The following is a 228639-nucleotide window of genomic DNA, read 5'->3' as shown; positions in this document are numbered from 1 at the left end:
CCCTCCTGGTACCCAGTCCACCTCAGAGCTGAACCCAGGAACTAGAGGAAGAAACTGGTTGAGTAAACTCAATTGCGGGGTGTGAATTCCCCCCCCCCCCTCCTCTTCACATTAGATCAGCAATTGGCCACAGTTAGGCTTTTATTAGGCCTGTATTTTAAATCCCACCTGTTATCTCGACACACTATGAACCCTGCTAACTTAACCGTGATCACTGCTCTGAATCCAAGGACTATTTACCTCTTTAAACAAAAGAAAAAATAATTTGCTACCACATTACCCGTCTTCATGATTTAAAAAGAGAACCACACATTATCTGCTTCTTGCTTCGTACAACGTGTTGAACACTTCAAACACTCCACTCCGTTGGAGATGGAGGTCTGGACAAAGATCGGTTGGATCACTTGACTCTTTTAGGGTACTTGAAGTTGAGCACTTGAAGCTTTCAAGTGTGCAGCACGTTGTCAGACTGACAAACTGATGCGATGGTACACAACATGTTTAAGCAATCAGTCAATAAAATAGTTAATAGTGTGATTCTATTAAAGAGTATCTGCAGGATGTGCTTGACAGCTGCGTCACGAGTTGCGTGCAACAACAGTGGAGGCCGTTGTGAGATAATGGAGCCGCAGACACTCGAGTTGCTTTCTTGTTGCAAAGCGCACAAAGGGCTTTGTGTTGGCAGCCTGGTGTGAGCCCAGCGTGTTATTGACTTTGATGCCACAAGAGTTCATTTTAATACACGCTAATTATGGCTGCGACTGTGATATTGTGACAACATATTTTGATGGATGATTTTAGTGTAGTGGAAAGAGTATTTTTGGCCATCATTGCTATCAGAACGTGTTAAGATATGGGACTGCATCTTTGAGCAGGTCATTATTATTCAGGATTTAAAAGTATTGGTCTTTAACATCCAAAATGTCAATGCCTTTCATCACATTTCTGATTTTCTCAATTGCTGCAGGGAAGAATGTGACATCATCTTGTGTGTTTGTGTGAAATCCCTGTGGTCATAGTGAGAAACTCACTGTAACTCGACTGTCAGTCGGTCGGTAGAGGCAGAGAATGTCAAAAATGAAGGCGAAAGTCATAAACCAGAGAAAGTAACACCAGAGGGGAATACTGGAAAGCCATGAGCACACAAGGGGAGACAAAATCCCATCTGAAGCAGGGGGAAGAGTATACGTGTGTATGTGTATGTGTGTGTGTGTGTTTGGGGCCGACGGGGGCCATAAACCAGGGGCCCGTGTGCTGCGTGAGAAATCGGGAGGCACACGAGGACAGGACCCGAACTGACCGGAGAGGTTAGTGACGGAGTAAATCCGGAAAAACACACACACACACACACACAACACTAACAGGATGCTACACTATGTATTGTATTCCATGCTTTCTTTCCATCTGTTCATCTCTTTTGCTTTCTTTCTCGCTCTCCTTTTGTCCATTGTTCTATTGTTGTTCATGTTATGGATCGTTTGTTGGAAAGATAATCTGGAAGAGGTCACACCTGTCGCCTGAGTTGACGCTCATGAATGGTAAAGGCCTACAGCATGTAGACCTAATGCAGAGGTCTTGTTCTTGTGTGAACAATTAGTCAGCGTTCAACTCTGGGCTCGTTCCCAGCTCCTCAGAATATCAAATGTTCCTTACCGATCTCAAAGACGGTCAAATCCCAGAAAATCGAGAACCAAGTGGTCAGAAACCGGAATATTCCGTCCTGGCTACCGTAATTCTGCTTGTAGAGTGAAAGTGAAGACTCTCCACGTGGAAACTAATGGGCTTTGTTCTGAGGGGACACCTGTTCACCTGTACAGCACGTAGACCAAGGCAGCTTGTTGGAGCGTGCATCCACCGTCCCACCGCGTGAAGCCTGCAGCTGTGGAGAGGGAGAGAGAGAGAGAGAGAGATAGATAGCGAAGCTCCCCCCCCCCCCCCGCCCCACCCCCCCGCTGCTGCCTGCAGGGTTCGGCCCGCTGTGATGACCATTAGCGTCTGGCTGAGGCTGCAGGAGATAACAGGTGATTTAAGGCTCTCTACCCCAACACAGCCAGAGAGAAATGGCCGGCCGCTGCTTATCTCCCTCGTCCGCAACACTCCACACACTTTTACATCAGGCTCCCCCTATGCAGCGCCATCTGTCTTCCCAGTCAGGGTTTGATAAAAAAAAAACGCCCCGCGTACATCACCAAAGGGGGGGAGGGGGGCGGCCGAGAGGACACACACACACACACCGCCACTCCACCTGCATGCTCATACGCACACCCCCACTTGCTGAATACTTAATCCACGGTGACGCGGAGCCCGAGGGGACACGGTGGGACGCAACAACAACAACAACAATAGCTGAGCGCGGCGCGCAGAGAGGATGCTGCAGCAGGTTGTAAAGGAGAGACCTGAGTGTGTAACATCGCCCTTGGACTAATTGCAAATCAATGGTTCTTGGGAAGATGAATGCAGTGGTGGTGGGGGGAGGGGGGGGGATAATAACCCAGGGCTTCTATATATCCACCATTCGTGCCCAGTGCCAAGCAATTATCCCAGTAGGGACACCGATAAAAGCTCCGGAGATGTTATCGTTCCTCAACAGAGGAATACAGACAAAAACATGACGTGGGAATGAGAGACCAAGGAGACTCTGGCATGGCTGTGGACCGGTGATTAAATCCAAATACTAGAACATGCTTGGCAGCCCCCCCCCGGCGGGCAATAACCGATATAATAATCTATAAGGCATGAGAGAAAAACAGCGTCCCTCATCTGAAGGGGAAACACAGCGATGATCCAGAGGAGACGCGCTTCGATGCGGGCGTGAAGCGGGGCGTTCCTCAAACGCCAAGCGCTCGCTGATTTTGCCACTCGGGAGGCTTAAGTGGGCAGTGGCTGTCCTCCTTTTGGTCCCCTGCGCCGTAATTACGGTGTCATTGTGTGACCAGCGTGAGCTGCTGCTGAAGGACAGCGAGTTCTCTGGTGCCTCAGCGTCCTCCGGCCCCTTCTGTCCATCTTTTGAGTTTTGAGTACTTTGCAGTTTTTCAACTTTTCAGCACGGCCGTTCTTTCAAAAACCTGATGACCAAGCAGTGGTTAAAATGTGCGATTATTATACAGCAAAGGTTATATCGTTCCTCGTGATGGCCAATTATGGACTGAAACTCCGACACAAGGAATACGCTTTCTTGAAGAGTTGAAAGGCTTCGTTCTAGTCTGTTTCACCCTCAACTCAACGTGTAGGCCTCAGACTGGGGGGGGGGACCTCCTCGCGCTTTTAGCACTGCGGTGTCTGTTAATGCGCTGAAGTAGTGGACGTATTCATATGATGACGCGCCTTGACCTTAAAGCAAAGGCATCACCAAAGTCAAAATGAATGTCTTTACCACAGGAGATGAATACAGGTGATCACGCAAGTCAGAGGGATGCTCTGAGTTCTGTTAAAATCCTTTCCGATATCTGTTTGAATGTTTCAGTCTGGCCTTGGAGGGTCAAACAGACTTGACAACAATGCAATTTCTAGAGCAAAGCCAGAAGAAACCGCCACTTTTGGCACCCAACCTGATGATGGTTCATAAATCTAAACCTGCTATTTTACTGCTAGGCTTAGAATGGGCCTTGCAAATGAATTACATGAGTTAAAAAAAAAAAATTAAAAAAAACGTTTCAATGTTTTATTATGCATAGTTGGTTAATTCAGAGACATTTATCCGACATTAACCCACAATTATCCAGATAACGTTGGAGGAAGCAGGTGTATGAAGGAGCCTTGGATGAAAGGCATTACCTGTAAGCCTTATTATGAATAATCCTTTTTAGTAATCAATTCTAAAGGGGATTTTGCTCCATTTAGTTTTGTTTCTCTTTCAGGGGCATTAGGAGGAGAGAGGGTTTTTTTAGCTACTTGCAGGGTGCCCCTCCTTGATTTTAGCAGATAAATAACCTTTTTTCCACTTATGGATTGGGAAGCTTCGATTGGACCCGTCTTTAGATGACTGGCCCTCGCTCTCGACCCGGCACTCTGCCGCTGTCATCAAGTCACGGGGGGGGGCTGCAGGCGTGTGTCGGTGTGTCGGTGACATCGGCCCAAGATCACACCTGCGGATAATAAAGCGGCTCGTGTTTCACTTTGGCCTCGGTGACTGTAATTCCAGCTTGTAAGTCGCTTTTGAAAGACCTTACGGGCACCTAACTGGCCCGTTTCCCACTGCGGTGTCATTTCAAACTTGACACACATTCAGTTCGGGGGGGTCACATCACAATTTTTCCCTTTCCCCAATATATCTTCATATCCATCAATTAAACGTCAGGCAATTTTCATTTGTTAGGTGCAGATCCGAGTGTCCGCTTGGAATTGAGCACAGAGGCAGTAAATTAAGCCGAAGCCCACACACACCGTGATTCCATTCTGATGCCCCCCATTCAAAGCCATGACACCTTGCCAGCCGACCCCGTCGCTCTCTCTCTCTCTCAGCATGAAAGTGATTTGAAATTATGAGTAAGTATTTATTAGGATGCCTGAGTACGCTGTTCATCAGCCACACAGCGGGAGTTGTTTCATTTTTTTTTTTTTTTTTTTTCAATTTCAGTGGAGAATTCCAGTCATTTCTAACATCCTAGATGTTTGCTGATTTGCTTAACGTCCAGGCGATTTGCAGCAGCCCGAAGCGGACCAGCTCCCTGGCTAATCACAGGCCACCGAGGGGCCCGACGGCCCCAGTTTCCATGCAACATGACATAACTCTAATGTCTCCCCCGGCGGAGGATCGGTAATGAGTTCCAGTGCAGCAAACACCTTTTTTTACTCAAACCTCTTCAAAGGGTCAATTCGACCAATTTATACAAAAAATAATGTGATTTTTCAATAAGATCCATATTTAAGTTTAAGTGATTTATGGGTCAGGTGAATTTAGATTGCATCGATGTAATGTTTACAGCATCAGGGTGACACTAGTGGGTTTATTTTTTTTAGGTTGTATTGGTACATGTGTTGTGACAGCTAGAACGATTCCATACCAGCTCTCACACTCCAAAAGCTACCTCGGGGTCTTGATGGAAGTGTCTGTCCGGAGGAACATCCCATCAAAGTCATGAACCACTTTGCTCATCAAAAGCTTTTTGGAGTTTGTACCACAGTGACACAGTTCTGACAGCTCGTGCAGTGTTTCATTCTCCTTTGGTGTAAAATATCACAACCGACCGGGCTTATCGCTGCATTCCTTCAGCTAATTTACGATAAAATCACTTCAAGTTTCACTTTGAGAAGTTCTTCTTTCTTTCCACACTTGGAAGACTTTTTGGGGAATGACACTTGCCCACACATGGAGCACGGCGGGTAGCCCGAGGTAGCCCTGCGTAGCCATTTGGGTGTGTTGATTATGCTAATGACCAAAGCCCCAAACCTTCTCATGAACAGGTGGCCCTCATCAAGTTGAAATGGGCAATTTACAAGTCTGTGCTGCTTGAAGGGTTTTGGGAATTCAAGCTGGAAAAACCTTGCTTAGAGTAGCAACAACAGCACAGCATAGACACCCCCCGCCCCCCCCCAAAAAAAAGAAAGTGTTGCTGTCTGTGTACATACCTCATTGGGAACCGTTTTCATGGAAACAACCTCTAAAGATAGCGTCTCTAAGGAGACAGGAAGCTGAATACCACCAACGGTAAGAGAGAAAGATGTTTTTCCTTTTTATCTGAATTCAGTAACACTTTTTAAACTTCTCCCCATGAACGTTGGGGGGAAAAACACAGCAGCAAAACACAATGTTGACTCTGAATGTTCCTCTAAACTCTTGCATGAGAATTTTTACTGAGGGAAGAATTCTAGATGTTTTCGTGCATCAACTAAAATCCCAAATTTCTCCTCCGTTTCTGTCTTATCAAACATAAATGTTTGCCTGCACTGCACGAGGTGGTGAGACTCCTCCTGCGGGTGAGGATTGGTTAAAATAGTCTGCACGATGTTGTGCTCATGACGCGCTCCTTTTTTAAAAACAGGACAATGTGCATTCGCTTCTCTTTGGCTTTTGCGGATCACCATAAATCTACTGTAGCCCGGTTGCATAAGGCTGCCTACTCTATGTGGCATAATGAGATGCAAAGCAGTTATGTGCAGAATTGTGTCTTCAGATTGTCAAAGGATGAACTTAGTTGAGCCCTTATACATAATCCAGGGAATGTTTTTGCTGAACAGGCATATTCTGTTGCTCTGCTCTACTTCACGATCCGACTATATAATGTGTGTGTGTGTATAATATAAATATATATATATATATATATATACGTACAGTATATTCTCACCTGGGAGTGACCTCAGATGCTGAGCTGCTTCACAGTGTCAGCTGGAGTCTCCTGCTTCCTCTGGCAGCTTGTTCCAAGCAGGTCTGAGGTAACAAAGACTGGTGTTGTCTCGCCTGTGGGATGGGACAAGACATCCACTAAGCCTCTGCCTCCTCCTAGATTAATAATGCAGCGACACTATGCAGAGTCTACGCAAGTAATCCAAGCCCCCCGAGAGCCCCACGGTACTTCGGCGCTTTGGTGTAAAGGCTTTTCTTGCATTGTGTTTTGGGCCACTGAGCTTCCTGTGAGCTCATAACATGAGGCTCAGATCCAGTGTGGCTCCAGAAGAGTTCCCTGCTCTATCTGCTGTGTGCTGCAGAAAAGGCCTGCAAGGGTGTCATGATCAATATTCCTGGGAGTACTTGCCAAGGCCCCACTGAGATGAGGCAAAGACAGATCTTATCGTGTGTGTGTGTGTGTGTGTGTGTCTCGAATTGAGCAGGGGGCGGTGTGTGTGTGTGTGTGTGTGTGTGAGAGCGAGTAAGCAAGAAAAAGACGGATGGCGTAAGAGTCAGATGGAGAGAGTTCGACACCAACGGAACAGCAAGGCTCCGTTGGAGATAAATGTAGGGGATGCACTCTGAATAATTTAAAAACACCAAAAATAAATTTAAAACCAACTTTGTTCTTGCGTCGTACAGATAGAGGTAGAGTTCGCTGGGATGCCGGGAGACCTGCAGACAATGAAGCATGTTTGGGGGGAGGGGGGGGGGGGATGCATGTTTGTGTTATATCCAGTTGGTGCACGATTCATCAGCCGTTAATTAACATTCAGGTTTCGATTTACATTACTGGTGTGGATTTGGAATGAAACCAGACGGAGGCGATCATTCAGGCGCATCGTTTCCAGAAAGCGATTGCAAGAGCAAGGATGTGCACATGGTACCGATGTAGGGCTCAGGCGTGGAGGTACAGACAAACAAGTAAAAAGTGGCTGCCAAAACGTACTTTATATAACCACGATTACTTATTAATGTTAAGATGAGCGGTAGTGATGGCATCCCAGTCTCTCTCCCTCGGCGTGGTTTAAATCCGAGCTTCTTTGTGCTTTAACGTCATCAAGCTGGCCACACGTGCACGTTAGTTAAGGAAGCATAACCTCCAGCCTACAGCCCCCCCCCCCCTCATGCAAACACTGTTTGCTTTCTCGGGCCTGTTGTCGCCAGCGGCTCAGCAGCTCACATGCTGAGGCTCGCGTGGTGCAATCCTTCACACAAACATTCTCTTTTTTTCAAGAGAATTTAGCACCTGTAACAATAGCGATAAGACATAATTATTCATGTCTTTGTCTACATTATTGTGTGCAAATGACCAAAATAGACTCCAGCAGCGCATAAAGGAAAAATAAGCTATATTCTGTTTAATTGCCTTTTTCCAAATGTACAAAGCACGGAAATGAAAAATACAGAACTTGTCATTTGAAGTAGATTTAAGACACAAGAAGACGGGTGACACGTACCGGCTGTGTGCAAGTCCAACAAGTCCAACAAGCTTTGTCATGTGAAACTCCTACCAGAGGTTCTGCCTTTTTTCGGACATGCCTAAAAAAAATAATCATGTTGTTTTTATTATCATCCCCAGACATCTAGTCACATAAGTCCTGCCAAACCTGATTAAGCACCCTCAGAATGTGACCTGTATCACGAGTACGTCGGAAGAAGGTGAATGACGTTGAAATGGTTACACATTTACAGAAAGTATTTATAAATAATTAGGAGGTATTTTGGCAAAATCCTTATTTTATCTACTTTTTCAGTAACGAAATGGATGGAATGGTCTGACGATATGAAGCTAAGACATGAAGTGGTTGGTTCAGCTTTGCTTTCAGACGAAGAAGCGAGCGTGGCCCGCTTTGCAGGCTGTAGCCACACATTTAGGGCATCAATCTTCTCGTCTAGATCCGTCCAAGACAATGCGTTTCCTTTAATTTCAAACTATTCAAAGCACACGTGGAAAAACAAACTCGTGAAGCCAAATACCCCTCCTGCGACTGAAAACCTGTGAAACAGAAATAAGAAAAGAATTTCCGACTCTTCTTGAACTTCCAAAGTTCCACAGCCGAGTAAGTAACAAAGCCAAGGATTGTCCCTTGATAAAACAAAAAAAGTCCTGCCATTCCAGCCTTGGGATTTCCCATGGGGCCTTTTTAGCAGCTGAGTCTCTGAAAGCCTCCACAGAGCACCACAGTCCGCTTGGGAAGGATCTCTCTCGTACCATCTCGCCATTTGGGCTCATGAGATTCATCCTGGCAACACTTGCACGTTGACACTTGAAACCTTATAAACACTATTTCTGACTGTTAAAGATGCCTTTTTCATCAAAGTGTGCTTTAACTGTTTTTCTTTTATTGTTTCACTGTGTAAGCACCATCTTTGAGTTAGGGTTAATTAATTCCTGTTAAATGCATTGTACTTTAAATGTATTGGGTGTTAAAAGTTTCAGAGCGTTAGAATATCCTGATTGTTATTTAAGTTGGATAAATGAAAGACTCTTTGCTCATGAATACAGTTGTGGTTAAAAGATACACAAAGAACATAATGTCAGGAATTGTTTTTGTAACAAAGAGGTATCTGTTCCAATCACTCTATCAGAGAAAAATGAGACTTGAAGAAATAACGGGAAACTCGAGAGAGACATTTTGTTCTTTACAAGTGTATGTAAACTTTTGACCACAACTGCACATTAAGGATAATATTTTTGCGGGCATGAAACATTAGAATAAAATGGTTGTGGGTCTATATTCATGCCACGAGCCAACAATTTGGTTGCAAATATATTGCCCTCTAAACCCATTACCTTGTTGTTTTTTTGGTCAGGCACATGAAAATGAATTATTCCCATACAATGTGAACAACGCAGTGTGAACTCTGAAGTATCCAAATTACACCGTTGAATGTAGCTGGGATTCAAGTATGTACAGAACACGTTTGTTTTGGTTATTTTCACATCAGACACACAAACAGACACGGAAAACCTTTGCTGGAGGAATAATGAGAGCAGTTGAAATATCCAATCCCTAATTGTACCAAAAGTTCTCACATCAATGCCCTTAGCCACCAGCGCAGCCCACACACACGCTTGTTTGGCGCAGATGCACAAAAGTAGGAAGACCAAAAAATGTAGCAATTAAATCAAAAGTAGTGGAGGGGGGAAAAAAAGCAACAAAAGCAATGGTGCCTTGCCTCGTTAGTGGTCCCACGAGGCCGCGACACTCTGCATGACATGGAAACGAAATTGAGTGGGGGGGGAGAAACGAATAAACGTTGTTTTAGTTTTGAAAGTGTTTTTATCAATTAACGGGGTTGTGGAATGATGCGTTATAGACGTATCGCACTGCTCTATAGTTTTCCTAAGGTTTCATCAACCGAAGCTCTGCTAAAAGCTCAGCTGAGTTGATGCTGCAGAATTAGTTTTTTTTTTTTTTGGATTGTTTTATGTCACCGTATGGTACTCCATCAGATACAGTAGTTAATGAGATTTTTTAACTCTGGTTTCAAAAATTGATTAATAATTTGTAAAAACATGAAAAATATCCAAATCTGAGGGCCTCTGTGCTGAACCCGCTCGTGGTTTTATGTTTAAAGAAATCTGGCTTGAAACTTAAATCTTGTTTTATTCATGAGCAATATTATCATTTCATTGCGCCTTGGACAAACGGAGCTACTTGGCTATATGACGCACTTGGTAAACATTTAATAACCCTTTTTTTATGGAACAGAGGATCCGTATCTTGGTCTTGCAGATTTATTACATTTAACTGCACGTTTCTGCTGCTTGAAGATAAGTCTCAATACAGACGAGTGCTAATCCAGACCGCATTCCAATAATGGATGAGGAGATTGGGTGGAAGAATATTGAGAAGTTGTTATGGTTAAAATGTCCAGATGATTCGGCCTCAACGAATAGACAAAGCTGACCGAACCATTAGAATATTGTTGATATTACTTTTTGTTTTACAAGATCTTGTCAATGTCACATCCCTCGCTGTGACCACTCCGCTGGCACCAGACCCGGTCAGAGTTCAAATTGATTCACCTGATGACCCATTGTTTTACTCGCCGAGTGCCGAAATGATGAAGATAATGCCTTAAGCTGCTTATTTTAATGGTCACTATAAGCTGGTTTTAAAAGGGGGGGGGGGGGGTCACCAGAGGGAGCAAAAGTAAACCCGCCGCCGCAGGCAGCCAGCAGTAATGTTTGTCTCAGTGGCCACATCCTGCTGATTCTTCACTTAGAAGCAGCAAACACAAATCCGCATTGCTAAATTGTCGTTAATCTTACAATGTGTACACACAGAATTACACATGAGAAATTTGATACACGCTTTTGTTTTGTTGCAAATGAATAAATTGCATGTCTAGTAATGGTGGGAAATGAAAATAAAGTAAACGGCATGAAAGCCAATAAACTATTTTTTTTTCCTTCTCTTTTTTGGTGTGGAAATATTCCCTATGGGCTATCGAACACAACATTTAAACCTAATTTATTAGTTCTTCCTATACTGTGAACAATGTGAACGCTTTAGTTGAGCTATTACCTTTTGGTATTGTTATGCACAGTAATCTGGTAAAGTTCCTCTGCTTTTTCATCTTCACAGCATCTATATCACATTAGACGCATTCCACCCTTAAGCCGTAAGAGATCACGGAGTTATTTAAATTTTCTGATTTTCATTATTGGATTTTTGTCCCTGAGGGCAAAGCAAAAATAATGATTTATTGCAGAGGTTCAAGTGATCCACTGAAAGCAGACCGGGGTCAGCGCCTCACTGAGGCTCTGACCGCCGACTTTAAAGTGTCTCCAAATCTGGTGTATTGGTACCATTTGTGAGACTGTGCTTGGGAGGAGAGTTCTCTGACTCAGAATGAAAAACAAACGACACTCTAGTGATATCGACGTGTGTGTGAGGATAATGTTTCCTGGTGCATAATTAGAAGAGAGGTTCTTGATATTTAAAGGGGTGGAACAGTCTGGAAGACCCAACATCACAATGGTTACCTTGAGGGACACCACCACAACTGTGTCAATAGACCCGAGTGGTTTAGAGCGCAGCTGTACAAGCCACCTTGTAACCCTGTGTGTGTGTGTGTGTGTGTGTCCACCACATTGTGGTTATAATAACGTTTTACGGTTACCTAATCCACTTTGTAATTCCTTCTTCCATAGAAGCAGAAGCTAACAACTGCATTTGCTTTTGTTTAATTGCCAAGACCATTTTTTTTTTTACATATTTCATGATAAGCTGATGTATGCTAATGTTAAACTGCCATAAAACCATAAAGAGATGAAGGTAATCCCACAGACTAATGTCCCTGTCCTGTCCTCTATGAGCCGTCAGTGTTGCTTTCTTGTACCTTATACCTCCTTATGCCCTGATCTTTTTCCTTTTATCTGCATCAATTTTGTTTATAGAACTAAGTAACTTTTCAAGTTCATTGAAGACGTTGCAAATGTGAGCAAACGGTTATTTATTTGAACATCGAGCAGACGTGGAGAAACATTTATACGGAGTTGTGTTTCTCTCCACCTGACGTAAACCCGTTGTGGCTCTGTTTTGGTCTCCACCAACTCCACCGGCAAAATATCCGGCTCCTTAGTTTATAGATGCTGCACTTTGTTCCAGCGCTCGTTTTAAACTTTGTTTTCAGCTGCATTTTGATGAGCACGGAGCCAAAAGCATGAAGCTGCAGGCAGGAAAAGGGAAAACCGAACCCTGAAAGCTACTCAAACAATCCAACGGGACGTCTGGTAATTGTCCAACCTAGACTGGACCTAATTATTGATGACCTCGTGAGTTCTAGAGTTTGATTTGGATTCATTTGGCCGAGGCTCTGGGCTGAATGTCCTGATTTGGGCCTGCATTGTGACGCGACGCGGCGATCAATGAAGCCCACAAAGCAGCGCCGCGGGGCGACTAACGATTGGCTGCTTTCAGTCCTCACGCCGTCGTCTCACACGCTGCCGTTTATTACACCACTTTGATCCACTCACCATTGCAGCTGATCGATGCAAACGGTTACGTTGGTCTCTTGTGTTTTTTGTTTTTAGGAAAATCAAATACATCCTGACAGAAATAGTTAAGTGGAGGCAAGTCCAGCCTGTAAATTCATATTGAGTTGACGATTCCGTCTCTCAGGCGGAACAACATCCACTCGCGTGTGCATCAGTTAACGAAACCTCTGTACACATCGCTGTAGCCCCTCCGAGTGACGACGTTTCTGCCAAACAAACACCGTTACCGACTTGTTGGCTACACTAGTTTGAAGTAAGACGAGTCTCGGAGAAATGAGAGCGCCGCATGAAGAGGTGTTACGATGATACGCTGCAGTCTTACAGGAACCATCGATCATCCTGAAGGTTATTGTACGGGCTCCAGCTATCTTTCTGTTAATAGCTCGCGTATTAGGCTGAAGTAAAATGCGCGTGGTTATGAAATATTTATTGAAAAGTAATTTTCCCAGTTTGTTATCAGCTGAAGCAGATATGAAACATCATCTCTCTCACCGGGCTGATTTCATCGATCTTGTGTTTTTTAACTCGACTTAAATCACCCGCGTACACCTGCCGAGAAGTTGAATTTATTCCTCTCGGATATCTGTCGTATTTTCTTTTGTGTGGTGAAAGTATTTGACTCTGTCTGACCTTATCTCAAAGAAAGATAAGCTAAGAACAAGCCAGAGAATAACTTAAATCCACATGCAGGACTTGGCTGGGGATTCTGATTCCTAAAGCATCAAAACCAGCTCAGGAACGTAGGCGACCACAACGTCACATGACTAGATCGTCCATGACTAGAAAGTCAAGCTTTGTGTGCAACTTACACGGTCATCATTATTATGGCGTAAGTCGGGTGGATTTCACTTTCCCCTTTTCTCTGTGGAATGAGACCGATGGCCTCCGAATGGCTTGTTTTAGGTTCTTGTTTTATTTATGCAGGGCTAATTAATACTGGTTTACTAGTAATAAAGTAGGAGAGAAGAAGGGAAGACTAAAGTTAATGGAAATAAAGCCTTTGATTAAACACTGATATTCCACTTTGATTGTTCGTATTGCCCTGTGTGGAAAGCCTAATCTGGGACGAAATTCCATTTCCTGTCCTCTTCTGCTTTTTTACACATGCAAGTACATTTCTCCATGAAAAAGAGGTGGCAAAAATGGAGGTCAGTTGGTAATGGAAAACATACTGCAACTCCCTTTTCTCAGCCAGAAGGTGTGTGGGTGTGATGGCGCCCTGGAGAGGCTCTACTCCTTTACCCACTTTTTGAAGGCTTCGTCTCGTGGGTTTGGTCTTGCTTGGTATAGTAACAATATTTATATTATTACTATATATATTTAAATAAGAAAGAAATAGGTCTGTAGGTTACATTACTAATTGACAGTTTGAGTACTGGAAAGATATTGTCACACTCGGGCTGGGGCAGGATGCAGTGAGGACTCAGGCGCAGAGTTTCTCGATCCAAAGTGCTCTTTATTCTCAAACTCAAGACGTGCTCCAACGACGAGGGACATATAGACAATGACGCGACAGGGGACAACAGGCACACAGGGCTTAAATACACAAGGGAGGTGCAGGTGATTGGACACAGGTGGAGACAATCACGCAATCACAAGACAAGGCAGGAAGTGAAGTTAACCCAGGACCACAAGAGACATGAAACTTCAAACTAAAACAGGAAGCGAAGCCAAACCGTGACAGATATTTTGGGCACTTTTTTTATTTTAACTTTGGTAGTATTTTGTCCATTGGAGGTCAGTAGATTGCAGCACAACCTCTGTTTTGAAAAGGTCTTTTGCTAATTTGATTCCAATGGAACAATTGCAGCGGTAGGTAAACTGATTAGTTCAGCACACAAGAAAACAGACATTGTGAAAGAGACATTTTATTCTAGACTCTTCCTTGGTGGGAAACGTATTGAGTGTATTTAAAGGTGCCTTTTTGTACCTTTTGCCGGCCAATGGAGGTTCTTTTCCTCCATTGGCCGGCACGACGAGCGCTTTTTTTCAGGGCCTGGAGTGGCTCGTCTGTCCCTCCGGTAATGATGGCTGATGCCAGTTGATAAGTGGGACCTGTCACACGATGTTGAAGAGGCTGATGAAAAGTTCACTCGTCTCAAAGCAATTAAGCTCCTGGAGAAGGGTGTCACGCCGAAAGGTGAGGTAAGAAATGGACTGCTGGTAGGAGAGAGTTGGAGAGGTTTTTTTTTTACAATGCAAGGGCTGCAGAGATTGCACTGTGGTCAGAAGGTAGACAGTGAGCAGAGGAACCAGTGGAGAGCAGAAAGCACGAGTAGGACACAGCTTTGTTTGAGGGGGTGGAGGTTCCCTCTGATAGTAATGATGGTAAATCAAGTTCTCTTGTATTGGAAATACTCAATTTAGATGATTGCATACTTTAGAATTCTTGCTAGAAAGAAATATTTGGTCCTGAGAAATTCAAATCTATTCAAATAAAACAACAAATATCTCTCTTAGGTGATCTGCTCACAACATAAAGACGCTTTACACATTTACACAAGTCACATGCTCTGTATTTCATCCAATCACATAAAGCAGTAGACTCACTCAAACAGCTGGGCACTACTGGAAAACTTAACAGGGTCATCTTTGCTTGTGTTTAGATACAGTCAAGTGTTGTTGATTTATATAACCCAAAGAAGCAAGACCAGGAAATAAACATTACGTTTAACCGTGAGTTCTTTAATTAATCAGGGAGACCTTGGCTGTGTTTCTGTGTACATGTGGAGTGGATTCATGACATTAATGTTCCTTATAATGTCACCAGATGAGATGATGTCTCCTCCAAAACCTATTGTCTACTACTCGACATGTTCATATTTACATACCCCTACGGACGCTATTAAAACAAGGGGCTGATGTAAGAATTTGTTCATTAATCTTTTACAATTGGCTCTTCAGCCGTAACCTCCAAACAGTTGTTTGAGGTAATTGTCTGCAGTCAGAAATGGGAAATCTTTCTTTTATTTGTGTCCGTTGGAGAGTTCTGAAGGCTGATATAAAACCGATCCCCTAGAAATGTTCGCCTTGTGTTGCAGCTTAGTTCACAGGGAACAAGTGATTTGGTTTGACGTATTCTACCTTCAATCGATCTCGCCACAAATGCAAAACAGATCCGGTTGCTCCGAGTAGTTCTGGCTCAACACAATGTCAAAGCTCTTTATGCTTAGACACCAATAGCAGATTCTTTAAAACAGTCCTCAGGCGAAAGCATCAAAGTACAAGTTGTAAGGAACGTTGGGCCAAAGGAATGTGAAACTTATTCTGTCAGTCACATGTTAGGGAAGGGACTGTTGAAATCTCCAAGTTAAAAAAGTGTTTTTTGTAAAATAACTGGGTTTTTATAGTTATGCATTTGTCTAATTCATTCACTTCATAGAAAGCACCAGTATGGGTTTAACTTTAGCTGATATTTGTGTGTTGCTTATGGTGCAAATTAATACAATGGTATTTCGGCTCCGTCAGGGTTACCTCCACCTGCGACATCGGTAAATGAACTGTTTACACGTTTACTCCTCAATTATTTAACACGGTGCCGCAAATTCCTCCCGTGAGGAATGCTTTAAGCGCGCTCTCACCTACACACTACATAAAAATGTAAATCTTCTAAACACTTTAATAGTAGGTCACTCTGCTCTTCTGGAGGTGACCCCACGACCTGCTGAGGGAAGACACACACGCACACGCCTTCTTTTTTGTCTCCCTCCCCGATCATCTGACGTGCTGAAGGAGCTCAGTCAACTTTTGTTGAGCTACTGAGGTGTATCTACCTCTGGAATCACCTGTATTACGCGCTGTTGAAGAGCCCCCTCTGCATGTTGCTGCTGTTTCGCAATGTTGTGTAGACAACATCCGATCGGTTTAGAGTCAATTCATTCCAACAGTTCCTGGTGGATACAAACATCCGCTTTAGCGGTCAAAACTCTTCCTCCGGGGGTCAAACATTGTGAATCCACAACATAAATTCCAGAGCTAATTAGTGTTTAGTGGACCGCCACCCAGTGTACAGAAAGGGGGACTCGGCTCCGACGTCCCACCCATATTTGGCTCCTACACAGCGGCCCTTAATTGTTACAGGCAGGTAGACCTAACAATTCAAGCAGTGTACAATAAAGGAGCCAAAGATGTGACTTAATGACCAAGTCCAGTGCAGCCAGTTTGCATTCCTTGTAGCAACGACCGCTTTGTTACTGGCCTTTCAATGACGTTCACAGAACGGACCATACGGAAAATTCTTCAAGACAAGTAGCCATGAACCATCGAGGATTACAACAATATCTCCAAAAGCCAAACTCCTTTGTCCTCTCTCACCCATCTCTTCCAGAAAAGATCAGAGAGGGCCCTGTACCTGCCTCCATCTTCTTCTCCCATGAGCGGATGTTGGGCCTCTTCAGGCATTGCTCATCTGCAGAACCGCCCTCCAACTCGGAATAGTCCACCCTCCAAAATTGGACCCACTTCATACGCCTTACTCCGCGACACATTCCGCCCAGAACACCTAATGCAGATTCTGCATGCTACAGGCACAAGAACCAACATCTTGTTGCAGACTATGGGGCAGGAAGCTGTTGTGCCATCGTATACGTTGGCTGGGTTGGAGATTTCTGGTTTCTTTGTGCACAGAAGAAAATGACAGTGACTGCTCTGACATCATCATGACACCGGCAGAGCTCACTAATTGGCCGTATCTGTGAAAAGTACACATCTCAAGGATAGACGCAAACGTTGTTGGTTGGAACGGACGCTCCTGAAATATCGGCACCTTGGGAGGTCATTCGGAGCGGTGGGAACGGCCCGTATGTCATCAGGACTCTGTTAGGGCGGGTTGTTTATGGTCCGCTGAATACAACCAGTGATTCTTTTTAGGAGCGGATATTATAGACAACGGATTCTGGGTCTGAGGAAAAAAGTTTCTCAACAACAAACACTTGCGCAGGAAATTACGAAGGTTAAAGGAGCAACTTTTGTTGAGCTACTGAGGTGCTTCTACATCCGGAATAACCTGTATGACGCACCGGAGATGAGTCCCCTCGGCATGTTGCTGTGTTGCTTTCACAATGTTGTGTGGGAAAACATTAGATTGAGTCAATTTATTCCATTTTAAGCACGCAACACTTCCGGTTTAGCGTTCAAAACCCTTTGCCCTTCTGGGGTCAAACACTGTGAATCCACGACAAAAAGAGGAACTTTTGGGTAATCTCTAAAGTGTAATCTTTAGCTTCCAGTCATCATTGGCATCAGGTGGAATGGAAATGTACATTTCTATCAGGGTATCTGTTGCAATACGCCCACCAACATTACTTTCCATTGCTGCATGCAATTAGCTTAGTGTTTTGAGAATAAGTGGAAGAGATGTGTTGATTCAAGACTGCGATGACCTTTAGATGAGACTATGCAAGCCTCATCTAAAGGTTTCGGCATTTTTCTGATGCTATTTGTCACGGATGTCGCAAGGAGGCTTGAAAAATTGCAGTCAGTGAGCATACGATCTGACCTTTTTGAACCAAGTCATATATGTGGGCAGCAATTCAGAGATCTGGAACCAGGCTATCAACTCCCTGCCACCTGAAATGTCTATGCAGGAAATTACCGTGACCTTTTACTTCCTACATTGTGACTCCAGGACACAACACACCTTTTTCATTTGTCACTGTACTGAGGAGAATCCCATATTCAAATGTATTTCTGTCACTGGGTAATTGTGTGCATCCCAGGCTTCTGGGTGTTCTCTTCTGTCAACAAAAGCAGCTCTGGAGGAATCCCTTGTGCAAAGTAATGCTTCGTGGCCTGGGAACACGTTAATCTGTCCGTGACCCCGGGCCTGCATTAACGAAACTGCATTCCACATTACGGACATTGATATAACATGCAAACAACTATTTGTAAATGTCTACCTGCGCAAAGAATGACGTCATCCTCCTCCTGTGTGTGTGATCCCAGCTTCTCCTTGCTTTGTCCACAGGGCGCCATGAGGGCAGGGCAACACCCCCCTATGCTTCCTCCTCGGGTAAAGTGTCAGTGTCTGTGCGTTGCTGTGTTGAGGGCCATTCAAAATGCTCCCAATCTTGGACCACTAAACTAAAAGCACCACTCTGCCGGCCTTTGATCCTCGCAGACGATGCCGGTGTGTTGGGTGATGAACGCCAGGGCTACGCACCACATTTTACATTCCAGACGCAATCCTCCAACGCAGGCATTAAGAACATTATTTGGTGTCAGACCTATTTAAGTAATGGCTTAAGGGGGATGGATAAAAAGCCCTGATAAATGACTGAATGAAGAAGGTAGGGCGCCATCAGAGATGGCCGATACTCGGGCAAATGGAAGTTTTCTGCGCTTTGGTGCGTTTTATCACGAGTAATGAAAATTAGGTGCCCTTAACACCAAAATGACCCCAAAGATGAGACAACCCTTTATCTCCCCCTTTCATCCGCCCGGGATTATTGATTCATGAATGTAAATGATCGTTCAGGGTTTGATGTGCCCTTGAAGGTAGTCTCTTTTATCTAGTCCATGTTGTCTGCAGTTGGTTAAAATTAAGCGCAGCGCTGGCAGTTGGGGGCTATTTGTTCATGTCCTGCAATATTCATACCCTGCTGTATTATTTCAGCCCCCCCCCCCCCCCCCCACCCCACCTCCAATGGAAAAATCCCCATTTGTGTTCTTCCACCTCCCAGCTGTGTAATGTTGATGGATATAAATTAATGAATTTTTGTGCAGGCATGGACTAATCTCCTAATAATGAGGTCCATCTGTGGCAGTGACAACAAGTACAGCACCTTCACTTTATTGCTCGATCTTGGATGACACAGACGGTATTATATTGCCAGGCAAATCCACTGTCCGATGTCACAGCATCCCGAATCTAATTTACCATTCCATTTGGGACTCGGATGTTGCAGTTGTCAGTACACCTGTTGATTGCTAACACTGCTTTGCTCGTGCCTGACATTTCACACACACACACACACACACACACACACACACACCAACGCACACCCGTACACACCCCTGCTGCCTGCTCTCCCTAAAATGGTTTCTTCCACATTGTTTCCATAGCAACAGTCCAGTTTTAGTGTTCTGTTTTTGACGAAGAGTGTCTAATTTTTCCGAATGAGGGTCTTTGATGATAAAGGAAGCTAGGTTTGGGAGATTTACATAATGCATGGATGCCAGATCAGTCGCCACCTAGTACTGATGATTGCTTTTTGATGAATTCTCATCCTCTCCTCCTGCCCTTTGGTAGCTCAGCCGTGGCAACCCTCTGTGTCCTAGAAGTGAATTGTACACACATACGTCTTTTTTAGGGTCAGTTTTTTGTTTCTTTTCAAAATGAGGGCAACTGCCAGCATGTCACTTGACACCTAACGCCACTGTTTTTACAAGAAGAAATAGCCTATACGTTTCTGTTTGGAGGTGAAGTCACTCGCACAGACTCCCCACTTTGGGGTAGACATGAGACCTCATGCCAACCTTTTCTCAGATCCACCCCCCCCGCCGAGTGCAAAGAGTGCATTTCCGTGTGTAAATGTGTATAATTCCATAGACGTTTGTGTATGTCGAGGGAATGAGAGAATTTAATCACACCCTGACAGATGTGTGCAGTATCGATTTGCGGCGTTTTTAGGAGTACTGCTCCCGGGCCTCTGGGAGGAACATAAACTCTATCAAAGCGACCTCCCCTCTGGGTTTGCATCGCACTAACACGTCGCATCCAGCTGTGTGTGGTGGGGGGGACTCCAAAGGTGAACCCATGGCACTAGTTAAAACACCCCAGCATGACGAGGGAAATGTCTAATTCTCCACCGATTTTATATGGTTAATTCATTTCTAGGAGAAAAGAAGAAAATTGAGATGAGGTTGGGTTGCAGGGCAAAACATATTACTGCTTCAGTTAAGCGTGTTGAAGGCATGCCAAATAGTTAGGAAATTGGTTTCCTCACTGTAAAAATCAACTTGAGTATTTGTCCTGCAAAAAGGTTTTGATGAAAAAGGTTTTTACTTTCCCCCGTGTGAGATGAATGAAATGACCTCTAATGTGAACTGGTGTGATCTGACCCCTTCTGTCTCTCTCTCTCTTGTCAAGCTCATTGCCCCTTCATCCACGCCCAAACACACTTTGTATTTCTCTCTGGTAGCCTCAACAGCAAAGGGGGGGGGGGCTGTAGAAGAGAGCAAAAAGTGAGACCCGTCCTCCCTTCACCTCCCTGCAGTCTAATGGGTCACAGAGAGGGACTGTGTTTTGCTGCCATGGCTGATATCATCTAACGATCATCTTTGGGGAGTGTGCAAGACTGACTAATTGAGGGCTGTTCGAGAGAGAGAGAGAGAGAGAGAGAGAGAGAGAGGGCAAAAAGAAGTTTGAGAATGCGTGAAATAAAGGACCAGACAGGATGAATGACCAGTGGACTCGCCTGGGCACTTGATAGCTTCCCTGATGGACTGCGATTGGTTCATTAACCCCCTCCTCTTCAGGCGGGCTGTACTGTCGGCCCGCCTGCTATATATTCAGCACACACCACCTTGCAGATCCCCCCACTTACATGCAAACAAATACACTAATTAGCAGGCAAATTACGTGGGCAAGCATCCACATACAATCCATTTCTTTTATAGATACACACAGCCGATGGATCATTACGCTAAGTACGTTCTCTGTGAAGACTGAACCTTACACAACAACGACCTCTGAGTGATGCGGCGTTATCAAAGGTGTGAAATGGCACACGCCTTACACACTTCTTGAATCCCACAACTGTTTTTTTTTTTCTTACCAATACCACAACATCTGAAAGTCAACACATTACAGCAGCTGTGGTATTGAGTTGCCACTCAGTTTTCTTTCTTCTTTTTTTTGTCTTGATTTGAGGCTGGATTTCACATCAGCTGTTCTTACCCTGCAGAAACCCAAGCACTGCATAAGCTACTAACAACTCAAACTCATAATCTGACTGCATACCCTGTGGTAAAATAACAGGGTGCTAACAATAATCATACATCACTGAAAGATGTTGTTCTTGTTATTTCTCAGCGAAAGGGGTGCAGTGAACAGGAGGTTGTTCACAAAGAAATCCGTCGGATTCATATTGTTCTGCACAGAAGGCTGGATGTGATAAACTCTAAAGAAACAGGTGGTTTTTGCAGGTTGTAAAACACTCAACATGCGAGCTCGTATGCTCTTGCTTGCATGTTGTTATCGTTTTTGTTGATGAATCAGAGGCTCAAAGGTCTACACGGGGCTTACTAATTAGAAGAGCAAAAGTTCAAAAATGCAATTAAAGTGTCAATTTGTGGCCTCAAAGGTTACAGTGTTCAACAGCGTTGAGATAATCATCCAGCCTTTAAAACTAAAGACATTATATTTTCCGCTAGCAATGATCAAGAAACCAAACATACCTATTGAAAAATTATAAAATGTAAAACATGATAGACATTGCAACAGTAACTCCGGTGGCTGTGGCTTAAATATCTGTTGTCCAAACGAGTCACTTACCTTATCAAGTTGGAGAATTAACAGTTATTGTCGCAACCCGAACCCTTTTCCAGAAGATTCACCAGCGCGTTATCTTAACACCGTTGTTTCTTTTTCTTATCAGCTCATTTACATTAGTGAGTTGCTCAATAAGTCTGTGGCTATGGATTAAGATGTCACCCTGCCATGGGGACCATTTACTCTTCATTTATTTAATATTGCCTTGCTATTTTTTTTATCTCTTGTTGTGGAGCACTTGCTGTCATGTATCTCACTGATTTCTATTTAATGAACGTCATTGATTTGCCCTTATCAAATCTTCATCAATCGCCACAAACTGGCAGTCTCCATGTGTGTTCATCATGGTTACTCTACTGGAAAGCTGTCACACATGTTGGTTGAATTTGAGCAAATGCATAGAACATGGGAATGACACCTGTGGCATGTCTTTTTATTAGTCATTTACAGCCTCCCTACCGCCTTAAAGCATAAGTATGTCCAGCCGTGTGCACATGCATGCATAAAACTACATTAATCACATTAATTTAAAAACTATATAACAAACTCCCTGTTTTTCTTCTTTTAAGGCACTTTGCTGCAGGCACAAACTGTGGCTGAAAAGCCGGAAAACAACAATCGGTTTTCACAGTGTTTCTCGTGTTGCCCGTCCAGGCCGAGGTGCAGCAGCAGAATGTATATTTAGCTCCATCTCTTATACTCTCCATACTCCAGCATCTGGAGGATAGGCCGAGCATCAGCTCCAGGGCTCTGAGTCAATATTAATCTGCCAATATGAAAGACTGGATTATCACTGCGGTCGATTGCCCGGACCTCGCGTAAGAGAAGCGAATAATGGGAGAGAGTCGGAAGGAGGGAGAACGAAATGGACGGGGCTGGAGGAAGGCTGGGGGAGAGATAGAGAACTACCAGCGCTACTGTATGATAAACCTTGACGTGTGTTTCGCTGGGGTGGCACCCTGAAATTGATTTGAATCGAGAGTTACAGCAGAGGGCAGAATAACAGGAGGGGGGAGTAACACAAGGAGGGAGCCAAGGACACTGGAGAGGTGGCTTTCATTGTATGAGCCCATCTGCCGGGGGTGTGTGTACATACATTACACGTGTTGTGTGTGTGTGTTTAGCATTAAAGTGCTGCACGGAGAAGGTTGAGGGGGACAAAAGATAAGATCTGCCTCGAGGGTTTAGGAAAACATGCGGTCATATTTTTGCAATCTTTAAAGCTTTGAGGTTAGTTTCATTATGATTTTATGAACTTTTAAACTCTACCTAAAGCTGTTATTGAAACTGGCCCAACTGTACTTATACAGTTATACATTTTTTATATATTTCACCATTGGAATTGTCCATTGTTGAGGATCTCTCTGATAGGCTACCTGAGTAGTTTGAAAACTACAAAAAGCATACAGTGTTCGTTAAACTGCAGTAACTAATAGAATCCATTGCATTGGATAGAATATTTTATTCCAGTTTTTTACTGATTATAAACCATTCAATTAAACCAAAATAAATAGGACATTGGATGAAACAGAATGCACAGAAAAAAAACATTCAGTTGCCTAATTAGGTCTATGGCGCTTACGTGTGTGTGTGTGTGTGTGTGTGTGTGTGTGTGTGCGTGTGCGTGTGCGCGTGCGTGCGTGCGTGCACACATCTGGGTTTGTATGTCATTCTAGTTTGCACCAATGGCCCCTGAAGAGCAATAAAACATTTTGCGGCAGATGCCAGATTGCAGCCTCCTTCGAGGCCTTTATGCCTCCTCATCTCCTTTCCCACCAAGATCATTTATGACTCTTTGTCTTCCTTGACTTGCTGTTAAACTACTCCACCATTGTCCCTCACATACATACACTCCACCCCGCAGATGTTTTTTTTTTTTTTTTTCTTCTTCTTTCGTCCCCTGTCCAGTCCCTGCCCCGCTCCACCCCCACACCCTCACATCATCTCTTCTGGGCCGCAGAGCCGCCTCCAACTCCAGCTCGACAGCCGTCTCCGCACTGCGACACACTTGGTTCCCGTCCGTCGCCTGCTGCCCCGCTAATCGGGATTGGTGGGGACGGATCGGATCGCTGCGAGACACGGCTGTCCTCTGGAGCCCGCGGAACCAGGCCAAGGTCACTCGCAGTCACTCTGGTGCTGCTGCAGCCCACAGCCAATGGGGAAGGAGAGAGCCAGGCACGCTGGAGTTGAAGGAAGCCGCGATAAGGCTGCTGCCGCCGAGCAGTGCTTTGCAATTGAATGAGGTCTTGTGAATTGAAGTGGAGTCAATAAAAAAAAAAAAAGACCAGGGTTCATTTTATCTTTTCAAATGAGCAATTAGAAGGAAAGCGCCGGAATATTATCGTCAAATCACATGCCTATTTACACCCTTTTTGATTAAATATTCAGGCACGTCACTGTGTTTGATTGTGCGCTCATAGGTAACCCATTTCCTGCTCTCCATGATCAACACTGATCAATAATTCACACGTGGCCCATTAGTTTTGAGGGAAATGCCAGGGAGCAACTTAAGCTCAGGAATTCATTTCTTATTTATTGTGTGCAGAAGCACGCGGCACGAGAGCAGCTCTCCTTGAGGGTGTTTAGCGAAGCTTCGGTGGGCAGAATAGTCACACGGCCCACTTAAGGCACACGGCTCGCAATTAGCCTTGAGATGAGCGATAGCGCTTTCTCTCTTTTTCTGTTTCCTTTTTTTTTTAAACTCACTCGCAAGACAACTCTTCTCAACAGATCTCAGCCAGCTGTTGGTGTGCTGTCAGTCAGTGGCCCATTTGCCCTTTGGAGCTGACAATGTCTTTTATGGAATAAGTTGAGAGATGGATACTTAAGTGAGGGTCTCTGTCACAAAAGCACACAGTGCTGTCATCAACAAGGCTGTTCCTCCTTTATTTTTTTTTATTTATTTTTTTCTCCCAGCCCATTGCTTTGCTGTCATTTGCACTTTGTCTGGCGTTCTCCCCTCCCTCTGCCGCCATTATTGCAGACAATGTTTTAGAAAATCACATCCCGGGTTTCGCAGCCAGCGTTCACACATTTGTCATCCCGTGTCAGCGGGGCCTGGGGATTTTGCTGCTTCACTTGGCAAAAAGCAATCGTGTGCGTCAAGCTGCGCCTCCGTCGCGGAAGCTGACACACCTCGAGTGAAAAGGGCTTGTGGGTAAAGACGCTACTGATGTCATTAGGAGGCGTCCTTGCTCGCCGAGTCTGGCCCGTTTTTTTTGGAACTAGTGTTTCCGTTTTGTCCGACTTTTATCAACACGCTTGTCTCGAGCTGCTCTTCTTCCTCTTCTTCTTCAGCAAAAGCTCAAGCCGCAACGCACTGTGGCTCCTAAGCAACTCCTCAGCGATGTTTCCTGAAGCCCAGCTTCCAGACCCCCTGATCTCCCTCTGGATTGCTACAATGATTTTGCTAAATTTACTGTTGTGGATTAATTTATCCATTTTCCAATTATTCTCTAACTCACTGACTGACTGTGAAGTTTAAAAACCAAATGACATGATTTCACGGTATATTTTCTATTTTCTTCTAATTAACAGTGCACATTTAATGTTCTATTATTGAAACATATCTGTGTTTAGTTCTGCCTCGGTGTCATTTTATTCAGCTCTTAATTTATGTGGGTAATTGCATGTTGCATCAGCCTCGTTATTGTTTCATGGTGATAATGGGTTTTTAGGCACAAGTTGCAAAGAGCTTGTCTTTAGAAATAAAATTCATTGTTGGTTTGGACATAGGCCCTAATGGTGTTCAATTAAAGGACACCATTATTACCTGGCTTTCTTCTTCTTTTCTTTCTTTATTCCGAGATGGTTTGCATCTAGTGTTCATTGTGAAATGCTGGATATTTTCCCCTCTAAATGTCTAAAAATCATTTTAGATTTTTGCAATATTGTGCAGGGTGAGGTGTGGCTGGTGTTACAAACATTACCCTTTACTAGGGGAGACTCGATAATTGGGTGCCTAAACCACGACAAGACCATAAGTGGCAGCTGAAAGAGCCCAACAGGGCGGGTTTTCACAGCAGCATCTCTTCTTTTTAAACAATACAGCTGTCAAAAAGGCTGGATGACAACTCTCTAGATCACATAGAGGGCAGCAATCTGTTCCACTTTGCTATCAAAGTCTAAAAAAGGTCTAATCCATTACTGCCACTGGAAGAAATATTTGAGTAATGGAGCTGATTATTTGTGCGATTACCCAGAGAATGTTTGGGGGGGAAAAGGGGCATTTTGATTGCAAGCGGTTCGATGCAAACGCCATGGTTCCCTTCTTGAAACAGTTGCTGCAGATAAGACTAATGAAGTTGCGGCTCAAATACTGAAATAAATTGCTTTTTTTCTGCTTGTGTCTGAGGGGGGAAAAAACCTCATTCTAAGCATTGGGTGAAATGGCTCCATTTATTAGTGGCTCAGATCGTATGGTCGCAGTAGGCATCACCACATTCTTTGGGTCATTAAAGGACTCCCTGTTGCCACAGCCAACGCTTTCAAGTCCACCAAAGATCCAACTCGCTTACAGAACCCAAATAAGTAGTGACTTTTTCATTGAAAAGGTGTGTTTTAATTTGGCAAATATTGAAATGTAGCGTCATTAAGTCACTACACACTCGTAAGCTTATGCTCTATACATATTAACGCAGCTTCACCCTCGGCACGAGAAGCGGGGGGGGGGCGGCGGCACTCATGTTTTCCGATTTCCGTGTACGCCAGGCAATAAAATCCCGTTGCTAACATCGTTAACGCCATGGAAATGTATCAACAAGTCGCGTTGAATCAGTGTTGATGTGCACGCTGACGGGGCATGTGCTCCCCCCCCCCCCTCCGGATGAAATGCCAGCGTGCCGCGTTCTGCTCGGCGTGGCGGGAGGCCCGCTCTGGATGCCCACCCGTGACCCTCAAACACTTGCTGTTGTCAGGGAAATGGTTCAAATGTTCTGGTGCGTTAAGTTCCTTTTCTTAAAATCGGATTAATTGGAGTAATAGGAGGCTGTCTGGCCCTCCCTGCCGTGCTTTTTATCGCTCGCTAATTGCTCCTCTTTCCCGGCCTCCCTCCTCCTCTCCATCTCCAGATGATATTGGTGCTGGCTGACTCTTGTACCATTTCTTCCACTCCTTTTTATTAACCCTTTTACATTCCACCTGACCATCGTTTGCCCCTCAGCGCTCCTTTTGTGATGGAATCTGTGCTTTTCGCGCACTGGTATTCAAAAGAGGTGCTTCCCTCACTTTCTGTGCAGACAGATGACTGAAGCTTGCACACACTGCACGGTACGCACAAACAAGACGGAGTCATTAATTAGCAGTACACACCCATGTGTTGATGGGAAGAAACGTGTTGCCATGGTGAATGCATGGATGTGTGATCAGTGTTTGACAGGCAAATTTCCTTTCTACTAGTTTACATTCACAGAGAACCAGCTGTTATAATGAACATATTGCTTTCAATAACCAGCATTTGGTATTTCTGTTGAAATGATTAAGTAACTGTGTGTACTCTTTGTTTTCCAGTGGTTAGGATCATTGTGTGCGTTGGCACTCTATGTACTTCTAATGATGAAAGCAAATTAAAAAAAAAAGATAGAATCCTCAAATAGTTCCTTAAGCAAAGATGCTATTAAATAGCTGCGTCCTGCTTCTAAAAGAAATACTTCATTTTTGGAACTTGCTGAGAGTCTTCTGTCTACAGACTGCAGCTGGTAAGCTTGACTCAGACTAAAGACAGTAAACAGCTCGGTAAACACCCATTCATTAAAATGTTATCTTTTTTTAATACAAAGAATAACAGAAAAGGAAACATGTGGTGCACAATTAAGAGTGGGGAATCAATTGTATCATCCAACTGTTCCAATTAGGTGTATTTCTAAAAAATATATAGATATATATATATATATATATATATATATATTTATATATACTGGTGAAAAGGAAATTTAATCCTAATTTTGTTAATTTAATCCTAATTTTCAATTGATCTTCGGGCTTTGAACTCCTGTTTGGTCACATTGAAAAATGTGACCATAGATTTTTGTTTTTTACTCATAATTAAACAAGATTATTAGTTGGCTAACGTATTGTGTTAAATTAATCGATTAGTCAAAAAACATGTGATCGTAAGTTTAAAAATCATAAAATGGGATTAATCGTCCTGAAAAACTCTCAATGACGCGCACTATCATGCGAAAATAATGAACAGAATAATAGTCAAAATACTGTTCAGTTCATTTCATCGCAGAGTTACAGTACGTTAACAAAAAAGAAACAATTAACATGACGAAATAAAACTTCTTTTACAAGCTCTACAGTCCAACAAAGTTGTAACGTTTATGAGCATCAGGCGGAATGATAAACCAGGTTAACATGGGACTTCCCTCTGTGATCAGCAAATAGCAACAAAGGACAAAGTCCAGTTGTTAAATGGTTTTATGTGCAGGAGGAGGATGGCCTGCAGGAACCGACATGAATGAATGAATGAATGAATGAATGAATGAACTTACCGTGACATCGTCGTGCTGCTCATTGTGCACTGTGTATCTGAACTGGTGTCATGTGTCCAAAAGAGCACAATAAGATATTTTATGTCCTGTTGTTGTTGTTTTTTTGTCTCTCACTAGCCACACCGGATGGGACAAATGTGTGTCCTAAGAATCCGACACACTCGCCGATGGTTAAAAGTGATTTGTACTGAATGAGTTATAAGAGCCTTGTGGGCCAGAGGGTCTATAAATCCAGTGCTAGGCCATGTCACACTGCCCGGCCAAGCCTGCTCTTGCTTATTAATAGCAATTTACCCGCCTTTGTGTTTGATGCAGTGCGGCTCTGGCTGGCCAGTCCACTGCAGGCCGCTCCCCTCTGTACTCCACTCAAGGTTCAATCCCCATGTCTGGCGTCTGCTGTGGAGCTTGAGGCCTACACTGACACCTTCTGGTCGCTAGTTGTACTTTATTTTTTATTTTTTTTATACCGACTGTTTCCCAATTAACCTATGCAGTGATCCTGATCCTCGAGTGCTGATAAAAAAAAGAAAAGATGTAACCCAGCAGAAGGCGCACGCCACATTGGCTGCATACACGTGGTGATTTTGCCAGCAGTCAATGGCTTTTTGACAAATGGCAGCCCGTTTAATAAGGTGCGTTCGGTGAGGTCTAAGCTTTTGACAGTGGCTTAAAAACTCCTTTTAAGACATTAAATTACGTCCTACTTTCCCTCATTCTTTTCAGAAAACCCCTTTTTGCCTTTTATGAATTACAAGACGGAGGAAGTCCTCAGGGCACTGTCCTACTCTGGTTTTAAGACGTCTCGCTCCTTAGAACCTGCGCTGCATGGGTAACCACTCAATGTCTAAATGGGGAGGAAAGTACGAGAGTTGAACTGCTCTCTTTTAATCTCCCTTTCCCTGCTCTTTTTTTATTTATTTATTTTTTAAAGACCCCTGCCTAGTCACAAACATCAGAAGTTATATCAAAACGGAGGGTTCCCGATGCGCACATTGCATATTGAGTAAGTTTGTGTGCATCTTTACACCGATCTATGTGATGACCACTTTCTGTTTTTAGACGTTTTTGGAAAGAAGGGAAGGAATTTGGCTGGTCTTTAATTCTTAAAAGGCCCTTTTTGAGGGTTCGGAATTTGATAGATTGAGATTAGCAGAGGTTAAGGGTTAGGGTTGTATGTTCAGTTATGATGGTTAAGCTTTGGCTAAAGGGGCAGGAAACATGTCTTTTGTCCCTCGTCAATTCTGCAGAGCGCTAATTTTCATGCACACGCACACCTCCTCCCTCCTACTAGCTAAATTAAAGTTATTGGCTCTGAGGACAAATAGTAATACAGACATGCCATCACAGGCAGGATCCAACTGTTTTACACAGATTATAAATCATCAGATTTAGGTATGTGGCATTGTAAATTGCTATTAACAATAAATGCAATCTCCTCAGCAGACATTAATATATTGGTAAAATATATATATATGGTCCAGTGGTTTAAAAAACAACAACACTATCTGAGCTTTTTTGGCGGGCAACCACTTAATAAACATGCTCATTGATCCTTCATTGGACCACAGTGAGACACAGTTTTTGGTAGTATGAACACAGGCTCAGGCCCTTGTGCATTAGCAGATTATATGCAGTGTAGCATATTGTTTGTCACGCTTACCGGTACTTAACAATCATATTGACTTGATCTTTATTTAGCACTGCAGAATAGTCCCTTTTGGCTCTAAATTTGATCTCTCCAATTACAGAGCACAATTTCAATAAGTGAAGAATCATTCAGTTCTGCACTATGTGCTGTTGCAAGAAGGATGTTGTGCCCCAAAACGCTTTGCCTCTTTTTCTTTACATGCAGCGTTCATGATTTGAGGTTGACGGGGACCTAACGAGACACTAAAACTATTCATTCCTAACACAAGACAGCTTGTCTGGTCCGTTTTCCTTATAATGGACGCACTGACTGTGTGGGACCAGAATACAAGTCAAGGTTGAGTCTAATGCCTTTATGAAACATTAACACATGGTGGTGCTCTTGTCCTCTGGAAGAGCACCTGAGTGGACACTTAGACTGGTGGACATTGAATGCCTTTTTAATTTCTGGTTCCAGCGGATTGGAAAATAGATGGAATTACATTAAATTACAATTGAAAAAGCGGATATTATGGGATGTCGAGGGTCCAAGTGTTACATACCAGGGTTATATACCATATAACCCTTGGTCACATTCAGATGATGATAAACTGTAAAGCACAAAAGCGTGTGCATTCGTTTTTCAAATCAAATATGCAAATAAACAGTTGGGATATATTTTTGATAACTCTGAAAATGTAAAGTACTGAAGGTATAATGAATAAACTGCTTAAATGATTAAATGACTATGACAGATAAACAATTTGTTTTCAAAGCCCCAAGAAGAAGATTATTGATAATATTATTCAACCAATAAAGTGGCAATCTTGCATGAGGAGGAATTAAGTGTTTGACCCAGTGCCTAACCTGTCTCAGTTGGCAAGGCCCCTGTTAAATTGGTGAGCAAATTGGGCCATTTCGATGTGATTAAGACACAATCTGAGCATGCTACCTACCTCCTCCTTTTAGCTCCCCTGCATCCTTGACCCTGTCAAGTGGGAACTCTACAGTCCATATTACTCACGAAGGGTATCTAGAGTGTGAGGAGGAGACGTTTTTTGTTTTGGCGTGTGTGTGTGTGTGTGTGTTTGTGTTGTTTTAAAAAAGGCAAAGTTGGAGCATCCCATAGCTGTGATGGAAGCAGAGATGCACTCCGCCCCTTTCCCCCTTGCCTCTCTTCTTTTCTGCGGCCCTCTGTGTTCCCCTGGCCGTCCCCAAGTCATTTCAATCTAAATGCAAATTTCATCAACCTTCCTCTAAAAAGACTGATATTAGTATCAAATTCAATGTGTTATGGCTGTGTCGTGTGGACGTGTCACTCTCAATAGCATCTCCAGTGCGGAAACCTGCCAATCTCCCTCCACCACTGACAATAGATCTCAGCTTTCATTCTCTCTTTTTCTCTTGGTCTCTGTTTGGGCTTCTTTTGCTTTTTGCCACCTCCCTATTATTCCTCTCTGGGCAGCACTCTCCATGGCTAACATGTTTCCTATCTGGGCAGCACTTTCATCCCTCTGTTTTCTCTTAACTCCACATCCCCCTCATATTTGGCCTTGTCTAACCTTTCTGCGAGAAGCCCTCCAAATAGATCCTCATTAGTCCTCCATATGTTGTGTTTCGCCTCCCAGAGCCCTCTTGCCCCCGCTCTGCACTTAGCAGCTCACTGGGACTCTGCACATGCTTGCAGACCTACAGAGAAACACAGCAGAAATCCACTTGGCTCCTCTCTGCAGTCACACACACACACACACACACACACACACACACGCACACACACATGCACACGCACAAGCTTTCTCCTTCCTCCTTCCATTTCTCTTTCCCCTTTCCCTCTCTGAAAACATCCATCCTCCATTTTCCTCTCCTCTCTGTGTTTTTGCAGTCAGGTGAAGACAGGTGGAGTTTTTTCCGGGATGGAGGGACGGGTGGAGAAGAGGTCTGTGGAGCCACAGTGGGGATGGCTACGTAAAGCGCGGGTGAGGTGGGGGGAAGCTGAGAGAGGAGGCAGAGCACCCCGGGGGGGCTGCGCTCCAGGGGTTGTTAACATGCAGGTTGCATATTTCTGAATTGCAGAGCAGCCTTATCTCACAGTGCTGGGTCACTGAAGCACTTCCTCTCCCGCTGCGTGCGTGACTGTGTGCACACTGCATTCCCGTGCAAGTGCGCTCTGGCGTGCACGTCTTTATTTTTAGCGCGCGTGTGCATGTGTTTGCATACGCTTATGTGCATGTGTATGCAACCCTTGATGTTAACGCCGGTAAATGTGAAGCTCCGACGGGAAGGGAATCTTCCTCTCTCTCTCTCTCTCTCTCTCTCTTTGTCTCTCTCTCTCTCTCTCTCTCTCACTCGCACTGCAGCAAGAAACACTCATCAAACTGCAACACACATCCCGAAGTAGCCCTCAGATACAGCAGCAGCAGCAGCAGCAGTAGAGCCTGGGCCTCCTGTTAACACACAGACATGACATAGCGACAGCCAACAGCTTAACACTCTGCTCCCAGGCTGGCTCTGCTCTCAGGTGGGCCTCTAAGGTCTGCCAGATAAAAGCTTGCACTGCAGGGTAGCAGGGGTTCTAGCCAGGGGGGTTGACTCGCTGTGTTGTGCAACCCCCCCCCCCCCCCCCCCGACCCCCCCTTTTTTTTTATAACTGGTGTCCCTGGCTGACTGGTGTAAGTTTGGGAGTCTGTTCGTCATTGGGAGGTCAGGCTCTGCTTAAGGCAGCGTTGCATTGTGGGCCCTTACATCCCCCACATGTACCATGTTCTAAATGAGCCTTCCTCCTTAACATCTTCGTCACGACCCCGTGGTGGCGGCAATACATAACAATGTCATCATCCAATAACGCAGTGTCATGCAGAATGCAAACATCTGCTTATTCTACCAACACCACTTTCCTTTTATGTCCCCACGGAATACTTTTTTTCACACATATATGCAGAATGCTTCCAAGACCTTTAAATAAACTTTGATACGTAAAAGGCTTATGTTTCAAATCAATGATCTAGGCAGTACAAACAATATAGAAAAACATGTGATTCTAACAAACGGTAAACATCCAACAATTCATATCGTCATCTCACATCACTCTTTTCAGTCAAAACATCACGTCACTGTGTGTGCGCTCATGCATCTTTGTCCAAATGTGTTTGTTTGACTGAGTGTATTTAACTTTTATCTGTGACTGTGTATTTGTTAGTGTTTTATATATTTGTGTAAGGAGACGTGATCGGGGGGGGGGGGGGGGGGAATGCTGCGCTCTGTCTTCGTGAGACTTGCATTCAGGTACAAAACAGCTGCTTATAATTGACGCACTTTGGATCCGAGAAGCCGGCACTGCTCTTGCCTCTGATCGGCTCAAGGTTGAATGGAGCATGTGCTTGTTGAGAAAATAACATGTCTGGGGCCAAACTACGGCGTGTGCATCACGGGTCCTTGAGGAGCACTTTACCGACAGCGGCGCTTTCTGCTTCGGTCTCCGCTGGCTCCACCGTGGAATAGCTGGCAATATCTGGAAATGCAAACGCATTACAGCTGTATATTTGCAACATCCAGCCCATTGTGTTTTCTCGGAAATTTCCTTTTCCGCTGCTGATATGACTTATCTTAAATCCCCCTGGCCCTGCGACGACACACCAAAGCAACTGGGCCAGACACAAACGTGTTCAGGATTTAGAAAGCAAGGGATGATGCTTCTTGCCTCTTCTTTTTCTTGTCAGATCAGAATCACCAGCTTGAAATGATTGGTTTTGAACTGTTAAAAAATCTAAATTGTCATCCGCTGTTTGTATTATCATAGTCTGGGTGGAATTTATTTTGCATTTTGTTCGTGAAAGCTGAGCCTTTTAGGATTAAAATTGGAAAAAGATGCTGTTTGCTAGCTGTCATGTCAAATCTTTGATGCTCAACATCTGAGCATTTCACCCCCCCCCATCCTCAAAAGTGTTTGTATTAAGAGATGTAATTGATCTCAGCAAGTCTGTGTGTTTTTTAATTTAGAGAGTACGTCTCCAACAGAGCTTAAGGGTAAAAAAAACAAATGGTTAGAGTGCACCTTTAAACTCAAAGTATAGAGTTAGGAAATATCAAATGTGTTAAAAGCCTTTCTATATTCCTGCCATTCCTCTCACACATCCTCCTCTACCGCTCCCTCTTTATCGCCTTACTTTGAATGATGTGTATTTATTGGTCTTGTTCCTTTCCTCTCTGCATCTTATCTCTTTTGCATGGCTGGCTAATTTTTCCGACTGGCCTGGGCGTGAGTAAGGGCTCTCGCGGGGGAAAACGGGAGACCGCGCGGGAGGGTTTGACAGCTGACGCTCTGCACGCGAAACGCACAGCAAGAGAGGAGCTGGGTGCAGGGCCTTTACGCTTAGGCCTCACAGGGTGACGTGGTTTTAGGAGCAGCAGGAGAAGCTGGGAGTACATGGGAGAGAGGGCAAACGGTGTCGCTGACACACTGGCTGGCTGATGGACAAGCTAACGGGCAGAACCAGGTGTGTGTGTCTGTGTGTGTGTGTGTGTGTGTGTGTGTGTGTGTGTGTGTGTGTGTGTGTGTGCGTGTGTGTGCGTGTGTGTGCGTGTGTGTGTGTGTGTGTGTGTGTGTGTGTGTGTGTGTGTGTGTGTGTGTGTGTTCACAGTTCACACTACTGCCGGCAGGCTCCGGTGCGTCTCTGAGGTCCACCTGAAGGCCCGGATGAGTAATAGGTCATGCAATGCTCACCCCTCAACCCAACCACAGCACCTTCACTTTGGAGGATGGTCAGAGGAGGAGGATGAGAAGGAAGGAGAGGGTGACCATATGCGAAAGGAGACATGGATTTAGAGACAAGTGAATCGGAAATGAGGGACGGGCTGTTGGAAGTATCTGAGCTGCAGAAATTAGCTTGTTTCTTTTTGGGCTCATGCACACTTGAGTACGTACATTAGAGCACATCCGTATGTGTGTGTGTGTTGTGTTTATGTGTGTGTTGTTGGAGCATCAGGAGAGCGCTCTCTGCCTTGAGATGTCCAATCCAGTCAGGCTACGCCAGTGATCCCAGGCCACTGACTCTGCTCCCAGGCCCTGTCAGGTCCAGCTTCTCTCTCTCCCTCTCTCTCTCTGTCTCTCTCTCCCTCTCTGTCTCCCTCCTCGGAGTTTCTTACCAACCCCCAACCTTTAACTCTGCCACGGAGCTGACAGCTTAGCCCCAACAGCGCGCTAACCACATTACCTGAACTCACCACAGTCATTATCCTGCACTGAACCCACTGGAGCTTGAAAGTCATTCCAACTTCACTGCTGGTAGGGGTTAATAGGTGTGTGGGCGCGAGATTACATCCCAAAGGCTACCCAGAAAATCCCACAACACAATTCTTTCCTGGGAGCACCTCGGAAGGACAGGTGCCAGAGGGTGGGGGGGGGTTTTGTCTCTATTTTTTGTTTCTATTCAGTTCATGCTTCTTGACTTGCATGTCAGATTTGATGACAAGAGACAGCCACAAGTGTCTGGAACATTTCAGTGCACCTGAAGGCACAAAGCTATCAGCAGTGCACCATTAATGCAGAAGGAGATGCTTCTTTAGAGACTAGACCATAAATGACCTTAAACGACTCTAACTACATTTGGAAATGCATTGTTTCTTTAATGTTGCTTTTTATAGCAAGATGTCTACACAATAAGAGGCATAAGTAAAACAAAACTATCATTTTAGACAGATTTATCACAGAACATCAACCACTTGCTCCTCACAGAGGATTTCTTTTAGATACAATGTCCTTTTATAGCAGTTGTCCATATAGTTTTGGTTGTGCTGGAATCTTCATCCATAAAATGGCATCATAACTGGCTGGTATCCACCTTATAACAAAACATCTATCTATATTACCTATAGAAATGGCAACGCAATATGTTGAATTGCACCTCTTTAGCCAGCTAATTAATGAAGTTTAAACTTTAATTAGACCTGCTCTCTGTATATAATACAAAGTGAGGCAATTCATCAAAACTGTTCAGTATTGTCGTATGTACAATTAATATAATATTCATTGGATTGGTTAAAAAGTTGTATGTATTAGCATTTCTGAAAATCTAGAAATATTCTACTATTTCCAAAACAGCTTCCGCTGTGAAATTGAAGGAAGTGTCATGATGAAGATGTACAAACAAGAGAGAGGATTTTAAAAGGAAATGGAGATCAATCGTTTGGCAATTTTTCCTAAACTTCCAAAAGTTCAAGGCGACTGAGAATCACCAATCCGGTAGTGTTGGGCCCATTAACGAGGGGAGATTTATTTTTGTTGCATTAAGGGCTCTATGTTTCTCTATGTTTAACTCCTCTGCACGAGGAGCCAATTACATGGCTGAGAAAGATGACCCGGGGTAGTGTGGTGTCCAAGGTTGTTTGTGCTGACATTCTGATTTTCAAATGCCAGTCTGTTAATTATGCAAATGGTCAACAAGGCCCCTGTACAAACACATACGGAGTCCCCTTCATGTGTACATGGTCCTACAAACCTGTGAGGTTCTGCAGACGTGGTGCATCTCTTTGTGCAGCGATGCTATGCGACACTGGACAGCTTTAGAGAAGGCAAGTCCACATTGCATTAATTCTGAGCAGAGAGAAATCCAGTATCAGATGTAATGGGTTTGATTCCAAAGCCCTGGGGCAATGTTCTGTGCTGCTGTAATGGTGGTGGGAGTCGGCAGAGATCCTGCTCTCATCAGAATGCTGCCTGGTACACACACACACACACACACACTCACTCTCTCCTTCCCTCTCATGTCTGCTTTCTCATTTTCTCTTCTTGTTTACTCTTGTCTCATCTCTATCCCTCCATTTTTCTCTCTCCTTGAATGACCGGAGGTGTACTCCAACCCGCCTCTGACGCCATGTTGTCGCCTAATTACTGTGTCTAAACAAGAGGCTTTGTACCCAGCAGTCCTGAATTTAGTGTCTTTTGCTCATTCGCAGATGGATAATTGTTTTTTGCTTCCTCGCTGTCTTCTCCTCTTCAGCTAAGGCCATATTTAGTCAGGTATTCTGGAGAATCACTGGAAAACGTTAAATGAGCCCCAGGGTAACTTCCTCTCTCTGGTTTGTGCTTCTTTTCTTCTTTTAATTAAAGAGCAGGCTGCTATCGTGAACAGGGCTCCTCTCCAGGACGACATGTGATTGGTTTAAGAAGTGACAGTTGTTTGCTCCAGGAATCATTGTCATCACAGAAACTCATGAAACACCCTGAAACCAACTGATATTCTGTTGGCTGAACAAACACACATCGACATTTTGATACTCAACAAAATATTTGACCCTCGTAAAATGATGAGGTACAAAGTTGGAGCCATAAAAAATATGCTTAACAGAAGAGCTCCGTTAAACTTGCAGCTGCACGCTTTATCATGCATTTAACAACATTAGTCTGGTGTCTCTTCAGGGGCAGGCTTGAGCTCATTGCAATGGGAGTAAATCTGTATGGCTCTTTGGCGACCATGTCCTGTATGCTTTATGGCAATAAATGGATGTTCACCTTTTTCCAGCCTCTTCCAAAGCCCAGAGGCTTCAACGGGACGTCATGAGACTGAAGTAATAAAACTGCATCCAGAAATACATCCTTTTAATCTCAGCTGTTGAATAAGGTACACGCCTAGCATGTTTGCATTAATGTCGAGTGTGAGTCCTGCCTGGCTTTGTCTCCTTATAGTTATGGGGAGTTTCTTCCCTTCGCAACATTTGCCAGCAGCCTAAAGACAGGGCTTAAGCACCTCTAATGTGGCATAATGTAACCCCCCCCCCCGGAGCAAGCTGCTGTACCCGGGCCTCCCTGTCCCTCCTGCATGCGCAGCCTTTGGGGAAAACGAGGGGCTTCCCTGGGCTGAGGCCAAAAAATGAGGGAGCTTGTACGTTTACAGCTCCCTCCCTCAGCTGGGGGCCCCCTTTGTATTGTGATCACCTATCCATGAACAGCGAGCAGCTCCATCGACAGTGAGGTAATTACACCGTCATTTTAATGTTCCCTTTTGCACCACCATCCACACTCTCACGCATCATAAACACGGGCCTATACACGCCAGATGTGGTCCCTGGTGTCTTCAGCCTGGTGTCTTCCGCCTGGTGCCTCCCTCCGTTGCTCTTTCACACATCTCGGTTCTACTGTGGTCTCTCCTCAGCTCTCCTACGGTATTCCTCCTCTTTGCTCCGTCAAGGGAATTCCGGCCCTTACAAGAGGAGCTTTGCCAGCGCCGGACCACGGCGTGGGGATGTGTGTGGGCATCTGGTTGCATTGTGTGTACGAGCACGTGCTCGCATGCATTTACATCTCCTCATGCTAATCCTCTCCATCACGGACAGCTGCGGATGCTGTTGTGATGCCATGCTCCAGAGAGCAAGATCTCTACACCAGGAAGTACTTTTGTTTTACAGATGTGGAAATCCTGAGTCAACAGTAGTTGATTCTTCAAGAGCAGCTGTAAACGTTGATGTGACCTCTAAGGGTTTAAATTATTGTAGTGTTGTAGTTGTACAACACAACATCGCTGCTGGTTGTGGTTACTGGTCTGACCACACGATGAAGTTGCACACTGCTTCTGAGCTTTGTATTAAAGGGAATGTCCAACGTTTTGTGGGACATCGGTTTTGCTTTACTGTGAAGAGTTGGACAAAAACAAAACTAATGCGACTCAGGTTGGTGCATTAAATATGAAGCTAGTGACTGGAGAGTGGCATGTTTTGCATTGCCAGCAAATAGTCCAACACATAAGCCCAACAAAAACCACAGACAAGCTGTAACTTTTCACTTGGTGAGCTTTAAAAGTGCTGGTAGACCGATTTCTTTTCCCTTGTTTGAAGCAATTATTGGAAGCAGCTTCATGTTTACACCACACTATCATAATCATCTTCTCATCTAATTAACGTCAAGAAAGCGTAGAAGCGCATTTCCCAAAATGAACGGCCAGAATGAGTATCTGCAGCCCTTTGGGTGGAGACTTTCATGAAAGAAATGATGGATTGTTGAACTCTTCATATGACGATGCAGTTATAGTGAAACAAAAAATGAGACATCGTCTGTGTTTTAAAGGTCAATTCCAGGTCCTTGGCCGACTCTCACCTCTTGTTGCTAATTGTGACATGATGGAAGAGGGAATTGGCTAGTGAATAAAGTGTGGACCCTTTGCCAGTTCTTTTGGTTCGGTCATTGGACACAGGCATGGCAGGGCTGTTGAAGTGAGTCAGTCATGCTGCAAGAGTTGCCCCATTTCTTGCCGTGTCAACTGCGCTCATGTGTTAATGAATCACGCATACTGATAGATTTCCAAAAAGAGCTCTAGGATGGGCATTTTCTTTCCATGAGAATAAACAAGAGAAATTGCATGGAAGCTGCAACCGCTCTATAAATAGCACCTTTTTTTACACCTGGGGATGCAGTTGCATTTTACAGGTCAGACCAGGATCTTCTGTTAGGCCTCTGCATTAAGATATCTGAGGTGTTGTCCCTTACTCTTACAGGGGCCCCTCGGTGCATAGTGGAGGAAACACTGGTGGGGAGGGGAGGGGGGGTTTTGTGGTCCGAAAGACTTTTATTTTGAAGAACTGGCACTGTTCCTCATCAGCAAGGGGGTGAAATTTAACCACTCAAAGAACCGATCTAAAACTTCCACCAGCAGAATGTCGTCAAATGCACGACATGGGGAAAGTGAGTGACGTCAGAAGACGTGGCGGTTATCACCACTCTCCCTAAAAGCATTCACAGGAAATCAATGGTGGTCTCCATGAGACTTAATCCGGGAGCCACTGTAGGTGTCCCGATGATCGCTCGACTTTCTGCTCATCTTGTCTGGCTGTTTTTTTTTTTTTTTTTTTGCTTTATCCAAGCCCTCCTCCATCTCGTCCTCCTCTTCCTCCTCCTGCTCCCCTCCCTCTCCCCACTAAGTTCGATGAGATCGGCTCTGGGGCCCTGCCGCGAGTTCTCGGTGCGGGCGACAGCGCTGCTGAACATGGCGTCAGACGGGATGATTTTAACGAACCACGACCACCAAATCCGGGTTGGGGTCTTGACAGGTAAAAAAAAAAATAACCCGCAGATTTTCCCACCGCCTCTCTCACGTTTCTTTTACATTTCCATGAAATCGTGTCCACCGGTTGTCCGCACGGATCTTCATACGTGTCGGTGGATTTTTTTTTTTTGTTGCGTGGTGGCAGCTCCGGTCTCTGGCTGGCTTTTTTTTTGCAGCCTCTTGAAGTCGATGCCGAATTAAAGGCTGTTTTTTTACCATGTTTGTTTGTTTTTCGTGTTTTCATTCAGCGGGAGGCTCCTCGTAAAATGCACATGCTACATTGCATCCAGCGCGTATGCGGTGGAAGCGGTAAATGTGCGCTCCGCAATGGTTTGTGTCCGCTCGTGTCGGCTGCATTTCTCGTCGAGCTCCGTTTATGTGTATTGAATAATTCATTGTCCCTGTATGCTAGAAAATATAGCTGCTGAAGATGCTCGGGCTATGGATTGCGTTATTGACAGCCGGCTGACCACAGCGATTTTTTTTCTTCTTTTCTTTTCTGAAGTGCCGCTCACCACAGTTGCTGAAGGTGGATGCGCGCATCCTCGGCCTGTTAATAAAGAGCAAAGGATGCCATCTGAGGGAAATGCTTTGGATCACACGCGAGTTTGACGTAGGATCTGGGTTATTTTGTGAACGACAGTGCCGCCCGGGGAGTTAACATGACACATGCGTAACGTTTCGGTTCGCCCGGGTAAATCCTCCCGACGGTCCCGTGAACGCAACGCGCTGACGGCGCGTCTCTCACCCGCAGATGCTGGAAACGTTATGCGCTCGCATGCGATGCGCGGCTACGAGGCGGCGTATGGGTGTTAGAGCTGGCCCTCATTTTTGTGTGTGTGTGTGTGTGTGTGTGTGTGTGTGCGAGTGCAGACTAATGCTTTGTCATGTTTCTGATCGGCTCTCATCGTGCGAGGGGGAATCCAGCGGCTGTTGAAATGATGGTATCTTTTTTGTGGGGAGGGTGGTGATAGGGTGGATCTGGTCGGTCGGTCGGTCTCTCTCTCTCTCTCTCTCTCTCTCTCTCTCTCTCTCTCTCTCTCTCTGCCATCCTGTGTGAGGCAGGGTCGATCAATATCTCACGAAAGCCGTCATCTCACACATACGGTATTCCTCCGGACGGGGAGGTGGTATGCGATGCAGCGATGGATGAATGACTGTTTCGAACCCTCTCCCTATATCTGCCAGAGGAACCCCACCACCACCCCAACAACAAAAACAACAACAACAACAACAACACAACCACCCATCGTCTCCTCCTCCTCTTTCTCTTCTTCCCCCGCTGGAGTGAGAGCGCTGTCCGTGGTTCTGAAATCCGGCATCACTCACAAATCAGTGTGGCACTGACCTTACCACCGTAAATACTGCATCAGCTAGATACACCAAGGGGTGGAATGGAGTCCAAATCCATCTCAAGTCACTTTTTTTGCTCCATCTCCGCGGCTTACCGATGAGGTATTTAAGAGTATTTTTAGAAAACATAGGTGAGGATTTGGTATTTTAAGCAGAACATCCTGTCAGATTGTTTTCTGTTGAGTTGTCCGTCTGCTACACCCGACACACATGTCGTTCACCAGCTAAAGGTGAGAATACGCCTGTCACTTTTTTGTCACACTACATCAATGCCCACACCACATTAGAGAGGTTAATTTCTTTATGTGTCATCAGTCACTTGCATCCTCAACTGTATCTGTAGTGACAGATTGCCGGTTTGATCTTGCTGTACCGTGTTGGCAATTCCAGCATACATATGTCGACGTTGAGAAGCGCAGAGACCCAACAGACAGGCTTATTTGTCTTTTTGATGTATGTGTGTGTGTGTCCTGTGTGAATATGGAGTAGGAGGGCTTGCACTGTCAGGGAAACAAAGCATCTAATGGGTGAGCAAAAAAAGAGGAAACGATGCACGGTGGCATTAAGTTGCCATGTTCTAGCTGACCCTTAACCTTTTTGAAGAATCTAATCGTGGCAGGATTACTCGTGGCTCCAAATACCGTTGTGTGTGTTTTTTTCCCTTCTGTAAGATGATGCATTTTGACAGCAAAATGTCCTCTGCTATGCTTCTAAGGGGAAGCAAAGGTCCAACTATGCAGGTTGGATCTCTCTTTCAAGGAGGAACCTTTTTGTCGCCACACCTCAGTCTGTTACATCCACGGTGTCCAATGGCTTTTTTTAGTTTGCTGTGTTGTGGGGCCTGTGTGAGCGGAATGCTAATAGAGTCTTTAGCAGTGCTCGATCTCCCTTCTTGTGGGGGTTAAAGGTCAGCCGTCCACCCCTGCATCCAGTCACCGGGGAGGAGATGAGACCTTGGCTCACCCTCCTCCATCACTTAGCCTCATGGCTCTCTAGGTGACAGGGCCCAGGGGACATCTTTACTTAGACCCTGGACCCACACTATGCAGGGGAGTTGAAGCTGACTGTGGGTGTGTGTTTTCTATTTTGTGGAGTCTTTTAATTAAAAAGTGGGTTTTATTTGCATGGAAAGGGTGGTAACTTAGATAATAGGGGGGAACATGCTGTCCCTTGTCAAATATGTCATACTCAAAAGGTGACCTTTTGTCAGGAGTGGATTTAAAGCTTCTCTTGCTGTGCTCGGCTTATTGTGGCGTGTGTGTGTTTGTTTCTCTTTCTACCTACCTGCTCGTACCGGTTTTGTGTATTTTGATGCACGAGTGCTCATTGCCCGGTTTCTGTTGTACCTTCCTGCTGAGCATGAGTTGTAATTGTCCTGTGTCACTCTCCCTGGGCCTGCCTGGGGGTTTCTGGGCACGCGGCTTCACACTCACTCACGTCGGCTTATTATGTGCGTCTTGTTTTCTAAATCTTGTGCATTTGTGTATTCCGAGATTCGGTTGTAATATTAGAGGAGGTGAATTGTGGCCTCAGGTTTGGTACAAACATACCAAAGATGCATTTTCTAGGGTTGCTAGTAGTATGATTCATAGTGGTAATTCATAATATAATAATAGACGTTTAAAAATTCCTCCACCCACTTTGGAACCAGGCTGGGTGATACAACACATCAGATGCCCAAACCGGAGTTTGCCCACATTTGTATCCACACATGAGTGTGCGTAGGCCTGTGCGGTGTTTCCCCTCAAAATAGGCAGTGCGTGCACATGCACGTGACTTTACTCTGCTCTCTGTCTCTCTGCACTAACACTGCGCTCTGGCTGGAAAATACAGCTTAGCATATCGCCCCCGGTCCCAAATATAGCCAGAGTATGCATACGTTCCATGATCACACACCGAGAGAGAGAGAGAGAGAGAGAGATGACGGCAAGGTGAAAGAGAGACGCCTTCAAAAGGCATTCGGGTTGTTTTAATCAATGAGGAGCCAGGGCAGGAAGGCTTCACTCTGCAACACACACACACACACACAGCACACGTTTTTACCTCTTCTCCCTCTGTGTATCAATCCCTCCATGTCCTCATATTCTATTTTCTTTAGCCTCCATTGTAACAACTGAGATGGGCTCAGCGATGTGTGGGCGGCTCGCTATACTTGCACATCTGTCAGAAAGACACGAGTCGTCGGGCAGACAGGCTTCCCAAAAATACCACATTTAGATCAGACTCGCTCAACCCCCTTTTTGTTAAGTAGAATATTCCTGTGACCACTTGAAAATGAGTGCTTTTATTTTGGCGGGAGTGGTCCATTCCATTCATACATGTTGAACAAACACAGGAAACTGTGCAGCCCCAAAATAGAAATAAGTTATTTTTTGGTGCAGGCCAATGTGTGTTGACTGTGCGTGAGTGCGTGTCCACGAGGGTGATTGCGAACACGTACGTGCGTCTGCTGTTGTCTTGTCTGGCTGCAGATGGGATAATAACGTTTTAATCTGCTTTTCCACATTATTTAATCTCTGGAGTTTGTCCCAAACTCACCTGCACAGCTCAGGCGCTAAAGAGGCCACCTAAGCGTGCCAAAGCACCTTGACCCAAAGTAGGAGACGCTGTCATCTGTCACTGAATGGCGTGGGCGACTGCCAAGTTATGGAGCAATCTCCTCCCGCTGTCTGCTCCTTAATGACTCCATCTACTGTCTAGTGGGAAGCCAAAGGTGTCAGGTGTGGGTCTCTTACGTAGTGCACACCAGAGGCAGACGTCCTCCATACGATCAAAAGAAGTCACGGCAGTAAGTAGGTCCTAATAGCTGCAGCCCTGTTACTGCAAAGATCACCAGGGTGAAACGTTGTGTAGTGTTGGTACATATATCCAAATGTTTGAATTCCCTTAGCTTAGTTTTGCATTCCAATGAACAAAATTGGTCATTTTTGCCAGTGTTATGCTTTTGAGGGGTTGTGTGTTTGACTTGGGCTACATAAGGCGACGTGATACATTGTAATCCAAGGGCCATAAAGACAAAATGGCAGTGTTTTTGGAGGAGAGGAAAGCCCTCGGCTGGTTTGTTTGCTGTTAGTCACACTAGCAACATACTGGAGCCCATTGATTGCATGCGGTCAGACACTGATTTATCTTTCTTTGGGATGGGTAACGTGCTGGGGCAGTGGTTAAAACACTGGCTGAGCCTTTTTCTTACTTCCTCACTCTCTGCATCACACACACACACACACACACACACATATATACACAAAGCCGTGACAGTGGACAGCAGTGAGGCGGGCGGACCACGTGACCGGAATAGACAATACAGGATCAGGGACACGAACACAGAATGAGAATTAAGCCTTCACTGCAAAGGAATTATTTTCAGCTTCGAGTAGTGGGGGAGTGAAGTGTGGAAGAGGGTGACTCTCCTCCCATTTTGCACACACCCCTCTCTCTCTCTCTCTCTCTCTCTCTCTCTTGCTTTCATAGCCTATGGAAATTATCCTGCCTCACTGTAAATAGTCTTCAATTGGGATGCGAGCTAGAACAACAGACAGACGGTGTTTTGCGGACATGAGCAGAGTGTCCTCCGCTCCCGGCTCCGTCGGGGCTGCCTGGAAAGCTATTCCCCCGACTGGATGCGTAGGTGTAGGAGAGTGGGTCCGTGCCCACTCCCACCCGGCCTAAAGCAGGGCTGCAGTCTGTCATTCATTGGAGGTGGAAATCACAAGGGGATGGCGTTGACAAAAAAAAAAAAAAAGAGATCGCGCTTGATGTTTTTGAGAGTAAGCAAAAGAGATGCTGGAGCTTTTTAGTGTCAGCACTTATCTTGTTTTGACAGAAACAGTGGAATTGGACATGCGAAGCTTGAAGCTATTTCTCTCTAATTCTCACTGTTTAAAAATTAGTCGTGGGGTAGCTGTGCTCACAACCCTTAGAGTTCTTGTAATGTGAAGCTTCACGGGTCAGGATAGGTGAAACTATCCGTCCATCCCAAAACGTAATCTTATTTGAAGCCGAAGTCGTATTTACTTCAGTGAAATTCATCATTGTTTAATAGGTTTTCTAAGCATGCGATTGCTGGTCATTATCAAACTGCTCGTGAGTTTCTATTATTGACACTGTGCACCGTTAGCTAGCATAAATTATATAACAATTTCATTTAAATTTGGACAAAGCATAGGCTGTAATTTGGCTTATGGGGAGATTTTACAAAGTTGCATAACATCAAATTTTTTGGTATTTCTACAAATCAATTTAAAATAATAAAAACGTCCAATATCCACCCTCCCGCTTCTTCTGTTTTTTTTTCTTTTCTTACATTAACCTGGACATGCACGTGGGCCCCCCCCCCCCCCCACCCCCCCCTTTGCTTGAACCGCTCGCCGTCGATAACCTTTGCGGGCGGAGAACCTCTGAGTGGTGCCGATACAGATGAGATAAAAGATAGGGTGCTGCTTTTTTAACTGATGAGCAACTGCCGCTGGATCCCGTGTCCTGGCTAGAGGTGATAATTAGGGTTGGAGGGAGGGAGGGAGGGGGTAGGGGGGGGGGGGGACAAGAGAGGAAGGGAAAAAAAAGTCATTGATTCATCATTGTTGCCCCGTGTGCTGCCGTGCCGCCTGGCGTCTTTATCAGTCCTCATCTAATGGCTGTCTGAAACGTATATCTCTCTCATGTTTCACTTACAGGAGGGGGTCAGCTCGCCGGGTACCTAGCATCGATCGTCGGCTGACAGGGTGCTGATGTCACGGGGAGGGAGCCCCTCATCGATAGCGGAGGGCTATGCTAATAAAGTTAATCGCCTCCCCAGTACAGTGTTTTAACCATAAAGACGGTGAAGGTTCTAAACAGAGTCATTACACAAATTCTAAGAACTGATATGCCTGTTCTATTTGACTCATCTTTTGACTCAGTTTTTACCAATTTCTTGACTAGCTTACATTCAGTGGTGGCACTGTGTCCGAATCTTGGATCTTGGTCATTTAAGACCAAGTATTATCAAATAAATTTACTTAAAGTATCCGACAGTATCCATTGTGGATTAAAATATCAGTGTTTTGCATATGCAAATGTTATGTTTTTTGCACGAATATTACTAATGCATCGACGTGTGTGTAATTTACTACAAATGAAAAGGTTGAAACAACAACTACTTTAGGCAAGGCAATTTTATTTGTATTGCAAGATCGTATGCTTGCAGTGCTGTGTCATGTGACTGCCATGCACCTCAAGAACGACAACTTTACCTAAGCTCAAGAGGCTTGATCCAAAAGGGGAGGATTTAGTCATAGAGCCCATGCTTTTCACTGTATATAATGTACATTCCACCTCTTCTCACGTACCATTGTAAAATGGTTTACCTGGTCACTTCTTTTGTTTGAAATCAGCACTATTTCTATTCTCCTATTGTGCCTTGTTTTCAACTTGTGGGTCAGAATAGCCAGAAAAGCATGCTGACACACTAGAAAATGCGACCACATGCCCTGGGAAATCCTGGTGTTTGTGGAATACTGTGTGCTGGCATACAGTGGGCCTTTTTCTGCCACATTAAATAGTATGATTGAAAATGGCTCATTTAGTCATCTCTAAAAGTTATATTCACTTTTCCCAAAGACAATCTAAACCCAGGGTTTACCTCTTTGTCCACAATGTAGACCGCTAGAAACATCCTCACTTATTTCCAGCACCTGTTTGCTTCTGTTAAAGGATCATCAGGTTGTTACGGACTTGTTGTTGCGTTGGATGTCATGTCTGTCAGGTCACCAGCATGTCAATGGTAAGTGGAGATACAAGATGGAAATATCCTAGTGTCATTGTGTCCGTCTGATGAAAGGTGAACGCAAATATTAATATTTTGTGTCAAATCTAATCTGAGCCAAACAATGTGTGAATGTTCTGCAATATTTAAGGCCGTTTAGTTGTCATGGAGGAATCTGTTTTGTCATGGAAACAGAAGATCTTTAACAGAGCGTATGTTGCCAACCGGAGGAATTCGAGTCAGAAGGGCATGGATGCACCATAATGTCTAACATTAAGTCGCACGAAGAGTGTGAGAGTAGATCTGGACCTCCGCTCATACAAAATAAAAGTAGGTATATCTGAAACTGTCCTACTCTGATCTCAACACTATCTCTATTTCTTATTTAATTGCCAATCACATGTCGTCTCAATGAGGATTTTCTCTCTATATTCTGTGCCCTGCAACCAGATTCTATAGTCACGTTTATTTATGGACTTTAGTGAGCAAATTGTTCACACAGTTGCAAACATAAACCTATACCTCACTATTATGAGCCTTAATGCAGGTCCAGACAATTTTCTGAGAGGGGGGGGGGTCAGAAGTTTAGTAATGATAGAGACGACGGACATTAATAAGAACAAAGACGAGCTTTTCCATCAGGAAGGCCTCAAAGCGCTGCTGGTGCTGAGGTGTAGCGCGGTGTGACTTCTGGCTGTCACCCTTGGCAACGGCCCTTCAGCTCCCTTTTTTTGACGCGCTGCCAGGGTGCCCATTGTCTGGGTACTTGTTCCCCTTCGTCCCGAACTCCCACCCACAAGACGGCCACCCGGACGCGCGGCGCCTTGATTGACGTTGAAGGCACGTGCTGTCGTCCCCGTTTGGGGGAAATGTTTCTATCTTGTTTGGGACACTGGCTGAAAGGGGAAGGCGTTTGGTAGTGGTGCCCAGGAACCTACACCGTGTTTGATGGTACTCAATTAAAAAGGCTTTTCCCTTCGAGTTGCTAGGGAGCGAGAGTCATAACCGGCAGTGGTTTTATCCGTCGTTGGCTTGCTCACACATTTATATTTACAGCACTTTCATTAATCAATTCCATATCAACGGCAATTGAAATCGAGTTTGAGTGTTACGAGACTTGGAAGATAGAGGAATATAGACATAATACATTAGCGCTTTCTTTCACACTCCAACATCACATTCCTTTCTCCGCCCATCTTCCTGTCTCTCGCGTGCTATTTTTGTCCCCCGTCTCCTCACTTCTCTCTCTGTCCACCTTTCTCACCTGTTTTTTTTTTTTTCTTACCTTTGCTGTCTGTCTGTACTCCCCCCGCTCCATCTGCCCGGTAAAGTGAGGGATCCAGCAGTATGCGGGGAGCATGTACATTTGAATAATTGAGGAGGCCAGCTCCTCCCTAACGACGTGTGTGTGTGTGTGATGGCCGACCTCAACCCATTGGGTGGATGTGTCTGTGTGTGTGTGTGTGTGTGTGTGTGTGTGGTCAAGGTGTACTCCCATTCTGCTCCTGTATTATTCAGCATCAGGCATTTTCCGTTTCTACCACAAAACCCTTTCAGATCATGGCACCTGGGAATCAAATGTTAATCGACACCTGCCCACACACCGGCACCCACATCACAACCGCAAATGCTTAACACACATACAAGCACACAAGAACCGGTTTGACGGACGTGACGTGGAATGGCTCGACGGCTTTGTTGGATTTTTTTATATCTTACAACAGGCCTGACTGATGTTTTTTTTTTTTTTTTATCTCGGCACATAACGGGGAGTTTCTCACTCAATTTTCTCCGTTCTGCCTCATTGCCCCACCGGTTCTTTAGCAATCTGTCTTCTTATTGTGGAAGCAGATTGATGGAGGAATTAAATCTCAGTAGGAAATCCCCCTTGAATGTGCTGAAAAGCCAGACATCTGAGCCCTAACATGAGTTCAAACTATTAGTGGACTGACAAAAAAACTATTTTGTTGGACAATTAACAATTTGACAAAATGTTCCTTTCTTGGTCTTACACGATTGACAATTATTGGAGTAGCATTTCTGGAGGTAATTTGAGGTTTCAATTGATGAAATAAACACATGTTGAAATGATCTAAATATAATATACAGCTTTTATTCACGATGGGTAGCATTTAAATCACAAAAGAGAGCTGAAACAATCGGTCGATTACTTGATTTGTCAAGTGACAGAAAAAGATACAATTATTGATCAGTCCCCAAACATCTGCAACCAGAGAACCCCAAACTGATTAACAATGACAACTAAAGAAATGATGGAAAAATAAAAAAGAATCTGTAGATTAAACAATAATAATAATAATAATCATCAGTTGCACACCTATCAGGAATGAGAGATCATCATTCATCTATCATTATGCATACCTTTGTCAGTGAGACCTACTTCTCTGTACACACTTTTGCCCAACAGTCAGGATTCATTTCCTACACAGCATTACAGTCAGATCAGGCAGTGGGAACCCCCTCCCCCTCCCCCCTGAATGCTCTGACTCCTCCCGGGGCATCCCTCCTGGTTTCCCCTGCACTGACATGTACATATATGTGTGTCTCAGTGGGATAAGTGATGAGATGTGTGAAATATGGCAAGTGGAGCACTCTATTAGGCAGCTCCCCCCTCGCCTGCAGGCTTCCTACAGCGAGGCCGACACGGAGAGAGAGGGAGACGTCACAGAGGCTGTGCTGATGTGGTAGTGGGCCTGGATTTGATGTATGGAGGGATTTGGGATTTAAACAGCAAGTGCTGAGTCAGACACCCACCAACGAAGAAGACGAAAGTGCAGGATCTCTTCCCCGCATCAACCTCAGCTAGGTGGAGCCTTGAGAAGGACAAGCTTCCAATTAAGTGTGTGTGTGTGTGTGTGTGTGTGTTCGTGTGTGTTCAGACAGTGGGAAGCAGCAATGTAACTGCTGACGCCGTCCAGAGGATAGAATGTAATGAAGGTAGCTGCTTACAGGCTGCTTCATTAGTACAGCTGGGCCCGGGGCACAGCGTGTGTGTGTGTGTGGGCATGTAAAACTCTGCATCCTGGGAAATAAGGAGAGTCGAATGGTTCAGGCACACACATACTGTACACACGTGCATTACCAGCCACCCACTCACACCATGTATCCATAGCAGTTCATTTCCAAAATGTTTTGACATATTTCCGCAGTTCTGACTGCAAATGGCCCATTTTTGTCTCGCGACAAACCCTAATCTGCATTCACGAGGAGATAACGCCGGATGTACTGGCGCGTGATGCACTCTTTATTTGACATGAAAGTGCCACCCGATGGAGGTGTTGTTGGTATTCACAGTTAAGCATAAAGCAAGCCGTAGCAGCAAGTTCCTTCTCTTGTCGGAGGCCACAGCCGGATGCCCCCTCAGCCAGATGCCGCCCGTTGAGCAGCAGCAGCAGCAGCAGCAGCAGCAGCAGCATTGATCCGATAGCTGCTGAGTACCGCTCGGTTTGTCCCGCGGATTTTCGCGACGATTGTCCGCTCAGAGCTGCAGCTGTGCTGATCGGGCTTTTGTCTTTTCCTCTCGGAGAGCGTGGCCCGGCGTGACGTTTTGAATTATGGGCGGGGAGCTGGAGCTGGTCGCGTGAAGGGCAGCCGGTGGACCAGACGATGATGAGGCCGCCGTCCTCGCCTCGTGGGACCCCTGTGGAGATGCAGTTTAGATTAACTTTCCACTTAGTGAACAATGTGTCACTTACAATATGGCCGCGTCTCCTTCTGCCAGAAATCGTCTTGACAGCTGCACCTCCCTGAGACGCGTTTGTCTCATCCGGGGCTGCGGCGCTGAATGTGCATTTGCTTTGACCGGCGAAGGATTCAGCTGGTCAGCATGAGTGTGACCCTCAACTTTTTCTTGATCAGAAACCCGGCCCTTTTTTGCATTTTGAACGGCCATCTGCCAGGCTGACCGTGACCCGTATGCGGAGTGCAGACACATCACGCCCCTTGACCTCGCGGCCCCTCCCTCCGCCTCTGTTCTCGCGTCCCTTCTTTTCTCTTGACCGAACGCTCTCAGAGAAGCAGGGAGGGCATTAAGCCTCCTCCATGAAGACCAATCAATAATTAATCTGATTAGGCCCAAGCACATACGTTTCACTTGCAAACCCCTAAAAGCCAAAGGATAAAGAGCCTCCATTGCTAATGTCAGTCATCCGTTTCCTAGCCCGAGCACTCTGCGGGCCCCGTCCCGGCTCTGCTCGCATCGAGTGGAGTGAAATGAATGAGCGGCGTGTTTCCCAATGCAGATTCACACTGCTTTTCCAAGGATACGAACTGGAATGAGCAGCTGAGCCGCCGTGGTGCAACCCTGGGTTTCCCTGCATCAGCAGCTTGGAAGGATGAAGGAGGAGGAGGAGGAGGAGGGGGGATAGACGAAGGGATGTTGAAGCAGAAGGAGAGAGGGGGGGGGGGGGCTTCTAATGGGAGGTATCAGAAATGTGCAGCTATATTGATGTCAGTGTAAGCACATTTCTATTGAAATCAATGGAGCAGCTCTCGAGCTCATTTAGGCTTCTAACAAGAGAATGGTACCTGTCTCACTAATGGAGCAGCCAGAGATAGCACCCACCGAAGGGGAATGAACATGCCAGCTCGTTGTGAATTCGTTCATTAATTTGCGTTCCTGTCAGCCTGAAGTGCAATATTCCATGTTTGTCTTTTAACATATTTTGTTGTCTCAGCTGCGGGATTCTATAAACCAGCCAAATCAAAGGGTCAGTCCTCACGAATTACACGCAAACACTGCATTCACACTTCGTTTCCGAGGTATTTGGCAGACGGTTTTGGTGTTATTCGTCCTGCATTTGGAGAACACGTTGGTTCGGGTTGGCTTTCCGGTTAGCAGATGATGAAGATAAATTCATTTGTTTCCAAACTTAACAACTCCCTCTTTCTTCTAGACGCTTTGTAATAGTGAGACTATTGTAATTTACATTCGATTTTGGTACACAATATCAGCAGTAACTAATAAATCACAGTATAATGTGTGTTTTTGTGTTTCAACAGGACCAGCTGACATATCATATCAATATTTCAGGCTTCTCAACATAATAGTCATGAAACATAGTAATAGGGTACACCTGTTATTATGATGCGTCAAATAAATTAATCATCGTATTTTCTGCTGCTTATCTTTAAACTTTGAACTCAGCTAATGAAAGGTGATATTTTATTATTCATTCAGTCACTTTAAAATGCTGAAAGCTAAATGCAATGGAAAAATGTATTTTGGATTTGGAGACCTAATCAAACCCTAGCATTTATTTTGGATAATTTAATGCAATTTTTTTTAAATACTTTTCGGTACTTTTCGGTGTGTGTAAATGCAAAAAACGGGCCGTTAGTTATCTGGAGGAAGTTACAGCAGTATTTCCTGCCTTGGTTGTTTGGTGATTGCTGTGTCGGCTGCGCGTGTGCTTTGTGATGCTGCTGGTGTTTTATTGGCTGCTGACGGAGCACACTGGTTTTGGGGTTTGGCCTCTCATGTTTTATTTATTCCAGAAGATGACAGTTGAACACTCGGGGTCAGCACAATCTTTCTCCCAATGTCATCAAAATCATCAATAATCTGTTCTGTTTTTTGATGAATCAATTAGTTTTCTGTTTATAACGTGTCAAAGCTAGGGCTCATAGTGGTGTACTGAACTGCTTGTTTTGTCCAATCACCAGGCGGAATTGTGAAAATATTCAATTATCAATAGTATCAAACATTGAAAAGCACAAATATGTGGTTTTATCGGACAGTGTGTCTTCTCAGTGAAGAAGAGCTCATTAAATGCTTGGCATTTTTCCACTTGTCAATTGACTTAAACAAGTAATCAAATACTATACATTCCTGCCAATGAATATTCAGTCAGTAGACTCACTGATTATTTGACTAATAATTTCCGCACTAGTCACATGCACACGTCCCGTATATTGATCCAAAAGTGAGTGTGCATGTGCATTGAATGCTAATATTGGGTGTCAATGTTTCTGTCTTGTATGTTTGATATCTACATGTCTAACTTTGACCTTAAAGCTCATGTGTTTTTTTTAACTATGAATTAAACTATACCTTGCATTTCTTGTCCCATCCGTCATGGGTTATTAAGCCGAACAAGTGATTATTAGCTGCAGTCTTAGCGGGGGCCGAGTGCTTTTTTTTTTTCTAGACTATTTCCATCCGTAGTGTTCTTCAATGGCTCGCTCAGAGGCAGCAGGTGGAGTGTCGCACTCCTTGCATTATGTAACTCCACCCCAATTTAGATCTGACTTCAAATAAATGAGAACCAAGGCTGCTGGTTGGCTCCTTTCCCCGCGGATATAAATAGCATATTCAAATCTTATCTAGAAACAGTGTTGTAGAGGGGAGAGGCTTTGAAATGCAGCCCGACGATTAGGATCCCATTGTTCCGCTCCACACCCCCTCCATTCTCCCGGCTGCTTACAGTAAGCCTGAGGATCTGTGTGTGTGTGTGTGTGTGTGTGTGTGTGTGTGTGTGTGTGTGTGTGTGTGTGTGTGTGTGTAGGCCTGCACGTGTGCATGCATTCATCTGCATCACAGTGTGATTGAGATAGTGGCTAATGGTGAGATAGCATGTGCGTGGTGTTGTTGGTTTTTAGAGTTTGTGAGTAATTGGTGTGTGTGTGTGTGTGTGTTGCTGGTGGGTGTGTCTTTGATGATGGATGTGTCTTTGATGATGGATGCCCTGCCTCTGCTGCTTACCCCACCGCTCTTCTCCGAATTAACAAGGTTGCTAAGATACAGTGGGCTTATATTAGATTAGGTTATCTTCTGTTATTGCTGTTACTATATTTTACCCAGCACCGTGCAGCTTTTATTAATTTCAAAATTTCCCCCCGCCACGGAATGAAGATGCTTGTATATGTGCACCACTGCTCCTCAACACCCCTCCTGTGGCTCAAGGTGCTGAAAAGCCTCCCAGCCAGATGTCTAGCCCTCCCCATTACAATCTGGAGGCGGGTCCATACTTCTATTCATCATTAAGCTCATTTAATCCAAGGCCTTGGGCCCAGTGTTTCCGTTTGACACAAAACAAGCCAGTAAAATGGCAGATATGAGGCAGTCATTACTTTGGTGGAGGCTTATTGGCGTGCAGAGGTGTTGTCCCACCCACCAGCAGATGTCAGCCCAATCCAGTGTTGGACCTCTGTGCTAGCTGCTCCGGGGCTGAAGGGCCATTGGCACTGCTGTTAGGAGTACAGGAAACTATCCAGGTGCCAAGTGGGCTGTTCAGACGCTGCCATCCTTCCACTTCTGGAATTTTGCACATTCGGGCGTTGATGGGGACGATTTGAATGGGCTCTTTTGGAATTCGATTTTTGACTGGCAACGCTTATTCAAACTCGCTTAGCACAAGAATACCCCAGACGGCCATATTTCCTAGGAGAGCACAGGGGGTATATAGTGCCTTAATGATGGATAAGCACATGGTCATAATTGGGCTGGAAGCAGACATTAGCTCAAGCATGCTCAGGCGCTCTGTCTCGCCCTGTGATTTGTAGCTCATGTTATGTAAAATTGCTGATCCGTGGAAAGGTGTCGCCCTGCTCGTGTGTGTGTGTGTGTGTGTGTGTGTGTGTGTGTGTGTGTGTGTGTGTGTGTGTGTGTGTGTGTGTGTGTGTGTGTGTGTGTGTGTGTGTGTGAGAATGTTTGAGAAAACCTGCTTTAAGGGAACCCCCATTAGTGTGGGATCCCAGGGAGATGATGATTGCTGACTGCTTTATGTACTGGAAATGATTGAGTGGAACGTGGTAGCGCTTCATGGATCCTCTCTGCCAGTAGCTAACAGACTGACAGCCCACAGCCTGCTAGCTTGTATTATGGACAGGCCCCGAGTATAACATCAGAGAAATGTCTACCAACTTCAACTTTTAACCCCTTCTGTCTCCAGACAGACAGCGTTTATCCTTCTTGTTAGACGGAGCGCTGTCCCAATTCCACATGATGGGTTTAGACTAAAAAGGGACTAAAGGAATTGTGTAGCTTGCTGCTCGTGCTCACTGCGCTGCGCTAACATGGCGGTTCTGGCTGATAACGCCTTCCAAACTTGATTCACGCGTTAGTGCCTTTTGTAATGTCTTCTATAAACTGGTGCGGTACATTTATTTCTTTACGTGTAACTTCTATACCTCAAGCTTGCTAACAAAGCTGTCTGTATGATGAAAAATAGGCCTTCTTTCATACTTTAGCTGGTGTTAGCATCTTTGCGTGACTACAGCTTTACTGTTACATTGATGGCGCACTACATTGGCACATTGTTTCCTTCATGTTTCAACAATGCTACTCACTGAAGAAGCTCAATAGAAATATCTTAAAAACAAATGAATAATTTGTTATGATCGTTTTGTGAGTCCGCATTTGAAATAATTTTAAGAGAAACATACAAAGCCTTCATCTTTTTATATTACTATTTCTTCAAGTATTTGTCAAGAGAACTGCCATACAATTATATCATACAATTATAAAACAACTGGTTGTGTGTTTTGGATGTGCGCGCCCAGATCCCATGTGTGAGTGGTGGTGCCCTGCTTAATGCTTCTGAAACTCTCCTCCCACTGCTGCGGCCTGGATGTCCCCAGGCTGCAGCAGTCAGGCGTACTCGCAGGTGGAGGCACAGAGGAGATGAGAGCACTCGATACTACTAGACAATACAAATATGATTTGAAAAAGAAAGCATTGAATTGGAGTAAGCCACAAACATAAAGATGCTTCATCTCAATCATGTTAAGTATAGAATAGTGTTACAAGCAGGGCGTTTCTTTGTAATGTTGAGTTATTATATTTGACACAAATTAAAAATCCGAAAGAAATGAAGCCATACTAACGCACAGGTGTGCGGCCTTTGGTTGCACACAATATCTATATCGGTATCGAGGTGAAATTGTTCGCACTGGTTTGAATCAAAATAACCAAATAGCCAAGACTACTTGATTTTAAATGTCTGACCCCAAATATAGCAGCATGATATACTTGTCCTCTAGAAGCAGTTTTACCGTAGCTGTCTCCCCTTTAGTGGTTAGAAGCATTGACCTTTCACTAGCTGTCTTTGACCGTACCCGGGGTCCTCTGGGATGGGACGGGGTCGCTGCATTGCGTCGTCACACAGGACTTTGGTGACCCTTGACTGGTCTGCAGGTTGAAAACAAAGTGGACGTCTTGCTGTCATTGCGATGGACACCGGGAATGTTTAAGGGCAGGCGATGAAAGCGGAGCTGCAGAGTCACCTGGAGAGCGCTCCGTAGGCGGAGCTCGTGAGGTGGGAGGCAGCAAGCGTCACCAATTCTTGCGCTCCGTTTTTTTTTTCTTTTTTTCTCTCACTCGACTTCCTCCGTCCTCGTTCCCTGTCTTCATCTCTTGAACAGGATCACATTAATATTCCTTTGAAGCCTGTTTTGACTGCAGCCAGATTTCCTTCTTTTCCACTCACCCCTCTTCTCCCTTTTGTGCTTCCACTGTTGGCTCCCCCTCGCTTTTTGACTCGTTTCCCTGCAATTGTTTCGTAGGAGGGATCGCTTTCCTATAATTTCTACTAACCGATGCAGCAGGGAGGGGTTTTATTACCTTCACTCAGGAATTCCCCTTCCTGGTCACACACACACACACACACGTGAACACGCACACACACATAGGGGTGGTGGGTACCGATGCCTTTGACAGAGCGCGTTGATTGGTTCAGAATGGTTACTGCCTCTTGTAGGAGAGTGGAACGGCTATTTTTAGATCAAGGGGTAGCTGGGAGAGAAAGACTGAGGAGGCATCTGTGTGTATGTGTGTGTGTGTGTAAGGAATACTGCAGTGTTGAAGGAAGTTCCCTCTTCACATCCCCACACACACACACACACATGCACTTATGCAGCAGTGCCCCTCTCAAGCCAGAGTGGTGTGTATTCCATGTGCATGCTCCCCTTTCTCTCTCCTCCCTCAACCTTTTTTTCTTACTCCCCCCCCCCCTCCCCACATCCCCATACACACACACACACACACACATGCACTTATGCAGCAGTGCCCCTCTAAAGCCAGAGTGGTGTGTATTCCATGTGCATGCTCCCCTTTCTCTCTCCTCCCTCAACCTTTTTTCTTACTCCCCCCCCCCCCCCCCCCTCACACACACACACCCTTCCCGCAGCCTTTCTGTCGCTCTTGTTTCTCCCTCTCTTTCTGAGCTCGCTCGGTGTGCAAATGTCAGCACTCGACCAGTTATTTGCCAGAGCCCAGAGCAATGTCCTGCACCCTCTGTTTACCTCTGTCTCAGAGTGCTGCCCCATCGCCACTGCTTCCCCCCCCCGTTTCTTTTTTTTAAACCTCCATCTGACATCCTTTTCATCCGCTCTCCTCCACCTCAATCTTTCATTTTACACACCAACATCCCCTTCATCCGTCAGCTCCTCCTCAACCTCCCCTCTCACCGCTTTTTTTCTCTTTTTCTTGCTTCGTCCAGTCACTCACCCCCTCTCTCCCTCCCTCCCTCTCTCTCTCTCCCTCCCTCCCTCTCTCGGCCCCTCCTGTTGTTCATGGATCATGGCACTTCATTGGAGTAACATCATGACATTTCCAGTCTTGTCTACAACTGGCACATCAGGTTTTTTGGATTACATCCACTGCACCACTTCCACCACTTCCACCACTACCGCCGCCCCCTCCGGTGCTTCCTCCTTCTATTTTAAGACACACGAGCGCGTCCGTTCGCGTTTTGCCCCCCCCCCATCAGATCACAAAATAAAACACCTTTTCCCTCTCTTCATCCTCCTCAGCCGTCTCTTTCTGCCTCCTCTCACTTTGTTATTTCTTTTCCCCGGGTTCCCTCTCTCCGCGTGTTGGTCCTTTATCCCCGACTCGCTCCACCCGTCACTCCGCCTGTGATCACCAGGATGACTCATGTGGCTCGCACCTGCTCTGCAGCCGAGGGGCCGCCGTGCTTTCATAAGGAGCGGTTAGAGACGATGAAGATGAGGCTCGGTGTGATCAAACGGTGTGCAGGGTGAAGGTGATGTCAGTGCTTTATTCGTACCGTGGCAACATTTGGGGTGCAACACCATGCAGAAGGCAATGGAGCAGTTGCACAAGACATGATTTCTTTCTACGCGTGTTCACTCGCCTTATTGCAGCCAGACGTGGGGCTGCAACAAATGAGAACATTGTTTCCTCCCTGATTTAGACACCGTGGATGAGCTCGGTACCGTCCAGGATACAGATTACTTTCACTCGTGTGACATGTGGATCACAATTTAAGAATGAATACAGAAACGGGCCCAAATTATTAATACGAGGAATCAGAGCGTTTTTTTTCTAGTTTTCATCATCTTGTCAAAATGCGAGATCTTTTTTGTGTGTCGTCATTTTCTCCGTCTGAGGATCCGTTTAGTCGCCCACTTTGAGAAAATCACATGTGGACATCCATTACGCAGATTAGAAAACCGCAATGCTCCGTTTTGAAAAGCGAGCGAGTTAGCTTGGAATAGAGTAAAGGATCTTTGGGAGGAAAAGCATTTCAACTGTTGGATCGAATGATACATTTCTTCCCTTGTAATGCGTCATAATTAAAAGAATCAGTTGCAGCAAACTGTTTTCTCAACAGTAACGGATAAAGTTTTTATTTCAGATAATCATATGTATCAGTACTAATTCTCCTTTCCTTTGTGTCTCTGTCCATCCAGTGAGTGACAGCTGTTTTCGGAACCTTGCGGAGGATCGCAGTGGCGTCAACCTCAAAGATCTCATCCATGACCCTTCTCTGTGAGTATTGGCCTCATCATTGCAACTCGATGAAAGAAAACGTCGCGCAAGCAATTCACACCCACAATTGGGATCTCTACAATTGTCTCTGCGAGTGTTGTTCTTGTGTGTTCAAGGATCCGTATTCTTTAAAACGCCCCAAAGAAAAAGACACAGCAATGACGTTAACAATAAAATGAGATCACGCCAGCCAAGTTAGTGGCATCGCCACAGTTGTGGACTTTCCCGACCTTGACATCTAAGTCCTGGTGGATTCAGCCTTGAGACCTACTAAAAACGCAAAAGAGGCCGCTCACGTGTCCTTTTCTCCAGACATATATATAATATAGTACTGACCAATGAGCATCACTTTTGTAAATGACTTTAAAACAAAGTAATCTGTCTCAGGTTATAGAGACTAAAGGTAATAATAAATAAGGGAAAGTCGTTCTTATTACACCGGACATCCCTCGTGAGACACATGGCTCAAAGTATAATGTCCATAAACTGGTATTCTGCTCCTACAGTAAATATCCAAAGCAGTCAGTGCCCACATTCGAAATGTCGCTTCAGCCCGTGACTCCCAAAAAAAAGGCCCTGAACCGAGACCCTGGACACGCGGCCTCGGAGTCGATCTGCCGCGCGCGCGCGCCTCTGTCGCAATGTGACGCCAGTCAATATCACCCGGGAGCGTCCGCCGGGCCTCCGCGCTGCGGGACCCTGGTCTGAGCCGTGCTCGGCAGGCCGCTGGCGGTGTGTTTATTTTCGAAGGGGCCCGACGTGCGACATGGATGTGTCGAGTCTGTGGGACGCCGAGAGGGAGCGCGAGAAGGCTCGTGCCGTGTCATGTGCGTCACGCCAGAGAGAGATTATGCGCCGCATGCTTGTTTGTACAGTATGCTCGGGGGGGGGAGGATTTGGAGGGAGGGGGGGGTTGTGTATCTGTCTGTGCGTACATGAATGTGCTTTAATCCATGGATGGATTTTTTTGTGTTTTTCTTTTCACAGTTGTGTATTCTATGAGGTAATGTCCAGGAAAAGCTGTTAGAATCCCGACAGACCAGCATCGATTAAAGATAATTGTTTGACTACACAAGCTTGTGAGAAGTGGCCTTGCCTTTGTTCACACATGTAGTTCTGCTGGCGTAGTTTGCTTTGCATATACTTTCCAAAATAAGGAATATAATGCATCTGCAAAGTATCAAAATATGCATACTAAACTTTTCAGGAAATATATTAACATTAATGTTTGATTTTAGGCAACTCAAAGCACTTGATCTTGGTTAAGTATTGAGAAAGTCAACGCTAACTGGAAGCACCAGACATGATTTACTTTGAGTCCTTCACTTTGTACACCCACACCACATCTCTAGGTGCATCAGCCTTTAGGAGCTCTGAACTAAAAGGATTTTGCAAGAAGAAAATACTTTTCCCAGCTAGAGTGCTACAAAATACTTTAAAACTTGTTAGTTGTTTTTTATTTGGGGGTATTTTTTATCTAAATCTCAAAGACAAACACTAGTCGCTACGTCAGTATATTGTCATGTGTGTTGGTGTTTGTCAACTTGAATTTCTTCTTTACTCAGCCAATTAGTTTTTTTATCCTTTATCCGTTGCCATGGAGAAAACATTTGTTAACAGTTAAAAAAGAAAGATTACAGCCAATTTATTTGGGTTGGCAGGTTTATTGAGTTGACTCATAATACAATGGGATCAAACCCGGGTGCTGCTGAACACTTGAATTGGACCTTCAGACAGGCGGCCAGTAGTCGGGGTCCATGTCGCGCTCTGCAGTGTCGCGCTGATGGCGGCTGATGCAGACGAGCTCTGGCTGACCACCTCTGGCCCTGAGACCCTCCACGCCATGTTAATCCGGAACGCGGTGCCCTCAATGTGCCACCCCGCTGTGACAGAGCTACATAGGCACAGAGAGAAAGAGATGGGGGGGGGGGGCAGGAAGAGGAGGAGGAGGAGGAGGAAGGGAGTGTGGGCCCGAAAGCGCGACGCGTAACATGAACTATAATCACAAAGCACACAAACTGACCCACACAAACACACACGTTGGCACATGCTATCAATCTGTCTGCCCAGGTTGGCATTCAGGAGTATCCAGAGTCAGGTGGAGAGACAGATGACATGTGGCAAAAAGAGAGGGAGAGAGAGAGTTAAACAATTAAACTCAGACTAAAGGACACAGGCCATTAAGGATGGAGTCATTCAGATGGGTGACTGTGGGCTCAATTTTACTATTTTTTTTAACTATTTGACAGTCAGTACACACACACACACACACACACACACACACACACTTATAAAATTATACTGCCAGAGACCCTGTGCCAATAAGCTTCACTATTTGTCTTGAATGAACTTTGTTATTGGAAACATATTTATGATCAATGGCTTGTGGGACAATAAAGTTCCAATAAATCTGAACTCCGATCCGGGCAAATGGGTATTTTACATCGTAAGGTATCGAAAAACACAAACCAGCATATTGTTCTGCCACGGATGTTAACTGTGTTGTTTAAATAGAGATAAGAAGTCAGTTCGATGCGTGGAGTAGCCCCAATGTTTTAGAAAGAGGAAAGAGGGGGTAGAGACCGGCGCGACGTGTATTCTGTAAATAAATAGCACGCATGTGGGGTGGAGTGGTCTGCAGAGTATTTTAAAGTTAGTGTGTGTTTGTGTCTTTGCGAGGCAGCGTGCATGCTGTTTAGTGGCTGTGAGTGGAGTCATGAGAGTGGAACCCCTCGCTGAGCACTCAGAGCTCTCATCGCGGTATGGGGGTTTGAAGAGGTGGGCTGGTCCGCTCCTCCACCTCCTCCTCCTCCTCCTCCTCCTCCTCCTCGTCTTCCTCCACCCTTCTCTCTATCAGCTAACATGTTGAGAGGTGACCCCTTGAGAGCTTTCCTACACATGGACGAGCCGACTTCACTCGGCTTCAATGCTGCTGCTGGGAGTGTGGAGATCCTCTCCTCCCCGGGCCGAGTGTGTGTGTGTGTGTGTGTGTGCGTGCGTGTGTGCGTGTGTGAGAAAGCAACGGAGAGAAAGCGAGTGAGATTGAGTGCCCTGTACAAAGAGCTTGTATTATTAATGAAATCACCCTGGCAGATGGGTCTTATCTTGGAAGTGTCCCGCAACCACAGAGATTTGCAGCCGGCTCAAATGCACACACGTACCCACATTCTTTTACTCTCTCTTGTTAAGTGTGCCCCTGACAGCCCGTCTCTCCTTTCTCTCACTTTTCCCACTCCGTGCCTCTCTCTCTCTCTCTCTCTCTCTCATCGCGTCTTTCACTCCTTTCTCTCCTCTGTACGCTCGTCTTTTATTCATAGAAGTGTTTGGCCGAGGCGCCCAGGCTTTCAGGCCAAACCTACAGCCGTGCCCTCCTGCCTCGCCCCTCCCCGTCTTCCATTCCCTCCTCTGCCCGCATCAGGATTTGTCCACACCTCAAGCAAAAGGGCCTTTATTCCCGAACTACCTCCGGCCTGCAGTTTGAGGAAGAGCTTTATATGTCGTAACCGCCCCCCCCCCCCCTGCAGTAGAAAGAGACATAGATGGGTGATGGTGGAATAGGTTGCAGGCCTTTTCCCCTCTAATTGGCTTCCCTCCATTCACAGCACATCCGCCAAAATGCAGCAAAGCTCCCAAGACGTAAATTGAACCACGGAAGATGCAAACCGTGTCACAGCTCTAGATGAAAGCTATCCGAATGCGTCGCAGTTAGTTTTCCTGATGCCGCGCATGCGGATGACATCAACGGACAGGAAGCTAACTCTGTCTAGCATTACAGTTACTGCTGAAGCGGCCACCTTATTTTCAAGCCAACGTGTTTAGTTAAGCTTGTGGGTCAACGTGTGGACTCCAGGTTGAACGGCTGCTTCCATGCAGGTTGAGAGTTTTTCAGAGAGGTGTTGAACCACCTGTGTTTGTGTTGCTATTAAACTGTATATTTGGTGACAGGCGCTTACTATTTTTTTTGTCCCGACCATTTACATAAATGTGAGTAGGCCGAAATAACCGCGAGAATAAGCCTTGGTGTGCGCACGTTTACGTATACTGATGTTGTACTCGGTACAAGTGTGTAAATGTCTGTAATACATTTTGTGTTTATTGATAGGAGCATACATGCACACATGACTGCGCAAATCACATCATCCCTCAAAGATACAGAGCATGCCAAAAACTCAAAAACCTCCACTCTACAACATATTGCTTCCTTCGCATAGGAATGGCATCCCCGACATTGACAAACAAAAAAACAAAAAAAAAAGACATACCAGCACACAAACTCTCACACGCTCACGACGAACAACACAGCGACTAGAGGCTTCAGGCAGGAGTGGTTGCCTAGGAAACGGTGCGAAGGAACCCCAGTTATTTGTGTAGAGCATATTTTCATCTGGGCTGAAACCGAGAGGCATTAAAACCCCAGGAGAGAGAGAGGTGATTTGTCCTGACAGCTCCTTTACTCTCCCGAGGTGTAACACAGACACGCGCACAAACTCATAAACCGAGAAATGCACGTGCATGAACGCGGTCACACACATGCCGCCCCCTGCCCCCCCCACCCCCCGCCCTCCAACACTCATCAAGAGAAGTAAATCACTTGTGCCATCACATGTCAGAGGAGACAGAGAGTGTGTGTGTGTGTGTGTGTGTGTGTGTGGATGTTATTTGGTGCCCTGAGAAGTCCTCCTTCAAATGAGTCTCTCAAACTTCTGTGCCTGTGAACGCGTGCTCGCTGCAGCGTTCTGCCGTTTCCTTGCTTCGTGTGTCTCCCTCGCTCGCTCCAACGCACAGTTTAAAAAACCAAGCAGAACGATGCCTCCGTGATGCAGGGTTTCTTCTTTTTAAGTCGGTGTGTGAAGAGAGACATTATTGGTGTGTGTGTGTGTGTGTGTGTGTGTGTGTGTGCGTGCGTGTGCGGATGAGTCTGCATTTGAAGTGCAGAAGATTAGCGTTAATGTTCACGCTGTTTGTTGGGTATTTGTCCGAGGAAGGCCCTCGTGTCGTTGCAACGTGATTCAGTAGCCTCCCTTAAAATAGCGCCCTTTCAAAAGAAGCAAAGGGTTACATAAGGGGTGTCTGTGCAGAGCCTTCACCTTGAGCCCGAGGTTTGTTCTTTTCTTGTCGTGCCGTTCCCGGTCTGACCACCGGAGGTCACCGCGCATCGCTGTTGAGCAGCAGCTGCTGCTCTGTCCTTGTTCAGAGCTCCCTCTCCAGTTAGGCCGTCCTGTGAAGAGTCCTTTCAGGAGGGGATGTCCAAGGGCATTCGATGTCTCCCCTTTGCTTGCTGTGAAAATCCGGTGTCTCTCTCGTTCTCGTTCCTGTCGCACTCCACACAGTAATCACTTATATTTTCACAGGGCTGGATCCGCTTAAATGACAGACGTACGATTACTTCAAAGTCTTGGTTTCTGTCATGCGTTGCTTTCGTCAGACAAACACCACACTCTCAAGTTCTTGGATACGTGTTTGGGTCCTTTTTAAGTGGGTGGTTTTCCTTCTGTAGCACTCTCTAATATAGAGGTGAACCCAGGACTGTCAACAGCTAAGCTGCAGATCTACTTGGACACTGTGGCAGCAGGACAGTGCATATGGACAGAACTACTCAACTACTCATGTTCCCCTTCGGCTTGTTAGAGAAAACACTGACATCTCAAGTCCAAAGTTACCTAGCTTGCATTTTTAACCCCCCAGTAGTACGGCAGTAAGACAATAGATGATTTTCTATATATATCAATAACTGTATCTGTAATCTAACTGCTTCCTTACTTCCTCAGGTTGGGGGGTATGATCACGGCCTACAAGATAGTGCCGGATGAGATAGACGAAATCAAGGTAACGGTCTGTTTACGTACTTTATCCAAAGTAATGATTTATCCAATTACAATTAATCGTTTGTATACATCTGTGTGTGTGTGTGTGTGTGTGTGTGTGTGAACAGGAGACTCTGGTGGATTGGTGCGATGAAAAGGAACTTAACCTTATCCTTACTACCGGAGGCACCGGCTTTGCTCCGAGAGACGTCACACCGGAGGTGGGTCCTCTGACAGCGAGCTCGGCATTAATTTGCCTTTTATTGTTTGCAGTATTTCAGAAGGATATGAATCGCATTGTGACGCTGGAGAGGTGTATTCAAATACAGCCAGGAACATGTTTCATAGTGTTCAACAAGGACGGCTCAGGCTGGAATACGGTTTGGCAGGAGGTCAAGGGTGGGGAAGTAATGTATTACATTACTTCTACTACAATAGAGCTCTGACGGCACTGTATGCTGATGATACTGCTGATGTGTGTGTTTTAGAGGAAAAGGCAGTTGAAAATTCCCTCCTGTTACTTCCCTCAAAGAACCTCTTCCTGTTTTTGCTGATCGCACACACGTGCTGCACCACCGATTAACACGGCGCAATCAGCCCCTCGGCCACATGGGAAATAACGAGGCAGAAGTTAGATCCTTATTGATTCCCCTTTTTTAAAAGATATGGGACTATGTGGCAAGCAATTCAGAATAATGTGTGTCTGGTGTTAGTAAAATAAATACACCACGAGACACGAGGTCTTCCATGCTTCCTAATTCTTTACTGACGGACACAAATCATTTTGGAATACAATGCACAAAGTATGTCCTGCTGCAACCGGTTGCATTTTGCAGTGTGCAAGCCAACATTGTTTTGGCTATTCTGTATCCTACTGTATACTATGAAGGGAGTATGATACTCTGCTTACATGTGAGGATCTACAATTAGTCTTGACCCTCGTGTCACTGACACTTTGATTCATTGTTTTGATTATTGTTCTAGTTCCACATGTTGTATTCTGGTAAACCATGTCTTTTCTGTCTAAAAGTCCTTCTTTAACGTGCACCCTCCCTCTACAATGTCAATCTCCATTGATTTAATGTTTTTTTTTCTCTTTTTCATATATTTAAATGACCTGTTGTTCATCATATTTTAGCACAATGTTTGTTTACATCATTTGGTAGGTGGCATATTATTAGATATAAACCTGCAGGGCTACATTTGGTTTCCAGAGGTTGGTGGTTTTGTCTATTTCCCTTCACATAACCAGCTCAGATGTAGCTGAGGTACATTTTATCTTAAAAGGAGCCTTGTGGACTACTCCCCTTTTCTTATACTATATAGCATAAATAATTCCTGCAATGAGACAAAAGCATCTCTGATGTTGTATCAACCAATGTCTCCTCATTGTGTCCCAATAAAAAAATCTTTATGAGTTATGAATCCAGCCTCACCCACTCATCTCTCTCCCTCCTTCCCTTTAGTTTCTGTCTCCCCCCCACCTCCGTCCCTCCCACACTCGTTTCCCTCTCCTCATCGCCCCCCCACCCGCCCCTCTGCCCCCCATCTCCGTGCTCTCCTGAGTCCAAGCTCACGATGCTCATCAGTGGCTCCTCGTCTCTTTGAAGTCTTTTCTCTCCCTTCTCCCTCGCCGATGGTGCGTTTGAAGTGTCATTCAACTCAAGGGCACCCAACACACACACACACACACACACAGCTGGAGGCACATGCACCCTGCAAAGATTGTGAAATTGGGAAGAAAAAAAAAGAAAAAAAACACCACCCCTGGAAACCATACGTATCCGGGACAAGATTACCAGGCTGTAGGATCAATTATTTCAACATGAAACTCTTTTATAGCAATGGCTGACCAATGAAGAGACGTATCGCTCTATTGATTCCCAAAATGTTCTCCATCTTGATTGCTAATTGGGGACGGTGGTGGTGGTGAGACAGGTCAGATAAGGATTTTCCAACCTTGAGACAATCACAAGATGGATTGTGCACGAGGGATAGTAAATCAATATGTGAGGGGCAGTCCATATCTTTTTAGTCAAGACATGCATTCATGAGGTCGACGCAGGAGCGTGTGACGATTATCGGTATTTCTTGCCAGACATCTACAGACTTACTTTTTTACTTACCAAGATGTTTTAATGAGGTAATACTCTTGAAAGTTGATTTCCTGTAAAGTTGTAATTGCTGCCAATGGAATAAAGAATTGACATCAATAATGTATTTGTTTCAGAAATAGTAAAGTTATATAAAACATCACAACTCAAAGTAAATTGAAATATTGCACATTACAGGTAGTAGCAGTAGTACAGTCAGCAGCTTTTCTAAAGATGGGAACGAAACAAATGGTTACAACCATCTCTCCATATGAAACTGTCCTGTAACGTTTGATCACACTCTGTCTTTGGAGGTTCTAATGCCTTTCTTTTACATTGAGGAGTTTAGTAGTATTTACGTCGTCGTTTTGAATGCTTCATTCATTCAACGCCTGTTTACCGAAATATTTAAGATGGACACCTCCTTGGTTCCTATGATCCCACTAACGACCCTCGGCTTCATCCTCCCTCTGCGCAGGCCACTAAGGAGGTGATAGAGCGCGAGGCTCCAGGGATGTCTCTGGCCATGCTGATGGGATCCCTCAACGTCACGCCGCTAGGAATGCTCTCCAGGTCAGAAGCGCACACTCTCACACCCGACGCCCAACCGCGGCGCTCATACTTTTTGTTCCACACAATTGTGAATAATTCCATTTTTGAATCCTCTATTCAAACAGCCGCATGGAGTCGCAGTGCACAGGATTAAACTTGTACTGTTTAAATGTTGACAAAAAAGCACAGAAATCGAAACCAGAATAGGATTAAGCACATGCTAAAGTCACCTCAAATGTTAATAGCTGTTCTGTTACGGGCAGTTATTTAAGTCGAGTCGTATAGGTAAATAATGCCCACTTTAAGCTCCTGCTATTCGTTAGAGGGGACCACCGCACCTTTGCTGCGAGTCAAAATGGCGAGTGAGTGAGCGTAGTGCCCGTGATGAAGTGCAGCACACGGACGCCCTCTGAATCCCAAGCTTTGAGGTGGTCGCAGAGGCATGTGTCCCTTTCTCCCTCTCTGTATTCACGTTTTGCAGACCTGTGTGTGGCATCCGAGGGAAGACGCTCATCATCAACTTACCAGGAAGCAAGAAAGGCTCCCAGGTAGGAAACACACGAGAGGCGATCTTTCTCCAGTGGATAATTAGCGTCAGGTGTAGTTAGTCAAAGGCATCGGAAGGCACAAGTTCACCTGCCGAGAGATCCCATGGTGGCGTTGAGGGAATCGGAGGGGGAGGGCGCTTTGGATGGAGGCGCTACATCCTGTCCGTATTGAAAGGGAGCTCAAAACCCTTGTTTTTTGTTGTCTGTACAGTTCCAGATCCCAGTAGATGTATCTTTAACCATTCCCCTCTTCTTACAAAATACCCCTTTCTAGACAAAGTATGAAATTGGGCAAAACACTAGTGCAACTATGACGTGTCCGTCTGGACGGCATCAGCTTAGCGTTGTGCTTCTAATGTGACTACTTATGCCAGGGTCAACTTTACTCTAGACTCTAACGTACACGTTGTTTGCCAAAGACAAATATATCCAAATAAAGTCATTATATATATATATATATATATATATATAAATATATATATATATATATATTTATATTAGCAGCATGTGTAACATCTATGGTGCCCACAATATAGATTATTTCTGTTTGTTATTGGCCGGTACGTTTTTGTGTTTTGATGCATTTCTATCAGGACAAAGACGTAGCTGCAGGGTGTGGGGGTGTGTGTGTGCGCGCGTTTGTTTGTTCTCCCATGTGTGGGCATGTTTATGTATGGTAATGTAACCCGTACGCGTGTGTGTATCCACCCACTGCTGTCTCCATGTCCCCCGCCATCTGTCTCCCTCTCTGCTGTGCTGACCCGCGCATCTGTCTCTGTCTCGTTACGCTCCCGCTTCTCCTGATCGATTTTAGTATTTATTTTAATCAATTACTCCACCTCTCCCCCATCTGCTGCCATATTACTGTCTCCCTCGTCAACCCCCAGTTAAAGTTAACTGCACAAGCCGCCCGTTGCAGGCTTTCATAACGATGATCTGCTGCCACAGCGATGCCGGTGGAGTCCAGCGGCGCCGGAGGCCCCGTGTCCCCGCGTCGGCTGGTTTACGCCACTGATAAAGTTTCACATGCGCTCAGATAGCCAACGACTCAATCACCGTTTTGTAGAGTGTATATGTCCTGGTTGTGGGCATTTTGGTCCATATTTAGGAATATTTTTAGACTCTGAGGTGGTGTTATGGGACATTTCCAATGAGACCTGCCTAACTGGTCAATGAATTCATGATCAGAATGTTTTAGTTATATTAATGCTTTCATTAATACCTAAACCCTTATTTTTTTTTTAATTTCGGTATTCTAAACTGTAGAATTTTTCGTCAATGAAAATTAACCAAGAAAAATATTTTTTTAACAGGTAATACAGTGATTTGTAAATAAATGTGTTTCAATTCAAGCAGTAGCAGAAGAGATATTCTGACACTTTGTTTGTACTGGATGCTACGTTTCCCATAATGCTTCACAATAGTACATCACGTTAAACCTCCTCCGCCTGGTTAATGCCTCCATCTTTCAAACTCCACCTCCCAAAACAGACTTTCTGTTTTAAAGCACTTTTAATTTGTCAAACTGCAGTTAAGTGTTACACTAAAGGAAAGTGCATGGTAAGGTTTGCTAAATAAAACCGTATTAGTGTTACAGTCCAACCTGCTCACTTTCACCACTATTCTTTGACATCACATGAAGACCTGCTGCTGTAATGTTGCTGCCAGGTGCTACTATAGTCCTACCTGCAGCACTAATGGTTCTTCCTGTGCATATCTCTACTTGTTTTGATAACATTTCCCACGTGATAATGACTTTGTCACCAAAAATTAAAACTCGGTAATGATGCTCCCACCTGCACTGATATTTACTTGTGGGTAAGACATTTATACCCACTGTGACGACCCTTCTGTGAAAGGAAAGTTTTTTAGGAAAGAAAATGGATTTACCCTGTGAGATATGATAACTGTGCAGCACCATTTACTAGATGCTCACCCCCAGTCCCAACCACAACCACAACGACAAGATAAGGATTTTTAAATAGAAAGAAGCCATCCGGGTTCTAAACCCGTTAAGCTTGTTGACTCTTAAAATGAAGCAATGTGTATTTCCAGTCCCATATGTCACAAATTCATTTCGTTTTACTTTTGTGTTTGTGTTTTATTTGAAGACTTTTGTACGGGGATAGAGAAGTCAATAAGTGAGTCGTAAATTCAGATGAAAGTGCAATGATGGGAATTGTGGAAAAAGTAAACATGTGAAACATATCCCGTAGTCCAGCATTTCTGTTGCTGCATTCACTACGCTCTCTCTTATGTTGCACAGATATGGACTTCACTGAATGTTTTATTTTGAAAGTCCATATATTAAAATTCAAGGGCCCAGACTGTTACCCTCATGATTTTCAGTTTAGGTCAAGTAACTTGGCGTGGTGTGGAAATTGAAGCATGTCCCAAGTGTTTAAGATTTCCTTACTTCTTGTCTTTTCTCACTGTTTTTTCTTTATTTTTGATATTTTATTTTGGTTGCAGTTTATTTCCTGCTCTCTCTTAGCAAATTTCTGACTCCAACTCGGCCCCTTTTCATACCTCGAGATCCCATCCTCTCTGTCTCACTCACTTCCCTTTCTGTCTGTCTGTCTGTCTGTCATACTCCCTCGTCATCTCCTGCACCCCCCCCCCTCTCAAAACAACAGTGCCTTCCCCTCATCCTCCATCCTTTTCCCTCGTTAGGGTGTGTTTCCCCTCCGCTGGCAGTATATCCAGAGATTTCTGCTATTTAGTGTTCTTGACAGTGACTTTCCAGCAGGACAAAACTATGAATAAGAGAGGAGAGAGGGAGATGGGGGGGGGGGGGGGGGGGAAACCTACCTAAAAAAAAAATCCTGGCATGCAATAAAAGCCCAAAAGGGGAAGAGGAGGAATGTCTCCCGGCTCTTGACACTATCCTCACTCTTTCCTTTGCTCAATCTTCAATCCCACTTCAGCCCAACACTCTTTTTCCCCCTCTTCCAAAATGTTCAAATGTGGGCTTCTAACAACCCAGCAAGAGGCATAAACAGTCTGCTGTGGGATTTGGGAGGTGTGTGTGTGTGTGTGTGTTAGTGGAGAGGTTAGCTTGCGGCTACACAGCAGGGCTGAAGGGTTCGTGGTACCCCATTCCATCTCTTTCATCTGTCTCACTGCTCTCTTTTTGTGTATTCTTCATGGACAGTGTTGCTATTCCAGGCATCCATGCATCCTTATTTTTTTTTTTTTTATTCAGTCAAATCAAGGTCAACATCGCCACGCTTAATCCAGCCTGTGATGTGCACACATGAAATGGGACGTGGAGTGGAGAGGTAGCTCAGAATGCCAGTAGATACTAAGTACCAATATGTGTTGGGGGCGATCAATAATGTATCTTCTCAATGCTTAAAATACACAGGAAGATAAATCATTGCATAGATTAGTTCTTTTTTTGGGATAAAGAAGAACAGAGCATTTAGACTTTGTGCAGGCTTCGGCACATGGGAGAAATGGAGGGATGAAGGGGAAAAAAGGAACGAAATCAAGCTGTAATAAATGTGTCCAGAAGGAGGCGTTGTTATCTGCTGAGGCGGAAGAGGAAATATACAGTATCTTCTTGTGCTTCCGATGCCTCAAGCACGGTCCCTCAATGTGTCTGTCACATAGGCCTGATCTGTAGATCTCAAATACCACAACTCCGCCGTCAGCAAAGGCCTTTATTGTCGAATTATTAGACTACGGGCTTTATTCTGACAACACAAAGCCCTGTCACTGATATTCTCTCTCCCCGTGTCGCACGTCTCCGACCCCTCTACGCCTCCAGGAGTGCTTCCAGTTCATCCTGCCCGCGCTGCCGCACGCCATCGACCTCCTGCGGGACGCCGTGGTGAAGGTGAAGGAGGCGGCGGACGAGCTGGAAGACCTGCCCTCGCCACCGCCGCCCCTCTCGCCGCCGCCCAACAGCTCGCCCTGCTGCCACACAGAGGACAAGGGCGTGCAGTGCGAGGAGGAGGACGAGGAGAAGAAGGACAGCGGCGTGGCGTCCACCGAGGACAGCTCCTCCTCGCACATCACCGCCGCGTCCATCGCCGCCAAGGTACCCGGACGGAGGAGAAGAGAGGGGAAGGGGAGGGGTTTGCTGTTGCAGTTTTCATCTGACTTCATCCATTTCAAACGGTCATCTGTACACGTTCATGTATGTGATGTATACAAGCGTGTGCATTTTAACATCAATACAACTTTACCAAAATGATCTCAAGGCAAGACCGTCGTTACTTAAACACACACGGGGGGGGGGGGGGGGGGGTTGTAGAAATGTGGTGCCGAACGGACTGAACCTTGATTACAATGTGTGCTCCAGACAGAGACCAATAGGAAGGGTAACTGGGTCCCGTTTGCTGTAATAAAATGGGACATTATCGCCAACTGCAAGGGTTTTTTAATATTATGTAATGGGTTGTTTTTATGTCTGCGTGGAACATTTTGGCAAGCGGGTTGAAATACAAAGACATATTGTTTGTAAATTGGATGTTTGATAATGCTTAAATTGTATAAAGTCTGTGCATTACAGAGGGCCCTTTTCTCAGATGTGCAATTACTCTTTGAAGAAGTTGTAGCACGTTTGCGTAATTGGAGCAGATCCAGGCAGCTAAAGAACTGTCATGTTATTACCAAATGTGCACAATCTTTCTGAACTTGATCGATGCTTAAAATGCTACAGGAAACACCTTTTTAGATTCACTGTTTTTTAACCCATACCCTAAAAAAGGCCTCTGCTGGTGCATCCTGCTGGGCTTGAATGGGAATTTATCAACGCCATTCAGAATATACACTCACCGGCCACTTTATTAGGTACCCCATGCTAGTAACGGGTTGGACCCCCTTTTGCCTTCAGAACTGCCTCAATTCTTCGTGGCATAGATTCAACAAGGTGCTGGAAGCATTCCTCAGGGAGTTTGGTCCATATTGACATGATGGCATCACACAGTTGCCGCAGATTTGTCGGCTGCACATCCATGATGCGAATCTCCCGTTCCACCACATCCCAAAGATGCTCCATTGGATTGAGATCTGGTGATTGTGGAGGCCATTTGAGTACAGCGAACTCATTGTCATGTTCAAGAAACCAGTCTGAGATGATTCCAGCTTTATGACATGGCGCATTATCCTGCTGAAAGTAGCCATCAGAAGTTGGGTACATTGTGGTCATAAAGGGATGGACATGGTCAGCAACAATACTCAGGTAGGCTGTGGCGTTGCAACGATGCTCAATTGGTACCAAGGGGCCCAAAGAGTGCCAAGAAAATATTCCCCACACCATGACACCACCACCACCAGCCTGAACCGTTGATACAAGGCAGGATCGATCCATGCTTTCATGTTGTAGACGCCAAATTCTGACCCTACCATCCGAATGTCGCAGCAGAAATCGAGACTCATCAGACCAGGCAACGTTTTTCCAATCTTCTATTGTCCAATTTCGATGAGCTTGTGCAAATTGTAGCCTCAGTTTTCTGTTCTTAGCTGAAAGGAGTGGCACCCGGTGTGGTCTTCTGCTGCTGTAGCCCATCTGCCTCAAAGTTCGACGTACTGTGCGTTCAGAGATGCTCTTATGCCCACCTTGGTTGTAACGGGTGGTTATTTGAGTCACTGTTGCCCTTCTATCAGCTCGAACCAGTCTGGCCATTCTCCTCTGACCTCTGGCATCAACAAGGCATTTCCGCCCACAGAACTGCCGCTCACTGGATGTTTTTTCTTTTTCGGACCATTCTCTGTAAACCCTAGAGATGGTTGTGCGTGAAAATCCCAGTAGATTAGCAGTTTCTGAAATACTCAGACCAGCCCTTCTGGCACCAACAATCATGCCACGTTCAAAGTCACTCAAATCACCTTTCTTCCCCATACTGATGCTCGGTTTGAACTGCAGGAGATTGTCTTGACAATGTCTACATGCCTAAATGCACTGAGTTGCGCCATGTGATTGGCTGCTTAGAAATTAAGTGTTAACGAGCAGTTGGACTGGTGTACCTAATAAAGTGGCCGGTGAGTGTATGATGAGGTTATTCTCCAATAACAGGAAGTAGACAATCACACATTTGTCAATTCCTGGGTTTATTTCATTATTTCTCTTCTTCTGAGATTTGCATTCAAATAAATGACCCGGATCCCTCAGCAGTCTTCTGCATGCGTGCACCCGTCGAGAAGGGGCACCCGCCGGGAAGGGGCACCCGCCCAGCGCTCAAAAATAACCTTTTGTCTTTTAAAACATTAAGATTTAAATAAGTGCCATTAGTGTTTGTACTGGGAAGTTGATTTACTCTTAGAAGTATAAATAAAAATGCTCATCAATGAGGTTCATGCCAGGCGTCTCTTTTAGACTTTGATCAACAATGAGCATCCAAATTAAAATAGGTGGTAAAAAGATTTGATGCAGTAATTTATCTTTACCAGATTAACCAAATACTCTATTAGATATTTGCCGCTAGCATGAGATTTACTGAGGGTCTCTAAGGAAGCATCTGTTATAAGTCTGAAAGACGAAAGCTGCCTTTTGAGAAGCGTTCGACATGAGACCTTGATGGACACATGCGTGTGGACAAGAGTACGTACGTGAAGGGTTCAGCCTGCTCTCAGATACTGGCAGGCCTTTCAGGATTCATTCACTTTATTTGTTCCACCTACATCTTTGACCGAAAGAGATATAATATAAAAGTATAAACCCATCTTTCCAATGCTTTTCATCGTTATGAGGACACATCTGAATAAACTGAGTTTAATATTATAGAAAATAGTGTCTCCTGAAGGATAAAATTTCTTGAATTGCAAAATATTCCATCCATTCCTTAACATAGGTTGGTCATCTCTGTGAATCACATATCATGACTGTTTGTCTCCACATACATTTGTGTGTGAGTGTGTGTCTGTAGTTGTGTGTGTGTGTGTGTGTGTGTCTATTTTGTGCAGTTACATGCAACATCAAGTATCTCTCCATACCCATCATCCTATCCTGCCCTGTCTGCAGCCTGGACCCTGCTTTGTGGCTCTGTTGTCAGGGTAACATCCCACTTCATTGTCCAGTCACAGAAGGATGTTGGTAAGACTTCGCCCCCCGATATGTCATTATTTGTCATCATCATGTCACATTTTTTAGGTCATTTGTCGCTCATCTTCATCAACCCTGTGAGTAGGCGTGGTCGATTACACATTAGAGATGTTGAACTCTTTGTCGTCTCGGTTGTTTTCAGTGTGTATATAGGTTTGTAGCATCTATATGTGTGGGTATATATAAATATACACGTGTGTGTGTATATATCTATATATATTTATATATGTGCGTGTGTATGCGTTTTCCTAGATCTTCAAAATCAGTATGTGTACCGGACTTCGGTGCGAAGGTGTTTACATGCGTGTGTGTCTGCATACGCTTGTGTGTGTGTGTGTGTGTGTGTGTGTGTGATCTCAGATCCCAGACTCGATTATCTCGCGGGGTGTGCAGGTGTTACCCAGGGATACAACCTCTCTCAGCACCACGCCCTCGGAGTCACCCCGTGCCCAGGCCACGTCCCGCCTCTCGACCGCTTCCTGTCCCACACCCAAAGTGAGTACACCTGCAGTAGTTAGGAATGATCTAATGTTTGAATTTAGAATCAATCTGCAAGACAAATTAACAGGAATGTGTATTTTGTATTTGTAAAAATAGTTCCATTACTCTGAATTAGTTGCAGCCAAACTTGGCGACAACATAAATCTCATGGGTTTTGAAATAAACATACTTTGACATTTAGAATGCAATTTATTCTTGCTTCAATGTAATGCCCTGTGTATGCCTTCGATTGTGTTGTAATGACGCGTTTTTAAATGAACCCTTAATCAGAGCCAAAATTTGACCTAAAAACACAAATCCTAAATATAGACCCGGTCTTGAAAAAGTGCCAAAAAAGTGCTCACCAAAATTCCTTAACCTACAACTTCAACAGGTGTTTCCCCAGGATACGAAAGAACACACACCTTCAACTACACACATGCTGATACACAAACACACACAGCCCACCTCAGTGCATTTTTCTGTCTGTTCAGCACTTCTTTTTGTCTCCTACAGCTCAACCGCGTAGCAATACAAATATAGTATTGTTTCTAGTGGAATTACTTTTTAACTTGAACCTAAACTTTTTTTTTATTGAATTTTTTTTACATGGTTAGAATGTGTTTTTCATTTGTATTCCTGTCTATGTTCATTTTGATTCAGTTTAAAAAAAAACACTTTGCTGCATCAAAACATCCCATAATGCACAGACTCGATGTTCTCCTCCAGTTACTCAACATGCAAAGTGCATGTTTTGTGTGCGTTTCAATATGTCTTGTATGTGAAGCCCCTGTTGTTTGTGTGTGTGTGTGTATTTGTGTTTGTTGTGTGTGTATTTGTGTTTATGGAGACAGCAGGCTGTGGTTCTGATGCTTGGATGCGTCAGCCTACAGAAATATTCCCCAGGTTTAATTCAACATATTGCAGTTTTTGTTTAACTTGATCCCCTCAGTCTACTTGTTGTGTCACTACTTTAACATTTTGTCCACACCTGTGCCTCTCTCCAGCGCTCATTTTTAGCCCACATGTTGACGGCTCTCGGGTTATTTGGGGGCAGATAGTGGAAATTTGTTATAATGAACAGTTTTAGTCTTGTTTTCTGTTTGAGTCCCCCAATTATTGATGCAAAAAGTATCAAATTGTAATTTAAAATGTTCTAGTATCCCCCTATATCTCTCCCTCCATGTTTCTAAAATCCCAAAGGTCAACTCTCTCTCTCTCTCTCTCTCTCTCTTTTTCACCTCATCTGTCAGTCACGTCTCCATGTGTCTGCCGGACAGGAGGCAGGTGCTATGGGAACAGACGAGAGGGTTGCCATGGGAACAGTAGGATGGGACGTTTTGCGGAGAAGTGAGGGCGGGAGCATAGACGGGTCATTAGACAGGGGAGATCTCTCTCTCTCTCTCTCTCTCTCTCTCTCTCTCTCTCGCTGCTTGCGTTCGTAGAGCGAAGAGAACGGGCTTAACCTGGGCGACATATTTACAAAACTCTGTTGCAAATGTCGATATTTAAATTTAATTGAAAAAAAATTGGTCAATGTGGAAATAATTTGAGAGTTTTCAAATTCCCCGGTTAAAACCAGAGCTTCTTTGAAGCGTTTTCCGGATTTAAAAAAAAACATTTAAAGTCACATACGCCTTGGGAGAGAATACAGTGAAAATACACTTAAACAATGTTACTATACATAACACCTGTACATCTTATTGACCACCTTGTTTTCCAGTTTGATGCTCAATCTTGATTCAGTGATCCTCTTTTTCATTTCACAAATGAACATATTAGCTTGAAGCTTGAAACGCTTAGAAATTGACGCTGAATCCCCTCTTGTTCTTAATCCAAATTGTCCAACGTTCAGCATTTTCGCAGCACAATTTGTATTACATGGGGATTGCATTTTATATTTTGGAAAGGTGTTTGCTGAAAGCTCTTTCCTTAAAATCTTTGACTTTGCTTTTCTGTGATGCTTCACTGAGCGACCAATCGCCCCGCCCAAGCCCTTCTTTGTCAATGACCCAGTTTTGAGCATCGCTAGCTCGTCACAATCACTTGCCGACCACATTAGCCAGCGCTTGTGTCTCTTCGGACAGTTAACCACTTCTCTGGGTGCAGCTCTTAGCTTATTTAGATTCTGTCACAGGCTGTTTCCCGGGCGACGAGCTGCCATATGTTCTCTGAAATTCCCATGTTGCGAGCGGGCTGTCGACAGCGTGTACACAGTGTCCCCCGGAGCCAGAGCCTCTTGTTCACCGATGCGTCTCGTGTGCCGTTGATTCCTCAGCTTTGTCTTGTTGGCGGCGCAGCGTATGAAAGGTACGAGTACGGGCCTTAATCTTGTCACCGCTACGAGACCATGTTGGTGGGAGTTTGTTTGTGTCTGTGTGTGCAGGTAGTTTATGATGATGTGACTAAATTTCAAACATCTGCATTCGTGAACATGTGAACCTGTGAGTCTGAGTCTGCGCGTGTGTGGGTTAAAGGAGCTGTGCAGCTTGTGTTGATTAGGTTTTGTAATTAAGAACAAACCCTGTCAGAACTGCTCCAATCCTATGTGTCTACGGAGAAACAACTGGAAATACACAACCACAGTCAAATTTGGACCCACTTCCTTAAGGGACTGTCTCATCCCATATGCAGCACACACAAACAAAGCCCACAGCCCTGAAAATGCTAGCGGATACAAACGGAGCAGTTCTACAGCCATTCATGTAACCAGATTTCCCTTTTTCTGTCACACTGTCTCTGACTCGGGCACACACACACACACACACAGAAATACACTCACACATGCACAAGTACAGGGAGGGTAGTCGTACCCTTCCACTCCTGTGAGCATTTAGTACAGTTATGTAAGGGTGAGTTTGGATTAATGAAGCATATGGTAGATGGGGCTTTGACTCAGAGGAGATTTTTCTGTGTGTGTGTGTGTGTGTGTGTGTTGTTCCTATTCTCAGACACAACCACAAAAAGTTCTGCTGCTGCTTTAGCTGGATGTGTATCATATAGATGCAATGTTGTCTTACTAATGCATAACATCATTTCCAGTTGCACTTTAAACAAATAGTTGATGTAGAGAAATACTTTTCATTTGACTATTGAGTATTGATTACATTTACTAGTCCCTTACCTTGAGATAGTAGATCATTATGAGAAGTTAAGAACTACATATTACCTTTTACTTTCAGGGACTACTACCTGTGTTTATTTGGACTTGTTGGATCAACATTAAACGTTTCTGTATAAGCTCTGGAAGGTTTGTACTCTGTGTGCCGACAAGTCAGTCACTGTGGAGAAAAATGTGACAACAATATGTTGAAAAGTGCTATAAGACAGTACAATACATTTTACCTCATTTTTTGTTGTTGTTTTAATTCAAGGCATGAAGTAATACTGCCTCTTTAGCCTGAGTGCTTCCCTTAGCTTCTACCCTCCCTCCTCCATCACAGCTTCCACCTGGATGCATCTGCAGGTGCTACCAGAATTTAGGCTCTATGTATTGTTCAGTGTTCCAAACATCTCTTGAACTTGACGGATATTGGCATTTATTATGATTAAGGTATGCAATGCTCTTTCTCTCCCATAATCCCCCTGTGCGCACAGAGGACACCGCCTCACCGTGCGCTGGTTCCTTTTGATTAATGGCTTGATGTATGGCTGTGGAGCCAAGGCCAAGGCTTATGGAAATCCACTCCTCCTTTGCCGCCATGTGAGAAATGAGTCACGTGCAGTAGTGCAATTCAGCACACGCCGCTTCCATGACCTCCACCATTTGCTCTCTGACAAAGCGGTCACTGCTACAACCAACCCTCTCGTCTGCTTGTAAACTGAGCCGCCATGGCGGGCGTGGTTTTAACACAACGCACAGTAATCTACACTACCACTTCAACTTAAACATATAGATTCCTTAGTTTTTTAAAGAAGGAAATGAAAAATGTTCATTTCACTTCCAAGAATGGCACAAAATCCTCTCGTTTTAAAGAGCTGATTGCAGATGTTTGGCATCATGCTTGATGAATTACTTTAAAAACCGTAATTCTAAATTGCTGCTAACTTGAAGCTACTACTGTGTTTCCGAGCACCAGGGTCCTTTTAGAAAAGCTCTAATTTTACTGCAATGGGGTCTGTCCTGATTCTGGACCCACGCTCCCTCCCCCATCACTATTAAATTAAGATGTTTTATACCAAGTTAAAAGTTCCTTGCTGCATCTTTTGAATATGATTGTTTGACAAAACATGTCAAACGCTAATCTAAAATGAACCTCTATTTTTAAAATCTTACCCACTGGGTACTGGAAGTAGATGGTGGGTACAATCACGTTGTTCAGTAAATCAAGATTCACTTTGCTCACACACAAGTACGCGCTCGGCTGTGAACAGTCTTCCTTTGTGGGATTTTCACAGCAGTCATAAAAAAAATGCGATAATCACATTCTGTCTGTGGTCTGTGAATTGCACATGCTGCTTGGCTCGAGCCCAAACCTGTATGCAGATCACAGGATCCTGACTCGCAAATGAGTAGCGACAGAGGATCTTTGACGCAGTGAAGTGATCAGACGGCGAGAGATGAATGATTTATGGCCTGGCTGTGTGCGTGAGCACCACTCCAATGTCAAATGAGCCCCGCTGTAGTGTGACAGATCAATGATCTACAGTGTGCAGCATCTTCTCTGCCTTCTTCCCACAACGCCACGGGCATAACTATCAGTGATGTACAGTAGAAATCGGGCCATGGACTGTTGTAACCCCCCTGTGGCCGTGTGTTGAGCTTGAGAGGATGAAGGTGTTCTGCTGGGGTTTCTGTGCTGAAGCCCAATGGGAACATCACTCTTACTGCACAGTCTAGGACCTCTGCAGGGGATTGTTTGTGCTCACGACACTCAATAGTCTGGTGCATTTTGGGGTTGACAGTGTTGTTTTTGTTATTTTTTATCTTTTGCATTTCAAATTTGAACAAACCATAACTGACGATAATAATAATGAGAACGTAAGAAATGAAAAGTTTAAAAGTGAATAGGCACCCACAAAGATGCACAAAGCCGTCCCTAAAATCGGCACAGTCTTGAGAAAGACACAATTTGAATGATTCAGCTCTGCCGTCTTTTCACCGAGTGGTGATCTGGTCACATGACTGCGCGGTGTTGTCGTTCCGTTCGGATGAAGACCGAGGCCTGGTGCGAAGTGAAGCTGCAGCATCGTTTTGACATGACAACACACCCTGTGTCGTCATTCCTTACAATTGTATTCCCTTAGAATAGATGGGGGATGTTACATGTCGTTGTGGTCCACTGATAGTCTTTGTGTTTTATTTTCCTGCTTGTGTGTCTATAGGCCTGCGTGCGTGCGTGCGTGTGTGTGTGTGTGTGTTCAGCAAGGCATACTACTAGATATGTATCGTTGTCCTCCAATGCAGTAAAGCTCATGAATGCGACTCCATGTCTCCTGGACCGCTGGAGGTGGTGAGGATTTATGATGGAGTGAGTGGAAGGGAAAGGCAGAGGGAGGAACAGAAAGGAGAGAAAAGAACCGAGTGGGAGGGCGTGAACCAGCTAATGAGTTGGAGAGGACAAGGGACTGAAAGCGAGTGGGAGGCCTGATTGTGTAGACGTCAGCCCGGTAGCTCACCTCGCATTAGCCTTACCCATCCAACTCGTCTCACTTCAAATCAGTACGAAAACCACTGAGCGGCAGTGACGAGGGAATACGTGATGAAAAGAAAGTAAGAGAGAGAGGGGGGAGGGGGGGGCGAGGTGGAGAACGCATCACATTTGTCATTTCCCTCGACCCAAACGCTCACGGGGGGGGAATGCAAGCACACACACATGCGCACACGTACCCACGCGGACATGCGCACACACAGACCTTAGTCATGCTTGTATGATTTAATGCAGCGCCGTATGTGCAGCCATACACCCTCCTCTTCCTCGTTCTCCTCCTTCTTGTCTCTTCTTCGGCGTTTGCTTTTTGCTCTCTTGTGGGTGCTTCTTACTCCTGCCTTCACTTCTTTTCTCTCTCTCTCTCTCTCTCTCTTTGTTTCGGTCACTCCTCCTCATTTCCCCTCTCTCACTTAGTGAGTGTGTAAAAGTGCGTGTGTGTGTGAGTGTGTGTGTGTGTGTGTTCTTGTGCATGGGCCGGGGAGCTCATTCTGTTCCGACTCCAGGCAGAAGATGGTAAGTAATTTCTTTCCTCTTGCATATCTGAGAGAATGTTTACAGGTTTTGAGTATGTGTGTGTGTGCGTGTGTGTGTGTCCCTGCGTCTGTTGAAGTCGTTTTGCTACTCTTTAATAAGTGAAGGCTTTTGTATTAGTAGCTGTGTGAGGGTACATTGTGTGTACAGCGTGTGCTTGTTAGTAGAAGTTGTGCTTTTTACATGTGTGCTGATGATGCCTGAAGGGGGTTCGCTGTCAGGCCATGAATGAGATTTTGAGGGCAGAGGGGAGAATAATGTAGCAGCTTGGGGGCTGCAGGGTGAGGAAAAGGATGGGGGGGGGGGGCGGTAAATGGGCTCCTGTGCTGTGTTTTGTGGCCGTAAGACATCTGCAGTAAAAGGGGGTGGACGTTACATGTTCATAAAAAAGACAAAGAAAGGAGGGTGACTGCCAGCAGGCCTTCTTATCTGTTTAAATCCTGCGACCATCTTCTTACAAGCACAAGCATCCACATCTCGTTCAGCTGCTGGTTTTACCAAGAGCGCCTTACAGGGAGTTTCATGCAAGAGAGGAATCGGAAACCCCTTCGGTACCAATGTGCACGCTGCTAGTCCTTTTCCCTCCGGCCACCAACATTAGTGGCTGGACAAGGGGGGGGCGGGAGGAGCTATACTGTAAATGAGTGCAAAATAGATGAAGAAGTGTGGAAGCAGCACCTTTTTAAAATCCACGATGGCTTTGAACAGCCGGCCACGGCGCAGGATATTGATGTAGCAGTGGAGATCCTAACGATGGCTAAATGTCAGGTACAGCGATACATTTGCAGCCTTATCGGTGCTAAGTTGCACAAAGGTTCCCACGGTGTGTGAAGAATACATCCAAGCGGGGCTTGTTAATGCCCTGCAGGGATCTATCGCTTGTTCCTGTGTGCATTACAAAATTGTTAAATCCAGCTGTTTACTGCAGAGACCAGAGATAGCCATTGATGATGTGAGGACAGGCCAATAAAATTCAAAATGATGTGTAGATTTTAGGAGTTTAGGAAATCTGTATGCTTATCAGCTTTCTTTCTTGTGGGGCAATATTTAGGAATAATACCACTGTCTTACACATAATGTAACAATAATACAACTACCCGTACCTCTAGCTCATTAATTTGTTTGTGTTGTTTAATGAGCAGATTAAACTTTGCAGCTTCACATTTACTATAGTGGCAGCGTAAAAGTACTGGTCATCTAACTTCTCTTCAAGAAACCAATCAAACACATTTCAAAATAAAGGCTCACTGTTAAAAAATACATGACGTAATCATTGTAGGAGTACAATACTCTTATTGCTTTGACAGAGATGTTTAGCTTCCATAGAAGAGGTTTTGCAGTGCTTGGCAAAATCTTTCTGTGGCCCGAAGGGAAGTGTAAAGATGCACGTCCAGCTAAAATGATATAATCCTCTGTTTGACAACAGCTTTCCATAACCTGATTTAAAAGGCAGTTTGATATTAATTGAGCTGTGAAGAATAACCCTATCCTCAGGATGATTGCCGTTTCTCAGAGAGTTGGCTTGTTCCCACAGGACACAGGATGCTTTATAAAACACATAATCTATTGTTGCAGTGACCAGATGAAGGTCGCTACGGCCCGACCGAAAGTGCTCTTTTGTCTCCGACTCAGGAAAACGCATTAAGCCCCTTTCCTTGCTTCATGGCTCAAACCACCGATGGACCATTTGGGTCAAGTTGCTGAAGGCTACGAGGCGAGAAGACGTCAGCTGAGTGCAGTGCGCTTTCTCATTGGTCCATAAAGCATGTTTATTATTTGTTTGTTATAATACTGTAGACATGTTTAGGACGCGGCAGTACCCCAGTCCACATGCCGCCCTATGAACACGCATCTGTGTGTGAAGTTTGCATGTAATATTATATGGGTCTGGAGTTACTCTTGAGCGTTATTCTGGTTGAGAATTTGCCCAACGGGCAACGGAGAGAATGCAATGAGGGCAAGAGAGGTTATAATAGTGAGACAGACAGTCACAGCGGACGGGAGGAAGACAGACACACAGACAGACAGACAGAGAGACAGCAAATTTAGGGGAGTAAGATGAATGCATGAGGCCAGTCGGCCCAGCTGTCCTGAGCATGTTCATGCATAAACACAAGCCTGTCAAATCTGTGCTGTGTTACCTCTCACTGCACGCCCAATAGTTCATTCATTCATTTTGGAGACGGCTCATAGGAGCGCAGTGATGAGCGACCAGAGCGCGCCTGCAGAGCACCTGCAGCGCCCGCCTCCGGTCCGCTGCGGTTACTGGTCGTTTGGCCTCGCGAGGGTGGATTGGTTCGCTCCTTTTATGTGCTCAGAAGGGAGCCGTTGCGAGTTTTCCTTCCTCAAGAACTTGCCGTTCGTAAGCACAAAACTTCAAATCAGCTTCAAAGCGCTGACAGCACACACGTTTAATCTGACAGCAAAAGACATCAACTCCTCAGAATGCTGCACACTCAGCGTGTGTGATGCCTGCTGAAACTGAATCCATTATTCAGCCAATGTATGAGGAATATAGCCAATCTAATAACTACTGTCCGAGTGTTGTTTTGGATGTGAAACACATAGACAGAGTAGCTTGTGTCTCGCCCGTACTTTCATAAGTTTGGCCTTTCTGTTTCACATTCATTTTGTGCAAAACATTTTGCTGTTTGAATTTTTTTAAGTTGAATTTTTTTTTTACTTTTTGTATTCATTGCAAATCATACTATTTGCAAGTTGTTGTTTTTTTATTATGTCAGAACATAATACAATAACCAATGGACTTTAGTATCATTTTAAAGATGGTCTAATGAAATAATGTACATATGCAGAAAGTGGTTTCAGACTTCTGGAGAACTTTGAATTGAATTTCCGTGGAATTGGAGGAGGCAATAAATAGCTACAATGTTGAGTAGACAAAACATTGAGCTTTGTCTTAACGTGCTAACTTGCTCCTGCAGAGATCTTGGTGTAGTTCTCTCCTGTGGTTTCCTGCCAGCGTCCATTACCTGAGCTGTGAGTTTGATGAGGGCAGCCACTGTGAATCCAAAGCATTTCAATTAGGAGGAAAGGGATGCTCATCTCCTTGACAGGCCCGCATTAGAGAGACCATTTATCACATCATCTAAAACTGTTACTATGTCATGAGGAAAGGTAGGGGATAATCTAAGGACTTCAGTAATAATTCACAGCGCGCTCTGGCTTTCACCACAACCATTATTTTACGGTGAATAGATGTGATGGATTTTTAAAGTTTTTTGACAATTTTTCCTTACACCTGTGGAATTAAATTCCATCCATTTCATGTATTGTGTACAGTGAATGATTCCCACACTAGTAAATTAAGGGGCGTGATCGCTATAGTTATACACAAAGATATCAAAAACAAGATCACCTCTGAAACTGAAGGCAACAGTTAGCTGTCCATTCAAATTTCTCTCTGAAAAAGAAACCTCTTTCCAACCCCATTAATGTCGGTAATAAAAGCCTTAATGTGCTTTTAGGTGGAAGGAATGTTGTTAGAATTGCCTTCCCATAGCATGGATGAAAGTGCTCCAATCATAGCTGACCTCAGTGGAGCAGTAATAGTTGATAATTCTGCATGCCAGAAATAAATTACATTTCTTTTTCCTGACTCTTTGTAAATCCTGTGTGATTTCCGATTTACTCGTCTCGTTTGTCTGCTTAGTCTGACGTGATGGTGATGAAGGGATATCAAGGAGACATTTTATATTGATTGTTGACACGTCTATCGATTGCAGGGCTTACCGTCAATGCTGTGTTTTAATGAGGTTTTCATCCTTAATCGATTAATTGATCTGGATTTTTGGCACCTTCACAATCATTGGAATACATGAATGTTTGTCACAGAGAACGTGGTGCACGCATGCACACATGGTGCCTTTCACACACCCTCCTGACTCAGAGGTTTGGGTTTACAAGGAGCCACTTGTATCCCGGATGAGGACGAATACACGAATGAATGCAATAGTGCTGCAACCATTCATTCAGTCAGGTCTTGTGAATACAAACAGACGCACTTGCTTATTTAGGCTGTTTGACAAGATACAGAATTGACTTATTGTTAGACATGTGTGACTCTTCTCCCATTGCTCTGAAATCCTGCTGTCCCGTCCTGTCCCGTCCTGTCCCGTCCTGTCCCGTCCCGTCCCGTCCTGTCCTTTCTTGTCCACGTCTTGTCCCGTCATGCCCTTTGCTGTCATGGCTCATCCGAGACAGTCACACAGAGACCAGTCAGGCAGAAGTCCTCCCGAAAGACAGAGGACGGCGTCTGCTCCCCCCCCCCTCCCGCCCCCCCATCAGTCTCTGAGTGTCCCTGCCCCCCCCCTCTGCTAAACCCGGCTTTGGCTCTGTTAACCCTCTTCTCTTGTCCCCTCCTCCTTGTCGCGGCACCAGGCGCGGCTCCCCTCCTGTTCATCCACCCTAAGCATTGCCGAGGTACTCCTGCATGCGTTTCCAAGACAACGTCGCAGCCTTCTCCCCCACTCTCCAACCGCACTTCTTACCCCCCCCCCTGCCTGGAATGATTGCTCTATTCCCTTAAACTTCACGTCCTTTCCCCCCATGTGCGTGCTGTCCTGCCTGCTGCACTCCTGCTGTCTCTTTGTGGGTTTTTTGTCTTTTTTTCAAAGTCCTTTTTGTGCGTTCTTTCTGTTTTTGTGTGGATGTGGTCTTGTTATCGTTTTACTCCCAATTTCTGTCATGGAGCAAACTGCCCGGTTGCCTTCGTTCTGGTAGACGTTCTGTATCTGATCCTCTCCTTGTTTCCACAACTCGCACAACATCAAAAAACAAAAACACGGCACCCTCTTTTGGCATCTTCCTCAACTGTGTTTCAACCTCAGAATTGAAGTTGAAAGATGCTTGAATTATGTATGTGAATGAAAGGGATATTGCTCGCAAGTGTGTTTATGCGCCTCAGCGGCGTGAAGGGGGCCTCTCTCTCACACAGCATCTTGTAAAAGGCAAAAGGCCCAGTTAGTGTGTGTAACTCTTCAGTGCTTGTTACTCTGGTCAGGCCCCAATGACTCTGATAAACTGATGAAGACATGGCCTCAGAGCAAGGGCGTGGAAGAGTGCCGACACTTGTCCGATGTGATATCGGAATCCATTAAGTTCCTGTAATTATACAGTAATGACATTTTTTATGTCTGCTTCGAAACCCTTTCAAAGCAGACTTATAAAAAAGTAGCCATATCAAAGGTGGTGGGTTGAAATAGCCAATTTAATCTCACTTCTATCACATTTTTCTTAATAGAAAATATGCTAAACTCATTGCAATGCAATGGCTGTCCTGCCAATACAGTAGCCAGTTTGAGTTCTTCACTTATTGGTATTTCTGTGTACATCAGCCGTAATGAAGGACAATTTAAGACGATTTGGAAATTTAATTAACATTTTAATGTATTTTTATGCTTTACTTTTGATTTATATCTATTTTTGTGTTGGCCCATGGTCAAACACTCACTTGGGTTCACTTAACCTCCACCTGCACACACAATAACAGAGAAATGTGTCCACAGCAGCAGCGATCCCACTGATCTGGTTCTGTTCTTCATCCATTTGTGGTGTTGTTGGTGGTTTTACAGTTGTTTGCAACATCCTTTTTTTTATTTTATTTTTTTGATGCGATGCAGTGGGTGTCAGGTTAGTTCTGGTGTGTGTGTGTGTGTGTGTGTGTGTGTGTGTGTGCGTGCGTGCGTGTGTGCACGCGGAATTAGGAGTCTGTGAGCACCGCTAACTGTTATGTTGTGCTGATCAGAGTGGGATGGCTTGTCCGTTACGTTTCACCTGTGCGAGTGTGTGTGTGTGTGTGTGTGACATGAAAGTGAGTGACTGTCCTGTGGCTTCCCCCAGGCCTCACGGAGAGAATTCAGGGCTCACCTGGATGAGGTCATCACGCTCAAGTCAAGGTACTCTACCTTGGACCAGGTAAACCCGCTAACCTTCTCCCGAGCTCTCTTCTGCCGGCATGCTGGTCACAAGCATCCCACATAGCACCTCACACACACACACACACACACACTGGAGACGCACAACGACACAGGTGCACAGAGCACAGGCAAAGGGGGCGGCACATGTTAGACAATATATCATGTAAGACTGGAACAAATCCAGTCTTTGATTTATTTTCTTTACTGACACCATATGGTGTCTTATGTTAAGCTGTAGCAGGAGAAAACAGAAGTTAAAATATTTAAAAATGCTAAAGACCTTAGCAGGGTGATATTGATTAACGCCGTTTTCACACATGGTTATAACGCGTTATCTGCGTCTGGATATCGGATATTCATATGTGAACACACATTTCTGTGTGAATGAGCTCAGTTTTTCTTTTTTTATCATTAGAGATCTCTTTAGAGAGGGCTGTATTTACAGAGCTACTCTCTCTGGTTTGAGTTGGGCAGGGCTCATGTTGGAAAGAGGTGATGCACCAAAAAATACTTATATTGTATTATTTTGAAATCAAATTGCAATGTCAGCTGTGGGGATGTTGGCCTTATTAATGTTGACAGCACGGTTGATCAACAGCACCCGAAACGGACTAGAGCTGAGCTTTAAAATATTAAACACCTAGTAAGTAATCTTGTTTTTAACTTTAACTCAATTGTTTTTTTTGTTTTGAAGTTGCGGTTGTCACCAAACGAACCGTGACCGATAATGTAACAATTAAATAAGATTTAAATTCAAGCTTTAGAGGCGCTAAGACAACAACTCCACACAACCTCTTCCTGCTATATGAAGCTAAAGATGACTTCCAAAGCCCATACGGCCTCCTCCTTTGCATTGACCCAGAACACACAATGTGTGTTAACAAGTCCTGTTTCTAGTTACATATCGACGTCAGACCTTAATGTTTGAAAAAAAGGAGACTAGAATGGTTATTAATACAAGGTCTAAATGCAAGGACATTAACTGATATCATTATCCAGATACAGAGTGCCTGTTAACACCAGGTGGGAACGGTGCCTTAAACTTTGAGGTACATTTTTTATTTCTTCATCCAACAGATACCTGCAGGGGGAGTTGTGACCATAGGTCTTACAAAGATGTGATACACCTGCGGTGATACACCTGGAAGTATAGTGGGCAAAAAAAAAGAAAAAATCAAGACAAAAGAGATTGAAAGTGACAAAGACACATTGTCAAGCAGCATTTGAGTTGGACTGCGTTGTCCCGCCGATGAGTTTCCCTGTGTATCACCGCTTTTAGTGGTCCTCTCGGGACCGCCACCAGCACTCATTCTCTCTCACTCATCCCCCATCTGGTCATTTCATATGATTTGTGTATCTGTGACTGGTGATGCTGTGGAGTTTTTGCTGTGTGTGTGTGTGTGTGTGTGTGCGTGTGCTTGGGTCTAACTTGGAAACCAAGTATTTGTCTGAAATAACAGAAGATCAATGGGGCAACATGTGGAAAATGCCCACGGTGCTCGGCAGTCGGGCGGAGACAGCCGAGGCCCTTGCTGAATCCCGCTTCCTCGCCACTCCGCCGCTCCCCAGGGAGCAGCACGAGGCTGCGGATCGGCCACGGTAGCATTTTGCCCCGCCCTCGGCCACTGGGTCCGCTGCTCCGTCGCCCCCCCCCCCCCCCCCCCCTCGCGGCCCGTGGGGACAGGTGGTTTAAAGCCGCTTCGAAGTAGCCTCCCTTCGCCTCCTGTCACGGCCCTTTTTGGTCCTCGAGCCAAACGGATAGACCCCCCCCCCCTCCCCTTCCCTTCCCCTCCCCCCCTTTTTTGCATAATTTGTCTTGACAGCTCCTTTGTTTTGCGCTGAGCACAGCACCTCAGCGAGTGACATCCCATAATTTCCTGGCCCGGCTGCTTATTGGCGCCATCGATTTCCCCGCAGGGGCCCACGGTCCCGGGACCCACCTGCCTCGCTGACCCGGGCCACGCTCACTACTCCGTGTCTGTTGACACCGCCGCCGCCATCCCTTTCCCCAGCCCATTGATCTTCCTGGCAGATCTCCATGACAACCCATCGTCACGCTGTTTCCGTGGCGACCACGGGGTCGGCGTGTGGAGTGATTAGTGTTTCTGGCATGGAGTGGGGGGCAGTGTTTTTTTATTTTATTTTCGTGTGTGTCGGCATTCCCAGCGTAATGCAATCTTCTAATGAGAAGAGTAAAAGGTGTCGAGCCCAAATGTTCAGACGCACACACACTCACGTAGTTATGTCAACGATGGTCCTCGGCAACATTGTTTCATGTTCTTGCTCGCAGATGCAGATGCATCTAAACTGTTTTGAGTTTGTGTGTGTGTGTGTGCGTGTGTGTGCGCGTGTGTGTGTGATTGTGTTAACATTTGCATCCCTCGTTTGAGCTCACTGTCTTTTCTTACGTGGTGCTTGCAGTGGAGGGTCGATCAGAAATGAGTGCCAGAGTGTTTGAAAGTCTGCTTTTTTGCACCCCAACACCACCCCCCCCCCCGATCCCCTCCCCTTATGCGTCCAATCACACCCCATTCTGCTTTTTCAGTCAGTCTCCACAAACACTCACTTCACAGCACACCACCCCCCTCCCCCCCCCCATCCTGCAGCTTCTTTACCACTGTGTTCATCCCCATTTGCACCCAGTCTTCCCCCATGGCCCTCTGATGGTATGATCTATTCTACTTAGCTTTTTTTTGGTCATACGGAGGTCTTGTCGTCCACCGGTTTGAGTTTTAGTGTCGTCACTCCACACTGCATCAGGGTTTCTAGGTGTTTCTTAGTGAACATTGACTGTATATTTTTGCTGCATTACCCTTAGCTGCAGGGCAGATTCATGATTCATTACTGTAGAGGAATATGTGAAACTGGATTAGGAAGCTTGTGATTATTGTGGTTTGTCTGTGTGTGCAAAGAGACTAGCTAGCTAGTGAGAATCTGCTCTTATTGTTCTGCTTTACATGTCTCTTCTTTTTATTTTAGATGTCTTTTGCTGTTGTTTTTTAGCAAGGCACACCTTGTACGAAAATGTACTAGTTGTCGTTAGTTTTCATATGTGCTGTTCAATGTCTGCAAGTTCGATCTGTGTCTTGCTGTAGCTGTATTTAGCTCCCTTAATCTCACCTTTGTCTTTTTCTGTCTCTTTTTTTCCATCATGCCTTTCCCTCTCCCTCCATATGAGGGCTCAGAAGTTGTGGCACAAATCTCTTAGCAACTACAGCTGGTCATCATGGAGGTCTAAAAAATCAAATCAGTTGTAATAAATATATGAAATGAGAATTTACACATTTAACAATCCATTATTATAGATATATACAGTACCTGTGAAGAGGTTTAAAAGTTAAAGATAATTGAGTATTTACAGCTGCATGCTGTTTTTTCGGGATCGTCATAGAATATAATAAATAAATGTGTTGTGAGTTCATGTTAAAAAGGATTTTCGATTGTGGCACTAATATTAGAAATACAGAGGCCAGACTTTTTAGATGTATCAATTCATTCAGTCACTCTTTTTTTTAATGGAATTAGTTGACTCACTAGTCTTTTGGTTTAAGAGTAGCCAGATGGTGAACCTCATGCAGTTATCGCAGACCAAAATTAGACTCATTGTTGGCTAACGCTACGAAACCATTTGTTATGTTGTTTGATTCCAAACGATGTCAGCGGTTCATCTTTTCAAGGACTCCTCCGGCATCCAGTGGGGCTGCCACAGAGTGCATTATGACACCTGGAGTCCTCCTGTGCTTTCTCTCTCTCTCTCTCTCTCTTCTTTTCTCAGTTCTGTCTCCTTGCTGCTCCCTCCTCCTGCTAGGGTTGTTTGTCGTAGTGGATGATGCCCGCCCGCCCGTCTGTCCGTCCGTCTGTCCCTCGGTCCATCTGTCCGTCTTGTCTGTCTGTCTGTCTGTGTTGTTGTGGTTGCCAGGACAGATGCACTGATGCCTGTGATTCGATGCTTTATCTCCACTAGCTCCAGTGTAGGTTGGAGGGGCTTAAAGATGATCGCAGGAGGACCTTCAGCTCTCGAGTAACTATCCCGCCCCCCCCACTCCCCTCTTTGCCTTTCCCTCTCCCTCCTCCGAGGAACGCGCAAAACAAATGCCCCGCTCTGTCCCCCCCCCCCCCCCCCCTCTCTCTCTCTCTCTCGCGCGCTGTTTCTCTATATGTCTCTCTATCTGCCTGTTGCCACCTGACTCTCCCTCGTCTTCGATCTGTCTGTCGTTTCACTCTCGTCACTCTGTCTCTGTGCTATTTCTCTGTTCCGGTGTGTTTGGAGTCTCCCCTTTTCTACGTCTCCCACGCACACTTTTCTGTCTGTCTCTCTTTCTCTCCCTCCACCCGTCTGTCCGTCTCCCCTTCTGTCCCTCCGGTTAACATGCTCTGCTTTCACTAGCTATGTCTGGTGTGCTGGATGTCTGTTAAGTAGATGCCATCAGGCCGCTAGAGTGGTCTTTATTGTTTTGTTCCTTTCCTCCCGTTTTCCCTCCTTTCTGCTGTGTCTCGGCTCTGTAGTTTAGTGTCAAGTCCGTGTCAAGTCCGTGCTTCCTGTTTTTGTTTGTTTCTTTTCTTTTCTGGGCTGTGGGACCACGTCACGCTGATCCTCATCCTTTCGTCCCTCTGTCTATTTCTATCTCTCCGTCCCTCCATGCCTCCTCCTCCTCCTCCACCACCGTCCCACCCACCTCGCCACACCTCCCATCGCTCACCCTCTCACCTGTCGGCTGTTTGGTGCCTAGTGGTGTCACAGTAATAGCCCAGGATGGCAGTGGAGGGAGGGAGGGAGGGAGGGAGAGTGGGTAGGGTAGAGGAACCTTCACCATGGATGTTTTGGTTCTCCTTGCAACGCACCCTGAACATACCCAACGTATGTGTGTTGTTGAGATGCAGCAGTTGCAAAAAAGAAAAGTAGATTTGCCAGAAAACGCGGAAGACATAGGACGGGGAGGACAACAGACAACCAGGCATTCATGCCAGTCAACACATCTGAATAAAAGTAGATAAACGGTCGAATCAAGCCCACCAATTGGACAAAAGACTGCCCTGAAATATTGGAACCCAATGGCATCAGAATTGATATTTACTGGAGTTATGTATTGTTTATGGGTGTTGGTGTACCGTACGTGTAAAAAGTATACTTTTATTCTATATCTTGTAGCCTGATAACTTATAAAATGTGACTATTCTTCCCTTATTTAGTCCTTCCCTCAAGCTTCCCTTAAACTTTAAGTATTGAGCAAACTGTTAAACCCTAAAATTCTTCTTTGCAGTAAGACCTGCAGCAGGCTACATTATTATACAAGAGGATGATCCTAGCTGTGTCCCAGTTGCACTTTATCAATCAAGAAGGTGTGCGTTGAGCCAACAGTCCCTTGTAGACCTTTATCACGCTGAACTCTGAGCCCGACCACTTTTCATCAGTCAATTGAAATTGCTGCTTGTTTTATAATAGTAGCTTATGGTGATGCACTTCAAAGTATGTTGTTTGGAATTGAGACATTAGAGTTTAAAGATTAAAGATGTATCTCATCGTTTAGTTTTTAGTTAGTTTTCACTCACCATTAACAACCATTAACCGTAGTCTCAAGATGCTTCCGGGAAGCTCAGACCAGTTGAAGCCCACTCTGTTCTCCTCCCCGCCTTGCCATAGATTACAGGTAGTAAAGCACCAGTGCAGAGATCCATCCTGCTGCATCAGCGCTCTCCAGAGAAGCCTTACCGTCCTGCACCACATCTGAACAGCCACTATCTATACTCAACACTACATTTTCACTACATTTGGTGTCACACCGTAGCACAGTTACAACATCTGTTAAGACCTTGTGAATGAGATTGTCACTCTGTATGTTGTTGCCCTTGTCCATTATATATTCCTTTCTGTAGTGCTTCAATCTAATAGTGATGGGATATGTCAGAGCATTTATCAGAGTGAATATCACCTGTGATATGATGACGTAGTGTACAGTAAGTGATGATAATGCTAATGCAGGAGATGCCATCTCCCAACAGCAGGACAAAGTGCACAGTGTAGTGTGACACGGCTCTTGCCGATGCTTATGACTGTTGTAAAAAAAATAATAATAATGAAAACAGCTTCTAATGTCAAAAGAGCAGCCGGGTTCATCTCAAATTACCACTACCTCTGCTTTCTCTCTTTCCTTTTGTCCCACGTCTTTCTCCCAATCGCCCTCTCCATCTCAAGGTGCAGTCACGATGCAGCAGCAAAGAAAATATCCTAAGATCAAGTGAGTACTGTGTGTGTGTGTGTGTGTGTGTGTGTGTGTGTGTGTGTGTGTGTGTGTGTGTGTGTGTGTGTGTGTGTGTGTGTGTGTGTGTGTGTGTGTGTGTGTGTGTGTGTGTGTGTGTGTGTGTGTGTGTGTGCGTGCGTGCGTGTGCATGATGTTAAGCCTCATGTTGAGCATCAGAATATGCTGTGGAAGCATAAGTATGTTTAAAGGAGAGAAATTGGGTCAAGGGAAATCAAGCACACTCACTGTTCAGAGAGAGTTTGGTAGTTTTACTTCTACTGCCACAACTACTAAACCAGTGAGTTGAGATAAGTGTTCATTTATCTGTAGTTTTTTTTTTTATTGCTGTGGCTCTTGGCCCAAAGGAATCTTCTTAAAATATTTTTTTTTGTCTCTAGAGATAGTTCAGTGGTTCAATTCCCTGACTTAGGAGCCATCACTGTCATGGTATTGTGTCACATCAGAGTCCCCCCCCCTTTCTTAACTGTCTGAATAATGAAAAAAAATGCTTGACAAGGTTAAGTGAATCTTAATATTTTTATGATGTTTCCAAATGACCACTGCCATAAAGCTACATATCTTGAGTTTATTGGAGACTGCAATTCTTTTTTAACAAAAATAATTTCCATATGATCAATTTCAACCGGTATGTTTTCAGATTTCTTTTTTTAATCCAATATGTCTCTTTTCATCAGGTGAGTGAATGTGAATTATTTTGGAAGGGGCAACCCAACTCCATACTGTTCCTCGTGTCCTCCCAGGTCACAGTGCAGTGGACATCACCAAGGTGGCCCGGAGGCACCGCATGTCCCCTTTTCCCCTCACCTCCATGGACAAGGCCTTCATCACTGTGCTGGAGATGACCGCTGTCCTGGGCACTGAGATTATCAACTACAGAGGTGAGGAGGACAAATTTCCCTGCGGATCTAAACAAACATTCCTCACACCTACGGAAATGTTCCAAATGCTTTCATCCCGCCCCTCGACATCTTCATTCAACCTTCTCATTATGTCTGCCGACATCAGCCGCTCGGCATGCTGGGACGTTTAGGTTTCCCCCCTTTCAGTTTCTGCTGGGGAAACATGTGTTTTGCTAAATTGACATGACAGCATTGAACTAGCGGTCTGTGCCTGAATCAGCGGTCTGCAATGCTACAGTGTCTTTCACACAGTCCACACACACACACACACACACACTCACATTGATTTGGCTACAAGGCCACATAACCCTTCCTCATGATCCAAGTATCACTTACATCTATTGCTCCCTAAGCAGAAAAGTTATTGAGCAGTGATAGTCACTTTAATGCGGTATTAACATAATACAACCTGTATTAATATTTAAATATACAGTATAAATGTGAAGGGTCACACCGCGTTGACCACAGGGAATTATCACACGACTGCAGTCTCTCTGTGATTTAAGGAGGACTAAGAGCGTCTTTAAGGTTACTTTTTTAAAAGGTTTTATTTTAAATAATAATGCACAATGTCACAAGGGTTATTGATGTGTCATTTTACAATACACAGTTGCTCAATGTAATGAGCGATGTAGCCCTTTCCCGCTAAACAAATATAATACAAATATTGAAATTGAAAGAGAATAAATTTGACTCAATAAAACCAACATTTATGAGGTTACCCACGGACCATTGGACTTAATGCATTTTCTATGTTTAATGACATCTTTGTGTTTTGATTTAGTTGAATGTTGCGTGTCTTAACGCAGACACGATGCAAACATGCAGAGAGAGGTTAGTTAACACCCATGGCTCTTGTAAGCCTTCTGGCAGAGTGGCCTCTGAGCCTGTGGATGGGCGACACCGAAAGGGCCAGAGGGGAAAACACACTCTCTTTAATTCATCTCTGAACATGGGGTAGAGAAGATTCGGGGCAATAACACCCTGCAGCTCGCATGGCGTTGAGATGAATGAAGGTACAAGGAGCCACCCTCTTTCTGCAAAGTGATGTTTCATGTTCTTCGAGAGGGGAGGGAATTTGCAGGATTTGGAAGAGCACAGCTGGGAGGAAGACCGAGGGGTAAAGAGGTGAGGAAGATAAAATATTTAGAAAGACAACAGCTGGACGCGGTCCTCTGCTGGATTTAGAGGGGCCTGCATGTGGCTGTGTGAAGTGTGCACTGTATTATAGTTTGGTAATGTGTGCATATAACGAGTGTGGCTTCATGTGGATCAATCTCTTTATATTGTCATAATGGTGTAATACACAATGTAATCCCCAAAATGTCAAAATATTTCTTTAATTCCCATCAATCCATATGCAAGAATGTCCGTATAACTTTTCACTTTTCAGGTTTTTACATTCCCATTATATATACAGAAATACATTACATTACTGGGTTCACTGCAAATTTATATTTCCATTCATAGTATGTATTGCTATTCATTTTTTTGATTCATTTATTTGCTGCATAATTTAGCTTGACGTGCAATGACGATAAAGGAAATATATGTACACAGGTATCTATGTGAATGTACTGTCTTCTAAAGCTTCAGGTTGTTTCTAGGGAGACGACTGATGTCACGATGCCCCTTGATTTCATTCTCATAGTTTAACCCTTTTTAAACCCTGCGTCTGCTGCCAGGGATGTTTTCGCAAAGCGTCAGATCAAATATATTTTTCATCTTCGGCGCCACCTTTGTTCTATTTGTATTCAGAGCTCAACACATGGTTTTAACAAGCCGTTTGAATAGCAGCTCGGAAGCAAAACCCAAACAGACCAAAATCTCAGATGAAATGCTGTCAACTTAAAAAAAGGCACGAGTGTCTTCTTCGACGACTGAGATGAATTATTTACTGCGGCTCGTTGTGATTTCCCTAAGCTGATGCATGTATGTATGTGTGTGGGTGTGCTTGCATATTTTTTCCTCTTCAACATATTGCTATCAAAGCTTAGATCTTGATATTAACGCCCACTTAATCAAAGCATAAAGGCTCTAACAAATGTTATAAATAGCCTAACAGCAGCTTAAAGTATTTTTAGTGGCAGGATTTTTCTCCTCCACCCACACTGCCTCTGTCTCCATCTTCCCTTCCTTCCCTCACTCTCTCTGAGCTATTGTGTGTGTGTGTGTGTGTGTGCAGAGTATATTTTCTTCCAATAATGTGTTTTGAAGTTTTGTCTGGCTGGTTAAGTAATGGGAATTGCAACACTTGCAAGCCTCCGCTTGTTGTTGGTGAATCAGTAAAGCTGAAGAAGGAAAGGAAAGTGTGCGTCCGTGTGTGCCGGTCAGGTAGTGAGTCATGCAGAGAGATCCTGATGCGCGGTGTCACACTCTCTCTCTCTCTGTTTAAAAACACACACACACACACGCACATAGACACACACCGCCGGCGCATATGCCTCTCTGTATCTCCATCTCATTCAGAGACACTTTCTCCCCCCCACGCTCTCGCTCTCTCTCTCTCTCTCTCGCTCTCTCTCTCCCAGCTTCTCCTCTTCTCATACCCATGTTCTCTTCTCCCACAGATGGGATGGGCCGAGTCCTGGCTCAGGACGTTTATGCCAAAGACAACCTGCCACCCTTCCCAGCCTCTGTCAAGGATGGTTATGCTGTGAGAGGTAAGCGCTGTACATTACGGCAGGTTAACTGAAAACAGTCCTGTATTTGATACTCGTGGGCTGCCAGGGATTTCCAATTTCACTTCAGTAATTAAAACCCATATATACACCCATATATTCACACACTGGGTATTTTTAAAGAGTTTTTATTTTCCATTTTGCTTTTAGGAACCTTTACAAACACTGTTGGGTTCATTCCATGCATAGGCCTTATTAAATAGTAATATTATATAGTATATTAAAATAAGTGAAGACTTGCGCATGAGTGAATTAAAAGGTTCCACGACACAAACTGTATCTTACATAAAGATTAGTTGGCTGCAGAGGTGATGTTAATCATTTAGATAACTGGCAGAATGAATGTTGGGCTCACGATGTGAACTGTTTGATGAAAGACTTAAAGAGGTAATGCAGGATATGGTTCACACTTCTTACATGATCTTTGCTAACAATTGAGTTTAAAAGTGACACAGATATTTCATAATAATAGTACAATATACCTTCACTACCTGTATTGTTTGCCAATAACATAACCTACACATACGAATGCATTTGCACAGAGAAGGCAACAACATTACAGACAAACTCTTCTGACCAAGTTGCAGAACCTAGATGAAGCTGAGCAACGAGGCCAGTGTGTCTTTCCTCCTGAACAAATGACCTGATTGTAGCTGGAGAGGAAACCGGACACTGGGTCAGTGGTAAACCTTGCAATGTAGCAATGTGAGGGGGCTTCTTCTGCCTTTGTGAACTGAGGCGAGATTGGCTCTTTGCATTGTTTACGCGGGCTTGTTTTCGGTCTTGGAGTCAGTCCTGCAAAGCGTTGAGGGCGCTGTTAACCTGGAGAGCAGCGCGGCGGCGTGTCGGCTTCAGGCAGAAAGGCAGGAGTGGAACACCGCAGGTCCCTCTGGATCGTATGCGTCTGTCCTGAGGCCCGGCGTTCCTGTGCAGATCCAGTGTGTGACAACAGATGTCGTCCCCTGTTGGGTTTTTTTATGTGGAAAGAAAAGGAAGAAAGTGGCCGACTTTTTGTCATAGTTGTGGAGCCTGTAATCCCTTATGTTAAACCGCGAAATTAAAGTCACACTATTTGATCACTCACCAAGCACGCTGTGCAATGTTAAAGGGTATTCGTAGTTTGAATCGGGCTCTTTGTTTGTCTTGTGTGTCCTCACAGCGTGGGCCGTTATTTTTTCAGTGGAGTGTTGGACCGTAGTTCTAAATCTGGGAGCCTTGCAAACATTGAAAATACGTCTGTTTTTCAGATGTTTAATTGAAGACCATGGATTTTCCTTCTCCATCTACAGTGGTCTCTTCTCTTCTCTTCTCCCATTTGTTTAAGCTGTGGCCCACAAAAAAAAGACTCACCTAGACTACAAACACACACACACACACACACACACACACTTTTAGCTGCAAACATGTGTAATGCTATTAAATCTTTCTTTTATTTTAGCGGCTGACGGACCAGGCGACCGCTTCATCATTGGAGAGTCCCAAGCTGGAGAGCAGGTCCGCGACCCACATTGACACTTTTAGACACATATACTTTTTTTAGCTCACAAATAAAAGCACCCATGCTGGCTAACGTTGTCGCCGTCACGCAAACAGCCGCACACACCTGTGTATGAAAATGTAGTGCTTCACTTTTGTCCTTCCCCCTCACGCCTTGAGCAGCTGTAGTTTCGCGCCGGGGTGTTCCCTTAGCGGGCGATGGAAAGCCCGTCGCCTCCTAGCGGGACCAGAGAATCACAGCGCTGCCAAGCCGCACAACAGATTGGACCTCGAACACAAGAGGAGGCTGCGGAGATTTATTTAACCAATCTTACCTTGAACCAAATAAGCAAACATGCACACACATCTCTATGTGCGCTCACATCCAGTTATTATTTCGTCTTCAGCTTGCAGGACGCTTTTTAGGAGAAACTTTGTGGAAGACTCGCTTCATTTCACCAAAGGCCCCCCCCTGGGTGAAAAGAGCCATCGCATAGAAAGGCATAGACTGTTTTTAGGGAACGTTTGATAGGACAACATGTACCACTAAAGTGAAATGATAAACTCTTGTTTGCGTGCAGCCAACCCACACAGTGATGCCCGGCCAGGTGATGAGGGTGACGACAGGCGCCCCTATCCCATGCGGGGCTGACGCCGTAGTCCAGGTGGAGGACACCGAGCTGCTCCGCGAGTCCGAAGACGTAAGCGTCCCGCCTGGTGTTCTGGTGCGACCGTCCCGGGTCACTTCTGGCATCAACCCAAAGTTTTCTGCTCTCACATTTACCTTCATGCAGGGATCGGTCCATTTCAACACCATAGCAACTGAGCGTAGAATACGCACAACGGGGATCTAAATGTGTTACATTTGATGTATTTGACAGCTGGTTTATCTTTTAGGGCACAGAGGAGCTGGAGGTACGGATCCTAGTACAGGCCCGCCCCGGGCAGGACATCAGGTTAGTTACGTGTTGCTTGCTATTAAGAAACCGAAAGCGCCGTCCTTTTCAAGCGTTTCTACCAGGATGTTTATTCGTGCTACATTTGGTGTCATTGTTTGGTGTTACTTGTACGGTATATTTACATTCAAATTGCATCAATTGCATTTATTGTCCTCTGAACTGTCGTCTTTGCTGTCCCGCCCCAGGCCCATTGGCCATGACATTAAGCGCGGGGAGTGTGTGCTTGCAAAGGGCACCCACATGGGCCCGTCTGAGATTGGTCTCCTGGCCACTGTGGGGGTCACAGAGGTGGAAGTCCAGAAATTCCCTGTGGTGGCCGTCATGTCGACAGGAAATGAGGTACGGATTTAAGAACAAATGTCCATGTCAACATTTTTTTATTTTTTTTATTTGGGAAACTATACTCCTCGTGCACTCAACCCACACTGTATCTGTATTTGCCAAAAAGGTTCGGCCTCAGCTGCTAAAGGTAACAACCACGTGCTGTCTTCTCTGGCAGCACACCTTTTTTTGCACAATCAACATTGTTTGCCTTGACTGCGGACACCTGAACAACATTCAGAGCTGAATGCGCACTCAGCCGATTCATGTGTGCTTTCAGTTGTGAAGACTGTTTATCTGTGACCGGGTGTTTTTTCTTAAACACTGGGATCATTTTGGTGCTTTTTTCTGTGTGACTTATATGCCGTTTAAATGTCATGGGGTATGTAAACCTTCATGGAGATCCTCAGCAGACTGTAGAGACCATAACACATTGTTCTCGGTGCTATAAAGTTATACCTGAATTGTGTAAATCAGCTGAGAGTCACCTACCCCATGGCCACATTCCAAACCTCTCAAGTGGTATATTGTCCTCATCTCCCCTCTTTGAACAAGACTGATGGAATAGAGGATTTGTCTTCTCATTTTCACAGACTGTAAATTTGACCGTCTAGATTTTAAGTATATTCTCTGTACGAACGCTGCAGATGAAGAAAAACAGGAACATGTGTGCAGAGCTGGCATTTACAACTGAAAGTATGCAGTATGTCTGGCCATAAACCCACTGTGAACCTGCTGAATTAGATGCATGTTCATTTGTGGTGTTGCTTTCCTTTTATAATTGTAGTAATTAGCGGTGCTTGTTGACGTTTCCTCAGAAAAATAGTTTAGATCTGATGTTCTACTATAAAAAGAAGGGAAGTCAAAATGTATGAATGTAAATAGGAGATGAACATAATGCTAATACACGTCTAACCAAATTGTGTTTGTTTTTTTCTGAACGTAGGGCTGCAAATAATTATTTTTCATAATTCATTCCATATGTAAAATTGATTTATAATTTTTTTCAATTAATCGATTAGTCATTTATTCTATAAAATTTGACAAAATAGGGAAAAAGTTGCATCACGGGTTCCCAGTAGCCTAGTTGATGTCTTAAAATTGCGTGTTTTATCGTACCAACAGTTCAAATCCATTCAAAACGGCAGAAACATAGAAGGAATATCCTTTCTGCTTGATAATTTGAATATGAATTTACTAAAATATGATATTTAATTCTCTGTTAATCAACTAATCGATTAATAATTTCAAAGCACAACATCAGGATCAATTGATCCCTTTCAACTTCAGACGGTGTCTACTACCATTCACTGTGAAATGTGGTGTATTTTAAGTTCAATTTCATGCAAATCACTTTATTGCAACCCATTTGGTACCAAGAACAGGCAAAACGTGTGCGAGCAAACGAGAGATGTTTGCCTTCAACCCCTCTGTCTAGCTCAATAAGTATCTCTATATTCACCAAGATATGCTAAGAATATCTTATGAATAATGTTTATAGGCAAATGGGTATTTCTTGTAACTTAAAAAAAAAACGACAGCGATGAATGATTAAAAAGCGCTTCTGATCATTTCCCCCTTTGTTTCGTGGCAGCTGCTGAACCCAGAAGACGACCTCCATCCTGGGAAGATCAGGGACAGCAACCGCTCCACCCTGCTGGCCACCATCCAGGAGCACGGCTACCCCACCATCAACCTGGGCATCGTGGGAGACAAGTAAGTAGCAGAGTGCAGATCTTAGAGTTGGTCAGTACTGCGGCCTGTTTAGCGAGCCGTCAACCCACTAGCTGCTGACAGCCGGGCCCTTCTCCTCCTATTGAACATGCGACTGTCGCTTGGTTCGGTTTTTCCTCTGCATAGCGCTTGATGTAACTCGACAGAAAAAAAAAATGAACCAAAACAAACAATTGATTCACTGAGTTAGATACAAAGGTTATTGCACACACTGTTTTCGTCCATAATTTCCTCTTCTGTGAGTTTGTGGTTAATACGTGTGTGTGTGTGTGTGTGTGTGTGTGTGTGTGTGTGTGTGTGTGTGTGTGTGTGTGTGTGCGCGCGCGCCCCAAAGCCCTGATGACCTTCTCAACGCTCTGAATGAAGGCATCAGCCGAGCGGATGTCATCATCACCTCAGGAGGAGTGTCAATGGGAGAGAAGGTATCACTGCAGAATGAAAGGAGCACACACACCATCACGCCATCGTCTGTTGCTGACACCTTGTGGTGGGCGAGGAGAATAAATCATGATAAGAAGCATCAGATAATCATCTTTTATTAAAATGACCATACCTAATTGTTTGGTTCTTATTTTATTTTATATTCACACAAATTCAAAAGTCAGTAAGTTTACCGTACTGTTTTTTGTGTTTTTTAAATGTTTTTTCATTACAATTTCTTTTTCAGGACTACCTTAAGCAAGTGCTTGATATTGATCTTCATGCTCAGATCCATTTTGGTCGTGTTTTCATGAAACCAGGGTAAGAAAATGTCACCTTTGTTCCCATGCAACTTTTCACCATTTAGTTATTTAATTTTGGAAATTTTAGAAGTATTTACATAAAACTGGAAACTATTCTGCAAATTTGTTTTTCTTCTGCAGTCTCCCAACAACATTTGCCACCTTGGACATGGACGGTGCTCGCAAACTAATCTTTGCCCTCCCAGGTAGTGTGTGAAGTTGAGAGAAAGAGTGATTCACTCCGCTGCTTCCGAAGAGGTGTTTCTCATATATTTCTGTCTTTTTTTCTCTCGTGGCTGTCCTCTCTCTGTCCGTCCGTCCGTCCTAGGAAATCCTGTGTCCGCTGTTGTCACCTGTAATCTTTTTGTCATCCCTGCCTTGAGGAAGATGCAGGGCATTTTGGACCCTAGGCCCACCATCATCAAAGCGAGGGTAGGATGCACAGAGCAACCAGGAAAGCCTGATTCTCTGGCCGAGACACACAAAGTCGTTTATCTTCTGATGAGGCACTGGTGGCTGCAAGAAGTTATTTTATCTGTTTAACGGCCAGGCACAAGTTTTCCAATAAGGTTAAAAAAGGTAGAAAGAAGCGTCTCGGTATGCAAAATGATCATTTCTCTTCCACCTATGTGAACTTCTGAGTGTCGATGTAACAAACTGCAACAGAGAAGATAAATTACAAACATAATTTAGTTCCAGGGTGTGTAGTTGCAGTCTATTGCATCTTGACTCATGACTCAATACTATTTTATTCGTCCGTTTGATACATATTTATGTCCACCAAGTTTTGCTTTGACCTGGCAGAGAAAGCCACGACGGGCCGACACTGACCCGAAGGCCTGCCCCCCTGGTCATGAATATTCATTGCTTTACAGCAAGAAACATCATAATGGTACCAAACAGCCGCAGACTGTCCCCATCTAGCATCAAAGTGGAAGGTCTGGTCATTTGCCAAAACGGGGGCTATCCAGAGAGCTATGTTATGTAATTTGCTGTTATGGAACACTTAGAAATCCACTTCAGTGCATTACTGCCAGTTAGTGGTGGGGCCGATGGCCTGGGAGCACAGATGTAGCCGGATCAAAACCCTCAGCAGAGGACATCAGACGCAGGTGAAAGAGGAAGAAACGTTGCCAAAAAAGTTCAAAGAATATGGTTTAAAAGGGCACAAGAAGGGATTGTCCAGATCTCAGACTTCTTGCCATTAGGGGACTGCCATTTTTTAGCCTGATATCTAAGAAGAGAAAGTTGATTTGAAATGACTCTACAGTAAATCCATCTGTTTTTTGCAAGTTGAAAGACTTGCAGACAGAAAACCAAGGTGATGAAGATAACACTGATACGTCATTATAATTTACGTTGTATGTTATTTCTCTAGTTATCTTGTGATGTGAAGTTAGATCCTCGCCCTGAATACCACCGCTGCATTCTGACGTGGCATCACCAGGAGCCTCTGCCGTGGGCACAGAGCACAGGTACCAGAATCAAATCCGGGTGCAGTACTGTGAAGGACTCCGACTCTCGACTGTTTACTGGGCTTGCAGGCAGCTCTTCTGGTAGCGAGGGCCCCACCTTTTCAAAGGGAGGAGTCCTCACCACAGCGGCACTTTCATGCCTGCGGTCGCCTCTCTCTTTCCCAGACGCTCTCCTCACTAACTAATAAAAGCAAAATGGGCCAAAACAAGAATTATGTGCACTTCATCATGGCCGATTCATCACATCTGTTCCTCTATAGAGACACACTAGAAGTTGTCATTATTCCACACCACAACTCCCTTAGGTTTTAGAGCAACTGTAGTATTGTAGTTTGATATTGAGGAATATGATGACAGACGGCAAACCTAAAAGAATGTGTTGACCGTTTTGGTCATTTCAATATGACGGTGTGAAAAAAAGAAAAAGTGTTCCTTAAATCGTATCTAAAATACTATGTCTTCTCTCTGCTGCAGGGAACCAGGTGAGCAGCAGGCTGATGAGCATGCGCAGTGCTAACGGGCTCCTGATGCTACCTCCGAAAACAGAGCAATACGTGGAGCTGCACAAGGGCGAGGTGGTTGACGTCATGGTCATCGGCCGGCTATGATGTCATCACAGGGGGACGGAGCGTAGGCGTCATATAGCGAGGGTTGGAATGGGTGGTTCACGGTGCATGTCCACATATCATTGACTATTCTGTAATATGCAACGGCACAGCTAGTTTTTATTGATTTGGATAACGTTGAGGTATAGTCAACATCTTGATCACAACCTAGATACATATGAAAAAAAATTACTTTAAAAAGATTATAATATTTCAAAGAAAGAAAATATAACTTTTAATGAAAAAAATCTAATTATAAAGAGATTTATTCTGTAATATATTATTATGATTATTCTTATTATTATCATTATTCTTCTTCTTATCATTATTATATTAAGGCAACTTCGTTCCTTTCATTGCAATTGCTTTGTGTGTTCAATGCTAGACCTTATCTATAGCAGTAGCATTTTAATAAACAGCTGTAGGTGCCTGCCAGGACAAAAAAAGAAAATTATTTTCTCTTCTTTAGTGGAAAAAAATAATCTGTTTTTTGAAAATGAAGAAAACATTGAGAAAGACTCCAGATTTCCCATGGTGCTCAGCTAAAAGGAAGAGGGGGCACATCAAGACCACTTCCTCTTTTGGGCGCCCATCAAGGTGACACTTCTGTTTTTCTCTCATAAGTATGCATCATAATGGCTTCACAAATAGCTTTGCTTGTTGTTTATCTTGTGAGTCTTGTTTATGTGCGCAGTGCCAAATGCCTGGGCAGGGAGGAGGTGATGTTGGGATGGGGAGTTGGGGGGGGAGGGGGGGGGGGGGCACAACCCAGTCTGCCCAGACCCTGAAGCTTCCTTATATTCACAGTGACCCCCCCTCCCCCCTCCCCCCTCCACCCCCCGGGGCAAGCTTAACCTGGGAAAAAAATAATCTTTTATTTGATCAACTATTTAAGAATAAAAAAAACAAATGAAGCAGCTTCTTTAAGTGCTGACAGCCTTTTTAACCAACTTCACAAAAAATGTACAGAAAAAAATAAGAACCATATTGTACAGATATATGTGACCAGCACTCCTAAGGAAATTATTAAGCAATGAGGAGACATTGAACAACGCTGTACTATAACATTTTCTGTAATGATATGAAACTGATGAAAGAGACTAAGATAATAAAAATCCTTGATCATTATGTAAAAAAAAAAGTTCTTGTTGGTTTTCCTTTTTTAATAAAATATATCAACAAAAAATAGTGATTTCCTTATTTGGTAGATGGTAGCCTGAAGTTTACCAGAAATGCATGAATTAAGAGTGATTGAGGAATGTCATAACTTGCATAACAACAATTCAATGGTGTGTTTTTTCTTTGAAGGCACCAGTGGAGAAAAGCATTAATTGCAGGTGCAAATGCAGTGTATGGAATTCCCCGGAATGTCACCCAGTTCCTAATATTGCAAATACAAAAACCTACATCAGTTATTTAAATTATGTTACCTCATTCAGCCATAGATAGTGACTTGCATACATTATAACAAATAACTGTTTGTAGTCAAATCATCCAATAATTCACAGAAAAATATTAATTTTTAAAAGCTTTTTAATCCCATTAATCATCTCATGAGCCCCCAAATTTTTCAACCCTGGACTAGAACCAGGATCACTGCACATACTATGTGTGCCTACTTTTAGGTACTACAACTGCAGAGCAACTTTTATTTCTAAATATTTTGAACATAACTTTGACAGTGATTGTTCTACTTAAGTTAAATATCTGAGTACTTCATTCAACATTGCTTCTTCGATGAACAAAGAAAAAACAGCTGCATTTGATTGAATCAAAAGGGATTTTAACGGTCTCCCTTTCTTGGATGGAAAGTAATTTATAATCAGGGACCGGCAGGAGAGAGCCTAATGAGGAAAGAAGGTTAAGCACAGAGGTGTCGGAAAGGATTAACCTAATGAAAAATATAACGGGAAAAAGGCAGCTTCAGGCTTTGGTGTAGATATTTCTGAGGCCGCATGAGATTAGACCGTTTCTGTTCTGCTCTGCAAGGTGAAATGACAGTAGATCCCATTAGTTGGTGATGATTAATAGTACCGTGACGAGAACTTATGTAAATTCATCTTTGTAAATGGGTGGAATGTAAGGGGATCAGTGTGGAGGATGACGGTGCAGAATAGTTCAAAATACTGTACACCTAGTGCAATAAATGTTTTTTATTTATTACAGGATACAGTGACAAAGCAACAGTTTTGCCAAGCATTTTTTCTCTTTTTCTGAGAAATACTTAAACTGGCATATTTTTACGTGTCCCCATCAACTAACTTTAAATTCTGCTTGCACACAAATATTTATTGTGGAACCGTTCTGGGGCCAAATAAGTTTTTAGAATAGAAGGCTTGTCATGCCTCACTAAGTATGTGCTTTCTGCTCTCTTATTTCACAACTGGTTTAACAGTTTCAACTTTTCTGTCAAGAAAATTCAAATGTATTGTGAATTGTCAGAATTAGGATATGCCTTTTCTAGCTTATAATGACTCCAAGGAAAATAGTATTTGACTCCTGTTGAAGAAAGACAGCAAAAATAGATATGTGTATAGGTATGTTTTCTCTTTGTGCTAACTCTGTTGATGGCTATGTCGGCACTTCCCGAGTTTATACCTCCACAACTAATGGATGCATTGCTATGAAATGTTGTCCATACATGGATGTTCCCAGGGAATAAACCATACCCACCAATACACTGACTTTTTCAGCTTGAAGTTCAATTTTGTAGTTTTGAGGGAAATAGTGGAGCATTTAGCTGCTAAAGAGCCATATGCATTGAAAACATATGCATTTGCTGTTCGCTTCAACTAAAAGCTTTGTAAATTGTCAATACTGTATTCACAATTTATTTCTACTAACTGCATATCCAAGTAAGTCAGTTATTAAGAAAAAAATGAAGCACTGTCTTAAGGAGTGTAACTTCACAATTTTAAGAAAGCGAAGCATATATGTTTTTTCTTTTAGGCTATTGTTTCTTGTATTTATCATCGTTGAAGTGGGCCTGCTCGCTGCAATGTGGGAGATGTGGTGATCACGTGGGGGGCGCTGTTGAGCCGCAGTGTTGCCAGGGAGACGACTCAAAACACCAGATCCCGGTTTCACGTCAATGGCCACAAGTGAGTGTCCCGGGGTCAAGGGGTCCCGAGTGTGCCTGGACTAAACTCACTGCTGCGACTGAACGCGAGCCTGTGAGCACCGCTTGGGGGGAGGAAGGATATCTCGAACTTTTTTTTACCCGACCGTCCGCGGGTCATTAACACAGACATTACCGACTGGACTATGCAGGGATAACCACGTCCCTAAAGCCATTCAGCGTCCTGCGTTTCAACTGGTGAGTAAAGGCGGTCCGCAGAGGTGCCGTTCGGCTACGGGAGAGCTGGCATAACGTTACCGTAGGGCTACGGGGCAGCTAGCCCGGAGTTACGGTTCGTCTACGGGACGGCTAGCGGAGGTACCGTTAGTTCACGGGACGGCTAACGGAGGTACCGTTAGTTCACGGGACAGCTAGCCCAGAGTTACCGTTAGTCCACGGGACAGCTAGCCTACCGTTGACGCTAAGCTACGCAGTTAGCGGCACCAGGCTGCTAAAGTTAAGCTAAGTTGGTCGTTGTTCGCATGAGTTCAATAACTCGGGGGGGCACGTAGAGCAGTGGGCTTTTGCAAATGTACGGTTGCGGTTTCTGCTCTGTACGAATGTGCTGACTTTACATCATTGTTCTGTCTGAAGTTGCACGAAATCCGGTCAGATTTCTACAAAATACGAAATTACTTTAATTCCCCGCGTGAATAGAATCTTGCTATAAATTTAAAGTTAACAGTTCCTCAGGCCAAGACAGCTGGCGTTAGTTTTTAAGCCAAAATTACTCTAAAATGAGACTGTTTTGCTATATAAGTTAGTAGAAGTCTACTTCTGGTAAGAAGGAAGACGCCTCATGTAATGCTGTTATGAAACAAACCGTGTACTTTAAGCCATAAGCAGCTAGGGTTTACTTGTACTGGCTCTGTCTGTAAGTGGCAATGTACGTGATTGAACAGACCTCGACAATAAATCTCCCACTTGGACAATACATCTGGCTTTAAGGAAATTACATTAGGACATCAATTGAGAAAGAAATACAGTGATGCCACATTGAGGGACAGTACAACATTGTAGGTAGAGGTGTAAATCGTCTTCAAAAGGGTGCCATGCCCTTGTCATAATTAACTGCATATTGCAGACCATATCCATCCGATCTCATTGCAGCACTGTGATCCATTTTGTATTTTTGTCACTGCCTCATCATTCTAAATCACATGACGCAATTATCTCTTATTGGATATTGCAGAAACATGTTACCACCCCTGTAATCTCTCAAACCTGCGCCACATATAGCAAACTCCTCTTATTGCATCGCTTGTTTACGTCTGGGTGGGTGAGTGCACTTCCGTTCATTCTCCCTCTTCACAAGTCCCTTCTGTCTCTACCCTCCGAGCATCCCTCCCCTTTGCTGTTATGGCCACTGAGCTAGACTAGGGCACGAGAGCCCGGGCTTAATTAAGCCCACAGGAACAGATGGCCCCCTGGCAGTCTCCGCCGATTGTCAGCCGCGCACAGCCACTTTAAACGTAGCTAAATGCTTCTGCGCGGGAGGGGTTCGGGAGCTTCTTCCAAGAGCTGGGGGGATAGACCTGCCAAATGTAATTAGCTGTGGGGAGTAGGTAGAAGAGGAGGGGGGAGGGCCGCCAGGAGGTAACAGGTGGCATGAGTGTATGACTGACTGACTGACTGTATGACAACGGTGGCTTTTGGGAAGAAAGCCATGTTCATTCTTTTGGTAATTGAGGGGTTTTCATCCTCCACGCATAACTGTGTGGTTAATTTAGTAGTAAGTACTAATAAGGGCACAGATGTACGTTAAATGCTCTTTTTTCACAGATGTGTTTGCGGGAAATAGGCAGACAGGTGTGTCAAGGCTACAAGGTATTTAAGTCATAGCAGGTTGGGAGAAAGAGAGCCGTACCTAAGTCTCTGCATGGTATTTAAAGCTAATTTCATTATGTGAAAAAATAAGACCGGTTTTCTGAATACTTCTTTTTGACCTGTAGTGAACACTTTCACTCCTCACTTAAGGGTTTCTGTTCTAAAAGATTCTGTTTTAATTTGACATACAATGAACTAACTCCAAATGAATTTCTCCCAGACTACCAAATTCGGGAATCCAGATGAATACACAAAGAATCCTTAAATAAATTATAATCGATTGTCATATTAAACACAGTAGATCAGACAGCCAGGTAGCCAGTGTGCTCGACATCTTTAATTATATGATTTATTTTCTATTTGGGAATCCGTATTGGCTACTGATAGATATTTTCATTAAGCTGCTCATGTGGACGGGACAGTTGGGGACAAGTGTACCCAAGCAAATGACTGGATGATGTTTGACTAATGGGATATCAGGTGACGAAGGCCACAGAGCTTTATATGATAGGAGCTAGATTAGTGGTGTAATAGATGGGAGGAGGTTAGAGTAACATTGGCCTCTATACACTAGGGCTGGGCAATATGACTAAAGTCACTATGTAGGTATGTTCAGATCTCAACAACAACATATATTCTTGTTTTAAGTAAGTACATTAATATATTGAAATGATTTGATTTTGTATACATTTTAACTTTGTTTGTTTTTCAGGATGACAAATCACAGTCAGAAAAATAAAGGACTTCCTCCGCTGGCTTGCTATGGCCACTGTTTTGACCAGTGCTGCATATTACTCAAGCAGATCTCAGTAAACACTGGGGTGGTTTGAGCTCTATGCTGCTACAGCAGGGATGATCATGTCCCATATGAACGGTCATGTGCAAGAGGCCTCTGGTCAGGCCAAGAGCCACAGGGAGAGGGCAGTGGACTGTCCAGGAGACGGAAGTAGAATAGTCAAATCTTCAAACTGCAGTGCCCACATGGAGAGGATTCAGCACTACCAGGAAGAACTTAAGAAAAGGAGAGAGGAGGAGAGCAGGGGGAAGCATGACATCGACCCTAATGCTTCACTGAGGCTCAAGAAGCTGTCACAGAACCCCAAGGTCGGCATTGACAATCCCACCTTTGAGGGGAAGGAAAAGGCCACCAAAGACAAATTCCCCCAGGATCCTGTCGCTGGTGAGTTGAGGGTCATTACTGTGGTCCACAAGCGTGGAAGGAGGAAAGAAGGTCACAAAGGAGCAGAGCCATCCTGAGCAATCAGAGAGCACTGGGGAGCAAAACAATGACTATATAGGGAATGGAGCAGAGGGTGGAGCGGAGGAGGGTTGTCTGATTAAGGGGCCGTCCAACATTTCTGCTGGTTGTGTGGTCAAATTACAGGAAAAAAAGCTGTATGGGCATATTTAATCACTTTAACTCACCTCTGCCAAGGATGTCATGTCTTTGCTTTTGATAGTTTGTCAGTAGAGTAGAAAAATAGAAAAAACCTTAAACAACCTTTAGAAGGGTGTAGAATGTGCCATGGAAGAACACACATTTCGGAGGGCATCTGAATCAAAGGGCAGATACACACGTTGTTTTTCACTAATGGGAACAACCTTGTCTGACGTCTGCACGCTCCCAGTGACCTTGCAGTCGCAAAGATTGTCTAGTGAGAGCAGAACTGAGAGTAGATGGTCATGCTGAATGTTCTGATATCTTGGATTGTCCACATACAACGAATTACAGTGATGAATGAACAGTTTAGTCACAATTGACTACATATGTTTGCTCCTCCCAGAGTAATGTAAAAGCTCTTCATTCATAAATATGTATGTCTGCTTATTATATGAAGCTCCTTCTCTAATAACAGACATGTTAGAATTTGAACTATTCCTGAGTTATGAGATGGCAGAGATGTCTCTTGGGTTTTCTCTGTTTTGCCTCTGCACCGTTCCCTCATTGTCTCCACCTCTTGCTCAGACCTGGCGGAGTTGTTGCAGGCTCTGAAGTGGGCGCATCACTGCCTGGCTGACACGCAGAGCCAGCAGGATGTGGAGCTGATCATGCAGCTCCTTTCCAAGGAGGACTTCAAGAATGCATATACCATCTTCATTGCTGTATCCCAGCAGATGAGCAAAGTCATTCCCACCTCACCGCTCACAGCACAAGCAGAAGATCTCTGCCAGGAGGTACGCATAATGGTCATTTTGAAACGTTTTGTTTTGTGCAAGCGCTTTGACTTAGCCAAGTGGGAGCTCAGGAGGAGCCCTGTTGAATTGGGTTAAACAGACTTAACTTTTACCCTCACTTTACTTTTTTGAGAAAAACATGCCCCAAAATATATTTTGTAGAGAGACCAGCACTAGTAGATTAGTATGGGGTGGCATACAGACATAAACACACTTGGATTGTATTTGCCAATTTGTGTTTTTTAGAACACAATGAGCTTATATTTACAGGCATGTATCTTGTGGATAAAGCTTATGCACAAACTCAGTGAAGCATGAAACATCTTTGCCTGTGGTGATGATTAATTCAAGAAAGCTGCCCAAAAGACAGCCATGCCAGTCTGAATAATTGTGAAATGTAAATTGTCTTTTTGGGCAACAAGGTGAGTGAAAACCCCAATGAGGCATTGGTTGGATCCCGGCCACGCATTATATTTGAGGGTGCTGGGAATTGAAAAAAGGCAGATGGAATAAAGATGTTGTGTTGGAAAAGGAAGGTGAAAGGATGGAAAGCTCAAATATATGGTTTGGGAATTATAACTGTATGAGTCAGTCAGTCTCTTATAACTTCCCTACGACACCACTGACCTCTCAACCTCCACCATCTCCAATGTACAGACAGCCCCCCCCCCCCCCCCCTCACAAAAAAACCCATCTCCATGTTCTGGTTTGAGTAGGCGGGAACGTGCCACATCTGACTGCGTCAAATCCGATTGTTGCCACTGAAGGCGGGCGACAGTAATTGACTCGTGTCGAGTGTTCCGATGCAAGCGCACAACGCTCGGTTTGCTGACAGAAACTGTGACACGGTTTGCTGTGTCGAGGCTCTGTTCAAGATGACAGGCTACACCCGCTACGGGCCATTCATTAGGATCAGTGTCAACTTTTGATAGGTGTAACGTGAGCGAATGTAACACAGGCGTCTCACACTGCTGCAGTGTGATTTTCAGCGAGACGTGTAAGTCGACCTTGTTTTTGACGAAACGGGCTGCTAGAGTTCATTCAAAGGACACCGAGCAGTACGGCTGTGGAATCTGTATTCCAGCCTTAACAGAAGTGGTTTGAGGATATACAGGCTGAGGGAGATTATCTGTCTTTTTCTTGTCTCACACACACACACAAACAGCACGTTGTCTTCCTGCGTACAGTAAAGCAGCGCGCGCACTCCCCCACCACCACGCACATATCCCAAAGTGCTTAACGACACTTAATAGTTTGAGCTGCAGTGTGTCAAAACTAAGTGGCTGGGCTGTGTGACACTCAGATTGACTGTCGGGGTAAACTAATCTCCCAGCAGCCCGTGTGTGCTGGTTGAGCGGTACAGCACGTCGCAGGGAGGAGGGCCGGATCTGGGCGGCTAGAAAAAGAAACTCCAGCAGCTTACGGCGGTGTGGGCGTCCCGGGGCGAATCGCTGCTCGGGAGAGAGAGGGAGGGGAGTGGGGGGGGGAGAAAGTGCGTCACCTTGTTAGCGAGGGTTTGATTAGTGTAATGGATGAACTAAGCTCCAAACAGGCGATGAAAAGCAAGAGGAGGAAAGAAGGAGTGTCAGAAAACTTAAATGCCTTCTTATTTAATAAAAAGTCCAATTCAACACAATAAAAATTTATATTTTTCTGGATTGTGTACAGTATAGGTTTAGTGTCTAGACTTAATATAGAAATATTTACATCCCGACTTTGGTCATGTTGACCTTGTAATCCTGAAGTATAGGATTGTTATACAGCTAATGCTGTTATTGTACTATAGGATTATTTGGTATCTGGGAAACCTGGGCCTTGCTACTATTAAATCTGCTCTTCTCAATCCAACGCATAATTAACAATAATGTTGTGGGTCTAAGAAAAGAAAAAGAAAAAAAAATTAGTTTCCACTAATTATAGAATTTGTTATACGCCTAGAAAGCCATGCATGTCAACCACTCAGGAGTTTTTCTGCGTTTGGCTCAACACAAATGGAACTGAGATGTTCACATTGTATTGTGTCTCTATTCAGGTCCAGAAGATCCTCCAGTCCAGCCAACATAAGGAGGGTTTGGAGCTCAAGTCCCTGCTCACCAATCCTCATCTACAGGTCAGATGTCAGCTTCAGGGTCGTGACTTACATTGATAACTTTATAGGTCTTACAGAAAAACATTATTTTTTAGGTTGTATCCAGATCATTTAAATTATCTGGATACCATCTGGAAATATAACTATTGTTATTCTGCACTAGTTTCAACTGTGATGCAACACAGCGGTGATGTTGTGTTTGACCTAAATCCATGTTGTTAATTTTAATGGCTACTCATCAGAATTATTGCCAATCGTCCAGTAGTCCTATTCTTTCATTTTTGTGAGAAAGCTTCTTATGATGTTGTGGGAGGCGATCTGCTCATAGACATCATTTGTGTCTCTTCAATCAAACAGAAAATCAGATATGAGAAACTGATATTCAAATTGTCATTGTTTTGAAGTTGCTGTCACTTTAGGCTTCACTGGTTCTTCTGTACCGCCTCTCTATCCTCCATTAGAGAGGCGGTAAGGAGAGAAAAGACCCCAGGTGGGTGGAGCTGCTTTGATTTTCTGGTTGAGGCCAGAGATCTGATTCTCGGCCAACGCAACTTTAAACCACAGATTTCTCTCTATGCCCCGTTAAGCCCTCCACTGGGCTGGATCCATGTCGCCAGCGGGGGCAATATGAAGTGATGTGAGCCTGTCTTGTCACACAGAAAGGGGAACAGATTATGTTGTTCTCTGCAGGGGAGCAGAGGGTCACATGAGTCATCCTGTAGTGTGGTAGACAACAACTGGACCGTTTGTAAGAGCAATTAAGGATTCTTTGTAAGACTATGGGTTTCATTCAAAACCCTTTTCACCCTTTTGGAAAGAAGACTTCTTCAAGGAGAGTCAGCCCCTACCCTTTTTGAGCCTAGAGCTCCATGGGTGTGTTCTTTGTTAGCACCCTTTATATGGTGAAAATGTGCTGGAACAAACTCCAGAGAGGCTTCAGGGTGGAACCATTGGACCATACAAGCATTCTATGTAGAGCCTCTGTTAGCTTGATTTATTAAGATAGGACCATAAGAAAATGTTTTATCAGGAACCAAAAATGGTTCTCCAATGGGGGATAAGCCAAAGAACCCTTTGTGGTCAGCACTTGCGTTTCTGAGAGTGCAGGACAAAGCGTCTTTGCAAGCAGGGAAGCCAATGGTGATTTATTGATGGCGGTGGATCCTGACTGTTAAATGGAGGTGGAGATTAGCACGGATTGTGTGCTCGGCAAAGCTCAGCCCAGCCTCTGCTCTCTCAGGTCCCCTCTGCTGCAGGATAGAGAAACTAATTTAGACCGACGGTTATTAATTCCAGCGCTCAGAGCGCTCTGTCACTTTAAATGAAGTGAAGGAGCAATCTTTGTATGGTTTCTGGTGGGTTCACCGCCTGGTCTTGTTAAAAGAAAGATGGTTCATATGTTGGCTGCTGGCAGCAGCTGCATGTTTGAGGAAAAGCCGTCAGCTGTTCTTTACCATCCGTTTACACCGACAAGTGCAAACCGATCAATGCGTCTTGTTGCAAACCATGCTGCATTATTTTCATTATTTCCAACCATAGTTGCTATGAAGGTACAGACACACAACCTGAAGCCATTCCTACGTTCATTTTCTTTAACTCATGCTGCCTCCACCATTTTTTTTCTCTGTATTTCTGTCCGTTATGTGTGTGTAAAACCTTTGTCTGTCTGTACTGTTTGTCTTGATGTGTTTGTCTCCGTTTGTTCGATGTGGCAGGCACTGATGCAGGCTCATGACAGTGTGGCAGGGCAGGAAGAGCCAGAAGAAAATCTGACTCAGTACATTGGAGAGACGGTTAAACTGGTGCGGCTGGTGAAGGCCCGTGACACTCCGCTGGTGAGACGCCATCTGACAGTACCCTCCGTTATTGCTGTGTACACACAGCATGTCTTTGTATGTTTCTACACGGCTGAGACACACATAGTTGGTTCTGTATGTAACCACACTACAATGGAAATTTAAAAATATCCACGATGCATTTAATTTGAGTTATTGACGGAACGGGAAAAAGGGTGAACGTTAAACAAAGACGCGTATGGTTGTATGTAATTGTGTTATTTATTGTTGAGTTGTTGTCTGTTCAATAAAAAGGCCTCTACTCTAAGCCTTCACCATGCACCCCCATCACCTTTATCATCTGGGTGTAACACTGCCAGTTTCACCACAAATCAACAGGGCTACAAAACGCCTGTCAATGTTAGATAATTGGAAATAACACAATGCTGTTCACTGTATGTGGCAGATTTCTATGTATTCAAACTTTTGCCTCTCCTTCTGCTTGTTTGGTGTGTATTTCCCTGTTCAATTTTATTATAATTTAATGGATTTTGTTTGTGTGTGTGTGTGCGCGGCCATCAGGGTGCAACAGTACGTAACGACATGGACAGCGTGTTGGTGAGTCGTGTGGTCAAAGGGGGAGCAGCAGAGAAGAGCGGCCTTCTCAGCGAGGGGGATGAGATCCTGGAGATCAACGGGATATCCATTCGTGGGAAACACGTCAATGAAGTCCACGACTTACTGGTAAAGGCCCAGAAGTTATCCCGTGGAAATCAAGTCCGTTCCTGCTTTGTTATAGTGTACAAGTCTTGAAATCTAGGATTATATACACCTTCATATCTGGGTACTTTAGGTTACACCCACAATGCATGTCCACTTCTATATACATGTTAATTAATATGAATTAGTTTGACAAACATGTCTAGCCTTAGAATATCCAAATGTGGTCGTTGTTGAGAACTTGTGGGATCTACTCTGTTCCTTTTTCTTATATATTATTATTATTAGACACCTAATGTATTTATTTCCGGAGAGAAATGACAAACAGTAGTGCTCAGATTTTAAAAAATAGAATTAAATGGAAATATGCTCCTGTCATGTTAATTCATTGCTTCTCACCTTTTCCATCAGCAACAAATGCAAGGAACTCTGACCTTCCTCCTCATCCCGAGCTCTCAGATTAAACCTGCTCCACACAGACAGACTGTGGTAAGTCTCTAATGATGGTTGTGTGTGTGCATGTGTGGGAACGGCTGTTTGAGGGCATGCAACGCCAACCTTGACGTTTCCAAACCCGTCCACAGATGCACGTACGAGCTTACTTTGACTACGACCCCTCCGATGACCCCTTCCTGCCGTGTCGGGAGCTGGGCTTGTCCTTCCAGAAGGGAGACATCCTCCATGTCATCAGCCAGGACGACCCCAACTGGTGGCAGGCCTACAGGGACGGAGATGAGGACAACCAGCCTCTGGCGGGACTTATTCCAGGTGAGCATCCAACATTGGACACAAATGTATATTGCTTCACAAGGGCAGATAACAACTGCAAAGAAATCATTCTACCAATACCAAAAAAAACCATCTACATTGTGCTGTATCAACACTAAAATGCATACAGTACAAAGGTCTGGACAGACTTTCTCATCAAATGTGAAAATGTGTCCAAACTTTTGACTGGTACTGTAAGCTACGTCCACTTACCATAAATACAGCTTAATGCTTTACTACAAATATTCCAATTTCTCAGTCTCATTTTTTCCTTGCATTACCCGTTCACATTGTGTTCAGTGCTTGCGGCTAAAATATGTGAGAAAGGGATAATCACAATTGGAGTTAAATTCAAAAGTTTCTTATTATCTTACATCAACATTATTTGAATTTAAATAGATTTGTTGATTATAAATTGTATGACCAGTGCACACATTTAGGTTATTTATGTCTATATATATATATATATATACTGTATATGGTGCACACATTTAGGTTATTTATGTCTATATATATAGACATAAATAACCTAAATGTGTGCACCACTGGTCATACAATTTATAATTGTCTATATATATGTGTATATATATATATATATATATATACGCTAGAATATGTCACACCAAATGGGGCACTGGACAAACACGGTAAAGTACTGTGAGTAATAACAAACCAGGAACTACAGTTCTGGCAGGAAACACCACCCATCTGGCACATCAAGCAGATTAAAACCAACACCTAAGAATTATTTGCAATTAATCTCTGCCCCAATTTCTGTTGTGGCTGGAAGAAAATGAGGTTAAGTAGTGGAAATTGAAAGAGGGGCCTGTTTGTGGCTTTTGCGCAACACTTCGGGAAACAATAGGTGGATTATGAAAAATCATTCCAGGACAAAATTTAGATTTTGCTACTTTCCGTTCCATGTTCTTAATTCATAAGAGCTTTTGAAATAGAAAATACACTGGTTTTCTGTATATCTATATTTACAGTTGGAGAGCTGATCTGCTGTCCATGCTTTTCACTTTTTCAGGAAAATGCTTCCAGCAACAGAGAGAAACCTTGAAGAAAACTATAACAGACAAGAGTCAAGAGCAGCAAGGTAAGCACCAGCCCATTTTGCTTCGATCCTGACTCGAATGATAATAGAGTTTGTGGTGTTTAGACGCTTGTGACAAAGTGAATGTGAACCATTCTAAAGCAAATTTTGTTGACTTGTCATTTCTCCAGGGAGGCTTTGGTATGTAAAGAAAATCAAGAGACAGAAAAGGAAGATCACGTCTACTTCCTTAAGCAGAAACATTGGTACAACTTCCATTTTACTCACTGCTTTTCCTCAAAGAACGCAACATTTCTAGAAGCGGGCCGCCGCTTCTCATTTCCCACAAGTGTAAGACTACCGCCTGTCTTGAGCAGCTCTCCAAGTGTCCACACATTGTCAGCGTTAACCCTACACGTTAGCCGGAGTTGACACGTCTTGTCGCTCTAGCGGGAGCCTGTCCAGACTTGTGTGTCACAGCTCAGATTAGTCTTGTCTTCACAGAAGGGATCAGAGCAGGCATCAGCAGGTGCTCAGCAGAGGCCTAAATGGCTTGAAGGGGGATGTGTGCGACATGTGTGATGTCGTTAGTTAAGACGTTGAAACGCACACGTACGTAGCTGTCCGTTGATGTGAAAGACGCACGTGGGTGTGGCGTAATTACCTCTCACCTGACACCAAAGAGAGGCCAAATATCACAGTTACTGGGAATGCATCCCAGGAGCAAGAGGAAAACGATGTATTGTTTGTGAACGGGCTTTCACTATCCATCCCGACTGTCTCTTCAGACTACGATGACATCCTGACCTATGAGGAGATGTCCCTTTACCACCAGCCGGCCAATCGTAAACGTCCCATCGGTCTGATCGGCCCCACAAACAGCGGCCACGACGACCTGCGGAGAAAGTTTCTTTCCATCGAACCAGAAAAGTTTGCCGTTGCTGTTCCTCGTAAGTGGGCGCCTTGACAAAGCATGGGGGGGGGGGTGGGACATCAACGACCCGGGAGTTCAGCTGAGGAACAAAACAAATGTTTGGGAATTTGTCTCCTGGTGCCTTTCAACCGCAACATTTAACTGACACCTTTACAGACTTTACAGATTTTTTTTAATAGACTATTAATGAAGTATTAATGATCTTCTTCATGGCAGACACCACCAGAATCCCAAGGATACATGAGCGGAATGGGCGCGAGTACCATTTTGTGAGTCGATCTGCCTTCGAAACCGACTTAGCAGCAGGGAAATTTGTTGAGTCGGGGGAATATGAGAAGAACTTGTACGGCACCAGCACCGACTCCGTTCGACATGTCATCAACTCCGGACGGATCTGTCTGCTCTGCCTCCACACCAGGGTAGGAGACTTGGGAGTACTCGTTAACTCGACAACTCCCAACCTTGTTTTGGTCTAACTTCCTCTTCCTCCTGTCAGTCGCTGCAGGTCTTAAGGTCCTCCAACCTCAAGCCCTATGTCATCTTCATTGCTCCTCCTTCCCAGGAACGACTGCGCACTCTGCTGGCCTCAGACGGGAAAACACCAAAGGTACCCACAGTGTTTCCCTAACGACGCTTTACACCCACATTGTACGTTTCAGGGTTTGTACATCCTGCATGCGGTCATTTACATCACGGATGCAACACATGTCAAAGAAAGTGAGCATTTAAGGTTCATTGCAAAAAAATAATAATGTTTCTTTTGCCACGTGCAGTCAAAGCAAAGAAATAAGTTATGTTATTTTTATATATTTATACCCATTAATGCCTTTATGAAGGCATTAATAGGTAAAACTGATTATTCTCGGTTTGGTTCTTTAAATATGGAAAGACATGAAATGGATACTCAGCCATCAACATTAAAGTATTCAGATCTTTTAATTAAAAAAGTGATATTGACCATACAAAGATTTCATATTTACGTCCACTACTGACTACTATTTTGGAGGAAAACGTCTTGTTTTGTGTTCTTTGCACAGCCTGAAGACCTAAAGGAGGTCACTGAAAAGGCCCGCGAGATGGAGCAAACTTTCGGCCACTTCTTCGATGCAACCGTGGTGAATATGGATCCGGACCAAGCTTTCCACGAGCTGCGCAGGCTGATAGACAAGCTGGACACTGAGCCACAGTGGGTGCCCACGTCTTGGCTGTGCTAGAGATCACAGGGTGGGGCTGCAGGGAGCCAGTGTTGAACAGAATGTTCCAGGTGATGGACCGTGCTAATCGTCTTTGGATTTTAACTCGTTCATTGTCCTCGTAACAGAAGACATGATCTTTACCACACACGATGCAGGGATGGACTCTTTCTCACATTTTATTTTGTTGGTGTGTCTGTGCGTCTTTGTGATTTTTTTTTTCTTGTTTTGTTTGTTTGTCTGTTTTATGCCAAGTCATTTATCACATAGAAATGTTTCTATCCTATTAGCAATAGTTATTTATAATTGTAAATATATATATTTTCTAGCCAAAAAGATCAAATATTTTATGGATTTTCCTGTGTGTGTGATATACAAATGGTCCACTTGACTTGAAGACTGTTACAATTTTTCAATGGTTTCCTGATGAAGCACGGGGTACGAATCAGAAGAGAAGCCCCTGTGCTCAAAGTGGCTGCAGTGTATCGTCTTCCCTTCAGTAACCGATGGCAAAGGGTGCTGTAACCTGCACAGTTTTGAAGGTACATCCTCTACACCGGTGTCAGTATTATTTTTCTGTAGTTTCATGTCTCAACTACACTGTGATAACAGACGTCAAATCTCAAGTTTTGTCTCTAGCTGGTCATCATTACTGTCAGTATACCATGCTGCAAAGTACTGCTTGTGATTGTTTCCACCAGTTTTGTCTGAACCAAACAGCTTATTGGCTAGTGTAAGTCCAACAAACATGGTATTGTTTCTTTGCAGAGAACTTACTGAATCATGAGCACAATTCTTGAAAAGTATTAATAAAATCAGATCCATATCTGCACAACTGATCTACGCATTGATTCCAGTTGTTTTGTGTTCCTACATTTGAGAACATAGTTTGGAATTGGTTGGTAAAAAACAAACATGTGTACTAACTCAACCATTGCAAAGGCCCACAGTAACGAAAAATAATGTGTTAAAAATGTGGCATTTCACATCTGGCTGGGTTATTTTCACAAAATGTTTCCTCGCACATGGGGAAGGAAATTGGATGCTTCACTCTTACCCATTCCTTTTACAGCTAAAACTAATAAGCTTCCAAATTAGTGTAAAAAACTGGAAAGGAAATAATGTGTTAACTTTGTTGAAGAATCTAGGCCTTGTTTGGATAACATTTATTTGAATGACGTTTGGGACTTTGTTCACTTGCACTTTACAGCGGGGCCGTTTCTGGTTCAATGGTAAACATCCTTAAATGAGGTAAACACAAACCTCCACGACACAGACTCGCACACTTTGAAATCCACAACCACCTTAAGCGCCACAGCATGCGATGGCTTTGGGTGTGATGAGGAGCAGGAAATATCTACAAGTTAATCACACCGAATCCTTCTTTGACTTCACTCACAAACCATGTGTGTACATCTAAGATTGTTGTTATTATTGTTAAGTGAACAGTGTGCAAGGAACTGATGCCCCTTGAGGGCAAACAGCCCAGTGATACAACACTTTGGTTTTTTTTACAGTGATGAAATCATGAAATACACTGAAGCGATAGAACAAATCATCACAGACAAGTACACCGAAAACAGCTTTCATCTAATGGATGAGAAGACATAAACGTGGCCTTAGAGGCACAGAATAAATAGGAATTTATGTGAAGTCAGGGACTTGTCTCTTCACTCAAACAGCATGTCTTCATCCGTCTCCTCCATCAGCATGTTGGTGGGCTCTGCGATTGGACCCAGTTTAGCCAGGCGGGCGGCAATCTCCAACTCTGTCCTCTCCCTGAGCTGCTTCTTCTTCTCTTGGATTTTCTTCAACCTGGCAGAGGACAAAATCAGTTCAGTGGTAAGAAATAAATAATACGTTTGAATAAAGGTGTGGATTCACTGGACTCCGAGAAAATGTTTTCACCTGTAGAACTCCTCTCGTTCTCTCTCATCCAGTTCTGTGATTATGTAGGTGAGGGTGCGATCGATCCGGGGAATAATCACTGCAAAAGGGGGATGGAGATGATCTTAAACTGGACAGTCTTGCTCCTTAACTATGTGATCTTTTTTATTTTTTTCCGTGTGAATTTACCGTGCTCAATAGCGTTCACACGGCGGTTGGTGATCTTTATGGCTTCGTCCAGCGTGACAAAAGATGTCTGCAGACAGAAAGTGGGAAACGTGACGGAATAGCTCAACCACGCTAACTTTTCTTATACTTATTAAAGAATTCTGAGATCATTTTGGTATTTCAAACATTCACTTTGCGTGATGAAGCGAACCTTCAATAACATTCCTTATGCTGTTTAGTAATTTAATTATTATTGCACCATTGGCCATTCCACCTGAGTATTAAAACTACACCGAATTCCAGTATATTTTTGTAAGAGCGCCCCCTACCTGTAAGGAGGCCAACTCCACGAGCAGCTCAACAGCTCTGGCGTAGTTCCTCTTCAACCTGGACAGCTGCTCTCCTCCTCTGGCCAGACCAGTCAGCTCGTAACCTGAAAGGCGTCACCAGCGTGAGAACCTTCTCATTCAGTTGTCACCGAGACAAGTTTTATCCAAACATGACTTACTGTCGCCGCCTTCTTGATAGAATTCAAAAACTGGAAGGGTGACACCTAAAAGAAGAAGAAAAAAAACATAACTTGAAGCATAGAAAAACTGGTTTTAGCAATAGTCAAAATGAGAAAGAGGATATCTTTGCACTAACCTGCCACGTTGTCCTTCTTGGCACGGACTTTCACTTGGGCTTTGTTGACATTCTGGATGATAGTTGTGCTGCGGACAGAATTACAAAACGTGGGTTTCAGTTGCGTCTTCTTTTAACGCAACAACACGTGACCGTTTATTGGTTCATACCTGAAGTCTCCGGCTGCAAATTTGGCTTCAGCCAAAGAGAAGGCCGCCTCTCTCATCACCTCTCCCATCTTAGTCTTCGTCTGGAGAAAAGAAGTCCTCATTCAGAAACCATGGGGCGTACTTAAAAGACATGAATGTGAGGAGAACGACCAAATCCTTTTCAACTGACTTCGATAATTTTGCGAAGGATCTGACGGAAGCGCATGGAGAGGGCATCGGATTTCTTTTTGAGGAGGTTGCGGCCTGTCTGCGCCCCCTTGAGCCGAGCCTTCATGATGGTCTGAACCCTGCAAAACAAAAACACACATTTCAAATGCTGTGTCTAACTCTCCCCAATTACACTGAATCTGTAAAAAGGTTAGAATATTTAAAATAGTATGTACATTCTTTGACATGCATGTAAAGAAAGCACAGCACAGTTATTCAAGCTCTTTAGCTTTATGGTGTTTTATTTTATAACCCTGTAGGACACAGATCAGGAACCCTGGTCTACATCGCCCCCCCCCCCCTTCACAATGCTACTGTCAATCCCTCCAATGTCTGGGGGGGCGGCAATAGATTCAGACTGACAGCTCGCACCGGGACGATGCTAGCAAGATCACATGACAAAACGGAGTCTTCCTCTTTTCAACAGTCCCATGGCAGTGGGGGTAGAAGAGTATTTTGCCGACAACATCTATTGTCTAACGTTATATAAAACACTGTAAGTCAATAAGTCCCCCAAAACATACTAATAACATTTGGCTCTGAGGCTACAGTGGGTTAGCAACTAAGCTAGCAAACAAGCTGCTTACATTCTGGAGGGGAAAACGTCGAGCCTGTCTTTTCCAGACATCTTCTCGTCGTTTGGTCGATGATGGCGGACTTCTGTTTACTGAGCTGAAACGTTAGATTTGTTCTACTTGACTAAACACATAACCCGTTGTTTTTTGCGCAGGATTAGAAGCATTGGTCGATGTTCGTGATCTTGTCCTACTGCGCTCTCTCTCTCTCCCTCTCTCTCTGGTGATCAGCTGGCCTCGGATCATATGACTGGACCGAACGCATTCTGCGCATGCGCGGGCAGATAAACCGCCGACGATCTTTTCCGGGTCGAGAAGTTAGCACTCCCACGAATGTGAGCTAGCGGGCCCCAAGTCGTTCATTTAAAATCCCCCCAAGGACCTTTAATCGCACATTTCAACGCGTACAATACGGAGCATTCACGTGTATCACTCTGTAACCATATGACACAGGTGAGTTTGTTATTTTATAAAGATGATTTTTGCTTGGTAGCGGCGAGCCCTCTGACTCTCTAGCCCGCTAGCTAACTGCTAGCCTCGGCAGCAGTGCATGTGCCGCATGTGAGTTGTGAACCGGGTAATTAGCATTGAAGCTAACGGGTATCAAAGTAGCTGTCCGTAAAACTCGAACCATCATCTTCTGGTGTTTAACTCCGTGATTGTTACCGGTTACAGTGGCTATTAATTGGTTGCAATCATTTAAGCTAACGTTAACATTTAACGTTGGTTTGCTAACTGAAGTGCTCCTCGCTGGTCTGCATTGCATCATTCCTTTCATAGACAATACATGCCAGTTCGTCAAAAACCGCTAACGTTACATCTCCCTGTACTTAATCGGGGGGGGTTATTCAGTCTTGACTTTCGAAAGTAAAAAAGGTTAAAAATAATTAAAAACACCCAGCAACCCAATTGGCACCCTCGTTATGCCATTCAAAAGCAGAGAGGTGTTAATATAATTATACCTACCCAAAGTTATCTCATTTAGTTTTAGACACCTCTCCTAACAATCGAGTTTAATCGTTGTTCTCTTAAAATTACCATAATTAGAAATCAAGTTGAACCAAAGTAGATGACATAACGTTGAGCTGTTGTTTAAAGTGCGTTAATCAATGTTAGATTTTCCTTTTTCTTCCATCTGCATTGATGTGCTGTGCATTCAAGACATTTGACATCCAAGTGTGTTGAACGTTTTGCATCTTCAAATTGACATATTAAAACTAGGCTACACAATGTTTTAAACATGTAGAAAAAATAATGTCATTAAATATATTATTTGTGCTCCTCTATGTTGTTGTTGTCCAGTCAAATCCCAAGAAGTAGAAAGTAGTGGTTTAGTTTCGAGTTATGTCTTCTTTTTCTTCAACTAAACCTGATTTAATTTTGAATTCTTTCTGCTCAATTAGGTCTTTTAAAAAAATGAATAAAAACCTATAAATGATCAGCATCAGAGAACTTTCTCCAGTGAACTGTTCTTACAGGCTGACTAATATGTGATTTGCCTTTACATTGTAAGCTTTAAATATTTGACCCTTTTTTATTTTTGTTTCCATCCTCTCAGCGATGCCGGCGCTCAGCTGTCGATTTTATCACCACCGGTTCCCGGAGGTGGAGGACGTTGTGATGGTGAATGTCCGGTCCATCGCCGAGATGGGCGCGTACGTCAGCCTCTTGGAGTACAACAACATCGAGGGCATGATCCTCCTCAGCGAGCTGTCCCGTCGACGTATCCGCTCCATCAACAAGCTCATCCGCATAGGCCGCAATGAGTGCGTGGTCGTCATCCGAGTAGACAAAGAGAAGGGTGAGCGCAGAGGGGGTCATTGGGTCTATATACCGAAGAGGTAACACTGGAGAATGTCCCCTCCGGTCTGCAGAACTCTTCTTTCCCTTCGGCTACTGTAGTGGTGCCTTTTTTTTGCTTCTGTTCCTTAATGTGACACCTCTACAATAAAAGTAGAGATATGTGTATGGTGGGGTTGATATATGTTCGAAATGTGTGACAGGGGTGGAAATCTTGTTTTGGAAAGGTCTCCTAGTGCAGGTCTTAAGTTACCACAATAACCTCTCTGCTTTGTCTTCAGGATACATTGATTTATCAAAAAGAAGAGTTTCACCGGAGGAGGCCATCAAGTGTGAAGACAAATTCACCAAATCCAAAACTGTAAGTCAAATCTGCCGTACGGACTTTTAAATTAGAATTTGAAATGATTCTTGCTCACGTCATTTGTGTTCAGCGTTGTCAAATGGCAACGTTTCAAAAGTTTTAGGCATTACTCCAAGCGTTTTTATTTATTTTTTTCCGTCGACCTCTTCATGAACTTTCGGATGCATTGCGACGTCGGCGCTGTCCCTGAGCCGATGCGGTTTGTTGCGTCCGCAGGTGTACAGCATCCTGCGGCACGTTGCCGAGGTGCTGGACTACAGTAAGGACGAGCAGCTGGAGGACTTGTATGAGCGCACCGCCTGGGTGTTCGATGAGAAATACAAGAGGCCGGGATACGGAGCCTACGACGTCTTCAAGCAGGCCGTGTCGTAAGTGGTCGTTTCCCGTGTGAGGCGAGCGGTGTTTAGATTTGATGACGTGGAGGATCAACTTGTGGTCATCTTCCCTGCAATAGAGACCCGGCCATTCTGGATTGCCTGAAATTAACAGACAGGGAGAAGGACGTGCTCATTGACAACATCAACAGGCGACTCACTCCGCAGGCCGTCAAAATTCGAGCAGGTAACCAGTGTTGTAGCCGTGTGAGATTTTCACTGTAGGATACGGATTCAATATCGTCTCTATTGTTATTTATGCTTATCAAATTCGGTCACTAGGACAGCTTAACAACAAATGGTTTTAGATATTGATTTAAAAAATTGTATTTAGCTGTTAAGTAACTAAAGCATGGAAACGTGCATGTTAAATTATTCTAAATTAAGAACGTCTCCTTTGAGCGTTTTGGTAAAACCTCCTGTCTCTTTAACTCAAAGTTTTTTAATACTGTACAATTTATATACTGGGATGCTGAAATTCAACAGCTACACAGCTTACATTATGCTTAATATACTGATGCTTTTCCAGCTATGTCATGATCTCAGTTGGACTGTAATTGAGAAACCTGTTTTTGTTTTCTCCCCCACAGACATTGAAGTGGCGTGCTACGGCTACGAGGGCATCGATGCCGTGAAGGAGGCGCTGAGGGCCGGGCTTGGCTGCTCCACGGAGGCCATGCCCATCAAGGTCTCACCGCAGCCCTCTCGTTTCAGTGTGAGCGACGCGGTGTCGTCGTCGTGAGACTTAACGCGCTCTTCCTCTGCTTGGCAGATCAACCTGATCGCCCCCCCTCGCTACGTCATGACAACGACCACTCTGGAGCGCACGGAGGGCCTGTCCGTCCTCAACCAGGCCATGTCCGCTATCAAGGAGAAGATTGAGGAGAAGCGGGGCGTCTTTAACATCCAGATGGAGGTGAGTGACTCCACGTCACCTGAGTGCTTGTTTTATTACAAGTTGGTAGTGCACTTTTAAGATATCTGGGTTTTTATTATTCTTAAAAAGCTTCATTACTTTTCAAACCTGTATAAAACTGTTCCCCATCAAGGGCGATCAAAGTACTTGCAAAGGAATCCTCCCTTTAAACATAACTTTATTAGTCCCGCAGTGGGGAAATTCTCATGGTTACAGCAGCAAGGGTTAAAATATACACATTAACACAAAACCACGTTTCCACTTTATTCAAATGTCTCAGCCCAAGGTGGTGACGGACACGGATGAGACCGAGCTCGCCCGGCAACTGGAGAGGCTAGAGCGGGAGAACGCAGAGGTGGATGGAGACGACGACGCGGAGGAGATGGAGGCCAAAGCGGAGGACTAGATCCACTCTACTAAACAAACCACACCAGGAGAGATGTGGACAGACCTCAGTCCCCCCCCCCAGTCCAACAGATGTTAACTTTCACATTGCAAACAATAACTGGCGTTAGTAGTTCATTGGAAAAGGCCCCCGGTTGGTTGGTTTCAGAAGGCCGTAGCACAGCGAGCTCTCGTCCCATGCAGATATTGAAGGAAAGTTGAGTTACAAGCTAAACGGCCGTATAGTTTCTTTTTTAATGACATCAATTTGAATAAATCTAAAATAAAACCAGCTGTTCTTGAGCAGTGGCCTTTACTCACCTCTTGTGTACGAGCCCAGTGTCTTCGTTATGCATGGCGCTTATACGGTGCGGTTGGTTCAAAGGGGAGAAGCAAAGGCTCGTCAGTATCAACGCCGCTCAGGTGGGACTTATGTGCTTTTTTTTTTTTTTCTTCTTCCAGTTATGTTTTTACAGGAGAAAACTGCTCTTGTTTAGATCACATGACATCAATAAAGTTCTGGAAGTTTTGATCTTAGTAGCCTTGTGCGCTGCTACTGACCTTTATTTCAGCTCGAAGCAATACGGTACTTCCACTACAGAAACTGTCTGGGTAAATGGAAGGATTAAATTAAATGGTCTCCGATGTTATCTGTAAACGTTAAATTGCCAGAACCTAAACAAATAGTGCAGAAATCTTAATGTGTTCTGTATAAATATAATCACTAAGAATTGCAATGGTTCTTTAGGTCAAGGACAACCAGCGACAGCTACAATTAAATGCAAGATGGCGCAAATAAAATTGCAGCTTTTAAAGTGACAGCACAGGATGTCAGGTTAAAATAAAGTCATAGTATGTAAAAAAAAAAAAAATAGTACAATGTCAGTTCATCTTCATGATTAAGTGAGATGTGCAACATGCCGCAGGAGGTACTTGGAATGTTCATGAATCTTTGATTTTTAAACTTAAAAGTCAGCAATGTACTGACAAGGAGTTAAACCACAGCAGCATAAAAGATTGAATCATTAAAATCAAGCTACAATATTGAATGGCCTTACCTTCATCGTACTAAGATTTAGGACCCAGTAGACACGATCAGTTATTTTAATTTGCAAATTTAATAAGAATTTTTTTACTGAAATAACTGGTGGTTCAAACTTAAAAAAAAAAATCAATTTTATTGAAACATTCACAATACAAAAACAAATGGAAAGCGTTTTTACAGCTTCATTCTACGCTTGTTTTCCCATAGTGGTTGTGTGTGCTTTTACAGCTGCAGGAATTAACTTCTCAATGGACACATTTCAAATGATAACTAGGTTTGAACTGATCAAATGGGAAGGTGATGCAAGAAAATCTGAATCTATGAATAAAGACCATAGAAATGAATTGGAGTTGTGTCCAAAACTCCAAATAAATAATCTTAAAAAGATCACATTCTTGTTGTAGTTATGCATATTTAAAAATACACACCATAGAGACAAAGTTTGATTTCGCATAATAATCCTACAGAGTTGCCTGAAAAATGTCACTGTAGTCAAGTAATTAAGTACTGAATACAAACAAAAGCACACTGACAGTTAGGAAAGTAAACCTGAACAACTGGTGCAGATGTGAGAACAAGCAGCGACAGTCTGCACTTGAATAGATACAACCTTATTTTTTGGGGGGTTGACAACTGTACTATTACACAATGAATAAAATGAAGAAAAAAAAAAGTTGACCATTCAGTGGTTCGCTTATTTCGCCAGTCCAATCTTCTTAGCTTCGGTTTCATAAATGAGTAACCTCCACATCTTCACGATGAAGACTTCAGCTTCTTCATCAAGAACCTGAGGCAAATCGTGAAGAAAAGAATCGTCTTTGTCACTTCACATTAAACCCCCCAAAACATCCTGTTTGTGTGTCCCGTTACTCACCGTAGCAACATCATCCAAGATACTTTGTGGCATACTGTGAGCCATCACCTGGGAAAGACAAAACAGCAGCATCACATCTCGACTCACTCCTCCTCTAAGTGGGAAAAAGGTCAGTTGTACAGAGGTCACATGATCGATACCTTGGTGCAGACAAAGTCTACCAACGTTGCCTCCTCTTCTCCGATGTACTCGATAATCTTTTTATTGATCCAGGGTCGCACGCGTCGATCCATCAGCGTCTAAACGGACAAGATAAGGCGCAGGGGATTTAGAACGTTAGTGTCACTTGAAATGACTTACAGTATTTAACTGATACAATCAGAAGTGGACAACTTCTCCTGCAACAGTTTTCTTTCTTAAATGTAACCACCAGAGGACACAGGTTATAGTGCCAAGTGTGCCAATACACGCATCATGGCCTTTAACTACATCACTGTGCTTCTGGAGGACAATTCTTAAGATGCAGTCCTCCATATGAAGAGTTCTTTATGCTTTCACTGAGGAACCAGAAGTTGTGTAAGTTGCTGCCATGATAAGAGCCGTTCAAATGATCTAAATGAAAGGAGCTCCTGTAGCATAGGACATCAGGAGGTACTTTTGACAATTGTAATCCAGCCCTGAGATCAGTTTACACATTTACATACTACCCTCCCCTCCTCACCGTGTCCACCATGGACCAGTCGAGCGGGTACAAGAACAACTCGGGCTTCGCTGTGGGGATCTTTTCTATCAGGGTCTTGATGTGTTTGCGTTTCTCCTCGGTGTCGTCCCCCTTGATGCTGGACAGGCCGGCCCCGTCCACGCCGAGGCTCTTGTCGTCGTCGTAATCCAGGGGCACCAGCTTCCGCTTGCGGGGCTGCTCGTCCGTCTCTTCGTCATCGAACTTGTCGAAGACGCTGTCGACGGGCAACTTCTTCCTCTTTCCTGTGTTGGGCTGACTGGGGCTTCCTGAGGCAGCTGGAGAGCACAAGAAGCTTGTTGAATGAAAAGAATTACTACTGACAATGTTTAACTGATTTTGCCTGTGACTAACCAAATTTTACTTTTCATGTGCAGCCATTTTTCCTAAATGTATTCCTCAAATGTTTGTTTTGTTGTTAAATATTGTAAACAAATCTAGACAGACGGTACTTTTCTTTCACCCACACAATTAACTTAAAGCAGAATACTCCATGGCTTTGAGGGGAATATTATGGTCGTTTAACATTTAACTCTTTTAGTAGAGACGCGCTTGGCAGCTAACATGAATTCTCCTTCACGGTCTGAGTAGGACATCAGAAATATTTATCCATCACTTATTCTGATTATTAAATTTATCTTAATTCTTAACTGACAAATTGCATAATTTTTCATAACCATGAGGACGCACGTCTTGTACACTCACCCAGTTTGAGACTGAGGCCAATCTTTGGGCGGTTTTCCTCTTGCGGCAGCGCCTCCGGGGGAGAGTTTTCGTGGGGGATGATGATGCCGCAGGGCGACTCGTCCCCCGGGGTGTTCGGGGATGCGCCGCCGCTTGCTGACGACACAGACGGCGCGGCCGTGATTGGCCGCATCGTGGGCTTCAGGCAGGGTTTTGTGTCGCCGTGGTCTTCTCCATTTTCATAACCCTCTTCCTCGCCCTCTTCCACCTCGTCAGGAGAGGGGGCGGGCCGCACTCGAGGTTCTGCTCGGTCTTGCTCCTGTCTCCGTTCCCGCTCTCGCTCCCGGTCCCGTTCTCGGTCATGATCCCGCTCCCGCTCCCGTTCTCGGTGGTCTCTTGGACCCCTGTGGCGTTCCTGTACCACCTCGATCACCGGCTCTGGGATGATAGGGGGTCGTCTCAGACGCTCCTCCTCTTCCTCCTCCATCTGGACCAATAAGAGGCAGACGTGCAGAGGATTAAAACACTCAGTGTTTGAGAGAAAATAACAGACAATGGAAGCTGAACAGCCCAGATGTGCAGGGAGACTGATGATTAAGTGACCTTCAGAAAGACATAATGCATACTCTCTGCAGATTCACAGGCAGGCAGGCAGGCAGGCAGGCAGGCAGGCAGGCAGGCACACACACACACACACACACACACACACACACACACACACACACACACACACACACACACACACACACACACACACACACACACACACACACACACACACACACGATTATGAAGGACGAGCATACCCTGCGTAGCTCTGCGTCTGGGTTTGGATGTCCCTCGTCTAACAGCCTCCGTCTGATCTCCTCCAGCTCCTCCTTCTCCCGCTTCCTGTCACGCTCGTCTGCCTCCATCTCCTTTTCTCTGTCTCGGAGACGTTTCTGGAGCGCACTGCCCCTAGGGGTCACATCAAAAATAACAGCATTCAGCCACTCGTTAGTGTTTTTTTTACATGTTTAGTAGAGCGTTGCGTGTTGCTCACCTATAATACTTGGGGTCATCTCTTTCATCATCATAGTCCTCAAGAAACTCTTTCAACCGTTTGCCCTCTTTCACCTAAATAAACACAGGACCACACTTTATCTCAAGGATAATAAACTAGTCAACTTTTATTTTTTCAATTCGTTAAATTGAAATAGTATGAACACAAATAGAAACACAGGATACTGCCCAGCTTGGCAACACGAAAACATTTAGACCAATAACTCATGAATCCGAGTTATGCTTTAGGGAAAGGAACCTTTTTTGAGGGGGGAATGCATTTGCCAGAGAAGTGTTTAAGATCGAGTGGTAAAGTCCTTTGTAATGAGTGTAACTTAAAAAAAATAGGTGTGTCTAAAGCTGTGTTTTTGGTGTCTTATAAACTCAGGATTGGGCATGTAATGTGCACGAAACAAAAAATTAGAGATCAATCAATCATAGAAACACAACAGCCAAGTAACTTGTCATAATTTATTTGTAACTTTAAGCTAAAATAAACTGGAATGGACAGTGATTCATTACATTTGCTAAGTTTAAGTTGGCTGTAATGAGGATGATGTTCTTACTCAGCCATGAACATCACTGGTCATTCAATATGCTCTCACCATTTCTCGTCGGCGCTCATCTTCTCTTTCGGCCTCCTTGGCATAATCCCGTGCCTTCTTCCGCTCCCGTAGCTCCCAGTTTTTTAGACGCTGTCATCGCAATAGAATCAGGTGAGCCACAACCATGTTTTGATTAAAGTTTAAATAAAAATATTCATAATAACCATTTTTTAATTAAACTTAAAGGGTGAACCCTGAACTATTTCAAGGTTATCTCATTTGGATGATTTCATATCTATACATGGACATTTAGAAAGTTAGGATCTAAGGGCAGTGATTGCTGGCCCAGCTGGTCCTTCCGACCCTCCCTACCTCCTGATAAGCTGCTTCCTTGTCTCGGAGTTTCCGTTCCAGCTTCCTGCGGTCATACGCTTCCTCTTCATCTTCTTGGTCTCGTTTCTTTTCTCGGTCTCTGTCTCGACTGACCTCCCTTTTGAAAACAGAAAAGGGTGTTAGGAACATATTTACCCCGAATCGGGGCCAATATACATACGTGTTAAGTTTAAGTGGGATAAGAGACAGAAGGGGGGAGAGAGGGACCTTCAATGTTGCTTTATCTAACTTAAAAACTGAAAACATCTTTTTTCAACCGTTGGTGACTGTTGTTTTTCCTTCACCTGGATCTGCTGCGTTCGGGGGTCTTGTCGCGGCTTCGGGGGGGCTCCCAGTCTCGGTCTCTTTCTCTGGTCCGGCGGTCGCGATCTTTGTCTCGGTCTCTCTCCCGCTCCCTTTCCCTCTCTCGTTCCTTCTCCCTGTCGCGGTCCCGGCGCTCCCTTTCCCGCTCCCGCTCCTTTTCCCGGTCCCTTCGTTCCCGCTCGAACTCCAGCCGCTCCTTCTCCCTCTTGTCCTTCTCTTCTTCTAGTTTCTGCAGAGCAAAACGCGTAAAGGTTCATCCAATGCCACACACGCATCCTGATGGTCTTTGCTGTTAGTTTTCTACCGTGCACAAATCAAGTTGTTTCCAGAATCTGAAACATGCCCTGTACTAATCAATGCAAAGCTTTCAAAAGAAGCTGGAATCCTAACTGGGAAAATACGGACGGATCAAAAGCTCCCCCTCAAAAGGCAGACAGCTTTGTCCTTCTAAAGCAATGTGGTGTACTTTGCTGTGTGTGAAATAATGTTTATCAAAAATGGCCAAACAGATCTGTGGAACATGTTCAACTTGAGGCCCTCATAACGGGAAACAGGAGCAAAGATATCTTCTCGGAACATGGACAAAAATGAAAAAAAGCAGGCGTCAGTCGTTTGTTGAACTAGTTGTTTGTGACTTACAGGTGTTGAACTATGGATTCAGACGTTCGCTGCCCCTACAAGCCTTTTAAGTTAGGCCTGGGAGGAAAGCAGGTCACACGGTATAAAGGGGAAAAACATGGGATTCTGTCTTGCTTCGGCATCATCAAAACTAATAACCGTTACGTCAAATGGGTAACATGACATTTGGTAATCAAGAAATGATCAGTTATTTCTGTACAGTTAAATTAAATTGTAGAAGCGGTCTTACCCCTGCAGAAGTCTTCAGCAGCTCCTCACAACTCACTTCAGACAAACAGACATTCATGCATCCCAATGCTGAGTTTTGGGCAATACACACAGGGCTTTGAGCAAAATGTGTAGAGATGTATTTTTTTTCTAAATTTGTCCCAGAATGAGAATCGAATACAAGAGACACATTGTGACGCTTTGAGAATACCTATTTCTTTCAGGGCACTATTTTAAAAACAGTTCTACAAACCAAAGCACGAACAGTGCAACAGTACAAGTCGATTATTATTAATTAACTTGACCAGTCATTATCAGCCAGAGGCTGTCTGCTGGTCTTCTAAAGCCTTGGGTGTAATGCAACTGAAGAGATGGAGATGAAGGACACGAGAAAGAAGATGGGAGACCTTAGCAATCATTTTGGAACTTTTTAACACAGGCAAGTATTATAATGCCTTGACTTAACCACAAATCCTGACGGGCATTTTTATTTTGCAAGTTCTACTTACCTCTGAAGGCAGGTCCACCAGGTATTGCATTATAAAATGCAGTCTATTAGACAGTGGGGATCTTATTTGTTGTTGTGTTTAGTTTAAAGAATTTGATGTAATTCTTTAAAGTCAAAGCAATTGGGGAAAGAGAAAAATGGCAGCTTCAACATCCTCTTTGTAAAGTTCTGCTTTTGGGTGGCAGGACTGGATGACTTTTGGAAAATGTCAGCTATTTTTGGCTAACAGAGCGACATGACATGTTCGCAGTAAATCTTGAGTAGTTTGAAATATATTTATGAAGTCACTGTTCTATCTAAAAAAAAAAAAAAAGAACAGTAAGAGTTCCAAGTAAGAGATGAGAGAGAGAGAGAGAGAAGTCACGCATACATTCAGAGAGCACATACCTTGTCAGTCTTCAGATCATGTGCTGCTGTGGAGAGGGCGCCCCCCCATACTAGCATAATAAAAGCTACAGCCAAAGTCACTGCAGTGGTTATTGACAAGAGTCCTCGTGGTTCAACATGAACACCATAAAAACAGACCATAATTAACAGAGGACTCGCACAGGTTCACCGACTCAAGCTTTCTGGGCACCACCACTAAAGGTACTAAGGTTTGGCTGGAACATTCGTATTGTCAAATGGTTGTCTGGTAAAATATCCTCCTTGACCAACACACACTAAGGTGCAGCTCAGTTGCCCCTATGCAAGTCCTCAGGAGGGGGACGCCCAATATAAGTATATAGTAAATAAAGGCTGATACTTACATCCTATCCTCGCAACTTTTTCCAAAGCTCTGAGATTCATCTTGCTTTAGTCACCATATGATCACTATCATAATGGTGGGGTTTAATGAATAGATTAGCTTTTAAGTAACTTTACAACGTCTCCATGCATTTTTGTGTGATGAATGAAGAATGGATCTGTAATAGTCACACCTATAGCTTCGTTACAGGTGTCTAATCTGCCTACTTGTGGTGTCTGAACATTGAACATGAAACATTTTATATAAAATGGGGCAAATTAAGCTGTTTGGTGGTATAAATTTTAAGGACTGCCAATTTGTGGCGTAGTATGCATGTTACTGAGATCAAAAAAACCTTTGTGAACTTGTCGACTAAATGTGCAAACTCTAGGAGCGAACTATGTGAGCAGCTGCTGTCCAAAACCTGTAATGTCAAGTACAGGATCTAAAGGAGCCCCTTTACCTTGTGAGTATCTCGAAATTTACTAATTTCTCTGGAAATCAGGTCTCTCTTGTCATCCTCCATATCAATAGCGTTGATGTCGTCCTAAAGGAAAGAAGGAAAACTCAATTGAGAAATTAACACGCATACATTTTAAGTTGCAAAAGAAGAACGGTACAAGTCAGAGAGAGAGAGTAAACAGAGATTGGTGTACCTCTTCTTTTTTCTCCCTTTTCCTCTTTCGTCGCTGGGAGTCCTCATCCTGTGAAGGGGCGTTGAGTTCTGCAGCATATTCTCTCATCAATCCATCGATAGCACCTTTAATGATCTGATCCTTCTGCTTTATCTCCTCGTCTAGAACCTCTTCCTCGTCATCTGCATCTTCAGCCTTCTTATTCTGCCAGTAAAAGAACCCAATTATGAATAACCAATAATTGGAATTTCAAAGCAAATCTGAGAAGTGTGCAGAGATATATGCAGATCCGGTAAAGGGCACATTTGGAATTTTACCCCATTCTCAGTCTTTCTGTTGGCCTTCCACTCGTCCAACTGAGCTTTGGTCTTAGCATCCACCTTTACCAATAGATTTTTCTCTCCAATTGGAAGGTCATGAAGCAGCCGCAGTGCTCGCAAAGTGGAGTCTGGCTCCTTGTACTCACAAAACCCAAAGGCTGCAACACATATTGAAATTGAAAACAGGTTTGACAATGGTCATGAATGGTTCAATGACAAACACAATTTAGTTTTTTCTGGTTGTTTTTTGGTGAAATTATTGTGAATTTAATGATCACCAAAATTAGCCCTAGATTAAAGTATATTCTCATGTAATCAGACTAGATGTATGTGTTATAAATTACCTTGAAGCTTGCCAGAGGCTCCTTGGACTCTCTTCCAGCTCAGAACAATTCCACATTTCTATAACATAAAAGAGGGGAGAACAAGTTCCAAAATCAAATAAAAGTACATTTAAAAAATGTCACAGCACATGATCCAGTTTCAGGAGGATAGCCAAACTGCACAATATTACAATTTACAAGTATAGAAGACTGTGACCCAAGTACATGTCTAATTTATAAACCCTCTTATTTTCCTTACCGCGAGCAGCTGTCTGATCAGCATGTCTGAAGCTTTCTCTGATATATTCCCCACAAACACCGTGGTAGTCGGGCCGCTGTTCTCATTGTTGTCTTTGATTCTCAGTATTTCCTTTTTATGGATTGGAGGCTTACTGATCACTTGAACAGAAGGCATCATTACTGTAGAAGTGGGGGTCATGATGCCGACATGAAGGGGGATCATTTGAGTTCCTAGAAACAAAGCAGATGTACATTAACTTGTAAATTGAAATACAAAAAACATCAAGCCATCTAGAATGAACTTATTTGCATTAAAGCAGTTTCTTAATATCTGTGTTTTATTAGAACTGCAAAGACTGAGGGGCTCTGTACAACCGGCTACTTGTGCCAAACTAACTTGCAACACTGTACTCAACATCGCAGCAACGTAGATAAAGTGAAATAGGCTATACGGTTATGGTGGCATATGTGCTTACCTGAGGGGAAGCCAGCAAACTGAGGGGGCATCCCAGGTGGTGGCAACAGGGGCCGGTTCAAATGAGGGGGGAAAGACATTCTGGGTTTGAATCAGACCGACCTGAACAAACAGTGATGAAAATTAGATGTCTTATGTAATACAATCCTACTTCATTGAGTTCATCCAAACACTGTAACGTCGACATTACTTTGAAGAAAAAAAATCAGGCTTGCTTTCGAGAAAAACACTGCCACGTTATCATTAGCAAACAATTCTCGATTTAGGACTTTTGATTTTCAACTGTAGCGCTACGTGTAGTAACTTAAGTTGCTCCACTTAGCAGCGCTTAACATTCGCTAACTTAATATTATTAGGCCCCAACGTTTGTATTTGTATCCGTACTTTGTTTGAGTGCTACATATTGTGTTTTAACTGCATAACTCAATCCATTATTTAACGTTAGTTTACCAATCAACGAACGCCGATAGTTTAACATTAGCTGGAACTAACATTAAGTTAACCACGCTTCCGTGGCCGGCACAACTAGCGTTAAGCTAAGCTAACATTAACGTGAGGCAGAACTGATGTTACCTTACAAGCAAAACTCACTTTAGCGCGCTCACTATAGGTTTAGGATGGAGGTGAACGAGTCCATATATACATACCCCAAATTAGGTGGCGTACGAAGGGATAAAACCGCTTTCACAAGGTTATTGATTAAGACAATTTCTGTAACGTCCTGAATGTTGGCTTAGCACACTAGCTAGTCACGGGCCTTCAAACACATTGACGCAAGCGCCCTAACTGTTAGGTAGCAGACGACGAGGGCGCTTGTTTTGTATATCCGGACGTGGCAGAAGGACGGGGCTAGGACATGAGAGTATTACTACCTTTAAAAACAAAAAACCTCCACGAATGTACGCGATTGATATTATAATACTATGTTTTATTAATATTAATCTATTCATGTATTGTTCTAATAATGAATATAATATATTGATGATAGTAACAATATCTTAGAATTATATTTAGTTTCTTAAATATAGCATTATATTCTTCCAGAACGTTCTGCAATTTAAAGCTTTCGGTTTCATTTCTTCTCAACTTTAAAGCCTATAGGATCCGCTGTGGTATAATGAACTGCTGACAAACACCCAAGAGCTCATCAATACCTAGTGTGTCATCTGAATACAAGGATACATATACTACTTAAATATTGATTGAGGCCTTTATTAACATATTTTACTTTTGAACTTAGAATGTCCCTAGTTTTCCTACCTTACTATACGCTTTGATGAAATATCTATGAAACATTTGGATGCATGTATGAATTATGACATTATCAGACCACGCAGCGCTACAATACAGTTATTTGTATATTGGGACTATTAAAATGTTAATGCAGTTGGTTACCATGGTGTTTTTGTTGTAGGTAGCTCTGTAACAGCAGCTGGTCTGCGATGGCTGCGTCTGACAATCTGTGACGTCACTTTAGGCGGGTTTTTTTCATGGAAAGTGCTAGAAGAAACGAAGCACACCCTCCTGATTTAGAATATTCCTCCATCAGATTGAAAAGACCCTCACTGTTTTCAACAAATAAACGATTTACTCCTGATTTCTAGCGAAAATATGTAGTAGGTTGGTACAGATATGTTTGACGTGATAGTATGTGGCAACAGTTTTAAAGACCAGTCGTCAATAAAATGTTTGGCTATTCATCTAACGTTAGTTATATTATTTTGGCATGAACTGCCACAAGGTGGCGCCGTTTCGGACCGTCTTTGTAATATTGCAGTATTTTTAAAGACATATGATAAACCTTGAAGTATTTCAAGAATATATAACTGTCTGATAAAATCAGTAATAGTTCGTATACACAAGATCTGGATACATTCTTATAAATTCATCGATTTGTCATAAGGCAACAGTCGGTTTTGACTGCGTTCTACCAGTAGTGGTGTATGGTGCACCGCGGATGGATACGGCTGCACACTGAAACGGTGGGTATAAAGATTCCGGTCTTTTAAAGGAAGTTCCTTTCCATTTCCCTGCGTCAGAGAGCAGAAGGGACTACGAATTGGTGGCGTTTTTCTCAAGACAATTCAACGCATTAAACAAGGTATGAAAATGAGTATTTTGCCTACACATGGTACGTTTTGTGCTCTTGTATTGCGTATTTTTTTCTGAGCCGTCACGGCTGCTCCCAACCACGCTACCAGCTCCTGAGTCACGACGGTAACCGTAGCACTATAACCGTCTCGTGGTCCAACGTTAACGCTAACTAAAATTACCAATGTCGACTCCCGTCTATTACTAGTAAATCATAATGCTGCGACACCTTTTTTGTAAAAAAATAAAAATAAAAAATAACATGTACTGGTAGACCTTTTAAGATACTCTGCGTTTAAAGCTGTATACATGCGGCACGGTTAGGCCGGACACGGGATGCTAATGCAGGTGTGGTGAAGATGACAGGGATTATTTAACGGGGATGACCGTAAAGTGGACCCGATACGACTGCACCAGAGCACAGAAACGCGTCGCCATTTCAACGTGAAATAGCCCTACCTCGACACTTGACTTATGTTGACTGGTTTTCTCGGGTTTTGGTTTTATCGTTAATCCGGTATGTCATTAACTTATTAGTTAATAAGAAACTGAGCGTTTATGACCCGACTTATGCGGTGACCTTACTATTTCTTAATCAGTGGTTGTGCGTTTTTTGACCGCAGATGGGAGAAGGCCGCATTTTTTCCTAACATCCCGTTGATTGTCGTCACCAAGTGACTTTAACGTTGTACTTCGGGACGTTTTTAATTTGGACGTAAATGTACAGCGTCGCATTTTCTAATGTTATCCTTATTATTGTGTGTAGCCGCCCCTCAGCACGTGTTTGCGGAGTCCATTGTCTGTCACTGGCCGCCATGTTGGTTAATGGCCGCCTACACCGATGTGTAGCAGCACTATGGCAGCTCGCCAAATTTGCCACCAAACCTGCTTGTTGACATGATGATAACCCGAAGGCGCTCGAGCTTTGAAACGGAATTTATCTAACGTTAACCAACCGCCACGTTATCCCTTGTGTTTGGTTTTATCTAAACAGTTTTTTTTTAACATTTGTATAGATGCCTGAAGAAATGCACCAAGAGGAGGAGGCTGAGACCTTTGCCTTCCAGGCAGAGATTGCTCAGCTGATGTCCCTGATCATCAACACCTTCTATTCCAACAAAGAGATCTTCCTTAGGGAGCTGATTTCCAATGCCTCTGATGTAAGTTTGGTTTTTAAACCTAATTGGCCTCCCTTAAAGTGTCTGTAGTTTTTTTTTTTGCCATGTGATAGTTTGAGTAATGCTTAAAATCTTTTCCAGGCTTTGGACAAAATTCGGTATGAAAGCTTGACTGATCCCACCAAGATGGACAGTGGCAAGGATCTGAAAATTGAAATCATCCCCAACAAAGAAGAGCGCACCCTGACCCTGATCGACACTGGAATTGGCATGACCAAAGCCGACCTGATTAACAACCTGGGTACCATCGCCAAGTCGGGCACCAAGGCTTTCATGGAGGCCCTTCAGGTATGATCATGGAACATGTGCTGGGTAGCTGAAAGTTGGGTCAAATATTGCAACACTAGCACGCATTTGTCTTCACTTGGTGTCAAATAGCAACTGAGAAACAAGTGTAAAAAGTCTGGTTTAGACTATGAGTGTATCTATATATATTTTGGCTCTAAATATTCCTAAACTTTTGTTCCCTCTAGGCTGGCGCTGACATTTCCATGATTGGTCAGTTTGGTGTGGGTTTCTACTCTGCCTATCTTACTGCTGAGAGGGTGGTAGTCATCACCAAACATAATGATGATGAGCAGTACGTCTGGGAGTCCTCCGCTGGAGGTTCTTTCACTGTCAAGGTTGACTCTGGTAGGTACCTTGCCACAGTAAAATAAAAGCAGTTTAAAAGGCAAAATTTGTCTTTTCTGCCAAGGTCACTATGACCTTTACCAATGCTCATGGCTGTATTATCGTTTTCACAGGTGAGCCCATTGGCCGTGGAACAAAGATCATTCTGCACCTGAAGGATGACCAGACAGAGTACATTGAGGAGAAGAGGATCAAGGAAATTGTCAAGAAGCACTCTCAGTTCATTGGCTATCCGATTACCCTGTTTGTAAGTATTGCTTTTGACAGATTAGTTTTGGTTAGTCAGAACTGTTTTCACATCAGTGATATTAAACTCTTTTGACTCACAGGTGGAGAAGGAGCGTGACAAGGAGATCAGCGATGATGAGGCAGAGGAGGAAAAGGCTGATGAGAAGGAAAAGGAGGAGAAGGAAGAGGGTGAGGACAAGCCAAAGATTGAGGATGTAGGATCTGACGATGAGGAGGACTCAAAGGACAAGGACAAGAAGAAGAAAAAGAAGATCAAGGAGAAGTACATCGACGCCGAGGAGCTGAACAAGACCAAGCCCATCTGGACCAGGAACCCCGACGATATCACAAACGAAGAGTATGGAGAGTTCTACAAGAGTCTGACCAACGACTGGGAGGATCACCTTGCTGTCAAGGTAATGATAATGACTCGTCATTATCTGTATTAAATGCATTGCAAAAGTCTAGTGACTAAAATAAATTTTGTACTCTACAGCACTTCTCAGTGGAGGGCCAGCTGGAATTCCGAGCCCTGCTCTTTGTTCCTCGCCGGGCACCTTTTGACCTCTTTGAGAACAAGAAAAAGAAGAATAACATCAAGCTGTACGTCAGGAGAGTCTTTATTATGGACAACTGTGAAGAGCTCATCCCAGAGTACCTGAGTAAGTTCAAACTTCATTCTGCCAGGTTAATTACATGTAACTCCAGTCTTGCCTGAAATGTCTAAACTTATCTGTTTTATCTCCAGACTTTGTTCGTGGTGTGGTCGACTCAGAGGACCTCCCCCTAAACATCTCCAGAGAAATGCTGCAGCAGAGCAAGATCCTCAAGGTCATTCGCAAGAACATTGTCAAGAAGTGCCTTGAGCTCTTTGCCGAACTAGCTCAAGACACCGAGAACTACAAGAAGTTGTACGAAGGTTTCTCAAAGAACATCAAGGTATAGTAGGCTAAAATGTAGCTGGTTTTGAGCCAAGCTTGTTTTGTGAATTAGTTTATTGACCTGCAAATCGTATTTAATCTGCAGCTGGGCATCCATGAAGACTCTCAAAACCGCAAGAAGTTGTCAGAGCTATTGCGTTACAGCAGCTCGCAGTCTGGCGATGATACCACCTCCCTCACAGAGTACTTGACCCGCATGAAGGAGAACCAGAAGTCTATCTACTACATTACTGGTGAGTTAGTCTATAAACACAAGTAAACTTTAAAGTAGCGCATTATCAAATGTACAGGGTAACACTTTTCTTTATTTAGGTGAAAGCAAGGATCAGGTGGCCAACTCTGCCTTTGTTGAGCGCGTCCGCAAGCGTGGCTTTGAGGTTCTTTACATGACGGAGCCCATTGACGAGTACTGCGTCCAGCAGTTGAAGGAGTTCGATGGCAAGAGCCTGGTTTCTGTCACCAAGGAGGGCCTGGAGCTGCCAGAGGATGGAGATGAGAAGAAAAAGATGGAGGAGGATAAGGCCAAGTTTGAGAACCTCTGCAAGCTCATGAAAGAGATCCTTGACAAGAAAGTAGAGAAGGTCAGTAATCCTGAACAATAGTTTGACCTAAATTTCCCTCCATGCCAGATGAATTTAGGTCATGAATTCACAACTATAGTGTGAACTTTTGTTTGGAAACAGGTGCCCTAACTGACCATAACTAGTATTCTGGTGAGTTTTGTAAATTGCAAGGACGCCCCTCGAGTCTTGTGTGTGTCCTGAATGAGTTTTTGATGAACGTGTTTGTTCGTTAAGTGATGGATTCCAAAGTCCTTTTTAGTGCAACTTGGTGTGATCTAACGATGCCTGGTTAATCGTTCCCTTTAGCTTAACAGACGTGAAACTACGCTTGGGCACAAGCTCTTGGGAATATATTAGTGTATGCAGAAAAGAGTGTCTACATTTAAGAACCAGAGTTTGCTATGCTTGTGTGTGTGTGCGCAGCATTCATTTCTAACATGACTGCATGATTTAACATGACATTTAGATTCGGTCACCTATGCATTCTTTTAAGTCCTAATGTCCGGTTTGACTGTCTCTCAGGTAACAGTGTCCAACAGACTGGTGTCTTCACCCTGCTGTATTGTGACAAGCACTTATGGCTGGACTGCCAATATGGAGAGGATCATGAAGGCACAAGCACTCAGGGATAACTCCACCATGGGCTACATGATGGCTAAGAAACACCTGGAGATCAACCCTGACCACCCCATCGTGGAGACTCTCAGGCAGAAGGCCGATGCAGACAAGAACGACAAGGCTGTGAAGGACCTCGTCATCTTGCTGTTCGAAACTGCCCTGCTGTCCTCAGGCTTCTCCCTGGATGACCCACAGACTCACTCCAACCGCATCTACAGAATGATCAAACTTGGACTGGGTAAGGAGATGCAATCTGACCTTTATATAGATATATATATTTAGACATGTAGTGATCGCTAACAAAGGAACATTTTAATCCCAGGTATCGATGACGACGATGTCCCAATTGAGGAGGCAACAGCTGCATCCATCCCAGATGAAATTCCTCCCCTAGAAGGCGAAGGTGAAGATGATGCTTCGCGCATGGAAGAAGTTGATTAAACTAATCACCCCCCCCCCCCCCAGATTTCTAACACTTAGCCTCACTTTTCAATTGTTCATCCTCTAAAACTGCAGTAACTGCAACAAAAATAGTCATTCATGTTGTTTGGTGGACCAGTGTTGCTCTTGCGTCCAGAGCATTACTCTGCAAGACCTTTAAGAAAAGCTATTTTGGTTTTTGCTGTATAAGTTCATGGTGACAACACACGTTTTATCGATTCCCTTGTTGCACTGAGTTTTAAATGTTGGAGTGGTAAATGTGTGAAGATGGGAAAGTACATTCCATTATCAGATCGGTCTGGTGCACGGTTTGGGGAGGTTCTGCTCATGTGCAACACTGCACGCTGCATGGAGAGATGACTGTATGATTCCTTTGCCCGAGTCCAGGCTTGTCTGTATTCCAAGTCTTGTTTTGCAAAAAAATTAAAGCTGTAATACCTTCTATGACTGAAATATTTTCTCATTGCACCGTATCAGTTCTGAAACGTCTTGGAGATTTCAAAAGAGTAATTGGATAAAACAATTGCAGGTGTAACTCTTATGACCACAAGGTGGTGTAATTGCTCCAGTTACCAGTTGAAGAAAAACTCAGTTTGGTGGGTCCTTCACGACTCATCAGCTTGGTGTGGGCCCTACAAAGTGTTGGACAATATGTATGCAGATATTTGCCATGACTAGATCAAATTGAATTACGTGGCCCATGATTATAGGTAGGAGCTCACTGGAGAACAAATTATCTTAAATCCAGTCTGTTTTGACAAGTGACTAGTCTTGAACTCTTATGGGTTTATTTTAACTGAGCAGACTCGTAAAACGTTGATTGGCCGGTTAAACAAATTGGATCAAATTGCCTCATCGACAATGTGTGTATTAATCATTAGATGCCAATTTTGTAAATGTTTATTCACCGAAAAAAGCTCACATACCACCGCATGTGGACAAAGCGACACGCACTCATTTTTCACGTGGGAAGTGTCACATTGTAAAATAAAACACGTGAGTTTCCTTAAAAGGTGAGGCATCCGTTGAATGCTTTCGGGGAAATGTAAAAGACTTGGGTTTTCTTAGACTCTTGAGGCGGCAGTTTCGTTGCTCAGTAACCAGAGCGAAGGGATGGAAACAGCCGTGTCATTCAGAAACACCGGCCCAGACGCGTCCTGCAGGAGGACAGGACGCCCAGAAGATTGCTAGTACCACTCGACCACTGTTACTTACACACACGTCCAAGTTGCTACGAGACCTGTGGATCCAAGATAAAGCCACCGTTGACGCAACCGAATATAAACTACTATACTACGTGGTGTTTTAAAGTTGATTCTTGACTAAAAAAATAATGGAATGGGGCGTCTGCATATTTTTGACCAAAAAGTAAGACTGTCCGGAAATGGCTTTAAAAAACAAATCAAACGCGCATTGAACACTCACAAGCATCTTTTTAGAGTGACGCAGTTATGTAATCTGTAGATATGCAGCGATGTCTATGTACAGGATGTCTGGTCCCTTGAAAGAGTCTGTAGTAAGATCTGGCTCTGGTTGTGGATCTGGATTTGTCTCAGCTAGTGAAGTTCAAGTCAGTGTTAGGTTTCCCTCATCAAGTTGGAAGGTGCTTCTCTTCTGCCCTGCCTTTGTTTAAAAATGTTAAGGGTGAGGGGTGGGCGTCCTGGTGTCTCAGTGGGTTTGTGTGCAACATTAGTTTGACGGATCACATCTTTGTATCATGTTATCTCTTTTCTGATTATGTGTGTTCTCTGGAGAAATTCCACCCCTAACATGCAGGAAGAGCGTGTCCTACTTCGTTCACAAAGACACGTCTCTATACGTCTATAACATAAGTGCGTTGCTGCCTTCGTCATGACGACTGAGGTTGCGGTTTTTATTTCGCTGGAGATCTGCAGATTAGCTTGGTATTGCAATGTATGCTGCAAGCACACAGTGATGCAGCCTTATGTGCAAACAAGTGTTGTAATTCAATGACATTTACAATGCGAGAAAAACATCATCAGCATGATCTGTAAAAACCTTCAGGCATCGCGTTACTTCTCATATTTCACACTTGGTAAAGGAACAGGACCGACACTCACATCGAAACCGCAAGAAAGAGATGACGAGAAAAAAACCAAACAACCTTTGCCTTAAAGTATAAAACTCAGTAACCCACGGAAACAATAACCTTTCACACGCGGTCACACTGCGTTAGTGTACACTACATGTTCAGTAAAGGCTTGTGCTTGATTGTATTTTAAGATTTCCCAAACACAATTTCAAAGAGGAAAATCAACATTTGGGGAAACATATGATTCAGTCACACGTGTGCAAAAACGTATGTGTGTGCAAATATCTGCCAGTGTGTGGCCATGCTCTAAGGTAGCCACTTGCCTCTATATAACTTCCATCTTTACGTCCAAACGTGTGTTTGTGGGGAACCTCGCTGTGCACTCAGCAGGGAGCTCGTTTCACAATGGCTGCACTTGGGCCCTGCAGCTAGCCGCTGGCTAACGTAGCGTAGCACAAGGACTTTACCAACCTGGCTCTGTCAAAATCGTAACAGGAGAAACCACACCAATACTTAAGCAAGGTGCATCCGTACAAAAAGCTCAAAGATGACAGTGGTTTTCAGAGGGATTGTTGGTCAGGACCAGTTACCTAGCAACCGGGTCACTGGACTCATATACTAACCCTAGCTAAAGGTTACAATAAAACCACCTGATGTCAGTGTGACAGAGAGCCGGGAGGGACTGGTTGTTGTGAACTGAAACCTGATGAACACATGCCTGCGTCCTCTCTTGTCCCCCCCCGCCGCCCCCCCCAGATCTTGTTTTTAAATTTGCGTTATTGGAAAGAGACATTGTGACGCACAACCCAGTAACCAGGCGGGCTGGAGGACGTTGAGAGATGAGAGGGGGAATTCCTCCGTCCAGTAGCACTGGGACTGGTTAACTAGGGGGGGAAATGTTTTTCTCTCACACTTGGCAGCTTTCAGGTTGATGTTGGGTGAATCATTGACGTGGTTGGGTTCGTTGATTAGTGCAGAATGATAAAAAGGTGCTCAGGCAAGTTTGTTTTTCGAGAATAACATGCAAAAACCAAAGAGACGGCAAAGAGAGGGAAAACCTACGGTCAGGTTAAACCGATTTGCAGATGACACTGCATATTTAACTGCATATTTAACCTTTACAAACTGCATCAACTCACGCGTAACCCGAAATGTCCTCCAACGGAGATTGTAGTTATTGGGCCAAAACACAGCAAAGAAATAGGTGTGCATAAAATTTACTAGACTTGAGCTGGGATTGTGTACATATTGAAGTCAGGGTTCATGCATTACCTGCAAAGTACACAGCACTGGCCATCAGGGAGATTCTGTAGCACAAAAACATAAAGGCTCTTCTCGAGTTAATTGAAGATGTTTTATTATCAATCCAGTCACCAGAGGAAATATCAGAATGATAAAAACAAGGTACCAATAAGAGTGAACTTCCCTCGTTTGCATTCTGTTCTGCAAACCGGGCCGACGGCATCCTCACATCGCTGAGCATCATCCTTTCAGTGTTCTTCCAAACATTCACATGTGACGGTGAAAATTAACGCAGCGTTCTTTTTACAAAAGTACATGAGACAACTTGAAAGAAACAATGAAAAAGAGATATATTTACAAGACATTTTAGCCCATAGTTAAAATATTAAGTAGAATCGGTGTTGAAAGGACACCAAAAAAAAAGGTTAAAGTATTTTCCTTTAAATGATGTCGTGCAAAATGTACCCACATCAGCATGCTTCACTGATGTTTTGGTTAAAATAATACAATTCATAAAAAGTGCGCTCTTTATAACTGTCGTTTACCACCCTCTAGTACAGATGGTAATGTAACATGTTACCATACCGTAAATCCAACTAATGTGCAACATATTTATCAGACTATGTTTACAGCTTCACAAAGTAAAAGACCGCTGCTCTCCAACATGGAGGACTGGGGAAAAGCATCTGGCTTTTGTGACTGAAGGATAACTCAACGGAGAAGAGAGTGTCGCCGTTACTGAAGCCAAAAAGTCTCGTTCAATCCTGTGTGTGAGATTTAGTGGAATCTAGGGACGTAAAGACGGACGGCGGCTCTGTGGACGCGCTGATGTGAACGAAACACAATCATTCTCCGTTCCGCAGGATGATGATGGCGACATGATACTGAATACCATGCTTCAGTTTGCAAGTCGATCCCCACACCTCCCTAAATCCTACACGCTAGTCCTCCATGTCATCATGTTTGAAAACCAAGGCCCAGCCGTGCGTCACCACCGTTCAGAATGTCCTCGTTTGGGTTTGGGAAAAATATTCTACGGTTTAAGTATGAAATTGGCGTAGAGGCAGTTTACAAAGTTTTATGGTTTTTTGGGATTCGTGTATAAGACAATCTTACAGGCACTCAAAACTTCTGTGACTGCTGACTCGACAAATCACATGGACCCCTTGGGGGCCTCTTGGTGTAAGTGTCAAAAACGTCAAAATCCCTTTCTGTACCATTGCTAAGACAAAAAACAAAACAACAACATGGAAAAGAACAGTTAAAAAAAACAGAAAACACAGCAAGATAACAAACAGACAAAAAGCACCACAGAAAACGTGGCCTCAGTTCCCCCCGGCGCCGTCGCTACACCTTCTGCCCGAGCGGCGGTGCGGCGCGCCGGCCGGACTTCATGCGGCTGCGGGCGTACACCCGCAGGAAGAGTGCCAGGAACACCACGGCCACGCCGAACCCCCCCACCAGGCTGACGGCGTGGCCGTAGAGGAAGCAGGAGAGGAGGATGGCGATCGCCTGCCGCAGCGTCATGATGATGGTGAAGACCGCCGCGCCAAACTGGCTGATGGTGTAGAAGATGAAGAGCTGGCCGCACGCCGAGCACACGGACAGCAGCACGGCGTGGAAGGCGAACTCGGAGTGGCGCGTCATGAAGGCCAGCGAGTCGAAGAAGGCGCCCTGCTCCAGCAGCGAGCCCACGGTGAAGAGGCAGGAGAACAGGTTCACCCCGAACATCATCTGCACCGACGACATCTTGTGCTTGAACAGGTTGTCCTGCCAGTTGGAGGTGAAGCTGTCGAAGACGATGTAGCCGACGAGGATGACCACGCCGCTGAAGGTGGTGACGGTGGACAGGTGCTTGCTGGGCGTGCTGGACAGCAGGAACATGCTGACGCCCAGCGAGATCAGCACGGCGGTGAAGTACTCCCAGTACTCGTAGCTCTTGTGGGAGACGATCTTGCCCATGAGCATGACGGGGATGACCTTGGAGGCCTTGGCCAGGACCTGGGTGGGGAAGCTGATGTACTTGAGGGCCTCGTACTGACACCAGCTGCTCATGATGTTGGAGAGCGAGGCGAAGGAGTACTTGTACATGGGCGCCCCGTGGCGGGGCTGCTGGAACAGGACGCACCACAGGCCCGACACGGTCAGAGCCAGGATGCGGTTCATGAAGACCAGGAACTGGGAGTCCTTGAACTGCTCGCCCTCGTCCTCGGGAGTCGTGGCCCCGTAGGAGCCCGTCATCACCCGCTCTTGCAGGACCCCCCACGTCAGGTACGATGCCTAAGGATCGGAGGACGGACGTGAGCATTTGCAGGGTGCAATTTGTACTCTAGCAGCTTTGAAGTGAGAATATTTAGCAAAAGGTAATGCATTGGGTATTTCCGCTTTCTTTTCCTCTCTAAGGCAATAATGTAATCAAGAATCGGGCTGGCCTGGGCAAGTAAAAAAATTAAATAAATAAGCACAACACTGTGTTTCTACTACTACCGTAGATATTGATCCACTGTATCTCGACACAAGTGTCAGTTATAATTTTTTGAATGGCAAATCAATTTAAACACTGCATTTTTGCACATAAAAGGTCTGTGGATTTTGTCCCCAACTTCTTAAAGATAATTCCCATTAGGAGGGGATGACTTCAAGACCAGGATGTAGAGGTCAACAAGCCGTTTCCTTTTTACACATTCAACAGACGTGGAGCTGCATAATCCTTCAGAAAACAACTTGAGCATCTATTTAAATAGCGGAGCGTAAAACAAACATGAATCCACTCTCCCACAGCTGCACAAACACTAACACAGTGGATGATGTTAATGGGATTAGACCACATGCAACTCCTGAAGGGGCCCCCACCTGAAGTCCGGCAGCACAAAAGATTAATTTGACGACCTGTTTGACCGACGAGCCGGATTCACCCTCATTCCTGGGTGCAACTGACACGTCAGCCAACAGACCCGTTTTGGCCTCACTGCCAAACACACAGGTCTTTATGAAAGGGAAACAAATCCCATTACCTGAAAGACAACGTGCACACAAATCACATGTATATGATTAAACTTTTACTGGCACTGATCCACAAAGACGGCGTCCAATTCAACAAGTCCACACCTTTTTCCAAGTAATTGGTCCGCTTGAAGTAGCTGATGAGGAAGTATCCCGGGATGATGATGGTGGAGTATCCCAGGATGTTGACCAGGAAGCGGAGGAGCCAAACATCATGCCAGCCGTCGAGTAGTGACGACTCCTCAGCAGCCGCAATGGAAGGGATGAGGAGCAGCACAAAGGCAGGGCAAACCCTGCAATAAAAATAAGGTGAATTAGGTCATATTGTAAACAGAAAAACACTATTAGTTACCTCCTTAAAACACAGTTATGATCACTACATTACTACTTATATATCAATGTTGGTGGTGAATATGAACTGGTAATGATTGCATTTGCGGTTTAAAAATGTACTCAAGGTCTCTTCAAAGTGGAACTTTCCATTCTATGATGCTGGACAGCTTTACATTTTATTTTAATTCTTATATTTTTAGAGTCAAATCTGAATCTCTCCAGCAATCAACCGCAAACATTCTCAAAAAAGATTTATGGCCAGCTTCCTTCCCAGGGGCTTGGATTTCACGAGCAAGGCCTGAAATACTGCCATTTCTTCATGACAGTATTGGAGATTGCATAAAACCACCACGACTTATGAAACTAGCCGTGATAAATTAGATGGAAGAGAGGAAATCTTTAATGAAATCGAATAACTGGAGCAAAATAAAACTCCTTTTCCAGAAAGAAGGCTGTGCTCCTTGCTGTCGTGGCACTGAAAGTTTATCTGATTCCGAGTGAGGCGGGGGGCCTCCTCCTGGGGGGGGGGGGGCTGTGAGCCGGAATCAAAACAGAGCCCCTTTGTGTGGGGCTCTGCCGGGGCCCCGGCCAGCCGGTAGTCCGCTGCAGAGAGAGACCCGGGCCCCGAACAAGCACCTCATTACATGGAGGAATGCAGCGCGCTGGCGGGGCGGCAAACCCACCACAAACCCACCAGACAACTCCCAAAATGTACCCACGGAAATGAAAGGAGCCCTTGAGTTAGCAATAAGACTGACGCCATATGACAGCCAGGTCAGATGGAAATTGGTTTTGGAAACCCCAAAAAATAACATTGGGCATCCATACAGGACACCTACAGATACATTTCACACCTGTAGTGTGTATATGGCGTGAACAGAGCACCCCCCCCTTCTTTTACCAGTACCACACAACTAGTAATCAGTGGGAAAAGCGGTCCTTTGCTTTCAGCCTTATTGCCGCTGCAGAAGTTTGGGTATCCTACCCAGTGTGGGGCTAATGGGTAATTCCATTTAAGTTACAGGAGAAACTCTCCCCAGAATAACACATGTATATGCACGCTTAGCAAGTTAAAAAAACTACGATATTAAACACATCAGCGGCAGAAATATGAAGCCCATTTAGGAGGGCTATTATTGACGTCACAGCATCGGGGTTCTCCACGGGACCGTGTAGCCCACGTTGCCGGTAGTCGCGACGTTAGTTAACGACAGTCGCTTGTTTGCAGACTTTAGAAAGACGTTCCCCGCTAAAGTCACGCAGGAGGGAGGGAAATGAAGGGCTCGCACTCGCTGTCAAGTACAAGTCGACCATCGGCCCAGCACGTCAACACCCAAAACTCATCACCATCCTCATCATCATCATCATCATATTTTCCAGTTTGCCAGCGTTACTGTCGGTCTGCAGCGTTAGTACCTCCGTGAAAACGATGGCATTTTCCTCCTGTGTCCGTGGACCGACGCGCGGCTCCGCTCACACGCCGACGGAATCAAACGTCTGCGCTGTGAAAGAGCATCAACGCGGGCGCTAGCGATGCGCCTTGACGGACAACAGCTTGTCTCTTTTCGGTTGAGCCACCTTTAGCTCCGACGTCTTTAACTTATCCTCCTCAATGGCCGAGGTGTTGGTTCCGGTTGGTCCAGTTGAGCAGGAAGAGCTCTCTTCCTCTTTGCTCCACATGCGGGAGAAGGAGAACGGCGCTGACATCGGCGACCCCTGCAGGTGAGGAGGAGTAACTGCAAGGTGAAAGGATTTATTTGGTTTTTGAACTACAGAGCACCTCTCATGCACGACTTCATCATCCATCAAAAAAAAACAACATTATTCATGTTGAGGTTCAGACTAATGGCAATCGTTTTTAACTGCGGCCGCCTTCTTTGGCTCCTCAACAACACTGTGGAATAAACAACGTGTTGGCGTTACCTGGACCAACACAACTGGTCCACTCCATTCCTTTTTCTAGTTTAAGTTAGGCCAGAAATCCCCCAGCCATAATTTAGGTAGTTAAAATAACTTTAAAATGCACAGAATAACATTAAGATACTGACATAACACGGCTGAATAAAGGGGGTATATTCTGCATAATGAGTATGATTTCTTTGGAGACAACATATACATAAACTATTTAATTTTTCTAACTGCAAACATAGCAGTGAAATCAAAGGTGGAGATGATACTGTATTGTTTGTCATGGCCCTGTTCCATTAAAATAAGCAAAGCCGGTAGGTGGGCAGCTATCTATGCCACTTCAAAACGGATCACATTATTGTTATTACTTACACATGTGACATTTCAAAATGTCAGCTATGGAAAAAGCTAAGGCAGGACTTAATTTTACACTTTACTTCCTTGTAAAGGATCTTCTCCAACCACTGCTATAATATAACACATATACTTGAATTCATCTGGCCCTTAGTTACTTTTGTGGATACATCTGTCACCTTCACAATCTGACATTATAGTCTACTTGGGAGCATTTGATTCTATGTGGCTGACCTAACATGCATTCCTGAAGCAAATACTTTGCATTCATAGTAAAGGAAGGAAAACATGCATTAGTATTAAATGATAACTGAAAATGGGATAATACTTTTACTTTTTCACGACAGCACCACCAGCTTTACCTACTGCATATTTTATTCAACATGAATAGCTTCAGGCCATAAGGTAATTGGGGAAGTAGTTATAGTTTCACAACTCTGTTTTAGCAGTTTACCAGAGGTGTGTGTGTGTGTGTGTAGATGTTACCATAATAAGTTGTGTTTCTACACATGAATCAAACCCTCACTCAACAGTTTACCCGTTAGAAACAAAATACATGTTTGCCTCAGATAAAGAGTAAATACTTTAACACCATACCAAGCTGTCACGTTGGTATGCGCTTATGAAAGAGATACAGCTGAGTGGAATTTCCAGCCGCTCCTCTGTCATTGTGTTATTGGAGCCATGAGGAAGAAGCCACTTACAGGGGAAAAAAATATACACCTAACAAAAGCACCTGACAGGAAACAAAGAGCAGAACTCATATATATTCATATTCACATAAGAGCGCTCTTTACTCCATCACTCAAGTGATTTACTATATACACACACACTGGTCAAATTTAATGCTCTTAAAATTACTGCAAAAGCTTGTTTGATTACCTAACAAACCCATTTCCTAATATGGCATCTCAGATTTCCATTTTGTCTTCAGTCTTTGTTTACACCTCTGAAATATCTCATGAAAGTTTTTTGATATACTTGCCTCTACTAGTGCAGTGCACAGGTTGGAAATGGTGTTTTTATTGTGTATAGCTGCCAAAAATATCACTGACGCTCCTAAACCCCACATACGTTAAAAAAATGCCTTCTCCCCAGAAAAAAGTACAATACGCAGTGAGTTTTTCCCCCTCTTTTTATTACAAAATAAACAAACTACTTATATTAACTAAACACAGCAGTGTAATTTACACACCAAGTAAATGAAAAGTTTTTGCAGATTAAAGACTAGATGAGATAAATAGAGAAAACCACTTCACAACATGAAGTGGCAAACCTAAAAAAAAATCAAAAGGAAGAAACTGCGTTTTGTGTCATATATTACATTGGCATTGGGGCTACCAGTTTTCTTATAAATAGCACAATGTGACTAGTTTGTCTTAGGATTGCAAGTCTTTTTGGGAAAGATAGTTTTACATTTAGTAAATGGAACGTACATTTTGTTCAACAAAGGGTTTTCCATTGGCAACAATAGAAGCCAGCGAAATTAAATTAGCCATTTTAATGAATCAAAAACTGGCCATTAAAACTAGGTTAACGTGATTAAGAGGTAGAATTTTGATGGACAATAAACATGTTGCCAGTTTGGTGCTCCAACACACTTGGCTTTAGTTTCAAACCCTCCAAAAGCATGCGGAAACAAGCAGAAAAAAATGAAAAATCACTCAGAATTATTGATTTTTTTCAGTGTTCAATTAAGCAGAACCACTCTTTTTCAGAGGAAAGTGTGATTAATATGTGCACACATTTGTCTAGATAATTGATCAATACAAATCAAATCAGGATGGGCTACAAAAAGAGAAACTATTAAATGAAACTCAAATGTAGCTATATTTTTTTTCTTTTTTCTTTTTAAAAAGCAAAAGGTTTCCACCACAGGGAAGCTCGAGAAAATGTCAAGATTCTTTTTAAGCCTTATGATCCTGCTCAAAACTTCACGCTGACCACCGACCTCCCGGAGATCTGGATGTCATCAAAGGGAAATAGAGCCAGGATCTGAAAGACAAGGATAGGTATAAAAACATATAAAAGTCCCATTTTACTGATGCTTTCTCTAATCAGTCCTCAAAAAGACAAAAAAATATCTGACACCCGGTATGAATTTTTGAATTATTGCACTTGAAGTCACAGAAAACAAAGATGAGAATGAATTCCAATTCTAATCCTGTCTGAATAATCCATTCAAAATAACGCGAGAGCCCACGTTCTTTGTGTGGAAGCAACTTGTGACCCGGTGCAGGAGCTCGGGCTCATTGATGGGTTTTGTTTCTTTCTACAGTGGAGCCGTTGTCTGTGGCTCAGAGGAACACGCTCTATAACAGTGGTCCCCAAACTACGGCCCGCCTCCACATTTGGCCCGGCCCCCTGAGCAACACCAGAGGGGCATTATGATTTGTTTTTCAGTCTGGCCACGCAAATCCTAGACTAGGCCCTGTGAAGTAGAACGGAATAATGGGGAACAGGTTGATTCAGAACGCATGTATTTAACCTGCAGGGGTCAAACCATTATTTGTCTGTTCAATGCTCTCATCTGTCAAGAGGCGGTGGCGGTTATTATTTATTTCATTTTTTTCTGTGAGGATCCCGGATTGTTATTATTTGGTTATATGTGGCTTTCTGGAAAACAATACATGTTTACATTTAGGCACCCTCTGCCATCGTCACACCTTTTCTGACCCCGGCCCCCCTCCAGAGAAGGGAAAAGTTATCTGGCCCTCACAGGAACAAGTTTGGGGACCCCTGCTCTATCAGCTACGTTGGTCCAATTTTGCTGATGTTCCTGAAACTGTCAATCACAATAACTCACGTCATCATTGCCGTCTGCTAGATCCAGCGCCGTTTCGTCCTCCATGTTCCGCAGCATTGTGTCGGCGCCAGACTGGCAGAGGAGGTGGGCGATGGCGGCGTCCTGTCTCCCCACTGCGAGATGCAGGGGCGTGCAGCCGTTAAACATGGCGGCATCCACATTGGCTCCCCTGCTGAGCAGCAGCTTCACTGACGTGATGTCGTGTAGCTCAGCGGCGAGATGAAGAGCCGTTTTTCCACTTGTACCTTCCTGCGAGAGGCGTAGGTGGAAAATTCCAGCGTTACACAAAGGCGACAATTACATTTTTTTATTGATATTTGACTTGGCAGTGTCAAGTAACATTAAGCATTATCATTCCAATAATATACATAACATAATAATAATTTAAATCAGGCGAGTGTGAGGCACAGTGGTATCTTTGGCCCGGTATTTAAACTGAGAGGAATGTCTGGGGTGGCTTTCGGGAGTGACTGCCACGTTCCCTTCCATCAATAGAAGGTTAAGAGTGGCTGGCCAGCCTAATCATATGTCCAACCTAATTATGTCCCCATAAATCCTACAGGAAGCCCGGAGGTCAGCTCATATCACTATCAACATTGCACGGGTGAATTAGATTTATGGAGAAGAAAACAACACAAGTTCAGTCGCAGTAAACACAGTTAAAAAAGGGATACGTGTGATTATAAATAGAAACACTTTGACAAATGTCAAAAGTTCTTTTGTTCAAAGTCTATGTTGAGAAAGACAACACGTGACACTTATAGGTGGCTCGTCAGGGTCAGTTGGCTTCAGCTCAAAGTTTACAGGGACAATCTGAAGCTGATTTAGAAGGTAATTTCACACCAAATTACATAAATAACAGAAACCTTCTCATTTCTATTCTGTGAGACATAAATACTTAGTGTCGGTTGAACATGTAAAGTAGAGCCGTCTAATTAAAAACAATAAGAAACCATTTGATAGTAGTTCAATAAGGAATCATTACACAGACTAACCTGGATATTCAAGTCTGCTCCCTTCTTCACCAGGAGCTTCATAATCTGATGTTGCCTGTGGAGTGCAGCCAAGTGAAGACAGGCAAGACCTGCAAGGACAAACCTCCTTTCAAATATGCCTTTTCTGTGGGATCGGTAAACAGTGCTTCACCTCCCCAGTTGATTTGTCAAAATAGAAACGCCCCAAAAACAGCAGCAAAAACAGTTTGGCTGGTTGAGGCCCTCACCTCTCCAGTTCTGGGTCTCGAGGACCGGCACCAGTTTGCTGGGCGAAACCTCTCTGGTCATTTCAGCGGCGCACTCGGTCTGGCCGTGCTGGCAGGCCACGTGGAGCGCCGTGTTGCCCTCCTGGTCCTGCAGCTCCAAACTGGCCCCTTTCTCCACCAGGCCCTTCACCACGTCGGCCAGGTTCAGGTAGGTGGCCAGGTGCAAAGGGCTCTGAAGGGAACCGAAAGACAAAAGTGTAACGCTTATCAAACCAGCAAGTCTCTGGATGAATTAAATAGCATTATTTATCAAAGCTAAAGCACGCCAGAATTGAATTAAAGATGTTGGAGGGCTCAGTTAGAGAAAACAAAACATTTGAAGACACGTTTCACAATTTTTTTTAAGTTGTCGTTGCTTTCCCCAGAATATCTTTTAACCAGAGAACCCGTTCCGCTCCGGTAATGAAGCTGTAGGTTTTCATTATGAAAGCGAGAGTCGCCCCTTTGGTCCAGAAACAAACGAGCAGCTCAGGTCACTTAGTAGCGGGCGGGGAACTCTTTTAAAAACCCAACGGAATTAATGTGAGCTCTTAAAGTGAATAACGAGAGCAAATTAGACCATCTGAGTCACTGCATTAGTTGCTGCTTCAGGGGTTTCCTTTTGACAGCTCCGCCTGATTGCTCACTCTTTACTTTCTTTTTGTTTCTACACAACCAAACAGACACCGGCCTTGTCTGACATTTTGAAGGACTGGAACAATTTTCCACACCCCTATCCACACTGGGATGAACTCCACAGTGCACTGTGGTGCCATTTCTGCATGGGGAAGAGGAGGGGAGTTTCCATTCAGAGTCCCTTATGAGTTTAAACTGGAACCACCCACAGGAGCGTCCTCGAGAGGGGACGGACTGCAAACAAAGGGGAACAACGGTTCTCTGCAACTACCGAGGTATAAATAATGCCACTGTTTCCACAATCAAGACACGAGACTGTGAGCAGGTCCCCCTTTGGAGACAAAGATTCCACTAGAAGCTGCCTCGTAGTAGAGAGTCACGCAACACTTACCTGGTATAAGTTGTTTTGGATGTTCAGCACGTCTTGTGGGAATATCTGCATCAACTGTTGAGCAATGAATCTGTCTTCGTGGATGATTGCTAAGTGCAGGATTCTACAGCAGAGGCAAAGGAAACACAACACAGCCGTATCCGTCATGATTGCAGAAACTAGCAAACCTAAGCTATCTTACGGTGAGCAATCGTCACCCACAAAAAGCAGTAGTGGAGCCAGTGGAAAAAAAACAACAAAAAAAAACACACATCTCAAGAGACGGAGAACATTGCCTCACAATTTTCCTCAGTATTCATCTCAAGACACTACCTCAAAATGTAACACCCAGTGGGCTAAATGGCATGGGTTAGTGGTCGGTTGTTGAGCAATATGAGAATTTTCAGTTCTTCAACAGAAGAAATGGCAGACCGAGATGTTGAAGGAAAGGGGGCATCTTAAAAGCAGCCATCGGTATGTGCGTCCTATGTGCTTTAGTTGACATTAAAAAAAAAAAAAAGCACGCTAACCTCAAACACTGAGTGGGAAGTTGTAGCAAACAAATGTGTGCAAAAAGCAGGAAATGGCACACAGCATTAGTGCTTAATTTAGAACAAACTAGAACAATACAAAGAGCTCTAGAAGCCTTCGAATAAATTGTGTTTGGTCTGACTGCATTTCGACAAATCCAGTGACAATAATTATATGCTGGTTTTGCTCTTAATTCTGCTTCAATTCTTTGATGTCCTCGTAGTTGTTTTGAGTATTAAAAAAATGAACAGGGGACTCAACAATGAGGATTATGATCCTTGTCGGATTTTGGAATAAGTGGAAGTGGAGTAAATCCTAACTAGCTGGTATTAATTTCTGAAATGCAATTTCATTTACTGCTTTTCTAAATGAAAGCAAACAGAACAATGGTGTTTTGCACTGTTTGAAGTTTGATGGAACTCAACTTAATCCTCGAGCATGTGGTGTTTTATATCTTTAAGAGCTCTTCAATTAAATCAAAAACACGATTGATGATTGATTGATGAGTCTTTTTTTTTAATAAACACAACAAAAACATGTGGGCTCCAAGTGATTTCACACAAACTAAACTCAAAGCTGAACTGAATTCATCAATGATTTATAGTGGTATCGAAGTATGAAGCTGAATCAGTTCAACGTCGCCACTGCCCGATTTTAACGCCTGCAGGATAATAGATTTGCCAACCAGCTATTCAGCACCCGCCAGCAAACCTCTCTGTGTAAAAAGGAACTTCCTGGTTCGAGTATGACTTGAATGAATAAAAAAAAAAAAAACACTGGGGGAAAAAAATCTATGTTTGCACAATTATCTCAGCAGTACAGTGTGGCGTGTTTCAGGTGTTTTTTTCTTCCTTCTCGCCCAGGTATCTACAGTTTAGGGTGAGAATGAAACCATGTGTGGCACCAACAACCAGCGAAGCGGAAACGAAAAGAGGTCAGAGACACAACAACACCTCTGAAACGATGGAGGCCGAGTCAAATGCCCGGGTCACAGCGTACAGGCTGCACGAGTCACCCGCTTTTATCTCACAAGACGGATGACATGGCCACATAAGATGACTGGGTCACGTAAAAAACACGAGGCGGTGTGGCAGGGGAAGAAAGCCAGCGGTGCATTGTGGGATTCGCCCGTACAGAATGTGTGCACGGTGTCCTATCCTGATCAACAAGTTTCTTGGATGAAAGGGCGTCCTCTGCTCCCTCACAGCATGCACTGTGTGTCTGCGCTGCGTGGGGAAGTCCAGGCCTTTCTGTTTCACTTCTGGTTTTCTCACTTAGAAGTCCGTCCACATTCATGACAAGGACAAAGTTCAGTACTAAATGCGCAGTTAGGGCTATGAAATCCCCCCACAAAGCCAGTATCACAAGAACTGCGCCCATGTGTCTATTGTTAGTGCTCCGTTGACTTCCATTTCAATGGTATTTAAATGATCTCCAACGGAACAAGTGAGATTTGTTGTTTAGCAGCCTGTGGAGCTGAAACAACAGAAACTTAATCAGCAAAGGTTAGCTAAATTTAAAATAGCATATATTTTCTTCCAGCTGATCAAATCTGTTGTACATAACTTTTGAATGAATATCTAACTAGGATTGGACTTTGAGAACTTATGAGGGGATTTTCTCGGTCCTTTTACAGATAAAAAAAATCGATAAAAAAAATAATTATGGGGCACATTTTATAATTCTAAATGCAAACGTTATTGGTGGAAATATTGCAGTAGAGCACGTTTAAATACAGGGCACCGAGCTTTAACTTCACCCTGCAGCGTGCATCAGCGGCGCGTCGATGCAAAGCACCCGGGCGAGCTCTGCAAAGTCAAGCTTGTGCAATCAATTGAGAGGGTAAAAATAAGAAGAAAGAAAAACATACGTGTCTCCATCTTCAGTGATAGTTGTGAGCAAGTTCTCCTCCCTTTCGGTGAGTTCGGAGCTCCGCGCCTGCTCCTCTTGCGCGCCGGAAAGCATGCAGCCCCCGACTATCTCCGAGAGACTCTCCACCGTGAGGGACGAGGAGCCGTAGGCGGAGTCCAGGCGCTCCTCCACGGCGGTGAACTTGTCCCTCGGCCCGCTGAAGTCGGCGCTCGGCTCCCGGGGCTCCTCCGACTTCAGCGACGAGCGATACGAGTCGACGCCCGAGTCCGCGCGGCTGTCCTCCAGCAGCTCATCTTTCCGACGGTCGTCGCTCGCCATGGTGGCGTCGCTGGTTTTCTGGATGTTCCCTCTCACCCCCCACACTCCCTCCTTACCCGTCCTCCGCGGGGCTTCGAGGGCCACTACCGGGAGGGTGGAGGTGGGGGTGGGGGGGGGATTTGAGGTGGTTGTCGCCCGCTCGGTTTCTCAGTGATGTGACCGGACCCCAGAGGACAGCCTGCCGACACCCGAGGAAACCCCCGCTGCGTTGTAAAAGCAGAGGAACGTGCGGCTTCGTCTCATGCCAACTCACCGGTAGCCCGCTGCCTCACAGCGGCAGCCCTTCACTTCCAGCCGCTTGCGGATATGAATGTATATGTTTTAAATGTGTTGGCAGTAACTCCAAGGCGTCGCGAAGAGGGTTCGAATCGAGCTCAAAACCGGAGAAGCGGCCGCTCGACGTCGCGATATCCGGTTACAGCGAGCGCTCCGAGCTGTTTTAGTCAAGCGGGGGAATCCCCGAGCAGACACATATAACGCGCACACGCGCACCACGCATAGCTTCAACCGGAAGAGCGTCAAAGGGCGACGCTCAAAGTAAAAGCGGAAAGGGGTGGGATTTTCAAAACAAATCTATATATTTTTTTAAAGCTGTATCTACTTAAAGTTTAAGACTGCAAATATAAAATATCAATATAGTACAAATCAGAAATATCCTCATTGGAATGGCATTGGTACTGTAAAGACAAAAAAAGTGAAAAAGCATATCAATTTTCATGTCGGGAAATAAATATTATACATTATACAATTGAACAGTCAACTGATGAAATTGAATATGAATATATATATATGTACGTCTTTAGTCTTCACAAATAGTTTTAATGTCAACAATATGTGTTTCAAACCTCTGAATTATGGCCATTAAATGGTATTAATATATTCCTACAAAAGTCCTTTACTGTGGCAGGCTTCCTCTTATTGCAGCATGGAACCACAGACACTATATTCAAGGGATTAGTCAGTTTACATAAATCTAATTAACATACAACCTATATTATTTGTATTTCATATTTGTCCCATGTATTCTGTCTTGCAGTTTCTTACCTCCCAAAAGTTCAGGAGTAACACAAGCATCATTTTTGACCTCCTCTGTCCTGAAATTGCTTTTTGTGGTTTTACCATTGGAGGGCTCACTACTGCTAAGGGCCATTCATCATAATATAAAACAACACTGACTGTCGGAGAGAAACCTTTACTGCTGCCAAGGACGGCCATCTGTTTTCATGTTATCTACTGTGATGTTTACTCATTCCATTTCATGCCAGGAGTACAGTCCAATGTCAATTCGATGTGCTACGATAAACAAGGTATTGTGCAGGAGTGTGGGGTTCATGCATAAAAAGTGCAGTAGATGAAACAGAAATGGCACAAATCCAGAATATTATTTCAGACATTTGTCTCCCTTCTATTTCACTTTCTTAAAATTTAAAACATGTATACCTTGATCCAATAATCATAACACGTTCGTTGAGAGGAACTCAAGAGGATAGCATATAGAGTTCTAGTAGTGTGAAAAAGATCTGCACTTTCACTAATGTTTATGTAAACAATGAGAAGAATTATGAAGTCATTGAATGAAAAGAAGGAAACAAAAACATCACTTCAAGTAAAACAATAAACCAATGGATAGAACAAATATTTGAATCTATAAACATTGCTTTAAGATGGACTTCAAACTCAATGTAAATTACTGTGTGCTTACAATTATGTAATTTGTCTTAATACCTGATACAGGTTGTGTGGGGTTTATGTGTGTTTTACATAAAGCCAATATTTGGCTGCCTATTTCTGAAAAATGCAACTAAAAAAAGCCTTTATCTTCAACGAGGATCCCCTTATTAGCAATATGACTAATATAATAATCTATGCATGTCCATTGCCCGTTAATGGTATGCAGGGGGCGGGGTGGGCCCCCTCTCTGCAGCACCGCCTCTGTGTGTGTTGTGATTTGCTCGAGCTGAGACGCGCGTGTTATTTACCTCGCGGTCTCGCGCTGGCTGCTCGCACGTGCCTCCGCATTCCGTCTTTGTCTCGCCGCACAGCTTCACTCCGCTGCTGCGGACCCCCGCCGACAGTGTGTGGGGGGGGGGGGGCGACTGCCACCTTTGTCTGTTTCCTCGCATTGTCTCCCTCGCGGCACTCTCATCGCGGGTGGGTGGGTGCTGTGGGGTGGGGGGAGTCTCAGCCTATTTTGCCCGTCCTCCGAGGCGCGATGACCGGATCCCAGTAGCCGATAAGCAGGCGACGTCCGCCCCGCCTGGAAGGGGCTGTGGTGATGCGTGTTTGGAGCGGTTCGAGTTTCTCGTGGGCGATGCGCTGAGGGAACTCGCGTGGTCTTTATGTATCACCCTGATTTGGAAACCCTCCATCCCACCCGGAGATCCATGACCCGGTTTTTCGTTGTACTGTTGTCATCATGTCCCCTGCAGCATCGGCTGCGACGGCCAGTGAGAGCAGCAGCACCCCCGTTCCCGAAGAGGAGCGGGACGGTCCCCGGGAGGAGGTGAGGACGCATTGTTTGACACGTTGAGGCCAGTTTTTAAACAAAAATCCGCATACATGGGGGTAATAAAAACGGCGGAATCCTTATGACCTCCCTGTAATCATCGTTTCTTTTGGAGATCAGGGTTAAAATGGTTCCACCGTTTGGAGAGTTGGATTTAATTGCTGAATATGGAGTTGGTTCAAAGATGAATCGGTGCGTCCAAGGGCGTGTGAATGTGTATGAATGTACTATTTGTCAAGATTGCAAAATGGGGGTTTGGGAACCCCTTGTGCGGCCTGGAAGGGGTCCAAATAATTATTCAGATAACTGAAGCTCTCTGTTGAGAGAATAGGAGAATGGTCATTTTATTCAAATGTTTCCACACTGTTATTTGTCCATAAAACTCAGAGAACTAACTGCGTTTGTATACTTTAAAGACAAAGTCTTGTTAACTCTCTGCAAGGACTGAAGTGAAATAACTTTATATGGATATGTTGTCAACATCAGATTGTTTTGACTTAATTATAACGAGGCACTCAAATTATTCTGTTTCCATCATCGTAAATTGATTAAGGATCTTACATGAGCAAAACATTCATATTTTTTCCTCTACTTTAGCATTGACTGCGACTTGCTCTTCAAACACACACGTTAGATACGTTACATATCCATTACACAAGAGGATTTTTATGTAACCCCGCTGGTCTTATTATGTCAAGAGAAAGTGTCCATGAGTGAGAGAGGCACTTACTTAAAGGCACCACGGAGAACTCATGAACTGTGAAGCTTCTCCTGTCCTGCACGCTCCGCCTGAACCATTTGTTTCCTGAAATATTAATTGCGTTTCATAACAGACTTTTATGGATTTTAACCTTCCTGCAGAAGCAACAATCATCATCTGATCTAAGGCTCTTTAAAACGATATTCATTCATGTTAAAGCATCAATATGATGTATTGGACAACTTAAAAGTTTACAGACATTACTTTTGTATTGTATATGTAGCTTTGCATGTTTTACCCTGTGTTGAAATTGTGTGCATTTTTGTCCAAAGGAATTGTACAATACATACAATACAGTTGCTTTATTGCCACGCAACATTACATTTAATAATAGAACCTGCTGCCTTTTTTCCCCTGATACTTATGACAAATACAAGCGTTTTAGTCCAGCAGGAAACATTAAAATAACATTGCAAAATTGAAGCTTTTTGAAGGTTAATTTCCAGCGTAACGTCTTGACATACTTTCTTATTCAACAAATCTATGTCCAAAATCAAAAATACTTTGGGGGTTTCTATGGGTGTATCTGCAATACTAATGTCTGGGGTATTTCCAATTAGAGGTCTGCATGCTTTTCAACAAAGCCACAGGAATGTATGTCTAATGTTTCAAAAATGTCAACACCTCTGTGTTGATGTGGTGAGTCACTTCCTTCCCTTCAGTCATTGATAGGCCTAATGAATAGCTCTGTCATGAGGTTAAGCAGGGAGTTTTTAATTAAAATGTACCTTTGAGGTTACTGTCATTCAGTGTCCAACTTACTGTTCTTCAAGCCTATTATCTCCGGTATTCTGCTTTCTGTATGGGGTCAAAATAGTGTGCAATTAAACTTTGTGAAATTAACATTTATATATCTGCAAAAGTGTATCACTAGTGTCCCAACATTTTAATATTGTTTATTGTATATATTGGCGAGTTTCTAATCAAATAGTGCCACATACAGGTATATTTGTTAAACGTGAATGATGTTTACTTCCACACAAATGGTTGTCACGGTGCTTAAACAGAGGCTGTAAAGTGTAACATGAGCCACAAAGTATGTCATGTTGAATTGATTACAGTTGTTGAGCGCATATGCTCGTGAATAAATTCTCCTTTTGCAGCAGGTTGAGCTCAGAGGGGAATTTCAATGTTAATCCCTTTCACCCTTTTGGGTGGAGTCTCAAATTGGCAAGGGACCTGGGCCCCATGGGGCTGAGGTGGGGAAGATAATTATGCAAGAAAAACATATATTATTTACGCTTATCTGTAGCGTGTAGAGCCCAGAGCTGACTTATTGAATTCAATACATCAATGCAGTGATGCTGGTTGCTGTGGTGCAGAGGCTGACCTACAGTATAAGAGACGCAGAAGGAGACCGTATCTGTTGTAGCCGAATCACTGTAATGCAGATTATTTGAATGGATTTTCTTATAATTCACCCTTCCTGGGGAGTCAAACTACTGTTTTTTTTCTGGCTAGCTTGACGTAAGACGTGGTATTTACCACATAGAATGTATTTCTTTACCAATCTCAAACATACATCCAAACCTTTTCACTATTGCCACATGCTCACCCACGTTGCAGTCAAAAAGAAGCTCATGCACTACTGACATCAACATATGTTCTTAACATGCTACTAATCCATTAATGAGCCATTTCTTCCTGAATTTGACAAGCACAGACCAGGGCAGAAGGAATTGGCTCAGGCTCATGCATAAACTATACCAAAGCACTTACGACACAGCATATTTCCATTAATATTTAAAAAGCACAAGCCACTACTTTTTCAAACTTTTTCTAGCTGTATCCAAGCTCAGATTGAGGTCACACTCAATGTTACATTGTAAGTGTGTAGTTGCAGGCAATACTCTCCGTTCCTAAATGCTTTAAGGGTTTTTGAATTCTAATTTGAGAAATAGCGGTGGCAATACACAAAGACGTACCGTTTACTTAAAATATACACAGTTTCACGGACTTTTTGCTGTCTTCTCATCTCCTTTGTAGCAGCGGCCCCAGAAGCAGTCCTTGACCAAGTCCTTGTGTCAGGAAACCCACTGGAAATGCCTGCTTCTGTCCCTGCTGATGTACGGCTGCGTGGGGGTGATGGCCTGGTGCCAGGTGACCAAGGTCACGCGCCTCTCCTTCGACATCGCGTACAAGGGCAGGTCCATGATGTACCACGACAGCCCCTGCTCCAATGGCTACATCTACATCCCTTTGGCCTTCCTCGTCATGCTCTACGTGGTCTACCTGGTGGAGTGTTGGCACTGCTACACCAGGAACGAGCTGCAGTACAAGGTGGATGTCGACAGTGTGACGGAGCGCATCCAGCGAATGCAGCAGGCGACGCCGTGCATCTGGTGGAAGGCCATTAGCTACCACTACATAAGGAGGACGCGGCAGGTGACCCGCTACCGCAACGGAGACGCCTACACCACCACGCAGGTCTACCACGAGCGGGTCAACACCCACGTGGCCGAGGCCGAGTTCGACTACGGGAACTGCGGGGTTAAGGACATCGCAAAATGCTTGTCGGGTCTCGAGGACTTCCCCATCACCAAACTGAGGTTCACCAAGTGCTTTAGCTTTGCCAACGTGGAGTCAGAAAACTCTTACCTGACCCAGCGGGCCAGGTTCTTCACCGAGAACGAGGGCCTGGATGACTACATGGAGGCCCGCGAGGGGATGCACCTGAAGAATGTAGACTTCAAGGAGTACATGGTTGCCTTTTCCGATCCCAATCACCTTCCCTGGTACGCGGCCCACTCCTCTTTCTGGGTGGCGGCGGCCTTCACCGCCTCCTGGCCTCTGCGCGTGCTGACGGAGTACCACACCGCCTGCGCGCACTACCACGTGGAGAAGCTGTTCGGCTTCGACTACGTGCCAGTGAGCCCGTCCGAGGAGCGGCCGCCCTGCAGACGCATCCCGCGCGTCAACACGATCGACAGCACGGAGTTGGAGTGGCACATCCGCTCCAACCAGCAGCTGGTGCCCAGCTACTCGGAGGCCGTTCTCATGGACCTGACTCAGCTGTCGGGGAGCTGCAACAGCTACTCGGCGTGCGGGGGCTACGGCGGCTACAGGCAGAACTGCGAACGTTGCCACCGCACCATCAGCAGCTCGTCCATCTTCTCCCGCAGCGCCCTCAGCATCTGCAACGCGGGGAGCCCTCGCCTCCCCTTCAGCGCCAGCCGCTTCTCGCTGGGCCGGTTGTACGGGTCCAGGCGGAGCTGCCTGTGGAGGAGCAGCGGGAGCCTGAGCGAGCGGCCCTGCCCCCCCACAGAGAGCTCGCACTGTCTGTCGGGTCAGCAGCAGGCCGGCGAGGAGAACCCCCCGGCCTACCAGGACGCGCTGTGCCTCCCGGTGCTCATTGTGCATCGCGACGAGGGCTGCCTGAACCACGACCACCGCTCCCTGCACAGAAACGGGTCCTGCGTGGAGACTTCTCTATGACCCCCCCCCCCCCCCCCGGCGGCCGCCAGACTGATGGGAGCACAGGATCTAATTACCAGGGCTGGGATAGCCGCGTCTTCCTTTTTACAACTAATGTAACTCAGTTACCAAAATAAAGGATTTGGTCTTTATGGTTCTGAAGAGACTGTAGCCAGCAACAGGATACACAGCAAATTTCAGAGCGTTAAATGGACTCTGTGAGATTCAATTTGAACTCTGAGCTGGTGTTTATATTGTCCCAATCTTGTCACTGTTAAATCAACACTCAACGAAGTGTTTTAATTCAACTCGGAATAAGTGTCAAAAATAAATCTGCTCATTGTTAAATACAACGTCATTTAGCTAAAGTAACTTACATTGCATTTTTAACACATGGCGTTTACATTTTAGACCAGGGAGCCATTCGGGGTTCGGTGTACTGCTCGGGGGCACTTTGACTTGGAATGTGGAGCAGCCAGGGTTTTGAACCACCAACACGTGGTCCAATCCATGCACCATATTACATGGAGTTAAGCCCTGCACCAAGAAATGTGACACTGTACAGTTACATTTCAAAGCTATCAAAGAGTTAGTTTAACTCTACTAAGTGTTGCAAATGAATCTGATCTTGACACTGGATGATGTCTCCAGCTCTTTCGCACAATTGACTCTGTAAGAGTTTGCAGTGTGATTTCAACTCTGCACTTTGACCCTTTTGCCCAACACTGGAAAAATAACTCTAAGAATTTTGCCGTGTACCTGGGAGTCCTTAAGTCGGGGAAAATGTTGATTATATCTGTGTGAGACTGTTGTTTGAATACATTGCGGCTTTAAAAGACAAAATTGCCAAAATGTTACATACTTTCCTCCAGCATCAATAAGGGCAAGAGTCAAGTTACCAAGGAATACCAGGGGGAGTTACACCCTACTGTTCTTGCCATATTTGTAGATCTTACAAACATAGAAGGAAACAATTTTCTAGTATTTGGAGCCTATTAAGGGTTTCGACTCAGCGGGGACATTAGAAATTGCCACGAAATGAAATCAATACGACAGTTAATGGAAGTCTGAATTAGAAATTAAGATTAACGTTATATTAAGAAAATGATTGAAAATGATGGGACGGATGAATAATAAGAGAAAATGCAGAGATATCATCCTCCCTGTCAAAGCATAATTAACAAGAATATAAACATCTGCATCCCTTTTTACTGGCTGATTAAAATCGTTGCATCAAAAGTCAATGCTAATGAAAATGTATTTAAGAAGGAATGCATTTAAACAAAATAATATTCTGATGAAATATTGAGTTAGCTGAAAATGGCTTTGCTGCAATGACATTATACTTACCGGCTTTCTAAATATAGCGACACAGCCAGTGAATAATTTAGTACATGAGAGCTAAGGACACAAGAACCTAAAGCTGAATGAACTACACTTCTTCAAACTGTTAACTACTATAAATTACACCGTTGATGTTGGCAAACTACATATAGTTATAAACACCACCATGGTATTAATAGAGAAGTGTCAACTCAACTAGATTCAAATCTGAACGATGCTTCTAGTTTAATATACCGCATGATTTCTACTCAGCCTACCTCCTAATTTAAGTGCCTAGTGATGAACTGTGACTGAGGAGCATGAACTATCATAACTAAAGTTATCTCATCTCGACATGTTCCCATTTAAACAAGTTGAATTTAGACTCATAATAACATATGGTAAACGAGGTATATGAAAAATCTTTGAAATGCATTGATCAAAATACATGCGGCTTTAAAAATAAGGCCCTAAATGTCTTCAGATGATTTTCCTCATGATAGAACACAGCTCTCATGTACTGTTGCTGCTGCTGATGCATATCAGAGAGACAGCCAGAGAGCTGGCCATCAAAGATGCTCGAAATAGGAACTGGATTCACTGCTGATAGTGTCAGACTTAATAATGTGACAGGATTACTTAAAGAACAGAAAAAGAACGCTTCCACTCAAATGAGCACGTGCCGTATCTGAGTCATGGTTCATTTGAGTGTGCTGTCAGGCCATGCACCACGATAAATCTTAAATGGAAACAGAGAGAAAAACGTTTCAAAGTACTATATAGAAAAAGCAACTTTTAGCTAATGCCGGGCTCTCCACCTTTCTGCACCTCTTCAGAATTTTTTCGGACCATCTTTTTATAAATCTGTCGTTATGTCCTTCCTAAGCTCTAAAACTACTTGCTAGTATCGGGTTGCAGCATTAGTACTTCAGAAATGTCTTAGCAGGTAAAGTAAAGATCTGTATAATCTGTAAATTGGTTAGCATTAGTACACCAACTCCCAAATGTTACACAACCTGACTGTTATTTTGTCATTTGTTAATTTAACGTTTTATAAATTGAGCTATTGAAGGATATTGAGCTATATCACCATTTAAAAAATATATAAAACCAAATGACTCCTACAGCATTGTTAAGAAAGCAAACCAATCAAAATTCAGCTCTTATGTGTTGACTGTCTAACTTTGTAGATTAGTAATGTGTAAATCTCACTCGCTCACTGACTAAGCGGTCCATCGTATCCGACTGAAGGCTGGAAGTATGGCGGCGGTGGGCATGTTTGGGCCCCCAGACTCCTGGTACCGATGGCGCATGTTAGACGTCTCTTAGATTGTTAAAGAAATTGTTAGACACATTTGGACTTTTGGAAAAACACTTTTGTGATGAGATCAACGCCACTCTGATATCTGTACATTCAACGTGGAGCTCCCACCAGCAGCGGTTTAGCATAAAGAGCGGAAACAACACAACACGCTTTATCTATTTGGTTTAACCTGGAAAAAACGGACCAAAAAAGGTCACACTGCCCCTTTATTGGTTAATGGGTGGTGTAGCAACTAACCTTTTTGAGCAACAAGTGGCATTTTATTGGGAAACCAAGTTACACACGGGGATTTAAATGAGCCCATTAACCGTTCTGTTTCTCATAAAGGGCCGGCTCACATTGTAGAAATCATTGGTCAGACGTGACAGATCCGGGTATTTAAACCCAGATCCGGGCTATAAAACACAACAGCCCTCTGCTTAAAGGCTCCGGATCACCGAGCACAGAATGATGAACTGTCCACGTCCTGTGGAGTAAAGTGTGGAAAGAATGACGGATGTCAAATCTATTTTGAGTATCTTTTGGGACGGTCACTGTTCTATACTGAAGTCATCATCACGTTCTCTCATCTATGAGGGGCCAAAAAGCCCCTCAGAAAGCGTCACTGTGATCCATTCATAGAAAAATTGTTTATTGGCGCAACAAATTGTCTGGAAGGGTAATAACTAGACGTTTTTCCTCCATAGACAAGAATCAAAGCTTTTTGTCATGAAAAGCACTGAACCCTTCATGTGTATCAAGTAGATTAGGTAATTTTGATATGTACTCCTTCACTTGAGAATACTTGGGGTGTTGTCTCTTTATATTTAAATGGTTTTGTGGACTTTCAAGACTGTAGGGCAGAAAGGATTTGTACTGTAAATAAAACAGAGGCAAGAGGTTAAAAGGACTGCTGGTGTGGATCTTGTGCTCAGCAGAATGCTAAAGCAAGGGTATTTGGGATGTGCAGATGTTAAACGGCAATACAATCCTCTATAAAATGTTTAGGCAACACAGCCAACATTAACTATTTCAGTTGCTTATATACTATTTTGAATGCTTTTTATTTCCCATAACCAAACCTATATTTACATTTTTTTAAATCATGTTTGGTAAACATTTATTTAACTGAAACATTCAGAAGGGTTTAAAGGATTTAGGGTTAAGTGCACACACAGTTGTGTGAGTATTGATAATGATTATTAATCTAAAGAATATCTGTATTTTATGACATAAATGGATCTTGTGCCGCTAGTCAAATATCAAATTACAGAATAGCTTTGCCTGTCTTCACATGATTATAGAAAACAACTAGTGATTTAGCAAGTAAAGATGTGTGTTGGCCACCGGGGAAAGGTGTTACAATTATATTATTAGTCCGTATATAGAGGTTCTGTGTTTATTCCAACTCCAACACAAAGTTGCCTTGATGTTAAACCAAAGCTGCGTATCAAAATGAAAAAAAGGCTCCTCAATAAACAAAATGAGTCAAACATTTATTTGTGTTGTTGATTGTTAATGGATAAATGGATAAAAGTCTTGCTCTGTGGCTAAATCAATAAGTTAGGCAGGAATCAGTGACCCCCAAAGATTGGTTTGTTGTTGTTGTTTACTTGGTTTCCCTCCCTCGAGCCTGTCTCTGGTGGGTCCAAACCACCTTGTTGATGAAGGAGACGCTCTGCTCGTCAATCTCCGTCAGGCGGATATCACATTCTGTCACGCTGGTGTTTTGAGACATCGCCTCCCTCAGAGCTATACCTCCATCCTGCACAAACACACACACACACACACACACACACACACACACACACACACACACAGATATGGAGAGAGCAATTGGAAAAACTGTTTGTGATGCATGTCTACATCTGAACACATCCCATTATGCTCTTCTGAAAAAGGTCTGAAGACGGTCTTGATAACCTTGAAAAATATCCCCACGGCAGCCGCAGCTGTCTGGAGAAGCCTGCGCTTTCTAAACTGCCCGTTGTGAGTGTCATCTCTGGTTTATTGTTATGTCTCAAAAAGCCATTTCTATTTCTGTGAACAATGGAGCAAGGTCACAGATATTGATGAGATATGCATTTCTGCTTCGTAGGAGACTCTTGATCTTCCGCTGTGTATTCTGCTCAGACTCTTGCTGTATGGTGCAATCGTGATCAGAAGGCAGCATGAGTAGGGGATAATCCGATCCGCCTCTCACGGGGGGAAAAAAACACTTGCTTTTCCCACACATGTCTATGAATAATTGAAAAGCTTTGTGCTTTCAAGCTAGTCTGTATGTTAATACAGACACCAGCAAGCTAACTCACCAATCTACTAATAAATATTGCCTCTTTTCGATTGAAACCCTTCCATAATATTAGTGCTGATATTTACTTCCCCACTGTCAGTAAAGGTGGCAATTTACTCACCACGCCCAGATGGTTGCAGGAGAGATTGATGCTCTTCAGGGTGTTGTTCTCCACTAGAACCTTGGACAGTGCGACGGCAGTAGGCCCCGTTACCCGATTGGCCCCCAGGTGCAGGCGAAGCAGGGTCTTGTTGTTCAGCAAGGCCTTACCAATGGCCTGCCCCCCCTCGTCTCTCACGCCGTTGAGACGCAGGTTGAGGGACAAAAGGCTGGAGTTCTCGGACAAGGCGTGAGCTATGGCTTTAGCGCCCGGGCATCGGATGTCGTTGTCACACATGTTCAGGGTCTCCAGCTTGTTCCTGGCGAGCAGCTTCCCGATGGCTCTGGCTCCTTTGTCTCCGATCATGTTGTGAGAGAAGTCGAGCTCCGTCAGGGACGGGTGGTCCAAAAGGTTTTTCACCAGCAGACGGCACTTTTTATCCCCAATGTGGCTTTGATGGAGCCTCAGAAGCTGTGGGAACAAAGTACTATGAAGATTGGCAAGATTATGTTTTAAGTGTAGCACAATAAAAGTGAATTGCTATGAGCACACGTTAGGTCATGAGGCACAGGACTTGAAAACAACTTCCCATTTCTTTGGCAGTATGAACTTGCTAGATGTTAAAAAACTACTTACATGCCAAGCATGAAAGAATCCTTGAGCGACTATGCTTTGTATAATGTTAAAGTTAAGTATTTCACAGAAGCACCCGTACCCATTAAATTTGTTGACTGATTAATTTGTATTTTTAAGGTGGATTGCCAACAATTTTGATTATTGTGTAGTTGTTCCACAGGCTTCTGTGGATGGTGGTTCTATCTGATGGTGGTTGTCCCTGCAGTAGACCCGCCGTACACCTGGCTTACTACTCGCAATTATTTGAATCATTTCTGTTATAGAAATTGAATGTATTATCTGTATAAGTCATTCTGTACACATAGCATCCATTGTAGTCTGTCCATCCCGGGAGAAGGTTCCCTCCTCTGACGTTCTCCCTAAGGTTTCTTCCCTTTTTCTTCCATAGGAGGGTTTTTTATTTTTTGGGGAGTTGTGAGGGTTTCGGGACCGAGGATGTTGCATGTGTACAGACTGTAAAGCCCTCTGAGGCAAATTTGTAATTTGCGTTTTGGGCTGTACAAAATTAAATGACTTGAATTAAAAGTCATACATCACACAAAATGTGTGGGGTTTTACTGCTTTTCTGTTTGATTATTGTAATCCAAATATATTTGGGTTTTGGACTGTTGATGGAATGTAGTGCGGGGCCTTTTTCTTAAGTTTTTGAAAGATGGTAAGTGAAAATAGCTTCAACAGGTATAACACTTCCGATATCATGCACAGAAATCGGGAGCAGATATATTCAGTGTTCTCGTGCAGTAGTAAGCAAATGTGACACAACTTTTGTGTCAAAGAGTGACTTATTTGGGTCGCGGCCAGAAGCCATGCTGTCTTTTCTTTGATGTAAATAGAGCATGAATCGAATGCTTGGGCAGTGCCAACAACAGTTTTCCTTTTTCGTGACATTAGGGACTGTCAATGATGCATCGTAGCTGGCAAGAAAGTGCTGAATTACAACAAACATAGTCCCGATAGTCAGACTCTTTACTTGGCGATGCAGCTACAAAAAGCATCAAGCCACATAGCGGTCAAGACCAATATTCACCTTCAAACTCTTACAGGACACAAGGGCCGTGGCGAGGGACTCGCAATCTCTGTCAGTCATCTCAAACATCTTCCATTCAAAGTTCATACCGCAGTGCTTCACCCTGTACACCAAATGAAGCTCTTCCAGTTGTGTCAGCTTTTTGAGCAGGATGTTAAAGTCGAAGTGGTCCATAGACGGCCCTTCGTACTCACTGTCGCTTGCCAACTTTGAACCATATTCCTGCTCCTCCTTCCCGGGCTCCTTGATGGGTGGCAGGAGTTGGGAGATGTCCAGCCTCTTGACGTAGTTCCTACAAAGAGGCACCATCTCTAGAACTGTCTTCGGCTCGGTTTCATCTGGGATAAAAAGCTCAATAATGTTCTCCATGTGCCTCTCGAAGAACATCCGTTTCCAGCTGTGGCCATAATCAGTGAGGTCGCAAATGTCCCACCGCTGCTCGCAGCACCGCTTCCAATAGACGCCATCGCTGATCACGTTGGCTGTCACATGAAGGGGCAGGGAAGTTGGCAGTCTCTCCTGCACAAACACTTTGTGGATGGGTGGAAGTTCTTCAAACATGGGCTTCTCTGTAACAGGGCAAGTTTGTATGAAGTTATTAATGGTCAGTGCATAGGATTTTGTGTAACAATGGTGCTAAAACAAGAGCATACCCTGAAAGTGTCTCACAATGCTTTGCAGGCAGAGGTTTGATAAACAAGGCACTACAGCGAGGGACCAGTCTAAGTCTTCAGCGATGATCCTCCTCCGCCTTCTGAGGTCCTCAGCTTTGGCTCCAGAATAAGGGGGTCTGGACATATTGTTGCAGTGGGGTTTTTTTTTACGCTCTCCTCAGGTTAAAAATAAGTAAATGACCCCATTAAAAGTTACAAGCTAAAACGTGTTTATATTTTCGAGGAGGTTGTTTTTTATGATATTGAACGCTAACGCTCACTAACGTTAGCTAACGTTGTAATTGTCATGAAGCCACTTCCTGCTGCTAACGTTAACTAACCAAAGTCCAAAAGAAGGTAGCGGTCACCTCACACAAAGGATTCCGTTAGCTAAAGTGCAACTATAGGAATAAAGTGGTCAACTAGATACGTTTTACAACATCAAACGTGAGTGATATAAACACAACACAATTTTAACGCCTAAGTTACCCGGGCGGCCATCGTCTCCTTGGTAACAGAACGCTCTACGTGTACTTTTTGAGCCTCGGAAATGTAGAGCACGCAGCCTTGTGGTTATGTTGTGGCTCACATCGCTAAGCATGCTGTAACTAGCCACAGCCTTCGGCATTTACAGTATTTGCCGCTACATCAATAATCGGAATTTCGACCTTATCGTTGGGAAATATTGAATTCCCCTGTCAAATATTTAGAGTTAACATAATGTTTTTTTCTGCAGGACCTCGGAAAATCCGATACTTTGAAACGCACCTCAAGGCCTGACATTTAATGTGTTGTTTCCACATGAAAGTAATAATTATCAAATGACTATCATTAAGTTAGAAAACTTGCATATTGACTGGCTTAGCCATATCAGTTGTGAAACCGCAAGCACCATTTATACCATGAGAAAAACATTCTCCATTTCCAAACACTAATTGATTCTAATAACCAGGTATCCCTAACTTCCCTACATACTTTGGTATCTATTAACCATTAAATACAGTTATAAAACAGAAGTGCCACAACATTTGTGCTGCCTTATAATTATTCCATTATAGTCTTATTGTAGTAGTTGGACAAAAGTTTTGGCATTAGTGTTGCAGGAGGCTGTGTCCTGCCGCAGTTTTTGGAATCTAAATAGCTGGCAGATGAACCATGCACTTTTGGACCAAATCATATTGGAGTGAATCCATCTTTCTTAACAGCAACAACAAAAAATATGTGCACAGCTACAAAATGTTGTAGGTAAAAATCAGTAAATAGAATCCTGAATGATAATAAACAACACATAAACTAAGGGAAATGTAGAGTAACTATAACTTTTCTAACCCCAACCAAATGTGCTCATACTGTATGCATTTAATAACTGAGACTAATTCAAATTCAGTACGCCATTAGAGATAACAAAATGAACTATCATACACAGGACACAAATACACAATACGCATGTACTGTATATTTATATGACATATTGTCCATTTAGCTGCATAACATGGAGTTGTAAGTGGAAGATGTCGGAAAAAGGTTTCTGTTCCATTAAGGTTGAGTGCGAGTGGACAGAATGTCTGTGACCTCTTGAACTGAGACGTGGTGTTCAGGTGAAAAACAGATCAATTTTGATAATTCAATCAATTCAGGATCAGGGCAGCATTCCAGGAACTCATGATGTAGAAGTTTATTTGTTGTTTTAGGTGTTTTCTCCCATCTCCTCCAATCATGAATAACAATGCTCTCTCACTCTCTGTGATGTGGAAGAGAGCTGATTCAGCACCTCTCCCCAGAGGGGGGGGGGGGGGGGAAGATATTTGTCACCATGGACTAGATAACTGAAAGCTCCTGTTCTTTTATAAATTGCTGGAACCATTTTTTTTTTGTTATTTGTGCTTAAAAAAAAGACAGAAACAGTAGTTGAAAATGTATTTTTCAGTCTGCCAACTAATCCCTTCAAAGCTCAAAGTACTTGCATCCATCATGTAAGTGTGTAGCATTTTCACATGACCACACATGCGTAGATGCAGGTACATGAAACAGAAATAAGGGATTGGGTTCCACGTGTGAAGGGCAGAGAGAGAGAGAGAGAGAGAGAGAGAGAGAGAGAGAGAGAGATGGTACTGACATCAGAAGGTTGCTCAGTCGGGTGGAGGGTTGGACGGAGAGACTCCGCCTGTAGTCCCGAGGCGCTCCATCACCGTCGTCCTCGTGTAATAAAGCCTGACAGACACACGCTACCCTCGTACTCCGGCTTTAACGGACTGGCGTCGGCCATCCACGGCATAGCAGGGAAACTCCCTCTGTCCCGAAGCACTCTGGGTGAGAGTCAAGTGTAAAAAAAACAACTAAACACATCAATGGCTATAACTTTAAAGTCAGATTAACTGCAGTTAATTCATTCCTATAGCAAAGCGCACAGTCGTCAGGTGAGGTTAAGTAGAGCGGCCTTTAAAAAGTAACGAGCCTGTTTGAAAGCATTCATTTTACATTCATTTTACTTCCCTCACTAGGAAATCTTGTAATATCTCTTATTCGAAAGATAGAAAAAAGAAACACAGCTAAGAGTGCCATAAAATCCACGGATCGTGCAGTAGGATGTCATCTCATACATCCCAGAGCGTGCAGGGTTTTGAATACGCAGTAATGAATACGCGTGGCGATTATTTATGGCACAAGTACAGCTCGTAGTCCTCTGACCTTTGCAGCCTCGCACTTTGCTTTCTGCAAACAGCAGAAAGCTTTTCAAGAGAAACGCAAAGTATCGCAAGAGTGGCGTAAGGTTTGGAAGGATACTGTTTTCTGTATTTAATACAAGGGTTGATTTACTGGAAAGATTGCCTTCATTATTTAAAAAAAATCCTGCTTAGCCACCATAGAGGGAATTTACCGAACATTAATCCCATGATCTAAAGAGAGGAAAGCATTCAGTAGGTTGTTTATGAAGGACCAGCGTGATATGAGGTGGAGCTGTGGAGTGCTGCCTGAGGGAGTGATCAACGTTCGCCCCAGGAGCTTTTCAGCAAAGCACCACAGCTCCTGTTGCAACTCCCGGGTGGCCATGTGGGTGAAGAGAAAGCGTCGCTCACTAAGGTGGAAGAAAACTGAAAACAACAACGGGGAGCAAAACGTAACCTCTTTGGTGGAGTTACAGCTCTGCCACATTGGCAAAAAAATCTCTTTTAAAATTGGGTCTAATTTAAAAACAAGACAAGGCAGGCTGTTTCTGGATAACGATTAAGAGAAATGTACCTAGTCATTAGTGGTTTGCATTGACTTAATCATGTATTTGATCTTAAGCTTAAACCATGTTACTGTTTTGTGATAACACAGATTAATTGTAATGAAATGTAATTTGTCATGCTTTGTCAAACTGATTAACTGAAGCGATGTCGTAACACGGCTTAAAACAAAAGAAACACTGGCAGGATGATACTTTAAAGGTTTGTCGATAGATGTTTAAACGTCTCAGGTCATGAAGCCACGCTTCCACAAACATAGTACGATTTGCCGTAAACACATTTAATCAAGGTTTAGACAAAGTGAACGTGTGACTTTAAAAGTGCTTCGGAAAAAAACTTTATTCCTCTTGTTGTAAATAAAGACAAAAAGACATCTGAAGACTTTACAAAAAGGAACTCTGGCTATGGGACTCATGATGAGACCAGACGTCTCTATCTAAATACAATCCAGCGATGTGCAAACAACAACACCAAATAAAAGTCAAATTCCCGCTGAAGAAAAAGGCTAATCCTCAAACCCATGAAGACTCGCATCAGAGTAGTCACTGTAGTGCGGGCTGGAGTCCAGGTGGATGCTGGTGTCCGTTTCCAAGGAGACCACAGAGCTCAGGCTGCTGTCTATGGACACCATGCTGCTGTCGCTGTCGCTGCTGTCGTCATCGTGGATCACCATCACCTGGGCAGAGTCCGCTGGGAGGAGAAAAAATGTCATTTCAAGAAAAGAAGATAATGTGCTTGCAAACATTGGAAAGCTCCACTTTCCTTTACATGGCGTGTATGATGTATGATGTTTTAAAATAACATCATACAGCAGGGAAAAACAAACAATCAGCACCACTGTACTGCCACCTTGTGTTCAAGACCCTCCCTGTGCTCCACACTCTGCACCACCCATTCCACCAACAGACATATTCTTAAAACCATCGATTAGGCCAAGGCAACAAGATTAATTACCCTTTAAAACACCTTGAAAACAACATTTATTTTATACCGAGCAGCTTCAGCACACCAGCCGAGGGTCGAGGACAGTTCACCGCTGAAAGCGAGAGGGACATTAGTCACAAGCTCCCCAGAGACGTCAGGGCTTTCCACTCACTTGACTGGATGAACCCTGCACACTGTGGCCAGAGATCCATGAGTGTGATCCTGATGTCCAGATGTACATGCTGAGGCTTATTTTGATATCACTGAGCGAACACGTTAAGTCTCAAATTCTAATCCATATAATGGAAAGTTGAAACTTTTCTTCTTCTTTGTGATATAGCACAAGAAAACCTACATTTTCTTTAACAAAAAACAAGCATATCTTGCGTCAAGTATCTAATATTTCCGACTTGGTGTGCTTCCCTCGGACAGCAGAGTGGCAAACAAAGGAAGAGCACTGAGATGAGAGATTCGTAGAAAGTCCGACTTGCTTCATTTTTTTGTGCTAAATGATGTACCAATCAGGGAAGAATCCTAGGAAGCACCAAATGAATGAGAGACTTCCCGTACAGAAAGATCAAAAGGGACAAAGGGACCACCGGGGCGGATGCTGCGATCCCCTCTGCAGAATAATGTCACTACCCGGGGAGATAGACGCGTTCTGCACCGCAGCTCGGAGGGTCGGATACCGACACCGCTGTTGATGACGCACCTCTCACCTTTCCTCTCGGTAATAAGGGTCTGTCGCCTCGACTTCATGTCCAGGCTCAGGTTCTTCACCATGCTGTCGATGCAGTTGTCCAGGGCCAGACAGCGGGTCTGGGATTGGATGGCCCGTCGGCAGATGGGACACTCGTCCTTCTTTCTGCGCCACTGCTTGATGCAATGACTGCAGAAGCTATGAGCACAGCTCAGGATGACTGCCTGCAGACAACATCGGTGATCAGAAGACGTTTGTTGTGTGATAGGATCCGTTTAAGTTTGGACTTTTTCTTGTAAAGAAGCACAACAAGAAAACTAAAGTCGTTTTTTTTTTGACGTATCTCGTCTAACACTCTCATAGGGTTAATTGCTGTGTAATGAATTATGTTTTTGCTCATTTTTAACACCATGCCGGATGGACTCTTAATCCCACCTCAATGAAGAGCTCGGAGCAGATGATGCACTGAAGCTCGTTCTCCAAAACTTCAGTCACTTGTGTAACTACTTCCTCCGTTTGGGCCCTGGCCTTTTCTTTCTCCTCCTGCAAAAATAATTGTAACAATAAATGAATGGAGCTTCACACAAAACAAGAAAAAATGCTTAATTGTCAGTAAATGCAGCCGTACCTTTGTCAATTCCAGCTCTTTGTTTTTGGCTAAGAGAATCTCTTCAAAGCCTTCCCGAGAATGGGCAAGTTCGTCTATAACTTTTTTTTGCTTTGGACATGGAAAACAAAATCAAAATAATAAAAAGGTATTGGAATTGAATGCATGCATGAGCATTTTAAACCGAGCAACATGTTGACAATTTGACCTGATACTTTCTGTGTCCGGTTGCTTCTACTTGTGGTGAAATAACAACTAAAAGCTTCAGTTTTATGCTACATACCTCTTGCAAGGCCTCTTCCAGCTGCTTTTTCAAATGCTCCTCTTGTTGCTTGGTTTTCTGTGCCTAAATATTTTAGGGATAGTGAGTTTTTAGTCTGTAGTAGTCGGTTATACAAAAAAAAAAGACACAAAAAAGCTGACAATGTTTATATATCATTAATAGACAAATGTACACCACTTTTAATTATGCAAGGTGAAGTTACAGTTGTTGGTGATGCATAGTGCATGAATGAAAGTTACTGAAAAAAACTATGACCTCTAGCTGCCTCTTAGTTCTACTGAAGGACTTCTCCAACGTCTCCATCCGGTGCATCTTGGCTCTCAGCGTCTCCAGCTGAGCCTGCAGCTCCCTGACATGCTCCTCTCTGAGAGGGTCTGCCTGCTGAGGCTCTCCCCCCAGAGAGGCTACCTGCCTCTGGGTGTTGTCCACCTGCTCCCTCAACCTCAGGATGTTCTGGCTGTACCTGCAAAGGGAGCTTTATTTTTTCTAAAAACCTTCTTTTTTTTCTCTCCAAAACAAATGTAATGGCAACACACAGGAGGCATAAACTTACATCTGCAAGTCATCCAAGTCACAGGGGCTGTTGGAGTCATCTGAGGGCCCGTCTACTTCCTGGACTTGTCTGCTTGTTCCGGTTTCCTCTGCTTGAGAGTGAGGGAGCCTCGGCTGCCGCTTCACTGGCGACACGGGGCAGGGCTTTGCAAAGGTCTTGTCTGCGGAGGAGCAGCGGTAGAGCTTCGGCTTGGACGTAGACGGCTCAACTTCCTCCGCCGGCAGCTTCCTCTTGGACTTCTTGGAAACGAGGGCTGCTTTCGGGCTTTCTTTAGGTCCCTTTGCCAAGTAGTGTTTGATGTCTCTGAGGGGCCGCTGGACAAAGATGTAGTCAAACTCCACCTCTGTTCCAGTCACAGGGACGCCCAGTTGTATGGAGTCTCCGAGCCTCAGTTGATGGGCTTCTTCGGCAGGTATGCGGTTTCCATTCACCCACACACCGTTGAGACTCTGAGGGGACAAAATGAGCAACGCTGATTTTATCAGGTTAAATTTAATACAATATTCAGTAAAAAATATCCGGAATGCAGTATTGTTGAACTTCTCTGTGCTTCCATTTAAATAATCCTCCGTGGTTGTGAGATGATGTTTATTAAATCCTGTGTTTACAATGTGTCAACACAGGATTTGTTCTGTAATAAAACCCAAAATGTCTAATGTCTGGTGAATATGCACAACATTCGTGTCATTGTTTCTTTTCTGTTGCATCAATATTGTCCACACGTTTAACAATGAGCTGGATAGGTAGAAAAATAATAGAGAGAACATAGAGATGCAATATTACCTTTTCGTCGGTCACTGTCCACTGTCCATCCTCGCTCTGTTTGATGGTACAGTGCAGTCTGGAGATCATCAGGGGACAACTCGGAGACAGCAGCTGGTGGGTTACGTCCAGTCCACGTCCGATGCGGATCTGGACACAAGCGTGCAAATCAGACAGTTGTCTCCCTGATACCGAGCAGCTCTCCGCTTAGTACACGAGAGCAAGCCGTCAGACTCGGTCAACTTCGACAACGACATGCCACCGGGAGGAAATAACTATGAAGGAGGAATATGTCTTATTTGGGTTATAGCAAACGGTGAGGGTTAACACAGGGCAAATGTAGCTAGCTGGCTAGCATTAGCAAACTGCACCTCGGTTTTTTCCAACAGGCGAAGCCAGTCTGAATTTCTTCCGACTCTCTTCAAACATAAAACCTCGGCGTCCGAAGAGTCGTCCTCCTCAGCCGCGGACGAGTCCGCTGTTACCGTATCCATTTTTATTTTTTTATCTCATTCTGTCTGCGGCTACTACGAACTGAAACAGTGTTGTTCCTACATAGCTAACGTTGTGCTACGGTGTCAAGGTTGAGATTGACAGGACGAAACCGGAAACCGATGGGTTTGTTTTCAAAATAAAGGCGTTAGAAGGGGGTTAATGTTTAACTGATCAATATAAAATGTAACGTTACACGTTTTAAATTTAACGTCAACTAGTTGATTTTCACCTTTCTGGCAAATTTCTCTGTCAAACATTTGAATACATTTAAGCTAGTATAAAGAAATTAATGATGAAGTAAGAGACATTTGAAGAATGCAAATAATACAAAAATAAGAGTCATACGCACATTTAACAATCCGTATGATTTTAATGGATTTAGCATTATATTCTTCTTTTCAAAATTGAAACACATCGTTGTATTATATATCACTGGCAGCCAACAGTGTTAGTAGACAAACTAACTAGCTTAAAAATACACGTAATCTACTTTATCCACTAATGATCCTCTCTCACATAAGCCAGCGAATGTACACGCTGATAAAAAGAAAATTACCTCTGAACAAAACTATATAATTATATAAACTATAGTCTGTCACAATACCGACATCCTGTTACCGTCCGCCCGAGCGACCCCGCGTATCAAAACGTGCGCACCCGACCCTTCGGGCGGGACTTCCTGTCTGCTGCGGATGCGATTTCCGATCGAGCAAAAGGGCTTGGTCGACGTATCGTTGGTGGTGTGCCCTGTGCGGCACCGGGACACCGGAGAAACCGGGGCTGACGACGCTGCCCGAAGCCCCGCAGATGAACCTCGACCCCGGCTATGCTGCCCTGACAAAACCCGCCCCGCCAACATGTCCGAAGTCAACAAAACCATTCAGAGATGGCACGCCAGTTTCAGGAAAGCCACAGACTTTGACTCGTGGGGACAATTAGTGGAGGCTATAGACGAGTACCAAATGTAAGTCGTGTCCCGGAGACTCGGGTCCTGCGTGGGGCTTCACGAGAAGTTGCAGCTCCCCGCAGGCTCCACGCGGCCGTCGCAGTGTTGCATCCCAGATTCACTCCCCACCACTTTGGTGCTTTCGTTAGGGATAAAAAACACGGAGGCAACTCACCGCTGTTTGCAGTGTGTTGCGTCGTGTGTCACGCAGCGCGATAACGGGGCTATTTGTCTATTTAATATTAATTTATAATCTTCTAGAAATAGTCAGCCACACCCTCTTTATGTTATGGTAGGTTTTCATGTGTGTCCAGGGAGGAATTTTTCCCGCTTTCAAGACAATATGTACGTCTTTACACATTTCTTTTACAGACGTCACGTGCTTCCCTCGACTATGTTCATCTAACATTGCATTAATAATATCAATTGTAGATGCTACCTTTATTTATTCTACCAGAAGGGGGCGCAAATACACAGGCTTTAGCCACCGTTAGATTCTTGCCAGTTTTACTGCCAGCTTTAACCCTCTCCCATGTTGTCATTTAGTTTAGCCAGACAATTGCAAAAAGAGGTGCAGTCAACAAATGCGTCCGACTTCACAGAAGAGCAAAAGGTAATCCGTAAATCTCTTCTCTATTTTTATCTCTCATTTTTCTCCATAAAATATGATCTCTTCTTTTCTATCAGAAAACATTAGGGAAGATTGCAACTTGCCTGGAGATGAGAAGTGCCAGTTTGCAGGTTTGTGCCATTGGGGGAAAAAACAAAAACTGAAACACATAATGGCTGGAATTTCAGGAATCAATTTAATTAGTGTTCTAAAAAAATGTCTTCTGTCCTGCAGTGCACACAGTCAAAGGAGGACTTCAAGTTAGAAGAACTGAAGAAACTGGAAACCAGTAAGTGAAGCGACTGCTGGTCCAGCTCAAACTGGTTGGCCCTCCCGTTGTAACTTTGCCCTCTGATCTCCCTTCCTGTTTCTTAACAGTAATTCAAACTATTTTGACCTACAACAAAGTCTTTCCCTTCGACGTGCAGCCTGTGCCCTCAAGGTAAATGTCACATAACATTTAAATCATTTAAAACATTGACTTGCGTGATGTCACTGAACCGGGCGCCCCGTCTCTTTCAGGAAAATCCTCGCTCCAGGTGAAGAGGAGAACCTGGAGCTGGAGGAAGAGGAGGAGGACGGGGAGGAGGAGGAGGACGCTGCTGCAGCGGGAGCCGGTTCTACAGAAGCTTTCCCCCCGAGAGCCCCCGGTACTGTGCCCCCCCCCCCGTCTGTTCATAACGGGTCTTGAAGCACACCTGCTGTTGCGTTGTCCTGTTTTTAAAAGGGGTGTTTGACGGTCTCTTTGTCCCTCTCCGTCGGTGCTGTGCATGGCTTCATCGCTCATTTGCAGCGTCGCAAGGTACGCCGTCTCCTCGCCGACCTCTGACTTTGTCTCAGCCTTTGGACGCATGTAGCTGCGTGAAACGTCTAGTTTTAGCTTATATAGTGACGGACCCACAGAGGCTTCCCTTCCCTCTCATGGGTTCCCCTCCCGCTGCACAGACTCTATATGCTCATTACCCTTTTGAGGTGTTTACATCATTTCAGAAAGACAAATGACGACTCTCTATAACTGCTTCAGAGGTTAATAAATGAAAGGGTCACTTCACATTGAAAACACGTCGTCTGCTACTTTGGTGTCCCCAGCTATTGTCGTGGCAGCTGTTAATGTCTAACCCGTTTTGGTCCTGCACAGGTACCTTGTTGCCGCGGTTACCCTCAGAGCCTGGCATGACACTGCTTACACTAAAGATAGAAAAGATCGGGTTGAAGGATGCCGGGCAGTGCATCGATCCGTACATGACCATCAGTGTCAAAGGTAACGCTCCACGCGGCGCCTCCAGAGCCTCCGTCACGCGTCTGTGAGAAGTGCGTCACCTCCAGCATTAAATGTCCGCTCTGCCAGAACAAACAGTGCGTTCCTTTTGTTTGTTTTTGTCCTGGTGCAGATTTGAACGGCGTAGATGTGAACCCTGTGCAGGACACACCTGTGGCCTGCAGGAAGGAAGACACCTACGTTCACTTTAGTGTGGACATAGAGATCCAGAGACACGTGGAGAAATTACCAAAAGGTAATTTAATACCTGAACAGTCGTTAGAGTCACACAAGCACACTAAAAGTAATGAATATAAATTAATTTCAGTTGAAGGGTTTGAATTCCTATTGACTGATGACATTGAACCACAGAAAAGTGGACGTGACATTAGGAGAAAATCCCTTTTTGTTTTTCACATGTGGTATAATTCAAGAACAGGAACCTGATTTAAATGCAGTTTATCACTCGCCAGTCATCGTATTAACATACTGAGTTATGGAGTGGATTTCCAAATATCTGATACTTTTATTTAAATATTTATCTTACACTGCACCCGGCTCCTGTCATATTAATTAATTGGTGTGTAAACCTTTCAATTCTTTATTTTGTGTTTGTTAACCCTTGCACTTATTCCCCACAGGAGCAGCCATATTCTTTGAATTCAAGCACTACAAACCTAAAAAGCGCTTCACCAGCACCAAATGTTTTGCCTTCATGGAAATGGATGAGATCAAACCCGGCCCCATCGTCATCGAGCTGTGAGTCAAGCGATTTCTTTAAGAAAAAATGTTTATAAAGCCTCTGGGTCTCGAGCAGAGACGTTTTACACTGTGCTGTCTTGAACCTCAGGTACAAGAAGCCCACGGACTTCAAGAGGAAGAAACTGCAGCTTCTCACGAAGAAACCGCTCTACCTCCATCTTCACCAGACTCTACACAAGGACAGCTGAGTCCAGACTTTGACCCGCCCCTTTTCAATCTCTCAGTCGGCGCTCCGCCTCATCGACTCTGTGCCAAAACGAGGTGGCAGTCACGTTTTCTCTCTCGAGTATATGAAGAAAGTTAAAGGAGGTCAAAGGTCAGTGCGGACCTTTTTTGTATCGCTTCTATTGCACGAAATCCTTCTCCAAAAGAACACGTCCGGTTTGACAGGTGATGGAGAGCTTTTGACGAGACAGAGGGGTTAAACCACCTTATCTTCAGTCTTCCTTGGCTCAGTGATTTTGATGGAAAACACTAGTTATTACAGGCGCTCAATTGAAGTTGCTCTACCTCCATCTTCAGAAACTTTAAAAGAGCCACTCCAATAAATAAATGCTTTTGATGCCTGTTTATGTTCATTTCTTTTTTGTATTAACCGTTCACAAGTCATTGATTAGTGCAGCTTTAATTTAAGGAACCCTCTGGTCAGCTGTTATGTGGGTCCATCCAAAGTTTTACGTTTAGAGTGGCCGCTACATTAACTTTCATGAAAGAGTCTGTGTTCCATCAGTGTTTAATTCAGGACTGGCCTTTTATAAATCGTTTTAAATGTACAGTAATGCGGACGTTTTCAAAAGTGTGATTTCTAAACCTGGGATTAATTGTGACCGTCTGCACATTTTAAAATGCATTGGATTGTTTGTACAGCATGGTTTGAATAAGTGTGACATTGTGCTTCGTACTGTTATAGGAGACACATCCGCCTCTTAAACATCAACTGCACATATTAATCATCAATAAAATATTTTAGATTTTTCAGTCAGTATTCAGGATTATAAATGACCTAAGAATATATTTACTTAAACTGAAAGTTTGGGTAAATGATAAGTTTACACTCAAGGGTTTGTTTGACTTCTTCATGCTCGCCAGAAGGCTTTGTCAATGTCTTTAATCCTGAATAAAATGCTACACGCAGTTTAATATGAACAGAACTAAAATCGATTTTTGTCCCAGCAGCCCAGATGTATCCCTTATTTTCCCCCCCAATAGACACATTTAGGTCCAGTGTAACCAGTAACAAAACAAACAGCTTTTACATTCTTTATTATTAAAAGTTCTACCAACATAGTAAAATAAGTTATACATCTGGCCATCAAATTACACATGTGCTTTGGGAAATTATGAAATTCCTGAAATGCTTGAGGCTAAACTCCCACTTTTTTAAAAATGATTTCCACAGGAAATGACATTTAAAAAATTGTCCCTTGAAAATAATTGCTATAAACTTAAGATAAAAACGAAAATACTCATTCAATTATTATTGCACAATAAGCGATTTAGAAAAGTGGCAACCCTCTTTACACATTGATTTCAGACACAATTATTGATGCTTTAATTAATGGATTTTCTTTTTTGTATAAACATCCTTGCGATTTTTTTATATACTGAAATATGAAAATAATCATGACCTTTGTTTAGACTGGTTCTGGGTGGTCAATGGGATGGATTGGGAATAAATTCCAAGTCCTCTGCCACAGCTGGTGACATCTTTAAGGCTTGACCATTGGGGGGTCCTGAGGGGGGTCTTGTCTGGGGCCGCTGTGCGAGTTGTGGAGGGAGTCCGGTGGGCCGTGACCGTGGGGAGCGACGCCTGGAGGCAGGTTCATCGGTGGGCTGTTGTGGTCACGTGTTCCTGGGTAGCGCATGTCATGGGGCACGGGTGGACGAGTTCCCATAGGTCCACGGACGCCTTCACGGGACAATTTGGGGACAAAAAAGGGGATATGTAGCCGACGCAATTATTTAATGTAGCATACGTGATTTAATTAACCACCACTTGTGTTCATTAAGTATAATACGATATAAAGTACCACTGATCCATCCCTTAAGTGGATACCTCTCCAGTTTGACAGATGGATTCTTTAAACGTCTCTGGCATCGCGGCCATAAAAACCTCTCTATTCATGAAAGTGTGTTCAGAGCTGCTTTCTTCTTTCCATCACAAAGAGGGATTCTTTTCTCGCAATTCGAACATTTGGTGACAGCCGTACTAATCGCTGACCAGAAAAACCTTTGAGTTTAATAGATTTAGGGGTGCAGAGCCAGTAAATACTGATATAAATCTCCAAGACTGTGTGGCAACAAAAACTAACCATGAGCTGAAAATAATAAGAAGGGGGCAGACGTACCATGCTGCAGAGGCATCGGCCCGAAGTGGTGAGGCATCGGGGGACGGAAGTGTGGCAGCGGTGGACCCCGAGGGTCGAGCACATGTGTGGGCGCCGGCCGGGGGTGGAATGCATGTCCGTTGGCGGGGCGAGGTCCAAACTCTCCTCCCATTGGTCCAGGCATGCCTGGGTGTCCATTAGGAGGTACGTTTGGTGGAAGGGGGTAGAGGCCCGGTCGTGGATGTCTGTAAGGCCCAGGAGGGGGCAGGCGGCTGTGCGGCCCAGGAGGGAGGAACGGCTCATGGGGTCCAGGGCCGAGGGGGGGTCCTTGGCCCATGGCGCCCGGCGAGTCCCTGATCGGAGACGCTAGGAAGGATCCAGGTCCCTGGACAAACACGTGAAAGAGAAGTGTTTTCAAATGCAGTCACCCCAACTGGTTAGTCAATCGGGATTAAATAGGGATTCAGATTTTAGTCATGCAGGAACAGATCCTCAAACCAAAAGTGAATTTAGCCAGAGCTCAGCCAGTAACCTCACACCATTATATGGATGAAAAACCAAACCACTTTCCCACACTCCCACGCTTCTCTTGAGAACAGATGAAACCACACACGAAAGGTCATCCCCCAGTGAAGCCAAATGCGCTGAATCTTTAACCAAATGCAAATCCGGCTTTAGGAACGGCGGTGGCGAGCTTGCACACTCCTTCGCCTGCCCTCTGTACTCACTGGCTCTGGACTGCCTGTGGGGGCCTTGGCCTGAGCCTCTGCTTTTATCTGTGGCTCTACTGCCTGTTTTAGAGCAGGGACATACACAATGGTGATGTAGGTGGGAGATGTGGCGCTGCAGGTGGCGTGAGGGAAGGCAACGTGTAAGAACGATCAGCTTAGGAAACGAAGCCTTACCGATGCATCCATGTTGGCAGGGGACGAGCTTCGGGGGCCCATCATGTCTGAGAAGAGGGGAAACGGCACGTTGCTGTAAACGCGGCAAAAAGAACAGAGGAAGCGCTTTGAAATACAGAGACTGCAGAGGGACATACCCATCCCAGAGAGGTGTTTGCTCTCAAGGTAGCGGCCGTGTGGGTCCGATGGAGGTCGCTGACCTGAGGGGAGAAGAAAAGGTCTTTTGACTTTGTCTTTTGAACTGTTAGCGCGGTTGGACAAATCAAACAATGAGTACTTCAGTCAGAGGAAAAAAAGCATTATGGATGACTTTAAAAAGGCCCTGAAAACATGGTTACAAATCAGATAACCTGTAATTAAGACTAAATAAGTATCATTCTTTAGGATGAAGCAAAACAAGAGCATCAAAAAGGGAGCTGAAGACAGAGATACCAGGACGACACACTAGGAAAAAAGAAAAAGAACTCAAGAAGGTGAAAGATCTGAAAGGAAAAATGAAGTCAGGTGTGGATGAGAAGAAAGATTTGAAAAAGACAAAAGGCTGCAGCGGAGGCATCGTGTCCAACTGTGACGGGGGTGAAGTAATCCACCGGGACTCACCGTACGGGTCAATTCTTCGCCCCACCGGAGCAGAAGGGGGGCGCCTGGGACCCTCTATCATTATCGGAGGGGATGGGGCGCCCCCACTCACAGGAGAGGGCCCGTACGAGTCACCTGTCATGATCAAACCATCTGTTTACCAAAAGAAGACAAACACTACAAATCCAGGCAGAGAGAGGAAGCCCCCATTCAGAGGCCGCCCGCCCAATGACAGATGTGCAGCCGCATCGATCCGTCTTGTTCACCCGCAGGACTTCAGTAGAATACTAGGCCCGCCTTGTCAAAGTTCTGAAGTGGGAGAAAACAGAGCGAGCGCTTTGTGGCCCGTTTACCTTGGCGGGGGCCGGCAGGCTGTCCGGAGTTGGGTCTGAAGAGGGGAGCGCGGCGCTCATTGAGCTGGGAGGTGAGTACAGCCAGTCTGGGTACAAGAAAAAGAGACTGGTTAGATTTACATAGGCTGCATGGGTAAAAAAAAGAAAAAATATGGAGAAACTAGTATTTACATTCTTTCTTTTTGTTGAGAAAATAATGAAAAATGGATTAACCATCCAAACCTCGGACAATAAATCTATTTTTAAACTTACTTTTCACGGAGCTTGGACGCCTCGAGCTTCTCTTGGTTCAGAGCTCGCTCTGCATTACGAGCATTAACCTGGAAACACAATGGATAATTAGTGTGTGACCAGTCTTAACGGCTTGGTGCATTATCAACATTAAATATCCACTTGATGTGAATAAGCTGTGCCACTCTGTGCTGCATACCCAGTTTGAGTGAGTTTTGTTTTCCTGTTCTTTTATCTAAAACAGAAAGAAAAAAATAGAGATATTTAGTCAGGGTTAGGAAAGATGTCTCTCTGCTCGTTAAGGAACAAACAACTACCTGCTCTTTATAGACTTCCTCAGTCTTCTTCATCTGCCCCTCCATTTCATTAATGCGCTGCCTTAAGACCTTGACCTGCTCCTCGGCCTCCACAGCTTTTCCTCCCACCTCGGACAGCTGACTCTCCTTGCTGCGTCGCTCCAGCTCTTCCTTCGTTAATCTCCTGCCGAGCCACACAAACTTTAAAACAAACGGCCTCACCGGGTCCCGCACGTCCCTCCGTTTCACAACGGTGCTTTTATCCCAGAGACGTCTCACTGGATTATGCACCGACAGTGGAGCCGGTTCGAATTTGTCAAGGTGCCGCGACAACAGACAAAAAAGAAAAAGAAAAAAAAGGTGTTACGGCATCACTTACTGCTGCAAAGCGTTTTCCTTCTGCTGATACATTTCAACCATGATCTCGTTTTTCTGCTGCAGGATCTTCAACTGGTTTTCCACGTGGCTCTTGTCGCTCTTCAGCGCTGCGATCGCGTGCTCCAGCTCCTCGTGTTGCTCTGTTGTAAACACAAGGTTGAGATGGGGGGGGGAGGCAGGAGTTTGCCCCCTCCAAAAAAAACCCCACTTCCATCAGAAGGGTGATGCGCGGCTTACCTTCCAGGGACTTTCGGGTCTTCTCTTCGGTCAGCAGTTTGGTCATGAAGCGATCGCGCTCCTCCTCCACCACGGTGAGTGTGGTCTGGACCTGGACACAAATAATGGGAATCACTAGCTGGTTCTAAGCCATTAGTGTTAATGTTTGTCATTCGCTCTTAACTACAGTTTATTTAATGGTCGTTTCGACATCTTACCCGAGATACATCCATCATTTGTTTGATCCGGTTCTTTATGGCGGATCGCTTGTCTGAAAATGACACCGAAGGACCATTAACACCTTGTTATGAAGTGGAACGCAACAGATAACATGCTGGGTTTGGGTGTGATTGGTTTCATTAAATAGCTTCAGAGTGGGACTAACCAGGAGCTACTTCGCCATTGGCTAAAACTTTGCCGTCGCTTTTTTGCAGATCACAAGCGTCCAGGTCTGACAGAAGTTCAGACAGCACCTGTCAGGAGACGTGTTTGTTTGGGGTAAGATAACGTTTAGTTGCAAGTTATATGGACATATTTTGACAGCAGTTTAAAAGAAAGAAAGAAGATCTGGACCTCCACGTTGTGATCTTTGAGCACCACAGAGTCCTCCAGCTCTTTCTGCGACTTTTGAAAGACTTTAATCTGCTCGCTCAGCTCCTTGTGTTTGTCCTCCCAGCTCTTCGTGGCAGCCTTAAGCTGTAAGAACCGGCAAGTCAGTCATTCATGCGCCTCAGAAAAACAGCATGCATCTAAAAGGATCTTTTTCAACTGATTGAAATACTCATCAGTTGAGGCTATATAAAAAGGGACAGTGTGTGGATGCTGACTCTGAGGTCATGAGAGTTGGTCATAGGTCAGCGACATCAATAATAAAATCAATTTACTTTTCTTTATTTTCTTACTGCTGGCCCTTTTATCAGAACTCCTTGCTAGAATTAATAAAGACTTATTTTCTTACCGTGTTATTTTCTTCTTTTAGTGCTGAATAATCTTTCTCAAGAGATTTGTGCTGCACTTTTCGGGCATCTTCGCGAATCTTGGCCTCGTCCAGGAGAACGGTCGTCTGGAGCCAATGTGTGCGGATGAAAAGAGAAGCTGAACCCACAAGCTTTTTTTTTTTTTTATGTTGCAATGAGCAAAAGGTTTCGCAATGACTTGTACCTTTGCGAGAGCCTCCTGAATCTTTTTCCTGCTGAGCTGTAGCTTCTCGTTTGACTTCTCCAATTTCTCAATCTGTAAAAGAAACCGTTGGGCGTCAAGAATTTGAGACGACGGCTGAAGACGTAGCAGGAAGTAAATGAAAAGAATTAGACAATTACCCTGGTGCCATTGTGCAGAGACCTTGCTCTCTCGTCTTTGAGGAGTTTTGCATAATTATTTTTTTCCTCAGCTATGTGTTCATTCAGGGTTTTTGCCTCCAAAACTTTACTCTGCAAGAAGGGAATGAGAGAAACTTTCATACGTCCGTAACACATTTACAGGTAGAGCAGCCAGCACGTAACACAAGAATACACAAAAAGCATCCTCAATGCTTACCTCTAGGTCTTGCATCCTTTTCTTCGTACAACTAACTGTTTCCTTGGACTGTTTTTGATTTTCTTTCATTTGTTCAGTCTTCAAAAAAGAAAAAGAAAGTGAGAAAGTCCCAGAAACTAGAATGTAAAATGAATAAATAGATATTTGATAACATATTTGTTGTAGCTAACCTGTTTTTGAAGTTCAGACATTTTGGCGAGAGCGTCGATTTTCTCCTTTTTGAGTACCACAATTTGCTCTGCTAGCCTTTTTTCATCCACTGGGTCCACAAAAGTGAGAAAGTACAGCCAGTTACATTTTACACTGCTGCATTTTATGATGTAAAACAATAGGTCAACAAATAAGGGGTTTATAACTTACCGAGATATTCTCTCTTTTTTACCTAAACATATTTAAAGGCAATAAGTAAAAGGTCAGTTTGATTTCAGTCCAACAGTTTGTGAAGGAACCAGAATGAGAGCAGCAATGTCAGGACACTTACCGCCAACACGGTCCTCCACAAGAAGAGGGTGAAGGTCACTACTCCAATCAAAGCAGTGATGAGCACAGCTTTCCAAGGACAACCGAACAAGGTCTCCCCTGGCTTCCACTCTTCTGGCAGCAATGAAACCACCTGATGGGACACACGCAAAACCAAAATAGTGAGGAATGATCAGGAATAATTCAATAAAGCTGGTTTAACATAATCCTTGAAGATAGGAGGTCTGTGTGTCGAAAAAGAATAAAATGATGGGGAGATACACCCTTGTTTCTCTGCTGCGCATGTAAATAATATTAGACAAGTCTAAAAATAGGGCATGTCAATATTTGCCAAAGCACAGGCACCACAGCTGCTTAAGAGCTTAAGACTCAAGGTAATTTCCACTAGTTACATGTGATACTGAGTTACTGCGTTTTCATTAACATGTATGATCTGTTACGCTGTTCACATCCCTGAGGCCTGTCAAGATGTTAAAGCATAACCACACAATAATAAACAAAGCATTGTCCTAATGCCAGGCCAAGAATGATTGGAGCTCTTAAAGTGGGTGATATTGGCAATAAGTGGCAGATGTGCAACTACAAACCAGATGTGCTTCAATTTACAGTTGTAAGAATGGTCGTAAAGTGGCTGGTTGGCTGACTTAAAAATGAATCGTGTCAGAAGTAGAAATATAGCATAATTGTGGTACTTCATTAATGTCGAGTCATGCTAATAAGGGCTTTGCCTATTGCTCCGAAACACAAAGAAACCTTTGAACCGAGCATGTGGCAGTGCAGACAGGGCCAAACACACTGGAATGACACAAAGAGAGTACTAATAGAACAATAGAGACCCCCCCCCCCAAAAAAAAGACCCATGTGAAAGTTAAAGACATTGTGCAGACGTGTACTTTCAAGTTACTACATCTGACGTCAGGTTCAGTGTGCACATTCAGGCGGAACGTCCAAGTCAACGTGCATGTGCCAAACTGCTCGTTTACACGTCAGCAGAGCAGGTCCGCGCGAGAAACACTTCACGTGAACTGAACCAGACTTCAAACATCACACGGCTCAACTCGCAGGTCCACTTACATGATGCAGCTCCTTTAGAAAAAACACATGAACGCGATCCGCGTCCATTGCGGGCGTGGGTAAAGTGTCTCCGTCCATGCCGCTCTTCAGCCCGCAAACGCGGCCAGCGAAAGTGACGTTACGCTACGGTTGGTCTGACAGCTAGCTAGCACGTCAATGGCGGCTACCATCAAAACAAACCGTACAGTTCAGCTGAGGTTGAGCTACAGAAACTAAAGCCGTTAAAGCCCCCGGCGTCTGAAAAATAACGAATCGAAGTCTTCGCCCGAAAAAGGGGGCACACCGTTGGATAGCGGAGAGGTGGCGAGGAGGACTCGGCGACGGCAATCAGCTAAACGGTGAAAACTGATGAGTCGTCGTATTTCATCCACGGAATCAACGGAGTAGCAGGAAACGTTTGCTGAGCTGCAGGGTTCCACTAACCAAAGTACAAAAAGCCTTTAACAACAGGAACTAATTGGACAGCACACAGCTCATCGCAATGCTTGTTTTTTTGTTTTATAATTAATGTTAGCCTAAACAAGGCCCGCCGGTAGTCCTGGTGGCCGGCTAAGCTCCGGCTGTGTTGAACTTCAGCCTTCACCGCAACACTCAACGTAAAAGATGGGGGGCGGGGCGTGGGACGTTCAGGCGCAATCGGAGATTTGACTTCCCCGGATACACCGATCCCATTAGTCCACCTGTAACGGCTGACCACTCCTGCCTAAATACTTTCTAAATTACGATTGAAATAATATAATATTTGTAAAGTCGTGATCATTAGACCGAATTAGAACATTTTAAAAAAATGTCATTATACTTTCACACGTATGAGAAGGCATGCAAAGACTCTTATCCCATTCCTGTCAGTTGAATTTAATTTTTTTTTATTTTTTATAAATGGGGACTATTTTCAAATCTGCTACACCCTTGCAGACCTACCAAGTGCGTGTTGTGGGCCTGACAGGAAGTACCGAGGAAGGCAGGACAGACGGACCTATCCTGATCTTTTGTAATTATAGTAGAAGAACCTTTACTATGAACATATATTGTTCTGTTCCTGGTGACACTGTACTGTTTAACAGCCTGGTGGCTGAGAACTGCTGGTTTAGGAAATGATTGAACTCACAGCATACAGAGTGAGACGATTTAAAAAATACTAATGCTGAACTAGTGAATGCAATCACACAATTTTTGGACTTGCCTCAATGGTCCACTCTGCCATTTTACTCTTGATCGTCGAAATGATGCAGCCCATGTAAACCATAGCAGTTGAAAATAATCCAATTTCGTCCTCGTCAATTTCAGACACCGGTCCCATGGAGTCCAATGAATCTGGTGGGACAAAATCGACCTGTTAGTCAGGTTGTGTGTGTTATGGACATTAATTAAACAATATATGTTTTCTTCCATTACAGTGTGTCATTTCATGCATTAAAATTACTCAAAGTATTATTTTAATATCAAATAGTGCCTCTAAAACGAAAAGAACAACAAAACAAAACAATCTATGACTTGCTATACTCGATCATAACCCAGGGCTAAAATAGGGTTTCTTTATACCACAAAAAGTGATAAGTATAGCACATTTTCAGGCTTGGTAGGAAGAGTAAAAGTTATCTTTAGATCTAAGGAAACACCTTTAGAATGGAGGTCAATTGTTTCCAGGTGTGAGAAACTGGAATGCAAAAGAAATAACATTTCATAGAGACAGAAGTACTCACCCGGGGGCGAGGGCTCAACCTCGACACCATGGCCCACGTCTGAGGGATTATCCGGGGTTGCTTGAGGGACTTCGGGCAGCTCATCTGAAGCACTAAAGCTCGGCTGGTCGTCTATGTTTTCATTAAAGTGTTCGCCGCCATCCTCCTCCGCGCTGACATCCGGTCCGGTGTGCGCCTCGTCCAACACCACCTGGTCTTCTTTCGTCTCCGCCGGCATTTCACCACGATCGGCTACTGTGGCGTTGTCGTCCCTCTTCGCCTCTGGGACACTGTCGAGCACGTCTTCTTCAACAGTGTGCGGCGTTTCTACTTCTTCTTCTTCTACTTGCAATTTGGGCTCGTCTACGACAAAAACACACGGGCAATTGGAGTCAAGGAGGTGGCTTCCCACGTCTGTCTAAAAGGGGTTTTCTGGGCGGTGGAACTCGACAAAACACTTAAAAAGGACCCTTCGGGGCTGCATTCACTTCATGTGAGGGTCATGAGCTCATGTAAAACGAAACCTACCGTGGTCTGTCTCGGAGGGTTTCTCTGCCAAAGGCACGCTGTCGCTGGCTGTGGAATACTTCTCTCGGAGGCTGAACGCAAACTCCTGGAAGCCGTCCATTAGCTCCGTCTCGACGTCCGGACCGCTTCGTTCTGCACGCTGGTCAAAATTGTTTATCGAGCTCCGGCCGTCCAGCATCTTCTCGATCTCGTCCATGATGGGGGTTTCCGAGGCCTCCAGGATGGCCTGGAGCGCACCTTCAACGTCGCCTGTGTGTGAGCGACGGGAGGCCTGAAACTCCGTGTCCAGGTCGGAGAACATGGCCTCCACTTTGAAGAGATTCCTGAGGCCCAGAACATTTTGGAGCTTCTCCATGCTCTCCTCCGTGAAGTGGTCTCGAAGCAGAGTCAGTCTCATCACGCTGTCGCTGTACTCCGGCTCTGGGGTGGTCACAGGGGGCGGAGCCGTTTCAGGTGAGGCTTCGGGGTCTTTATGGTCAGATTGTGAGAGAGAAAGTGCATTTTCATCTTCAAGTAAATCTTCTTTCTCCTCCTCTTTCTGGATCTCCATCTCCTCCTCTTTCTGTATCTCCATCTGCTCCTCTTCTTCTTCTTCGCCTTTCCCTTCGTCCATAATATGTTCCTTGAGAATCTCCGGTCCTTCTACAGATGATTCTGGTTGACCGTTATTATTACTCTCTGAATCGGTCACTAAGTGGTCATGCATAAGATTCGGTAGGTGGTCATCTAGCGTCTTTGCATCATCTTCCACAACTAAATCCTCTGACTTGCTGTCCTCGGTGAGTCGCTCTTCCTCCGCTTCAGTTACAGCTATTTCTATATTTGTCTCCGTTTGGATTTCGCCAAATTTGTTGTCCAAATCCTTCCTTTGCTCCGTCGCAACGCTACTGCCATCATCGTCCTTACCCGCCGACTCTGTGGACACCTCCTCCATTTCCTCCTCCACTTCTTTTTCTTCATCTGTTTTAATATCTGGGTCTTGAGCCTCTTGTGATACCGGAGCCACTGATATTGCAGTTGCTTCTACGTGATGGCTTATCGGCCCGTCAGTTGGTTTCAGAGTTTCCTCCCCGTTGTCTTCATGTCCGATCACTCCGACATCACTCTCATTGTTGTGAACAAACAACAGTGGCTCTATCTTGTCAGGCTTTTCTGACGATTCTATTGGTACTTGCTCTTCTTCTAGGGCTTTATTCTCTTCCTCAAAACTCGGAGGGGTTGTTGAAGCAGCTTCTTCAACCTCATCCTCGTCCTCCTCCTCTGAACTTGACTCTTTTTCTGTCCTCTCTCCCCCGGTGACGACTGAAAAAACAGCATCTCCAATGGAAGTCCACACGTTCTTCTCCTCTGCAGCCTCCAGTTTGTCATCCTGAGTAGTGGAAGGAAGTTCTGGATTGTTTGTGGGAGGAGGTGCTGGAGCGTTTGTGGAAGGAGGTGCTGGAGCGTTTGTGGAAGGAGGTGCTGGAGCGTTTGTGGGAGGAAGTGCTGGAGCGTTTGTGGGAGGAGGTGCTGGAGTAATTGTGGAAGGAGGTGCTGGAGCGTTTGTGGAAGGAGGTGCTGGAGCGTTTGTGGGAGGAGGTGCTGGAGCGTTTGTGGGAGGAGGTGCTGGAGCGTTTGTGGAAGGAGGTGCTGGAGCGTTTGTGGGAGGAGGTGCTGGAGCGTTTGTGGGAGGAGGTGCTGGAGCGTTTGTGGGAGGAGGTGCTGGAGTGTTTTTGGTCTCTTCAGAAAAAGACAACAATGGAGTTTCTGCAATAACAATCTCTTCTTTTTCCACATTTTCACCCTCCTCTTCCTCCTCCTCCTCTTCGTACGGGGTAACATTCTTTGTGATTTTTTCTTCGGTGATGACGGCATCAAAGGTCGTTCCCAGGGTTGTTTTTAACTGTGGGATTTGCACACCTTCAGAAACCGTGACTGGTTCCTTTTCTAAAGGAAAATCTCCTTCGGGCACAGATTCTACCTGAGAGTTTGTGGTTGCATCTTTGGTTTCACTCCTTTCTGACCCATTTTCAGGAATGAAAACTCCTGCGTTTTCTCCTTCAGCTCTTTCAGTAGCACCAGGTGCAGCTGCTGCTTCGGGCTGCACTTCTTCCGTGGATGGAGATTCAGTTGCCACTTCAAGTTCACGGAAAGAGGCACTGTGATCCTCTGAGACTTTATCAAGGTACTCAGAGTGATCATGATGCTCAGTTTGTTTTTCGCTGTCAGTCGCCTCGTCCGCTGATGGCTCCGTTTCTTCCTGCTCCGTTTCTTCCTGCTCCGTTACTTCCTGCTCCGTTTCTTCCTGCTCCGTTTCTTCCGGCTCACCTTCAGCCGATTGACTTTGCTCAGATGTTGAGTTATTTTCTCCATCGTTCTCCTCAACGGTCGAGCCTAACAGGAGATCTATGTCGTAATTGTCAAACTTATCAAATCCAGTGTCGAAACAAACAAAATCTGTTTCCTGAAAAGAAGTAATAACAAAAACAGGATTTTAAAAAAACATCCAAGAGTATTTTAAACAATTTTCCATTGCTAATTGATTCACTTGGAGAGCTAAATATTTTCATACCTCTGATGGAACTTCAATTTCTTTGTCAGTATAAAGGTGGTTAACTGCAAGAAGGTTGTTTGGGAAATAGCCAAAGCTACTTCCAACCTAAGAAGAAACCATGTTGAGCATTATAACAACAAAGCATAAAAACAGCATATCCAGTTCTGATTAAATATTAACCGTGTATACGTACACTTCCGGCCCATATGTCGGCCCTTCTGCCTGACAGTTTGTAGTATACATAGATAGTTTCTGACTTTTTGACCTTCAGGAACCGACAGTCTGGCCCAGAGAAATCTCTGATAGCTTTTCCCCGACAGAGGAGCACTGTGAAAGAATAATTGGAAGAATTAGAGGAGTTTCATAAAGTAAAGCTTTAACAACATAAACTAAATGCTGGCAAAGAAGATTATATCTTCATCCTAAAAAAAAACCTCAAAATCCACAATATAAAAGAAGTGGTTCATTAGATTAAATTAGTTATTGATTGATTAGTGATCTTTAATGATTAAGTAAACATTTTTCAGGAGAAAACATTTTTATTTCTGAAAGGTTTAACAAGTAAAACTCATCCTCTGATTTAAAACATTGAGTTGATCATTTTATAACTTTGTTTGATGTGTTTACGTGTCTAATCTTTAGTGTTTTATGACTCCATACTACCTGCTCCTCTTGACATACTGCCAATAACAATGTATTATTAACCCGACGTTGCACCAGCATTTTTGGCTCAACAATTTGTTGATTTCTTCAGGTAGACGAACGACAATAACAGCAACAGCTGGATCAGCTGCCCTCGGATATAACGTTACGTCACAGTGACATAAAACACAGCAGTATTTATGAAATCCACTGGTAAAGACGCGCAAACTAAACTGGTAGCATTGGGCTTACAGTAAGAGAATAAACAACCAGCGCCAATGTGGTTTAACAATAGAGGTAACTCGACCTGTATCAGTCAGCTAATGTCTACTTGGGTTTGTCTGACTACCAACATTAGCAGAGTCTTTGCTAAAAAAATCTATTAAAAAACCCCCGGCTAATTAGCTGCTAACATTAGCCACCGGCTAGCGAGCCAGCAGGGCAGGCCGGAGCTAGCAGGCGAGCGGCCAACACCACGGGCTCAGTGTGACCGAACAGCCCCCCGAAGCGAACCGGTCCCGTTAACACCAACTCGCCCCGATGTCAATGAGCGGCACACGGCTACGCGTCACCGGCACTACCGCAGGAAAGGGTCAGCCGGGTCACAAATATCGACCGGCAACAGGTCCAGAGATAAGGCGCAGTTTATGGCTAGCGGCGGGTATCTGGATGGGGGAGAAGATTGCATCCTCAATCAGCTCGTTTGAACTTACTGCTGCATTCCTGGTCGGCGCATCTTTTAAAGTCGGAGAACCTTTTTTCCAAGGCTGCGGTTGAAATAAAATTAAACAAAAGTAACAAAAGGCCCTGTCGGTAAAAGTGTTTTGCTGCCATGCTGGCAGTTTTGTTTGACTGGCTCGACTTTGCTGCTGGAGCATGAGCACTGGGAAGCTGCAGGAGCCGACACGTCAGCAGATCAGATCCTGCTGGGTGTAGGCACCGAGGGGTTTACGCAGGATGTGCGGGTTGGAGGTGGCTACTTCGTGAGATTGGTTGGGAAACGATGCCACGACGATCCAGTGGCAAAAAATAAAATTAACCACGCCAGGAGTCGGCCTCGTCGTTCAGTTTCATTTGAAAAGAGGTCACTTTGTATGTGATGACAATCAAAAAGTTAGACGATAGGTACGTGTCAGCCAAAAATTCTGTTTTGAAACATTGGATACTATTTGCATTTTTGGAGTTTGAAAAATGACAATTGTCATCACAAATCGATCAAATGATTGATGGATATATAGGTAGAATACTTAATTAATGACAATGGGAAATTACCGTCAAACATAAAAATTACAAAACACAGATACCCAGAGAGGCAAATGAGAAGTAGCAGACATATAATTAATCAACTATGAAGTAAAACTTTTAAACAAAAGATGTAAGGTAGAAACGGCACACAGAAGAATTTCTGAAGTCTGAATATTTTTAGTCAAATAATTTAATCTCAGTTGCTGTTCTTCTTTTGATTTTTATGGCAGTTTTCGGGCGCATTGCCGCCACCAACTAATCCTAAGTGTGGCCTTTATGTAAATCTTTAGCCCCCTTCAAAAAATAAAGACTAGTATGCCCTCTCACAATATAGAAGGAACTATTAAACTCAACTCAACTTTATTTATAAAGCACTTTCAAAACCACAAGTGGAACCAAAGTGCTGTACAGAAACGCAATCCTGATTCCAGTATAGCCATTTCTTAATCTAAGGAATAACCCGCTTCTATTGGCGGAAGAATATAACGAAAAGAAGCCCCGCCTTTTCTGGTTACATCAGCCAATGAGCGTGTAGCTTCTTTGTCTACTTCCTGCAAACACACAACATGTGGAAGTACCACTTTTCGAGCATAAAAGAGCCCACAAACAATGAGGTTTTTCTACATCAGCAGAGACTCGCAGTATGAATGAGTACTTTATGTTATATTTGAATGTTAGCTCACCTGTGCAGACTTATCTCAGCCGTTAACTTAGCAACGGAACGTTGTCTGCGGTCAGAAACAGCTCAGGTAGGAACTCGTGCACCTTTTTTTTACAACTAGAAGAGCAGTGCTTTTTCTCACAAAACGTTATATCACATATAACAGGCAGGAATAAGTGCAGCTTTTCCTTGTCCAACATTGTAGTAAATTGTATATATTTGAGTCTTTTCCTGTTTTCTGATTGTTCAGATAGGCTTATGACAGCGGGACACCATCATGTCTTGAAAGTCTGGGAGTCCAGATCATTTTCCAATGTTTTTTAGTTTCTCCCTGAAGGTGGACTTTACACACTGAGCAAGTGATTAAGGGCAGCTGTCTAACTACAGGCAGGGTGCTGTGATCATTATGGATGACTTTCAAAGAGAGCTACGGCTTCTCAAAGACTCTGAGGGTGATGCGGATTTATCAGATGACCAGTCTTCAAAGGGGACGAATTCCAAACTCCCCGCCGTTAAACCCCGGCATGTAGGTGAGTTGTTCTGTTTCCAAAATCAAATCTAATAACTAAACGGATATCCATGCGGGCTGATATATAGTCATGGATAGACATGTAGTCATCAGAGAATATGTTGGCTTATTTAATGGAAAAACCTCTATGATGAAAGAAGTTTAGGAAGTCATTCACAATCTGTCTCATTTCATAGTCACCAGATGGTTTTAGGGTCTACGTATAAACGGAACGAGTAAGACTGGATTCACATTTTATTACACCTATATTAAATTCATTATGAAATCACTTTTTTCATCTAAAGAGACACGGAGAACATCTAGTTTTCAAAAGAGTACCAAAACCTGTCTGCGGCTGATCACCGAAGCCCTGCTGCATCATAGATGGCAAGAAGCAGCAGAATACATGGCCTGTTTCACACAGAGATTAGAGGAACCAAAACACGGGCCAGTTGTGCAGTCCAAGGAGGTATGTTTTGGTTTTGTCTTTGCTCGTCTCTTTTTATGTTGTGCAGACAGCCGAGCCAAGAACATTAATCGCTCGCTACACAAAACTAACTAGCAGTACGTTGACGATTTTCACAAGTTTCAACAATAGCAATCTTTCTGAAAAGACAACATAATTATCTAGGTTCCAAATATTTCAACTGGACATATTGATACCAATTTTTATTAGTTTATGTAATCAATTTGAGAAAACACTGCGGGTTTCCGCATCCTTGATATTAACTTTTTTTTTGTTGCATTTTCCACATCAGCTTATTTGGAGAATCAGCACTGAGATCCTTCACCATCACCCGAACTCAAAGATGGACGACTACAACAACATCTACGAACGGATGAAACACTCAGGATTTACAAATTACCTGATGGTATGATGACTAGTACGCCTGGCAGCTCACATTAGTGAAGGATAAGTGAGACCTGTTTGTTTGCATCTCTAGATCTCTCTGGAACATGCCTTCCACCTGCTGCATAACGGTCACATCAAGGACGCAAAGCATCAGCTGTCCGTCGCTGAAAGTTGGCGGCACGGGAATGAGTCGGTAGTGCAGAATAAGAAGACTGAACTGATTCACGTCTACAAGGGTTTACTGGATTATGTGATGTGGTGTGACAAAAAGTCCACCTTCAACCATGCTGGTAAGGTGATACGGGGCCCAATACCCAAAGCAGCTATTGTTTACGTGGGTTAAGTTTTGTGATGTCACACTGCCACCTGCAGGTCAGATGTAATAAGAGGAGATCAAGACATGTGGGACCTCTGTGTTCGATCTTGACACCAAATGCTCTTTGGTGTAATTTGATGTTTGGAAAATGTTTAAATGGTCTGTGTAAACTGCCCCTGCTGTTTCAGAGAATCTCGACAAGCATGACAACCAAGACATGAACAACCTCTTCAGAGCGGCCTCCGTGCATCTAAAGGAGATTTTGAAAAAACCTGGCATCTGGGATCCTTTCATACTGAGTTACGTTGAGGTAAGGACTCATTCTCAACTGCCTGATCCAATAGAATAAACGCACATTAAACAGATCTAAATGCAACAATCTTGATTATTGATTTACCATTTAAGTCAAATTTAAAACAATTCCCTTTCCTAGACTAGACCAAGCATGCACTTCAATGACATCCAACTGTTTAATGCACTTTATTTTGGAAATAAAATGAGAGAAAAAAAGATCTTTCATGTTTTCCAATGTTCCCGTCAGGTTGGCTAAATGTCGCTGCTACTTGTTATATGTTTTTTTTTTTTTGGCAGATGCTGGAGTACTATGATGATCATGAGGAGGCTCTAAGAGTCCTGAATGATTACGCATATGACAACAAATTTCCACCTAATCCCAACGCTCACGTCTATCTGTACCGGTACTTACAGCGGCAAAATGCTTCAGAGAAAAAACTGATGAAAGTATTGAAGGTATAACTGTCTTTGAAATGCACTGCATATAGAGTGAAATAATATAGAGAGAAACAATCCCTGTGAAACTGTTCAAATTACAGCTGTGCCTGACTTCCTAATGCCGTAGGTCCTCTGTGCATTAGTCCCAAGCCATGAGTTGATGTTGGAGTACAGCGGTCTGCTGCTTAAATCAGGTGAAAGCAGATTCCTTTTTTCAAAATGACACATTACACACCCGATTGAAATGAATCCAATTCATGCGGAAGAAGCTGTCATTGGAGATTATGTTTGAGTTTTGATTATGTGATATCTGACTGCAAACATCAAGAAGCATATCGTTTTGATACAATATTTTTGTTGTAGTTTCTTGGCACATGTTCGTCACGTCTCCTTATATCATCTGGTTTGTTTCATAATACTCATTATCTATGTGTTTTGGTTTTTCAGATAAAATCACCGACATTCATAAAGCTTTAGGAGTTGTTCTGGAAATGCTCGACTTTGCCTGCTGGAGGAGCAGCCTTGATGCGTGGAAGCTTTTAACAGCCATTATTCAAAAACTCAAGTCACAGTTACGTGTAAAAAGTTTGCAAAATTGGATGTTCTTTTTTTAAAAATCAGTAACTGCTCTGCTGATCCCAGTCGCACTGTATATTTTTGTATCACAACAGACCCAACTGGAAGGACTCTGTTGCTGAGAAGATGGCTGCAAGAAAAGACTGGTGGCCTGCCCTGCACTTCACGAGCTTCCACGCCAGTAAAGACTCTGAGGAGAACCCGGAGCTTAAAGAAGTGAAGGCATCACTGACAACGATCCTGTGCCCTGGTAGGTAGAACATGCCGACAGTCGACTACCAAAGTTGTATTACGTGATTTGATCACACTTGCAGGCATTTACAAAAACATGATGTTACTGAAGCAAATGCACATTGAAAGCCACCCTTTAAGTCTCCGTATCCTCTAAAAGCATCAATCTGTAGGACGTCTGACTTTAATTCATGTTGCATAACAATGACTGTTGATGGTGGAATAAAGGAAGGCTGCGTGTCGGACATCAAGGCCTTTTGGAAACCCTATAATCACATAAACATGCTGCATTTTTAGATTTTACTGTTTAAAGGAAAAGTGACAATTTTTTTGTAGAGGGGTTATTTGAGGTACTTTTCCATTGTCTGGTGTATTCCTACACTAGATGGCAGCAAAGCAATGCTGCAGATGATGCCAGCAACAAACTTAAAGCACACTTACAAGAAAGTGTTCGTGGTATTTTTTGTTATTGTCTGACTTCTGGCAAAGCCGGGCTTCCCCATTTTTTTTTTACACAATAACACCTGATTCTGCCGTGCACGTTAAAAGCTGACCCCCATCCCTGTGTGCATCAAACGCTGTTATTGGATCGGTCAGCCGTATCGAACAAAAGCCTGTGTACCAATACCAATATGTCAATAATTCCTTAACAAATATTCAATGACCCATAGTTCATCTCTAGAGAAGTTTTAATCATTTTGTTTTTCCATAAGCAAATATTACACTGTGGTATGTTGAAATATGTATTTTGTGATGGGATGGATGGATCCATAACTGTGCCATTGTAAACTCTCAACAAGTAAAATGCAAAATGAAATAAGAAAAATTTAGATTTCTTTGTTAAATTTGTACATATAATGTTGATCTTATATATCAATGCTTTTCTCGTCACAGGCCTAATGCTCAAATACAAAGCTTGACAAACAACCAGTGGAAAGGGAACTGGAAAGAAGAACTCAAATTCTCAGCCAATATCCCAGCTGTGACGCTCCTGTAATGGAGAAACAACAGAAACCCCCCAACAAATGGCTCCTAATGAAGAGCGAGTGACTTCATGTTATGAAATGTTTATCTTGGCAAGTGACAGAATATTGTTTAGCTTCACTAACACACCAATATTAAAAAATAAATTCTGTTTTTGAATTCTTGTTAAAATATGTTTGTGTGGATGTATTTTTTCCCACCATGCTACACCTCCCACCATGTTGTGCTCTTGTTCAGTACTTTAAAGGCAGAGTGTGGCCCTAAATTTCAGTTGTCATGATTGTTTGGTGGGTGATTTCCATAAACAATTTCAATGGAAGCAGAGTCCCATTCGGACCTCTGACTGCTGTTCGGAGGGGCTTTAAGGTCACGACGCACTCTGCATGAGGGGCAAGAATCAACACGCAGCTTTCTGCAACATTACATGCATGAATTTGAATCACAGATTAAACAGAGGTGGTCGCCACTAATAGCGTCAGTATGAATCCTTCTTTCCCTGCACGCCTAAAATCATGATTGACTGTGTATTTAACACAAACACACACATAGTATTTACAGCAATATATCCAACAACCTTATATATTTACATAAAGAAGCTTCTATATTTTGATTATAAAAAGGTAAATTATTTGTTTTTAATGCGTATCTTTCCTTTCAAATTCTTTGCTAGCCCTCCTTCAAACACCCAACCATGAAATAAAGTCTTGCATCCAGCAGCAGGCCAATTTAATAAGCGAAAGTGTTTGTAATGATTCTGTTTCGGCTTGCCACAATGTTGGCCATGCAGCACACTCAGTGAGGCGTACTGTGTGTGTGTGTGTGTGTGTGTTGCTTTGCAGTCATTACATAAACCAAAGCCCAAAGCACTTGCCCGACCACAGGAGCAGCTGCAGAAGGGATCAGGGAATACATAACACATGTCGTTTGAAAATTCAAAACTCTGGGAGCAGTGAAGAGGATAAAGTTAAGAGCTGGTCACCCCTCTGGAGTGTGTCCCTGTTGTGACCTTTATAAAGCCTTCATTTTCTGGAGTTTTTAGTTGTTGAACCGCCAACACAGATGCTTCACTGCTTTCTTCCATATTGGCTCTGCAGGGGGTTTGGGTTCCTCAATGACGCCTTGATGTCAAGTGCAAATTAATTTTGTCCAGTGATTAAAAGTTGGGATTCCCACCCATCCAAAAGTCCCTGAAAGCATCTTTGTGGTTTTAATTGTAGTCCATCACTAGAGGTGTGATTATTATTTAATTATTTTAGCCTTCTCACTAAATATTTTTTTAAAAAGGACCGGGTTAGTTGAGGTTTTGATTTCTTCCTGGAAACTGGAGAACGGTCTGACCTCAGAGGTGGACGTAGTCACCCAATTAGGTATCATAGAGAGTCACAGGCATTAAAAGGTGTCCCTGTTGTTCCATCTTGAGGCAGCAGTCTGGGAAGGGCGACCTGCTAACAAGCCTGCAGTGTCCACTGGCAACATGAATAAAATCCTCTTTCGCATTATGTTATTTTATGTCACGATTTATAAAGATTTGACAAAAAATCTACTTGGAATTTAGTTTTGTTGGGAAAATATACCGATAATATAAATACTGCACCTGACGACTCACAGGGCTTCATTCCATTTATTATTGATGTAACCTTTCCTAATCCTGTTCACTTGAACACACAGGGTTTTTACTTGAACAGTCTGGGAGTGTTACACATTTACAAGCTGCTGAGTACATCCACTGGTGCTTCCAGCTCCGAAGCAGCTCCCCTGGTTCCACCAGCTTGTTCAGTCTGAGAGGAAAGACTGGGGTGATTAATGCTCATCTTGAAATGCAACCCAAGGTTGATGGGACATACTGTAAAATCTATCCGGCTTATTTGATGACTCCAACAGGCCTTTTATACCTCCTCCAACCTCCGGGAGCGCGTTGGGCCTAATAACCCCACTGTAAACGGACTGGCGTAGCGGTCGCTGTGCAATTAATCATCGGCGCATGTTGCCGACTGAATCTGTTACTGAGAAAGAAAGACAGAAAAAAAAATTGATGGGAGAGGTGTGTTCATTTAATGCATACTGCAGAGTGATCCTGGGTGTTAATTTGTTGTGTGGGGCTGACATGAATCGAGTTTTCCCTTCTCTAACAGGCTCACTCCTTCCTCCCCCGGCAAGCACACACACACACGCACACACACACACACACACACACACACACGCACACGCAGACGCACGAACACGCACTGCAGTTGGTGACTCAGGGTCTCGCTTGGGTGATCTGCTGTGCTCTGAGGATTTGTAACCTAAAATCCAGACTTTCACAGTGACAGTGTAACATCTCAGTAACTCTGCAAGACATTTGAAGTCTGGTAGGGTTTGAGCGTGGAGGGAGAAAGAGAGAGAGAGAAAGCGTGATAATTCAACCATGCAATTTGGACTTAACATGTTGATGCGTCCGCCAGTGCTGCACGCTACACGCGGGAAGGAGATAAAACAGGAGAACGTAAAAGTTAAAAGAATCTTCGAAAATGCAACTTAAGATCAAACTGCACGAACAAAACCCAGACAGTTTTAAATCTTATAATTACATCTGCTTATGTGCAAAATGGCCAGCGTGTAATGGGTGCATTCCGAGGCCTCATTCCTTTGAACAACTTGATAACACAAGCTTTTCAACATACTAATCACACTTCCAGATGCTATGGAAAAAAAAATTGCTTCAGGGGTGTCAGTCAAGTCTTGGGGAACTTCAGGAAGAGGTTAAAAGAGGAAAAAAAAAAAGATCCCAAAATATCCTCCCCATTCTGTCTGTAAAGTTGAAAGTGACAACTGCAAAACCTCTTTGTTCTTGGAGTGCAGCTGCAAAAAATAGCTTTCAATAATGTATTAGGAGTAAAGCCGACCAGCTGATTTCTGGGGAGTCGGCACTCAGCTCCGTATACGTGACACAACTAGCAGCTTCTCTGCTGTGCTCCCCGTGTGGGGATGGATCAGCTCGGTGAAGACTAACGGATCCCCTTGACTCGCTCTATTTAACCCAGGGAGCCATATGATTCGTCCATGGAATAAACTGCTCAGCTTCTACGTATATGTTTAAGTCTAATCACATATTGTCACTTGGGACCACCGCCCCCCCCCCCGCCCCTTCCAGCCGGGCTGAGGACAAGCAGTGCAGAAGAGCAGTGTAATGACTCCGAAATGCAAAATGCCTTGACCACCCGAGCATTCCCCTCGGGCTGTGGAGGTTTCATTTCTTCCGTGCCTGAGTGTGATAAGTGGCAATCTCCATGTTGTGACTTTCCTTCAAGCTCTGTGGAGCTTGAAGGAAATCTGAAGAAAGAAGCAGAAGAGACAGAAATCCGGGCAGGCATAAATTATTAAGAAAAGGCAAGACAGTAACACAATCTACAGGTTTTTGACAGTATTCGGGTGGTTTGACTGAAAATAAGGCAAGCACCGTTTCTGCATGAGTTTAAAATTGTAATTATTGTGGGATGGGTCCAGCAAACAAGAAGACTCCCAATGCCCCCGAATTATTCTTTGAACAAATTTGCAAAGCTTTTTTGTTGTTGTTTTCTTCATTTATTTTATTTGTAACTGAACTACCTTTTAAAAAGGGCCTCATGAATAAAATATTTACACGTTTCAATCATTATAGCCCTCTCCTGCAGGGGGCACTCTAGTCTAGTGCAACACATTACATGTTGAAGATTCTCCAAAGGATCAAACTGGCTTTTTACTCAACACGTGGGCCTCTTTTGTGTGGATTTGACATCATGACATCATCTGTAAATGCAAATGCCTTTTCTGCTTCTGAAAGAGTGTTTTGAATAAACTGAGGAGTGAGATGACAGAGTTTTGAGTAAACATGTGATCTCTGCCCCCCCTCTGATGCCCTTTTTTAAAGAAAGCATAATAGATATTTATACAATTTGAGAGGCGATATCATCCAACAATACACCCACACACTGAAAATGAGTTTCACACTTGGTACAATCCTTCCTCGGTCCAACTCTACAGGTATAACACCAGATAGGTACAACGATTCTTTCATTCATTAAATCATCCTGTCACCTCTACGTAGTCCGCACTGATTCACGTTACACTTATCTGGTTCCTTATTGAGCTCGACCTGACCCCAAAGGAGTGTTCTTTGTCAGCGCACTAAGCCTCTATTGTGTGGCCTTATGTGGTTGGAAAAATAAAACAAAAGCCTGGTTCATTTTGTCTCAACGTGGGAGCTGGAGAGTTTCTGTCTTTACATTTCCACCTTTACTCACCCTCGTCTCAATCAACCCTTTCATCTCCCCCCTGAATTTCTGTCAGTTACGATACTGTGGTTGAACTTTTCAATATTTTTCAACTTTGACATACGACCTGTCCTTCAGATATTGCTTGAAGGGTGTCGGGCTATTCAATACATTGATGAAAAATACATCTTCACACTTAAGCAATCTGTAGACAATGATGGATGAAAGCCGATCTGGGTATTTGGACCCATTTTTCACACAAGCGGTACGGCTCTAGGAGTCGCGTGAATATACCACTATTTTCGGTATGAGGATAAGATTTGTTGTTTTGATAGGAGCTATCGGATGGTCTGTCATGACATTTGTGACATACATTCGCGTTTCCCTCAGGGTGAATTGTAATAACATTGTGGATCCACTTATTTTTCATCTAGCGTCGCCTCATCGATGGCTTTGGGTGTCGAAACAAATGACATTTCCCCACTGCGTTTAGTGATGATTTCCAAATGTTAGCATGCTGCAACACTTGACTAAAACACTCCACATTACACCTCAACATCAGCAAGCCAGCAAGGTGATCATGAGCATGAGGGCAGGGAAGTGATGATATCCCTGTTCTTGTCTTAAAGGATACCCTTGTTGACATTCTACATATTTATATTGTTAATAATTGACATCAACAGGACCATGACATTATTTAGTCCATAGCCCATTCATTTTAATTGAAGAAGTAAATCTTCAAAAACAGCTCACAGCTCTTTATTCTGCAGCTGGGTCACAGTAGGGGTCAGCTGATGTCAATTAAAGTGAAGTAAATGGTGGCTAAGTAGGGGACTATTTTCGATCCTAGATCAATACACATTTTGTGCAGTAAGTATGGCAGCAGGACGGTGACACGAGATCTACTCACAATAAAGTACAGTGCCCACGGCCAATGTAATGAAGCAACATGTCACCCGGTGCCACAGAGGGGCTCATTGATGTGTGAGTTTAATAGATTTCGGTAAAACAATGGAAGTCTTCCAGGCTTCGGCCACACAGACCTTTATTGTTAGAGGAATCAGTAAATTGCTGGTTTGCTTTTAACACAAAAAAATATACAATACCACCAGACTTCTTGGAATGACGCTATTTGTTTGTGTGCACTTAAAGTAAACACAAGTCTGCATGACATCGATGTTAACCACCATGCTAATCAATTCAAGCTCTGCTGAATCTCTCTGTTAATACATTTTTATTGGTTGACCCAACTCAAAACCGCGTGCTTCTTCTTTTGTATTCAAAAAGCTCCGATGTGTATTTCAGGCTGACATTTCGCCATCGGGCCTTTTCTTCCTACGCTGGCCTTTAAACTTGCTGTTTGTGTGTCTTTGCCCTGTGTTTAACAGCGTGTTAGGTCAGATTAACAAATAGTAAGGCCGGTAGCGGGCTGAATAACCGCATTAAACCACAGGACAATGGGAGCGCGAAACTAAGCCCTTTCCCAACCTGTCTGACAGCTTGTTGCGTTGATGTCACCCTCTGACTCAGGCCGTTACCGCCGCCGCTGTCACCCTGGATGCTTGGATGCATGACATCACCAAATGACACATATCACTCTCCACTACTGCCTCTCTGCTTTCATTTCTCTCCTTCTCGCTCCGGTCATCTGCGCACTCATCGACTTTCCCGCACTGTAGGCTTCCTCGGGAGGAGGTGAGCATGAAAGGACATCCTTGGTAAAAGGAGAGACAATCTGAGAACAGTTGGCTCACGTGGCGTTAAAATATTTTCTCAGCTAGTTAATGCTGTTGACTTAATGAATGAATGAATTGTTTCTGTGAGAGGAACAGTAAGAATTTCTTTCATTTTTAATTTAAAAAGGAAAACTGAAGAATTGTTGTGTTTTGTTAGGGGTTGAGGCCTTTTTTTTAATGTAAGTACATGGTAATATCTGAAAAGGGAATATGCACAGATCTCATAACAGAGCAACTCTCCTCAGCTCATGTTTTGGAGATGCATGTTTTTCACGGGACATAACGTTAAACGTGGCACCTTCTTAGTTATAGTCTGTCAGAGACTTTCCATTGTTCCCATTCACGCAAATTTGACTGATTGTAAAAGTTAATTATTGGTGGTGGCAAGTCCCAACTTGAGCTCTCAACCGCATCTCACAGTTTTCCCAGCAGATAGTACTGGAAGAAGTACTCCAGTCCTTTACTTGAGTAAGATTAGAAATACTAATACTACTAACGGTCCAGGTCGAAACCATGAATTTACCAGAATGCCAAATGTAGATTTTTGAATCATTCATTTTTAATTATAAAAAAAAAATACATGCAAGAGCATTTTGATGTACCCCTAACCCATTTTAAAGACTCTGTATTCTACTGATTAGATTAGTTGTTTATTACTGCATCGTACTATATTAGGACATTCTATGTTATTTATGTCAAAACGAAGTGGTCAAGTAAAAGTAGTCAAGTAACCTGTCTCAGTTCTAATATGGTCTTTGAAGGGTAGCCTTCAAAAAGGCTTTGATTCGGCTTGTCACCATTGTCACATCCTGTTCACCACTTTCTGTTTGCTTAACAGCTTGTTTGTCCGGTCTGACACCATAATATCATTTAGCCATGTAGGCACACAATTTATTGTCACAGTCAGTGTCAACTAGGCTGATGCGATCCGTTCATTTCCACACAATCTTCACAAGTGTAACACCGTAGTGGTCCAGAGTATGTAAAGCAGCTGTAATGATATCAGTTTGATGCTATCATGCAAGTTAGTTTGCAAATGTAACAGGAGAGGAGCATCAACCCTTGGGATACAATGCATTATTGTATTGTCATGCATTCACAGGTGAAATAAGCTTTCTTATCCTATCAAATCTGAAAATCGAGGAAATCTATGTAAAATGTAAACGGGTGAATAAATACTCCTTACAGTAGATGGTGCTTGTGGTAAAATGTCTGCTTTCAACTGCCATTGTAAAATTTTAATATTTGTTTACTATTCTCTGAAAAACTGAGCAGATCCCACATTCAATAGTCGATACACATGAGGTTTTGCTATTCCACACACCTGCTGTCTTGATTTTTCTTCCAAAATCATCCACTGTCATACAGGAAGTGAAGCATTTTACATTTCTGACAGCTGCAACAGCTTGTGTAGAATAATGCATGGGAGCTGAAGAGTATGCATGAGCAGTAAAAACCATTAGAATATCCAATGTCTGAATTTCTCATTGAAACGACGCTAAAAAACCGAGTTCTGTCATTCGTGGCCTGCTTTATATTACATCCATTAATATCAAGCGGTATTTCTGCAGGTATAGTCCAGAGCGGTCCACTCCTGAAGCGTGGAGGCAGCTGCCAAAGGCTAACCCTCGGCCCCCCGTGGGACAGCCACGTGGGGCTAAAGGGCCGTGGCTCCCACACAGCCTTGCAGCAGGTGACCCCCGTGTCCTAGAAACAGTTGCTATTTAGATGCGATTAGCAGCGGCTGCAGAGAGAGTCACTCTTATTTATGTGGTGTCAGTCCTGTGTTTGTTTCAAATGGTTGAAGGGCAGCGGATTTTTATTCTGATGAGTTGCTCCACGCGAGGTTTCGCCGCGGAGAAGTTTGGTTCGTGACCTCTACGAAGACGTTGCATACACAGGCACTCGCTGTGAACAATGGGTATAAATATCAGAAGACATCATCTAATACCCTCAGTCGTGTAAATCCATCCATGTGTGTGATATGCTTCCATTCTGGGATAAGGTCAGAATTAAATTGGGCTCCCACTGCAGGGAGAATGACAATATTTGCTATTCTTGAGATCATTATCTCAGATTTCATCCGGGCATGAGGTAAACCAAGATTGGAAGAGCACACACTGTCACTGTACGTACACATAAAGCACCACGGAGATTAGTGACGCTCCATCACCGACTTTATGAACTATACGCCAGAGTGTATACGTGAGCAAGGGAGAGCGAATGCTTACATTTTTGGGATTGTTAACTAAACAATATTTGGTTGTTGCTAAGTGACCGTGAGGATGATTCAACCTCCCTCAGGCAAAGGGACATGCCAACTTGAATGAATAATACTGAGCAGACTGGCCCGACTCAGAAGAAAATAGGGTTGTTATGAGCTCGTTGATGTAGCTGTTATTGTTCGGCGTATACTATGCTTCTCTGTCACACACACGTCCTCGCCACACTTAAAAGAGACATTGTACAACTGGCCGATTCTTCCATTTTCACCGCCAGCATTCATCAGCTAATTTCAGTATTTCTAAGACTTCATTTGAAACCTCCTTGAGGGTTGTGCGATGGAATCTCTTGCTGCTGATGTTCCCTTCTTTAGACATTGAACTGCTAATAGATTGATGAATAGTCTTATCTAATTGTTTCTCTGTGATTTTAAACAGCCTTGTGTTTGGCGTAGCGCATTGTTTATTTCATTTATATGATGCCATCTGTTACATAATTACATCGTCCTCTGTGAGAGGATTTGAAATGTCAGTGGACGAGTGAGTTAACGTAGAAATACTGAAACAGTAGAAGTTGCATTTGAAGTGGCAGCAGAAACACAATTAAGGAAAGAAGTGAGTATCTCAAGGTACGAGGCCTTGTTCTGAGAAGAGACGGGTCGTCGGTGTTTACCACCTTGGCTGTTTGGATTAAAGTTTAACTGTACTTTTACAAAGTCCCGTTCAGTGGTGCATAACACAACTGTTGAAGCTGCTGCAGCCGAGCTTTGCCGTCTGTGGACCCGCCAGCAGGAGTGGAGTCAGTGAACTGTACTCGATAGGTTTAAGGACCCGTGCTTGGTTTAAAGTGTCCCTCCACGTAACCACTCCACGTGTCTGCAGTCTCGCTTCAACTCCCTCTTTCATCGGCCATTGTGGAGTCACGTGTGACTTGATTACATCCGTTCTCCGCCCCCCCCCCCTCTCTTTCTCTCTGTCTCTCTTGCTGTTGCCGCTACACGTTGTTACCTTCTGACTGGTGGTTAATGTGTGTTAATCCAGTAAACATTAAAACAATTAAAGACAATTATATCAGCGGGTGGCACCATAATGCATCCACAGACTGGGCCAACGTTTTTTTTAAATTATTATTATTTTGCTGAGAAACATGCATAAAGTAAAGGCCATGGGTTGCCGGGCTGTTGAATCTTTGGCAGTGTCTTTTTGTCATTGCCTGACATGTTGCTTTTCAAGCTGTTTAGTCTGCAGTAGGCCCATCTGTGCCGTTCCCTCTTAGAAACCATCAGCAGCAACATTTGTACATTTCTAAAAACCTTTGAATTAGAAATGTTTCTTTTTAGATGGGATGAGTGAGCGGGCAGTCTTTTGCATATTAAAAAAATAAAAGAAATCAATTAGTAAATGGGATAATCTGTAAGTCAAACGCCGTCTCCAAGGTATTTTGCATATGTATGACAACCGGTTTCCAAGGTTACGGTTGAGATCTTTGCGCGCGGCGTTGAGTCTACACCTCGCTGGAGACAGGAAGTGGTTTGGGTCTTTCATCTGGGGCAGCAAATAGCACACCCCGATCAGTCATATTTTCCGGGCCCGCAGAGAGAGACAAAAAAAAAAAGAAAAAGACTAAACCACTTGACTTGTGTTTTGCATCAAAGTTTGACATTATCTCACATCACGTGTGTGATCTCTTAACAGATACACAATGCCGCCCTGTGTCATGTTTTCCATCCGCTGACATTTATGAAGGAAGCACGTTGGCTCACAATGAGGAAGAAAAAAGTTTGTAAAAACACCTTTTTGTCTCGAGCATTCAAAGTGAAATAAGTAGTCCGTAAACTTCACATCTTCACATTAACCTGCTCCCAGTGAAACAGAAGGAGGAGATCACTGAAAATAATGTCATTTTAGAGTAATATCACCAAAAGAAAATAAACATCACATTTTGAAAAGAGATACTTATGTTTCCACTCTGAAATGTATTGACAGCTCATTGGATGAAATAGCTCCCTAACATTTAAACAGAGAACCAATTAAAACATCTGTTAGACATTGTGGCTATTGAACATAATGATCAAATCATATGAAAAAAGTATATAAATTCTTGGCCAATATCAGCAACCTCCTCATTTTCAACATAAAACCCATATAATGAACCATTTAGCCATTAAAGCAGCATTAGACTTGGTGATTCATGCTTAAAGCAGCTGCTTTTGGTTAGCGATGAACACGGCCTTTGTTCAAGTTACAATCTCACTATCAACTCTGTTTTTGTTCTCTCTGGCGACTTCTATGATTAGGTTCAAAAATCTTTTTTTACTCACAGTTGAATTACAATTGAGTGCTTCCAGGAAAAAGTCTAACTTCCAGGTAATAATAATGGCCAATAACTGGGTTTGTGGTAACCCCTCTCATCTTCTTTGATGTATCCTTAAACTAAAATTTTTTTAGTTTAATTTCGTTAAATGTCAAATCTTTGATCACGGCTAGAGAGAATATTTTGAGGACGACTTGACAAACATTTGTCCAAGTGAAACCAGCCAGGTAGAACCGGTTGAATTTACATAACTGCTCAGGTCCTGCAGCATCCAATGTTTGAACTGTCAACAGATCTCATCGGCTTCTCGCTTTAAACGACTATTTATGTTTTAAACACATTTTGGTGGAGCTATACTTTTTCAAATACTCTTAATCCAGTTGTTCTCAACCTACGAATTTTAGAGGAAAAAAAATGAAAATAGTCAAGGAGAATCGCCTTACAATTGAAATGAAAGGAAATAGAGTGGCATCTGGCAGTGCGGTTGCAGATCACCTGAAAACCTCCGCTCAGCTCTAACGAAAGCTGCCGAGTGCAAAACTGTGGTAACGCACCAATGAAGCACCCACATTAAAGTGAAAGTGAAAAAACAAACCAACAACAAGCGTTGGGTCTCCTCTGAAGGGCTCCCGTTCATTTACCCTTAATCACAAGTGGAACAGGAGAAGCTGTGAATCCAATGTGAATAGGCTTTGATCAGCTGCGTCCTTTTATAAATAGCTGTACTCAGGGCTAATGATAGAGGCAATGATACATGCCCTGCATTGTTCTGTTTTGCCAAAGGGGATAAATAGAGATCTCAGATTATATTTGGGGTTTGAAGGCGAGAACCTTTCACCGCAGCATGGGTCCTCCTGTCATATGGGACTGTACAGCCAGCCAACTTGGCACTTGCTCGACGACTTTCCTGCCAAAGACACCAACAGTACTAATTACTACCAATAATGTTACATCCCGGCCTCACATACAAGTCACTTTGGCTGTCTTACACGGACCAGATCTTTATCGGGAAGTTTTCGCGCAATTATTATTTTATATTAGTGTTACAGGTTGGTCACTTTAGTGAAGAGCTATTAGAGCTTTAGAAAGAAAGGTCAAATGATGCTTTTAGATGGAGAAACAAACTTGCAGTCTGACACACTTGTGACTCACAGCTGCCTGAAGTATCTAATGCCCTTCAAGTTGTGTTATTTTAACCAGGAATACAGCGCTGGGATGACAGATTCTTGTAGGCTATCCCTGGAAGTCATCATCACACTTGTTCCCTTGAGAAAAATTGAACAGACGTTTTGAACAAGCAAGGGAAACCACATTTTTTTTAGGATTTAGCGTTAATTTAATTTAAATAATAAGTAGAAAATCTCTTGTAAGGTGTGTGCCATGGTTTGAGAATCATTTAAGTTCATATTCAATGTGAACTGTACCAACTGCTTTGATGCGAGTCACGATTGTGGCCCGATTATTTTCTTGTTTCTTTACTTATTAGCTGATATTATATCTAAAAAAACATTTTTTGGGGTGAAGGGTTGGCTTTCTGACCAAGGAACAAAAGACTTGATTGGACTTGTCATAGCAGGAAATAAAATGATTTTATTAATAACAGTAACAACAGTTCCATTCTATTCAAATGTCCTACCATGACGGTGAGTGAATCATGTTCAATACACAGCCCCGGCTAATTCCATCATCTACACATGTGTCAAAATGACTTGAGTGTCACGTGACCCTACGCCTTTAAAAGACACCGTTGAACTCCTAATCCTCGTGTCTAATTTGCTTCTACTTGGATCTCCTCTGCAGCACGCAGCCACCCTACTGTCCTGTTGTATTATACCGGACCTCCATGTTGCCCTACGTTAAGAGTTTCCAGCAGCACCGCGTCTTCTTCCTCGAGCCTTCCCGGAGAGACTTTTGATTGGCTGCCAGTGACATCATCCCTGGCTCCTTCGTGGGACTGAAGGCAGTATCAAGCGACGTCCCCTCTCTCCACCCACCCCCCAACCTCATCCACAGAGGCAGACATCTCTGCCAAACCCCTCCCATCACAGGGCTGGACCTCACCGTGAAAAAAAAAAGAAAGAATAAAAAAAGAGAAGGTCGGATTGAATATGAATGGGGCCGCGCATTGGCTCACACTCGCGTCAATCCCGCTGCGCAACTTCTGGAGGCTGGCACACTTCCCTCAATATTATTTCTGGGGGAGCAGGGTAAAAGTACCGAAGGGAAAAAAAAAACAAAAAATGTTAGCGATCCACAACACTCGGACGGACTGAATGGAGGCAACGTTGCCACGGAGCGGAGATAATAAATCCACCCGCGACACACACCGGTAAGAGACACGCGAGTCACAGACGTCCGAGGCACAAGTTGTTCTGGGAACGCACGGTCATAAAGAATTACTTCTATTATTAATGAAGAGGAATACCACATTTCTGCTACCATTTTGAGCAGTTTATTTTGGCGATAGGTAGGCTCTGTGTATATTATTTTTTGTGTTTTATTCCATCTGTTTTCCCTATAAAAACCCCAGCATGGCGTCAAAGTTGCAACCTTCACCTAAAGAAAATACAACCGTCGGGTTTTGTTTGATTCCCCACAGCGCTGTGACATTTGATTCCCTCCGGTTGTACAGCACGTCGGATCGGTGCGAGGCTTATCGCATTCTCGGCACGTTCTCATGCCGGTTTCTTCAATGAATTTTGCCCATGAATGATATCAGCTTCGGCCGAACCTGCGCCGCCTCTGAGAAGGACGCCTATGGCCGGGACAGGCGGTGCTCGGCGGGCGTCTTTACATAACACGCACGGGGCGACATGTTGTTTTTTTTTTTTAACATGCTCATGCTGCCGATCAGAGGGAATTGCCTCCCCTCTTTTTTTTTTTTTTGACTGCCGACCCCTCCAGTCTTCGGGGGGAGGGGGGGGGGGTGTGGGGAGCCGACTGCGGCGTATAGCGTCCATGCAGCATTTCATCTTTCTCCTCTCTCGGTTATAAACGCTTTAGATCAGACGGATCAGAGTTGGGATGAAAAATTCAACATCACACACACACACACACACACACACACGCACACACACACACACACGCGCGCGCCCGCCCGCCCGCGCGCACACAGTACAGTATTTGGAGGATGATTCATATTACTTACGCTCAAAGTGCTTCAGCGACACGAGCCTCTGTAATGATTTCCCTGTGCATTGTCAGTGGGCCGTCTCGCGCAACCACGTTGTCCCACCAGGTCGGGTGTTGCCCTGCGGGTATTGACAAGGCTGATATTTGAATTCAGTGGCCGTTATCTAGTTTGCATGTGGATCAAACCGACCGGAGGCGCTCCGCTCCTCTGTTCGGATCTGGATCGGGCGCGCACTCGAGCATGACGAATTGAGCCAAAACTAATCCAAGATTTTCCTCCTCGCCTCACTTTTAATCTAAATGTGCCCACAGAGCGGCTCGCTGACTTCTCCGTGACCCAGTCCAGCCCTCGGCGTCCCCATGCCTCCATCTCCTCTTGACGACAGAATTGTGGTGGCGCTGCCAAGGCCGATCCGACCTCAGGAACTACAACTGCGCCTGGACACCAGCTACCTGGACTCCATCGCCACCACCACCACCACCAGCAGCAGCACCACCAGCAGCAGCAGCAGCAGCAGCAGCAGCGAGACGGTCATCAGCACCACCGTGGTGAAGATCCGGGCGACGGCCAATCTTGTAACGTATATGCCCTCATCCAAAGGCTCCACGCGCTCGTTGTCGTGTGGATGCAGCAGTGCCAGCTGCTGCTCAGTGACGACCTATGAGAAGGACAGCCAGAGCATCAACAACAGCCAGGTGAGCGCCAGCAGCCCCAACCTCAGCTATGCCGGCGGGCCCCCCGCCCTCAGCAACCACGAAGCACTGGGCGGCCCCGGTCTCGCCCCGGGCACGCCGAAGGCCCTGTCGTGCGTGAGGGTCATCCATCCCGGTGAGCTGGCCAAACGGATGACCTGCTGCCCCATGGGGCACCCCGTGGGACCCGTGCCGGTCGTCATCGACTGCCGGCCCTTCATGGAGTACAACAAGAGCCACATCCGGGGCGCCGTGCACATCAACTGCTCCGACAAGATCAGCCGGCGGCGGCTGCAGCAGGGCAAGCTCACCGTGCTGGACCTGATCTCCTGCCGCGGGGGCAAGGACTCTTACAAGGGCATCTTCTCCAAAGAGATCGTGGTTTACGACGAGAGCACCATGGACCCCAGCCGGCTGACGTTCTCCCAGCCGCTGTACGTGGTCCTGGAGTCACTGAGGAGGGAGGGCAGGGACCCCATCATCCTCAAAGGTAACTCCTAAGTGGCTTTGTCATAGACCGGGGAGGGCGGGGAGTAAATATGGCTGTGTTGCATAGGGAGGAGGGGAGAGAAGCCACAGTTTTATGGGCTTTAGTTTGACTCGGGAGGAAGTAAATCACTTGAGTCTGAAAGGAAAGTCCGTTTAGAAGTGGTAGATGCTTAGTGGCAATTTAAAAACTGATATGAAACTAATGTGGTGGCTAAATAACGCATAGTGTGTGCATCGCCTTTGACCTTTTTGGTCACCTGGCATAACAGCAGCTACAACATTGCTTACAACAGCTTCTGCATGTGTGATCAAGCCGATGCACGATCACTCTAAATTGCTCAGACATAGACATATGCACAAGCTCTTCACAGGCTGTATACCACACCAATTAAGAATTTTGCAGGAAGTGAGAGCAGCTGCTGGTAAATAAGGCGGCCTCTTCAGATGGCGGTCCTCTGCTGGCGTCCGCGTGAAGCTCGTCTCAGAGGGCGAAACGAGCAGACTCACTCGCTTTTTATTCCCCTGGTTTGCAAAATGCAAGACTTACTCGATCAAAGGGCTCTGCCTGACTTTTGTCTAAATCACAAGGGCCCTTTTTCAGACCTGGAATGACCTCCCATGTCTGATAATCAAAATATTCATCAGTCAATGGTTGACATTATACCAAATCCTAACAAACAAAACCAGCTCTAAGCTGAAAATGCAATGAATACTTAAAACACTAACAGGGTAAGTAAGCCTAAAGGTAATTAATGCTTCATTTGATTTAAAAATAAAATAATTCTTCAAGGGGAAGTGGACGGGCTATTTTTATAACGTAATAGTGACATATCTGGAACATGCTTGTTTAATGCAACTAAATAATTCACCCCAGTATTTGATCAGTTACCAACCAGCATGTTGGAAACACGACATCTTCCGTCCCTGCCGTTCTGGAGCCGAGGGCAGTAACAGGTTACATTCAATGCGAGTTGCCATGAAAACAACACGTCAGCGAGGTCCGCGAGGTTTAGGGTAAGCACTGAAAACAGCCCGTCTGTGGTGTGAGAGGCCTTTGCGAGGCAGATGCGGTCATTTCTAAACAAGAACTGAGCCTGTGGTTTATGAAAGTGATCAAGTTTTCCCCTACGACGTTAAGTCAGCTGATAGCGAATAACGGGCCCCACTCGACAGGGTTCATCTCACACCAAACTGTTGCCCCCGGAGAATTCTGGTATCATAAGCTTACTATGAATGGTTTATTTTATTGCTGTGTTGGACTTGAAAAGAAAGATTGTGGTTCAGTTTGAAAACAGGAAGTTCACTGTGTGTCGATGCGAGAGCCAAGAGATGTTGGCTTCCAAGTCTCACAGCAGCAGAAGCAAACCCGGTTGGTCCGTACTATGGAGATGGTTTGGCTCATTGGTTGGTTGTTTGCCCGCACGTTAATACACATTTATAAGGTAATAATATAGAAATGTGTGTTACTTTTTCTATGTAACCATTAAGATAAATGGAAACAGCAAAATGTATTTTTTAATCTGGTCCTTCTGAACAAATTCACCCGTGTGACAAAGGTTTGTTGTAAAAAAAGGTTTCATGAGTTATTGTTTTGGCTTCAAATATCGATCAAATGGTCTTCATATATAGAGCTATGTTTATAAAAAACATTATAAGTGGAGATTCCTCTCTATTATCTGATCCCCATATTTGATGTCAGAGGGACCTGTAGAGACTTCCCGTTCTCACATTTAAAACAGCACAAGTACGACCACAACATCCCATGACAGCCAGAGCTGTTCCACTATCAGCTCACATCAGGTTAATGTCTTTGTTCACGGTTAACAATCGGGCTGTTTCACATGGAGCGAGCCCACCTGCCCGGTCACCAGGGGGGGGTGGGGGGGGGGGGGAAGTTGTACGATGACCTCATATGGCATGATGTCAACTCTTGCATAGCGAACAATACATGAACTGATACTGGCGGGTGTCTGACACTTTCCACCCCTCCCCACAACTGTTGTGCTGAAGGGAAATTTTGGGCCGTGGCATCACCCGCAACAGGTGCAAACCAGTTATTTGGAGAAGTGCAGATGTCCAGTGAGAAGCACATTAAACATGTAGCCCGTCTGGGGGGTTTCTCATGTTGTTTGGCAAGGGTAGAGTGTTCAAGTAGCTCTTTTGGACATTTCTCTCATCTTATAAAAAAAATTGTTGTTGCAAATGGAAACATTGCTGATCACATGATAGTGATTAATCATCCGAATGGAGACATTTCTATTACACTACAATGTAACACTGTGGTCTGGAAACTTGTAGATTTCTACGATGTTAAAGCCCCATTGTCGTTGCTTTTATCAGACGTGTATGCAAAGCTTACTTGTCCTATTCGTTTCTGTGGTGTGCTGTGAGGTGCACACAAGCATGAGTGCATGTATTTTTAGCACGTAGGGATACTGGGAATTGAACTCTTAACCCGGGCAAGGAGACCAACAGGGTCCAGTTTTGCAATTCGGAAAGGGGTAAAAACGGAAACAGTGAAGTAAATAAGAAACGCCGTTGGTCAGTTTTTTTCTTTAGTTAAATTGGCTTCACCCTGAGCTCATGTCACACATCTTGTGTTCACAGGAGGCCTTACCTGCTTCAGGCAGAGCCACGAGAACCTGTGCGAGCACTCGCTGCACCTTCACCAGGGCTCGGACACCGGTGCTGCTGCAGGCCTGACCGGGCCGCTACCTCACTCCCTGCCCTCCACGCCGGGCATCGAGAACGCAGAGCTGACGCCGATCCTGCCCTTCCTCTACCTGGGGAACGAGCACGACGCTCAGGACATCCACCCGCTGCAGCGCTTCAACATCGGCTACGTCCTGAACGTGACCACGCACCTGCCGCTTTACCACTACGACACGGGCTTCTTCGTCTACAAGCGGCTGCCCGCCACGGACAGCAACAAGCAGAACCTGCGGCAGTACTTTGAGGAGGCGTTTGAATTCATCGGTATGAAAACCTCCACTGTTTTCGCTGCACAAGTGTAAGCTAACGCAACGGTCTTGTGACCTTTTGAGACGACGCAAAGTCTACTCTAGAGCAATAAATTTTATCGGTCTGTGAATTACAAAAAGGGAGCTTCCATTCAGCTTTGCAGGCGGCCGGCTGTTATACTGAATAGAAATGAGAAGGAAATGGATGCAAAATGAATGATTCATGGCTGGGTATTAATTTCAGTGCGTTACAGATATTGCACTACTTTCTACTTTATGAAGGGTAACATGTTTTCATTTAAATCAGCAAAAGGCGAGGTTCTTAAATGTTACATGTATAGACGATGATCTATACTTCTTTTGTCAGTTTTAGATTGTATTGTATTTAGGAAAAGCTATTTCCCCAAATTAAACACAATCAGGTCTCAATACTCTACCGGCTACAGATACATTACAAAATTGTACTGATCAGAAAGGAAGTTTTACTTTTTCTTATCATGTGTGATGACCATGTGAACTCCCCCCCGAGGGAACAAAGCATTTACGACTTCATGTTCTAATTGTTTCAAATGTTCCTCTCTGCAGAGGAAGCACACCAAGCAGGTATGGGCCTCCTGATCCACTGCCAGGCGGGCGTGTCTCGTTCAGCCACCATCGTGATAGCCTATCTGATGAAGCACACCTGGATGACCATGACCGACGCCTACAAGTTTGTCAAAACCAGGAGGCCCATCATCTCCCCGAACCTCAACTTCATGGGCCAGCTGTTGGAGTTCGAGGAGGACCTCAACAACGGGATTACGCCACGAATCCTCACACCAAAGCTGATTGGTGTGGAAACTGTTGTCTAAAGGAACCCTCCGTGGGCCCGAGGCCCGCGCTTGTACTCACTCTCACTGTCCTCTCAGAAGAGACCCGCTGCTCCGCGAGCCGGATTGGACCGTGGGAGAGCCGCTCTATTCTTCTTGAATCTCCTCGTGCTCATCTTGGACTCCTCTGGAGTGCCGAAGCTCTGGGTCAGCGGTGAGGAGAAATGCCAAAAAAAAATTAAAAAAAAGTCCCTACTGTTTGGACCCGGCCCAAGTCCAGGAGGAGAAGACGACCAGCAGGAAGCCTTCCATGTGTGATTGAGAGGAACAACCATGGGGGGCAGGGAGGGGAAGCAAATTGCTTTGGAAAAGATATTCTATGGGCTTATGGGCAATTACTGACCAGAGAAACTCTCAAAGCTCACACTGTGGCACACAGCTTCTGTTTGCAGACTCAGGCGGGTTGGCCACGGCAGTGCCTGTCAAAAAAAAAAAAAATTATAAACAAAAAGATGAAGACTTGTTTGGTGTGTTAATGTTGTTGTTCTATTTTTATACAGGGGTTTATGGGGGTGACCATGACATGCCCACAGTGGCTTACTGTGCAATAATTTCAGAGTGGAATGCAACTGAGACCTTGATCTTATATGTATATAATGATAATGATGTAATAATTACAATGAAACATTTCCTGCTCTTTGCTGAAATACCATTTTAACATTAATGTAATTACTGTTGTTCAGTTATGTCCATGGTGCATACAGTTATACTGTAAAATTTGGCGCAGACGTGTACAAGAGGAAGAAATTGGGCTTTTATTTTTGCAGCTTGTGGGTTTATGTAAGTCATCAGAACCACATTCATATTTTGTGTGTTTGCTTTCAGTATCATCGTTTTGCCATTCCTGCATCCACATATGCATTTATTTTTAGCAATACACAGTATACATTACCTTGACAGCCATAAGAGCTTTTATATGCACCGGCTGCTGGCAAAGGAAAGAATGCTTAAAAATAATCAGTGAATATTGTAAAACAGGGCTACTGGTTTTGTTTGATTTAACAGAAGGGAGGCGTTTCACTGCCTGCTGCTGAAGGCTCCTGTGGTCTTTTTCGCTCCCAGCTCCGTCGAATCGACCCCGCTCGAGTCCCCCTGCGTCAAAGCCCTACATTCTGAGCTACGCTTTTTCGTCACTTGCAAGGTTGCAGAGTGGAATCACAGGCTTCCAAACAAACATCCACCACCCCTCCCCCCCCCCCCCCCCCCCGCCCCCCCCGGCGTGGATGGCGGTGTGTAGCGGTAGAGCGGCGTCACCCTTCCTCTAATCTCTTACAAGGCCCCCGGCGCTGACGCTGAGCCACGGTAGAGCGAGCTCCTCTGGCCTGCTGAGGCGCGCGCTGCTGTCCCGTGCTGTTCCAGTGCCTCTATCTATGCCTTAATTCACGTGTCACCACTGGGCCTGCGCGCGGTACCACGCATCACAGCGCAGATGGATGCAGAACACACACACACACACACCGGGGTGGACATTTTTTAACTCCCAGAAAAAAACAGCAGCTCGTGGCCTCGGTGTGACGTAGACATTTATTTCCGCAATATCTCATCAATATGCAGAATTTTAGGAAAAACAGCCGCTCAAAAGGGCGGAGATTTAAATGCCCACTGTGCGACTCCATACCACGCATCACAGCGCAGATGGATGCAGAACACACACACACACACACCGGGGTGGACATTTTTTAACTCCCAGAAAAAAACAGCAGCTCGTGGCCTCGGTGTGACGTAGACATTTATTTCCGCAATATCTCATCAATATGCAGAATTTTAGGAAAAACAGCCGCTCAAAAGGGCGGAGATTTAAATGCCCACTGTGCGACTCCAAACTCGCGGCGGCATTTGAAGGGGAATTTGAATACCAACGTGAGTTGTAAATCAACCAAGCACTGAATTGTAGTGCAGTGGAGATATGCAGGCTGATAAAGTTTACCAACATCCTGTTGCACCTGAATATAATCACCGGGCATATTACGACATGTCGGTAGATATGAAGAGAATACCTGCTCATTGCTACTTTGCCTTCATTCTGATCCTGGCTGCAGACGTTTGCACTGTTGCTGATCTAAAGTTGGCATTTCAGCCTTGTCAGCTTTACACTGTCTCAGCTGGTGACAGCGTTAGGGACAATTACAAAAAGGGGAAACTACTTACCCAGGTGGGATGCATGTGTTTTTAACTACCTGTATATCTCTAAGCACACACAGATGACTGTGTGCATGACCATTTATTAGGTGAGCATTTAAAACTGAAAAAAAAATCTTGGATCTGGTTTTGATTTGATAAATGCTGTCAAAGTTCCCAAGACACAAAAGAACATGCAGTCCTTCCACTGAAGTTTTATTGTGATATTCAGACCAAAAAAACAGGCAGTTACAAGCTTTGTCCAGTATTTTACCAAGGTGACTGGAAACCGCTTTCTCACCCGTTATGGTTTCTGTTCATATTTTCTTCTGGTTTTTGTTCAGCTCTTCATGGTTTGCATGAAAAAAAATAATCTTGAAATGAAGCACAGGGCTGATGATACCACTGTCAAAGCAAAACAGAAAAAAAAGAGAAATATATTTTGCAATACCCATTCTGATCCATTTTATCTTCAAAAGTACATTTGCACGCAAACCTTTTAGAGAATGATCACGTGTGTCTCCGTCAGCAGCATCAAGGATAATGCAAGACGTTTTCATAGCTTACGCAAGTACACAATTCACTCAGAAAGGCTTTACAATAGGTGAAAAAAATCCCTCATGTGAAATTTCATGCTATGCAAATAAAATTGTAACAGGTTCTTTCGTTACCCAACTATCATCAAAAATAGTTTTGTGAGGTCTCCGTGAATACTTCAAGCATGAATGACAGTTTGCAGCCTCAGATTGAAGTGAGTTTTATACGTGTGACTTATCGACAAAGAAGTTATACGGTTTGTTTACCGACGTGTCCTCACTTTGTATTTTTGTTGCTGTTGTCATTGGTGTCTAAAGGTGCTCCACAGTATATTTGAATATGATAAAAAAAAGGTATATTATAACAATTTACAACACATTTGTAGCTTGTGCATTTATATCTAGGAATTCACCATTTGCAAAAAAACAAAACAAAAAACAAAAGAGCGAGCTTAGCATCTGAGCCGATGCTAAAAAACGAACCCTTTGGGTCCCGTCTGTCGGCTCCCACAGCGGCACGTGGCTTTTGTAGGTACTGATCTATTCGACGGAACAATGTAGCCATCGCACTGTACGCCGGTTCTCTGGTTTCGGGGGAAAACAAAGCATGACTTTGCAGACATTTCGGTGCCGTCCGTCTTGCGCACACGTGCTCTGTCTGCAGAGGTCACTGCCTGACTGACAGCTCCCACGAGGCACTCGGCTCCGTTCTCTCTGATTCGGAAACGCAGGTTCTGTTTTAGGACATCATCCAGCCGTCATATTTGATGCGCACTGACTTGTTCAAGAGTCTCTGCTTTGGGCTCGGAGGCTCCGGTGGAAACGGGCTTCACTCTACAAGTCTCTCTATCTTTGTGTCTGTTGTCAGCGGTCAAGTATATACAGTATATAAATATATATCTATTTTCTTTGTATGCATTTATTCATTACTATTTTTGCACTGACCTAAGGACAGATGGATTTATTTTTTTCCACAAAGGGTGCTATTATAATGGAGGCCTTCTCCCACACCTTTTTGCATGACTTTGCTCAAGATTCCTCAACTGGTCTGTCGTCTCTTCTCCTACTACTCCTTGAACTGTTCCAAATGAAGCACTGTAATTTTGTAATCCCTACTTGTGAGCTTTGAATTAAACAAGGAGGCTTCAAGTTTGGTTTGGCGTCCTGGAGGTTTATTTTCTCCCAGTTTAACATGGAGCAACTTTGTGTCTGATGATGTCACACTAAAGGGGCCAATGTCTCATGTTGTATTTAAGTGTCTAACCACGTAATGTACAAGTGAAGCATTTAGCAGCCAAAGGTCTGGATGATTCCCTCATAAGTCGGAAGAGAAAAAAGCACATACTGGTGCAGCAGGGATTATCAAACAGAAGGTCAAATGATGACAGTTGATTAACTGCTTCAGCTATTAAAGAGACAGCGGTAGAGCATATGAAAACAGCCTGATATCAAAAGAAAAACAACAAATTGAGGGAGAAATATTTCATGGCACCAAGGGCCCCCCCCCACCCCCCGCAAAATAAAAACAAAGCCAGGTAATAACAGGACAACAGAGGAATCGCTGATCACCTGAATCAATAACAACAAACCTGTCCTACAGTGTGCATTTTAAGAG

At 44.1% G+C, this 228639-nt stretch overlaps 15 protein-coding genes across 38 annotated transcripts; 8 read left to right on the top strand and 7 right to left on the bottom strand.

Moving 5' to 3' along the window:
• The first annotated feature begins 39816 nt into the window (after positions 1-39816).
• On the top strand, positions 39817-105368 carry gphnb (gephyrin b). 11 transcript variants are annotated; one of them, XM_037449065.2, is made up of 26 exons: positions 39817-39986; positions 58755-58833; positions 64602-64659; positions 64766-64858; positions 67209-67303; positions 67764-67830; positions 71603-71875; positions 75242-75376; positions 85942-85983; positions 87403-87477; positions 91444-91500; positions 93673-93715; positions 94480-94617; positions 97209-97301; positions 98758-98813; positions 99377-99496; positions 99693-99751; positions 99940-100093; positions 100203-100223; positions 101670-101791; positions 102144-102231; positions 102477-102550; positions 102673-102737; positions 102860-102963; positions 103910-104006; positions 104481-105368. In XM_037449065.2, the coding sequence occupies exons 1-26, from the start codon at positions 39863-39865 to the stop codon at positions 104612-104614; spliced, it is 2466 nt and encodes an 821-aa protein (XP_037304962.1). In that variant the 5' UTR covers positions 39817-39862; the 3' UTR covers positions 104615-105368. The 11 variants fall into 11 exon arrangements, with proteins under 11 accessions (XP_037304962.1, XP_037304961.1, XP_037304965.1 ...); XM_037449064.2 differs by having other exon boundaries at positions 102673-102740; XM_037449070.2 differs by lacking the exon at positions 39817-39986 and adding an exon at positions 40234-40312 and having other exon boundaries at positions 102673-102740.
• A 2286-nt stretch (positions 105369-107654) lies between these two features.
• Positions 107655-121539, top strand: pals1b (protein associated with LIN7 1, MAGUK p55 family member b). 2 transcript variants are annotated; one of them, XM_037449089.2, is made up of 14 exons: positions 107655-107927; positions 110269-110736; positions 111523-111731; positions 113764-113841; positions 115548-115655; positions 116178-116339; positions 116727-116804; positions 116900-117083; positions 118114-118182; positions 118311-118385; positions 118908-119069; positions 119270-119472; positions 119550-119660; positions 120091-121539. In XM_037449089.2, exons 2-14 carry the CDS (start codon positions 110409-110411, stop codon positions 120265-120267), a joined length of 1944 nt encoding a protein of 647 aa, XP_037304986.2. In that variant the 5' UTR covers positions 107655-107927; positions 110269-110408; the 3' UTR covers positions 120268-121539. The 2 variants fall into 2 exon arrangements, with proteins under 2 accessions (XP_037304986.2, XP_037304983.2); XM_037449086.2 differs by having other exon boundaries at positions 107656-107927; positions 115536-115655.
• On the bottom strand, positions 121429-124102 carry atp6v1d (ATPase H+ transporting V1 subunit D). The gene is made up of 9 exons (XM_037449151.2): positions 123890-124102; positions 123265-123382; positions 123096-123175; positions 122947-123014; positions 122810-122854; positions 122631-122734; positions 122323-122389; positions 122155-122233; positions 121429-122061 (listed from the first exon to the last, which is right to left on the bottom strand). Exons 1-9 carry the CDS (start codon positions 123928-123930, stop codon positions 121917-121919), a joined length of 747 nt encoding a protein of 248 aa, XP_037305048.1. The 5' UTR covers positions 123931-124102; the 3' UTR covers positions 121429-121916.
• Positions 124103-124171: 69 nt separating this feature from the next.
• Positions 124172-128167, top strand: eif2s1b (eukaryotic translation initiation factor 2, subunit 1 alpha b). Its single transcript, XM_037449148.2, has 8 exons — positions 124172-124330; positions 125436-125678; positions 125959-126038; positions 126258-126409; positions 126496-126602; positions 127006-127103; positions 127188-127331; positions 127612-128167. The coding sequence occupies exons 2-8, from the start codon at positions 125438-125440 to the stop codon at positions 127735-127737; spliced, it is 948 nt and encodes a 315-aa protein (XP_037305045.1). The 5' UTR covers positions 124172-124330; positions 125436-125437; the 3' UTR covers positions 127738-128167.
• A 706-nt stretch (positions 128168-128873) lies between these two features.
• rbm25b (RNA binding motif protein 25b) lies at positions 128874-138159 on the bottom strand. Its single transcript, XM_037449074.2, has 17 exons — positions 138001-138159; positions 137355-137455; positions 136898-137109; positions 136660-136717; positions 136313-136473; positions 136017-136199; positions 135824-135907; positions 133261-133508; positions 132956-133073; positions 132644-132733; positions 132040-132113; positions 131804-131954; positions 131019-131484; positions 130296-130591; positions 129775-129873; positions 129635-129682; positions 128874-129547 (listed from the first exon to the last, which is right to left on the bottom strand). Exons 2-17 carry the CDS (start codon positions 137431-137433, stop codon positions 129455-129457), a joined length of 2460 nt encoding a protein of 819 aa, XP_037304971.1. The 5' UTR covers positions 137434-137455; positions 138001-138159; the 3' UTR covers positions 128874-129454.
• A 1137-nt stretch (positions 138160-139296) lies between these two features.
• Positions 139297-144488, top strand: hsp90ab1 (heat shock protein 90, alpha (cytosolic), class B member 1). Of its 2 annotated transcripts, none has more exons than XM_037449083.2 (12): positions 139297-139454; positions 140461-140604; positions 140704-140910; positions 141096-141255; positions 141369-141502; positions 141585-141899; positions 141980-142145; positions 142232-142422; positions 142510-142657; positions 142737-143005; positions 143510-143843; positions 143928-144488. In XM_037449083.2, exons 2-12 carry the CDS (start codon positions 140461-140463, stop codon positions 144044-144046), a joined length of 2187 nt encoding a protein of 728 aa, XP_037304980.1. In that variant the 5' UTR covers positions 139297-139454; the 3' UTR covers positions 144047-144488. The 2 variants fall into 2 exon arrangements, with proteins under 2 accessions (XP_037304980.1, XP_062415427.1); XM_062559443.1 differs by lacking the exon at positions 143928-144488 and adding an exon at positions 143108-143137 and having other exon boundaries at positions 143510-143653.
• A 2929-nt stretch (positions 144489-147417) lies between these two features.
• slc35b2 (solute carrier family 35 member B2) lies at positions 147418-152336 on the bottom strand. Its single transcript, XM_037449124.2, has 4 exons — positions 152094-152336; positions 150450-150637; positions 150195-150355; positions 147418-149621 (listed from the first exon to the last, which is right to left on the bottom strand). The coding sequence occupies exons 1-4, from the start codon at positions 152111-152113 to the stop codon at positions 148689-148691; spliced, it is 1302 nt and encodes a 433-aa protein (XP_037305021.2). The 5' UTR covers positions 152114-152336; the 3' UTR covers positions 147418-148688.
• Positions 152337-154056: 1720 nt separating this feature from the next.
• nfkbie (nuclear factor of kappa light polypeptide gene enhancer in B-cells inhibitor, epsilon) lies at positions 154057-161342 on the bottom strand. The gene is made up of 6 exons (XM_037449142.2): positions 160393-161342; positions 158013-158115; positions 156968-157178; positions 156741-156829; positions 155746-155994; positions 154057-154934 (listed from the first exon to the last, which is right to left on the bottom strand). Exons 1-6 carry the CDS (start codon positions 160710-160712, stop codon positions 154866-154868), a joined length of 1041 nt encoding a protein of 346 aa, XP_037305039.1. The 5' UTR covers positions 160713-161342; the 3' UTR covers positions 154057-154865.
• Positions 161343-162381: 1039 nt separating this feature from the next.
• On the top strand, positions 162382-171517 carry tmem151ba (transmembrane protein 151Ba). Its single transcript, XM_037449102.2, has 2 exons — positions 162382-163215; positions 165965-171517. The coding sequence occupies exons 1-2, from the start codon at positions 163129-163131 to the stop codon at positions 167411-167413; spliced, it is 1536 nt and encodes a 511-aa protein (XP_037304999.2). The 5' UTR covers positions 162382-163128; the 3' UTR covers positions 167414-171517.
• A 102-nt stretch (positions 171518-171619) lies between these two features.
• Positions 171620-178141, bottom strand: tcte1 (t-complex-associated-testis-expressed 1). Of its 2 annotated transcripts, none has more exons than XM_037449123.2 (4): positions 176844-178141; positions 174075-174643; positions 172433-172882; positions 171620-171783 (listed from the first exon to the last, which is right to left on the bottom strand). In XM_037449123.2, the coding sequence occupies exons 2-4, from the start codon at positions 174633-174635 to the stop codon at positions 171628-171630; spliced, it is 1167 nt and encodes a 388-aa protein (XP_037305020.2). In that variant the 5' UTR covers positions 174636-174643; positions 176844-178141; the 3' UTR covers positions 171620-171627. The 2 variants fall into 2 exon arrangements, with proteins under 2 accessions (XP_037305020.2, XP_037305019.2); XM_037449122.2 differs by lacking the exon at positions 176844-178141 and adding an exon at positions 174728-175156.
• A 136-nt stretch (positions 178142-178277) lies between these two features.
• On the bottom strand, positions 178278-182394 carry rnf8 (ring finger protein 8, E3 ubiquitin protein ligase). Of its 6 annotated transcripts, none has more exons than XM_062559515.1 (10): positions 182158-182394; positions 181808-181936; positions 181025-181473; positions 180727-180946; positions 180472-180534; positions 180210-180299; positions 180017-180124; positions 179601-179805; positions 178949-178993; positions 178278-178647 (listed from the first exon to the last, which is right to left on the bottom strand). In XM_062559515.1, exons 1-10 carry the CDS (start codon positions 182278-182280, stop codon positions 178463-178465), a joined length of 1617 nt encoding a protein of 538 aa, XP_062415499.1. In that variant the 5' UTR covers positions 182281-182394; the 3' UTR covers positions 178278-178462. The 6 variants fall into 6 exon arrangements, with proteins under 6 accessions (XP_062415499.1, XP_037305007.2, XP_062415500.1 ...); XM_037449110.2 differs by having other exon boundaries at positions 180727-180934; positions 182158-182393; XM_062559517.1 differs by having other exon boundaries at positions 178526-178647; positions 178912-178993.
• Positions 182395-182694: 300 nt separating this feature from the next.
• Positions 182695-186653, top strand: aida (axin interactor, dorsalization associated). Of its 2 annotated transcripts, XM_037449138.2 has the most exons (11): positions 182695-183245; positions 183774-183840; positions 183915-183968; positions 184072-184126; positions 184216-184279; positions 184360-184487; positions 184631-184639; positions 184976-185098; positions 185229-185351; positions 185737-185854; positions 185946-186653. In XM_037449138.2, exons 1-11 carry the CDS (start codon positions 182974-182976, stop codon positions 186043-186045), a joined length of 1113 nt encoding a protein of 370 aa, XP_037305035.2. In that variant the 5' UTR covers positions 182695-182973; the 3' UTR covers positions 186046-186653. The 2 variants fall into 2 exon arrangements, with proteins under 2 accessions (XP_037305035.2, XP_037305036.2); XM_037449139.2 differs by lacking the exon at positions 184631-184639 and having other exon boundaries at positions 182696-183245.
• A 450-nt stretch (positions 186654-187103) lies between these two features.
• mia3 (MIA SH3 domain ER export factor 3) lies at positions 187104-200671 on the bottom strand. 3 transcript variants are annotated; one of them, XM_037449056.2, is made up of 28 exons: positions 200331-200671; positions 199169-199302; positions 198994-199080; positions 196443-198885; positions 195936-196277; positions 195416-195546; positions 193160-193291; positions 193039-193060; positions 192849-192937; positions 192679-192756; positions 192462-192572; positions 192304-192375; positions 192101-192205; positions 191716-191838; positions 191528-191615; positions 191361-191413; positions 191164-191254; positions 190928-191066; positions 190570-190732; positions 190452-190487; positions 190274-190341; positions 190022-190107; positions 189690-189803; positions 189227-189289; positions 189090-189136; positions 188913-188975; positions 188206-188569; positions 187104-187766 (listed from the first exon to the last, which is right to left on the bottom strand). In XM_037449056.2, the coding sequence occupies exons 1-28, from the start codon at positions 200449-200451 to the stop codon at positions 187567-187569; spliced, it is 5565 nt and encodes a 1854-aa protein (XP_037304953.2). In that variant the 5' UTR covers positions 200452-200671; the 3' UTR covers positions 187104-187566. The 3 variants fall into 3 exon arrangements, with proteins under 3 accessions (XP_037304953.2, XP_062415498.1, XP_037304954.2); XM_062559514.1 differs by lacking the exon at positions 189690-189803; XM_037449057.2 differs by lacking the exon at positions 188913-188975 and having other exon boundaries at positions 200331-200670.
• A 666-nt stretch (positions 200672-201337) lies between these two features.
• taf1a (TATA box binding protein (TBP)-associated factor, RNA polymerase I, A) lies at positions 201338-206148 on the top strand. Of its 3 annotated transcripts, none has more exons than XM_037449130.2 (11): positions 201338-201611; positions 201848-202053; positions 202337-202500; positions 202790-202903; positions 202976-203174; positions 203389-203510; positions 203792-203950; positions 204060-204126; positions 204380-204503; positions 204604-204758; positions 205634-206148. In XM_037449130.2, exons 2-11 carry the CDS (start codon positions 201930-201932, stop codon positions 205657-205659), a joined length of 1254 nt encoding a protein of 417 aa, XP_037305027.1. In that variant the 5' UTR covers positions 201338-201611; positions 201848-201929; the 3' UTR covers positions 205660-206148. The 3 variants fall into 3 exon arrangements, with proteins under 3 accessions (XP_037305027.1, XP_037305026.1, XP_037305025.1); XM_037449129.2 differs by having other exon boundaries at positions 201339-201611; positions 201861-202053; XM_037449128.2 differs by having other exon boundaries at positions 201340-201611; positions 201911-202053.
• Positions 206149-218260: 12112 nt separating this feature from the next.
• dusp10 (dual specificity phosphatase 10) lies at positions 218261-224687 on the top strand. Its single transcript, XM_037449118.2, has 4 exons — positions 218261-218556; positions 219672-220542; positions 223149-223517; positions 224087-224687. Exons 2-4 carry the CDS (start codon positions 219720-219722, stop codon positions 224350-224352), a joined length of 1458 nt encoding a protein of 485 aa, XP_037305015.2. The 5' UTR covers positions 218261-218556; positions 219672-219719; the 3' UTR covers positions 224353-224687.
• Positions 224688-228639: the final 3952 nt, after the last annotated feature.

The sequence above is a fragment of the Pungitius pungitius genome, chromosome 20 (genome assembly GCF_949316345.1).
Source record: "Pungitius pungitius chromosome 20, fPunPun2.1, whole genome shotgun sequence".
NCBI lineage: Eukaryota > Metazoa > Chordata > Actinopteri > Perciformes > Gasterosteidae > Pungitius > Pungitius pungitius.
This window is presented reverse-complemented; position numbering and strand designations above follow the sequence as displayed.

Coding starts and splice junctions, on each gene's coding strand:
- hsp90ab1 (XM_037449083.2), top strand. CDS start 140,461: ATGCCTGAAGAAATGCACCAAGAGGAGGAGGCTGAGACCTTTGCCTTC. Junction 142,146..142,231: donor GCTCATCCCAGAGTACCTGA/GTAAGTTCAAAC, acceptor TTTTATCTCCAG/ACTTTGTTCGTGGTGTGGTC. Junction 142,658..142,736: donor GTCTATCTACTACATTACTG/GTGAGTTAGTCT, acceptor TTCTTTATTTAG/GTGAAAGCAAGGATCAGGTG.
- nfkbie (XM_037449142.2), bottom strand. CDS start 160,712: ATGGCGAGCGACGACCGTCGGAAAGATGAGCTGCTGGAGGACAGCCGC. Junction 157,179..158,012: donor TCCAAAACAACTTATACCAG/GTAAGTGTTGCG, acceptor GGTTCCCTTCAG/AGCCCTTTGCACCTGGCCAC. Junction 156,830..156,967: donor CGAGACCCAGAACTGGAGAG/GTGAGGGCCTCA, acceptor TTGTCCTTGCAG/GTCTTGCCTGTCTTCACTTG.
- atp6v1d (XM_037449151.2), bottom strand. CDS start 123,930: ATGTCTGGAAAAGACAGGCTCGACGTTTTCCCCTCCAGAAT. Junction 123,383..123,889: donor GACGTTTTCCCCTCCAGAAT/GTAAGCAGCTTG, acceptor TTTGTTTTGCAG/GGTTCAGACCATCATGAAGG. Junction 122,855..122,946: donor CAAGAAGGACAACGTGGCAG/GTTAGTGCAAAG, acceptor TTCTTCTTTTAG/GTGTCACCCTTCCAGTTTTT.
- tcte1 (XM_037449122.2), bottom strand. CDS start 174,872: ATGTCCAGACCCCCTTATTCTGGAGCCAAAGCTGAGGACCTCAGAAGG. Junction 174,644..174,727: donor CATTGTGAGACACTTTCAGG/GTATGCTCTTGT, acceptor GCCCTGTTACAG/AGAAGCCCATGTTTGAAGAA. Junction 172,883..174,074: donor TGTCCTGTAAGAGTTTGAAG/GTGAATATTGGT, acceptor TTGTTCCCACAG/CTTCTGAGGCTCCATCAAAG.
- taf1a (XM_037449130.2), top strand. CDS start 201,930: ATGGATGACTTTCAAAGAGAGCTACGGCTTCTCAAAGACTCTGAGGGT. Junction 204,127..204,379: donor CGGTCTGCTGCTTAAATCAG/GTGAAAGCAGAT, acceptor TTGGTTTTTCAG/ATAAAATCACCGACATTCAT. Junction 204,504..204,603: donor ATTCAAAAACTCAAGTCACA/GTTACGTGTAAA, acceptor GTATCACAACAG/ACCCAACTGGAAGGACTCTG.
- pals1b (XM_037449086.2), top strand. CDS start 110,409: ATGATCATGTCCCATATGAACGGTCATGTGCAAGAGGCCTCTGGTCAG. Junction 117,084..118,113: donor TCTGGCGGGACTTATTCCAG/GTGAGCATCCAA, acceptor TCACTTTTTCAG/GAAAATGCTTCCAGCAACAG. Junction 118,386..118,907: donor TTCCTTAAGCAGAAACATTG/GTACAACTTCCA, acceptor CTGTCTCTTCAG/ACTACGATGACATCCTGACC.
- mia3 (XM_037449056.2), bottom strand. CDS start 200,451: ATGGCAGCAAAACACTTTTACCGACAGGGCCTTTTGTTACTTTTGTTT. Junction 199,081..199,168: donor CCGACATATGGGCCGGAAGT/GTACGTATACAC, acceptor GTTTCTTCTTAG/GTTGGAAGTAGCTTTGGCTA. Junction 190,733..190,927: donor AAGGAAAACGCTTTGCAGCA/GTAAGTGATGCC, acceptor GTGGCTCGGCAG/GAGATTAACGAAGGAAGAGC.
- slc35b2 (XM_037449124.2), bottom strand. CDS start 152,113: ATGCCATCGTTTTCACGGAG. Junction 150,638..152,093: donor ATGCCATCGTTTTCACGGAG/GTACTAACGCTG, acceptor TTTTTATTGCAG/GGTTTGCCCTGCCTTTGTGC. Junction 149,622..150,194: donor TTTGTGCTGCCGGACTTCAG/GTGGGGGCCCCT, acceptor TCCGATCCTTAG/GCATCGTACCTGACGTGGGG.
- aida (XM_037449138.2), top strand. CDS start 182,974: ATGCGATTTCCGATCGAGCAAAAGGGCTTGGTCGACGTATCGTTGGTG. Junction 183,246..183,773: donor GCTATAGACGAGTACCAAAT/GTAAGTCGTGTC, acceptor GTTGTCATTTAG/TTTAGCCAGACAATTGCAAA. Junction 184,280..184,359: donor GTGCAGCCTGTGCCCTCAAG/GTAAATGTCACA, acceptor CGTCTCTTTCAG/GAAAATCCTCGCTCCAGGTG.
- dusp10 (XM_037449118.2), top strand. CDS start 219,720: ATGCCTCCATCTCCTCTTGACGACAGAATTGTGGTGGCGCTGCCAAGG. Junction 220,543..223,148: donor GGACCCCATCATCCTCAAAG/GTAACTCCTAAG, acceptor TTGTGTTCACAG/GAGGCCTTACCTGCTTCAGG. Junction 223,518..224,086: donor GGAGGCGTTTGAATTCATCG/GTATGAAAACCT, acceptor TCCTCTCTGCAG/AGGAAGCACACCAAGCAGGT.
- rbm25b (XM_037449074.2), bottom strand. CDS start 137,433: ATGTCTTTCCCCCCTCATTTGAACCGGCCCCTGTTGCCACCACCTGGG. Junction 136,200..136,312: donor ACAGAAAGACTGAGAATGGG/GTAAAATTCCAA, acceptor TTTTACTGGCAG/AATAAGAAGGCTGAAGATGC. Junction 131,485..131,803: donor CAGACGCAGAGCTACGCAGG/GTATGCTCGTCC, acceptor TTATTGGTCCAG/ATGGAGGAGGAAGAGGAGGA.
- tmem151ba (XM_037449102.2), top strand. CDS start 163,129: ATGTCCCCTGCAGCATCGGCTGCGACGGCCAGTGAGAGCAGCAGCACC. Junction 163,216..165,964: donor GGGACGGTCCCCGGGAGGAG/GTGAGGACGCAT, acceptor TCTCCTTTGTAG/CAGCGGCCCCAGAAGCAGTC.
- rnf8 (XM_062559515.1), bottom strand. CDS start 182,280: ATGGATACGGTAACAGCGGACTCGTCCGCGGCTGAGGAGGACGACTCT. Junction 180,947..181,024: donor GACTTGGATGACTTGCAGAT/GTAAGTTTATGC, acceptor GAAAAAATAAAG/CTCCCTTTGCAGGTACAGCC. Junction 180,125..180,209: donor AAGAGCTGGAATTGACAAAG/GTACGGCTGCAT, acceptor TTATTTTTGCAG/GAGGAGAAAGAAAAGGCCAG.
- gphnb (XM_037449064.2), top strand. CDS start 39,863: ATGAGATCGGCTCTGGGGCCCTGCCGCGAGTTCTCGGTGCGGGCGACA. Junction 64,660..64,765: donor ATGAGATAGACGAAATCAAG/GTAACGGTCTGT, acceptor GTGTGTGAACAG/GAGACTCTGGTGGATTGGTG. Junction 98,814..99,376: donor AGTCCCAAGCTGGAGAGCAG/GTCCGCGACCCA, acceptor GTTTGCGTGCAG/CCAACCCACACAGTGATGCC.
- eif2s1b (XM_037449148.2), top strand. CDS start 125,438: ATGCCGGCGCTCAGCTGTCGATTTTATCACCACCGGTTCCCGGAGGTG. Junction 126,410..126,495: donor GTCTTCAAGCAGGCCGTGTC/GTAAGTGGTCGT, acceptor TCCCTGCAATAG/AGACCCGGCCATTCTGGATT. Junction 126,603..127,005: donor GGCCGTCAAAATTCGAGCAG/GTAACCAGTGTT, acceptor TCTCCCCCACAG/ACATTGAAGTGGCGTGCTAC.